A 247,480-nucleotide genomic window follows, 5' to 3' on the forward strand; every position below is an offset into this window, starting at 1 on the left:
ATGTACGGTGTCATACTCGGCGTTGGAGTCGTTGTTGGTCTTGGTGTAGTCGGCATTGTTGGTGTTGGTTCAGGTGTTGTTGGTACTGTAGAGATGGGTCATAGGTCGGAACATTGTCAGGATGAACAAGGTGAATTTGCAAACCCCGAGTACATGCCAAGTGAAGTTTTCAAAGCAACCATACTTATAGGTCAACTGATTTGTATTCAGATTAATACATTTATCAGGAAGCACTTTGATATCTGACTTTATGAGCCCACAGAATATCTTTCAAATATCGGGAGGACTTGGCTACCCCTTCTGGAGACGGGTATGGGGATGGACAAGGCCAGCCCATTCTTGGTGGCTGAGCATGGCAACCTGGTCAGGCATGACTTGAACCAGCAACCAGAGACTGTTGTGGCCAAGTTAGTCCGCGGCCACTGTGACGTTGCCCAGAGAAGTTTTTCAATTTAAATTAATTCACTCTAGGCCTCAGTGTACCTGTCTCTAATCTCTAGAATATACCGTCAGGATTTCCTGCTCCGTTCCACATCAGAGTATTCAAGCTACAACCAAAAACATGCATTTCAAGAGTGCGACATTGGAATTTGTATTTGTATGACAGACGTCTGTGGAGGTTCTCAGTGATCCAGGTCATGGATAAACCTTGTTGAAACCTTTTGGTGGCAAGTGGACTTGAATTTCGAAAAGCTCAGTTGCCACCAGAAGATTTGGACAAGAAGTTGTAGTTTTGACTTTTCTTTACATGGCTTCTGTAGTTTTAGGAGGATTGTAGGAATGTGTTTGGAGGCATGATAGGACCCTGTGGGCTGATTCTCTATCACGACTCTCAGAGACTTCTGTTCTGTCTATAAGCCTTTTCACATTAGAGTAGTGAATGTGCACCTACCACTGGGATAGCAGCCCAGCTCTCCATTCTGGATTTTACACTCATGCATTGGTGGGCATTCTGAGGGCGTACAGGTAAGCAATGGTGCGTCACATTTACACTTGAGAGTGCAATTTCCCACAAAGAATTCTTCTCCTTGCTGAGACACAAACACACACAAAAAGTTTGAGTAGAACAACAACTTGAGTGAGACTTTTATCAAATTATGGAATGAAGATGTGAAGATAGCTGTAGTAATCCACTTTGGCGTACTTCGTAGTACTGGCCATCCTTTTGGCAGCCACATGAACTCTTTTTGACACATTTTCCAGCACTCAGGATGTAGCCGGGATCACAAACGCAGGCCTCAGTGCACGGGCCACTGCAGGATGGAGGTTTCCCAGAACACGTCTCCTGGCAGGGGTCTGCACAGGGCTCATAGTGACTGTTGGGGGGGCAGGGCAAAGCTGTTGGTAGAATGGAAGGTAGAAGTTAGATATGTGCTGCATTTATCCTCACGTTAGGCTTGTGGCCAGAAGTGATTTGTACTGAAAGCAAAAGGTCCCTTCTTAACAATTTTGAGCAGAGACTTCTGATCGTGGTAAAGCTTTGTTCACCCTCGTATATGACCCACACTACCGAGGAGAAGCCCAATGAGTTTGATTCAAGTGGTCAGAACTCTGTAGGTCCAAACTCCTTCGGTGATTCCCAACAAAACACAAAGAGATAGACAACTTCTTATATCAATCCATTCATCCATGACTTACGGCAGAAGGTCGCATTCCTCCAGGGTCCGATGTTGACTCCACGTTCCTGACACTCATTGACATAGGCCTCAATAGCTTCACACAGAATGGGCTTAGCTCCATCCAGCTCACACAGGTCAAAGACACAATCCTTGAAGTAATTCTGGAGAGACAGGTATAGTTTAGTTTGCGTGTTGGTTGATTACAATCTGTCAAAGAGGTCATTGTGTCCCACTTCTGTACCACACAACATCTTATGTCCTGTCGAGACAATTGTATTAGTGTATATTATCCTGTGCGCTGGGAGACATACATTGGGGTTGACTTTACGGTGACATGTAGCGAAGGGTCCTTTTTTGTCCAATATGATTCCACAGAATCCGCGGCTCTCATAAAGCTCCTGCTCGTCTTCATCACATCCAGGGATAGTGGTGTTTGGCTTCTTATTGCATCTGTGGACATAGACAGTGAGAGAAGTGTGACCCGCTTCCATCATGTCCCTTGTAATTGTCTTCTTCTTTTCCTTTCGGCTACTCCCTTCGGGGGTCTCGTCCCCGTATTCTCTGTATCGTCTTCCCTTGCACCAACCAACATCATGTCCTCTTTCCCCACATCTATAAATCTTTTCTTTGGTCTTCCTTTACACCTGCTGCCTGGCAGTTCCAATTCCAGCATCCTCCTACCAATAGAGTACATTTGCTGTCCTTCCTCTGTACATGACCGCACCACCTCAGTCTGGCTTCTCTGACTTTATTTCCAAAACATCTATAATGTGTTGTGCCTCTGATCGACTAATTCCTGATCTTGTCCATCCTTGTTACCCCCAAAGAGAACCTCGACATCTTCATCCCTGCTACGTCCGGCTCTTCTTCAGTGCCCCTGTCTCACAACCATACAGCATCGCTGGTCTCACCACTGTCATGTACACCTTTCCTTTCATTCTGACTGATGGTCTTTTATAACACGATCCCACTGACCCCATCATGGTCCGTGGGGAATCCTGTTTTACCTCATCTGTCAGCCTGTCCATCACCACTGCAAACAAAGAGGGGTCAGAGCTGATCCCTGATCTAGTCCCACCTCCACCTTGAGCCTCTCTGTCACACAGCCGGTCCCAGTTTTGAAGTGAGTGTATATATTCTTTCAGAAAGATTGCAGGACACATGAGTGATCTTTTCCGTATTTGGGTCACTTGTCATACCACACTGCCTCTTGATCATTGCTGTATTTTGTCAATCTTGTCTTGTTTTTGTCAAGTCTTTGAGTACTTACTCTGGATCAGTGTTCCAGCTGTGTCCAAATTCATTCGGATCGCTGGTCAATGAGCCGCCTGGTTTACGGAAGTCGTCTTTGACATCTCCGTCATAATCCCCACACAGTCCACACAGTGTGCCCTTATAGCTACAGGTTGCAAAAATGCAAAAACAGTCTCAGTTCCAGGTGCAGGCCTTATTTCACGAAAAGGTCCAAAGGAGAAATACCATTCTGTGGAGTGAGAATGTTTTGAGAGCACACGCGATTCACGGTTCATTCAGTCCACACTCACTCTTTAATGACTTTGACGTCCATAAAATGGTTTCCATCATAGCGAACAGTCACACCAAAGTTCAGGGACACCGTGTAGTGCTTTCCTGACTTGAAGACAGACACACCAGGGGCAGGAGTGATCGGTAGGTTTACATTGGCCCCATTCACCTGTTGAAAGAGAACATTTTACAACCGTTCACCCGTAAGACTCCCATATGTATCCATTGATGGGTAATGGCAAACGGTTTCCTGATCAAGTTGAAGACTGGCAATGCTCCTGCGCTCACCTGCACAGTGCCTCCTTTCAGGATGGAGACCCTCATATTGTATACATTGACATGTACGGCCTTTACATAGGAGATGGTGGGCCTGTTGTAGCGGTTTTCGTTGTCAGCGTGGACTTCAAAGTGCGGCAAAGCCGTAGCATTGCATGGCTTGGACATCAAATAACTGCAGTTGCCCATGAAGTTGTACTTGCGTTTATCAAAGGTGGTGTAGTGGGGGTCACCGGACGCTATGCATGAGGATGTACCTGTAGCAAAGAAAAAACAACGTCCGTCACAACAGGCACGAGAAAGCTCAAACCAAATGCCAATCCCTGATATGCAGCATAGATAAATCCTACGAGTATGGACCCATCTAAAGTAGCTAAACATCTCACGGTTAGAGTCGTATTGTTGTATGTCCTGTACTCTCATAGTTCTGAGTACTAAATGTAAAGAGGACATGTCGATTGGCACAGTTTTTAACCATTTTGCCTTCAGGGGTGCGTTGCTGACATGTTTTTCTGAAGTAAACAGCACAAGTTCTGGTCATTTACCTTTGGGGTAGCAGCCTGCTACACCGTTGATCTCACGACACTCTTCCGTGGGGTCACACGAGTTGTCAACACATTCCAAAGTGTAGTTCCCTGCACAGCGACACAGGGTTGAGCAGCCATCTCCATACACAATCTCTCCAGGCTGAAAGGAAACATAGTTGGGATCAATGCTTGGAGGTATGTCATGAGAGGTACAAGGGTACAGCCCCTGTATTTCCTCAGGTCCTGATCCTGGTGTAATGCTGACTGTGATATCCAACCTCATAGTAGTTGTTCTTGTCATCCAGGCAGCCACATTTCTCCAGCGGCACACAGTGTGGTCCCTTGAATACATAGCCTGGTTTACAGAAGCAGCCGCTGATGCAGGAGCCGGTGCAATTGCTGGAGGGTTCCTGACAGGTGGGGATACAAGCTGGACCACATTCTATATACTCAGAATTGGGAGGGCATGGTTCTATAAGGGACAAAACAGAGGGGAATTGGATGATTTAAAAAAAGCACAGATGAAATTCTGAAGACGATGAAAAAGAAGAAATTGAATTATCATGTAATGTACGGTGTCATACTTGGCGTTGGAGTCGTTGTTGGTCTCGGTGTAGTCTGCGTTGTTGTTGTTGTTGCTGGAGTCGATGGTTTCGGTGTGCTGGGTTTTGGAGTTGTAGCTGGGGTCAGAGGAGTGTTTGATACAGTTTTTAAATCCCATGGTATAAAGTTGTTACTGATCAGTATTTATTGGAACTATCTTTTTAAAGTTCCTATTCAGCGGTGTATTACCTGCACAGGCGGTGATGCATACAGCATCTACAGCAACATCTGTCTGAGGCGTTTCTCCATAGGTACCCACAATGACAAACTGAAATAAATTGAAACAGAGAAAATTATGGAATGATAAATAACCCTTTACCCATGTAATCATTCAGAGAACTACATTAATCTTGAATTTACCTGAACAGCAGTATTTCCCAAGTAGCGGACCTCGGCTGGCTTCCAGGCTTGACCCTGGTTCCCCTCTACCTTGAAGAGGGCAGGGCCAAGGCTTCCCCCTTTTTGGTAAGGGGAGAAATTTCAATTCAAAAGCAGGATTCAGGAATTAAGAGTTTCTTTTTCAAAGATTAAGACACATTTAAATAGGTGAGCGATTATCTGTCAGCAGTTGCATCAGACAGACACCAGAGACCTAGTTGTTTCATGATGATCAGTTGAAGGCAGAGTTTTACCTGGAGTAAGGGTGTGTACACTTATCCCCATGGTTTTGCTTGAGCCATACAGATAGTAATGGAAGGTGAATAGGAGACATGCAGTTGTGGGAGTCACAACAGGACTCCTGATCTGAGCCTTGGCCCCTGGGACAGTGTCCAGTGAATCCATCAACATGTACAGGCCCACTGCAGGTTATGGGGAAATAAATAAATCAAATTTGAGCGAGACTGAAGTAAGCAGATTAAGAAAGATTAACTAACGTCCCTGCAATTTCATTTTCTTCAAGGAGGAACCCAATACAGTATTTTATCAGGTTGTATTGGTAACCCCCTGAAACCCCCCATGACCCCAGGTAATATGACTGATGATGTGTCCAAGAAACTGTATCACAAGATGTATCTTATAACCACTATCAGGTTGTATTGGTGTTTACCTGCACTCTTCGGGCAGATGCTTGATACAACTTAAACCTGGATTTTTTTGTCGAGAAGAAGTAGAACAGGTGCACCACATCCTCTACATGCTCTGCACCATTTGTCTTGTTCTGTAATATCCTACTCTTTACCCTAAAAATAATTGTAGCCGCCGACTCTGGCGAGGCATCACTCTTTGAGAAATCTGAGTGAAGCCACCCCCTCTGAGATCAATGCCCTGGGTGTGAGGGAGACAGCACAAAGTGCCTTTAACTTGGAAGAGCTTCAGTCCAGAGTTTTTAAAAATTGGGACCACAGGTTTCATTTGAAGTATATGGGGCCATGATGCTCAGCTAGGAGCTGATGATGAAGCCAGTTTTCAAAGTTATGATATGGAGTAAACATATCACATTCTGCTCTTGTCATGTGAGAGTATGTTTGCCATGTCGTTTTTTGGACCTGACATACAGATTCAATGCTTTTATCACACAAACAGAGGGAAAATGTTCTGAAGGCCACCGGCTTTCATTTGACATCTAATGGTGAACGTATAAATTCCTGACATCATTTGTGATTGGAGCAGAGATTTTCAGTCTTTACATAGATGAAAAATTCTGGCAAATTCTGACAACATTTATGGAGGGCACTTACATCCAGGTTTGGAGAAATCATTGTCTGGTCCAGTTCCTTCAGTGTCTGTTTGTCCTGCCCACTGGGAAAAGCCAAACACTTCAGGATCGTCAGTTAGTGTCTCAAAGCCGCAAATGTCACCCACTCTGTCAAAGTCGCATCCAGAGATGCAAGCTGTGGAGAAAACATTCAAGCCTTGTTGAAAATGTAATGTGTGGTGACTTGTCGTCCTGGATTGCTACAGTGACTCAGGTGGACTCACAGGCGCAAGCTCCCTCGGTGATGACGATGTTGTCCAGAGCTGAGTCGCAGGATGAGCTGGAGCCTCTCTGAGCCTGGAACATGATCTGTGGATGATGGATAGAAAACAGATTCATTGGTTTAGTTTTTATAATCTTGCTAAGCAAATAACTAACTGGTATGTAGCTTGTGGCTCTGAAGTGGCTACTGCTGCTCTCCAAATTCTATTATCCGCTAACCCTTGCCTGCCAATTTTGCCACGTTCCATCGATCCGTGGTAGAAAGTAAGTTCACTTAAGTTGTGTACAGTTTCTGAGGTACTTTTTCTTTTACAAATTTTTGCATTTGATAATTCACTCGTATGCCCCTCTTTTTTGGCTGTTTGTATCTGCTTTAGAACCTCTGGATGACAAAAGGTAAACAATATGTCGTAAATCTACTTATATTGCCTTTCTTGGCTGCTCAACTCTCTGCCAACAAACTGACGTCCCTTTGCTCCTATTTCGTAGAAATTTTCCTTTGAGAAGCTTTCACATTTTTCCCCTGATCGCCTGAATTAGCAGATGGAGCCCCATTTCCACTTGGTTTTAAAATCCTGAAGTCTCTAAATTTGCTTTTCAATGAAAGCTCCTGCTGTGACCTCCTGATACTCACCACGATGCTCTCAGTGCTGGGTTTGGTCACAGTGACCGAGCCCTTCAGCCAAGAAGGACTCTGGATCCCGGTCTTCTTCCAGACCTGTTCATCGCTGCTGGGCCTCCTGACCAGAACCTTCAGTTGGTTCGCATCGTCAGAGCCATACATGTAATAGCGGAACTGGACGCAGATCTGAGTGGCGTATGACGAGAGGGGAGGACTTAGGAGATGCGCCTCTTGTCCGTTTGCCACATTGTCGCCCTCATGGTAGATGTAGAATCCCTCTGGAGATGGAATGAGATGAGGAAAGCATGTATTTATCACAACATCAGTGTAAATTATGAACAGTCTCCCAGACAATAATTGTGCACAAATTTCCCTGTTTGTAGCAAATCAGCACTGACCTCCATCAGGGTAGTCTCCGGTGGGACCCGTCCCGTCTGTTGGAGTCGGACCCTTGTGCCGCGTCCAGTCGCTTTGGTCTGAGTATCCCTGTCTGAATTCGCAAAACGGTTCAGCGTCGTTGTTAAAGTCGCAGGATGTCAGCACCACTGCTGGAGAGAGGACGGGTTATTAAAGACCGCTGCCCTGACAGAATGATAGCAATGGCAGCAGCATGTTTCATATCAAAAGACAGGGGGCAGCATTGCTTCAGTACTTTCAGGGGTGTGATCCCTCGCTGCCTCAGGCCACCAGCTCATAAGTGTGCACGTGATTGGGTCATATATCCGTATGAGGTGTTTTCTGGTATGGTTCCCAGGATAGGACCTTCCCATGAGGTTTTCAGCTTACACCCTCACTTCACGCCCCGCGTCTTCCCTCATATGTGAATCAAATCACTTTTGCTCATCCAATGCCTGGCTACTGTGAACTCCAGTTCTGGGCATTTGTCGTCACAAGAACAAACTTCTCCCACGGACAACGTGAGCTAAGCACCTCGTCTCCAATATTTGGATGGTGGCAATGTGGATTTCGCCATGAATTTGCTGCCATTAATACCACAACTGCTGGCAAGTCACAGAACGATGCAGAACCAGAACATAATTCAGACAATTAAGACATAATTATGACTTTAGTTCTTGAAGCAGTACTTTATATGGAGGTCGTGTGTCACTTAAGCTGACTTCTTCAAATCTTAGATATATATGACTATGTCAATAGGGCCAGTGTAGATATAATTGCAACCATAATTATGGCCATAACAATTTTTGTCACCTATTGAAATCACCGGGGTAGTGTGGTTATATGTTTCTTTGGCAACATTCTAAAAAATCAAATACAAGACAATTACCATCCGACACGGGATGTCAGTGACATTCTGCATTTCCCAGAATCAGGAACAAGATAACATGATAACTGGCTCACTGCATGGATCACCAATGTTTCCATATGATATGGTGTCATGAATGCTCTTGCTGATGTAAAAGTGATCTCTGCAAGAACAGAGTCCTTGTTGGGTGACAAAATTCCTTTAACTCCACAATAAATCACCCAACGACATTGTTTATGTCTTGCCACCTTGATAGCGTAAACCACAAGATAGACAAGGGGATAAGGTGCTTTCCAAAGGTAAAGTCAACTGCAGCCAAAAGAGATGACACCAAAGACTCAAATACTGCATAATTATACCTGTGTGTGTTATAATCGAGATCACGTTAGACTTGTGTATCAGATTGCACAACTGCGCTTGGGCTTCGGTTCACCTACCGTCAACCTTTGGCGAGCTTCGGAGGCTGCGGGCGAAGAGACAGAGACAGTGTTAGAAAATAGATCTTGTGGGAACTGGAATGAGCTCAGAAATGAACACTTGGTGTGTAAACTACAACCCAGATAACGGCAATATCAACAGGCAGAGTCAACCTATCTTTTAGCTTTGTGACGATAGCAGTGTGAGAGTGGGTTGATTTGGATTCAAAATAATAAAGAATACACCCTGGACTGGTTGCCAGTCAATCGCAGGGCCCATTTAATCATTTATTTATTCCAATATTAGACTGCTTATCATGCTGTCACGGTTGCGGTAGTGCTGGAGCCTATCCCTACGGTCATTAAGTCACAAATAGAGATATTAAACATTCACCGATCATTCACCGATCATTTCGAGACATGCAACCATTCACTCACTCATTTTCATGTCATATGGACACACAGTAAAAATATTCACTCTCTCATTCAGATGTCATATGGAGACATACAAAATTCACTCTAATTCACATCATATACAGCCAGAAAACCATTCATCCTGTCATTTGCATATGATATAGATCCACACAATGCAACCATTCACTGTCTCATTCACACATCTGGACAATGTAGGGTCTCCAATGAACCGCCTGCATGTTTTTGTGAGGGGAACCCCACGCAGATATGGGAGGAGAACATGGAGGCTCACCTGTGCTCCATCGCCCCTGCAGCCCTGCGGCCCCACATCCACCAAAGCAAGACTAGAAACTTTAAAACCTTGAAGTCATCCATGGCTAACTGAGTGCAGTTAGCGGGGGAAAGTCAGTGGGTCGGCGCGGGGGGCTTTTTATAGTGGCCTGGGGGTGTCGTGGACACCTGGGCGGATGTGCTGAGTGGGTGGTGCAGATGATGATTTGCAGTATTTCCCATGATGTTGCAAACAATGTAAATGAGTAACCGTGGTGATAGCGACAGGGTGTGTTCCCCTTGGATGTGCGTTGCAAGGCGTGTGTTGTTGTGTGCACGGGCATGCACCTTTTCACCTGGGCTGCCCACGGGAGGGAGGGGTTGCCAATTGAAAGCCCCATCGCATTCCAGAGAGAGTTGGTTGTGTAAGTGTAAACCTTATTAGGCGTGAATCTCTATAGGCTAGTGGTTCTCCACGTTCTCCTGCCTTGGTTCTGCACGTTCATGTTCAGTCCGTGGTTTTCTGCCTGGGTTCTCTCAATGTTCTCCAAACTGGGTTCTCCATGTTCTACCGCTCAGGCTCTCAACATGCTCATCTACCTGGGTTCTCTCCTTGTTCTCTTGTACTCCTGCCTGGGTTCACTGTTAGTTCACCATATTTTCTTCTGATTGGGTTATCTTCATGTTCTCTCTGTATGCTCTCTGCATATTCTCCTGCCCGGGTTCTCCTCAATATGTTCATGGAAGGGAGGGAATAATTGGATGTTTGTCTATGTGGCTCTGTGATTGATAGGCCCAGGTTAAACCCTGCCCCTCTGCCCAGACAGCCGGGGTTGGCTCCAGCTTCCCCTTTGACCTTGAGCGTCAGGTGTGTAGATGATGAATGGATGAAGGTTTAGAGAGATCCAGAGAAGGACCCCAAATTGGATCATGCACTTCGCTCTTCAATAAAACAAACTTATAAGTATCAACAGTGAGATTGTTATTACTCAGTTATGATACATTTATTAGATGTTGATGCGAATGTATTAATGTATTCGTAATTATTATGCTGTGAATTACTGAGAAAAAAACAGAGGCTAACGGCATGTTTGGTCATTGCCTTTGTCCCAGTGTCAATTTGCAATGTGTTGTTGTTATGCCTTGGTTTCCATGGCAACTGCATTTAGTGAACTTTGTGAGTGCACTTCGGCCTCTCCTACGTCAGCGGTGAAACTGTCTGCGGGGGCGCTGCCAGTAAAACTTAGGCATAAGGCTCATTCTGGTCCATCCACAGGGGAAATGTGATGTCGCAGAAGTTCTGGCAACAAGCTGTCACGACAGCAAGTGTCTCGTTGCACTCAGATATGGCAGAATCCATGGAAACCGCAATAGACTTTCTATCTTGGATGGATGGATGGATGGATGGATGGATGGATGGATGGATGGATGGATGGATAGATGGATAGATAGATAGATAGATAGATAGATAGATAGATAGATAGATAGATAGATAGATAGATAGATAGATAGATAGATAGATAGATAGATAGATGGATGGATGGAGGCACTCCACTCTTGTTTCCAGCTGAGACTTACAGTCTCAGATGTTGAAGTGCTGAGTCGTATCTTCACATTCAGTTGCTCCACTGACAGTTGGACCACCAAACCAGACCCCCTCAGTGCAATAGCAGCGCCTACAACTTCTGTCCATAAAGGTTCTGACCAGAATCAGTGACAAAGAGCACCCTCACTGGAAACTAAGGTAGCGGTAGCGGCTTGGGCTTCAGTTGTTGGGGCTTTGCTCAGAAGAGTCAAGAAGCAACACAGCTTCACTGTCCACGAAGAAAGTTCATTAAACAAGAACAATGCCACACTACCACGGATGTCATGGGCTTATGAGAAACTGCCTGTTTGAAAAACATAAAATAATCCCTCTTACATTAATCATCAAGATAAAGAACGTTAGAAAATGCACTTCAGTTGTGCAGATTTTAGGTGCGACTGCAGCGACTGACTGTGCGCTCCAAAATCTGGCCTCTGACATCCCGAGTTTGGCCTCGATCACAAGGAGATGATCTGTTTCGCCAGGCAATAAGACTGAATCCTTCAAGGGGCTGCGTTATTGCATGGTTCTGACCCAGGAATATTGCTGTTGCACGAGAATATGATGAAAATCCCCCCCTGTAGGATGGCTCGGCTTTCAACCAGGGACTGATGTCTGGGAGAAAACAGGGAGAGATGTAGTTGGTTAACATAAAATATCCTGTCCGGACGGGATGTTGATGGACATCCGACCCCTAAGGTCTTTATATTATTGATGGACTTTGGACTTTGACTCGGATACATGAATATCATCAGCCAATAATAGTCACTTTAAGCAGCAAGAGCTTTTTTCCCTCAAGCGGTGTGATATGAGCGTGAAATGACATTTTTCCTGGTGTGCTCGGGAGGGGTGGGGATATCGTAGCCAATTAATGACTCGAGCTGGGAACTTTATTGGACTGATGGGGGTGTGGACTACAGATCCTCTTGATCTTTAGACCCTTTCTTGGCTTTCTTTGACTCACATGTAAAGTGTCATGCCGTGCCCCTTCCCATGTTTGAATAGGAACAGCGCTTTCAATAAAAGCTGGATTTCATGTGGACAGAAAGTCCCAGAAAGGGTGTGGGCTGAATCGGACAAGTAGAGGAATATCAGAAATACCAGGGTGCGCCAGTCAAGGGGAAACAGGAGCACCGGAGCTTGGTTTTTAGCTGTGAAAGCAGCAAGTTAACATAAAAAAATAAGGAAAAAAAAACATCCAGTGACCTCAGGTGTTCCTGAGCTTGGGAGTGGACCTGAGTCATAAATCCATCCGATCGGGAGGAACCCTCTGATCTCGTATCAATACTGAGAAATGTCAGGGTCCACCTTGATCCGACAGACAGCGGGCTGTAAACACTGCTGGATCACCCTGACGCACCAGAGATAATTTCAAACACAGCTGACATCACATCACACAAATAAACATCCTCACTGAAATTGGCTTGACTGTTTCTAGGATACGATGGACAAAAATAAATCCCGACTTCTCTTAGCACCAGCATTAATTCGTTTTATGACAATGCGTTAGCTTTTGTCCGCCATATCCTGCAATGTTCTAGCCAAGATGAGTCTATTTAAGCCATGTGTTTTGTGTTAAAAGATTTTGCATTGATTTTATCTGCAGCTGCTATCTCCATTAGCCCATTTATTATTCAGCTGTTCCCTCCAAGAGCAGCATTAATTAACCTTTTTGTTATCCATTATTAGCCTATTTTAACCGCATTAACATTTGTCTTTGCTTTTAGCGCACGCTAACCTCATATCATTGACCTTGAACCATGTACTAATGAAGTAGCCCAGATTTTGCATTTCAATTTTTCCTTTTGTGTTGCATCAGTTGGCAAAAAAACAAGTTTTTACTGGTACCTTGTTGAGCAAAGTGTGAATTCTTTAAATTTTGGGGGGCTGGAGCACAACATGTCTGCTTTGGTCGGTTTGCATGATCAGGGGACCAGTAGGTCCAAACCGCCACAAGAAAGTCATGACATGCCTGGGGTTACTTTTTATTGTTTTTTCTGGATGGGCCATCATGAATATTCATACAATATATACATACGTAAATAATATATATAATATATATAAACTGCTCAAAAAAATAAAGGGAACACTTAAAAAACACATCCTAGATCTAAATGAATGAAATATTCTTATGAAATACTTTGCTCTTTACACAGTTGAATGTACTGACAACAAAATCACACAAAAATAATCAATGGAAATCAATTGTATCAACCCATGGAGGTCTGGATTAGGAATCACACTCAAAATTAAAGTGTAAAAACCAACTCCAGGCTGATCCAACTTTGATGTAATGTCCTTAAAACAAGTCAAAATGAATCTGTGTTGCTTCCTGAGTGGACACTATGATTTCACAGAAGTGTGATTGACTTGGAGTTACATTGTGTTGTTCAAGTGTTCCCTGTATTTTTTTGAGCAGTATATGTTCAAATGCAGCCTCAGGGCGGCATGGATGGGTGTCAGGGGGGACACGGGACTATGACAGAAAAAGGTAGTTGGTCAACATGATGCAGAGAGGGAAGGTGGATGTACTGTGTGTCCAGCAGACCAAGTGGAAAGGTAGTAAGGCTAGAAGGTTAGGATCAGGCTTTAAGTTGTACTATCATGGAAGGAAGGAATCATGGACAGGAAGAGAAATGGAGTTTGTTAGAAACGTTCTGGACGTGAAAAGAATGTCAGATAGACTTATGAGTCTGAAACTGGAAATTGAAGGTGTGATGCTCAATGTTGTTTGTGGCTATGACCCGCAGGTGGGATGTGAATCTGAAGAGAAGGAGAAGTTCTGGAATGAGTTGGATGAAGTGATGCAGAATATTCCCAGAAATGAGAGAGTGGTCATTGGTGCAGACTTCAATGGACATGTTGGTGAAGGCAATAGAGGGGATGAAGAAGTGATAGGCAGATTTGGTATCCAGGATAGGAATGCAGAGGGACTGACGGTGGTAGATTTTGCAAAAAGGATGGCAATGGCTGTAGTGAACACCTTTTTCCAGAAAACACAGAAACATAGGGTAACTTGTAAGAGCGGAGGTAGAAGCACGCAGGTAGACTACATCTTGTATAGACGAGGTAACCTGAAAGAGATCAGTCGTTGTAGTTAAGAGTGTAGCCAGAAAGCATAGGATTGTGGTTCTTAGGGTGACTGGTGACAAGGAAGTTTAAGAGGACAAAGGCAGAGCAGATGACAAAGTGGTGGAAGCTGAAATGGCAGGAGTGTTGTATGGTTTTCAGGGAGGAGCTGAGAAAGGCTCTGGGTGGTCAGGGAGAGCTTCCACGTGAATGGATCACAACAGCTCGTGTTATCAGGGAGACAGGTAGAAGAGTACTTGGTGTGTCATCTGGAAGGAAAGTAGATAAAGAGTCTTGGTGGTGGAATGAGGATGTGCAGGTGTACGTATAGAAAGCTGTTAGCAAAGAAGAAGTGGGTACTGAGCGTACACATATGAGAAAAACCTCATATGTGCAAGCCCTCCTGGAATCCACAATGTGTGCATTGAGGTGCCTGGGGAAGAAAGGATCTCACCAGAGTCTATGAGAGAACTTGTGGCGATATGAAACCGACAGCTAATTCAAATCAAGAGCTCAAGCAGCTTTTGCTTTGGTTATAACATCCTGTTCATGGGCTGCCGTTGCGTTTTGCGGGACGCTGTCGCCCTCCTGTGGCGTGAAACTATAGTGAACCTGCGTGTTTGCATCTCCTGCGGGAAGACCACCTGCACTTCCGGGTCGATCGGCAGTCACATACCGTTTACAAGTTACAGTTTGTTTGTTCATTTAATTGTTTATCCGATGACATTTCTTGTAATTTAATATCATCACGTAAATGTAGTTATTTTGGAAACTGTCAGTATTTCACGCAGGAGAGTTGGGTTTTTGATAAAATTCTAGCCAGATCAGAGCAGAGGCATCTCGCTGCGATGGCCGAGTGGTTAAGGCGTTGGACTTGAAATCCAATGGGATCTTCCCGCGCAGGTTCGAACCCTGCTCGCAGCGCAGAATGTGTCTTTTTATTCTTCTGCAAAAGAAATAAACAAAAAATATCTACATGAGTAAGTATTAGAAGCACGTGATTTAATTACGTGACTTAATATTGAGGCCTATAGCGAATGTTTAAAAAAAAATATCACAAAAGGCACCGCTGGGATTCGAACCCAGGATCTCCTGTTTACTAGACAGGCGCTTTAACCAACTAAGCCACGGCGCCAACTGGCGGTTGAGAGGCGAAGGTGCAAATTTGAATGAATGAACAGTATATCTCAATGTTATATATGGACTGCTGTTTGGCTCATCCATGAACACACGCTTGGACACACACTCCCACGACAAGCACAAGATGGTATGTACCTAGATACAAGAAGCCTTGATACTTCTGTCTAAATGCAACTGACCAGGATTTCTGGGATTTAATATGTGTACTGTTTATGGGAGCTTCAGGCCTTCATTTGTTTGCAGAATCCTGAATCTCAAAGAAGTTGTTGTAGTTGAATATGGGCTCAAAAAGTTTGTTGTTGCACTTGATAAGAGCTGACAATTTTTTGATTTGTCAAAAGTGTTGGACACTGTTTAGCATGATATTCCAAAACTTCTTCATTTTGGACTCTTGGAGCATGCAGTCGCTTGGTTCTCAAACTATCTCAGTATCAGGACTAGTAAATATGTTGGCCTTGGTTGGTCTTCTTGCTTGTACTCGACTTTTTCACTGAATCAGCATGCAAAAGTAAAGCCCTCTCGCATGACACCCTTGCTTACACTATCTTCAGCAAGCTATCGATCATTAATCCAAACTAACAATCACTTTTCTACTTCTTCTAAGACTCAAGACTTTTGCTTTGTTAATGTAGTCACACCTTTAGCCACATCAGCTGTCTGTAGGATTGTTCTTCAGGATTGTGCAGATGGTTGTCATAGTGCTTGGCGAGACCTGTAACATGAACACTGCTCTCACATTTAGCTATTATTTTCTGTTATTTGGGAGCCAAAATATGGGCTAATTTACATGAGTTTGTAAGTTAATTTCATTGGTGTTTGTTAAATCTGAACTGAGAGTTCTTAAGGCTGATTCCACAACATACACTTGTTCCTTTTAACCTGCTTGTAAAGTAGGTTGTGCTGAAGAATGAGTGCTTGTATGTGAATGTGTTTTTGTATTTCTTGCTGAACCAGAGGCGCTTGGAATTTGTCCTGGTTGAGTAAAACAGAAAATTATATTTTTGAAGGGAAACAGTGTTGCTATGGAACTGACTTTCACCCCCCTCGCTTCTAGATTGAAGTAATGATTCTGTATTTTACGGTTCTATCGCTAAACATTTAACATGAACAGTAATGGAATCAGCAATACAAAATACCGTGGCAGTCACTGTTGTTTTTATCAAGATGGACAGCAATTTGCTGAAATGATTTTTACTTATGTCAACAGTTCATACTGTACCACTTCTACTGATAATAATCAGAATCAGAAAGGCCAAAAGTACAATGTATAGAGGAATTTGACATGGTATGTCACCACCTTGGAGCAGGAAATTTAAGTTGTGAGATTAGGAAAAGAGGAAACATAAAACAAGAAATAACAAAGTTTGTGCTAAGGAAATATATGCGATATAAGTTAGGTTATGTACACGGTGAGAAAGGGGAAATGCCTTGGGGAATGGTGTGGGGGATTACCAGGATAAGTTGAGGAACATGATGGCCCACTGCCTGGATCTGCCATTGTGCAGAACACTCATGGGTTCCTGTTTGTGGCCCGTTAGATGACTGGCTATTTGCACGGTGCGTTCCAGTCTGCCTTTGGTGCGGGCGGGAGGATGGGGGAGTTTAGGACATTCTGGATGGTGGCCCCTGTAGATCTTGGCATAAACCATGCAGGAGATGTTCATCCTTCGGAGCAGCCTGAGGTAGAACATCCTCTGTTGCAACCGCTTGATGAACTTTCAAGAGTGAGTCATCAGTTTCAGGTTGCTGGTGATGTTGGTACCTAGAAACTTGACAGAGTCTACCACCTGTACAAGTTGTAAATGAAGAGTGATAGGTTAGAGGGTGGTTGTCTACAGAAGTCCATGATCAAGTCCACTGTTTTGTTTGTTGTTGAGCTCCTGGTTATTAACTGTACATCATTAGCTGTGACACCATGTCTCTATAACAGGGGTGTCCAAACTTTTTGCAAAGAGGGCCATATTTGGTGAGGTGAAAATATGTGGGGGGCGACCACTCAGCCTGACATTATTTGAACCATTAACATTAATGTCAGATGAAATGTTTTCAATTCTCCATACCACAGTGGATGGGAGGCACCCTGGATCTATCGCAGGGCCACATATAGACAGATACAAACTCCCGGTCTTAATCACACGTGATATGGAGGCGTACAAACTGTCCACCATCCACCCTGTCCTCTGCATCCAGCCGTACCATTCACAATCATGATTCCAAGGATAAACTCAGCCCCTTGTGTTGGGAAATGACATCGTTGGTTGGACTGAAGCCCCCCAGCTCTGTGCTATCTGATATAGCTTCAGCTGCAGGTAGTTAACATTTCAAATTTTCACTAGCATGACGAGAAGGCTGTAACTGAATCTTTCGGCAAGTGTTATTCTAAGTGTCATTCTGTTTCTTCATTTTCTTGCAATGAGGGATTCAGCGTGGGGGCGCTGCAGCTCATCGTCTCCCCTCCACTAGCGGGAAGTATAGCCCCTGCTCCTCGGGGTTGGGGAGATTTGGGGGGGGGGCTGTCAGTCGTCATACTGTCAAAAATGTGTTTTCTCGCTACATTCTATAAATAGCGATCTCGCACATGGTACGACTTTCATTTTCCATGAGTTACTTCCTGCTGCTTATCATCCTGGTCACCAGGCGCCCCCCTTATTCCCCCCCGCAGCTTCCCCTTCTCCGACCGTTGTGGTGGCACGTCGGCTGTCCCACTGGGATCCGTGCTGACTCACCCTGTGCAGGCGTTTTTTTCAGCCCACCATTATCCTCAACTGAAATCAAGCCTAATGAAAAACACACAGGGCTGATATCATGAGTGAATTCCAGGCTCGGGGTGTCATGAAAGCCATGAACAGTTGGAATATTTACAAACTTGTTTACACAAGTCTGCCGCCGAGTCATTCATGACTGAATTCACCGCCTTTCTTTTTCCCAATTTCAGGTGAAAATGGGATAATTACCATGTTTGTTGCTATGCTCTGACTCAGATAAGGGGGTGGGGATGGAGCTTGCAAAATCGGTTACAAGAATAGATCTTGGAATTTGGTTTTGTTTTGAATATTATATGCCAGGAAATCAACGGAGCCCCCCCACCCCTTAGCCCGGAGGAGGAGATCAACCTGGAGGAACCATGCGGCCTCTGCCTGTCAGAGCGAGAGGTGATGGGGGCGCTTGATGTCCTTTTTGCCCCCAAGCACCAGGCCTGTACCCCCAGTCTTTCCGCTCATAGACCTGGTCCCCGCCCCTGTTTCGCTGGAAACGCAATGAAACACAAATTTCACAATACACATCCACCCCTTTTTCCCCCCCGATCACCATATTTGGAAGCGGCAGTTGTTTTCCATCACTAAAATATAAAAATGCCCTTCTATACTTACACTGATGAGTCAGATGGTGGTGGACATGTGTATGGTAAAGGTATGGTGAAGACATTAAGCTGCGTGAATCACCGTCTCCACGGGGATGTGAAACACACCCTCAGTACAGGAGGACCCCCGGACATGAGAACTGGGGAGAAGGTCTGGACCAAGGCTTTTTAAAACGACCTTGAGAAACTCAACATTTGTCTTGGAGCTGGCATTTGACAGCAGGCAGCGAGGACACACTGCCTTTTCCTGGTGCAGAAACTTTGGTCAGCTCAGTGTGGGCAGCCTTCTGCCTTGACCAGTCGGATTAAACAAGTACAGAGCCCTTTAGGGCAGCGGTCCCACACCTTTTTTGTATCGGGGACCAGTTTTGTGCATAAAAATGTGTGGACCGGCTTGAGGCGCGGGGGTTCAATCAATAAAAACTTATGTCAGTTCATAGTATTTTATCTGAATACAACCATTACACTTGATATCAGGCAATTACAATAACTTTGTACCATAATAAAGATAATGAATAGTAAAGAAATAATGAGTAAAAATAAAGTTTGAGGGTTTTTCACAGATTCATTAGCTAGCTGTTCACAAATAATACATAGTGGGCGCTGAGCCTGTGTATCACCTGTTGTGATGAACCCTTAATTTAGAATCTCCATATTTGTTTTAAAATGCAGCTTTCTTTTTACTTGCAGTCTTTGACGCTCCTGCGGTGTCATCATTTGTTCGGTGACTCCTGAAAAAGCTCTGCAGTGACTTTCGTTTCTGGTTCTTTTTTTTTTCAAGGGCTAGTTTGTGCTGGCTGATGTGTGAAATGGCACGACAGAGTTAAGTGCGGCAGTAAGGCGGAAACAGTGGTTTTTCAAAATAAGATCTGGAAGGTCTAATGAAAATATCTATAATTTGTGCCAAGAAAGATTTTCTCTGTGGAGTGGTACCAAATGATTGGGGGACTGGGGGTTAGGGACTCCTGCCTAAAAATTTTGAAGGGTAAATAAAAAGTTTTTGTGAGATCTTGCAAGTTATATGAGGAAAAATGAGAGCAAGCTCCTCGGAATGTTTACACTAAGAGCAATGTTCATTTGGGTCATCCATGGTCAAAGCAGTAACACATATTAGAGAGACCTTTATTGACAGTTGTTGATTTGTTATGTTCACTGTATGTAGAAATGGCACGTTTCCTGCCGGACATTGTGGACATTATGTGGATGAAGAGAGATAAGATGGGCATAATATTCATTTAATTACCTAATGCAGCGACACAGAGTTTTAGGTGAGCTTATCTCATCATGCTCCAACCATAAAGTGCTAACATTTTATGCTTGTCCTAAAAAAACGAAACTCAACATGTTTTCCCACTTCACTGAGAAATCACAAAAGTTTTGCAAGATCTTGCAAAAATGAATCTTTTTTTATTTACCCTTCGAAAATTTCCCCCCAATGTCCCCTACAGGGTCTGTAAAAGAGACACTGAGATAGAATTAAGAGTGTGATAGAATCTGAACAACTGAAATGATACAATGATAGCTTTAATATTTATAAAAGAAATAACAATGTTGGATGACTAGCGAGATGATGCTGTGGATCAAGCCATGCCCCCTGGGAAACTGAGCAATGAGAGGGACACGGCAGAAGATAGGAAGTCACGATCATGCAGTGATGACGGGACCTGAGTGCAGACGTGATAATTAGAGTGAGAGGAAGGAGTGAGGTGTATCAGGTGATGCCCCTCGGCAGTGTAAACTTGGGGTGCTAGTTGCTAATCCAACCGCTGACTATATAGGCCTCTCAGCCTATTAAACAAAGAAGAAAATGGTTTCACAGAAGAGGAGCTCGGTCACTGAAGGTTACAGACCATGCTCTGCTTTTTGAGGCGGGATGTGTGTGGGTTTTTTTTTTTTTTTGGAACATTAGATTTTTTTTCGTTTTTAAGCAGCGGGAAAGTTGTTGGCTCAGTCCGACCGTACTGAACAACTTCCATGTGGGAGTTGGATGACGGGCCCTGAGTCAGTGCTCAGTGAAAGTCCCCTGATATCAATAAATTCCAAAAAGGAATTCTGAGCAAATAAAAATCAGATGCCTCCCAACGGCCTGATGTGAGAATCATGCTAATATTAGCAATCGACATGTTGGAGTTTAAAACCAATCTAACCATCTCCTCTGCACCCTCTTCTCTCTCTCCAACCAACTCCAACCAAATTAACATTCATGATCTATGCAATTTGTCCCCCTCAGAAGGATTATAGGGGTATGAAGCCGAACCCAGGCGTCACTGAAGCAAGAGGCAGGGTTTAGATATGAACGGATTAACTGTCAATCATCCATCTATTCACTTCTACTAGAGTGTGTGAGAACCCGTGTGAGACACAGGCAGGAAAACCTGGGGAGAACCAGTAAGGACAAGTACTCTTTGTCTTTTGTGGTTTCTTTGTGTGTGTGTGTGTGGATGTGTGTGTGTGTGGATGTGTGATGACTAACACACGCCGGTCTGTTTTTTTTTTTGTGTTTGTTTATTTTGGAAGTTATATAATCCAATTTCCAAGATTGGTGAACATCATCTGTAACCACAAGCCTCCTCACAATTTATATAATATAATATAATATAATATAATATAATATAATATAATATAATATAATAATCTTTTTATTATTATTAGTATATAATTTTTTTTAAAGTTTATATAAACATGACTTTCATATATCACATACATATTAGCTAGATCCATTGTATGTTTGTAAGTGTTTTTGTGTGTGTGTGTGTGTGTGTGTGTCTGTGTGTGTGACAGGGAATGCGTGGGATGTGTGTATGTGCTGGTCAGAGGGGGTTCCCTCTCAGGGGATTCCGGAAACACTGACTAAGATTTTATAAATAACCCAAAGTTTTTGCCATTTGACATAAAGTCCGTCTCCATGGCAACCGGAGGATAACATGCCCGCTGTGGGGAACCCAGTCAGCTCGTTAAAGAACAAGAGCTTGTTCCTGGACTGGCTCTGGGTTTACTGGCAGAGTGTGGCGTTCTTTGCGTCTGGCTGTGAACACAACGCCCGAAGGGGCGAACCCACGAGCAAGGCATGCTGGGAAGGCTCCGGGGGCTGAGGGGCCGTGTTTGTCACGCTCCTGTGAGACGTGAGTCACCACCGGAGAAGTGTGTGTGCATGCATGTGTGTGTGTGTGTCGCTCACTCCTGCAGTCTGGCCCTAAACCAGGGGCTGGAGAAGATGCCGATGTTCCTTTTGGCCAAACTGGGTCCTGGACCCAGGTGTATTGGTCCGAGCTCTGCCTGCATCGACAGCATGGGTGGACCTTTTCACCCATGATGGGTCTTCTGTGCCAAACGGAGCAGTTCTTCACCTCCTCTTAGATCTCTGGGGTCTGAAGCTCAAATGACCTTTTATTAACTTGCAACTGGAGAGACCTGAATACTGTCAATCAGAGGGTCAGCTCTCAATCATCCCACCATTCCGCTCTTCATTCACATCTACCAACTTCAGAACTTTCAATAAACTAATATTTTGAGAACCTAGAAAGAACAGAAAGCGCACACAGAAAGATCCTGGGCAGGAGTACTTGGAGCGAAAACAAAGTGGAGAACATGGAAAAAACACTTAACTGACTCTTATTCTCAAAGGCTGATTATGCTTCATTTTTTTTTTTTTTTAACTTAAAGTTCAATTCTTGAAATCTTGCAGGTTTCCTGGAAGCTTCTTCTTTCCAGCTTCTCCTCAGTGATCGGTGGGTGACCATTCCTGTCGGTTCTTGTCGGCCTCTTATTGTTGTGGGAACAGCCCCCCTGCGTTATCTTATATCTCGTGAGATGTTCTAGTGAGATATTGTCCGATTCCCAGCTGCCTGCGCACGTGAGCACTACTTACCTGTCACCAGTCTCCAAGTGATTTTTGCTTTTTCCAGAAAGGTCAATTGTGGCCAGACTTGTTTTGTCGACAGGAAATGTGCAGGCTGTCAAGAAACCCTTAGTCACGGTGCTGCAGAGGACTTACAGGAGGTGGTGAGTCAGCGCAGGTGGCGAGGGAAGGGGCGGGGTCAAGGTAGGCCAGGGTAGCGAGGACAACGTGACAAACAGATGGAGGGAGCAAACTGAGTGAAAAGATGCAAATGTTCTAGATGCAACATGGAAAACAAGAAATCTGGTAGTCCTGTTTCTGATCAGCTTCTGATCATCTGATTCAGAAAAGGCCAGCGAACTGTGGAAGAGGCACCTCTCCAGAAATGTCTCCTCATTGAACCCCCTGTAATCATCTGGTTAAAGGCTGGACTACGACCTTTCTTCTCCCAATAATACATTTGTACACGTCCACTGCACATACATTCATAGTCTCAACCTACACAGAATCTCGCAAGTTCACAGTACTTTAATCTGTATCCCATATATCCCTTGTTCTGAGGCTACTTATGATATACAGTTCCAGAGCCTGCCCCATGTTTCCTGCAGGAACACAAAAAAATGGACAACGTCACTGAGGCCAACTGTTCCGCAAAGTCTCGGTTGGATCTAAGAGTCCATGCTGCTGGCAGCTAACCGCTCGCCCTGCCCTATGGAACTCCACCGTCAGCTATAAGCTGCGCTGTGTTTACTCAGGATTGATCTCATATGTTCCCCGTGACGCGATCCTCGTCAGTGTTCCATGCGGCTTTTTGACCTCTGTCCTCGGGCCTCCTCTCACCTCTGGACACATAGGTGACACTGCGTCTGATGACTAGGCACAACAGTATTAGTAAACACAGGATTTCCTCGATCAAACGTGGTTTTCCAGCGGGAGGAAACAGCTGAGATCAGTGTTTTCCCAAAAAAACAACCGGCTTCTAAAACTACCCCCTAATGCTCGTGCGCAAGCAGACTTTTTAAATATTTTTCAACAAGATTTGGTATAGTTCAGTTGTTCCTGAACATTCCGCGACATCTGAACAAGACAGGATCTGTCTGGAGTTATCTCTTGATGTCTTTCCGAAGTTATTGCTCTGAATTTAAATGACAAAGCGTCTTCCAGTCCAGAAATCTCTCCTCAATGCCAGACTGATGGGCTTATCTAGATGCAGGGCTGCAGCTTGAGGACTGGCATGTAAGATGTCCCAGACTCCGTGTTTTGTCTTGTTTGGCGCGAGCTGGCGGGATCCGGTTATGTAATAATGCGTGTTGAGGCATTCATTTATGCACCAGTCTGATGTCTGGCAACCTCACCCTCTTACTCACTCCAACCACATGAGAGGTTCAAAGTAAAACTGCAAAAGTTTTCCATTGACTGTCCCATACCATAAGATATCCTTCAGTAAACCCTTGTTGCCAGGTGGAATTGTTACATCACAACTTGACATGACTTCTATTTACGTAGTGCCAGGGAGGCTTTTTGTTGCGGCACACTCGCTGGGTGGGTCGGTTGTTGTGGTTCTGGTAGCCAAGCTCAGCCTGTCAACCACAAACGGTGGTTGCTACATGTCAGCTCACATGTCAGCTCACCACGGGTTCTTGGTTAAGCTGACACTGGCTACTTTAAATTTGGAAAAACAGAAGTCGGTCCAGAAGTCCATCTGATTCCACAGAATTTTTCTTGCAAAGTTCTTTCTCTTATTTGGAAAGGCACACATTTCAAATGATCAATTTTGAACATCTTGTATGTCCCAACAGTTAGCAAACAGATATCTCACAGAGAAATAAAACCACTGCTTCTGAAGACGTCGGAAAATCTGACGATGTTGTATGTTTCGACTTGTTGAGTTTGGGATGGTTAACTTCTTGGCAAAAGTTTATCAAAATGATGGAGAGGAAAAACAACTCAGCTTTGTATAAATTGTTTAATTGAGATATGCTTCCTTTTCTACTAGCAATGTCACGCTCATATTTACACTTTTTTGGAGCAGGATATAGTCATCAATGTGTAATTGCATGTGTAGTTAATAAGAAATTTATATCCTAGAACCTTTCCATTAACATTGTGACACAAGTCATGTGCGGTGCTTACTCGGCAGATTACAAAAAGAAAAGAAAAAAGTCAGTTATTGCTGGTCATGCTATTCTTACTACACCTGCAGAGTTGACAGCATTGTTTTGACACATTCTGCAACGTTGAGGTTGCGTTTGATAATTGGTGTTTCCCTCTCATTGAGGCTGCCCGTCATCTCTCTGCTTCCCCTTTCACTTCAAAAATTCCTCCACTGAGGGAAAAATACCACAGTTGGGCTACTGCCTTCGGGGATCTCTTCTTGGTCTTGGAGTTGACCTCCCGCTTTGCAGCTCCAACTTCAGCATCCTTCTACCCAGATCTTCACCATCCCTCCTCTGTCTAGGTCCAAACCATCTCAGCCTGATTTTATCTCCACAGCATCTAACATGCTGTTTCTCTCCTTCCTGATCCTCTCCACCCAACTCACTCCCAAAGAGAACCTCTTCATCTTTATCCCTGCCTCATGTCTTCTCCTCAGCATCTCCAAATATAGGGAGAACTCAGGCAGGAGAAGGCGGAGGCGACCCCGTGCGGAGCATAAACAATATAGATGATGAATCAGAGAAGCAATAAATTGTATTTACCCCTTCATTGACACTTTGTTTGCAGCTTTACGGCTGCTCCCGAAACCACGCTTTTTTCTTTTGACATTTAATGACTCTCCGACCGCAAAAGTACTGCTATAGGAATGCAGGACTTTGGCTTCTACTTCATTTAGTCATCAGGAAAATTCATGATATTATTCACAACACCATCATTGTCATTTCTTGCCGAGATGGAACGTTTGAAGGCCCTGAACATTACATTGCAGTCATTTGGCATACGCTTTTAACCAAAGCGACTTATAGTGGAGATGCCGGCGATTGAACGGAATAATTACATGCAAATTACATCCAAGAGCATGTGCTCTACCACGGAGCTACACACGAACATGTCGAAACCGTTTGAAAGAGACACCGGAGCTGGTCAAGTGGCTGAGGACCATCTGCTTTGGACTGCATGGGAAATCTGAGGTATGCTTGGTCACACACAGTGATCGTGGTAAACACCAAGTGTGACCTTGATGCATCATGGCTGACTGAGATGGCAGACAGACCAAACAGGAAATAATTTTCAAAATATTGGTACTGTCAGTACACAGTGTTATCACTTTATTTCTCCATTTGATAAGGATGTATCTGTGAGCGACCTTCCTGCACAAGTTCAACTCTTCTGAGCAAATGGAACTTTTTCTCTCTGTTCTACTGGCGGAGTCTCCCATCCCCTTGAACTCTGACTTACATTTTGTAGTATGTTTCGGGTTCACCAGGAATGACTCAGGGGGGCAGAAATCGGAGGAAGTAGCTCAGAGTACAAGATATACTTGTTGACTCCTCGATCAGATGGATTCCATCCCAGAATAATGTGTTATTTTGGTTGTTTTTTTTAAGCCAGCACTTTATTTCCATGTCCTTGGAATCCCCGCTACCCCCGGTGACCTGAGGGGGTGGTACTCTTCAAACATCAATTTCCAAACTTGGAATGGAATGAATGCCATGGAATCCCAAGGGGTCCATGAGGAAAATGCCAAGTCACAGTAATCAGATGTGTTGTTGTGGAGTCACCGCACACAATGACACGGACGGCAGCCAATCAGGGAGCGTCGCGGTTACTGCCTTGCATCCGAGGGCTTTGTTATCCTCTGATATGCTGGAGGGTCAAACCTCCTCCGTCCCCGATGTCATGCTGAAGCTGCTTGATCTCAAATTAGATAATAATAATTATATACGAATAGTGAAAATAAAAATCATATTATAACAGAAACAACAAATATGATAATACATAGTCACCGTGACCCTGACTGCAGGACATAGATAATGAATGAATGAAAGAATGAATAATAGTTTTAGCTGTAGTAGTAGATAAAAAAACTTCAACTATGACTTCCGCTAATCCAAAATACTCATCTCACAGCACAAAGTCATATTCCAGCAGGTATTTATTGGAGGCATAGTGTGTGTGTGTGTATGTGTGCGGGGGGCACAAGGTGTCAACATGCTACCAAACCAATACTAATATACAGGCACTCATTGGCATTCATTGGTAGCTATGAGGCTAAGCCTGTGCAGGGTTCCCAGGTAGGCAGGAGCCAATCATAACTGATGTATGAGAGGTAGGTTTTGCCCTGTCTGGTCAGCTATCAATCATCCAAACATTAGCCCTCTCACTGACGCCTACAGACAGTTTATAGTCGGAGAGAAAAACCAGGTAGGAGAACATAGAGACCCCACGCACAGGGAACTCCAGGAACTCCCCTGCAGCCTCCGCCTTACATCATTAAGGCCATCATTACAAGTCATAACTCAAGGGTTATTAGGTGGAGAGAAGATGAGTATCAACACTGATAAGAGACAGACAGGATCAGGAGGAAACTCCAGTAAGAGTCAGGAGTCTTTCCATTCAAGGATTTTATCACTTGTAACATTTCCAAGTAGCACTCATGATAATAGTGTTGAAATCTGGCTAGCCGCAATGTTTGGTTTAGGTACTGTTAGCACACTGTGAATCATTCAGCGGCTCAGTTCACTTTCTCAGTAAGTTATATTGTGTCATTTTCAAGGTTGGGTTATTTCAATTTGAACATGCTGGTTAAGGGCTATTTGTTTTTAGACTTTCATTCGTGTAAACCATGTTTACATCCCACAAGGGAAGAAGGGCAGATTGTTGGGATGACTATGTGTTGTGTTTGAAGCTAGCATGAGGGAACAAGGCAGCTAGTAAAAGACCACTTGCCCCGGAGAAGGGGGTGCTCAGAGGTGCAGCATTTCAATTTTTAGCTTTAAGAAAGCATTCTACGGTCACCTAAGTGCGCTAATGTAGTGCCCATATCATGCCGACACCTGCCTTCTATGGCGCAGTAGCTCTGGCCCATTTCTCAACTTTAGTTCCGCAGCCTTTCAGATGGTCGCCCATGGCTGGTGGTGAAACCGCATCCTGCGGCACGTTGACTCGCTCAAGCCTAGCTGATTCATACAGCGCCCAAATTTTGTCAGGCCTCGTCAACTACAGATCAAAGGTTGATGCAGGCTAGTATGTCTGTTGCTAGCATGTCTTTCTGTTGATTAATTGCCGGAGGTCTAAATTCATCATGTTTCTCTAGTAGTAATCATTATCTGTCTGGTTCATTTGGTCACATTGCGTGTGCTTTCGCACTCGTCCATTTAACCAGGTAATCGCGTGAACCTGGTGAATCACAGGGACGGGGCTAGTCAGCGTCACGCAGATGATCATGACCAGTCCCACCCAGACACTCACTCAGGTGACCCCACTTCCTCCTCCAGGTGTCAGGGACTCCTTTCAGATATCCCTCCAGGAGTCACATACCTCTTGGTATGGCCTCCCTTCTAAGGGCTTGGAGATGACTGGATGGAGCTGGAACAGGACCAGTGGCCAAGATGGAATTTGCCAATACATCCCACACGTGCTCCCCATGTAATCATCAAATCTGTGGCGCAAGAACTGAGATTCCCCTCTAGTGCGAGCCTGCGAGTCCCTTTAGTTCCCCAACAGCTCAGATAAGAAGTCTTGTGGTTGTTATAGTTTGCCTGGTTTGCTCTTGCACGCCTTGGCTGCTGTCATTTGCTGATCGGTCAGTAGCCTTGATCGCAGTGGCTGATGTATGGCCAAGAATGGTAAATCTGAATCCTGTCTCATTCCAAGGCCTTGAAACTCTCTCCAGGGAGGCCAGTTTGAGTTGGCATTAGACTTGAAACAGATGAACAACCAAAGAGCAAGGCCTCGTCAGCAAACCAGTTGAGGTTAGCTGGACGCTAACATTAGGGATCAGCTGGTTAGCATAAAAATACCTAGAGGCAATGTAATTTAAATAAAATCCTTTGACTCAAAAGTAAACATACTACAGTAATCATACTGTTCTGGCTGATTTTGGGATTTTTTCAGCCGTAAACTGCTGAGTTACCCTTTTTTTTCAGGAACTGCAAGCAAAATGCAACTTTTTTTTCGCAACGTGGTTAAAAAGCTGCACATTCATTGACATCTCATTGGATTTCAAAACTTGCTCCGCTTTACAGTCGATTAATGTTGCAATTATCGCAATACAAGACAGTGATGCATAATGAGGCATCTGTCAAAAGTCTGTGGGGGGCAGGGGACAGGGAGGATTTAGCTAGTTCAAATTGCTCCTGATGCTTCACCTGCCTCACACATCTGATTTATTGGGGTGAAAAATCCCAATGGTTTCACCCATCTTTATTTGCGGGCAGCCAAATGTCCATAGAAAACAGTAGTTTGCGTTTTTGGAAGCCAGAATTGTATGCCCAACACCTAATAACGAATGCATGTTGGTCTGAAGGAAACTCCCCTGAGGAGCCCCTGCTGTTGGGATGTCTGTGGGTTTATTGTGGGTGTTCCCTTTGCAGAGATCGGAAAAAAGTGTGTGTGTTTGGGCAGCAGACGTTTGGTGAGTCGCGGGATGAAGAATGCTGACCAAATTTGGTGTTTTGGAATTCCGTGATGACAAATGAAGCACAGGGTGGGAGATAAGCTATTGTTACAGGGATGCTAATTGTCTAGAAGAAAATTCCAAGTGCCATATGTGACGAGGAGATTCCACTGAAAAATCTGGACAGTCCTTCCGTAAACATGGATATCAGTGCCAAAAATATACGATTTTTCTCATATTTCCCGATGACACTCGCATACTTGTCTTGGTCTGACAGGGACGTGACATGGTGCAGATGCTCCTCTCAATGCAGCATGCAAGAGGGTTTTTCAGTTAATTTTGGCGTTCTTCATCTCAGGGTTCTTAGATGGTGAGGCCATTGCAGAGCATCTTCTTCTGTTAACTCTTTTCCAGGTCGAGAACGCACTTTCCATGAACCTCGAGGACCTCAAGATCATGAGGGAAAGTGGGGGATGACTTTTGGAGGAGGTGTCTTACCTGGACTGGCTGTCAGCAGTAATTTAGAGCCTTCAGTGAACCTGCTGACTGTTTTTGGACACAGTAGGAGGAAGATGGAGAACCTGGAGCGAATCCAGCCAGGAGAACATGGAGGTTCATAAAGCCTGTTCAGGTCATGAAGTTAGTTCTAATGATGTAATTGTCCCACGTTAATTTGCTTTGTCATAATAATAATAACAACAATAATAATAATAATAATAATAATAATAATAATGATAATAATAATAATAATAATAATAATAACAAAAATGATAATAATTAGGAGAAGAAGAAGAAGAAGAAGAAGAAGAAGAAGAAGAAGAAGAAGAGAAAAAGAAGAAGAAGAAAAAGAGGAAGAAGAAGGAGAAGAAGAAGAAGAAGAAGAAGAAGAAGAAGAAGAAGAAGAAGAAGAAATTAGATTTAACATTTTAGAAAATATTTGTAACTTGTATTTTGATTAATGACTGGACCTTCATGTTCCTTAGGAAGGAAACACAAAATCACAGATCCCGATATAAGACAAGCTACTGTCCACTTAGCCAACAACATGACTGTGTTATTACACACACTTGGACAAATACTGGCGTGTGTGTTTGAATGAGACAGGGGAAAGAGATGAATGGCTTTTCAATGAGCTCTTGCTTGCTTTGGGCAGGATAGGCAGACGGGAGGTAGTGTGTGTTTGTGTTTGTGTATGTGTGTGTGTGTGTATGCGCGCGTGTATTGGAAGAGGGCTGCTATGAAAAGGAAGCCCTTCCAGACAGAGCCAAATGACATCACCATTTGCAAATAACTTCAGCGTGCGTAGGCGTGGAGAGGGTGCGAGGAGAGGGGGAGCGAGGGGGCGGAGCTACAGCCTATAAAAATGGCAGCAGGTCCATTCAGACTCAAACACTGGAACAGCAGCTGCAGCAGAGAACCAGCCGCCTCCATAGAACCTTCATCACACACCTTCCAGCCACAAGGTAAGAACATCACACGACAACCAGGTCCCTCTGACAGCCGGTGGATTTCCAGACCTTCACTCCTCAACACTCCGTCCACCTTTCTTGCATCATGTCGGGCCCTCTAGGGCATCAGACGTCTCGATTTCTGTTGATGGAACATCAGCGCTTGGTTTGCAGAGGATATGAGGGATGGAGAACCTCAGAACTACCTGTTCTTCACTTGGAGAGATGGATGGACAGATGGATAGATAAACAGATTTTATTCATCCCAGAGGAAAATTTGTGAATTGGTAATAGATAGATCACATTGTATTTTTTTTTAGCAGACTTTATTTATTAATTGGAAAATCGATAGATAGATGGATAGATAGATGGATAGATAGATAGATAGATAGATAGATAGATAGATAGATAGATAGATAGATAGATAGATAGATAGATAGATAGATAGATAGATTGATTTAAATGAAGAAGAACTTCAGGTTCAGACCAGACTTGGTCTGCTGGCGCAGGATGGATTTGTTCATTCATTTTCTCATTGGTTCAGAGGAACCGTGCCGGAGCGCGCTCAGCACTGCAGACTTGCGGTGAGAGCGTGTTTGCTCAGGGCAACGAGGCGCTGTTCAAACAGAGCTGACCTTTGACACCCTTTCAGAGTGGCCATGCTGCTCGCTCACACATAAACACATACATGTCGAGTCAGGTCGCCTCGAGATGTCTTCGCCGCCACATCGACGCCGACGAGGTGTTTAACCTCAATGAAAGGCCTCTTTCAGCGCTGGCGTCTCAAACTGGATTCCCTCCAGACCCCAGGCAGCGCCGTGACGTCGTCCTCTTTCTTTTCCCCAGGATGCTTTGCGTGTATATGTTCCTGGCGCTGACCCTGAGCGGCGCCGCTCTGGGCTCCCTGCAGGATAAGCAGACCGACTTTGGCCTGAGAGTCTTCTCACAAGTGGCCCAGACCGCCACGGACCAGAATGTAGTGCTGTCCCCTTACGGTGTGGCCTCAGTGCTCTCCATGGCACACCTGGGAGCCGCTGGGAACACCCGCAACGCTCTGACGTCGGCGCTCGGATTCAATTTGCAAGGTGAGCCACAATTTCTGGACAACCCTCCTCTTCTCCCACCTTCTTGCATCAGTATCCAGACCAGATGCAACACACACTTGCGCAACGCTGCCCTCTACAGGGTCTGCACACACACTGCACCCTTTCTGTCCTTCAGCAGGGTTTGAAAATTCAACCTGCTCAGACAATGGGATGACAGTACCGTTTCAACCATTTAAGGAATGATAATATCAAAAAATCATCATTCGATGCTGTTAGCTGTTAGCATAAAGTTCTAAATTCACCGATCAGTATTGATGACTGATATTAATGACGCCCCTGTCTGTGCAGAGAGAGGGATGTCCCGGCAGCAGCGCTTCCTGCAGCGGGACCTCCAGAGCGAGGAAGGGGTGGAGATGGCCAGCGGGGTGATGGTAGAGAGGAAGATGAATCTGGAGAAAAGTTACCGTCGTGCCCTGGCCAAGGCCTTTCAGAGTCACGTGCACCAGGTCGACTTCACAAAGCCAGAGCAGGCCGTTGGGATCATCAACACCTGGGTGTCCGATCACACCGCAGGTACCACCCGTTCACCAGTAAACACACATTTGGTAGAACCTACGCGGCATAATTTCCTCTCCCACCTTATAGGTGCCATCCCCGAGCTCCTGGCATCTGGATCCCTCACGGCCGAGACCCGCCTGGTCCTCCTGAACGCCATGCACTTCCAGGCCCTGTGGAAGGTTCCTTTTGACCCCAAGCTGACCCAGGAGAGGATGTTCCACTGCGCCAATGGCACCGACGTCCCCGTGCACATGATGACACTCATCAACCGCTTCCACTACGGTACAAACCCTCGTCCCTAATTGGCTGTTCTGGTCACCTCACACCGCCGGGACCCTGGACTTTTATTTCAAAAAGACACCCAATTAACATTCACCGTCGGTTTAAAGACGTATGATTTTGGACAAACTACTGTTTAGGCGTTCCCATTAGGTGGGCAACTTGGTACTTTCCATGTTCTCCATATTTTCCATCTTTGAGCTCATTAAAGATCTTAAATCGTCCACTAGTGGGGACAGAGGCTACTGCTGTGATTGGCAGATGACGCTCTAACTGGCAGGTCTTAAGACGTCTGAAAGCAACTGCTGCACCCACATCCTTTGCATGTTCCTTTGCTAAACATCTCACCATCTCCTCGACCCGCAGGTGAGTTCGTGACAGCGGATGGCGTGGACTACGACGTCATGGAGGTCCCTTACGAGGGCGACGCACTGAGCATGCTCCTGGTGTCGCCCTTTGAGCCCGAGGTGCCACTGAGCGCGCTCAGTGCCGACCTGACAAGCCAGAGGATCAAGCAGTGGAGGGCGAAGATGAGGAGCGCCAAGAAGCAGCTCGCCATGCCCAGGTGAGAGTACGCCCCGAAGCACAAATACATTTAATATACACTGCTCAAAAAAATAAAGGGAACACTTAAAAAACACATCCTAGATCTAAATGAATGAAATATTCTTATGAAATACTTTGCTCTTTACACAGTTGAATGTGCTGACAACAAAATCACACAAAAATGATCAATGGAAATCAATTGTATCAACCCATGGAGGTCTGGATAAGAATCACACTCAAAATTAAAGTGTAAAAACAAACTCCAGGCTGATCCAACTTTGATGTAATGTCCTTAAAACAAGTCAAAATGAATCTGTGTTGCTTCCTGAGTGGACACTATGATTTCACAGAAGTGTGATTGACTTGGAGTTACATTGTGTTGTTCAAGTGTTCCCTTTATTTTTTTGAGCAGTATATGTTGTATATTGAATATACGTAAATAGCTCACGGGTTCACCCGATGGGTCTGTGTCCAGGTTTTCTCTGAGCTCCGAGGTGAATCTAAAGACGGCTCTCCAGAGCATGGGCCTGGGCGAGATGTTCAACCTGGCCACCGCCAACTTCAAACGCATTACCCGTGAGTATAGCTCGTGGGCGCCCTCCGGAGGACGACTCGAAGTGCGTGTAGATCCTGCTGGGATGAGACGAGTGTGCGGGTCATCTTCTCGCAGCTCTGCATCATGGTTTTCTAACCCGCAACCTGCGTTTTCCGTCACGCAGCCGACGAGAGCCTGTGCCTTTCCAAGGTCCTGCAGAAGGTGAGGATCGAGGTGAACGAGCGGGGCACCAAGGGCGCTGCAGCAACAGGTGAGGCAGGCACACACACACATTCACACCGAACACACAAATGCAGATGTATCAGCGCTGACCTTTGACCCCACCCTACCCAGCTGCCGTGATGTTTTCTCGGATGGCACCCGAGGAAATCACCCTGGACCGGCCCTTCCTCTTCCTGATCCAACACAAGCCCACAGGTGAGGCCCCTTCCCCTCACTCCTTTCTTTCTTCGCTTTGACATTTGAAAAAGTAGCCTCACCTTTCCCCCTCCTGTCCCTCCCCCTCCAGGCTCCATCCTCTTTATGGGCCAGTTCAACCATCCAGCTCAGCAGTGACCGTGAAGACCAGCCTCGTCTTCATAACACCGCGTCTGACTACTGCTTACCCATCCATATGTGTGTGTCCGTGTGTATGTGTGTGTGGTATACTGTTGATTATTTATTTCCCACTGAAAATGGGGGTGAATGGGGGTTTGTGAAGGATGGAGACATGATAGACTGGAGACTTTCATCACCCAAGGAGATGTTCATAGTACGTTTGTTGTATTTTACCAGTATTATCAAGTTACATTTGTACTTTTGGAGTATTTATATTTATTAAATTACTATGTTTTACAAACCTGCGGTCATCCATGGAGTCTGCTTTAGCTTCAGATGTTCAATGTTGTCCTCTCTGGGTTCTCGCCCATGTCTTCTATCTGGATTCTCCCCATGTTCTCCTGCCTGAGTTCTCTCTGTGTCTAACATCAGGAGAACCTGGAGTGTAGAACCTGGTGAGAACCCTTTCTAAAAAAATCCCGAGGAGATAAGCAGGGACAGGTTTGAATAGTTACAGGTGGAAACATCTCGGCCTGTTCTGATGTTCTTCAGAGGCTGAACAAGAACCACCTCAGGATCTAACCCAGGTTCCCTCACTGCCTTCAGACAGGAAATACCCTTTTATTTACTTTTTTGAAGATAAGAAGTCCATCCTGGACATCCATTGCAGCCTGGTGAAGTTCTGGAATCCATTCTGAAGGTTCTCTGCCTTAAGAAGAGCAAGATCAGAAGAAGGATGTGATCCTACTTTTGAACGTGCACATTGGACTTCAACCGGAGACTCGATTTACGGGCGGGTTTATTGAGTCAATGCTGCTTCGCTGCGTGCCTTCCTAATGGGGGTGCTAGAGACACACCGCCTCTGACTGGAGATACCAGCTTAGAATGGAGGACCTCCAAAATACAATATGACTTTCAGAACGTCCAGCAGCTCACAGAGGAAACAAAGAAAGTGTGATTATTTTAGCCCAGCTTGATCCTTCACTACTTAAGATATAAGTGGTTCCAACAAACCCGGACGAAGTTTGACATCAAATATCGATTTGTGGGAATTTTTCTTCGAGAATGATGAATGCATGTTTTTTTATCAATATGTTGATTGCGGTGTACATGGAAATACTGAACGGTTAAGCCATGAATGATATTGATCGTTTGTACCGAGGCCTATGTGAGTGAGTGAGAGTAGGGGGTACCAGAATCAGGATCAGAGAAACTTTATCGATCGCGGCGGAAATTGCGTGTCTATACAGACAGAAATAAAAGTAAATAAGAGGAACAGAAACATATAAATGAAGATAATAAAATATAAGCGGTATCAGGTCCAAGGCAATGGATTCATCCTCTTACATAAAATTGTTATTAGTGTTTTTGCCAGTGCTTAAAGTTTCATTATTGTGTTTATCTCTAGACTAATATGTTGAAAAGTGATGGATTAAAAAAACCCAGTTTAACAAGTCACCCCTGTCAAGCTGAGATAAGTGATACCGAAAGGCGGGGTATAAACTTTGCCGAACAGGAAGTTGATAGTCTGAGCGTGTGTTTTTGTGTGCGTGTGTGCGCGCAATAGAGAACCACGCATTCCGCCAACTATCTCGCGTCCGGCGTTTTCGTTTTTACCCACCGGAAACGCAAACACAACCCAAACTGTCAACCCGGCGACCTCAGTCACGGGGTTTTATTTTGAAGCCCCTGAGCGGGGACCGGAAGCGCTCCGCGTTAACACTGCCGCCAACTTCAAGGCGGCTAACTTAATCCCCGTGCGTAGCCGGCGGTGGGAAAACATTAAAAAAAAAACCGCGGCGGGGCTTTCGCGACGCGCACGGCGACGCACAGGAAGGGCAGCCGGGTGTCTGGGGACAGGAAAAGGGGGGGCGGCTTGGAGCGGCTGTTACTCCCCCCCCCTCTCCGGAGGAGGAGGCGTGGGAGGCGTTCGGATCTGAAGCCGCACTTTGCGCCGAGCTCCGACCGGGCGAGCGTCACTTCGCGGTTCGGACGCGGCCGTCCAGAGACGCGCACTCGAACATGGCATCCACCACCTGCACGCGATTCACCGACGAGTACCAGCTCTACGAGGAGCTCGGGAAGTAAGTTCTTCCTCTTTTTTTGACTTGATTAAATTGTGTTTTTAGAGGGTTCCATCTCCACCAGGACGCGCCCGTGCCTTACCTGTGCGCGCCGGCTCAGATGGAGTCGCGCACAGACGCGGGTTCGAGAAGGTGCGTCCCCGAGGGGGGAGCCCCGGTCCCGGATGTCCGTGCGTCTCGCCGCCGTCTTCCCTTAGACGTGAAGTCCAGAGTAGCCGCACCGGCTTTTATTTTCGCAACTTCCGGTTTCCGCTATAGGAGCGACTCGTTTTTTTCCATTTAAACTCCGTATCGTTATAATCATAATAATCATAATAATAATTATTATCTTTAGCATTATTATCAGCTACAGCTCTGTCTCTTCCTCAGTTTTCTCTAAATTCATCGGATTTCAATTTCAACCTGTAACTGGCAAACATGACTTTGTTCATTTTTTTACCGTTCATTCCCATGGAAAAGTATAACAAATAATATATATCATAATATATAATAAAGGCTCCAATTAGATTCAATCTTTATCACAAGACTGGTATTTGTTGAAAGAACGGCAGGTCAGTTCAGTGGGGATCAAACAGGTAATTTTATCAGCCAAAACACCCGACCTTTGACCTCAGTGAAGGTGGGTGGCGGTCCGCCTAGGACAGACCCGGGCATTTTACGGCCCGCGGGCCACATCCGGCCTGTTAAGCTTTTTTATCCAGCCAGCCAAACTATTTTCTTTGAATATTTTAAAAGGAATTTTCAATCAATATTGAATCTAGATATTCCTTATTTTTTACTTTTGTTTAATTCTGTATGGGTGATTACATACAAAATAATGATATATATATATATATATATATATATATATATATATATATAATCACCAGTAATAATTTTAGTTGAAATAAATTTGAAAGTTGAAATAAAATGCCAAAAAGTAAAATATATTGAAATATTTTACTTTAATGAAAATTGCAATTGCAATTGAATGCAATTTTCATTATGTTCAATTTACGTGATACCTAGTTGGCCTAGTTGGCCCGTGCGCAAAAATTAAAAAAGCCATGTGGCCCGCCAGACAAAATAATTGCCCACCCCTGGTCTAGGACTTACGCCACCTGGGTTTGAACTCCACCTGGAGGTGTTTCCAGGCGATTCAGAACATGTCTGTTATGCTACATACCTGGGGCGGGGGTTGGGTGGTGTGTGTGTGTTTGTGTGTTCGGGGGGGGATTGTTGTTTTGGCCGTCTTTGCACGGCGGTTGATTCCAGCTGCGAATCCAAGAGCTGGTGGTAGTGCAAGGGATGAAGTCCTACTCAGACAGACGTAGTGTTCCATCTATGCAGACGATGTGATGATGAATCCTCCGTCCTTCTCTTCACCTTCATTTGTGACGGCGCTTGGAAGGACAGGAATGCCAGAGGGTGTCAGATCAGGTGGAGCTTTTCCTGGTCCTCTAAGCTTACATCCTGGGTTATTACTTCATTGTAACCTTCACAAACTCCTTCTCCAGAAGATCTGATTAAAATCATGGCCCGGCGTCCTCTTGCTGGAGGACGCTCGAATATCTAGTAAGGTGGACTCAAGACTTAAATCCTGATTCAAATATTATCTGGCCTGGCTTCTCTCCATGTTCTCCATCCTCCTCCCCCAGTCCAAAAACAGTCAACAGTGTCAGCAAAGGCTCTAAATCGTCCAAGTGAATGAGAGGGTGAATGGCCGAATATGACTGACAGATAACGCTGTGATTGACAGCTGGCTTGTTTCTCCATCAGGCAGGAACAGGGCGGTGGATGTCCTCAGGACAGGCTCTGAGGGCAGGAGGTGGAGGAGCATTGATTATTTCAGAACTTGGATATCTGTTTCAGTCGGAAAAAGGAGGTCCATCAGGGTCCAAGCAGATAAATCCCACAGTCCGGCTGATGGCGTCAGAGGTGGTGTCCTCTTGGACCCGCTCCTCTTCAGCTGACATTTGGATCCACATCCAAACCCAGCAGATGATTCGCCCCCTCCCAGCTCTTTGAGGAGGAACATTTCAAAGTACCGCAGAGAAAGTAACATGCTATTTACCTCTGACATTTCACGGTTGTGGGCGGCGCGGTGGTGAACTGGTAAGTGCTTCCGGCTCACAGCCAGAAGGTCTCTCTGTGTGGAGTCTCCATGTTCTCTGAAAAGTCTGCGTGGGGATCCTCTGGGTTCCCCCACAGTTGAAAAACATCCAGGATGTTTGTTGGACACATTAGATTATCCAGATGTGTGAATGAGAGAGTGTATTGTTGTACGTCTCTACATGTCTGCAGGAAAAGCAGTTATAGATATTAAATGAATGAATGAATGAATCATAAATTATTTTGAAGAAATGTAAACAAAACAAGAACAATCTCACAAATTAGCAATAAACAAAGAACCCTACTGTCTGAGTTAAATGCATGTGAGACCGTAACATGTTTATTTTGAATTTATCATACTTTATTAATCCCTTTAAGGGAATTCCTCGCTGCATTTAACCCATCAAGGATGAACCATGAGCACTTGGCAGCCGTCTAGCGGTGCAAGGGGGGCAGCCGGGGCAGACCTGGGCTTGGAATCACATGTGGCCCACGTGGGGTCAGTCAGAACATGAATGATAAAACATGCTTGTCGAAATCTTCTTGTGGTGGCAGCTGGACTTGAATTTCTTCACTTGAAAAAGGGCTGCTTTAGCTCTATTGGCCTGTGTGGAGTTTCCGAATATAACCGCCAGAGTTTTTGGCGGGTTCAGGTTATGGCGGCTCTTTTTGTAAATGGAGAGTTGATTGGCAGAAACTTGGTCCAAGGGGGGTTTTTGCTAACGGGGCTGTTGTTCGTCCGCGACAAAGGAGCAACTTTTTCAACAAGAATTCACCACAACCTGGATGACTGAGAACCTCCACAGACAATGACAAAACACATATTCCGTTCATGTTACACAAGTGTGTTGCTTTTTTGTTATCATTGGTTTGGCCCTCAAAATGCGTTCAGGTTTCTCCGTGTAATAATTATTTGCCCACCCATGAGTTAGGGGTTGCTCAACAACACTTCCACACACAAAGAGGAGCTGGAAATCCTTTCGGTTCCAACAACGATCGCTCTACCCCCTGTGCCATGCTGCCATGTTCTACTCCTAGCATGTTCTACCCTAACACATGTTGTACCCCAAATACTTGTTCTACCCCAACACATGTTCTAACCCTAGCACGTGCACTAGCTCGATCGAGCACCCATCCTTTGGTACATGTTGCACCCCGTAACACAGGTTTTACCTTCAACACATGTTCCACCTGTTACACAAGTTGGTTCAACATTTAGGGTGCAGAGTTCGGCCTCCTGTTGGATGTCTGTATGTGTGACCCTTGTGATTGTTGCTGGATACCTGGCGTGGATCACGATTTAATTAACTTGTCATCACCATACCAACAGAAATTGCAATCAAAGTCTTGGGATTTGCCCAAACTCCTACTCTCACATGGTTTCATGTTTTTTTTTTTTTAATACAGTCGTCCATGATGAAGAAGGTCGATTCGCTGGAACCAACCATTCATGTTCCATTCACGCCGCACAGTGGAATATGATTTTATAAACGTGTTGAAACAGTACGTCTATGTTCCACAGGGGTGCTTTCTCCGTTGTGAGGAGATGCATGAAGATCTCCACAGGGCAGGAATACGCCGCCAAAATCATCAATACTAAGAAGCTCTCCGCCAGGGGTGAGTCAACTTTTCTCTGGACTTCATGCAGTTGTGGTCGAAGTTCTTAAGGCTTCATGTTGTCAAACCGCTTGTCCGCTCATGGCTTCGGGTTCAATCAAGAACAGCAGGACTAGATTTGGGCTCCAAAGAAAAACGCAAGCAGCAAATATGTCGTGGGTTCGTTGACCCACTGAGGGGGATGTAGTCAGGACTGAATCCCGACCTGGTCGCCCCGGTTCCCGATCTCATGAAAGGGGGGATTGGGAACGCTCAGGGAGTCAATCATCACATGATGGTCTAGGGTTTCCTAGAGGTTAAAGATGACTGGCTTAGGAAATTACTTGAACTCAACTGCAGGATTTTTGTCCAAGCAATGAACACAACTCAGAATCTTTGGAAATTTAGTCCTGGGATTTTCCACTCTTTGTATTCAAGCCTCTCAACTTGAAACGGTTCGTGGCTCTAGACCAACCCATCAAGAAACCCATCTCAGAAAAGCTGCAGGCCATGTTCTAAAACATGCTTTGGTACCTCCCAGCAGCCCTTCGGCGTTCAGGATTCATATGTTAATTTATCAGTTTAGTGGTTTTAATACCTGTTAAACATGATTATGTGATTACGTGATTATGCAAAATGTGTTAAAAATTAACATTTCAATCAAGCGATCACCTGATGGTCCGATGTGAAATGGCCATTCTGTAGCTATGAAGCAAATAAATCTCCTTCCGTGTTTCCTGTGTTGCATTGTAATGAAGATCCAGGCGTTCCCCTCAGTCAATAAGGTAGCAAATGTTTGCACACTCAAGGTGGACTCGTAGGGGTGGCGTGTGTGTGTATTAGTGGGGGGGTGAAGGAGTAAATAGAAAATAGCATTTTGCAAACCGATCTGTATTCCTGGCATTGTGCTAGCTGTATTAGCTTCCTTTTATACTCTGTTGAAACTGCCCAAACTACTATTTATTTGTATTAACAGAGCCAAATGCCAGGGAGCCGCTTGCTGTCCTCAATGCATCTTCGCATTGCCATGGCAATTGCGGCGGTGACCAACAATTTTCTCACTTGTGCTTCTCATGTTCCTTCCACCCTCGCGTTGCACATCCTGACATAGACTTCAGTGCATTAGATGAAAGAAGGTTTGATTCCTTTGTTACACTAAAACCCCTGACTAATATATGTGATAATAAATAGTTTTTTTCAGCCAGACTCTGCCTCCTCACCCTCCGTACAGCTTGCCCTCTGTGAGTTACTCAAATTTGTACAAGCCTCCCCCGCTTCCGTTCCCACTTCCTCAAAGACGGGGAAGAGAAGAGAATCCCATTGCACAACCGGATTCTTATGAACAGAAGTTCATAATAATTTTATCAGAATTATTGAAGATACTTCTGTAGACTCTTAGGGGCAGCTGTTGGAAGTGTGTGTGTCCATCCAATTGAAAGGTTGGTGGTTCAATTTCCCGCAGTCGTGACCTTGGTCAATGGAGTTTTGACAAATACTGAAACTGAACTGGGTCAGAAGGACTGCTATTTTAGACAGAGATTCATTTGAAAGTTAGCAGTTTGATCCCGGCATGCTGAAGTGTCCGAGGGCAAGACGAATGAATGAATGTGATCTAGTGGGGATCATTTGCAGAAAGGGATTCATGTGCTGATCCACAGATTTTGACATCAGAAAGTAAACGGCGACATTTGTCGTAACATCTGAGAACACCTTCCAGGGTGGGATTAAATTCTTTCTTTCTTTCACTTTCTTTTTGCACTCGCTCGTAGCATATGCACCTCGTGACTCCGCATCACATTTTCAAAGCGAGGATCTGCTGTAATCTGGCTTTAAGGGGTCTGACACGGCAGCAGCTGGAGACACTTTCACCTCCTGCCCTCGGCTGCGCTGCTGCAATATGACTTGTCGCCTACGCGTTCTCTGCTGGCGTCATGAGAAACCCCCAGACAGGAAACGCCATCTGACTGGACCGGTGCGAAACTTGGCTTGGGTCCGTGCCGCTGTCGCATCCATCCAGGGAATGTGACGCCACGTTAATAACGTGATAGCCGGATACTGGATAGACCCCTCGTCCTCACCGCTGACCCCTGACATGTCTGGACAAGACGAAACAAGAGCAGGAAGAGGAGGCAGTTTCTTTTAACGTTTGTTGTGTTCACAAGTAGTGCATGTCCAGACAGCCAGCCATGTCCGTTGATTGGTGAATTACCATCTACGCTTCACATAGCTGTGGATACCGGAGCATCCCATTCCTGATTAAGGCAGCATTCAGTACCACATAACACTGTACATGCAGTCAAACTAAGAGTTGACTTGTACTTGATTTACTACATAAAGAAAAGGGAATCCCGTGCCCATTTTGATATCGTTGACTATTTCATTCGTCACTTTTGAGATCATCAACTACTGCGTGTGAGGGAGAACTCAACAGCAAGACCGTCCCTTCAAAATAAAAGTGCGAATAAACAGGAGCGGCCTTCCTGAAGGCATCCAGATGTAACGATCGGCAGACCTGGCAGAGCAGGCTTGTAAGTGGAGGAAACTGGGGCAGCGGTAAGCGATGCTTGGACCCAGCAGAGTGGAAATGATCACTTGACAAACCCACCAGGCCATGGAAAAGCTAGCGTCCGTGCACGAGCCACATGAGCCACTCTATTTTTGTTTTTTGTTTTTTTTTGGTCTTTCTCTGGAAAATACCTGAAGCCCTGAATCCGCTCACTCTGAACTCCTCATTCCCATGGAAACGAAAGGCATGGAGTTCTAAATATAGACCTCAGGGCAACATAGGTTTTGTTTAAGTGTGTCAGTCCTCTCAGAATTTTATGAATCACCAACCTAAACAGTGCAATTTTGGAAGTGTTTTTCAATGCCAGCTGTTATCTTGGCGACCGGGGTGGGTTGGGTGGTGATAACCCCTGGCTTGACCCTGCGATTTTTCACAGTCCATTCAGTAGTAGGCCAAAAAATGGAAATCCAAAGATTCCGTGTGTGTGTGTGTGTGCTTTAACGGCTAAATATGGTGCTGTTTTTCCTGTTTTAGTCCATACCCTCCATGTGAGTTCAGGGGGTTAGCTTCCCTCAGAGTATAAGCAGTGCTGCACAGCTGGCCCCTTGGACTGTTACACAGCAAGGCCTCTCAGCAGCTCTTAAAAGTACCATGAGCAGGATTATATGATAGATGGCAACACATAATACTCAAATACTATCCAGATTAAACAGTGGTAATGAGAGGAGCTTGATGACCACAGTCCTGGATAGATATTTCTTGCTCCAACCCCGACTTTATCTGGAATGAGGTGCCGAATGGCTTTCTGTGTTTTTTTTTTGTGCTTTTCCTGTCCCAGTTGAATAGCCAGTTCTTTTAGGCCGGCTGTGGTTGAGTGGGCTCTGGAGCAGCCTCCACCTACACCCAGCAGCGTCTGGCTAAAGTAGCAGATTGGCCGGGCAGGGTACGTCCGATGATTGACATCTGCTCACGTAGTTCATCGCTTTAAAGAAAAACCTTAACACTTCATGCAAAACTGACGGAATAGGGTGGAAACGATTTGTTGCTCCATCAAAATCGCTTGACGGTAAATTAACAAGCACATTATGACTGACACTAGATATTATATCCTGCGTGTCAGCTTATTGAAAGACTCTCCAAAGAGGAAATTATAACGTAGGGTTTTAATTGCCTTCGAGAAGCATGCTGTGAAAAAAAAATGCAATCAGTCGGGTTTCCTCGCTTGGTCTTAAAAGGACTTTTTGTTGTGTTCCTTAATGAAAATATGCTCCTACGTGACATTTTGATCCGTTTCTGCCAGTTGCCAATCATTGCAGGTTGCCAAAACTTTCTTCCGGTATTCCAACTTTTTTGAGTTTTCATTGCAGCAACCGCGTCCACATCAAAGTGTCTCGTCTCTAAAACACCATCAGTCGGGGTCGGGATCTCTGCCGGCGTACGTCGAAACAAAACTCTTCCGTGTGTTCTGAGTCATTTGCCGGATCCGGTTTTGGAAAATGAATCTGCTCCATACGCTTGGAGACTCACTTTAGGAAATATGGTTTAATATCGATGCTGCGGAGCAGAAATGGAGGACTGGCAGCAGACGCGATGCAGCTGCAGCAGTGTGTTTGAACAGCACGAACCAGTGAGCCGTTGCAACCACACATCAGGACTGCCAGGACGTTTTATCTAGCGATGAGCAGCAAGATGACATTTTATGTCGTTGTCATGCTCAGCACTGGTTTGGAAGTCTTGGGTACGACACAGGTGCAACTTGATAATATCCTTTACACTGTAAGTAATATTCAGTGAATCCAGAGAGGTCCGAATTGAAGCTGAAACGTAGCAGAGATTTTTGTGAGCCGATGCCAGAAGTGTCCACGTATTCATCTGTTTGTTATAATTCACCCCAGACTCTCTGGTAAGTGATGCACAGCTGCTCACGGTGGGCTAAAAATATCTCCTTAGAGTGGCATGGGGGAGCACGTACAGCAGAAATCAGGCTGCCATGTGATAGAGCAACTGCCAGTGGGAGTGGAGGACTCCCCGCTCCTCGACAAGATGGCACTTTCATCCTCGCCTGCCTCATTTCCCCGTCAATCAGTTGGCAAGACAACTACTGGCTAATTCTGATCTCTCTTTTGTTCTTTTTGTTCAAGTTGAAAAGATGCTGGAGAAGCGAGACTGGGTGATGTCCTTTATGACTGACAGGCGATTTTCAGATTTGTTTTTCCCGCATACTGAACTGTCCTTCATCTGTTCCAAAGCCAGGAAGTGTCCAAACTATGAAAGGCCAAGAAAGTAGTGTTGTTTTAAGGCGACACTTCATTGGCGTGTTGTGGAAAGTCATGACTGAATTAAGTGGTTCCAGATACTTGATTCACTTCTTCTCGATTTACCGGTCAATCTACTTTCCCACCCTTATCCCCGGTGACTGAAAGAACTAGATCATTGATACGGGCGGTAGTGTTTCTTCCTCAGAGTATCCGGCCTCTACCTTAGAGATAGAAAGAGGAGCTTGGTCTTCCTGGAGGACCACAGAGTAGAGCTACTGCAGATAAGCCAGATGAGCCAGAGGATGCCTCCTGGACACCTCCATGATGAGGCAGCCTGGAGACGCTAACGGGGGAAGACCCAGGATATGCTGGAAGGACTTTGTCCCTGGGCTGGGTTGACATTCGATTTGCCCAGAAGAGCCGGACCAAGAGGACGAAGAGAGGGATATCCGGCCCTTTCTACTAAGACTGCTGGCCTTGCGATCCCTTCCTGGATACGTCCCCGAAGATAGATGGATGTATGATTGGACGGATGGATGATTCAGTACCTCAGCCCTGGAAGCATGAACAAAAAGGAGTCGAGTAGATCTAATCTGATTTCTTTTTTTTTTTTTCCCAGCTGTTGAATTTCTCCTTGGTGAACGCGATCAGATACAGCCGTAATCCCGGGCGGGTCGGCAGCAGCTTGCAGGTATTAAGTGTTTGACGATGAAGCACACTGACGGAGAGCTAAGCTGATTTGCGTGCCGTCAACCTCTCCGTTAAAGCCAGCAGGAGGCGCTTCACAGGCCCCGATAAGCGGCATTGTACCCCCTCTGGCTGAATAACAATGCTGGATGGATTTCTGTGGATTAGCCAACCTGTCCCACAGGGGTCAGACCTTTGTCCAACCAAAGAAGCCGAAGCGAAGGAGAAAACGGGTGCGTTTTTTTTTTTGTTCTCCATTCACTTTCTTTCATCAGCCTAAGAGTGTAAGGCAGTATTTATTTCCCCAGTGATCTGGACTTGAAAGGCGGCATAAAACATGTCATATTATGCTGTAATTGCTAGTTAATCATTGAAAATGCATATCAAAGCAGCTTAGAGTTCCAGGATGTCGTGACACATCATTTGTATTTTTAGCCTTTGGGCGGCTGGTTTGGACGGAACAAGTCATTTGGAAATGGAGTGCCTTGGAGTCTCTGAGTCCTTTCTAATCAAGGGTAAACTATATGTCTATATTACGGCACATTGGAGGGTTCAGCCGGAGGGGCTGCACTCTCTCAGCCAATCAGGGGCCGGGTTAAGGGCTGGGTGAGTATCCTTCAAGTCATTGATCCAGTAGCTGTCTTTCAATCAGAGGGTCAGTGAGTGGAAAAGTGTGTGACATGAAACCATCCTGCTGTCAAACCCTTCACTTACCACTACCAGCATCAGTGAAAAGCCCCCTGGTTCATAACGTAACTTAAAACCGAGCAGTATAAGAATGAAACAAACCGCTGAAAGCCCTTGCGTAAGGATAACTTTGCTGTGATTTTCTGTTCCAAGCAAACAAAGGACTTGACTTTTGGTTCTTGTCAAACCAGTTCTTTCTGGGCGTTGTTTGTTGTTTTCTCCGGGTAGGTGGGGATCCATGCAGCTGCTGGTTCCACCAGCCGCCGCTGGTCGGTATCGTGATTCTTTGCCCTGTGCTTGATGTCCTCCTGGTTCCATTTCACCCGGGGAGCAGTAAGCTGTTTGTGGGTGGACATCTGGAGTTTTAGCACCCTACAGGTGATAAGTGTGAGTGGTGGGCCGGGGGCCATTTCACGCCTTAATGAAAGATATGGTAAAGTGGAGTATTCTCTTTGGGTTTTACTCTGAATCCTCATTTAGACAAGTAGGCCGGCCACTCAAGGGACACACTGCCCGGTTTTAATTAGGGCTTTTTTGTCTGTCCGACACAAACCGGCTGCTCCGACCTGGAGGCAGGATCTTCTCCGCAGTGTCTCCTCCTGCTTTAATAAGCCCTCTGCTGGAGCAGAGGGTTATCCCCCTGAACTTCGGGTTATTCTTAATCTACGAGGAGAGGAGTGTGAAGAGAGAACCTGTTGGGGTCCTGCGGGACTCGGGGACTACTGATTCCCGACCTGTAGCCTGAAAAGGCTAGTATGTTACCTGGGACAGGCAGTGCTTCCTGGAGTCCATAAGGATGCAGATAAGGGTAGAATTTTCCTTTAGCGAAGAAGGGCATCGGCAGTCCGTACATGTATGCTTCACATATTCACCTCTTCTAATGAAGGTGATTCAAGAGTTCCCTGTCAGAGGGTCACTATGGCTTCTACTTTCTGTTTTTTTTTTTTTTTGGCATCGCGCTATGGCCGACTTTTCATTTGCAATATGTGAAAAATTTGGAGACACTCCTGCCACTCCACACACACACACACACACACACACGCACACACACATCCTTGTATCTGCATTTAACCCAAGTGGAGTTAAGAGGCCATCGATATAGTGGGAGGCTAGGAAGTACACGAGTGCTGTTGGTCATGTGATTCACTCTGACTGGGGAAGACTTATGTATGTATGTATGTATGTATGTGTGTATGTATGTATGTATGTATGTATGTATGTACGTATGTATGTATGTATTTAAAACACAGGTGGCACCAGAGCTGCCATGCAAGGTGCTAACCAGAAAATAGGGAGTAAGTGGGGGTTCAGTGTCTTGCTTAAGGACACTTTGGCATTGAGACAGGAGGGGTTGGGGGTTGAACCACCAAACTCTTGACCAACCAAGGCTCCTGTGTCCCAGTCTAGTACCTTTTTTTAATTTTACAGTCACAATCTTCCCAAGTGAATAGTTTTTTTTTAACATGTTGATTCATTTATATAACAAAAATGGCAATGTTCCTTGTTTCAAAATCTGGCGGTTGACCAGGTTTTCTCTGTGTGGAGTCTCCCCATGCATGCTTGGGTTCTCTCCATGTTCTCCTGCCTGGTTCGCCTCCAGGGTCTTTCTCCCACTGTCCAAATGCAATCAGTATATCTCTATACAACAAGTGAATGAGAGGATGAATAGTTGTACAGGTATGACGTGTAAATGAGAGGATGAATGGTTGTTGGTATCTATATGTGGCAGTGTTATTGACAATTGCTGGTCCAGGTTAAACCCCGCCTCTCTGCCCAGAGACAGCATGGGTTGGCTCCAGTCCTCCTCAGCTGACCTCCTGTGAAGAGCATGCCGTGCACATGATTAAGGAAACTATTAAAAGTCAGATGAGGCTTGGGATGAAGTTCAACAAGCCTTCCAGCAGCCGAGGGCTGGAAGGCAGGAGAATCTTCCTAGAAGCCAAAGTGAAGTTTTGCATTTTGCAAAATTGTGGTGTGGAGCTCCTGTTCTGTCAGGAGAAACCTCTCTCCACCCTGGGTTGGAGATCCTTTCACACAAGATTTTCATCTTGAACTTTTTAGAATGATTCCATCATTCTGTATCTTCATGGTTTCAGTCGTGCCAGAAAATAGAACGTGAGTTTTTGTGTGTGTCGCTTCAGGGATTCAGGAAGCGTATATTTATATCTACTCTCGTTTAATGAAGCGCCCAGGCGATAATGTAATGAGTGACCGCTAATGATTGAAGATGAATTGCAAATTGACGATTCTTCTGTCAGCAGATAGGTTCTTACCTCAAACATGAGCGCCAGATGTGTGCGCGTCACAGAGCCACCAAAATAAGAAACCGAAACCAAAAGTGTGTTACATTTATGAAATCAAGGAACCACTACAGAGAAATGAATTGTAACATAAACATTAACATAAACATAAACAAGTTGAGCTCCAGTATCTATCTGAGTCCCTCTTGTATTGATTAAATGAAAAGCTTAAATCAGGAAACCAGAAATGCAACCTGTATACCCAATTAAAATATTTATTTCACCTTGTTAATATGATTTTTTTTTTTTTTGCTCCCAATCCTCACACATCAGGCTGTCATGGATATTTTGCACAACCCAAAACATTTTTTAATGTTTCACATTTACCAGAAAATCTAAATTTAGAATAAAAAATAACATTAAAAAAAAAAAACAGCTAAAAATTAAACGATTTCTTATTAAATGCTATTATTTTCCAAAGCCATAGGGACCCGCAGCAGATGGTGTCTATATGTGTGCGTGTGTGTGTTCTACTACACATCCTGATGCATCACAGGTAATCAGGCCTTTGCTAATGACCCAGTGATGCTGAAGGGCGCTAATGAGCGGTTCTCACTGGTAAAGCGTCTTCCTTGACGCCCAGACCAGGTTGCCCACGCGGTGCAGCAACGCCAGGAGCGATGCTGCGCTGGTGAAAAGGCGCTAAACCCAGCGGGGAGTCTTGGCCCTGGCTTGCTGGCCCTCCTAGCAGCCACTGCAATCTGCGGACCCTGACGAGTTGCAAAATAAAAACCCTTCCTCAGTCCATGGTCTTTTGCTTGAAAGTGCAGAGGAAACAGCTTGGAAATGAGCCAGAATGAGCTGTTTTTCTTAGCATCAGATGAGGTTTGGTTGCCTTCCTGGCAGAATATCTTGGATTACAGCTATTCAGTTTCTCTACTGTTGTCGGGCTATTTTTGGAAACATGGTGGCCTGAGTTAGGAAAATTACATTTCTCATTGTCTCAGTTGAAGAAGGCGCACACCGTACCGTTAGCTAAGCTACACTTACCTCAGCCTGAATCCAGGTTTAATCTCATAATTTGAGAGGGAAATTTCAGGATTATATCTATATATTAAAAACTCTGGTATCCCTGAACAGTTAATCAAATCTGTGCCCGAATCCACTCTTTGATTCCTCGGTCAATCTGAAGGTGGTTCCAAAGTGATCAGTTTTAGCTAAGACATGTTTAGTATTTCTGTCTAAAGAGAGTTTAGACAAATCTGCCTGATACTATCACAGTGGCGATTTGGAAGGAGCTCCGGTCCAGCGCCTCTGGCCTCAGATTCCTTCTGTTGACTGGAACGGGACGCCAAAGGACCGGTGGCCTCTTGCATGTAAAATTCCATGGAAATCTTGCCGTCTCATTGGCTCAAGGTTGGTTTTGAAAGAGCTGGATTCATGCAAGGACTCCATGTGTTGGAGAGTGGTGAATATATGCTACTCAGTCTCTACATGCAACCCTGAGTGTAGGATTAGTGGTATAGATAATGAATCAATGGATTCATCTATATATCTCAAAACAGTTTTCCTGAACATACTCACTGTAGTACATGATGTACTCTGGGCCTCCTCAGGTGATGTGCTGAGTGACTGAAAGTGTACTTTTCCCTCTTGGACTACCGGTATGTCAGTACACTGGGCATTAATAACAAAACTTTTGACTTCATCGGGGATCAGCACTGAGCCCCTTCTTGTTTGCATTTGTGATGGACAAGCTGAGAGATGAGGTTAGACAGGAATCTCCATGAACCATGATGTTTGCAAATTACATTGTGTTCTGTAGTGAGAGCAGTGACCAGGTTGAAGAAAATCCAGAGAGGCGAAGGGATCCTCTGAAAAGGTGAAGAATGAAGGTTAGTCACAGCAAGACAGAATATATGTGTGTGTGAATGAGAGGAATCCGAGTGGAATGGTGAGGCTACAAGGAGTGGAGATCAAGAAGTTGGAGGATTTCAAGTACGAGGGGTTAACAGTCCAGAGCAAAGGAGAGTGTGGAAAAGAGGTAAAGAAACGGGTTCAAGCAGGTTGGAATGGGAGGAGAAAAGTGTCAGGAGTACTATGTGATAGAAGACTATCAGCCAGAATGACAGGAAAGGTGTTGTGTGGACTAGAAACAGTGACAATGACGAAAAGATGCTAAGGTTCTCTTTGGGAGTGACCAGGATGGATAGGATCAGGAATGAGCCTATCAGAGGAACAGCACATGTTAGATGTTTTGGAGAGAAGGTCAGAGAAGCCAGACTGAGATGGTTGGGTCGTGTAGTGAATATAATTGGGAAACAGATGATGGAATTGGAGCTGCCAGGCAGGAGATCTGGAGGAAGAGCAAAGAGAAGATTTATGGATGGAGTGAGAGAGGATATGAAGGTAGTTGGTGTGAGAGAGGAGGATACAGAGAATAGGGTTAGATGGAGAAGGTAGATTCTCTGTGGCCACACCTGAAGGGAAAAGCTGAAAGGAAAATAAGATGTTTGTTTTTTTGCAGATGACGCCTAGTTTATCTAATCGCAAGGTAAACTGTCTCCGAGTGATGGCAGTGAGGTACTTTGGTACTCACTGACTAATGGTACAAACACTGCACTTTCCAAATTCTGAGAGGGGAAGTGAGAGGCAAAATCTTATCTCCCAGGACTATGAAAAATGTCTGTTTGTCATGGTGTCTGCTGTGAGTTTTAATTTCACCCTGTTTGAAGTTGGTAAAAGAAAAAGCTGCTGTGGTGGAAAAAGTAATTGAGTTTGTGTCACACCGCCACCGCCCCCACTTGAGGGTGACTCATTTCTATAGTGACTCAATGAGCCACAGCGAGAGAAAACATGTCTGTGTGTGTCTGCATGGATTACTATTATTATTATTTCTTTTTGGTTTCATTAGTTTCAGAAACCTAAAATACCCTCATGTAATTATCCTAATAATAATACATTGTGAGGAACAGCTAATCAACAGTTTGTTTGCTCTTACCCTGAAACTATTTGGGTATTAAAACTTCTGAAAGAAGGCAAACATGAAAGAGTTAGAGTGGACTCGATGATGTGATATTATTTGACAGTAGAAGTACACAACATGTATGCTGGTAAATAGCCATGACTACTTGTTGCGCTGCCGAGGCTGCTCTCGCATGGGTCGGGATGTTGAAAGCAGAGGGAACCAGCCAGGCCAATCAGGATGTGACTGAGTAGATATCATGCTGCATTTTTTAATTTTATTTATTTCTCCTTTATTTAACCAGGAAAGTCCCACTGAGATTAAAAACCTCTTTTTCAAGGGAGTCCTGGCCAAGAGGCAGCAAAAGAATACAATTACATTTAAAATGAAATTAAAATGCCATACAAATCATATAAAACAGTTGCAAGTCTGTGAAGTCGTCTCAAGTGCTCTCAATCTGGACTCAAAGCGGCTCAATGAAACAAGTTCCGTGAGTTTCCAGTCCTTTTGCAACATGTTCCATGTAGTGGACAACATCTACTCTCTCCAAGCCAATTGCTCAGTCCTCTTCCTGGTGTGGTGCGTGTCCAAGTAGGTTCAAAAATGGGCTTTCCTCCTCCAGTGTGAGCAAGCCAGATCACGGTCTTTGCCGTTGCATGTCGGACCTCGTCTCAGTGCCGACCACCGACTGGCATCAAACCTTGACTTGGGTCCCCGTTTCAAAGCTTCCCTTGTCGAAATCTTCTTGTCATGGCAGCTGGACATGAATTTCTTTACCTGAAGACGTTTCATCCCTCATCTGAGAGGCTTCTTCAGTTCTAATGACCCGTGGGGAGTTTCTGAATATATTCACCATGACCTGGAGAACCTCCACAGACATATTCCAAAGCTTTATTGTTCTCAAGATCAAGATCGGGGCTTCAAGTAGGCAAAGCTTCAGTGGTCTGCAATGAGCAATGAGGGCCAGACTACCCTTTCCCGAGCCACATGATCCAGCTCTTCTGGGTGATCCCAAGGCGTTCCCAGGCCAGCCTAGAGACATAGTCTCTCCAGCGTGCCCTGGGTCTTCCCCGTGGCCTTCTCCTAGATGGACATTCACGGAATACCTCTCCCGAGAGGCGTCCAGGAGGCATCCTGACCAGATGCCTGAGTCACCTTATCTGACTCCTCTTTATGCAGAGGAGCAGTGACTCTACTCTGAGCCCCTCCCAGATGCCTGAACCTCTCACCTTATCTCTAAGGAAGAGTTCGGCCGCCCTGTGAAGAAAACTAATTTCTTGTATCGGCAATCTCGTTCTTTCGGTCACTACCCAAGGCTTGTGACCCTAGGTGAGGGTAGGAATGTAGATCGACGGATAAATTGAGAGCTTCGCTCAGCTTCCTCTTCTCCACAGCCGTCCGGCACAGAGCCCACAACACTGTAGACGCTGCACCAATCCGCCTGTCAATCTCCTGCTCCATCCTGCCACCTTTAACTCTTCCACTTGGGGTAGGACCTCTTCCCTGGCCCGGTCTGGGCACTCCACCTGATCATGGACAGATGAAGCCAACGGAACCACATCATCTGCAGAAAGCAGATTTGTCCACCAAACCAGATCCCCTCGATACCCTGGCTGCCCCTAAAAGTTATGAACAGAATTGGTGACCTCTGGGGACTTCTTATTCTACATCAGCATCTGTCACTTAGTTCGATCAAGCTAATTCTGGAAACAGAGCTGACGACATTCTTGGGACATAGACAGTTAAGATCGAGAACTAACGGTATTTGCTAGAAGCAACAGTGTTACCCTGGTGGCAACAACTAGACAAATCAACCACTACATTTCCAAAAAACCCACTGCTTACCAGCTCATACCATTAAATGGACCTCCAAAAGGTGCCGAACTCAATACAGGCTACAGCGTGGACATACTTCTGGACCTCCTGCACAATCAGCACAAAGCAAAGACAATGCACATTCTTTTGTTAGCCTTCTTGTATGAGAGCAGACACAGCTGACAGACACAGTTAGCTTACCCATGCTAACAACACTATACAAAGCTGGAGTCACTGGGCTGCATCACAATATCAACCATAGCTAATGCTAAGCCACATGCAGCACAGATTACACAGTGGTGACACATCACCAAAGCGAATGCGCAAATTAGTTGGAGGGCCAGATTTGGCCCCAGGGCACCTGGTTGAATTGTCGCTGTGCATTTAGAAGCTCTCAATCGCGCTAACACTCCCAAGATGGCAGTGATGCTTGAACGTGACTGGATGTGACGGCTGTTTCCGTGCCCCTCGTGTAAAGCTTTAACGGGCTTCTGAAAGAATGAATGGTTATAAGACCGCCGGTTGGTTATCGAGCCTGTCAAAGTGCTCTTTGGGTGCATTAACGACTTTCTCTGCCATTTAACAATGACAATCGTCCCTTTAGCGACACTGTCCTGGTCCAAACCTAACCACAGTCTACTCTGCAGACTATTTTTGGTCCAATATATTGTCTCCAGCTGGACGGGTCGCAGCTATAACTTGCTCTTCTAGACGCTTTCAATCAATACCCTGGCAGCGGCTCACCTCGGCTGTTTGTGTTTCCATAAATCAAAGTATACAGCTTCGTTTTCTTTCTGCCTGGCTGGCACCCACTCGCTCATTTCTTTGCTCTTGCTGAACTCATATTGTTTGTAAATGGCTCTGCGTTGACATTCAGTCTGCACTGCCCCCTGAGCTGGGGGGTGGTGGGTGGGGGTACAGGTAAGTCGGGTGTCAGCGGGTCGGTTAAAACTCCCTCATCCTCGCCTTGTGTTTTGCACATTGTAGCCGCTGAGTGCAATAGCTAACGGTTAGCTTCTGTTTACCTGGGTGGTGTTCAGGATGAATGTCCGAATGGCTCTCACTCTGCATCATAGAAACACAACTATTCACCCTCGCATTCACGTGTCATATATAAAGACATACAACCATTCTCTCCAGTAGGGTCTCCAATGAACCTGCTGCATGTGTTTGAACTGCACGAGGAACCCGGAGAACCCGGTGAAAAATTCTCAAGCCACACACACACACACACACACACACACACACACTGATGCCAAACTTGCATTAGAGCAGCACTTTAATCTGATACGCTCGATGAGATTAAAGGAGAAAGTGATCACACCAGGTGGAGGTGGAGAGAGTGTGTGTTTTTTTTGTGTGTGTGTGTGTGTGGTGAGGGGGGTCAGACATGCTGTATATTTCAGAAGAAAAAACAATCCTCGATTCCTTTGCCCTCCAAAGTGGAACAGGTCTCTCCTGCAGATGGACGGAGTCTTGCGCTTAGAAATGCCAGGTGGCCTTTGCCACAATGTTCCTCTGCAACCTGCAATCCTGGCGGAGACCTTTAGTGGTGGCTCGGAGTTTGAAATAACAGGCGGCCACTTCCCGCTTGTGGCTCTCAGATGTTACCCCCACCATTCTGTCTCTGGAGAGACTTTTTGACAGATGTGTGACGTCAACAGAGCACAGGGGTAGATGGTAATCCGCGGTGCCGGAGAGAGCGTGGAGGAAGTGTGACATGCCCTGGCTGCGATGTAGTGACAGCACGAGACTGGGATTACTGACCTGGGATTACAACCACCCCCACCCCCCTTTAAACACACAAGAACACAAATCCACAACTATGTGCGGCCAAAGGCCTGCTTTCTGGCAAATTTCTCAGGCAAATCGGCAATATCTGAGCTGCAGCTTCTGGTGCATGAATGGGTTAGTGCTGCAGAGCGATATGATTGGCTCCATTGGAGAAAAAGCCCCGCCCCCGCAGGCGCTGAATGACTGGGTGAGTGATTGAGTCTATCAGACACAGTAAATTTATGTGAGAAGTGAAGTAAAAGATGGTGTGTGTGTGTGAGCATGTGTCCATAGGACCAGGTTTCGGATCCATGGGCGTTGCGCTCTCAACCAAGGGGACCTGCAAAGCTGAGCATATGAACAGGGCCACTTCTGCATTAGAAAAACTCTCTCGGACTGGAAGGAAACTGGTGACACTGAGGTGGAAACATCTCATGAAAGTCCAGAGACGCCAGGAGGAGAGGCGGACCTTCGGAGTGCTACGTTCTCATTGCATAATCCCTCATACCTCGGATGGTTGCAGAATTATTAGCTCGCAACACGTACTCCCTTGGACATTTTTCGTGTTTGCACACACACACACTGTTTTTCTGAATTGTGCGTGTGTGTGTGTTTGGGGGGGATACACACCAGGAATGTGGTGACGCTGCTGTTTACATTCTTCGGAATGTGATAGCGTAATGGGCGTATGTGTTGGGACAGGTGATTAAGCACAGGTTAAACCTGTCCGGGCCTTTGGGTTTCCCAATCCCAGTTTGTGCTCCGGCACCATGGCTTGGATGAATCCCTTGTTCAGTCAGCTTTCTCTCTGCTCCAGACCGGTTCCTGCAGACAAAAAAAAAAAACGGCATATGGAGGCGGGCGTGCCGCCACAGGCTCCTGTCGGGGCGGGTCAACACACTAAGGCTTGCACGGCTGGATGGATAAAAAAATGGCAAACACTCAAGCCAAGTTATCATCATCAGGATTGTCACTGCTAGATGGAGCTTAAAAAAAAACAAACAAACAAAAAAAAAAGCCATTGTGTATCTAATCTGGATACACACAAACACACACACGCACAATCCCTCAGTAGATATCGTTTCCTGAAACACAGAGCAAAAAGCAAACAATTGCAGATCAAGAACACCCCTTTGTGTGTGTGTGTGTGTGTGGGGGGGGGTGTCTTCCGTAAACAACGCTGGAGAGGAACACACTGTGTTGCAGCGGGAGGTCTGTGTTCGGCGGTTGCGCGCCAGAAATCGCACCAGAGAGGCGAGAGGTTCTCCGCTCCACTGACTCGGACTTCCACCACCCCTTGTCATGAAATGTGCTTTTTGAAATTGCGCGTGCGTTCAGTTAACCCCCCCTCCTATTTTCTTTCTTTTTTTTTTTACCCGGGAATGCAGTGATTATCTTTCGGAAAGATAAAGGATGTTGCTCGATGACTCCCACACTATCTAACGTCCGGCAGCTGTCCAGATAAGGCTATTAGTGCTCAGGACTATGATGTGTTTGTGGTGTGTGTGTGTGTGTGTGTGTGTGTGTCAGTGTAGCTTTATCTCTATTATTTCACTGACAAGAAAGGCAGTTATGGAATCGGTGCAGGTAATTAAATTGCCATTGTTGTAATGGAATGATAAAGTTTATAATACCGATTGTTGATAAATGTGTTGCTCATTGATGCGCGGAACAGATGCAGCTGGGCGAGGAAAACATCTTACAAATGCTATCGTGGTGACTGGACTCAGGCCCTGTTTACACCGAGACAGTTCCATGTTGCCGACTGCAACGTTTTGAAAACGACCTCTGCGCACGTTGAACTGGAAGAAACAACCAGAAAACGATGTAGTGCACATGCCAGGCCAGTATTTGGTATTGAGAATTTGTGATATGACTGAATCAGAAGCAGAAGTAGAGGCATTTCTCGGTTCTAGAGTGAGTGTGACCATCAACGATGGGCAAGCAAGGTGGAGTCACTGCTCTGAGAGACCCTGAACTACAAGGAGGGTCAGTTCCAAGAGGATTCAGATTGGGAGTCATGTCAAATCAGTGGACTTGTACTCTCTGGAGTACAGGGGGTCCTTGAGTCGGACATCCATCCCTATGGGCCAATTTTGACGCTAGTCCGAATTATTCACCACTCGATTCTGCTCTTCCGGCCAAAGAACAAGAAAGCCGGTGTGTCATAGTTTTCTATAATCCTGCTTGCCGATCTTTTCACATGTTCAGGAATGCAAACATTTTCCTCGATAATAGTCTGGACTGTGGCACGACTTAAGTTGAACTTGCGGCCGATGTTGGCGTTCGCGTTGCCATCGGAAGAGTCCGGCTTACTTTTGGGAACCATATTGAAGAAAGTAAACTTACAAATAACAACGTTAACTATCAGGTGGTATCCAAAGAGCACACCCAGCAGATGTAGACATCTACATCTGCATTTATATCTAAATGGCATTAATTATGCGTCCTTGTCCCCTCCATTGCTGGGGAACCATATTAAAAAAGAGGTTGAATTAGTTTGTAGTGACTTTGCATTTTAACCAAAACCAGAATGCAGTGAGCGCGTTTACCAGCATCCTCACCGGTCACACTGCGATTTCTTGCTTTGTTGATATTTGGGACCAGCTGGGCACTGAAGGTGGCAGGCTGGTTGTCATGGCGACAGCAGCAATGGGCTTCCCCTGCCAGGTCCATAAGCTCACGTGGTTTTTTTTTCTGCGGGGGAAGACATCAGTGTCAATGGCGACTGCTTTTTTAAACACAGAAGGAACTCAGACTGTATTCTGATACCTGAAAAAAAGAAAACAAAAACCAGAATAGCATCAGTTTGCTAAGCACTTCCTGTCCGTGCACGCTGCCAGCCCTGATTCCATGCTTCGCTATCACCTAGCATAGCATTTGGTCCCCCAGTCTCACTTTGTTGAATATCAAGTAGTATGTAGTAAGCTTACCTTTGGAGGCAGGTGACAGGAAGGACTTAGGTCATAATGGAAATGATCCGCGGTGGCAAGAACATGTTACCATGGTAACAGAAACTTTTTTTTTAATTATGCTTCATGACACTGATGAAATATATTTTTTTTTAATTATCATTGCATATAAACGTAAATGGTCTCGACTTATGTATCGCTTCTTAATTACCTTCACAATAAATCACATTTACGCATTTACGGCCAAGCAAGGCGAGCAACTGGGGGGCCGAGGCGAGGTCTTGGCCACAGGCGCTTCAGCATGCAGTCAGGAGGAGCACCGAAAGACACTGATGGCCACTGAAGATGTGACCGGATTTGGCGGCAGTGGAGGGGAACCTCCTCTTGAGCAGTAAGGAACATTAATTAGTGTTAAAGTTGGTTCCTCATCATTCGTTTTGTCGAGTTAAATCCAGATAAATGTGATGTTCCAAGACACCACATGTATTAAAAGCCTCAGTGGGTGGTTTTTTTCTGACTCAATTTCTCATTAACAACTGATAAACACTTCTGATCTCCCTTTGATAAAAGCTTGAGCCAAAGCAAAATAGCGCTTTTTGCTTATTTCCGCCCTTTTGATAAATAGACTCTGGGGATTTTTCGGTCTCTATGTCCACTTTCCACCCTCGCTGCTGCACGTCTGTTTTGTGAATGTTCTTGGGTAAGACTCCGGCAGGCAAACACATTTCCCAAGTGCAGGGGTGTGTTAAAGTATGGGAGGCTGGGAAATCACCCGCAAAGAAAAGACCATTTCATCCAGAACTCACATAATAAAAGTATTTACGCTGATTCACTGTGTTTTTGTCTCCCAATCTCCATCCGGGCGGTTGGCACACTCTCTTTGTTTAAGAATAGAATTCAAACTTTTCTTTTTGAGAGGGCGTACAGTTAGCATTAACCTAGCCCAGGAGTCAGCAAAAAAATGTCAGCAAACGGTTTCCCCTCTGATGCGGCTCCCTTTGACTTTTGAAAATAATGAACGAGTATTAAATTATTTTTTTTTTTTTTTGGTTCGTTCATTTTTAAATGTAATTTTACATTTGAAGATTGTGGTGATCTCGTAACATCCTAAATACAATGTGTTAAAATATTTTTGTCGCTCGTAAGAGGCGACTGCATGCGCCAGTAAAAGGATGACAGCACACAGGGAGAGGAGGACAGTTTTGGTTTGCTGCCAGTGGACAATTTTTTGGGACTTTTTTTCATAAATAAGGACTCAAATAGATATTGAATATTTTGCTTAAAAGTAACCTTCAACCCAATGTCTTTTTTCAGCTTAAATTGCTGAAAAACAAGCTTAAATGGTTTTGTTGCATGCAGAAATGTTATTTTGTTTTCGCTGCAGTTGTTCACTGACTAAAATGAAATTGCAACACATTTTGTTTTATACATTGCATCAAGGCAAAAAAGAATAAATAACGTCATAAGCCGTGTTAATTCATTTTATGTGGCTCCCAGTGTTTTTTCTTTACGTAGGGGAAACCGATCCAAATGGCTCTTTGAGTGGTAAAGGTTGCCGACCCCTGGCCCAGTCCATTACCCTTATTCTGGTTTTCTGCAGATCGTCTTAAAAAGTGTGGTCCAAATTTGGGTTGTTATTTGGCATCATAGAAATACTTGACTGATTGACTTGAATAGAGCAGGCAGTTTTCACGATTTCTCATTTCTCCATTCACCTTCAGGAGTCAGTGTTTCCCTTTTCCTTAGCTGCTTGTTAACTTCTTTTAGAGCTTTAGAATATTGCCCGGTTTGTTTCCCATAACAGCTAATAGAGATGGCAGTTAGCTAAATTAGCCCAGGCCCCGTTAGCCGAACCAATCTGCAATACCTTTTTTTTGGATTTGGACGATCATCTCTGGTAAGCATGGGCTCGGTTCAGGGAGCTGTGGGGTGATTCTCTCACTGTGTCAAACAAATCATATCATCATCGGCAAATGTCAGTGGAAATGCGTCCCCGATATTCTCAGTTACTTCGGTAACTACAATACTTGTAGATCAGTTTGTTGGTTCCTGGAATTCACCCACTGACTTTACTGAGTATCAGTGTGTGTGTGTGTGTGTGTGTGTGTGCGTGTGTGTGTGACACAAACAGGCTTTCATTGTCACAATGTTGGTAGGGTGGCTTCTAAGTGCTTTCGCTTTGGACCTCGACTCGACTCCATCTCCTGCACTCTCCACTGGTTCACACACACATGCATACATACACACACACATACAAACACATATACACTTGCACACAGTTGATTTACAGCAGTGTTCTACACCCCATAATATGACAGGGCCCTCACAGCCGAGTCTCTAAGGCACGTGTACCCGCGATTCCCTCCGGTGAGCGGCGACGGTGATCACGATGGCTAATGATGATTGTCACAGTGGCGCCGGCAAGAAGCCGGTTCGCATCCCCCAGGGTTATTGTCTTATTCATGAGCCGGCAAGCTCGGGTTTGTTTTTCAAATTATGGGACAAACAATCGGTAGATGGATGCGAGTGGCTGTGAGGGGCATCTGGAGAATTGTTTTCTTAGGTCCAACTCAGTGCTTGATATCTGAGCAGCTGGAGTCCATGGCTTCTTCTAGTTGGCCGCGTTGTGAAACACCTTAAATCCACAAAGTGCCCATTGAGTCAACAGAAACCGGCTGGATAGATGTAGGTCAGTTAATGAGCAATCGGGGAGTTTTGTCTCACAAGGCTCCCCCCCCACACACACACACACACACACACGTACCGAGTGAGGCGTCAGAAGTTCTCCCAATGGGGTTACGGCACATTATGAAGACCGGAATCCCAGTTCGCACATTCACTCCACACAGATCCGTCTATTTATAGGCAGCACTCCGGAGTTTTAAAAGGTGCTAACGGGCGGTACTTAGGTCCTGGGCCCGAACTGAAATGGAAGCTTCCGGGGTCTGGACACACACATACGGTGTTAGCGGTTCTCCAGGGGGTTCTTAACATCATTCTCCGTTGGTGTGACGCCTCATTCCACCAGCCACCTAATGTTTTAGTAGCAGCAGGTGATAATAGCTTTTATACCAAGCTATTAAAGGTCGTCTGCTTGAAAGATCACATTTCACGAGTTGGTTGAAGATCGGTTGGCTCTCAAATGAGCGTTTGTGTGTGTGTGTGTGTGTGTGAGGCTGCCCGAGCGAGCCTGCAGGCCCTTGAATAAGGAACCAGTTGCGTTGCCTTCCAGCTCCGCGGAGGAACCTCTGCAGAGGAAATAGCTGCTGCCCTGGTTTTTACCCAGGACTATTTAAGACGGTCCGAAGCTAATCTGGGTTTCCAAAATGGGTCAGATCCAGATTCGAGATGGAGACACGTCAGCGAGACTGAGAAGGGGCTTCAAGCCTTGCAGACCAAGGGCGAATGTTATCGCCTCTGCTGCCATGCTTCATGACATCAAGTCCATGTCGCTGACGGTCGGTTTCGATGTCTTTTTGCGATTGTTGACTTCCAGTCTTTGTGAAATTTGGCGCAGAATATCAGTTGGACAATTGTTCTTAATGCAGCTTTCCGACCAAAATATAGCAATACCTTGACTTAGGAGTTGAATTGGTTCGTTGATTGAGCTTGTAAGTCAATTTTGCTCACACTTCATATTAATTTCCCCATTAAAATACATTGAAATCCGTTCCAGCCCTCCAATTTTGTTGAGGGTTTTCGAATAAGAAAAATGTATTTTAGATATAACGATAGATAACAATAATTTGAATCCATAATAAAAGACAATGCAAAGAAATAAACTTATCTTGTAGATTGGACAAGATGTCCAGAGGAGATTGGCGGAGGAGGTTGGTGGAGGTTTTCAATTTGTGCTCTGTCGCGTAACTTAACGTGCTGGCTACACATTTAATGCTACAATGTGTGGCTAAATGGAACTTGCACACTTTGCTACACTTAATGGCTAAACTTCATGTAGCGATGGATTGAATGCCGCTCCTCTTTTTAAAATGCTCAAACCGTCCCCGACCAGTTTTGAATGACTCTTCCAATGCCTCATTTGTTGACGTTCCTACCCGTCTGCTGCATCAAATCCCCTTAAATGTCTCCTGGCTCCTTACAAATGATGCTCTCTGTCAAGGTATCTCACCATCAACAACTTCTCCGTCTCTTCATTGACAAGTTGACAACATGCACAACCCATTCATGTTTTTTTATAGTTTTCCCTGGCTTACCTAGTAGCGGGCGGCGTGTATGACTGTTTTTAAACACCACTTCACAGACAGCAGCGGCCACAGTGGTGTCGAGCACTCATCCTGCTCACTCCTAACTTAAATCTCGGCTCGCGTCACAAAGCAAAAAATCCATGATGACGAGCGGCATCTTCAGTCTTTGGAAATTAGAAAGTCAACGCACTCATAAGTCAGATGAAGTGGCTCCATCGGCCTCCCTGGTGAGGCGCTCAAGGCACATCCCACCAGGAGGAGGAAGACCCAGGACACTCTGGAGGGACTGTGCCTCTAGGCTGGCTTGGAAACTCCGTGTGATTCCCTTGGAAGAGCTGGACCACGTGGCTGGGGAGAGGGAGGTTGTTGCCCCTGAGACCCCAACCCTGGATAGGAGGCTGAAGATGGATGGTTTTGACGACACAAGTAACCAAAGCCGCCATCGCTGTCTCTGTGTTTATTCTAAACAGGATTTGAGGAAAGAAATGTGCTCCTCTCTCTGAGAGCCGGCAGTTAATCTAAGATGAAGTCCCGTCATCCAGCCATCGCACCCTGGTGAAGGGGATCGATGAGGGAGGCGCCAGGCAATTGGCACTAAGTCAAGATGGACTGGAAGCGCGGCGGAAATCTTCCTGTCCGATTTAAAAAGCAAACAAAAACAAAACTTTCCGTCTTTCTGCAGAGGAGAAAACGTGCACGGCTTTTTTAATGAACCCATTAGTCATGTCTTTTGAAGGTTCCAGATGGTGGAAGAACTACTTCTGATTATACGCCGTGGATTATTGTGTCAGAAATCAGTCGTCCGGTTTGCTCGTTGGACCCGTGGTAACAGATAAGCTAGGCTACAGGGAAAAGGGAGCGGTATGGGTGGGCCAGGAATAGGGAAGGACATTGGCAGAGTAGCACAAGGGGTCAGGATCTTCTAGTCTTGGGAGTCAGAAGGACACAGGTGACAGACAAAGGATATGTGCTGTGGAGAAGCGGGGGGGTTCAAGTCCACCAGGACTGGTGACCAGAGATAGTGGACAGCTGGGCAGCAGCTCACTTTCAAAAACCATCAGGCGTGCAGGGGAGGCAGACACAGGAGTAAGAGGAACGAGGCCGCGAACCCAGCAGCCTGGACGGCGACAAGATGGTTAGGGCTTGTTTTTCAGATCAGTTTCATCTGCAAGCATCACAAGGCTGAACTTGTAAAGGTAGTTTAGGAGGATGTTCAAGTTTGAAGTAAGCCTTGGTAGCTTCCTTGCCCCTGAGGTAGGGCTGTGACTAATAACTATATCAATAGTCAACTAGTTATCGACTTTGAATGACCAGTCGTGTAGTCATTAGGAACTCTATAGAAAACAATGGCTGTTAGTTATGTTTTTCACCGCTAACATATATTTTTGGCAGCATGCTGGAGCAGTGGTTAGCACTTTCTCTTCACAGGCAGAACCTCCCTGGTTGGACTCCCACAGGGGGCCCTTCTGTGCGGAATCTACATTTTCTCCCAGTGCCTGTGTGGGGTTCCTTTGAGTTCCTCCCACTGTCCAAAAACTCGCAAGAGATTCATTGGAGACCCTAAATTGTCCAGACGTGTGAATAAGAGGGTGAATGGTTCAATGTCTCTTGAATGGAGGAACGAATGAAATACGTTTTCTTTGCATAAGAGAGTTTGTTTAATGAAATATCCAATATTGCTAGCAGCAAAACATTTTCTTTCCGTTAGAGAAAAGTGCATTTTGTGCACAACACCTATAGTGCCTGACAAAATTTGCCAAACAAACAATGAAATATCCAAGAGTAGCAATAAAAAAAACATTTCTTTGTCGTTTAATTGACAAAACGTACCCAAACTTTGGGCCGTTAGCCTTCGTATCGGCCGCCTCCACTCCGCTACTGGTTACATCTTCTGGTCCTGGTACATGTCCTGCCTGCGCGTCAAAGATTTAGGAAAAGTGAGACGTCTCATTCTGAGCTACATTAGTTGGCTTGGTTGAAAGATTGTTTAGCATGGCTTTGCATGCCATGGGACAGACACCAGTACGTCACAAATGACTTGTTTTATCATCAACTATTTGTCAACTAGTTGTTGCAGCCAAACTGTGAGTATGTTGCTCTCCAAAGAAACACAGATTGATGACCATTTTCCAAATCTTCTTGGAGATGATTCCAATAATCGTCTTCCTTTTACCCCTTGAGATTTCATCGTATTTTTGACGACATGTTTTATTACGGTGTGATTCTTTGACAAGTGGCACACATTTAAGTGTATGAGCGGAGATGGTTACTGAACACTGCTTCCGCTATAAATCCCGTTATGTCACAGATTAGCGGTGGAAGTAGTGCAGCGCGTGGACGAGCTGATGTGGCGTTCACCTGGTCAACGGGATTACCGGCCCGTTAAAAGCATATCCCGTTGGTCTAGTTGGGATTAGGGACCTGCGGAGGGTGGCGTCACTGCGGGAGCAACATGGGATTACAAAAATTGTGCAGTTTATCTGTCATGCCTTTCTGTTTTTTTCACAGTTGTTTATTTGGGGGGGCGGCTGAAACCAAATCGAGGTTGTGATGCTAAAGAGGTTGGAAGTCGAGACCAGCATGAAGAGATATGAATGCTGAATTATTTAATAAATTGCAGGTTTTAAGCCTCTGGTTGTTTCATGCAGTCACATTCACTCATTCGTCGATGACATGCAAGACAATTCCAGGACTTTTGTACATCGATACAATAGTTGGGACAAGTAGGGGGTCCGGCATCTTTCACTAAACCTGGTTTGGTGGACATTGGAACCTTCCACCTAATAGCTCCTCTGTATGGAATTAAGCTTACATCTCATAAACTTGATGCTGCCAGCCCGGAAAAGACACTGTAACATGATGATGCCAGCACTGGTACGGAAAATCTAACTCCTAAAATCATTTGAAAGAACCTATATCGGAGCCCGATCACACTGATTAACGAGCGATCGCTATTTGTGTGCAGCCGACTGCGTTGCTGGAGAGCGAGCTGGTTGTTGGTTTGAAGACCAATGTGTCGACCTTTGTCTCCTCAGATCACCAGAAGCTGGAACGAGAGGCCAGGATCTGCCGCCTGCTGAAGCACCCCAACATCGGTAAAGTATCCGTTACTTCCTGTCCTCTTCTTCTGGGCCTCTGGTGCCATACCGAGAGGCACATCAACCCTGTTTCTCGCCTTGAGATGCTCTTGCACACATAAATCCAAAAATCTACCTTGTGCACGGACTTGGTATTTGTCTCCCGGGTGCTTTTTGGCAGCACACAGAAAAAGAAGCCCGTAATCCTCTTGTATTTCCTCAGGTAGTAAATTAGACTTTCCTACTCACTGAGAGATTTTCTGACAAATCCCGACTTGGGCGATGTGTTGGCTTGTTGCTGCGTTTATAAACACAGAAGTGTGAAGCCGACATTTTACTTTCCGTAATTTCTGGATTAATAGTCGCTACTTTTTTCACACGTTTTGAACACTGCAGTTTCAAAAATGATGCAATAATGCGGCTAATTTATGAATTTTGGGGGGCTAACGAGCTTCATGCCGCCAAAACATTTAACTTCGTCAAATTGGATTGATGAAATGACCGTGAAATTCTGAGGCTGTTCAATTATGACACCAAAGCAGATGAGTTTAATGGTGTTAGTGCGCAGGAGGAAGATGAAGATAGTGATCAGCTGGAGTAGGACAAAGCAGGGCTAGAAAATGGATATTATTATTGTATTATTGTATTATTTATTATTAATGTTTCTCATCAGCCATGTTACCGGTCACTATTCGGAAAAAAGTATTCCCAGTATGTATTTGTAGACGTTACCGGAATATATGTAATTGAAAGTTAAAAAAAAAGTTTCTGTATAAATATCTCATGTCACAATGTGGACACCTGTGGCTTATAGACAAGTGTGGTCTTTATATGTACACATATATTTAGTTATTTAGTTTTAGCAAATGCGGCTTATATTCAGGTGTACTCAATAGTCCAGAAATTAAGGTCACTAGGTTCACCTACTGCATTCCCACCTTTCGACCCGAAAGACAAAGGTTGTTCGGCTCCAAAACTTTTTTACTCGTCATCTTTAAAAATCACATGGGTGTTAAAACTTCTGATTTGTCAACAAGGCTGGTGTGCGGAGTATCGTTTGTTCATGACGCGCAGTACCAACCCCAAATCCAGTCACTGTACCACAGGCTGTGGAGGTGTTTACGCAAAGGACAAGCAGGGTGTGCGGGGTGTGTGTGCGGTGGGTTGCAGTCAAATTGTCACTCACACATATTTACACCTCCGCTTCTACCTTTGACGAGCACAAAGGCCACGGACCAGTAATTATGACTTCTCCAGCGACTTTGCCGCACCGTGAAATCTTGCGTCTAGTTGTCATCTGCTCCTTCTTTCCCTTTATTCTGATGCAAATGGGAGTTTGACGGGTTGGGGGCGACATCGGAAAGGCTTTTCTTTGTGTCCTCTCCAGGTTCTCGTGTCTGGCTTCTCCCCGGGTTCTCCGTCTTCCTTTGACACTCCAAAAACAGTCAATAGATGATATATGTATGCACCGCCAGGGAGGTGCTGCTCAAATTTAGGTGGTACCTAAGGTACCTAATGTTCGACTTTATAAAGGTGCCTGCCAACATTAGCGTTAGCATTACTTTTACTCACATTGAGTAGGATTTCAGGGATATAACTTGTCTTTCACCCTTGATAATAGATAGGTTTAATTTTAGTTGCCTTAGTTGCTTGGTATTCTCTGAGAACTGAGAAATATATTGATAACTGGGAGCATTCAAGCCCCAAGAAGCTGAAAGCACCACTTTGTTACATGCTGTTCTGGTACAACTCCGCCTCCTTGGCTGTTTAAAGATGAGTGGTGCTTATCTGGAGTGAACAAACGACAGGAAACCGATCTTCCCCGTCCTCACAGTCGACGCTAGCATTAAGGTCCCAAAAGGATTTTTCATAAAGCCCATGTTAGGTATTTTGACCCGGGGTTCTCCCGAGTCCCACCATATTGATTTTTCTTTATGGATTGAAAGCGGCAATTAAATCTTTGCGATCTGACCTTTGCAGAAATTTGTTATCCCCCTACGTGGGCTGTGGCTATTTATTTATTTTTTTTATTAATTTTTGCTTTCCTCTGATAACGGAATTAGATAGGTCACGCTTAATGTCCAACCATCAGTATCTTTGCAAAGGGCAGGCCTTTGAGAACATCAGCAAGCGCTCCTCAGTTATCTCCATTCTGGGTGTTAATATTGTACCATGGATGAGCAAAGCACTGACAGTGGATCGATGGGGGTAAGCGGTCGAAAACAAGAACCGGACCATTTCCTTTCGAGATGCTGCGACACACCGCGTTAGCAAGGCTTTGTAATCGAGTCTCTTCTTCTTTGGGCTGCTCCCAAAGACCCCGAGGCTTCTTCTCAAACCAGTCAACATGGCTGCTCGCACCCCCGTCTTCTCCACCTTTTCTTGGATTCTTGTTTGTCCATCTTTTCGATCGAATAAAAAAAGTAGTCAACTCTGTTGGACGTTACATGCCGGAGACGTTGTACGTTTAAGCTCCTGACGCTAACCGCTGCTGCAAGTGCTCAGCTAAACTCTTTGGCATTTTCATATTTTAACAGACCTCTAGTGTCACTGCCAGTCTCTCTGTCACCACGTGTTCTCTAGCCTGCAAAGCTAATTGGCTGAGTGAGACCTCTGTGCTGTTAGTGTCGTATCAAGGCTTTTCCAGAAGACGCTGGAGCCAAAAATAGAGCTGCACAAATGACGTGCGGAGATAAAAGCTGTAGAAGAAAAGAAGGCTCGTCGTCTCAACTGAACTATACGTTTTTCTGGCTGAGCAAGCTGCCATTTTTGACAGATATCAGGAAGTACGATTCAAAGATTCAAAGATTCAAACAAATGTGATTTGTTTGTCTGCAAGCTGTCAGCCTCAGGGTGTGATATCCAGTCAGAATCTAAACCTTCACTTGTTAGCGTTGGACGTAAAAATATGCAGTTTATGCACAAGCTCGTGTTTCTCTCAGGACAACGCATAGACAGTCCTCATATTTTCCACAACATGTCCTCAGGCAAATACCTAGCAGTGGTGTGTGTGCTACTCTTGGCACCGGGCGAGAAACAGGTTGCTAGATATAGCGTGATGTTTAATATTTGAAGAGCACCTATGGCTGCCTACTCATGGATGACTACACTTTGAGCAAGAGCCGCTGTATGCTTTCATACCTCAATGAGATACATAAATGTTTACGAACTAGTGCACACATTTCGCTCTTTAGCTCAGGTGATACAGGGTGTAGTTTGAATATCCGGTTTGCAGCGAACGGATGACCAGTGGAGTGAAGGCATGCCGTCAGTGGACCGGATCCCGCACCGCAACTGAATATTTTGAAGTTTTCTGACCCTCCCCCTCTTCCTGTCTCTCACAGTACGGCTCCACGACAGCATATCGGAGGAGGGATTCCACTACCTTGTCTTTGACCTGTGAGTATTTCTACCCAAGAGGACGTCTTGACAGAAGCTTTGTGTGACGCAGGGGAGCTTTGTCCAACTTAAACACCGCGCAGGTTTCAAAACTTCATCAGATACAATGGCGGGAAGATGTCGTCACCTCCCATTGACCGCTTCTGTCTCGACAACACGTCAGTTTCTTAGATACTAATCGTCTCGTGTGCTTGCCAGATGAAATCTGCTTCCAGCCGGGGCTAAATATGAGGTGAAAGCATCTAGGTGTAAAGAAAGATTTTAAGTTAAAGACATTAGCCATTAGCTTGACATTGTTATGAAACAAATCGTATTACCATTTATAAAACGGTTGACTTTTCAGCAGTAGAAGACCTTGAACTGTCCAACTGTTGGTCAACTGTCAAACGTTTGCAGCATGCAAACTGAGCAAAGTTTTGTAAGCCCGCCTTCTTCTTGGGGCTTGCTCTGTGGAGAGTCATCAAGCGGGAACTCGGGGAGTCAGTAAAATAGACAGTAAAATAGATAAAGTGCTCAGTGAATGCAGGCTGTGACTGGTTTGAACCATTTAAAAACAACGATGTGCGATGTGCAATGTGCCTCCAAGTCACTTCAGTAGCCTTTTAAAAGTTCTCAGCTCCTTTAGTTGCTACTTCAGGTCATCCTGCAGAATATTCCGCTTGCAGGACTCAGGAACAAACTTAAAAGCATTCTATCGCCTTCCAGTTCCGATTGATGGAACTGACAATAAAAATAAATAGTGCGATCTAAGACTCTACCGACTTTTTTGAACACTAAAACTCGCAGATATAATGAGAGCAGACCTTAAATGCATTCATAAATGAATAGAGACCTAGATAGATCTTCTGAATGCCTGCCTTAAAGTTGGTCATGAACCTTAGTTCACAGAGATACCCAGAGTCAAGCTTAGACATACTATGCGAGGTAGCATTCCTAGAGATAACATCTCCATGAACCAGTACAGTCATGAAAGACAGGACAAGAAGTCTCTTTTACGCCTAAAAAGAATGGGCAAGACATGGAATATGAAAAACACAGCTTCAGTTTTCATTTCTCTTGCAAATGCTGGACATGAAGAGTTATGGAGAGAGAGCATCACATGAAATCTCAAGTTATTTGTACTGCCATACCTTCTCCATCAGTGTCCCCTGAGTAGTGCTAATGGATTTCAAGTCCTTTGATATTTTCTTTTTATAAGAACAACATCAGTTTGGTTTACACATGAGAAAAAAACAGGTTTGGAGTGAGTCATGAGGTGTATGGCAGAGTTGGCAGCATAAAAAAATGGTCTGGGAGACATTATGTGCAACATTGTTGATGTAAATAATGGAGAGACATGGCCCTAGCATCGATCCCTGAGGGTCACCCTTGGTTATAGCAAATGAAGCGAAGCTAAGATCGACCATCTGCTTGCACACATTGACTGACATCGATGTGAAAGGTAGTTTTCAAACCAACTGACAGCATGCGCACATTATCCAGTCCCGGCAAGCCTTTATTTTGGTCGCGCTTGTATGTATAACATATCCACTGTACCAAAAGCTTTAGAGAGCGCGATAAAAAGGGCAACTCAGTGATAAATATCGGATCCAAATCTAGATTACGAACTGTATGAGGAAACTAAATTTCAGGATTAATCTGCCGTTGTGCCTCTAATCAGAGTGTTATTTCTGTGCTGTGCACCCAGCAAATGGACAATGCTTCATTCACTGCAAAGTTGCACTGCAGTGTAAAGTTACACAGAAATTAGGAAGAAGAATAAGGGTTTGCTCAATCCAAAAGACTGGGGGATTCCAAACCCACATTATGTCATGTATGACACGCGTCTTCGGCCTGGAATACAGCAGAAATTACTCATTCTGAGCTGCAAACCATAAAACTTGAGTGTCCATTTGGTGTCCATGTGGATTGTGGGGGGCCGGTTCTTGAGAATCCATGGCACCGGTAACCTTGCATCATCATAGGCTACATGTGGCACAGATATGCTGATGAGCTAAAAAATAATTGAGAATCCTGCACGAACTCAGTACATAAATCTCAATTTAGTACGGAGTCATGTAATTTACTGCATTTCAAGCGACACCTAGCACTGGGGAGTAGCTCTTGTTTTGACCGTTGGAGAAACACAATCATAGCTTTGTGTTTTTTTTTTACACAGATGACATCACTATGACATCATTTTTGGCCGTCTCAGGGTTGAAAGCCAAGGGGAACTTTATGCAACTATGTCTGCAGGGTGGAGTAATAATTCCCTGGAATAAGGAACTTGCTCTGGTCAACTTGTGATGCACCCATCCATGAACACCACACTTGAACCTTGTGCTGTGTGTGATGAGTGCTGGTGTGTCCGCCCTAGAAGGCCCCTGGCTTTTTCGGAAAAGCTCCCCGGAATTGAATCCCAAACCTGATGGAAAGATTCAAACTCCCTCCAGCTGAGTAAACAATGTCCATACGACCACACCGGCTGAAACGTTTTATTGTCGTGATTTTTGCCACGAACCAGCATCGTATCATGCCTCTGACCCAGTGGGTCAGAAACACCATCTCCTGGAAGTGATTCCCCACCACACAATATTTCCGTGCTCTCTCTTGCTTTTTATTTTTTTTTCAATCCGGGAGAAAAACGCTGCATTTGTGTATTCCCTGAGGCTCGATTTCTTCCTTTCTCCCATGCTTTGTGTTCTGTCTCTTCACCCAGAGTTACCGGCGGTGAGTTATTCGAGGACATCGTTGCCAGGGAGTACTACAGTGAAGCCGATGCCAGGTCAGTTTTGTAGAGCCCCGCCTTTCCAAACTGTTTTACTAAAAATCTAAATAAAAAGAGGAACTCAGGTCTGCTTGTTTTGGGGGTGATAGCTTAACTGTTAGCACGGGTAGGTTGGTGTTTCGCCAGCTGTCACTTAGCTAAAATATTCTCCTACAATTACTGGCCTGATTGTTGTGAAACCACCTCTTATTTCATGCTACTTTTAGATGCTTCTTTGGTGCTTGACCAAAATCATGGAAAAGTCAGCACTCCCATCAGCCTCAGTTGTAATGAGTTGTAGGTGCTAGCATGCTTAGAGCTATATCTACTTATATCAAAATAATCCACACGTGTTCCATGTATTAGTGTAGTAAGCTAAAACTCATTCTGCCATGCACAAGAAACAAGAGCTTCCAATGAAAGTCTGCCAAAGTTTTCCTAAGTTGCTGCTATTGGCTAGCAGCTGACCAATGTTTTAATTAAAGTGTTAAATATTTTGTACTGTAGCGGAAAACTGTCGTACTCTGGGATTTCTGTCACTATTATTTACTTTCAATTCTTAAGTGAATACTTCATGCGGCACATAAAAAAAAGGAAAAAAAACAGAAGAGTTTTTTTTTTTATTTGAGAGGTGCAAACTGTACCACATGATGAAAAAGGCTACTGTAACAACACCTTCTGCAGAAAAGGATGTTTCTCAAAACGTCCAATAGAGCCCTTTGACCAGATCCCGGGTTGAACATTCTGGGAGTATAAATGCACTACGTGGGGAGGAGTGGGGGGCGGTTTCATTCATTTTTATGAAAGATACTCAGCGGCGCATGAAGCAAAAACTCATTTGACCTGCAGCCATAGCCCGCTGCATTGTGTGGCCCATAGAGCAAACATGCCGCGGACCTCCGCCGGTCCAGCCAATCAGCTGCCAGCTCCATTCCCAGCGTGTTATCAGACAAAACAACTCAAACCACGTTGAATTGAGGCCTTTCTATTGCTGTATTGTGTGAATGGTTTATGTCGCAATATGTCGTGAATGAATGAGTGAACAGATGTCTAACATGTAGCCCTGAACCCATTTATTTATAAATAGACTAAACGTGTATTGTGAATGCATTGAAATTACCGTAATATCCGGAGTATAAGCTGCTACTTTTTTCCCCACTCTTTGAACACTGTGGCTCAAACAATGATGCAGCTAATTTATGGATTTTTTTGGGGCTAAGGAGCTTCATGCCGCCAAAACACTTAGCCTTGTCACGTCAGGTCAATGAAATTACCATAAATTCTGCGGCTGTTCAATTCTGAAGAATATAACTCTAATGGTGCGCAAGAGGAAGACAAAGATAGAGATCAGCTGGATGACAAAGTGAGACTAGAAAATGAATACATTAACAGAGAATTACAATTTTATTACTTTATTATTAATCTTTTTCATCAGCCATGTTACAGGCACTGTTTTGAAAAAAGCATTTCCAGTATGTATTTGTGGATGTATTTAATTCAAAGTGAAAAAAAATGCTTTTCTGTGATTCTCATATTACAATGTGGACAAGTGCAGTCTATATATGTACACAATGCGGCTTATCTTGAGGTGCGCTCAATAGTCAGGAAATAATGGTATATTAAAAATATCAAAATTGTCTTCCATGATCAAACAGACTACAGTATTATTAATATCAAAAGGTGCCTCTAGAAGTTTTGACATCCTCCTTTAACCCTTGCTTCTTCCAAGTGCGTGTTGTTTCCTCGTTCTAACACTCACTTGTTCCTCCGGTTCTGCATGCAGTGGATTTTAGAAAAGCAAAGGTCTTTTCCAAAAGATCGATGCAACACACTGGGTTCCTAAATGTTCGGTCACTTTTGTGACCTGCCTGCTGACCTTTCACCCAAGTCCCGCTTATACTTGTCACTTACCGCTGCCCCCTGGTCTTTGTACGCAGTCACTGCATCCAGCAGATCCTGGAGGCCGTGCTCCACTGCCACCAGATGGGCGTGGTCCACCGAGACCTCAAGGTTAGTGACCTCAACATGAAGAGATTACTTACCGTCTCATATCTTGTTTACCTTCTGCTTTTTCACGTTGTTGATATTTCCATGCAGCAAATAGATTCATTTGACTGGCTGAATGACTTCCTGAATGTCAGCAGGCCTGAATTTTAAAGCATTCTTCAGAAATGAATGTGCAAACACTTTGGAGGGGATGTACCTGAAAGTAAGAAGGAATAAATACTTCGTCTGGATCCAACTGCTGGTGCACAAGACCGGCACGTACGTAGCTGGATGACTGATGAAATGCTGATTGGAAAAATAAATGTGAAGTCATTTGATCCCAATTCCGCGCATGTGACTGGACATGACACAGTGGTGGGAACCCACCCAGCGGAAATTATGTGTTCACCCACGGTGCAGAGCTGCTGATATACAGTATACGGTTGTCGAATCTGGCAAATCTCCTCTTGTCCAGACCTACAGCATCAGCGCCTTGCATCATGCAGTCAGTCAGGCTTTCTCCTTTGGGTGGACCGCCGCCACGCTTTGAGTCACATGATCTGCCTCAAGTGCAGCCTCGCCGTCTTACTCAACTTCCTGGAAAATACTCCCAGTTGAGACTTCAGCGTGTCTCATGTCCCTGGAACTACAAAACTCTGTTCTCCCTGTCGGGAGATGCTGGAGATCGGGTTCCTTCTAGACGTCTGACACCCTTCGGCTCATTGGGCAGTTGTCCCCGCTCGTCTGTCTTGAAAGCACCCATCTTTATTTTTACTTTCTCCTTTTTTTCTGGTTTGAAAAGAGGCGTATTAATGGCTTTGCAGCAAATTAAGCCCACAAGATGGTGTTTTTAGGTACAAAGAAATAGAGCTGAGTTGTATCAAAAATACAGCAAAATGACTTGGTGGGCAGTGTAACAGACTGCATGGTACCTCCTGATTCTGCAACCTAATTTGAGAAGAGACTACATTTACACCACAATGTGTTTTTATTGTGCAATCTTACATGTCACTGGCACAGACATCAGCCCGACTCCCAACTGCTCAAGTGCGTCTTCCTGAAGCGTAGCCAATGTTTGGAGTTCTGGTCAATGTTTTGAAGTGAGGTTGTCACTGTGCCCGAGTGCTTGGAGTTTAAATGTTCTTGCCTGGTCTCCTGTGTTACCGCCTCTAATTCTGCGTTTTCTCACTTTGGTATGTTTTTTCGAACCTCCCATTTGGCAATTAAATGAGCCCAGGGTGTGTCCGGGGTTTTGTTATTCCCACCCTCGCCAAAAATAATCTTGCGTTTTTGCCCTCCTACTCTTTTGCTGCCTCCCGCCTATACAACACAAAGCAACACAAAGGTGCAACCTGCAGACCTGGGAAATTGTGAGCCGGATCATCATGGCCACTGCCCCACATCAATCCCGCTCGGCCAGGTTCCACTCACACTCCGGCCACTCATGCATCAAAGAAAATTGGAAAAAAAAAGTACTCCGCCTCCTCCCAGCCCTTATCTGTACCCCACGCCATACAGACCCTCTGCACCTTCTCGATGCCACGGAGACAGCAGGACTTCGGGAAGTCTCACCGGTCAGCTTGCGGAGGTGGTCGAGGGCTCCCACGTACCTTGGTGCTGTCTGTAATATCTTTCTGCTTTAGTTACTGTGTTACTGAGAGCCATAAAACGCTGCCGATGAAGACTCTCCGCCATCTGCAGGTTTAAGACTCTTTCAGCCCCCAATCTGCATCTTCTGTGTGGCAGCAGATGCAGATTGGGGACTGTGCAGACTGTCCTCCTGACAGAGCCATCTGCTGTTTGTCCACTCTCACCGTTGCAGCGACAAAGCTGGCCTCTTCACTTTCGATGAATGTCAACACCGCCACTGCTCATAGTGGCGGCGGTTGACCCTCCCGCCATCCATGCCTCTGCTCCCTTGCTTCCCCCTCGTCCCCCCTGGCTACAGTCACAGCTAACCCGCTAGCTGTTAGCATAAAAGATTGTATTGTTGTTACAGCTGTCACAGGCATCAGTTACCGTCTTCTCTTCATCTGCTTAAACTCTGTGCCTTTTACTCTAAAGTAGTAATCTACTATGTGGAGTAACGGAGCTGTGATAATACACCAACTTAATTTAAGATAACTCACTTTCTGATACATTTGGTGTCATTGCCCATTTTGATACCAGTTACATCTCATAAATAGTGTAGAAAATGATGAATGTGTTAATTATGCGGAAGTTTAGTCCCAAGACTGTTCGGTATCGCCCTCTGTCCTCCATGTTTTACGGCCGAGCCTCCCTTTCATCCCATCAATATCACCAGGTCCCATTAAGAGGCCACATGATTTGTGGGTTCCCATGATTTCCCCTGTGCTTTTGGACCGGAGAACGTAAACTCAGGGTGAACAGGAGCAGAACTCCCCAGTTTATGACTGAGTGCATGAGATGAAACTCATTTCGTCTTTTAAACCATCAGCCTGAGGGAAAGGAGCGTCAGGAGGCCTGGATCTTCTTAATCCCTGGTTTAAACTTTTCGTCTGAACCATCCCCTGGGCGTGTTTTTGCACCAGTAACACTCCTCAACTGAAACTCTTGTCGGGGTAAACAAACATTTCATGTAATGGATCGTCGCAATAACAAAGTCACAAGCAATGATCACGGAAGTTCCTCTCACGATGTTTGCAATGGATTGGATTCAACATGTAAAACTCAGGGACTGGATTATTATTTTTCTGCAAAGGAGCGACTGGCCAAATCACCACTCTTCAACAAAATGTTTGATAGCAGCATGTTCTTTAGAGTGAAGTATGTACTACAAATGTCCCCCCATTTCTAACATAGATTCTGTCAAGGACGGTTTATTTGCAGGACCTGCGGTGCAGATTAGCTGGGATTTGGGGGTCAGGAACTGGAAGGATGTCGGCAAGGTAGCACAAGGAGCCAGGAAATAGGCCAAGCATCAAATTCCTAGCATTGGTAGTCAAGCAAGGGACAGGTGGAGGTCGTAAGACTCTTCCTGTGTTGGGGGGACAGGAGATAGAATCTGTGACAGATACTTCACCTATCTGGAATTGGACATGAAGGGTACGAGTCTTGCTACGGCAGAGGATTCCTAAATCCTGCTCCGTGTTTTAAGCCAACTGCTCTTATGAAAAGAGTAAGTTAATCCACACGCTAACAAACAGAGACAAGAGTGTCAATCATGAGCTCACCCTGTGCACCCTCTATCACTTGCCCCGGCGGGAGCAGGGGACGATGGGAAGCAGTGTTCCACATCACCGGGACTTGTGACACCAGCCTGGCAGCAGCCCAGTGGTGTTCAGTCAAATACTGGTGGTCTGCGGTCAGCCAAGGTACCGTATGGCTGAGAGTCAACATCCATCCGTTGGTGCATTCTAGCTTAAGCACTAACCTTTTGACTTCTCAACCACAGCGAATGGCATCAGTTTACTATTTGGTTACTGTGGAACTAGAAGTACTTAGTCAGAAACAGAAAAGTACAACATCTGTATTTTTGAAACCCTCCTAGATCCAGATGACCACACTCCTCCTTGAATGCACCAGCCCCATGTTTGTTTTCATTGCAAGATGATGTCACTCCGTCCATGCCAGACTCTGAAAGTCGCTTTCTGTATCCCTTAAATTCCAGCCGGAGAATTTGCTCCTTGCCAGCAAGCTGAAGGGGGCGGCAGTTAAACTGGCAGACTTTGGCCTGGCCATTGAGGTGCAGGGAGACCAGCAGGCATGGTTTGGTAAGTACACTCAACCACCAAAAGCCGTTTTATTTAATTATCCCATAGTTTTGTCATCTTTTTATGATCAATATGGTCTAACATCTCAAGTTCCCCTACACTTGTTTGTTTAAATCTTCCTGAGATAAAACAGGTGACAACACAGGGTTTGCTACTTCCGCTAAAGAAATGTGGTGCAAAAGCGAAAAAGGGGAAATAAGATTATGAAGATGGGACAGCATCCGAGTCTACATGTCCTTCTTCTGGCAGGATGCCATATTTTTGCCAAAAGAGTTTACTTCACTTATTTTCCCTGGCAGTTGACTAGGACCTAGACAGTCACACTGGCCCACTGGCTCAATAGAGGACTGAAAAGACTCAGGGTTTGGCTGTGGTGACCCCTAGAGGGAGCAGCCCAAAGAAGATGAGGAACGAGACAAGTGTGTCCTCAGCTTTTAGATCGGCCATACAACCCAGTCCGTGTCGGACAATGGCAGATCTTTCCTCCGGTGGGTTCCCAGCAGAGCGAGTATGTTGATGAGTTTCTCCAAAAAACATAATTAAAGAATTGCTCACTTACGCAAGAGGGGCAAGGTGGGGCTGCCAAGATGCCAAAAACACCCACCTGGAGGTTCTTGATGCTCCGTCGATTAGGAGCAATGTGGAATTCTTCACACATACCGAAGAGGACGCGTTGATTTCTGACTAGGCCGCCGCCATTTTTACCCTAAATGAACGGACCACCCCTGCAGGTTGGCATTGGCGCTCCCGCTAAAAGCAGTCTGGTCCACTGTTCTTGGGTGGAGCAAACACTTTGCCAACCCTTGTCTCCCTGCTCCCTCCCGTTTCCAAACTCCAGGGGACAGGTTGACTTATAACCATATCCAGGGGAAAAGACAACTGTCATCTTCCTATTTGTGGGTCATTTGTCTATCTGTCAGACATCTCAGCCTGTGAGTTTTCTTCCCATGTCCCTTGTTAATCCCTGTCTGTTTGCGATGTCTCTGTGGTTAAGACAGCAAGCTGTATCTTGGCAGAACCATCAGATGGACTTCCTGTGTGTCTCTTAGCGTTCTCTGAAAAATAAACCCCGCCCCCTTTTTCATATGTAGGTAGATCAGCCCTGATGGAGCAGGTACTCTGCTGTATCTGCCCGCTGGGGATTTGCTTCTAATTGGCTGAATTCCAGCCCAGTTCTCCTATTCCACGTAGAGAAGATACATAATTAGGTTTCTTTCACAGAACATCTGGATCCATCTTGCCGGTTCCGCCACACCATGAGATATGCACACACCGCTTCATCTCTTGGGGGGATCGGCAGCACTCTCGGGGCTTTTCTGGAAACTAGGCTGCGTGTCACAATATTCCCAATGTGTGTGTGTGTGTGTGTGTGTGTGAGTGTGTCACCCGGCTCACATATTTCTCCTCATGAGTTGTCCAGGATTCCAATGAGTTCAAGCTTTCAAGCTTAGCACATTGTATCACTTATCTAGTCTTTTGTGTGTGTGTGTGTGTGTGTGTGTGTGTGTGTGTGTGTGTGTGTCAGGATTTGCCGGAACACCGGGGTACCTGTCTCCTGAGGTGCTGAGGAAAGACCACTATGGGAAGCCGGTGGACATGTGGGCCTGCGGTAAGACCCCTGTATGCCTTGCTCAGCAACTTGTAGAAAGTCTGTATCTGCTGTGCCTTTTCTATTAGTGTCTACCTTATTGTCACTAAAACCGTGAGAAATAACATACACAAACTGGTTTGAGCATCACTGAGTCTCGTCTCACTCATTAACACACATGCACACACACATATGGACAAACCAAGTACACATAACCATACAGACTAACTAATGGGCTAAGAAATGACTGTCTCGACCACAAACACACACACACTCAAATATGCCAAATGCAGATGATGCCCTCCACACAAAAGGCGATGAGTCATTGAACTGACAGAGACCGTTGTCAGTGTTTGTGCATGAGTGTGTGTGTGTGTGTGTGTGTGTGTGTTTGCGGTCAAGACAGTCATGCCAGATCTTGGAACTTTCGTCTTTTCCTGGCCGACAGCCAGTAAGAGGCAGGTTCCCCTATAACACCAACACACACACACACACACACACACACACACACACACACACACACACACACACACTGACTCCGTCAGTGATCCTGATTTAGACAGCAAGCGACATGTTATAACTTCTCTGTGACTGTTGCTGCAGAGCTTTAATGAGGTCTTCATTGTTGTTCTGGTGGAAAAGCTCCATGGAATTTGGCCGTCATAGGGAGTTACTCAGACTCTGTGTGTGTGTGTGTGTGCGTATGTGTCTGTGCGTGTGTGTGTGTATTTGTGCGTTTGTGCACGCAGGTGTGATCCTCTACATCCTTCTGGTGGGATACCCCCCTTTCTGGGACGAAGACCAGCACAGACTCTACCAGCAGATCAAGGCTGGGGCTTACGATGTGAGGGTCATTTCCGCACTCTTGCCCTCTGGGTCACATTCAGGGACTGTTTCCTCATCTCTTAATGAACTGAGGCCGAGCAGACTTCTCTGTGCGATGGTGGAGGCGGAACTCGGTTGCTTGCCTCGATGAAGTCACATTCATGGAACACTTTCGTGGGAAATTGTAGACTGGAGATTTCTGAGCTAGTAGTTAAAATGTATATTATAGGATAATTAGAAGCATTGCCTCGTGAAGAAAAGAAACCGACGTGTGAGGAACAATGAAATGTTCACTGGCAGCCTCTGACAGATGTAGACTACTCCGTGGTCCCCCACGGAAACAATTGGGGAGAAGCTGAAGTACTCTTTGGCCGCGGAGCTGTAGGAGGGGTCAATCTACTTCTCTGTCACCGCTGGTGGATTTGTTCAACTCAGGGGTCTTCAAGCTTTTTTTTTTCCCCTTCAAGGCTTCCAATGACAGCCCTGAAAAAAAAAAGAAGGCAGTTTGTGTCCAATTCCAGGCATTTGACTACATCTGCAGTCAGTGTAGTGTAAGTGCCGAGTTGTATGTCTGCAAGAGCATGCAAGGTTCTGTCATACTTATATGGTCCATGAATAAGATTTCAGCTTCTTCCTTCATGGTTGCCATCAATAAGACAGGCGTTGCTTTAAACAAAGCCACCATCGCAGCATGGACCTTCTTTGTCAGTTTGCTGAACAGACACTAGAAGCCTTGTTTTAAGCCCCTTTATCATCTTGCATGCTGGTACCCGCAGGAACATTCCACGAGAAGTCGCTGTGGTAAAATGGTCTTCAGCATTGGTGTGAGAACCTCCCATGGTCATTGCTGATGCCCATCTTACATCATCGATAGCGTAGCTGTTTGATTCACCAATTGGCAAATGAACACTTTGTACAGGAAGAAGAAGGTGGGACACTTGTGAATTTTATCGGATGTAAGCAGGAGGTTTGCCAAGTAACCGGTCAAGTTATCAAATTTACCTATCACTCATCAACACTTTGGCTAGCTAAATAAAATGGGGCCATGTGTTACTGCTACTTCATGAATGACATATTAGAGACCCCTGCTTTAGCTAGTGTTCTAGTATGTCCACTAAGAAAAGGTACCTTTGTCAAGTGGTGGCTGGTCCAGAAAAAGTATAGGTCATGTTTACCCGAGTTGGGTTATCTGACTGAGATTCTTGTCGAAGTTTCCTTCTCCAGAGTGGGACACGGTGACTCCCGAGGCCAAAGACCTGATCAACAAAATGCTGACCATCAATCCGGCCAAGCGTGTCACTGCCACGGACGCTCTCAAACACCCCTGGATCTGCGTAGGTGTTCCCGGTGGACAGCTGCCACTTTCACATCCACCTTTGCTGCCAAAAATGTTGACAATGTCTCACATTGTCTGTATGTCCACAGCAACGCTCAACCGTGGCATCCATGATGCACAGACAGGAGACTGTGGAGTGCCTGAAGAAGTTCAATGCCAGAAGGAAGCTCAAGGTATGTGTGCTAGAAAGAAAAAAATGAACCAACCTGTGGACGCGCAAGAGACCTACCCGCAAATTAGCTGTAAAGCTGTAAATCGGACAGCTCATCTCCAGAAAAGTTTGAGGATCCTTGTTTTTGCCAGTGCGTCCACAAATGCATAACCTTGTGCTTGTCTTGGTGCGGTAAAGTAAAAACAGAATAGATGTTCTTTTAAATACTGTTTCACCAATATGAATGTCTTTCCTACTCTTATCTTTCTCAGGGTGCTATCCTGACCACCATGCTCGCCACTCGCAACTTCTCAGGTAGGACCGATCCAGACGCAGCACGAACTGCTCACAATGATAGATCATGGCCAGCGTTTGTCGCTGAGCCCCCCCCGCCTCTTGAATTTGTACTTGGATCGATGCTGGACCGTCAGCTAGCCTTTTTTAAAAGGGCAGACCATTTATCTGGATCCTACGCTCTGGATTGGAGGCGTGTATCTGTTTTTGGATTTGTTTTCTGAGACGTCTGAAGTCAATGTGAACCGGACATCTTTGCATTGCATGAAGAAATTCAGTAATTCAGTGCTTTTGTTTTTTTTTTCTCCCCCTCCCCTTTCTTCTGATGTAACCGGTGTGAAAGGTAAGAGTCTGTTATCATTAGCCGGCACCTAAGTGTCCAGCAAGGTTTGGCTCAGAGGCACGGCATTTCTACGAAAGCTCTCAGCTGACATAATCCACCCGATGTTGCTATAATGTCAGAAAATACATGAACTCTAGGCCGATTTGCTGACAGTTTGCATTCTGAAAATGGTAGAGCTATGACAAACCAACAGAGTAACATCAGGATATGTGCAGTGCAGCTTCTCATGATATTCCTAGATTACACCGAGAGAGTACCTTCTCCTAAAAAGCTACTCAGCTGATTGCCACAATGCCCTGTACCTAAAACAAACAAAACAAATCTGTACCAGGGACATTCCTGCTCCAGCCCCAGAACCTTAGAGTAACCAAGGACTGGGTTACTTAGTAAAGTTCTCTAGCTTGGATCCCCATATTGGGCATTCCAGATGGTGGAAAATTTTGATTTCACATTAAATTACATAACAGGCCTTAAGCATTCATAGTGGTACTGCTTTAAAAGTTATTTAAACATCCAATATGGCTGCTCTAAATGATATCACCGCAAAGCTGATGTACAGAATGCACCCCTCCCTGCACCTCGCCCCATCCCTGTGCTTTTCATGGGACACTTGAAGTCACACAACATTCAATAAAAACTGTGTTTTTTTTTTTTTATTATTAGGTATCTAATGGACACCTGTTAAAAACACATTGTTGCGCCGATAGAGCAGGGCCCCTCCAATCGGAAGGCTTGATCCCCTTTGGCATCCCGTCTGCACGCTGACGTGCGTGGACACCACAAGTTGCTCACGACGTTCATTGCGTGGCATCCGTGTCGTGCTATATAAGTGGAGATCTTTCACATCTGCCCGCCACACACCCTTCTCCTCCACGGTGAATGGTGTAGAATTAGATTTAATCATGAACTGTGTTACGTCAGTGCATGCCGACTTCCATTGTCCCATGTTAACCCGCCCTCTTTGAATGAAGAGATGAGAGAAGGCCTCCAACAGAGGGTGATTGGTCACCGTGCACGATCCAAACTAATCATTCCCCTGGATTTATTTGCATCCCCTCCGTCTGCATCTTTGAGGCTTGTTGAGCCGCATTTTGTAATAACCGTGCATTTTGTAATAAACGTCCAAAATGTAATAACTTTTTCATTTCATTTTGTAATAAAGCCGCATTTTGTAAAAAACTGCCCCAACGCATTTTGTAATAAATTTTGCCGCATTATGTAATAAGTTATTACATATTGAGAAGATTATTACAAAATGCACTTGCAACTTTTTTATTTTCTAGGAAATGTAATAACATGGTGCATTATGTAATAACAATTCCAAAGCATAAGTTTGTTAATTGTATTTTATTTTACTTAAAAGTATTTGTAAAAGCTAGGCCTATTATTAGTATCACTGTATTAGCCTAGTAGCAGTACTTAGCAATTACTATCAGTACACTATTCAAAGGTTGCATTAACAGAGAATATTCTATAAATTCCATTTTATTACATTTCCTTGAGAATAAAAAAGTTGCAAGTGCATTTTGTAATAATCTTCTCAAAATGTAATAACTTATTACATAATGCGGCAAAATTTATTACAAAATGCGTTGGGGCAGTTTATTACAAAATGCAGCAGTTTATTATAAAATGCAACTTTATTACAAAATGAAATGAAAAAGTGATTACATTTTGGACGTTTATTACAAAATGCACCGTTATTACAAAATGCGGCTCAACAGGCTGCCAGTAATTGGCTTGTCTTGAATAGATAGCGACATGTACATTTGTTTGTTCTTTTGCTTCCGTGCATGTGTGTGTCCACCGCCTTCCTCACATTATGTTTTCTCCCCGCAGCAGCCAAGAGTCTGCTGAACAAAAAGCCAGACGGCGTCAAAGTAAGTTTTTTTCCTTTCAGTCACTTTTTTTACTCTCATGATGGATTTACACCTTGAATATGCACCCAAACTCCACCTTAGCAGGTTCAAGTTGAGTTTCCCTGTGCCTACGACCTTGTTACTAACTCACCTCTGCCCCGGTAATCAAAGGGGTTTGAGTTGCCTCTGAGGGCTTAATCCTCCCGTTGCATCCTACATACAGGTGGCAAGATTTTGCCCTTTTTGTTGGACTCGAGAGAAACGTGGGTCAGTAAAACAACATCATTGAGTTTTGCCATCGCCTACTAACAGCATATCCCCATTTGAACCCTGACCCACACACAGAGGGGTGAAAAAAAAATGTTCCGTGATTTCTTCCCAAGTCACAAGGTGGTCTCAAGTGTATCACTGGATTCGGCATGATTTCTCCATCGGATTGTCTAAATCTGTCAGGGTGAGCGTTTTTTCTGTGAGCTGCGAACCATTAAAACTTCAAGCGTTCATTTCAATGTTAGTTTTATGTCGGTTGAAACAATTAACTTTTGACAAACGCAAGTCCCAATCCCTTTGAACAGACTGAGTCCCGGAGGAAGTTGCTGAATTTTGGGGCAGGTGGTTCAACACCGGAACCTCTTTTTTGCACCGCTGCCGCCAGATGTCTGCGCTCTTCATGAGTGAACTCATAAAAGCCCTGTGAACACAAACAGAACATTGAGGCCACTGGTGTATTTGTGAGCAGAGTTGCACATCGAAGACTCAAAAAAAAAAAAAAAAAAAAAAAAAAAAGAATCAAGGTACCTGCGTATGTCAGATCTGCACCAGACTTGAAAGGGTTTCGTGCAACAGCGTCATTCAAACCATCCATCGAGAGAAAGCAATAAGACTCAGGGTTAGACAAGCTGATTTAAATCCAACTCTTGAAGCCTGGTTTGCAGATCAAGCTGGCAGATGTATGTCTCAGCTGCTAACTGTTGGTGTTGGCGGGCTGCGGCTGTGGGTCATCCACTAATCTGTAGCTGTTGCACCGTCGTGGCTATTTCTAGGCGGCTTGTTTTTAGAGTTTGTGGTCTTTTGAGACAATACTCTCTCTCTCTCTTTCTCTTGTTCTGACTGCTATACAGAAAAGGAAGGCAGACGGTAGAGGAACCCCCAGGGTGAGCGTGCTACAGTTAGCTAGCTAGCTAGCTAGTGATAAATAGCTTTTAGAGGTCCCTTTTGAATCATTTTCATATAGTCCTTCCTGGAAGCACAACACATCAAGTTATCAATTAGCATAGCATGTGTGATCTGTATGAGTCCTCTGTACTCCCTTCACTAGTTTGTAGGTGTGTTTGATTCAAATAGCAACAGAGCATTACATTCTGGAGGTCAGATCATATTTTAAAAAGCCAGTGCACTTGGAACAGGGCATCTGGCTGGGTTTTATTATGAAAAATTCAAAATGAAAAAAGAGCTCATAATTATCTAGCTTTTCAAACACAAATATAATGGATACTCAGCATCACTCCTGCAACCAGTCACCTTTACTCCATTTTGATAATATAGCGATCGCGAAGAGGCCGCTAACCCCAACCGATCACTGTATTCAAAGTCAGCTTTGATTTTTTTCGTGCATTTCCGATCACACGCATGTTTTACTCATGGCTGGACATCATCCGGAGTCACTTACCTAGCGTCACTGAGTTTGATTGAAATCCGTTGCAAAGTCACATGGCTGGAACGTGAGTGGAAGGTGTTCTGCGACTGGACACCCATGCGTGGTCTTGTTGTCATCAGGTTCTTTTCAGCGTCGCATGTTGAGTATGGGTTTTACTGAACTTAAACTTGTCAATGATCCAGCTTGCTAAGGGCTCAACAATAGCCTTCAGACGGACACGAGCTCTGTTCGGCACAATCCCACAGCCTGATGTGTTTGATGGAAACAAAGGGTCTCCGGCTGTCTTGGCCTTCCCAGTGGTGCTGCTATCCTACAGGTTGCACGCAGCTTTAGTCTCTACTCAGCTCCCGTATCAGATCCGGGGATTTTGAAAAGGGCGCTTGCGAGGAGTTGCCTTAAAGAACCAGGTGGACTCTTCAGGTTTCGATGGTACTTGTATTGCTATCACTCACAACTCCTTTTCTGCCTTTTATATTTCTCCCTCCACAGCAGCTGCTTGAAGAGCACTTTCCTGACACTAAGCCCACTCCCTTCTTCCTTGTCTCGTCTGTCTTTGTCTGTCTCTCTGTCTACCCACCATGTCCCTCTAGATCAACAACAAGGCCAATGTGGTCACCAGCGCCAAAGAGCCTGTTCCCACTCCTTCTCTGGTACACTGTTCGCCTGCCTGCTTGCCTTTGCACGACCGTGTCCGTCTCATTTACCGTCTCATTGTGCCTTCGGCGGCGTTGCTCATGTTAAACACCACGTCTTCCTGTACGGCTGATGTTTTGTGAAGCTCAATGTCGACTGTCAACATGCTCTCTCTGGATTTGCTTCATTGCCATACAACATTGCCGTGGATACATTTCCTTTGTTGTTGATACTTTGGGGCTGCTACGTGCCAACCGTGGCTAACCTCCGGTTGCCACTGTTGTCGAGCTGTTCTTGTAAATTGTCATAGGATGCAAATTTGGAGGAGCCGCCAGTTTATTTTTGACTACACCACACCACCTACTCAGTACTTGGCACAGTATCAGTTAGCAGATGCAAAGACACAGGGTAAACAGTAATCCAGTGAACTAATGTTTCTTTCTTCTCTCTTGTCTGTTTAATTTATTGGTATCATGAAAAGGACAAAAGGATCAGACATTTCAAAAATGGAAGACCTGATAAGGTCTGATTTTCCTGTTTAATTTCTCTAGGTTTGTTTGTTTGGATCTGTTCCCGCCTGTCCAAGCACCCAAGAATATTATCTGAAATTAATATGATTCCAAACAGGAGATGCTAAAAAAAGTATAATTGAATTCTCTGGCAACAATGGATCTTGGGGAGACATATTTTTGCATTGTTAACAGATTTAAGGGACCCCGCAAGTCTCACAGGCTACATCTATCCTGGCAAAGTCGCTGCCATTAATTTTTGCATTTTCAAAGGCAAAAAAGAAAAACAAAGATGCACTTATGAAGACATTCTGCTTGGTAACTTAGTAAAAAGTCAATCTCTGTTCCTCCCCTCTGATTTGTGACTGCTAGCCCTCCTTCCTCTGTGCTTAGCCTTGCTAGAACTTAGCTCCACAACATCCTGAAGCGATGTGGGTTCTTGCTTGTACGGTGGACAATCTTGTCCCGCTTTCTTGGAGAAGCATGTAGGACTCCCTTCTTCTCCTGCATACAATCGCTCATCGAATCGCCCCTGTACCAACTGATGGCCCCAGGAGGACAGGGAGTTGGCACCAATTGCCTCACCTCCTTAGAGACTTAGTTGTTCCCTCCAGATTGAGGAACTGACTGTTGGGGGCAGTATAATGATCCTTGAGGGATTTGGGTTAGATGTTCTTGCTGTTGTGTTCATTTTTGTTGTCACTTTGTGATGTGCGCATGGGATGATGGGATACCTGCTTGTTTAAGTTGTTGAGGTGTGCCACTAGAGTAAGGAGCTGTTTGTTGGCGTGGGTTATGGACGAAAAAATAGCCTGCACAAAAGCAATATTGTGTGGTCACACTGCCCCCGCAACAGTCAACAATGAGCACAACCGCAAGAACAACTAACACATCCCTTTAGGATCATTACAGTATATAACTAAGAATTATATAAAAGTCTATTTGGACTGAGATATTGCTAACAATTGTGACAAAATCAAATATATGAAATCAACCTAGCAACTAAAAGAGAAAAGATCTGTCTGCAGCCTGTACATGGACCAGGGCCCTCACGACACATCGAGTTGCGGAGTATGCCAATGCTAAACTATGAAAAGCTAAAACCTGCCTTACCCTAACATGATATGTTCCCCAACAGTTTCTCGTGTCAATATTGGATTTGCTTCACATGCAAACAACTAAACTAAACCACATGCATAGATAAGTCTTAAAGTGACAAACAAGACTGATACGTTTATGTCCCGTGAAGATGTTAACACTCATCAGTGGGTGCTCGGTTGCGAGGTGTTGGATGATCGTCTTAATTAAGTCACATGAAATAAGTTCTCAAATTAAGACACTGTAGATTATTACATGCATGCCAGATAAATGATTATGTTAAATTGTGCAACGATGGCAGCTATGGCACCGCAAGAAGACATTGCAAAGAAGAGTCCGGAGGAGGCGTGTCTTAAAGTCTGACCTGCCGACCCTGGATGACGACTGGCTTATTAGCTGATTTAGGCTACCAAGCGCGATCCACCTGGAGCTCTGCGCTGAACTGGCTCCAGTGTTTCAGTACAAGTCCTTACCACGCTCAGGTTCCTAGCAACAGGAAACTTTCAGTGAGAGCTAGCTGGCATCTCTCCAGCACCCTTGGGCCTCCTCCTTTAGCAAAAACTACTGACATGCAGCAATTCTTCTTATTATAATGAATCTTATGTCGGACCATTTTTCCTTCATTTTGTCTGCGGGGCAACGTTCCCATCCTGCTTTGTTTACACTCCTCTCACACACACCAACTCACTATAGTCTCTTTTGCCACTTGCACCAGCCCAAAAATATGGTTTGTCCCATCTCCCCCTCTGATAGAAGTCCATCGACATCACTTTCTGTGAAATTCTTCTGTTTTGTTGATGCTTCTGGTGTGTTTTCTGTTATGTGGACAGAAGGTGAAAGCAGAGGTGTGTTTACACATATTAGCCTATTTATTGATGGGAGAAGAAAAAGGAGGTCTAAATGGCATGTGGAGTTATTTGGGATGTATCAAGGAAAGGTGTGCAGGAACAAATTTATGCTCCGTTTCTTATGTTTCGGAACGTCTGAGCACACACACACAGTTTTAGACGTACGCTATCTGTCAGTATGGGAGAAGCTCAATCCTTCCTTGTTTTTTTAGTCCTCTAGGCTTTTAGAAAACATCCTCAAGATGATGTAAATGGGGCCAAGAGCTGGTTTTGCATTGTGTACCCAACATGCAAGATGGAGCATGTTGCCTCCTGACATGGGTTTCCCGTGGTTATACTGTCAGTGTTAATGTTTGTATTGCGTTTTCCAGAAAATGCATGCATTTGGTCATTTTCCCTGCACTGAATGAAACCTTCAGGGTGTTTTTATCTATAAAATCAAACTTTTCTGTCTGATGTGAATTATTTTCATGTCCGTTTTCAATCACACATTGTGAAAGTACTCCTGACGTTTTACGTTTTGTTAATGCGGTTATTGTGCTGCTGTTGTGTTTTGGTGTTCCTGTCTCCGGAGAACCAGAAATGCTCGCTCTCTCCCAACTTCTTCATGCGAAAATACTCTCTAACTAACTTTCTTTTTGCTTCTAACTCGCCGGTCCTCCTCTCAAATCAGGAGCCTCAGACTACTGTTATTCACAACCCAGCTGAGGGGAACAAGGTACAGAGCTGACCATGTTGCTCGTGTGTCGCGTTGGATTGCTGGCATCAACACAACCTCGGTGTTGCTTCCAACGTGTGTGCCGCAGATTGTCAACGTCTTAACCAGACAGCAGATTGGACTGCGCTGTTGCATGTCGTGATGAGACCATTGCATGTCAACAGTACCGGTTGAAACCACACTTGTTCTTTGTTTGAGCTTTTCCTCGAAATTTTCAGATAAAGTCATAGAGCCAAGTCTGATTTTTTTTTTTTTTTTTTTTTTATACGGTGCCAAATAACAACACAGATGTTCGCCTAAATAGGCATTAATTAATTCATGTAATCTATCCTTGCGGTCATTGGGTTAGAGGGGGGGGTTTGTCAAACAGACAAACAACCATTCACTTCTACATCCGGCTCATTGGGGGTTGGAGCCAGTCCTCGCTGTCATTGGACAAGAGGCAAGGTTCGCTCATTCATTACTTTCGGCCATGAGCCATTTTGACACCGACCACTTTAAGCCCTTCCGATTACCCATCCTGAGGGACGTTTTTACCGGTACTGTTGTTTTATGACTTCCTCACACAATTGCAAGGTGTTGTGGTTTTTTTTTTTTTTTTTGTATGTTTTGTCATCACTTGCTTCCTATGTTGTTATTATGGAACACCGTGACGGATTGTGCGGGTTTACATACCGCGGCCTCGTGCGAAGCATGTGCCATATTCTCTGTGACGTCAACGTTTACATGTCGCCGTTGTGTGACAGAGGGATTATGCATGCCGCCGGAACAAAATTAAGAGCGCACATTGCCGTGGATGTCAAATCTGTTCCGAGCCAAATCCTTCCTGGACGCCGCTGTGTATGTAATGGTGCAGTGGCACGGATCTATAATATCTCATATAATCCATAAGACCAAATATGTGCATGCCCGATTGTGTTGCTTTGTGCAGTCGATTGAGAATGTAGCCTCTAGCATAGCAGGCCTTGTTGTGGCATGTGAGCCGGTCTCACCACCTGTCCTGATGGTGGAAGAGCTGCTTCACATGTGCACAAAATAAAAAGTAACAATTGAGGGCAGCTTTTTTTTTTTTTTTTGCAATTGACCATACTTCTTTTCCTTTGGGCTGCTCCCTTCAAGGGCCACAAATAATTACCTGCCTCCATCTAACACTCTCCTCTCACACCAATTAACTTCCCGTCCTCCTTCTCTCCTTCCATAAACCTCATCGCTGGTCTTCCTCATTTACCACTCAAAAAGCCATTTGGACTTGTTTCTTCACATTAAAGAAATCACCGGGAGCCACACAACGCTTTTTAAATTTAAAATGAATTAACGCGGCATATAACCTTTTTTTTTTTACCTTTGTGCTATGTATAAACAAAATATGTGTTTTATTTCATTTAAATCAGTGAAAAACTGCAGAGAAAACTAATTACATTTGTGCTTGCAACAAAATATTTTGAACTTGTGTTTGAAAAGACAGATTTTGGGGTTAAAGGTTACTTTTAATTAAAGCTTATTAAGAGCAACAAAAATATTTTAACATGTTTTATTTAGACGTTCAATTTAAAAATACTTTTAAAAATGAATGAACTAAAATAGAGTAAATTTAAATTAAATACCCGTTAATCATTTTCAAATGCCACAGAGAGCCGCATCAGAGGGGTCAAATCCTGATCCTCTCCATCCTCCTCAGTCTCAAAGAGAACCTCCACATCTTCATCTCCGCTGCCTCCAGCTCTCAACCCTGTCTTCTCTTCAGTGTCTCCAAACCAGACACCATGGCTGCTCTCATTTCACACTCTTTTATCACACTTTTCTCCTTTCCAACCCCCTTGCACACCCACTTACAGTACCATTGATGACGCCGTATTACTGAAAAATTGACGGTTAAATCTGTATTCGGCGCTGAGATCAGTAATGAGAAGTCATGCTTGGACTCGCCATTTTTCCACAAATAAAACCTGATCAATAAGGGCGCCAGTCAGTACAAGAGAAAACATGGCGGGTTGAAATATAAACTATTCTGTGTCACAGAATAAAAGCAGCGGAAATCCAATAGAGTGTGGTGTGAGCTTAGTATCACACTAATGGCACCCTAATAAATCTCCCCGTGAAGCCGGCAGTCTGTTGGTGAAACCCCCACACTTTAATACAGATACCTGAAAACTGTGGATTTTACACTATGCAAAGCCTGGCAATGAGACAACAAGCACACATACTTCTAACTGGAGAATCTCTGAATGACTAACATTTGCGCTCTTGGCTTTTTCGTGTACATCCGCGCCCGGCGGCTTGTCCTCACCACTCTTCAATTTTGTCATTTGGCAGGAATCCAGCGAGAGCGCTAACACGACCATCGAGGATGAGGACGTGAGAGGTAGGGAGGTTCACACCGTCGAATGCGTTGGGTTTCCTCTCTTGCAAGATCATCCCCCCTACTTCTTCACGCTTCTGTTTCAAGGAACAAGTGGCAGTCCAGGATTTCGCTCTTGCTCCTGGGCTCTGCCTTGCATGGCTCCTCTGGTCACTTCGTGTTTTATCCTGCATTGCTCGCTGTCGCGAACACCTTTAAATCATTTCGCACCTTCCACGTTGCCTCATTTTCCATTTCACGTGCCGCCCAGTAGCGAATCGTTCCCGTGCTCTTTCTGGTCACACGTTTGAGCAACACTAGAAACAGGGAATTACCTTGGTGGTGCCTTAACACTTCCAGGGAATCTGCTCACTTTGTAGGTATCTGCTTTCCAACTCCATGACGCGCAGTCATCTCTCAGGGTAGCCCTGTCGACTCTCGGGCCAGAGCTCTTTGACCAAAGAAGGAACCCCCTTGGAACATACTGAAAGTCACAACAGTTTACTGCCATGGAGCCGGTACACTTGGAGTTCATTGTTTGATAATATTCCGTTACTGTCAGCGGGACTTCATATGGGACTGGGTGATGGAGCGAGGGGCAAGAAGGACTCAATACGCCCAATCTGATGTTTTCAATGTTTTGATGCAAACGGAGAACGGAGGAGCTCTCAGCCCAATGAGAAGTGTGATCTTAACGCTCGGAGCGAGGCCGAGGGGTGAGCGCATGACCCGTAATGAGTGTGCGTGCCTCAGCGTACGTGCCCCTGTACTTCCAGTGTATGCACAGGCCCATTAAGGAGCAGGCAACTGTGCAGGCTAATGGGCCCCCATTGTATTTGTACCCGAGGGGTTGGGGGGCGGAGGGGGTTTCCTCTCTGCTCCAGTAACCTTATTCAGCTAAGGTTTGAAATCGGAGCTCCACTTCGGTTGTTTTCACCGGCGTGCTTCCCAACAAGGTTGAAAACCGCAGGCACGCACGACGTGATGGTGTGATAACCATCTTCATCCCCGCGGAGGAAAGACTACAATTGATCTTTCTGCTTTTTCAGTTGAAAGATTGGATTAGCGGTGTAGTTTTGGGGAGAGGCGGTGCGGTCTATGGCCTCACACAGCTGCCAAATTCTTTGCTGGGATTTTCAAAACAGACCACCGAGTAGCAGCTAAAACTCCCAAAAGCACCTTGTACCTCAACTGCAGGTAGCAGTATCTCTTGGTGGGTCTCCACCGTAAGCTTTACTGTTTCTCCTGAGAAGGTACGACTTGACAGGCTCACCTGGGATCAGCATCTTAAGAGACGCGAGACTTAACAGCCCGTCCCGAAAGCGTGAATTCTCTATGTTCAGACTATTTCCTGTGTCCTGATATGTAATTACTAGTTATTAAATCGTCTATAAATTCAAAGATGCAAGCTAAAGCCCTCCTTAGCGCCGGTGTGTTGTCTCCTCATTCTCTCATGAAGCACAGCTAAGCATACATCTTCTGTCCATTTCTGTATTTCATTATTTTCCTCTAAGGGCTTCCAACAAACTGTCTTGTCCTGCATTTAATGTTTTCCTTTTCTCATTTCATTCATGCTGCCGCTCCTGTGCTAAGCTACATCCTATCCATCCGTCCCTCCATCCATCCATCCTTGTCATCGCCCCTTAGCGCACACTCGACCCTCCAGTCCCCAAATCTACCACCTAAAGCACTCAGGCGTTCCCCAACCCTCTTCCCGCCAACGGTCACCCTCCTCTTCCTCCTCCCTCTTCTCTTCCTCCTCCAATTTCTTCTCCCCGTGCTGGTGCTGGCCCGGCAGCTGGCCGTGTGGCGAGGACTGTCGCCGCTACATCCTGTGGACTCTGGTCGCGGTCGACCTGCTCTTCTTCTTCGCCTTCTCCTTTCTAGTCCTTTTCTCCGGTCATTTCACAACATGCCACTGCCGCCCACGACACACCGGCATGCAGAGCCCCGCCACCCAGCAGGGGGCGTCCCCAGCCGGTCGGGGCCTCGACAGCTCCCGGTGTAAGTCTTTTTTTTTTCTCGGTGCTGGAAAGGAAGCTGCGAGCTTGCAATTTGATTCTAACTGACATCGGGGAATGTTTCCAACCTTTTCCCCCGCTGGATCTTTAACCTTTATCCGAAGTCGTCTGGCATCAACAGCCAATCTCATTTGTTTTTAATCTCAACCAGTGGTGTTACCGTGGTTACAGAAGAGCAGACACATACATGATGACAGGATGAAAAAGAAGAGGACTGTCAAAAATCATATTTTGTCAGGTCGTGTTTCCTGTGGAATTTATTCCCAGGGTAAATAGAAGCCGGGTCGGAGCGACAGGTTGCTGGAAACTGTGTGTGTCCGGTGGGTATCAACAAGCTACGCTACATTTTCCTCAAAGCCCTAAATGCTGATGTTCGGTTCCCTCCTGTGAAGTGCCAGAAATTTCCAGTGGCTTGATAAGAAGAGGGTAACTATAAAAGTGGCAAGAATGAGAAGGAATAGGTGACTTCTAGGGGTTTGCAAAGCAAGACCAGAAGAACGTCGTCATTCGAACATTGAATGACATCTCGCCTCTGGTTCGTCACCTCAGAGAGCTTGAAAAGTCACTCGAGAAAAACAAACAGCTCAAAATCAAGCCGTCCACTTTGTGAGAGGAAGTGGAGAGTCCTAGTTTTCAGGGAAGGCGACATGGAGTAAAAAACAAAGCGCCACAGCTGAGGTAACCACATCTGATCGGTTCTACAACCGGAGCTGCTGTCCTGTAGCCCCTCCCTCAGGCCGAGCACTGCAACAGCATCTTTGTAAAGCTAAGATCATATCTGATCCCCGATTCCAGACAGAGATGACTGTCGACCACCTTAAAAAAGTGATGCATGCTTGAGTTGTTGTCTCCTCGAGGAAGCTTAAGGTTATACCCCAAAACCCAGAACATGGAAATGCATAAAATCCCCCTCTACACATACAATCATTATCTTTAATGGTGTTCATTGAAGGACGCGTACACGTGTCATGGATGATGAAAAACGTTGCTTCATCGTTTAAACTGATAAGCCCCATGTTTGCCGTGGAGAGTTGAGCGAGTGGGGTTCAGGGGGGAGGAGGCAGCTTGTCCCCCCCCCGCTGGTAGTCAACAGCACTCAGTAAATACCGTCAATACAGCTTGTCAAATGTTTGCAGATCCAATGGTGCAAAAGGACACTTTTAGGCTAACAGTGGTTTCACCACATCAACCGGCCAGCCAATCAGAGCGTGGCCTGATGGTCCAATTGTCTAATATCTCCCAAGTCTGTGGGGAAAACACTGCAGTCTACAGGGGAAACATGTCTCGCCCCGCAGCCGTGACCGGTCTGCTCATCTTAGTGTCGCTCGAGGGGATCCGTGGCCTCGTGAGCGTTCAGTTAGCCGCGGACAACAATGGGACTGATGGAGGTAAACCTACAGGATCATCGTGAGAGTGAGTGCGAGTGCGAGTGTTTAAGAGCTGAGTGTGATGAAACGCCGCCGCCGTCCCACTTCCATCTCCACCCTGTCAGTGTATGACTTTGCGCTGCAAAGTCCTGACCGAAACCCTTAACTCTCTGCACTCGTTTGTCTCCTAGCTCACCTTGTTAGCGCCAAAGGTAATTTCGATGTTGTTCTCCATGTTCAGACCGACTGACGGCGTCCATTTCAGACTTGTTCGCCCCCCCTCTCATTTCACCTTCACCTGACAGCGTGCTCTTGAAACCTCGATCCGTCAACATCCCGGTGTGGTGACATTCAGATCCTGTTTGCACCTGGATTTAAAAATCGTTCCTAGCTTAGCTTCCTAGAAACTAGCGTTTCCCAGCCACACATTTGGCAGATCCCGCAGGTCTGGATGAGTTGATTCAGTCAAATCAAGATGATTTGAGATGCCGAGATCCTTTGTGTTTGCGCGGCTGATGTTTCAATCCCAGGTGCAGACAGGTTCTTGGGTGGACGTGGTCTCCAGTGGTCTCAACCTGGACTTTGTTTCAACTCCTTGACCTTCTGCCATGTCCCATCTATCCCCCAGCTCGCAAGCAGGAGATCATAAAGGTCACGGAGCAGCTGATCGAGGCCATCAACAATGGAGACTTTGAGGCGTACACGTGAGTTTACCATTAATCGATCTCGCCACCGTTCTGCAATATTGGTTTAACCTGCTCTTTAAAACCCCCTCAGGAAGATTTGTGATCCCGGCCTCACGTCCTTTGAGCCAGAGGCCTTGGGGAACCTGGTGGAAGGAACCGACTTCCATCGCTTCTACTTCGAAAACGGTAAGAAACATCTCTGGTCCTGGGGACGGTCGGAACTTTTCAAACATCAGGAATCCCTGATGTCGGTTTTGCTGGAGCTCAACCTTTCACCGCTGTCTTCCAGCTCTGTCCAAGGGGAAGCAGCCCATCCACACCATCCTGCTCAACCCCCACGTGCACCTGATCGGGGACGAAGCCGCCTGCATCGCCTACATCCGCCTCACCCAGTACATCGACGCCAACGGCCTGCCGCGCACCATGCAGTCGGAGGAGACCCGCATCTGGCATCGCCGGGACAGCAAGTGGCAGAACATCCACTTCCACCGCTCCGGCTCGCCCACCGTGCCCACCAAGTGAGAAGCTCAGCCGTTCCTCATCACCTCCACCCTGCATCATCCTAACCCAGGAGGCCTTTCTGTGTAGAGTCTCTGCATGGTGTTCCTCCCACGGTCCAAAAAACATGGAGCAGGTTCTTTGGATAACCTAAATTATCCAGATGTTTTGAATGAGAGGGTGAATGTTGTATGTTTTTATATGTGTCCCTGGGATCAGCTGACTCAGGGTGAACCCCACCTGCGAACCTGACTCGAAGATGAGCCGTGTAGATAATGAAGCACTGCTAAGCATACGTCTTCTTGTTGTTGACAATACATGAATGACTGAATGAATGAAGGCGAGAAGGACTGTTGAGCCGCATTTTGTAATAACGGTGCATTTTGTAATAAACGTCCAAAATGTAATCACTTTTTCATTTCATTTTGTAATAAAGCCGCATTTTGTAACAAACTGCCCCAACGCATTTTGTAATAAATTTTGCCGCATTATGTAATAAGTTACTACGTATTGAGAAGATTATTACAAAATGCACTTGCAACTTTTTTATTTTCTAGGAAATGTAATAACATGGTGCATTATGTGATAACAATTCTAAAGCATAAGTTTGTTAATTGTATTTTATTTTACTTAAAAGTATTTGTAAAAGCTAGGCCTATTATTAGTATCACTGTATTAGCCTAGGAGCAGTACTTAGCAATTACTATCAGTACACTATTCAAAGGTTGCATTAACAGAGAATATTCTATGAATTCCATGTTATTACATTTCCTAGAGAATAAAAAAGTTGCAAGTGCATTTTGTAATAATCTTCTCAAAATGTAATAACTTATAACATAATGCGGCAAAATTTATTACAAAATGCGTTGGGGCAGTTTGTTACAAAATGCGGCTTTATTACAAAATGAAATGAAAAAGTGATTACATTTTGGACGTTTATTACAAAATGCGGCTCAACAAGGACCCTGGTCCGATCCCAACAAGGTACCTTCGTGTGTGAGGTTTACATGTTCTCCCCATGTCTGCGTGGGTTTCCCCTGGGTTCTCCGGTTTCCTCCCACAGTCCAAAAATATGCAGCAGGTTAATTTCGAAAAAAAATGGGAAAATTGAATGAGCGAGTGCATGTTTGTTTGTCTGCATATGTAGCTCTGCTATTTACTGGTTATTGCTCATTGGCAACATGAGAAAGATGACTCATGAAAACGTGTTTTTCTTTTTGTGTTCCAGCTGAGAGGACGGCCTTCGGCTTCAGGAGCCCCCAGCTGTCCACCGCCCCACCACCATAGGGTCAGCGAACCCTCCTCTGCCGTAGATAGACCCCCCAAGCACCCATTCCCCATACCCTTCACAGTGTCTTGTTTACATATTGTTGCTGTTTGGCAAGTCTCGTGCACACGCGGGGGACATCGACATTCTCCGAATCCACCGTTCAGCATCGGGATGCCATCTTTAGGAAACATTTAGGATCCTCCGCCGCCCCTTTTAAAATCAAAGTGATGGCCTGGTATTTGTAGTGACGCCACGCCTGCAGCATGTTTTAGCGCGGAGCTGTTGTTGTCCACAAGGCTCTAACCGTTCCATGTGGAACGCTGCCGGGCCGATACATCTGTGAAACTTCGCCGTGATCGCATAGTGAGTCTTCAGTAACGCCGAGGAGCTTCTGTGACGTGACGGTGTTTTTTTGTTTTTTTTTATTTTGGGAAAAGTCCCCGCAACATATTTCCATCGCTTGGGTTCAGGTTGCCATCCACTAGATTTTGTACCTGCGCTTGCTGCTAGCAAAAGTTTACCAAGTAGAAGCAAAGGGGGGGGGGGGGGTGAAACATTGTGTGTATCCGCTAGAAGTCGAGGTCCAGCTTGTGTTTGTGAACTGATTAAGACCCCAACCTTTCCACCACTTTCCTCTATTTTTGACCTTTACTTGATTAAGTCGCTGATACTTGCTGTCCAAGAACCCCCACATTCCCAGATGACGAAATTCTTGGATTTTTTTTTTTTTTTTTTTTTTTTTTTTTTGCATCTATATTTTTTGTCCCGGAAATGCGGCCTCGGCCCGGGAAACCCGCTGCACTGACGGCAGCCACATTTTAAGAAATGGAAAATAAAACGTGAACCGCGAGGCTGCTTGCTGTCTTTTTTTTTTTTTCTGAGCTGCAGAAGGGGAAAATAAGGCAGATTTCTTGACTGCAGGTACCCAGGAAACCACACGACTTCATGGTTTGACACATGTACATTTTTTATTTGTTTTTTTCAATTGTTTTTTTATTTATTTTGCCGAGTTCACACCGCGGCCCCCGAGCCTGACTGGAGCCTCGGGGTCGGACCGGGGTTAATCTGATAAGGTCATACATGCCCGGCGCTGATACCCACGCCGCTAATATGTTCAAATGTGTCTCCCTCGGCGTCTTTCTGACATTTCTCCTGTCGGATCAGCGTCCTGGGGATCGCACTGTCACGCAGATTAAACTCTTGAGAAGTGCTTGCACATACGCACTCGCGCACACACACACACACACGCACACAACTTCCCCAGCTTGTCTACAATGGCTACAATAATCTCCCAAGCACACACACACACACACACAGAGTACTCTCAGCCTCAGAGATCAGGGATCACAATAAATAAAGTGTGTGACAAACAAGGTGGTGTGAAGAAGAAGAGGAAGGTCAAGCTTATGAGAGCGTGGAGGATCAGCTTCAACTCTTTGGAATTCAGGGCTTAGCAACGCGGCCACCGATGAGGACAAAAACAGAAAAGTATCAGCATCTCATCTTAAAGGTAGGTGAGCGCATGAGGAAGAAGAGGAGGCACGTGCAGCAGAACCTTCTCAATGTGTCATTAGGCTTCACACACACACACATATATAGAGGTGGCGGCGGCTCCGTGTCAGCAGGGAGCACAAATAGGGAAGAGCAGATGCACGATGCGAAGACATCACCTCTATATCTGAACATGGTTCCCCAGCAGAACCCGAGAGCCTGAACCTCCTGTCAGCCCCGTTCTCACCATCTGAAGGCGGCGTCTGGATTTTTTTTTCTAAATCTGGAGGTTTGGGGGTCCAAATCCGTCAGAGCTGATGCAGTGAGCCTCCACGCTCTTCGTCAGACAGGAAGACGACCTTCCGTCAAGCTCGGTGAAAACATGGAGTGTCCGTCTGCTGCGGATCCTGCCGGAGGGAATCCAGGGAAATCCGGTCACTCGCTCTGACGTGGGATTAAATCTCAACCCGCCGCCGTGCCTTCCCGGCAGGTTCAGGTGGATGAACGAGTTAAATGCTTATTGTTTTCGCCTCAAGGTGAATTCACCTCCTCTACTTTATGTACAAACCTTTACAAGACTTCCAACAGTAGGAGGACAGCGCGTGAAGGGGTTGACCTCCCCTCCCCCAGGAGGTCAAAGGGCAACACCAGCGAGGAAGAAGAAGAAAAAGAAAAGCGCGGCGATGTCTTTGGTCACAAAAAAAAAAAAAGGAACAAGAAACACGAAATAAAGCACAGGAAGTTCTGCTGTGTCACAAAATAGCAGGCAGCAGGTGATTCGGTGGACGGAGGGAAGGAAGTGCCGGGATGTCACTGGAAGCTCTCCTCTTCCTCCTCCTCATCTTCTTCCTGGACCTGACCCGCCGCCTCCTCCCCCTGCTCCTCCTCCACGTAACTCCGGAGCAGCAGATGCAGGCGCTGCCGAAGGGCGTCGGGCGGCAGGGCGGCTGGGGCGTCGTCCAGGCGCTCCAGATGCACGTGTTTCCCCCGGGCGTCCCTCACCACCGTCCTCCTCTGGGTGCGCGACTTACACATGTGGCTTCTGGGGGCGAGAGGGGGAGTTAATCCACTGGCTTTGGGAGCGGCAGGGACAGAAATACTAGTTTCACACTTTAAGGACTTTTTCCCCTGAGAGGGCCACAGACGATCATCTGACTCCATCTAACCCTCTTCTCTCACACCAACTAACTTACTTTGCCTCTATCCATAAACCTCCTCTCTAGTATTCCCCTGGACCTCCTACCTGGCAACTCCAACCTCCTCATCCATCTACCCAGATTTTTACAACCCCTTTTCTGTCCATGTAGTCCAAACCATCTCAGTGTTAACATGTCCTGTCCCTCTGATGGGATCAAAGAGGAACCTCAACATCTTCATCGCTACTGCCTCCTGTTTTCTCCTCAGTGTCTCTAAAACCGAAGAAAAAGCTCCAACCTGCAAGCACATGTTTCTTCACCGCTTCTCCAATTTTATCAACTTGAAAAAAAGCAACTATCAGCAACTTGAGTGGATTTGCCAGGGATTGAACCCAGGACCTCATACATGCAGAGCATGCGCGCCACCACTGAGCTACATGTTCACTCCTCCGCCCTCTTTATCTCCACTTGCGGTAGCCTTACATTTCCATTGGGGTTCCCTATCTTGTTGCTCCTAACCTTCAGTCCTCTCTTTTCAAGGGCATACCTCCACCTCTCTGGATGCTCTTCCACCTGCTCCCACTCTAGATCACCATATCTGCAAACATCATAGTCCATGGCAATTCCTGTCTAACCTCATCTGTCAGCTGGTCCAAGAAGGGGCTCCAAGCTGAATGCTAATGTAGTCTCACCTCCACCTTTAGCTTCTCTGTCATACTTATGTCACACCTTGCAAATGTCCCAAAGCTAGCAGACAAGTCCTGCACCCGCACATACTTCTCTGCGACACCAGACTCTCATACAGTCACAGTTCCTGTCTTGGCACCCTGTTGTATACTTTTTCTAAATCTAGAAGGGCACAATGAAGCTCCTCTTACCCTTCTTGTACTTCACTATCAGCACAGTAAGTACTGCCTCTGTGGTGATCTTTCAAGGCAAATACTGCATCTGTAGGACTCTTTCTTTGACTGAGAACAAATGTGAGCAGCAGTATCATGCAATCTCCCCCCCTCTTCCCCCCATTTTAAATACTCATTAGTCATTTAAATTCGATCCAGATTTAAGGCCTTCTAGAGACAGCTAGATAAATATTCTTAGTCTACGTTCCCATTAGGATGTAACAGGTAATGCTTTGGACAGGCTCCGCCAGCTTCCTGCAAAATTCATGCAAAGCAGCTGATCCAATCCAGACAAACCATGCCTTTTGGAACGGACTGCACTTCTACTTGTGTATTTTACAGTTTTTTTTTTCTTTTTTCCTCAGGTTTTTCCTGAGATCATCGCATTACTTGACGTTGGGGCCTAGAGGGTCTAACGCACTGAAATAAAAAGTGTCCAAACTCATCCTTTTGAGGAGAAAAAGCTGTGATCCAGTAGAAGTGCAGTTTTTCCCGTTCCACAGGTTAACCGTGTGCAGGCTGCTTGAATCAGCTCATTGCAATAAAGTGACACTGTTTGTTGCGAAATAAACCCAGCTAAGTTACTGGGGTTGGTGGTGGTGAGTTTGTAGGGTCGAGCTGATTCTGTCGGAACATGCCTACACCTAGATCACCGAAATTGTTTCTACCAGCACGGCGCAGTCACTGTATAGCTGTGAGACAGCATGTAGCATTCAAGTAAAGCGTGTAATTTCCTTGCCTTGGACCTGAAAGGCCTACATCTAAAAAACCAGTGTCTGACCAGGAACTCAGTTCCAGCAGGTCTCCTAAGCGAGGGGACACATGCGCTCTGCTCTGATTGTTATCTGCACCATCACTTCCTTTTCATGCAGGAAGTGTCGCGCTGAGCTCTGCAAGGTTTTTTTTGGAGGTTAGTGGTTTGCGCTGTCACACCACACCATGGCCACAGAAAAAGCCCAAGTCTCACACCACCGTCCAACCTTTTAAACACAGAACCGTCGTCCTGCACAACCTCTTCCTCCTCTACATGAGGAAGAGGGGCGTTCCCGAAGTCACCGGCATAACTCAATGCCTGGAGGGGAAAAGAGCGAGGGAGGGGGCGGGATTAGAGGGAGGGGAGACGGATACTATACACCTCTTCAACTGTCAATCATCACCAATGTTATGGAATTCTGTGTGTGTGTGTGTGTGTGTGTATCCCTATTGGTCCTGGTTTGAAGACTGACCTTCTCAAAGTCCTCCCTGGCTGATGGGAGACCCGCCGCCAGCGAAGCATCGCCCATCTGCTTCTCCATCCTCTCACCAGTCACCACCGTTGTCTTGACGACCTTGCTGACCTTCCTCCCCTTGACCGGCTCCGCCTCGAACTCCGACGTGGTGGTGGTGCCGCGTTGCGGGGGTTCGGAGAAGGTCAGCTGGAAGGAAAAGGACAAGACGTCATTTAATTTCTAATAATAGTTTTTTTATTATCTAATGGTCAAATAAGCTCTTTTTGCATTGAGACTTAATCTTGACCTGATGAATGTGACAAAAATGTATTATTATTTAAACAATAGTAAATAACAAATAATGGTAATCAAGCGATGATAATTATTACTTTTAGTAATAAAATAACAATAAAATTTTAATTAAATAGATTATCAACATTAAAACTGATATCTTAAACTATAATGGGAATAATAATTATTACAATGTTAATAACATTGACGCTTACAATTATCATAATTGTTAGCATTACTTGTATTAAAAGTAATAACGCAAACAATTATAATGATCATCATCATCATTTATACTGTTATTATCATTGTTAATATTAATCATATTATTGAATTATAATATGAAATATTATGATTTTCTAATTGTTATCAATTGTATTTTAATTTAAAATCACAGAAGTAGTCATTTTTTTTTTATGATTATTATCTAAATGCCCTGCTTGATTCGTGAACTATTATTTTTTCCACATTGTTATCCATTGAAGAAGAAGCTATTTGGCACGGGGAGGGGGTCATTATAAAGTTAAAATTTCAGTCAGCTGATCCCGACCTCTCTCTGATCCCCTTCACTGCGAAGAACCGTCCTCTTCACCACTCTGGAGACGGCGTCCCCCTCCTCTATCTGCACGCTCTCCTGGTGGGAGCCCTCCACTGTCACCTCCCGCGTCTCTGTGCCGTCCGCCGACACACAAGAACGAATGATCCTCCGCGTGATCTGGTGGACACACACATCGGTGAGATGCTTCGCTGAGATGAAAATATTCAAAAGATGATTTTTCTTCCTTACTTTCTTCACCACCATGTTGCCGTGCTCGTCCGTGTACTTCTCTTCGGTGACCGTCTGGGGTGGGACGTCTGGAAGATTGTCTGCCTGCGTGGAGAGAAAAGTCGTACCGTGGGTTCCAACATGACATGACGGAAATACTCGTAAAGCCGCGCCGCTTCTATTCAACGCTTCTTGTTAGCATGCAGTTAGCATCTGCAGGGATGCGGTCTCCTGTCAGCCTCAGACCCTGCAGAACAGTCTAGATGTTGTTGTGTCCAACATTTCAGGCATGAACTGACTGTTATGAAGAACAACAAAACAAGCACTCGGTTAGAATCCAGGTCACTGCGGAGCGTCCCGCCTCTTTACCTGAATAATAACTCTGCGTCGAACCACCCTGGTGGTCAGCACTTCCTCCTCTGAGCTGTCAGAGAGCACTCCCAGCTCTTCAGCTATCTCCTAGGGGGGGGGGGTTCAGCATACAGTTTTACTCACTCTCCTACTTCCTGTCCAGACCATCACCACACGTGTGTTTGCATGCTCAAGAACAAGAACTCGTGGCGGAATCAACGTGCACGAAGGCGGTTTGAGCCAAAAGCGCGACACAGTTGAAATGCAGATAAGGTGCAGACCGATGGTTCAGATATTAGGAACTCTTGAACGTCCTCAGGACAGTTTCTTCCTCAAGAGGAAGCAAAGAGTCTCCTTCCATGCAGAGCTGAAGACCGAGGGATCTGCACTAGTCTTCTGGAAAAATCTAGAACTCTATATTTGTCAGGGTATCACACCTGGGTCCAATTCGTAATCGGCGCCAGCTGCAGCAGCTTTCGCTAATCAAGATCCCTAGAAAGGGCAGCGGCACGCTCTGCCTGGCGCCGGGGGATTGTGGATGTCCCAGACCACTGCGGAACCCCTGTCACGATCGGACCCAACCGGCCGGTGTAACATCTGACCCTGTCCGAGACCCTGTCCTGCCTTCACCCCTGCCTGGGGCCCGTCCTGGTGAGACCCAGCCCTGTGCAACTCTGTCGCGGGCCCAGGGGCTTACCAGCGACGCCCTACCTGCCGTTTTTACCAAAATAAAGCGGTGTGGTTCCCTGCCCGTGTCCGCCCCCGTGTCCCGTGACAACATTATTTGAGATTTGTTGTATTGTCAACAGGAGTGAGTCCGTTGTTAGAACCCAAAAACACACACTTCAGAAACAACTTTTTCAGGAAGAAGGGAGGCGCTCATTGAGGTGTTTAAGTGTCTTGTGTCTTCTAGAAAAATGCGCAAACTCATGCAGATTGTTAGACATTTATGATCTGTACTTAGAGGCAATTTATTTCTGATCGCCACAGCAACCACTCCTGTTGTGCATGCTCAATTTCTTACCCTTCCTAGGAGGTCATCGTCGTCATAGTACCCTGCCTGACTTCTGGAAGGGAGCTCCTCACAGATGGGGAGCCCTCCTTCCCTCTCAAAACCGAGGTAATCCTCCGAATCACACCCCGATTCACCCAGACCTTCGCTGGTAGAGGAGAAACGCTTGTAATCCTCAGCTCCCAGGAAGGCAGGAGAAAGGTACTGAGGGCTACCTTTCAGAAAACTCACATCGGGGCTACTGCCAGGCATTGGCGATAGAGGTTCAGATATTTGATAATTCATTTCCGGCTCTGGTACTTCGTCGGTTTCAGAATAATCGGACAAAGCTTGCCTACAGTCAAAAAATTCCAGATCCGAGTCCGACAGCTGCGGGGAACCAGATTCTCCATGATATTTACGCCGTTCTTCTGACGAAAACCTGGGCACAATTTGACCAAACTGCGCAGGGAATCTGTTCAAGTCAGGACCACACTTGGGTTTTTCAGGACTTTCAGTTCCTGCCTCCATGTTCACTCCAGTTGAATCCTGAGCTGAGATGTCATCAGTGCGCACTGGAGACTCGGTTTCCAGAGCGACGACGGGGGTTCCACCTTTCTTGTTAGGCCCTCGGTAGCCTGGGAATGCTGCTGGATAATCCGATGGGACCAGAAAGTGGCTCCACGGTGGTGAGGAATGCTCCACGGGCCATGATTCCCTGGGAGGCCTCTCAGAGGCCGAAAACCTGCGTGATTTGTCCGACACTGCTAGACCTGGAGAGATGGCTCTGTGGGTCGTGTATGGGCTCTGGTCGAGTTGAAGGGGAACCGGGATTATGGGCTGCTCTACATGGAACAGCGCTCCTGTTTCGCCGACTCCAACTGTAGAAGGCGACTGCTTCTGCTTCCCTTCATTTTGCATTTGAGATTCAAATGTCTGAATAGGAGCCTGTATGTTCGAAATGACATTTATTAGAGTAAGAAAGAAGTAAAAAATTGACATCACTCGACATCGATTAAAAGTGGGATTAGTAATTCTTGCACACACTGACCACCTTATTAGGCACACTTGTGCTACATCATGCAATCTAATCTATCAACTGTGCCTTAATCCATCTTCAGACGAGCCTCTAACTGATTAACTAAGGACAGCAATCAAGATTGGGCAAAGACCAAAATTGGGCTTTCCGATTTCAAATTGCACATTTTTCTGAAAGGGTCATTTCTCTCAACTCAGAGTGGCTGTGCTGTTTCAAAGGCCCGTCACCCAATCACAGCCTCCAATGCACATAGACCTGTTCATCTCACTGCCTTCTTTTTTGAATTTTGTTTGGCCACTAGATGGCATCTCCTGTCTTTAGTTGTTTATATTTCTTGCGAGTGATGTGCTGTGTTTTACAATTCCGATGCATTTCTAGCATGACCTATGTCTCGCGTAAGCAAACAAGCTCTCTAGCAGTGCGTCGCCTCAGCAGTGCAAACTGTCAACCCATTAAAACCATAATACCCCTCTGGAAGTGCCAGTCAAAACCGAGCATTATAATCTTTCAAAAGGCAGAAGTTCAGTCAGACTTTAAGTACAACTTCGGTTGACTCCTGTATGAAAACTGCCACAGCACTCAACTTTGTTAGGGATTTGTTTTTGTCTCCATTCCAGCAGCATGTCAAACCAATCCTCCACAACACGTGCATTGGCAGCGTGGCTGCCAATCTTACCCTGTGAGCCGTTTGACTGCTCTTTGGTTCTCCGACGCAGAGTTGCAGATTCATCTCCGTACCATTCGCATCCTGCTCGGTTGTAGCTTTCGGGCCAAAATCCTTTTGGGAGGCTACCGCGCAAACATCGGTAAGGACAGTTTTGTGCTCGTGCAAAAAAAACTGTGATTCAGTTCCTCCTGGTCTTGGTTCGGGCTTTATTTCCTGAATTTGACTGAGTAATGATGAGGCAGCCACCGATGTTGTATTGACTGTGAATGTTGACTGCTCAGGTACTGATGGAGACCGCCCATGACTCAGGGGTTCTATTTTTAAGACATCTCTAGCCTCACAAGGTAGGCTTATTTCCACTTCTGACTCATCAGCCTCAGGACTGAGTGATCTTAGACTACCATCTATCCAACAATCGACGGGCAGAGGAACAAACTCACAGTCTGACGAGAAAGAGACGGGGGAAGACGATGGATCGGCAAGTGTCGAGTCAATGAAATAAGACGACAATATTCTCATAAACTCGGGTACCGGTGAGTCGGGCAAAAGCCGTGGTAAACTGTCCACGGATGATGTTGAGTCAGGGGACGATGGCCTCTGGATCTCGGTGGCTCTTGATGTCACCATGAGCTCGTAGTCAGAGTCCGAATGCAGGGACTCAGGCGACAATGACCTGTGTGTGCACTCTCCTAAGAATACACTAAACTGAGGGACCGGGGAGTCAGGAGATAGAGGTCTATTCTCGTTGATCTCAGGCATTGACTCTGGAGATGAAGCCCTTTTGTCAGAAATTACTGATTCCATCAGCACGCCCATATCGGTTGGCAAATAATCTGCATCCGATGCTACACTTTCAGGTGACGATGTTGACGATCTCAGGAAAGTTATACATTCTGGCAAGTCTTTGCTAAATTCAGGCAAGGGGGAGTCCGGAGAGAGCGGCCTTAATTTCTGGACTGATGCTACCGATTGCGGCGACGAAGCTCTCTCCTTCGTCGCAGCCAAATGAGGAGAGACAAGTCTGGACTCTGTTGGTGATTCTGGAGAGTAGCCTCGCTGATCCGCTGTATCAGATACAACCACACTGTCCTCAGAGCCTGTGGATGTCTCAGATGGAGGTAGGTTAGCTATGATTTTTGCATCATCAGCTGCTGGTACAAACTCTCCTGTGACATCTGAATATCCAGCATGTGTCTTGTTTGTTTCTGCAACATTTTGGGAAACCCCAGAATCATCAAGTGATGGGGAAAGATCTCGAGATGCTGATCTAGAGTTCTCCGGGAGAATAGATGGTATATGTTTAAACTCTTTAGCCAACTGTGGTGTCTCCTGCACTTCTGATCCGACCGACAGAGGAGAATCTGGCCTGTCTTCTATATCAGCGTACATGGACTCCAAATAGTCAATCAAAGCATATTCAATATCCGATTCAATCGATTCTGGGGATGCAGATCTGTATCCCGCATTTACAATAACATGTCCGTCTATTGCTTGTCTGTACCCGGGTACGGGTGAGTCAGGGGAAAGTGCCCGGTGTTCATCACAGGATGCATCTGACCCTGGTGAGGAGAGCCTCCCATCATCCACATGGGGTCCGAGGCTTACGACAATGTATTCAATGTCTGAGTCTGAACATGTTGATTCAGGGGATGTTGATCTATATCTGAAAATAGGGTTAGGGAGCTGGACCAGTGGATGAAAAAAGTCAGGAATGGGAGAATCAGGAGAAAATCTAAGGGATGTCTGTGAGTCAGGAGAAGAGGGTCGATCTTCTGCAAACATTAGGGAAGATAGTTCTATTTCAAAATCTGATAACGCTGAGTCAGGGGAAGAAGATCTTGAGTACTCATGAATTACAGGGGGCTCATGTGTCATCTGCGTAAAGTCGGGAACAGGAGAGTCTGGTGACAGAGATCTGAGTTCATCCTTAGAGGTGGCTGAACCAGGAGATGCTGCTCTGTCCTCGAAACACCAGGAATCACATAAATCTGTCTCCAAGTCCTCGTCTACACAAAATGGTTCTGGGGACACTGAGTTGAATCTGATGCCCACCTCTGTGGGTGCGTTCACAGTGTACTGGGGTACTGGAGAGTCAGGAGACAAACCACCTCGATCTGATTCAGACCCCCTTGATTGGCAGGATTCTGCTCTGTCCTCCAGATCGAATATCTGTGAAACGGTCGGGGTGTATTTAAATTCCGAGGCCTCCAATTCAGGTGACGCTCCATCGGCACCGATCGCAGGGTAAGTTACAATTAAATCACGCCTAAAGTCGGGAAGAGGAGAATCAGGAGAAAGTCCTCTGCATTTACTTGGAGATGTAAAAGACTCCGGCGATGAGGCTCGGTCGTCATCATACATTTGGAACGATAATTCCATCTCAAAATCTGACAACACTGAGTCAGGAGAAGGAGATCTTGAGTACTCGTGAATTACAGGGGGCTCATAAGTCAACTGCGTAAAATCGGGAACAGGAGAGTCTGGTGACAGAGATCTAAGTTCATCTTTAGATGGGACTGAATCAGGAGATGCTGCTCTGTTCTCACAAGACCAGGGGTCACATAAATCTGTCTCCGAGTCCTCGTCTACATGAACTGGTTCTGGGGACACTGAGCTGCATCCAATGCCCACTTCTGTGGGTGCGTTCACAGCAAAACATGGTACTGGAGAGTCAGGAGACAAACCACCTCGATCGGAGTAAGAGCCCCTTGATTGGCAGGATTCTGCTCTGTCCTCCAGATCAAATATCTGTGAAATTATTGGGGCGTATTCCATTTCTGAAGCCTCTGATTCAGGAGATGTCGCCCTGTCAATCGGAATCATAGGATACGTTACGATTAAATCCCGTCTAAAGTCGGGAAGAGGAGAATCGGGAGAAAGTTCTCGGAGTTTGTTCAGAGATGTAGAAGACTCGGGAGATGAAGCTCGGTCTTCAGCAAACATTTGTAAAGATAATTCCATCTCAAAATCTGACAACACCGATTCGGGAGAAGGAGATCTTCGTTCATCTTTGGATGCGACTGAACCAGGAGATGCTGCTCGATCCTCATCACACCAGGGGTCACATAAATCTGTTTCCAAGTCCTTGTCTACATGAACCGACTCTGGAGACACTGATCTGCATCTTATGCCAACTCCTATGGGTGCGCTCACAGTGTACTGGGGTACTGGAGAGTCAGGAGACAAACCACCTCGATCGGAGTCAGAGCCCCTTGATTGACAGGATTCTGCTCTGTCCTCCAGATCAAATATCTGTGAAATTATTGGGGCGTATTCCCTCTCTGAGGCCTCTGATTCAGGAGATGATGTCCTTTTATTTGGAATCATAGGATATGTCGCAATTGAATCCCGTCTAAAGTCGGGAAGAGGAGAATCAGGAGAAAGTTCTCTGTATTCGCCTGGAGATACCAAAGAATCGGGAGATGATGGTCTGCCACTAGACGTCAGTGATGACGGTGAAAAAGGTCTATACTCAGCCTCAGAATCAGGTGACAGAGGTCTCTTCTCAACATCTGGAATTAGCGACAGAGGCGCTTGCCTAGGTATCCCAGTCTGATCTGAGCCAGTTCTGAGAACACTTGGTGCCTCTGGTGACTCAGATACGAAATTGGCCCAAGAGTCAGGTAACATGGGTCTAAGTATCTCATCTCCATCTGAGGTGACGGGGGACTCTAAAGCAATCGTCTCATATTCAAATATTCTGCCTATGAGGGGTTGTCCTGCATAATGTGGGTCATATAAATGGCACACCAGCTGATTTATTCTCAATCTTCCATAATCAGGTAGCTGCCTTTCGTCAAGAATGGAAGCAGCTGAGTCTGGTGAGTCATTTCTAATCCCCTCAAAGGCATCTGCCATTAATGACCCGGATTCAGGATCTGAAAGCACCAAATCCGGTGAAGAGGACGTTCGTCCGATAAGAGCTGTAACCGGCTCTGGTGCTGCAGGCCTGAAGTCTGGTATGGGGGAATCAGGAGATAACGGTCTGTTTTCGTTGATGGATATAACGGAACAAGGCGACCCATTTGGACATTCAGTGAATAAGCTGGGCTCTGTATCCTGTTCGACGATGCTGGAGGTGTCAGAGGAGAACTTGGTAATCGGTGGATCTAAAGACAAAGGTGAGAACTCATCTCCAACTGGCCTCAGGGCAGGAAATACTGGTGAGAAAGTGGCCTTCTCAGAATCAGAGGCAGGAGACACTAGCTTCCCAGTTTCAGCTGCATCTGAACTGATGGCATCTTCTGGAGATGTACCTTCATATCCACACACCCTTGATAAAGGCTCTCCTGTGTAATGGGGGTCATATAAATGACACATCAGCTGATTTGTACTCAAAGCTGTCTGATCAGCAAACGGTCTTTCCTCAAGAGAGGAGGCTGTGGATTCATACGAGTCTCCTTTCCCGTCATCTGAGGCCAAAAAGTCATATTCCATTTCTGACAGCAGACACTCTGTTGAGGAGGACCAAGCAGGAGCTGGGAGCTCAGCGACCGTTACGGGAGATTCCGATGACCCTTCGTCGGGCACGCAAGGGGCCGACTCATCATTGGAATTATCAGTGACACTGGAATCATCCGCTCTTTCATATTCAAAAGTAATCGTTTTATGGCAAAATGACTCCCCAACGAACTGAGTGTCACGTATTTGTGAAATTAACTTCCGATGCTCAGGATCATGAAGAACTCCATGGAGCTGTTCTGTGATTACTTTCTCAGGTACTGCTTGACCACTGCCACTCAATCTCTTTACTTCTGGCATCGGGTCAGAAGTACTTTTGTTTTTACCGGACTGGTGAGAATCAGCATCTGAAACCTTTGACTTAGAGGACAAGTCTGATTCGGACTCCGCGGATGAGGACAGGTAAGCTTTTGCACTGACAGTAGATTCAAGTAAGAAGGTGCTAAAACATGGATCAGGTGGGTTTTGTGTTTCTATGTTGATACTTCCAGACGCCACCGTATCAGAGCATGCAGGTTTGTTCTCCTGCCGCATAGAATTTTCTAGCCCTGACTGGTTCAACTCGGAAGTTGTCCCAGCATTCTCAGAATGTCCATCTCTACTTGTTAAGGTGTCTGTAACACACTCACTGATTTGAGGGGCGGCATTGAAAAATTCTGTTTCATTGGTCAAAGTCTCCGTTTGGGTTGAGGGTATCTTATGCTGTGGCATGGTTATTAAGGGATTTCTATGCAACGGTAGATCTTTTGAAACGTTTGCAGCTGACGCTGATGACATTTCTTCAGAAACGGTTTTCTGTGACGTGGGAAAAGATGGAGTTTGATCAGGTTGTTGTGCATCTTTATGTGTTTCACTTTCAGGTGATTCTTTAGGATATTCTGGAATAATCCGGTCCTTATTGCTCCCTACTGCCAGCATCACGTTGCTTCGGTCAGGTTGACCAGCGTTATGTGTGGCTAATTTTAGCTCGAGAGCTTCGCTGCACTGCGTGACATTTTCTGTGAGTGGAATAGAAGCCGAAGCTTTTTCATCACTGACGTATGTCACCCTTGTCTCAAACCTCCTTTCTGCATACATTTCCGTGCCTTTCCCCAAAACACTTAAATCACTTAGAGGACATTGGGAATCAAGAAACAAAATCCTCTTCTCACCACATGGAAACACTGGCATCATCTGGTGCTCTGACAGAAGCCTTTCTGGGGATCCTGGTCTTTGCAAAACAGCCACTGACTTTCTTTCTATATGCTCTGATTTAATCAAGTCAGGGGAGAGGTCTTGATTCCTCGGCGCAGGTAAGCTAGATTCATAACTGTCCCTGCACGCAACTGAAGTGGATGATGAAGTGCTATCTACACGGTAAAATGATTTGAGACAAGTGGAGTCATTTTCCACATCCAAGCCCACTGACTCAGCCGCTGATTCGGGACATGCTCGACCGAATTCGGGCACGTGGGATTCCGGCGACAGTGCTTTGCATTCATTTACTGATGCTACAGAATCTGGTGAAGGGGGCCTAGCTTTGATTATTTCTGATGCAAAGGATGTTGTGTCGAATTCCACCTCTGATGATACTGATACAGATGATCTTGATCTACCGTGAAAATCTTTAAAAGACTCTGAGGGAGGTTCAGGGATTTCTGCCACTTGCTCGTTTGACAAAATGCTACCTTTTCCTAAACCGGCTAATGATCCCACCTCCTGGGAATCGGGAGGTTTATATTCAGGAGATCCAACAAGCTCCTGCTCGGTCTCTAAAAGGACAGACTCGGGTGATGATGCTCTGTCTTCTGTGTCAAAGGTGAAGGACCTTGGTGACACTGATCTCTCGCTTTGACCACTGTCATCACTGTGAGGCGACACTGGCACTCCGAATGGTCTTTTATTTGAAACCATGGGCGTCAATGGTCTTTCCTCTGATTCTGACAGCGAGAGGACAGACATGTTCGCCGCACTTAATAATGGAGATCCTTGAGCAGAGACCTCAAGGTCGCTTCTTTCCCAAAGGAATGATGGGGGAGGTAGAGGGGACAGGGGTCTGAAATCTGGCATGGAAGCATCGGGTACAAGAACATTCAGTTCATTAAATGATGTCACTGACTCCGGTGATGAAGCCCTCCTTTTCCTCACCATTATTGGTGGGCAGATATCATATTCAGGTGAAGATGGCTGCTCACAACTAGAATATTCAACATCACAAATGGTTGTGGGTTTACAGACGATGGATTTGTTTCCATGTGATTCGACTACCGCGGCAGGATCTGTACATTCCATATAATAAGTGCTCGGTAACATGGATCTATCCACTGATTGGACGTCTATCTGCTGAAATGCAGAGTCATTTGTCACATCTCCAACCCTGATTGACCTAATGAATTCTGGTTTTTGGGGCTCTAAACCTGATTTGGTACAAGAGATATTTGAGGCAGCTGCTGATGGCAGAGTGGTTGTATCTGGAGTTTGATTCTCGTCGTGCAGGGATTTTCTGCTAAACTCCCCCGAGATACAGACCTGGTCAATTTGATATTGCTCAAAGTTACTGTCTTCGGTTACTAAAACACCTCCACTTGATTTTGTGGGTGTAGGAGCTCTCTGAAACTCAACTTTTCTGAGATCATCTTGGGCTTCAGGATACGCGTGACTTGAAGCTTCTTTATCTTCTGAATCTTTTACACGGTATCCATACAGGACGTGGTAGAGCCGCTGTGAAACTTCATCAAGGTGGCTTCTCTCCATGTCTTTGGGCGGCTTGTGATCATTTATCTCCGTTGGAGCATCAGAACAAAGCAAAGAGGTAGTTGGAGGCATGTGTTGATGAGCTGACTGGTCTTGGGGTTTCACTTTTTCAGTCATCTGTTCAGTTCCTTCTTTGGGTTCCTTAAAATCCATTGGCAGTTTCTCAAAGTCTTCCTCGGCTTGCTCACACTCAGTCAAGCTATCTCCGAAATCTGTCATAGACAGACGGCTGTCAGGAACACCCGTTTGAGAGCAGGACTGTGGTTCTTGCAAAGACAAAGGCGACTTATGGCGAGTGGTGTACTCAGTGCAGGTGGCTTGCAGACACTGCAAGCTCCACTCCTCACTCTCTTCTGCACACTCACTGGCAGCAGCCACCCCATCATTGCACCTTTTATCAGGTGGGTGAGGGTTTGAGGTGATCCGGGCGGATAATTCATGTCCTCTTTCACAAACAGGGTCTATCGTTTGAGTTTGGAGTTTGTAGGGGGTTGTGCTGTACAATGTGAAGAAAGGACTTACTTGTTTGAGACTCCCCTTATGTACCGAGTCTGTCAACTCCTCATACACTCTGTCCGATGAGCTGCAACAAAAAGAAAAAAAAAGAAGAAAGAGATAGCATGGGTATTCATTTGCCAGGAAGCTTTATCTGAGTGCTAAAACGTAGCAAAATCTTGATCAACCTCTACATATGAAGAATAGAAATCATAAACGTGATCATGAGGAAGGTTTACGTAATCCAAACAGTACTTCCATCTTGAGAAGTAATGACTCTACCTAATGTCAACATTGTTCCAGTTTAGCTGCAATCAATCAGAAAAATAAGGTCCCATTAGAAGACTTCTACTTATTAATGATGGGCAATTTGAATTCATATTTGAATGATGCCCACATCCCAAAGACAGCAATAAATGAAGTACTCAGATCTCAACCGTCAGTCCTGTGCTGAAAACCTTGTTCAAGTAAAACAATATGCAAATAATGCCAGCAGAGCTTCAATTGTCATGTTTACTAATGCTTCATGCCATGAGGTGTGAGTGCCATGTGGACTTCAGTGAAAGTGACATTATACAATATAAGTGTGGTCTGAGTGTGGCTAAGATTGAGTACCAGACAGTTTTAGAAAGAGCTGCACTTTCTGAAAAACCTACTGTGCTGTATCCATTCCTTTCTGAAGTTTCTCCTTCTGGGCAGTTTTCAGGAGGCCAGTAACCATGGTGTCTGTTTCTAACCTCCCTGTTGTGTCATGAAGTGATGACAAACTGGAGGATAGGTCCTCTGCTGTCACCATGGGTACTTCCTGTCCTGAGCCTGGACTCTTTCGCACCGCCTCAGTGCGTCTGCCTGTCCTGGGGCTGTCGATGTCTTCATGGAGGGCAGAGAAAACTGACAAGTGTGCAGAGAGTCGGTCAATCTTCTAGTTGGGGGTTGACATAAATGACTGTATCATAGGCTGCATGGACTTTTCATGCATTTGAGTACCTTCACTGTGATCCAAGGCAATGGTCTGCTCTATTTCTGCATAGGTATGTGATGATGTATCCTCAAGAGAGGATTTGAATATCTTTGTTTCGATGAGGTGAACAATGTCCATTCGGTTGATCTTCGTTAATCTTTTGATCAGCGTTGCTTCTATGAACGGAGGAATATTCATATGAGATTTAAAACAGTGTGGAAAAGAATATGTTTTATAATGGCTACACACACCTGCAGTGTCCTTCCCTTCTCTGTCTGCCCAGAGTTTTAGGAGGGCATGGCTCTGGTCTTGAAGCGAGTTTGGGTTTTCCATCCTTATCTGGTTGATCCTCTCCTCGCTGATTTCTAGCTCTCGTGCCAACTCTGAGCAGATGAACGGGGTTAATAATGACAGTTACTGTCTGAAGACCGAAAGGATGTTTCTTGAGAATATCCCCAAAAATTTGGGAGTTTCTCATCCCGGCTAACTTAAAAGCCGCTAACATTATATCGGTCTTTAAAGCAGTCCTCTACTCCACTTTCTGTTGGTATTTCTACCCCGGCTTTTTGGTAAACCTACAAAATGAACCTTCTATCAATGTCTAGATCTTGCCAGATGGAGATTGACTCACCTGTCCAACTGAAGCCCAGATGGTCGGCTATAATGGCCAACCGTTGCTCTTTTCGCTCAGCCTCATCCTGTAGATCTACTGCAAATACCACCAGACAGCCGTGAGCGGAGAGTGCCGAAAAGATATACCCAATGAAGCCACATCAAAAAGGATAAGAGAATATATATATATATGTATATACAAACACACACACGTATATATTTATTATCACTGGCTTTCTCCAATTATCACATACGTTACATACCGAAGCACTGCTATGTATACTATGTTTTGGGAAATTCCTTTTAAGTTTTAAGTTATAGAAAATTATCACAGATGAATGTGGTAACAGATGCTCTGTTAAGCCTTTAAGTCAATCTTGAGATTTTCAGTGCACATGGAAGGAACGAAAGACGTGTTTACGGACACAAACAAAGCCCAAGCGACACAGCCACAAGGATTCTTCTACCTAAAACAGGACTTACAGGTCAAAGAGACAAAGAGGCAGCACCTAGACAGCTATATTGTACTAATTAGGAACAAGATATAGAGAATAGCCCCTTAAACTGGGGGGATACCTTGACTTTGGACTTTATCATCGGGGATTCGCTGCATCTGTGTTTCAACAGGGTCATCCCACAGTGGTCTAATAGGAAAGATGGCTCCGGAAGTAGAGAATTGCAGATCGGAGAAAGTGTCTCCTTCTATGATCGACGGATCGAGGAGACTACTTTCGTCGTCAGAGTTGGCAGCTGCAGCCTCTTGTTCTTTCTCCGTCTCTGCCTGTGACAACCTCTGCACAAGTTTTGCTGCCTCATCACTTATCTCTTCAAAGAATTCAAGGGACTGTTTGCGTGGCTCAGCCTTCTCTTTAGCATGTGTCGAGGAATGACCACTTTTGCCTCTGACCGGCAATCTTGATTGGAAGCCTTTCGATCTTCCTGCTTCTGCACTTGTGGGACGACCCTGTTCTTTTTTAGCGCTCGGTCTGGTCGACTCCCCTTCGCAGAAGCTCTTGGCTTTGGAAGATGGTGTCTTGACATTTGCATCCACAGAGGGACCTGCATCTGTCTCAGATTTTCTCCTCGGTTCCTTTTTTGTAGGTACCTTAAGCTTTTTCTCTTGTATAAATTCAACACGTTTGACAGAAGAATCCACCTTGGGAGCACTAGCTTTGATTGGGATTCTAGATTTAGAGTCAGCAGTGGAGGAGGCCTCTTTTTTATGAGTGGTTGAAGAGGAAGCTGCATGAGACGGGGAGGGAATGGCCGATTTACCCCGACCTTGAGAGGCAGACTTAGCTTGTGTTTTGACTGGAGCCTTCTTAACACTGCTGGTTGTGTTTTGCTTGGACTTTTCTGCTGGTTTGGAGGCTTCTACTACTGACTGCGGTTCCTCTGGAGAAGAATCGGAAGACTCTTGACCCTGCTCAGGGTAAACTGATCTAGTGACTGTCGTTTCTGCTGTGTGTACATTTGTTATAATTTGGTCAGGGGAACTTGTATCTAATTCTGAGGTTCCTTCAGTTTTGCTTATTTGAGCGGATACCTCTTCGGGGGACGTGCTTTCTTTCTTTGTTGTTTTAGAGGAGCCAGAAAGCCCCATTTTGGGGATTTTAGATTTAGAGGCATCAACTTTTAAGACTGACTGCTCAACCTCAGGGGGAGACTGAAGCTTCGAATCAGCCGTTTGATCATTTGATTTCTCATCTTCCTCAGCCTTAACCTCGAGTGTTAGATTGAGGCCAACATCTTCCCCTGATCCCCTACCTTCTTGCCTGGCATCCTCCACTAGGGCCTCCTCTAAAGGCTCTTCACCTATCTGAAAAAAGGCAATACCACTCCCTTCTTCCTCGTAGCTCCTCTTAGTCATGTCAATCGCACCACTTCTGGTCATTTCAAAGAGCTTTCCTTCTTGGAACAAGAAAGGGTTGGGCTCACTCGTAGGTGTGCTATCTTCTGTGGGTGTTCTGGCAGGTGTCGTGTCTGGAGTTGCTTGCAAAGACTGACGGTCAACTGCCAGATTCAGTATCTTCTGCTCCTCCTCTTTAACCCTGGCAGCAAAAGCCGCATCGTCCTCCCTGACAGAGGACCAGGAGTCGGCGTCTACCCTCGCAGTGACGCCTTTAGACTCGGTTCTGGGTGGTTCCAGTGCTTCAGCATCAGCTTCTGTGTCATCGTATATACAGACCTCTGGTTTGAACGTGTCTTTTGTTGGACCGGCTGGAGATTTGGTAGCCGGTCTGCCCTCTGCCACTCCTGTCTGCGCCTTTTGATCCCCTTTCATTTCATCTGTGACATTGCTACCTTTTTCTAATGAAACGGTCAGAAGCTCACTAGCTCCTAACGTCTCGTCATCCTCCTCTGCGACTTTATTTTTTTTCGATTTCCTTAAGGTCTCCTCTTTTTGTTCATCTGTTTTATTCTCTGTATATGATGCTACCGCAGCCTGTCCGTCAGGAGCATCTATGACGGCTGTTACAGACGATGGGACTCTCTGTTCCTGTGCAAGTTTCACTTCAGATTTTGGATGTGACTGATTTGAGACAGAATGAGGTCCCTCTGAAATATCATTGGATGCTGTCGTGGCGCTCCTGAAATCTTTCCTGAGGGATCCATCATGCAAACCTGCTGAAAGAGGAGAGGGAGGTTGAACTTCAATATAGGGATCAACAGAAAGAGCTAACTCTGACTCTTCAGTGGGCCTTTTAAGCCCGTACTGACTTTGTGAAAAGCTTCCACTTGTGGGCTGAAATGCTTTACAACTGTCCTCCCCTAATTTGATGTTGGCTGGCGAAAGCAAATCTTTTCTAGAGTTCTTTTTGGTCCTTGCTTCTTGTTCCATTTCATCAAATGTTTTTATCTTAGCTGCCATTTTAAACATCTCCTCCTCCGGAGTGAATTTTGTTTTAGCTTTACCAGCATCTGATGTGTCCTCTTCCTCTGGGTCTTCCTGAATGACAGTGGGTTTGGTTTGAACCGTGAGGAATGTATGGTCAGGGGGTGTTGGATTTATCTCATAACTTACCTCTTCAGAACTAGGAGTGTCAGGGGAGAGAGGACTCTTACCACAACTTGTCATCTGAGATGTCTGCTCACAACTGTCATCATCAGCACTACCCTCATGGTCTTGGCTTAGCCTACTGGGCAAGGCATCTTGGGGTGGGTCGGTGACTTTCATGGGCTCTGGATGGCAAGATGATTTACTGACTGGACTGGGCACTGATGGGAAAGACGGTTTTGGCTCTACAGGGCTGCTCTCTAAGGAGTCATGACGGGGGGATTCCTTGGTCGGGCTAGGCTCGATAGAATCTGGGGACTTGTGAGAGGAGTTTTCTTCCATTGGACTATCCTCTAGAGAGTCTCTGTGGCTTATTGTCAAAGAGTCATCGGCTAAGGGACTGAGGGCATCTGAGTCTTGTTTTAACGGGAGCTCTAAGCTGTCGTGACGCTGACGTGATGATCTAGAGGCTGAGGAACCAGCTAATGGCAAAGCTAGCTGAAGATCAGGACTGTCATCGTCATCACTAAGAAACGTTTCTACAGTCTCTGACATTCTCTTTTTAAGCTTTTGCGGTTTGGAAGGTTGAGACTCGCTCCTCATAACTGATATTGACTCACTTGTGGTGCGGTCATCTGCAGCCTCGCTGGAAGAAACAGGGAGGGTCAGTTCTGCAGACACTTGGTCACCAGTGGTCCCTACACCAGAATCTCCAGACTTCTCTGCGTCTTTATTTTCTTTTTTCAACAATGTGTCATCTGTTGCCGCTGTTTTAGGTGTCTGTTGCTCATTTTTGGGGGAAAGACACATACTTTCAGGGCTCGTGCCCGGAGTTGCTAGCCCTTCGTGCTTGAAACTGTCCTCAGAGCTCAGGTGGGGGGTTGCATTTCCAGAGCTGGCACTTAGTGAGTCCGCCACACCTTCATGTTTTAAGCTATCAGAGCTATCATCAAGGCCCCCATTTCCAAAATCTGCAGTATCAGTTAACTCTGATTTGGTGACATTGCTCTCCTTCTCTTTCTCTCCACCGGGCTCAGTGGTTTCTCTGTTATGAGGTTTGGAATCCAGAGAGAGTTCTCGTTCTTGAGAGACAGGGGTCTTGGGTGGTTTGGTCAAAGATTTAGACAGGGTACTTTCAACTTTTGCGGCTTTGTGCACTCTTGATGCAGCGGATGTTTTGAGTTCAAATAACCCTGACTTTCTCTTGGAGGGGTCCTCCCCCGTTTGAAACGCTTGCATCAGCTCCTTCACTGACATCGTCTCCTCAAGTTTTTCAGCTTCGGCTTTGGGCGATTTAGGCGTGGCCACTTTTGATTTAGCGCTTTCTTTGGCTTTTGGGGAGGTTTTGCGGACAACGGGCAGTTGCGAAGGCTTATTTCCGGTAACCTTCTTGCTCTTTTGCTCTGCTTCTACCTTCTGCTGCAACGCTTTGACTTTGTCTTTTATTGACCCGATGGGAGTCTCTTCAACCCCTGGTGATACAGGTGATACCGGGTCAGGGGCCGTGGGCACACTGAGATGGGCACCTTCTTCTGCAGTGTCATCTACCTGAGCTATGTCTTTCCCCTTCCGTCTTACTGGCTTTTTGATATCGGCAGTACTTTTGTCTTGTGCTTTTGTTGGTCTTGCACTTTTGCGTAGTACAACATCAGTGAATCTTTCTTGCGTAGCTGTCTCTTTTTTAGCTTTTGTTTTAGAGCTTACCGGTGCATCCAGAAGGTATTCCTTAAGATCGCCACTATCCTTTATGGCTTTAGGTCTTGGAGCCCCCCTTTTAGCTCTACTCTCCCTTAAGACGGGCTCTTGGACCTCTAATGCAGCCATCTTTTTAGCTTCCTCGACCTCACTGTCTGAAAGGAGAACCCACTCCTCGGCCAGTGCAGCTGCTTTTGCCGTGTGGTCTGCCACCTCACCCTCGTATGTTCCACTCCGGAGTATCTCACTGACTTTTTCTAGGTCCTCTTTGACTTTCTCTAAGTCCTTCTCCATTATTTCTAATGGCTCTCCAGAAACATCCTCTGCCTGTTTTTCTAGACCACAAGCTCCTAAAGATGGCGATTTCTCTGGGGAATCTGCAGCCAAGATAACAGTCATTTTGATCAAATCTTGTTTCATCTCTGACACGTCGGATAGGAGGTCTGGCTCTCGAATCAACTCTGATTTCAGGACTGATGTCGCCATCTCTTCATCTTCCGTACGGAAGAAGAACAAGTAAGGAGTAAAGAAAATCAAAAATTCAAATGAAAGGAGACAGACATTGGAGAATGAGGTCAGGGTGGCAGTGGTGAACACTGCTGGGATCAGAGGTTCAAACATTCACAAGGGAAATTTCAGAAGGGTATCAGAGGAACTGGCTTACACTTGCATTTGTATCTGGGGTACTGTGGTATGGCCAAAACTAAAGAAAAAACAAAACAAAATGGTGATGGGATATGATAATGTGCTGGAAATAACTTGCTTATACACTCAGCGCAGCCACTCTGACGAGACAAAGCAAAACAAATTCACAGTAAACAGAGCACTGTGTCTCTCTCTGACAGGAACAACAAAACAAGCACAGGACAATGACATGACAACAGGACATCTCAAGATTGCTCAAATACCTTAATGTAAAAAAATAAACCAAATAAAAGGTTTGCAGACAAAATGTCTCAAGACAGAAAATAGCGTGTCTTTTACAGAAAGCCAATGATAATAAATTCAACCCACAATGAGTTGCCATGCTGTTAGCTCTAATTAGAATTGAAATCTGTGGAAAAAAAAAAAATGGATTTCAGGGAAAGAATCAATAACTGAAATTCTTTAACACCAGAACATTGCAAAGTAACAGTGATTGGGTGGCAACCTTGCAAACTCAGCAGACAGATTGATGAGGATATAAAGTCTCTACAGTCGGACATTACAAGGAAACATACAGGCGTCATCCAGGCACGCAAGCACACACCAATGTAAGGCAAGTTATTTCCATGCAAAGCAAAAAGGAAGTGCAGATGGAATGGGATGGGATGTAATAAGAGCCATGAGATCTTTGGCCAGAGGTTGAGAGGTGCTAACCAAGAATATCTGGTCCGCATGCCTTCGCTCTGTAATGCAGTGAGTTTGGTTGACTCTCTCTGACAGGCAGTACAGTCACATGTTACTTGGAAAGAAACATCTAAACTGGGCCTTTTTCTGTGCTTAAAAGCTTTCCCACTATTAGAAAGGCTGCTTTCTTTGTGGACTAGCTTCGTTTTTGATAAAATTAACAAATTATGCTAAAACTTACAGGAAGGCTTACCTTACTAAGGTAAGCAATGACGAAGACCAGGGGTGGGTAGGTGTAGCCTAGGGACAGCAGAAGACTATCTAGGGTGACTACTTTTTGTGATACTAAAGCAGTATGGCTGGGGGAATACTTGTATTGCGGCCTTTAACTTATCGGAAGCGGGCTCTATCACTACTATGGTACATCAGTACAATAATAGTTTTTATTTGTTAAAGGAGAAAAAAACTCCAGAATTAAATGCTTCTACGATCTTGTGCTCTTTCATATGTTTCAGTGGTTTCATGTCGAAAAGGAACAATGGGAGTGAATCTGTTTCTGCCAAGGCTCGCAAACATAAGCTAGCCACGCCATTGCCCCCCAATCGGGTAGATCTGCTGCTAGCGGCGAAAATTAAAGGCCATATATAACACATGACAGTTACTAGTGTTACTGGTTGTGATTTCATGTACATACGTGAACTGTAGCGTTTATGTCTCGCTCCCTTTGACGGGTCTTGATTAACAAGCGTAGTTAAGACAATGCCAATGAGGTAGGTGGGATGTAAGGGAAAAGAAAGGTTATAAAGTGAAGTGAAGCCTCAGAGGTGAGGGTTGGGTCAAAACAAAGACATGGTGCAGGAGCGGTAAAGGCAATTTTTTTAGAAGGAATGGGGCGGGGTGACACAAAACAGGAAACTTAAAGGTTCTGAATGTAATACGCTTTGAAGTGAATTGAGTTTGTTTGTGTATAACGTGGCCTATTCCTCTGGCCTACTTTGGTATACATTGGACCCATCACCAATACATTTTAAGGACATTGTTAAAAGACAGAATTAATAAAGACATGCAGAAACTGTCACAGTTGCACAAAAGCAAAGAAGACTTGAACAAGTGAAGAGTGGCTTACATTTCTCTAGCGTTCGGCTTGTCTGGAAAAGGTAGAAAATAGGTCACAGTAAGTTTTGTTTGCCTCCGTTGCATGCACTAAAGAGTGTAAATTACTACAAATGATGACTTTGGGAGACAATAACAGACCACACAGGTGACACAACGCCATACATTTATCATGCGTCTGGGAAACTAAAATTTTCGCATAACACATCACAAAATGAAAGGTTTTTGAAAACAAAAACATTCCTGCAATTAGTCCTGGAATTGATGTCACGATAAATCAAACAGAACTAATTAGTAAAAGATGGAGGGGGAAGCAGTGGCCGCTCATTACCTCTTCCTCCTGGTCTGAATCGGACTCCTTTTGGGAGCAAGAAGCAGCAAGAAGCAGAAAGATGTACAGACATAAACAACAGGGACATCACGGAAGAAAGAAAGATGGTGGGAATGTGTGAAAACAATGACAAAGATGACTGGATTGACATCGGGAACGGTGGGAGTCGACTCAAAGACTTCATAGTAAAACGAGACCTACAGGCGTACCACAGGGTACCTTTCTCAACACACTGTGTGTCCTGTGAATGTGTAGGGAACATGGTTATTTCTGTACAACAATCAGAAAGAAACAGGCTAAAAAAATGCACAAATTTGGAGGAACATAGCATCCAGCAACCTTTGCTGTTGGAAGGTTACATCTCTGGGAGGGTTGGAGGGGTGTGAAAGCTGTTCTTATCTGGAGCTCGCAAGTGAAAAGAAAAAAAAAAACACATTACAACGAAGAAAAAGGGGGATTTATGCCCCACACCTCCCTCTAGCTAGCAAGAAGTGGCATAATTGGAGGGATCGTATGGTTCTCTTTGGAGAACCTTGTGATTTGGAGATATACTCTCCTGGTACCTCCTGTCATTCACATGGTAGGTCTGTTGGTGGATAGAAATGGCTGATCCACACACCCAGGTGGATATCATTGTCGCATATTTTTGGCAGCAAGCTAGTACTCATGAATTCATAATTTGTTCAAATGACAGCTACATGTTGAAAATTCCAAGCAAAATTTTTGTTTTTCCTTTTGGGTCCTTCACATACTGGCAGTTCTCTGAATTGTCAGACAGGTAAATCCCGAGGAGTTATCAGATACATCATGTGTTCCGCATCTTGCATGAGAGGACCAAACAAGGTCAAGAGTGCCCTCGCTGCCGAATCAGTCTGGCGTCCTCACCTTGCAGTAAGACGGCAGTGTGATGTTGAGGTTGCATATGGCATTTTGGGTGAGTGACCTGTAGTTCCTTGGCTCTTTCATGAAGGATAACCTCCCGCACGGCTCCTGAGTGTTGTCTCTGATCTACCGGGGACACGCAATGGAGAATTAATATAAATAAATACAACGTAGAATATGAGAGATTTGGTTTGACAATAGATCCTAACAAACGTGTGCCAAAGAGACTTAGTGCTCACTTTGATGAAGAGAGCTAGTCTGTTCTCCTTGAAGGCAAAGAAGCTAAACAGATGATGCTGGCCACTTTTAGTGAGGGGAACAAGGTTTCCAAAGCAGTCTGCATAGATGGGCTTCCCTTCGAGGACCTGAAGACAACACGTAACCCATAAATTTTTATTTGTCATAACAGTTCAAGGAATTACCACGCCGCTAAACACTCACCTCGACGTCTCGGCTGCGGGCCACCTCTGTGAAGTTCTCTTGCTGCTCCAGGGTTTTGTCGATCTTGTCATCCGTCATGCAGAAGCAGCGCAGGCGGGCCTCGATGGGGTCATGGGTCTTGGCAAAGATGACAAACTTGGCCATGTAAGGGACACATATGATCTCCCGGTACACTTGGGTGGAGAAGTTGACTGACTCCTGTACTTGCCGACAGTCTATGAGCCAGAACCTACAGATCAGAGGGGATATTGGTTAGAGTACCTTGGCATCAAGATATCCATCTGCACTTGGACATAGAGCTCAATGAAGGATAGGTGTTTTCTCTTGCCTGGCAGACACATTGGTGGTGAAGGACACACTGTCATTGATAAAGGTTAATGGAGTGGTTCCTGTTATGTCCTCCCATTGGGCCGGTGTTGTCCCACCTGAAGAAACGAGGATGTATTTTAATTCCACAGGGTTTGATGTTGACAAGTGCTCAGATCTGCAAGTGTGTTCCCTCACCGGTGATACTACAGAGCAGTCGCAAGGTTGGGGTGTCTCCACCAAAACCGTGGAGGATGGGGTCTGCGTTCGTCTTGGGGACTGGAATAGTCATGGTGATGGGCTTGTGGAATTTTCGTCTTCGAGGCTCAAGAGTGACAATGGGGCTGAAAGTTGCCTTGTTCCCTAAGATTTTCCTCACTGTGTCCACGCTCACTGGCTGGGCCTGGGAAATGAAACAGAAATTACAAATTGTGCCAATAAAACATCGATCGGGGAAGTCATACAAGTCAGGCATGGCTCATCCAAATGGCTGATGAAGACAAGGCTCCGACGTGATCGTTGGGGTCAATGTTTTCAGAAATGACCAGATCCACAGTCACAACAATACAAGACACAAAATAAGACAATACCTGTAAGCCAACCCTGATCCTCTTGGTCAGCGCTCCCTCAGGAAAAACCGCCTGCACTTGGGGCACAACAGTGCTACTCAGGATGCCCCCCTCTGGGCCAATCAAATTGCTGTCTTGCTTGATGCGTGACACCACGGCAAAGTACTGTGGGAAATCTCTGGTGATGATACGGCAAATACGCTTCCTCTCCAGCTCCTCTGGGGTGTCGAGTTCTGGGGAGTGGGAGGGGAACACGAATGTTCAGCTCTCTCTGGGTCAATATTTGGGACATTTAAAGCTTTGTAAAGTTCACATACGCGCAATCGGAGACCAACCTTCGTCCATGCCGTTGAGAATCTGGTTGAGCTCTTCTTGGGTATGCTCACAGTGATGCTCCTTCCAACTTTCCCCCGTCTCACTCCTCAGGATGACCAGCTCTCGCTCCCTCCCCCGCAAAGCTGCAAAGTGGGGGATCTCCACAATCACAGGGCTGCAGGATAGACAGCACAAGTTTTAGTCTGAGATAAAATAATTTCGGAACATGTACGTGTGTCTGAATGACCACAACAGTACAACATGGGTTTCCACCATCAACACACTGACAGATGACAGGGGCAATGTGGGTTTCACACAACTTGGAAGTCATTAACTGCTAATGGGCTAATTCTTCATTGGCCTTGTTGTGTGAGGACGCAGATTTCGGAATCCCAGAATCCCATCTGAGGCAAGACATATTGGCCTCTGGGTGGCAATGAAAGTGTGAATGTTGTCGCCGGTCATTTGCCTGTCTAGACAAATGTCGCACAGAGCACAGAATACGAGGAGAAATTTGGCGTGACGTCGTTTGCCGAGTGAATTAGCCCACAAAAATTCAGAATTAATTAATCCCAAAGGGAGGAAGAAGTGTGAGCTTAAATTCATGGTATCTAGAGGTGCTACATGACAACCAGCTAAATTATGCAAGCAGATTAGCTAAGAAGCACTTTCGTAAATCAGAAGAATTCTGCTCCGATACTTTGGCCTCAACACTTCCAGCTCTACAGTCACATGCTGCTACTCTCAGAGGTGTGCTAACCAATGTAGAAAAGGTTTCTTCCGTGTGCATGTCACATAAATACTTACCTTAATTTGAGCTAGCTGTCTACACACACATGCACGCACACACACACACACACACACACCTCCCAACTATGCGAGTCATGCTACATTCAGGTAGGATCCAGTAACAACACAGACACAACGTAGGGGGTATTTTCATGTGACTTCTAGATGGCTGGATGGATGGGTTATTATTTTTAACCCACTCAAAAGGACTCTATTTTTGAAAATGTTAATTTGTGTAAAAGTCAAACCAGTGGGAGAAAGTAGTCAGACAGACGATAAATGTGCTTATGATAATAGAAACATCTGATTGGATGGTTTATTTGTCAAGCGGTCAGATGCAGTCAGGAGGCAGGAGAGGTCGTGCCTCACTTGCCAATCATGGAAAGAAAAAAAGTCAAATGAAAAAAATAATTAAATGGTTATATTTGTCAGTGATTTGCACTATGACAGTATTTTTCATTTAACTTCACAATTTTTAGATTGTTTCTCATTCAAAATCGCTGGATTTTTACATTTACAGTTCAAATACTGAGAAGAGACGTGCAGTGAGGCCGTGAACTGTTAAGCTGCAACGTAGATTGCACAACGACACTAAGATCATTTCGCTGTCTCTCTGTATGTTAAAAATTTTAAAAACTTTTGCTATATGAACAACATTTCCAATGTACAGTGTTTTTTGTAAACAACTGTATTTGTGTAACTAGTTTCTTGTGCTGAGCAATCAGCCTCACCAGCCATGAACCTCACCCCACCTCACTGCTGTCAAGTACTCATGATCCGGGTAGTAGTGATGAATGTTTGTCTTTATATGAGGTGTTGAAGAAGGATTAATAGTTGTATGTCTCTATATGATGTGTGAATAATTCTGTATGTGGCCCTGTGATAGATCCGGGGTGAACTCTACTTCTCGCCAATTCACTCCTGAGATAGGCTCCAGCCCAACTGTGACTCTAAGTGCAGGATAAGCACTATAGTGAATTAATAAATAATAAAAGATAATAATAATAATAATAATAATAAAGAATAATAAATAAAATAAAAAATAAAAACAAATATATAATAAAAATAAAAATAAAATAAAAAGAATAATAAAAATAAAAGAATGAAAAAAATGTTTTCACTCAGTAATTTGATTATCTACAACCCAAACAGCCATTTACATTTCACATGAGACACATCCACTATAGAACTATGGTGAAAGCATGAAGATACACGCACTCACACACACACAATGACATGGACGCTTACTTAATGTCAACAAGAAGCAAAGTCATTTTCCAGCAGTGCAGTATTAGTACGTGCATATACAACTACAGCACTCACACAGACGTACGCGTGACATAAAGAAGCAGCAGCAGAGGAGAGAGGGGTGTCTTGGGGATAACGTGTCTGGCATCCATGGATCACTTCATATGCACAACTAGTGACTTTGCTGTGTTTGCTTTTGTTTTTGTGTCGTCTCAACCGTACCCGAGGAATTTTGTCCCCGGCGGGCCGAGCTGGAGGATTCTGCTAACCAAACTCTCGCCCTCATTAAGAGGTGGAGGGGCATTGGGGAGGTGCAGCTTACTGCGACATCGCCCGTGTGTCCATATGCAGCAGTGAGGAAGAGAAAACACACACACACACACACACAATGTTTCCAGTCGGGTTCGAAGAAGAGGTCTCAAGAGCGAGGGATTAAAAAGATGTTTAGCGGTGTGCCTTTCGGAAATGTCCTTGGAGGTATAAAACAGAGAAGTGGGAAATGTAAAACGTATGCAGAAACTTGTTATATATCCCTGAAATAATAGCACTTCTTAAGATACACCTCAGCTCAGCGTCATTATAGCAGCTGATCGGTATTTCCTTCTCCTGTCCGTTGAAATTAAAAACTTCCAGCTTGGAAATGAAACAGTTCCTGGACCAGCAAAATGTTTTCTGAGATCATATCAAGGTGGGGGTGGAAGGGTCAGCTTTTAGTCCCTCGTTTTTTGTTATGGTCAAATTACAAGCTGACAGATGAGGTTAGACAGGAATCCCCATGGACCGTGACCATTTGCAGATGACACTGTGATCTGTCGTGAGAGAAGCGAGTTGGTGAAGGAACATCTAGAGAGGTGGAGGTATGCTCAGGAAGGAGAGGAATGAAGGTTAGCAAGACAGAATATATGTGTGAACACAAATGGAGGCTACATGGGAATGGAGGTAAAGAAGGTGAAGGATTTGAAGTACAGAGGGTCAACAATCCAGAGCAATGGAGAGAGTGGAGAAGAGATGGAGAAACATGCTCGAGCAGGTTGGAACGCATGGAGAAAAGTGGCAGGGGTGATAAAGGAGTATCAGCAAGAATGAAGAAGATGGATGTGAGAGTGGTGATGCCGTCTCGAGTCCATCAGAGGGACAGCACAACATGTTGGATGCTATAGAGATAAAGTCAGGCTTAGACAGTTGGACAGAGAATGGCTGATGATCTGGGCCCAAGGATGCTGAGGTTGGAGGAATAGAAAAAAAAAAACAGAGATGAGGTTTTTGGAAGTAGGGAAAGAGAACAGGAAGTTAGTTGGTATGAGAGGAGAGGGTTAGATGGAGGCAGATAATTGGCTCTGACCCCTGAAGATAAATGCTATAAAGCCACATGTAATAAACAGCAATTGATACACTAATCTGACTCATCTGAATCATAGTTCACATTTAGTGAGAAATGTCAAATAACTATACTAAGGGTGTGTTCAGGGCTTCTTTTCATGGGAGAACCTTCTCTCAAATCAGCAACTGATGGTCCGGTGAATAGATCTGTGATCTCGAGCTACATATGGAACCAATCGTGGTGCAGCAAACAAAGGGTGGAGTTAACTAGAGAGGCTTCTCCAGGGGTTAGGGAGGAGGAACCTGTGGCGTATGGGGGAGGGTTGGGGTTTGAGGGGGGTGGTGGGTGAGGTCGGACATGCTCCGGGGCAGAGACATCCCTGCTGCTGAGGAAAGCAAGAGCAGAAAGTTAGTACAGCGGTTGCGAAAGGGGCGGCAGTTAACTGGATCTTCTCTTGACTTAAGCACTGCAGATTGCAAACCACTTGCAGGTTAGTGTCCGTCATAGAGATTAACCCGCCTTTCATTCATCACTTCTTGGTTAAAAGAACCAACAATTATAACCGTTTTATGCGCTACTTCGTAACCACTGGGTTTGTTAAACGTCTCGACATTCTGTATGATCCTCGTTGTTCGTCCGTACCGGAGATGATGCTTACCCGAGGAACTGGGCTCCTGAGGGTCCCACCTCGATGAGCCTGCTGGCCAGACCCTCGCCCTCCACCATGGGCGGCATGGTGGCCAGGCGGTGCCTCTTCACCAGCCTGCACGTCACCCGCGTTGGCGCACTGCACTTTCTCGGGGGGATGATGATGCGTAGGCCGTTGTGGCGGCAGCCGCGCATGGCGCCGCCCCTGGCGTCCACCATGAAGCTAACCAGGAAGCTGGGGAAGATGTATCATGCGTTTTACAAGTGGATAAACGCCAGATTGGGTGATGAGAATGTAGACACCACAAGAATCTTTGGCCTGATCTGTGCCACATGCCAAATGCTCTCCGTGAGACCGGGGCCAGAATTTATAATCATTAGGAAATCCCATTGCTCTTGTGCAGTTTTTCAAATGTATTTAAAGGATAATAAATCTGAAATAGTCCTGCAATGATGCAGGTGAACAGATCTGTGTCAAAGCAAGCTACTAAAACCTAACTTTTTGTACGGCAAATACAGGGTGTCATTGCGCTTCCGGGAGGTCACGGAGATTTCAGATTATGGTTCTCTACTATGTCACACCTCATGCAACGTGGCACATATGCACATGTCTGAAGGAGAAAGAGAAGGAGGGCGGGGGATGGGGGTGAGGGAATCGGTTACGGCCGCCGAGACATCGGTTTTATGGCATTTAAGGCACAGGGACGCACAAATGGTTACTGGATTTAGCGCCACAGAAAGCGGAGCCGAAAACAAACCGTCGCTAACCATTTGCTTAAACATCACACTCGTATTCTGATTTGCGTTTCTTGGATTGAGGATTGATAAGTATATCAGAGCTATAATTATCTCCTTAATTAGCCCATTGTAGTAATCGTGTTATAACATATTCTCAAACGCTGGATATGTTAGTGGACGTACAATATTTGTGCTGTATGGCAAATTGTGTCCTCAACTGGCACCACCTCCGTCTCTAGCAGATTAGCACCTTCTCTCTTGAAGTAAAAAGACTGGATTCAAATCCACCAAATCAGAGAACGTCCAATCAGGCGTTGGGTTCTTGTTATTTGAAATCGCTTCCGACCCGCTATTCGGGGCGATGCCTGTTGAGGACCCTGTGGCATCCATCCACTGAGGTGGGGTCAGGTAGGGGTTGGGGTAGGGGATGATGAGCATGAGAAGGAGGGAGTGATGCAACCAAGGTGCAGGTCACCTGCTGTGGTCTCCATGATCACGGCACGGAGAGGAACGGCTAAAAACAATCACATCAGACAGAGAGGAAGCCAGAGTCAGACAGAGTCCGTCAAGGTGCTGCGTCGTCAACGTTTTACGCAGCACTGCTTCAAATCCCCTCGTGTTGTCTTGGTAGCACATTTCCACTTCTCAACATTTCTACGGAGTTACAACATAATACATAAACCCTCATGTCATTTCCTGTTTGTTTTGGGTGGCGGTGGCTTCCAAGCGCTGCATATCGCATGCAGGCGGGGGCTTCGCAACAAAGTCCAGGGACTCCAGTGGACAATTGCTAAAGAATCGACCGACGTTTTAATGACTAAATGGTTTAGTTTGGGATTGGGTGAGGTAACCATGTGACAGTGATGCGTTTAAGTGCCGGGGGCACCAATCGAAAAACTGGTAGTTCGATTCCCGACTCCTACTGTGTGCATGCCATAAACACTGACTCCTCAGTTTCTTCTGGTGGTCTGGAACGCAATGAAAGCTCTATGTAAGGCCCCGTTAACATCATATTTTTGGGGGGAAACCGCAAACTTAAGTTGCGTTGTAGCTCTCTGTCGCCAAGATAACTGTATTTTCAGTATTTACAGTAACAAATAGGAAGATTTGAAACTGCTTCATTTTCATCTCCATGGAGACAGGTGAAATGCAACCCTTTGAAAACAGGTACCAAGATCGCGGACAGGAACAACAAGCCGACGCTAACATGTACTCCAGAGCAGCGGTCCCCAACTTTTTTTGTACCAGGGACCAGTTTTATGCATGAAAATGTTTCCGCGGACTGGTTAGAGGCGCGGAGGTTCAAATAATAATCAGTTTTATCACTTCACAGAATTTAATCTGAATGCAACAATTATACTTCATATTAGGCAATGACAATAATTTTGCTCTTTGAATTAAATAACAAAAAAATAATAAAATAATAATAAATGAAAATAAAATCTTGGGGGTAGTGGGTGGGGAGCTTGTGGAGCTTGTGTATGACTTGTTGCGATAAACCTGTAACTTACAGTAGATAGGAATCTTGATATATTTTAAAATGTAGCTTTGTTTTTGCTGGCAGTCTGTGATGCGTTTCGTTGTTTGCTTGTTTCCTATCGAAAAAGCTCTCCAGCAACTTTTAATTCTGGGTCATCTTTTTTCAAGGGCGAGCACGTGAGCTTGTGTGAAATGGCGCTGGAGGGTCTCATGAAAAAAATGTAAAAAATCATTTGTGCCAAGAAAGCAGTTTAAGGAACGTGATGCTTGGAGTTGGGAAATGTAGCTTGGACCAAAAAGTTGGAAGAAAGTTCATCCCACCCACTGAATCCATTGTCTCAAGAGCTCCCCCTTCTCAAGGATTATTCAGGTGCCATTCTGCCAAGAAATAATCTAGAATGAACTGGATTTAAATTCTGTATGGAGAGATGTCCTCTCAGTACGTACCCAGAATGGATGGGGCTGGAGGACAAAGCCACGTTGTCCAGGTTCTCCGTCCCCCAACTAAGACGATACGAGTCTCTCTCACTCTCCTTCGCAAGCGTTGAAATCTGGAATCGAAAAAGGGGGCCAGAGATGCAGCTGGTGTTACTCCGTTGGACTCCAGCCTTCTGTTCGTATCAATTCTCGTCACGCAAAAGATTATACAAACAGCCAGTTAATGGCGTTGTGTTATTTTGGAAAGGGGTGGGTTTATGTGGAGGACTAGCAAAGCATTACGTGGTCACTTTATGAGGAATGTGAGCTATATTCAAATTACAAGAAGTACGAGAAGTTAAGAAGTATTTGATCTTTCATATCATGTTTTGATTAATTTTCAAGTCTCGAACCTCTGCGATTGGCAGTAGATCTCGCATGTCATCTCTTTTTCGCCTTTATGGCAATAACATTCTCATTTAGCCAAACTCTAAACTAATTTTTGCTCATTAGTTGATGTCTTCCTTGATGGCATCCATAAAGCTACCAGATTTAGATGATGTGCACCTTACCTGCTGACAGGTGAGCATGTCGTCCATCATGCCCTCGTGTTTCGGGGAGTAGTAGTTGTTGTAATTGGGTGTGAACGACCTGTCCGTGCTGAAGCATGGAGAAAAAGCAGTTACCGTGAGGATGACTTTAAAAAATTTAGAAAATTTCAGATGAATTCGTGTGGGATGTATTTTTGTGGATGGCAAAAACATGAATGTTTAATGAGCGCATATCAATCACAAAGTAACAATATGAGCTTAATAATGCGTGATATTTGTGGTTCTGACTGCTTACCCTACATATCAGATGTGAAAGGTTGGTGGATGCAACAATAAGGGGGTTGGACTTGGAAGGGAAAAGGGAAATGTCAGCGTCCTTACCTGTCGGCACGCCCCCCTTCCAGGCTGAAGCGCAAGTAGTTCATCCCATCCAGATACTGCCCTGGCAGGGAGTCGTCTCCCAGTTCTCGGAGGTCTTCTGCCCGAAGGTACTCCCCTCCGTCGCCGGTCATGGTGTCGTCGCCTTGGGAGGGTGGAGGAGACAGGAAGTGAGCTAACGAATGGAAACTCCAGTTCGATCAGGATGAGTTGATGCCGACTGTAGCCGTTGTAAACTAACAGCAAATATATGCCAACCAAGTAAGAACGTTTGCTTCTGACCAAGAAAATATTTATATTTTTCCCCTTGCAACTATGCTAAGCAGCTATAGCACCTCATACCACATTATGGTACCACCTCTATCCTTATATATGGAAATTCTGACGCAGGAAATATTTAGATGGTAAACGGTCTCCACTTACAGAGACCGATTACCATCTAAATATTTGCTTTCATCACCTTATGGTTTCAAAGAGGATCACATTCACTCATTCCCACGCACACAGACACACACACACACACACACAAGGGGCTAACCAGACCATCTGGATTGGTAGAAACAGCTGGGGTTAAGTGGACACTTTGGCATGCAGATAGGAAATTGGAAACCCCTCTTATTGTATCAACAAACACAGCCACCTTTTCTAATAGTTTTTTAATAATTGAGAACTTAGGGGCTTGCTTTTTGATGGGAAAACGTAAACAAAAAAAAATGTCAGCAAGGAAAAGGGCAACCTTTTGAGTCAACTAGGCTGTCATGCTCCCCCTTCAACACACACACACACACACGTACTCACACACAAGCTGAGGGGCGTTCGCTCCATTGGCAAAAAGACAAAACATGCTAACACAAAATGTCAGTGTTAGCAGGGTTCTGTGCTAAGTTTGGGTCCCAAGCTTTGCGATTAAATAAAATCAGTATGACAAATGAAGCGATAGCCGGGTTAATCCTCAAACCCACACACTACTACTGCCAGACTCTTAGCAATGTATGCTGATACGCTGACTTGAATCATGGTTTTTGAATCATGTACATTGTCTTTGGCAGGAAAAACAAGGCCTTTAGAAGAAAACAAAGAGGAGTCTGCTGGTAACAGCAGAAGAAAGTTTACAGCTGAGGTAGCCGCTCGGTTGTGGACATATACTGTAGACACATTGCCCTCCTTATCAGGCAGAAAAATGTGCAAAATTTCCGCTGCATAAGTGAAGGCAAGTGAAGGGATCCGTCCTGGAGTGTGGGGGCAAGTTCACACATTCTCCTGTAATACAACGTTGGTATCTGGCTGAAATTTCCCGCTCCGTATAACTTGCTCCCGTTAGTTTTACTCAGCGTGTTTCATGCAGCATACAGAAAAGAGCAGCTCTGATAAACTCGGTGGCGCGGCCCGTGGCGCGGCACGCCGAATACCTTCCGCATCCTCCGGCTCCTCCGACATGACATCATCAATGACTTTCCACGCTGTGGGCGGACAGCACAGTTACTCACTGCCTCCAGAGCTCCACTCCAAAGAGGGGTGGAATGTGAAGTGTCAAACATGAAAAGCAGCAAGTATGCTAATCTCTCCAATAGAGGAACGTGACAGTTCAAGCCCAAACTGTAAAGCTGTTTAGTCAACCGCTTGTCAGCTCCAGCAGCTGTCATGGGAGGTACTTCCTGATCACTTTATTTCCAGGCGGATGGAAATATTAGGCTACATTTTCTGCCACCTCATAACTGCGCCCCTTTTTATCCTAGATTTTAAATGTATATGTAGGGGGACAGAAATATCAGCATGTACTGTAGTTCTGGTAGTATTCCTTTTATTCCTCCATTGCTGTTTGTTGCAGGAATGATACTTGTATGTATGAAATGTGCGCATCGTGTTTCTTTAACTATCGAACAGGGGCTGGTTCTTGCAAAGTGACAGAGTGCTAAACGGGATGATGGGAAGTATGATACGTATGACACAACAGGATAGACTCAGGAAGGCCGGTAATGTGCCTTTTCTTCTGCCGAGTTTTCGGAACATGACTCACCCTCTTCGTCTGAGACGTCCAGCACCTCGGTCATCGTCTCTGGGACGTTCAGCTTGTGTTTCTCCGTCACCGTCTGGCAGCGTGATAGGATGAAAGTTACTGATTTCTAAATGAATTAACATGTGGATTTAACTTCATGTTTCGTGCAATTTTCTGCGAAATAATGAGATACTTTTACCCGCAGGTGACTAATCCTGTCTCCTACTCAATAATTGTCGTCCTGTGAGTCTTCAGTTATTTCTACTTAAATAATTATAACTGAATCATTAACTTTAGCACTTGTCCTGCTTAGAAATTTGAGAACCAGTGAGGATTTAACATGGTCAGATCATCTGTCAGTCACAGACATCCAGCTATTCACTGTCAAACACGCCAATTTACAGTCTCCATTTAACACACTGACTAATTTTAGACTGTGGTAGGAAGACGTGGAACCAGAACCAGAAAATATTGGTGAATCATAGCAAATTCTGGGCTCTAGACCGCAGTACAACATAAGAGTATCGCTGTCCCGACTTTATCATGCGGGTGTTTTCGAGTGAGGTCGCGGCGAACCGTTGTGGTGGTGATGATTTCCTCGGTGACGACCCTCAGCGTGTCCACCACAGAGATATACCCCAGCCTCCGAGCGATCCCCAGAGCCGTGTTGCCATTCTGAACAAAACAACACAGTATGTTTTTGTTTTGTATTTTAAGTCCATGCGAAACATTGTGTTTTGCAGATATGTGTCCGCCTACCACTGTGATGGCGTTGGGCTTGGCACCGTACTGCAGCAGAACGTTAATGATGTGTGTGTTCCCCTGCTGGGCCGCCTGATGGAGGGGGGTGTATCCGTTCTGTGCAGCAAAATGAAACAAAGCAAAACAAATCACTAGAAGGCAGGAGTGTGTTTGGGACAAAGTAGAGCCGACGTTAAGTACGACCCATATGTCACAGCATGGGTGCCCTCCGGTTTGTGGTCAGCACATACCATTTCCTGTGTCACGCTGTCTCCTGATCACCAATACAGGAAGATGCTAACTGTCTCTGCGTGTCCCTTGCCTGACTACCGCAATGCCTTTGTCACTTAACTAGCCAATGTCCTTCCAGTTCCTGGCTACCTATGCCGCTCCTGACTCCCTGGAATCTTAAGTGATCTGCACTGTGGCTCCTGTGAATAAACCTCGACAGAACAATCTGGCCAGAAGCAGCTCCCTAAAGCCTCCAGCTCTGCCCCCTCCATCCACCCAGATCAGACCTGGGCACTTTACGGCCCACGGGCCACATCCGGCCAGCCAAACAATTTTCTTTGAATATTCTTAACAAATATTTTCAATCAATGATAAATTCAGAAACTCCCTATATTTTTCCTTTTGTTTGATTTTGTATGGATGATTGCATTCAAAATAATGTCGGCGCATTTATATGATCATTAATGAAGTTGAAATAAGATGCCGAAAAATGTAAATATTTAAATTACAGTTTTTATATTGTTCAATTTACATGATATAGAAGTTAAATATAAAATGTGGCCCGCTTGCCGAAATAATTGCCCACCCCTGACCCAGATCATTGGTGACTGACCAGCATTGATGGTTCAAGAGAATTTGGATGTCCCTCTGTCGGGGAGAGGTAGTCAGTACCTGGTAGACCGGAATAGCTATCTTCCTAACGAAATTTACTTGGATTCCAAGGAATTTCACTTTGGATCTGGACCTTTTTTAAGGATTTTCATTGACATTTCCTGGGAAAACATGGCATGTCGCCTGCAGACAGCCCTTGAGTGGAAGATACTGTCACAACCTAGGCTGCTGAGGGGGGGGGCTCCTGATGATCATCGATGAGGTCCTACCTCCAACCATGATCGCCGATCTCACACCTCACCACTGTGAACTTTCTGTCTCTCATATATATCCTGTACCAATCTAACATACTTCTCTGCTACTATCAGACTTCCTCATTCAACCATTGTTCTTCTCTCTGGGCCCTGTCGTATGCTTTTTCTAGATCTACGAAGGCGCAATGCAGCTCACCGGGACCTTCTCTGTACTGCTCTGTAAACATGGCAAATACTGCCTCTGTAGTGCTCCTTCACGGCTTGAAACCAAATTGCTCCTCCCCAGATGCTGACTTCTTTCAGTCTTGTTTCCATTACTCTTTCCCATAACTTTCTTGTATGGCTTGCTTCGCTGTCTTCCATTTCTCTCATTAATCAGCTTTTCAAAGTACTCCTTCCTTTTTCCCGTCATACATCTGTCACCTGTCAGTACATTTCCCTTCCTATCCTTAATCACCCCAAATGTCCTTTCCATCTTGATCTCTCTGTTTTGACGGCCAGTATAAATCTTTCTGTCCCTCCTTACTTTCCAACCGAGCATACAAGTCATCATACAACCATTGTTTAGCCTTTGGCACTTCCACCTTCACCTCGGGGGTGCATCTCCCGGTACTCCTGACTGCTCTCATCAGTCCCCACAGTGTCCCACTTCTTTTTCGCAAACCTTTTTCTCTGAACATACCCCTGTACTTCGTTGTCATACCACCAAGTGTCTTTATCTACTCTACTTCCAGACGACACCAAGTACTCTCACACCTGTCTTCCTGATCACATTAGCTGAGATGTCATTTGGAATTACGTCCCTGACCACCGAGAGCCTTCTTAACTCCCTGAAAATCATACAACTACTCCTCCCTTTTCAGCTTCCTCCACTTTGTACTCTGCTCTTCCTGTGTCATCTTCATCTTCCTTGTCACCAGATTCATCCGACAAATACGATTGGATTTCGATCCTACAGTTACTGACTTTGTTATAGATTCATCACCTTGGTTTTGGAATTGACGCTGGCTCCGTTCTGAAGTAGGAAGTTGACCATTTTGGCATTACCGTAATGACATGCCACGATGAGCGGGGTGTAGCCCAACTGTAAGGAGATGGCAAATTTGATTTAATTAAAACATGTCAGTTCAATAAATGCGACCGTGAATTCTTCCTTCTCACTTTGGTCTGCTGGTTGAGATTTGCTCCGTTTCTGGCCAGGATCTCAGCAACAGCTACTTTGTCCTCCTGCGCCGCTAGGTGGAGGGCAGTCAGGCCACTCTGTGGACACACACAGTCTATCAACAGCAGCCAAAAATCCTGTCCGACCATCAATGAGCAGACTTAACGTAAAGAGGAAACACACAAGTTGATGGTATACCTTGTTGGGTATGTTAACCTGTGCTCCCTTGCCCATGAGTAGGGTGGCCATTTCCGTGTGACCCTCCTGGGAGGCCAGATGGAGTGGGGTGACGCCTTGCTTGGTGAGGATGTTGGTGTCAGCACCATACTGCAGCAGCACCGTTGCGATCTCCATCTGGTTCTTCTTTGCCGCGATGTGGAGCGGAGTGTAGCCATTCTGGTTCAAGACAACAAGGGAGGTTAGAACCTCATCAGGGCGAGACTGAACTAGTTTTTATTTTTTTCAAGTAACGAGGACCATTCTCAGCCTTGTAACAGTGTGTCTAACGTTAAATGAATTATTTCCTGCCAAAATTACAGTACGACATGATCCACAAAGTAATTCTAAGTCACGTTTCAAAGTGTTTTTGCGTCACAAAACAGTCCCACTGTGTCTTGGACAGCTGTTATACACATGTAGCTCCAATTCCCCTCAACCTGTGTATGTGTGGACTACACATACCCTTCCTCCCAGTTGCAAATAAGAGGCTAAATGAATTTTTGTACCTTTATTAAACCGACAAAGTCCTTTCAATGTGTAAACCATGATTGCTTACATGATATATGTTATATTTGTAAGCGTGTCCTTTGGAAAGAAGGGACCGCAGTTTTGACCGATGGATGAAACGAAGAAGTTTTGGGGCCAATGGAAAGAAAAAAAAAAGAGGAAAGGAATTTTTCTGGCTGGAACCTACTATAACTTTTCCGCTCCTCGGCATCTCTCACCTTGGCCATGGTGTGAGGGGAAGCTCCTTTGTCCAGGAGCAAGAGCGCCACCTTCTGGTTGTCATAATGTGCTGCAACATGGAGCGGCGTGAGGCCATTCTGCAAAGGGAATAAGCAGCAGTTAGTGGTTTATAAAGGTTCAGGTGATATTTATAGATTAATACCACATATCTAGGGATAGATTACAATTTGTGATTTTGATCATTAGTCATGAAGAATGAATGATCAATAACAATTAACAGTACACTGCCTATATCTTTATTTTCTGTGTTTATCCAAACATTATCCAGCTTCATTAATTTAAAATGCCTGCTTTACATAAGTACTTAATGTGTAATTTCCGTGACTTTCTCTCCGTATCCGGGACAATGAATGAATGTTGTTGTGCAACGGATCGCTCATAGGCCAGTGATTCCCCCCCCCCCTTCACCCACACACACACACACACACACACACACACACACACACACGATGATCATGTCATGCGTGTAAGTGTTGCAAAACCGAGTCAAACAGACGCCACTCTACTTGCGAGCAATTTAAAAATAGGGGTGTTCACAACCGTTGCCTGGTAACCATGGAAACTGCACTGGAAATAGATAATTGTTGTGTGTGTATTTGATATGATGGCTTCTGAGAGTTCTAATACAGGTGCTATTGTGTAAATAAACTTAATATTTTAACGTAAGCGATGAGAGGGTGAACGGTTGCATGTCTCTATGTGACCCTGTAATTTGTCCAATTACATCTGGGAAAGGCTCTACCATCCCTGCCACCCTGGATGCAGGATGAACAGTATAAGAAATGAATATATATTTTCATATGTGATGATAATTATTACTTATTAATTGACTTTTTCTATTTCTAACAATATACATATATATACACACACAGACACACACACACTATATACCGTAATTTCCAGACTGTAAGCCCGAACACTGCGGCTTTAACAATGATGCGGCTAATTTATGGATATCTTTATGGCTAACAAGCTTCATGCCTACGAAACATTTAGCCTCGTCACATCGGACCAATGAAATTACCATGAAATTAAGCGGCCTTTCAATACCAACACTGAAGAAAACGACTTTAATGGTTTGAACGTACAGGAGGAAGACGAAGATGCCGATCAGTTGGAGTAGGACAAAGCGGGGAGAAAAATATGGATGGATGGATGGACTTTTCCTTGCGTTATTTGTTATTCATCCTTTTCATCAGCAGTGTTGCGGGCATTGTTTCCAGTATGTATTTGTGGATGTTGTTGGTATATATTCAATTAAAAGGTTAAAAAAATGTTTCCGTGTAAATATCTCGTGCTACAACGTGGACACCTGCGGCTTTTCGACAGGCCTATGTATGCACACATATCATTTATTCAGTTCTTTTTAGCCAGTGCGGCTTATATTCTGGTGTGCTCACTAGTCCGGAAATTTGGGCACATACATATGTATAGATATATCTATATACAGTATATATATATATATATATATATATATAACAATTTCCCACTGAACAGTGCCGATGATGCAAACAGGTGGGGTGTGTTTGTTTCCCATACCTTGCCAGCACAATCAGGCGGAGCTCGGCGCTGAAGCAGAAGCTTGGCCACGTCCAGGCTGCCGTACTTGGATGCCACGTGCAGTGGAGTGAAACCTTTCTGTTTGGGGGGAGAAATTGAATTTAACATTTGATTAAAATATAGAAATATGACATCAATTAATAAATAACATGATATCCTGACTATTTTCTTCACCCTGATGGTGACTGTTATGAGAAGATCCCCAGCAGGGGGAGCACGAGGTTGACGAAATAAACAACAACCCGCCAATGTGTGTGTATGTGAGCCCGCCCTACCCGTGAACCAAGGTAGAAAAAAAATAAATAAAAAGACCTTTTGTTTTTTTTTTGTTTGGAGATGCTATCAGTTATAATATTATGTACAAAGAAAGTGCTACAATGTCGGGGTCGGGTAGGGTTTTGGAATTTGAGCTTCGGGGGGGGTTAAAACTCCTGCGGTGGTGGGGTGTGGCTATATTTTCTTGAGAGGTGGAACCCGTAGTTAAAAACATGGGAGGAATACTAGATTTTTAGCAACTTATATCCAACATTTAGCATTATAGGACCTGCATTTCAAAAATTTGGGGACAGAAGTTTGGATTGCAGCTGGAAGGCAACAGGGTTCCTCCACCCACCTTGGTGGCCATGGAGTGCGAAGCCCCAGCCTCCAGCAGCACGGAGGCTGTTTCCACCTGCCCCTCCCGAGCAGAGATGTGAAGTGGGGTGTAGCCGTTGCTGGTGGCGGCGTCGGGGTGAGCCATGTGCTGCAGCAGCAGTTGGACGATCTCCGTTTTCCCCAGACGGGAGGCGATGTGGAGCGGAGTCTGGTCCTCCTGAAGGGGTCGCCAGAGGAAGGGTGGGGGAGAAAAATGAAGCAACCAAAAGGGAGAAGGTGAGAGCAGAGTGGTGTGGTTGCTTCAACGCCAGGAGGAGTCTTACCCGAGCCCTGGCGTCCACCATGGCGCCGTTCCTCAGCAGACATCTGACCACCTCCACCTGGCCGGCGCGGGCCGCCATGTGCAACGAAGTTTCTCCGCGCTACAAACACCACCCCGTTAGAGCATTGTATCTCAACCCTCTCATTTTTTCCTAAGAAATCATTCACTCACGATGTTGCTGACGTCGGGAGAGGCCCCATTCTGCAGCAGCAGGAGGACGATGTTAAGGTGGCCCATGAAGGCCGCCACGTGGATGGGGGTCAGGCCCGACTGTGGGGGAAATGTGACGGTGAGAGAAATCACATGGCAGCAGATGGACCCGGTCGGCATATTAGCTTTAAAAACAACAACGCGGACTCTGACAGCAAAGCAGGTGACTAAGCTAACCAGGTGAAGTGGCACAGAAGATCTCAAATAGAAACTCCTTCAGTGATAAAGATCACAGATTCACAGTTAGCAAAGTGTGTGTGTGTCCCACAGACTTGTAGACCACCTGATGCTGTTAGCTAGCATCAGTCGCGTGCATGCGTAATCACTATCCTGAAACGTCAACGCATCAGAGTTAGCGGTTTTAGCCAGCGCTGAGTGTGGCGTACCTCTGTGATGGCCTGGATGGACGCCCCGTATTTCACCAGCAGCTCCATCACTTTCACGCGGTTCTTCTTGCAGGCGATGTGCAGCGGGGTGAAGCCATTCTGTGTGGGGAGGGGGCATACATGTCAGACATATGTAGTTTGCTGACAAAAATGGATTTTTAACTTCCTTTGTAGGAAGCCAGATGGACGCCTGAGCTAAAAATAGAGAGATTCAGCCAAGAGACTAAAAGCACAGGCTTGTGATTTACTCTGCCTCTACATGGATTAACCCATTCTTCTTTTGAAGTGGAGTCCTACCAATGCCCTTGCGTTGGGGTTGGCCCTCTTGTCCAGCAGCAACTTGGTGACCCTGTAGTGGCCACAATGCGCCGCCACATGCAGTGCGGTTAGGTAGTCCAGGGTGACGTCATCCACAGGCGCCTTGTGCTGTAGGAGGTGTTTCACGCACTCGACGTGGTCACCCTGCGCCGCCATGTGGAGAGGGGAGAGGCCATTCTGGAAGGTGAGCGCAAAAAAAAACAATGTGAGGAGATAAGAACTTCACTGTAGGCCTCCTTCGTTACGGTTGAGAACTACAAGGGCACCTTCGTCCTCGCCAGCAACGGCGCTCCCCTCTCCAGAAGCAGCTCCACAGCGGTATCATGTCCGCTCCGAGCGGCGCAGTGGAGCGGCGTTAGACCGTCCTGCAGAGAAACACAATTTGTAGAGTGGACTGAACAGAAGCACTTGAGGCTGAATGTCCAGGGAGACGGTGATCGACTTCAGGAGGAAGATGGACACACCGGCACAGCCTCTAAATATCATGGATGAGGTGGTGGAGACGGTTGAGAACCATAGATTCCTGGGTGTCGTGACTGAAAACAGACTGGGCTGGAGATTCAAGATAGAGTCTGTACAGGAAAGATATGAGCAGACTGTACTTGCGCAGGAAGCTCAGATCATTTAATGTATGCAGCAAGATGTTGGAGATCTTTTATCACTCTGTTGTCTCCATTGTTATCTTTTTTTGTGGCTGTGAGTTTGGGGAACGGCATCAGTGCCAGAGACTCCCACAGACTAGACAAGGTCACCAGGACAGCTGGCTCTGCGATCGGTCTCAGGATGGAGAACTTTGAGACCGTGGTGGAAAGGACGCCTACGAAATTGTCGTCCATCATGGACAACCCAGACCACCCCCTTCACCTCACACTGGGTAGACAGTGGAGAAGCCTCTCCAGCAGACTGTTACATCTCCACTGTCCAACGCTAAGATACAGGAAATCTTTCCTGCATTCTGCAATAACCCGATACAGTAACGCACTCTAATAACCTACTGTGCTTCTTCACATTGCCACGTCGCTCATTATTTATTATCCCTGTATATTGGTAAATATGGAGACATACTTTTACATTTCAGAGTTTACTTATTTTAATTATTTTTTATTTTGTCACTGTCTTGTCCTTGTATGTCTTGCTGCTAAACAATTTACAAATCATGGGATCATTGAAGTACATCTCATCTCAACTAACCCACAGGTTACAGGTATCAAGCAAAATGAATTCCCAGTTGCAACCGTAATGAGAGAGATGAGAACAACTTTATTTATCCTGAAGGAAATTGTTGTGCCGGAGTTTCAAGTAAAAACATAACAGTAATAGATAATAGTAGAAAGGCGGAAGAATAAGAAATACAATGAAATATAAATTGTCTTAACTGTTAACTGTTAACTACAAAGATTTGAAGATTCCCTGCGGTTGAGGGAAGAGGAATTAAAATTATGATAGCTAGCTTTTTGTAGATAGAATGAAAACAATTGAGTGCCAAATTTTAAAGCCAATTAAGCAATTAAATAGGAAAGCATCAAATTGTTTGGACAAAGTTTTAACAGAGTATTTGCCGAGGTATAAGAAGAAACGCTTTTATGAACAGTTGTGACAAACACAAATACAGAAGCAGGATTTATGTCCTAAATGTTTCCTCATCTTCACACACTTGAAGAAATGTGCGGCTTTAGCGATTAATTTGAAAGTTGCTCGCCGTGCTCTCCACTTTTTGGCAATTCTTTGGCCGCTCGTTGAAGTGCTCACCCTCGTTTTAGCGTCGATCTGAGAGCCGCGATCCAGCAGGAGACGGACCATGTTGGTGTTGCCGCGCTTGGAGGCCACATGCAGGGGCGTGATCCCGTTCTGCAGAGCGTTGAGAGTGCGGTTTATAAACACAGCGCGGGATCGTTGCAATTAGGTTTCATAGCGCGCCGTCCTACCCTGGCAGTGAAATCCACCGCCGCACCTCGATTCAGTAGCAAAGTGGCCACGTTGACGTTCCCATAGTGGGCGGCGATGTGCAGGGGCGTGAAGCCGCTCTGGATGGGAGACAGGAAAGAGACGGCGGCACAGAAAGAACAGTGGTCATATCTCTGCCCGGGAACTCCGACCTGCTGTTCTCGGCCTCTAGTCTTTACGGCATGCAGCGCCAAGCACCATGAATAAATCAAAACATGAGCAGGAAAGAAATGAGAAACTTTTAACTTTTTTTTTTTTTTTTTTAAACTCAGGTCACAAGATGTAGCACCCACACCCGAAAAACAAGTCGGACACGTTATTTTTCTCCATGCAGATTATCGACCACACACACACACGCAAAAAAAAAAAAAAAAAAGGTGTCTTCTACACCCATTTGGAGATGGAGAAATCATAGGCGAAACACAGGGACGTACAGCACACACAGGTTGGTACCAGGACCGACGTGGACACGAACAAACAATGGCTAACCCAAATCCACATCATCCAATGATTGTGAAATCAGATACTGGCACACGGAGAGAAAGACGAGGCTACGTTTCCAATCAACACCAAAGTGCACTATGCTAACTGTACGTCGTACTGGAGTTAGAGATGACGAATATGTGACAGAAGTTAGAGATTGCATAGCGGGTTGGGGTAGTGGTGAAATTCTTGCCTTACCTTGCCGTTCTGTAAGTGTGGGTCCGATTTAACGTGAAAAAGTTGTTTACAAGAGTGTGAAGAACACAGTGACCAAACGTGATGGTTTTCAAAACTTCAAACACAGTCAGAAGCTTAGAATGGTGCAAAACAAGGCAGCGTGGCCACATCATGCTAGCTTTTTTTTTTTTTTTTTTATTCTTAGCAGAGCCATTTCCATCTAACAGAAGCAGCTGAGTAAAATAACCAGTAAAGGCTAACAGTCATTTCAACATCATCTATAGAAGCATGCATAGACATACTTGATCTGGAACCTGTGACATGGAAAACTTGGGGGTGCCAGTGTTGGAGGGAAGTCATATTGTGGGGAAATTGAATTATTCAGTTGTGTGCACATGATGCATGAACAAAAACGGAAAATCCCATTACAGTGGGAGTGAGTGGGTGAAGTCTGTCCGGGGTTGTTTATAGGGATGCGAGCGTTGTTTCACTACTGTCGACCTGATTCCGATTATTAGTCTTATTACTAGACAGCCATGTGATTGAACCGTCATGCTCTGAAAGCTGGCACTGGCTTCAGCCCATCGCTATAACCATGAATGCAGGATAAGAGATAAGAACGAAAATATGAATGAATTATCATCACAGTTGCTATCCTTCTAAGTAGCTCAAGTCTGGTTCGGCTGCATCATTTTCCGGGCATTCCGTGTCGTAAGTGGGATCATTCGGAATTTGCCACCAAAGTGAACCGGAGTGCTTATGTATAGCAGATGTTTACAGTGCTCAAACCGAGACGGTTTCACGTGGGATCCTGAAAGTTCGGCTAAAAGTGAACATAAGCACTCCAATTCGTTTACCAGAAAAACCATTTGTCTGTGACGACTTAAAGAAAGGGTTTCCCAACCCCCGATTCTCGGACCACAGATTATTTGGTCCACAAAGAAAATCTTTTGTGGTACAAATTAGTGTTTTCATTAGATCTTCCGGCTGTGTCCGCCTTCGCCTTACCGCCGAACTTCATTCTGTCGCACCATTTCACACATCAGCTACCACAACCTAGGCCTTGAGAAAAATGAGCCAGAAAAAAAAAGTCGCTGGCGAGCTTTTTTGGGAAGAAATTAGCAAATGATGAGACTGCAAAAGCATTGCAGACTGCCAGCAAAACTAAAGCTGCATTTAAAAGAAGTTGAGAATCTGGATATACATAACACATTCAAGCGTCACCGTCTCCCATCAAGCCCCAGATGGGACCGTCAAGTAGCGAGAAAAGAAGCTCCAACTGAGCTCCCATTATGGTGAAATGATATTATAGCGCAAAATTATTGTAATTGCCCAATGTAAAGTGTAATCGTTGTATTCAGATTAAATCCTGTGAGGTGACAAAAGTTTTTATTATTTGAACTGGTCCATAGAAACATATGATGCATAAAACCGGTCCCTAGTCCAAAAAAGGTAGGGGACCGTTGCCTTACACGACGACCGTTATCCTTTGAAACACCATTCTACTTTTTAGGAGCCTCAAACTCAGATGCATCCTAGCAGTTCTGGCACATATTTAGCACATGTAATTGGTTCAAACTATCTAGCCCCTATTTGAAAGGGTTCATACATCATGCACACAAACCTGTAAAGTCCCATTTCAGTTAGTTGTTTTGTGTGTGCTGGCAGCTCCCAGTGTTGTATAATGCCATGTTTGAAGTAACAGTAATTGCCAAGAAGGTATTTCAGAAAAAGACATGCAACACAATATAAACAGACGGGGACAAAGACACAGCACATTAGTCAAATTACAACTTGCAAAGGCAGGATGTCGTAATTTCAAATAAAGCTGCGCATCTCAACCATGTTGCAGGGTTGAAAGACAGAACAAAACCTTGATTTCAAAAGGAACGACAAAGTAATGGATGTTAACCGGATGAGAGGAAAAAAAAAAAAAAAAACAACTCCGAAATTATACATGATTTGTGCGTGATGGTACTTGGGGCGGGCGCATGGCCGTGTCAGCTGCTACGGCACCAAACTGAACAGAAACTGCGGGGAAATGCAGAATAAATAAAAAACAGATGCTTTCGGTTGATGTCATGCAGCGCCGGAGGAGCAACAGAAACAAAAAGAGAAAGGAAAAACAACAGGATGGAAGCATGTGTTCACGTAGTGAATGTCGGAGGATTGAGTGTGTACCTCAGTCGTCCTATTGACCATCATCTGAAGCAGGAGGAAGGACGGAGGGAAAGATGAGTACAGTTACTGGGATTCTCCTCGCGGTCAGACAGGTGACTGACAAGTGATGTGGCTGAAACGAGTCTCGGGTTCGGTGAGAAAACACCGGCTTTGGCGGCTTTACCGCATCACATTCCCTGGATTGAACCCCACTACAACCAGGCTTGCACAGCCAGAAGCTAGTGGAATGTAATGCTAATTTTATAAGGTGTTTACATGAACGGAAGTGGTTGTTAAAGGAAAGAAGGCGGCCCAGAGCGGTTGTTTTAAACTCAGAAAACCTGAGAGTCTCTGGTTGCTCTTTACTATTCACCCTTCACAAAGCCACGCCCAAATGATCCGAGCTGTTCAATCGAAGTGCAGTAACGGACAGGGGAAAATTGAAGTCCAAAAACTGTAAAATTATGTGATCCTGTTGTCGAGCAGGTGTTAGCTGCTCAGCCCAAACTGTCAGTTGGCTCTTGGATGCTATTTAGTAGCTATTCGTGAAGGTAGCCAGTGAGCAAGCTAAGCTAACATTACTATATTGTGCTGCAACACAATACAGCGTTCTAAGTATGCCTATTTTCCATTTGGACTCGCTTGATACTGAAAGGAAATTGGTGCATCAACTAAAATGTATTTATCCATAGAAAGAGCGTTTGACATTTACTTTGGGGCTTGCGCAGTACGAGAGGACTTCAGCACAATCCAAACTCTAGCCACTTCACTTTCTGCCACCATCCAGTGTCCAAAAACAACACATCCTCCCTCCCAATGTGTCAACCGCCCGACGAAATGTGAAAGCTCCCTAAACGTCACATACCGATGCACTGACACCCCTTTTTTGTAATTTTTCAACGAACCCGGAGCTTCATTTTTATACCCACATAGAGGTCCGTCTACCTTCGGTGTCAGTGGAGGAATGCAGTTTCACATATATATGAAAAATACAAACTCTGCTTTTATCCAGGTTAGGTTTAAAAATAGATACTGATGTTGATGAGGACATCACACGCAGGCTCGTCACAAAATGACGAGAAAGGGGTGTCTAATGCGTTGGTATGTGACGCTAAGGGAGCTTTCTCTGTTCGTCAGGCGGTCGACACTTCGGGAGAGAGGATGGGTTCCGAAAAAACGGTCACTTCTGCAACCCTGCTGAAGTAATGCAGACACTATAGGCCCTCCCACCCCTTGGCAATGGTCAACGTGATCTTTAGGACAACCCCCGTGCTTTTGCATGCAACCTGCGTTCGCCGCAGCACAACCAGCAGTCGGTGGCGTACTCCATGCAGTGGACAGCATTACACTTATGACACTGGGACCGGTGAGGTGGAGGGGGAGGAGGAGGAGGAGGAGGAGGAGGGTACTTGTATGGGAGAGTAGAAGAAGAGGGACAGACCCGGTTAGTGGCAGGACCAGGAGGAGTGATGTGGCAGGCACAGAGACACTGAACGAGAGAGAGGAAGATGAAAAGACAGACAGATGGAAACACAAATGCACAGTACACAGCTCAGCTTAGCTGCGTTAGCGGTCTCCTCAGAGGACTCCATGTACACATGGTTTAGGCTTGAAATGGCGTCTACTGGACTGCCGCCGGAGTGGAGAGACATTATTAATTAGACAATCATCTTGGCGGTGGCCACTAAAAGCATTTCTTCGTTGCCGGGCAGACATCTCAACACCGTTGGCAGGATGGTGTGATCACTAGGTGCGGTCTCACAAATATCAATCTGACTAGAAGTTGCTTGAGCTTTTAAAGAGTGGTTGACTTCCATGAAAAAGTCTGTACAGCAAATTCGCCACCCAAAGGGGCACAGCAGCAGCCATGGACACTCTGACGAAGCTTGTCTGAGCGCGACCCCGTCAGTGGACGCTGTCAAGCTCCCGCTCAGAGGACCTCACACAAAGATTTGGCTAACAACTTAGGATTCTTTGGGTCAGTCATCTAGGGAGTCACTTCCTGGGTATCATTCTGACACAGCAGAATTTTAAACGGTGGCTTGCAAATGTATGTGAGGTCCACCTCACCTTGATGGGGGCGAATCCCCCACCCACCACCACCACCACCAGCAGAGGGAGGTGGAAAAACAGGTCAACACTTCCTTCTACACCACATGTGCAATTACACTACCAACCATAACATACAAGTGCCCATACAAGTACTTGATCTTAAGGAAATACAATCCGCTCAGACAACAACGTTCAATAATTCCTCAAATATTTTTTTAATCAATCATTCGTTTATTTGAGTTGCCATTGTGAGACAGTTAGTTCTGCCAGACTGTGATTTATGAGGTGAGCTGGTTGTGTGGGAGCAGAACATTTCAGCAATATACTCCGAAATCCTTAGATTGGTATTCGTTTACCCGTGTAAGAAACATTAAAAAAAAGGAAAAGATCTCATTTTTGAGCTTCTCCATCGACACTAGACTGCATCATCTTGTGGTATTTCACAATGCTCACTAGCTTATGCTCTAAGGATCCATCATCTTCTATCCACAGCTTAATTGTGCATTGCCAGCCTCCCACCCGCTTCCTGGCTTTGCATAATGTGAGGGAAAAGTGAGACCTGTCATTAAAATGATGGGATACGATGAAAGCTACCCGTGCAGTTTGTTTGACAACAGGATAATTAAACCAGATCCATTGCACGCTTTGCTAGCAGACGTGAGTTTTTATATGAACCGCCAGAGTTAGTAAGCGCTGACGTTTAGTCGTGCGTTGCCTAACCTAGACATGCCAAATCCTCTTATATTGCTTCACAACAGAGCACGGACACATTGTATTGGCTCTCACACATGCTAGCACATACGAGGCGGTGAGACAGGCTTACCTTCGACTGGACGTCTGCGTTGTGGTCGTTCTGGAGGAGCAGGGCCGCTGATTTGGTATCGTCCTTGCGGGCGGCAATGTGTAAGGCAGGGAGGCGGACTTTGCCTTTTGTATCGTTCTCCAGCAAAACAGAAACCACTTGGTTGTGCCCCTGCTGCAGGGCGATGGCCAAAGGGGTGAAGCCATCCTGGGAGTACGCAGACGGAGGGGATTAAAGGTGAAGATATGAGTAGCAACGTCTCAGTCAAATGCGGTCGCTCTCTCCCCGAAATTCAAATCCTAAAAATCATTAAAAACCATGTGCTAAAAGAAGTTGCAAAGGTTTAATATTTTCCTATTTTGTTGTTTAGCTTCTTAGCCGTCACCCTGCACATGCATTAGCAGCCGTGCTGTCTGAGTTCACAAGTTTCAGTCAAAAATGCACCGAGAGCTCGGCGGGTTAAAGGTTAAGGTGGTTAGCCATGGTAACAGTGCACACAGCTCGGAGATAAGCGGCTAAAGCAGACATTTGTGCTAAAAATCGCAGCGTAAATGGCTGCTTCACGGTCATCTTCACATGTGGGAGCTTTCAGAGACCAGGATTACGGCAGATAAGCAGGTTATTTTTTTTTAAATTGGTCGCCATTTACTTCATTACTTTGGGAGGCTGCAGGGACATTTCCTCTGTATGCCCTGATGGCAACCTCACATTTCCCAGAAAGCACATTGTCTTTATAATATCTTTCGATAGTTATTGAGCTCCCGAACAACAGAGGCACTACAATCACATCATCTGAATACGTCAGAAACTACAAAACTGCCAACATTGCAATCTTGAACACGGTACTTCACAAGCCAATGGATGGTCTGCACTTCCTCCTCCCTCTACCTGAATATGTTCACTATCTGTACTTTTAAGATCCATGAGGCTGCAATTTATTGCAAGACTACAGCAATCTAACATCTACTCCATCTTTTTGCCATTATGTCAAGGGTCAGTTTAGCAGTAGAAAATTGTGGCGAGGGGAGTACCAACTTCAACAGGGTTACACCCAACCCTTTGGCTACCTGACTGCCTTTTTGAATATTGAGCGAATGGGATATGCAGCCTTTAAATCGACAACGTCAGTGTTGCTATCTGCTACATAAGCTAGGTTCCCAAAAAAGAAATGGATGAAGGATAAATGTGAATGGTTCTGGCTGTATCTGTATGCATGTCCTGCTCACAGCATACATGTACTGCACCTTTAGTCCTCATAACATGGTACTTTGGCTTGTCCAAATTTGACAAATTGTTATTCCCAGTGACTTTGTCCATGCACAAGGATGTCTGTTATGAACAGCAGTCAACCTAGTGGCCTCATATGACTATCTACTGAAATCTGTTTGTGTGTTTGTCTTTATCTTAATTTTTTCTGTCTTTTTGAGTGTGTTAAGTTCCTTCTTTAAGCTTGGGGAATTTTGGGATGATTGATATCCATCTTCTGGTAAAGACGGTGAGGTGTCCACACTGTTCTCACCTCTGTGGCAGTGCTCTGGTTGCCTCCATTCTCCAGGAGGTACCGCACCACGTCCAGGTGATTTTCCTGGGCCGCCATGTAAAGTGGAGTGAATCCATTCTGCAACAGACGACCACATGGGAGAAGGAACCTTTAACACGCGTGTTTCACAGGGACATCCAGAGAAAAGTCTGAACAGGCAACAGGATCTTTACCTTTGGAACGGGACAATGTGAAGCCTCTATAGACTCACCTGACTCTGTGCATTAATGTCAGCCCCCCGTTTGATCAAGATCTTCACCACCTCTGACTGACCAGCTAGGGAGGATATGTGAAGGGCTGTGTTTCCTTTCTGGATACGGGAAAGAATGAAAATATGTTGTTTTTTTTCTTAAATATGGAACAAGAATACTTCTTTGACCATGTTTTTTATATGTATTTTCTATTCTACCTTTGTGGCTGAGTCCACAGTGGCCCCTCTGTCCAGCAGCTCCTGAACCAGCTCCACGTGGCCCTCCTTGGCTGCCAGGTGCAGTGCATTAAGACCATTCTAGGAGAAAAAAAAGGACAATTAACATCCAGATCGGAGGGAAATAATCAGAAGTGTTTATGCAGGTCAAGACTTCACTTGTAAAGGGCTTTCAAAACCTTGTAGTTTTTTAAGCGACTTGCACTTATCAGAATATTAGGAGCAACTGGGGGCTTGGTATGCCCAAGGACACATCGTTAAGCAGACAGATGGATCCGAGAATCAAGCAACTAACCTTCCGATTGGAGGAGTGCCCACCATACCAAAAGTGCAGCAGTTGGTGGAGAAGGCACAACCCTACAGCATTATTTGGCCCTGAGCTCCCCATGGAACCAAAACCATCCTCTTCTAACAAGGCTCTAAACATGAAAGAATAAAACCCTGCAAGGAACACCTTGGTTTCTCCATGTTAATGGCCGCCAGCGGGTGACGTTGTTGTAAAGGTGATCAGTCTTTGACTTCTGACCATAAAAGTGCACCATCAGGTCTCATGAACAAGGGTCTGAATGAAGCATCTGAGTTGTCAGTTTAAAATCAAACCATTATGAGCAACTTCATTTCCACAATCTCCTCATTGTGACACGAATACACAATCATCTTCAGGACTATTTTAGTTAACATGTGAAGGAGTGGCGTGAGGGGGGTTTGGGGCGGTTGTAAATCATAACGTCTAAGAATATCTTTGGGCCCTTGGGTGTCAGGTGCTCCGTGATGATCTGGGTGAAGAGGGAGGGGCCCGCTTCTCCTCTTAGGGACGTGTCACACACTTTTACGGGGGGGACACACACACACAAGCTGGTATTTTATGAGTGTGTGTGTGTGTGTGTCTTCGGGGGGCGATTGTTATACATATGGTTAAAGAGTTGGCGACTACAACAAGACGTTAAAATAAAACAAAATTGCCGGTCAATTTCACATAAAACCTCGAGAACATTTCCCAATACCTTGACTAAATCTCACTTTCAGCTGCCCTTTTGACAAGTAATTGCCCCCTCTGACTTCCAACCCAATGTTTGACCTGCTAGCCTGTGAGGAACTGTGCTGGATTCTTGGAAATCCTGAAGAAGCACCCTGTGGAGCTTCAGAAAGAATGAAGACTTCCATCAGAATGATATGTGTAGGGGCATTAATCTGTTTAGTCATCGGGATGAATGTTCAAGTCTTCATTTCAACATTTCCGACATGTTTTTGGGGGATTTTAACAGGTCACACTGCCAAAGCAGATCCAGAATCTGTAATGTTTGAGACAAGGACGAAAAAAGCTGTGACCTATAACTCTAGTTCTCAGGTGACTATAGAAACTAAAAGGTGATCTACTGATGCGCTGACCCAGAATGCTGCTCGGTTGCCATATGCCCGTTAAAGCTCTCCATTTAACACTGTTTCTCAGATGACTCCATCAGCTAAAGCATCTGAGACGTACTACCTCGATGTTCAATGGCCTGTCCATAAATCACATGATGCTTTCAGGAAACATTCCTGATATTGTGACCGTGCGGTAACTGTACACTTTTCAGCAGGTCTTATGGCTGGCCGCAGACGTTCTGGTCATCAGTGAACCTACTTCTTGTTTTTGGACTGTTTGGACCTGGTGAACCTGGTGAGAACCAAGGCAGGAGAACATGGAGAGAGTACGCAGACAGAGAGACCCCACTAGATTCGAACCAGCGGCCATCTTCAAGGAGCATACCGGGGCAAAACTCCAGAATACGGTCTTGCAGAAAAGGCATATGTAAGTCATGGCGAATAAGGAACTGGCATCGTACGGATATACATAAAAACTATTTAAGGGTGGATATGTCTACCCTAAACCAAAAATTTCCTGCATTATAGAGCAGAACTAGAGAGTGCAGAAGGGGAGACAGTTACACAGCTCGTCTCAAGATAAGCAGTGTGTTTGGAGTAGAACCTTGTCCCTCACCGGGAACAGCTGCAGGACAAAGACGCTGCAGAGATGAGTCAGTTTTGTCCCAAAGTACAACAGTACAAAAACACAGATGAAAGTATTCTCCCTGTGCACTCTATTGTTTACCTTTTCATGGTGTGAATGCATAATATTTGTCAGGGTACATGTGACTATTGCAGTTTGTTGTTCGTAAAGATTAGCTAACAGCTCCCTCCATACACCCCGAAACATCCTTTTACTACTACCGTTACCACTACCCGCAACCTAGTTTCCCAGGAGACCATCCCTGATTCTCCTGGATCAATGACACCTGCTGTGACTGTGCAATGCCGATATCCTAAACAAGATGGTCATAGTCAGTTTTGATGATGTGAGGTGTAAATAAATTTACCACAGCAGTGTCCCGAGATGAGGTCCATTTTTCAGGTGTGAGTATACAACTACTTCACATTTTGAGGGTAATACGGATTAACTGCCCCACAACCACTTTTTGGAGGGTCTTATCACTGATGAAGTGTTTACAAAACAGATTTCACTTTGCCCCAAGGCTAGATTGCTCCTACTTCTGATTTATGTGAAGGATATGAGTAGCATACTGTCCATCAGGCTAATCAGATTAAATGTTAGGTCGTCACTGCTGTTTGTTTTTGAGCCAAAAACACGATGAGTGACAGATGGGCTTTGGTTCAAATCGCTTATCTCTAAACTGATAAACAATGAGCGAAATGCTGAAAAATATTTCCGTCCCTCCGTTGCCCCTGATGGCCAGGTTAACACCTCATATGGAAAATTTACCACCATCCACATGAGTGTTTGAGTGAATGGGTGAATGTAATTTCCAGTGTATAGGTGGTGAAAGCGCTGCGTAATTGGAGACCATTTAGCGCTGGTTATATCGAGGACCCGAGGTTCTGAAATGAAACCTCCGGATGCAAAGATTAAGAGGTACAGGCCAGAGCTTTTGTTTATGACGCTATAGAAGACATCAGATGCGTAAATACTTGTTATGAGCATAATCTGATTAAAAAAAGGTCAGAGTAAAAACATGTTGGGTGTTATAAATAGATGTGCTTCATTGGTTTCTGTCACATAACAGCCTGATGAAATAATCAGTTACAGCAATATTACCATCAGAAGATTGATCATCGATGGATAAAATCGATCATTTCTGGACAAATCGAGGACCGTGACGTTCAATTTCAAGATCAACGTGTTAAAAAGTAGTTTACATAACTTCGTCAAAAAATGATCGAGAAAGTCTGGTGCAAAATCCTAAAATATTACCATCTACGATCTACTTTTTGCGTGGGCCGGCTGAAAACTTTGGGAACCTCTGAGTTGGCTTACTAGATGTAGATCCCTTCAACTAGCATGCTAGTTGACATATATCAGCTATCACAATGAGGTGTGCTGAACAAAATGAGCTGAGGACCTGGAAGCCAGAGGAAGTGAATTATTTCCTTATAAAATATGTCCTTATAGGCCATTATCCTGCTTACACTGTGGGTGCTTGACAACAAAATTTTATTCCCTGGCAACAGCCAAGGTCTCGACTCATTGCTGAAACAATCACTGCACTCCTGTATGCTCCCACGTAAGACTCCAATCATTGGTGATTGGAGACACTCCGTGTCTGGCACAGCGGCTAGCCAGAAAGCTAACACCAAAGCCAGCTGACGGCAACTGACCAAGAAAAAGCGGGTTTTGTCTGTCAGGTTGTTGCAACGTCAGAGATGGTGGCGCATATTAGTAATGCCTGTGGGTGTTCATGGGATGAGGCTCCACTGAGACACATTCATCCTTGTCCTCTCTGATTTTTCCTTCAGTTTACATCCAGCTTGATTTCACATTCTTTCAAAATAATTTTTTTGAAGTTGGCTGATACTAAGTCGATTAAAATGAACTTCAAACCCAGGCTTTGACTCCTCGACTTGCTGACTTTGCTGCAATGTCAGTTGCTTGGTAACCGGCGTCTTGATGACAAGCGGTCAGTTTACTGGAACCAGTTAAGCACCGCTATGTCAGGGATTAGTCCTGGTCTGTCAAAATGGCGGTTATGTCAGCGATTGTTACACTTTGTTCATAACTTTATGACGAGTATAATCCACAGTGGAAGTCGTCGCTCTCAGAGGGAATCGCTGTAAATGGGTAAAGCCCGTCTTTTCCTTGTCCTACCTGATTACAGGTGCTGATGTCCACTCCTCCTTTCAGATACTCCAAAACCTTGTCGATGTTCCCTGCCCGTGCCGCCCGCAGGAAGCTGGTGTTGCTGTCCGACTGCGGAGGAAACAGACAGAGCACACGTGTGGGTTTCAGGGGGGATTTAAATGATTGTCTGCGCGAAAAAGTGGCAGGGTTGACTGGAAGCCTCCACTCCCGCTGTGTCCCCGATCACAAGGTGAACGGATGAGTGTGCGAGTTTTATTTCATTTGCATCACACTCTAATCCAGTGGTTCTTAACCTTGTTGGCGGTACTGAACCCCACCTGTTTTACATGCGCATTCACCGAACCCTTCTTTATTGGATCAAGGATCATTTCGTTGATGGGTACAAAGAACAGGTAGAGTACTCTTCCGACCGGTTTCTTTTTTTGCCCGACATAATTAGTATGAAGGGATTAAAATATTAAGAAAGAAATCACATGACGTACCATCACGACAGTCACAAGTAACTACAACTGAGCGCGCCAAAATCCCCGCGGCACGGATAGGCCAAGCTATGTAGCGTGATCACCTGCAGCCAGTGATGTCATCACCAATGTGTGTCTTGACCTCCGCCGAACCCCTGAGACTGACTCACCGAACCCCTGGGGTTCGATCGAACCCGGGTTAAGAACCGCTGCTCTAATCTCTTCAGCGCCTTGATGGAAAATAATACAAGAATAATACTTTTTTTTTTTTTTTAAATTGGGCAGCGCAGTGGTGCAGTGGTTATCATTTTCACCTCCCTGGTTGGCGGGGGGGCGTTTCCATGTCCTGCCACAGTCAAAAAACATGCAGAAGAGAGAGTTGCGCATCGTAAAGCCAGGTAATAAATCGCTGCCTTTTTTGAAGTGATTCCCCTCTCTTGTTGTCTGGAATAGAAGCCTACATCAAGGTAAGGAGTATTAATCCATGAATCCATGTGTAATGTCAATATCATATTGCCCATGCTCCTGTAGGATGACTATTGCTGTGGAATAACTGTCTTTTCAGTCAAGATAAAGGGCACAGAAGACAGTGGAAAACATAATGCTCCCTCCATGGGTCCATAAGGGTCAGCATTGTTCTCTGCAGGCGCTGCATAATGTGGCCAGTCTGATTTATATCCTCACACACTCTCCACAAGTGTTGAGTCACATTATGCAAGAGGCTGCCCTCGTCGTCTCCCCGCAGTCAGTGGGCTCTCGGCTGTGACGCTTAAGGCCAAACCAGACCATCGGACAAGTAGGTCTATTGAATGGGGATCACTTAACATGGGAAAGAAGGGAAAGATTGAGGCGGCCGGCGGCCCACACAAATTGTTTTCGTGGCTCCTTGTCGTAAATGACTCGGCCAGTCTATGTACTCGGCAAATGGTCAGAAGGATCTGAGAAGCTGCACTGAACAACCGGTTGTCCATTATCCACAACACCTAGTAGAGCTATCCGATTAGCACTTAGGTCGTCCAGGTTGCTCGCCTTGTTTTTAGCCACTACCAAATACGACAATTACTTTTTTTTTAGGCTTCTCCCTTCATCTAACCCTCTCCTCTCAAATCAGCCAACTTCCTGTTCTCTTTCCCTCCATCCGTGAACCTCCTCACTGCTCTTCCTCTCAACCTCCTCCCCGGCAGCATCAACTTTAGCATCTTTCTACCGAGATCTTCACCATCCCTCCTCTTTCAAAACCATATTAGCATGACTTTATCTCCAGAACCGCTAACACCTGCCGTCCGTATGATGGACTCATTCCTGATCCTTCCCATCCTCTCCACCAGATCCAAAGATAGAGAGGCGATGTCACGAAGCACTTGAGATCAGAGAAATACTCTGAGGCTACCTTACTGATCCAAAACCCTGCCGAAGTCTTCCCCCATATATGTATCCATCAGATAAACCCAAGTATGTCCGCACTGGGAATTTGGCTCCCGCTTACTGATGTGAAGGTAGACAAAGACCAGACAAGAGAAGATTAACATATCTGGTGCTCGCTGCTTATTGAGGCCGCCAAGCGTGACGGTGCGCGGTCCCGCAGCTCCTCTGCCGAGAAATTAAATCAAACGGTCTCTTCCAGTGTCGCCGTCCGCATCCCACAGAAAACTCCTGTCAATAATTCAAGGACATCGCCTACATTCCCCTTAAATCCGCAGGTAACTCCTGGCCGGGCTGCAGGTATCCACATACCCTCCCAGTTATCACGCACATCTCTTTGTAGGTAACCATGACAACAGAGCTTTTTTTTTTTTTTTTCTTCCGCTCTCCGCAGAGCAAGTGAAGCGATCACAGGGGGTCAATGCCGTCTTCAGATCTGTTTGTCGGTAAGCCTTGAAAAATCACAAAGGGTACAGAAAGCCAGGAAATGCACACAAGGGTGGATTTTTGGTTTGGGGGAAATCAGATGATCGCAAAAAACATTCGTCACCGCCAGACATCCAGATTTTACTTATTGCTCTGCACTGTGTTTTCAGAATCAGAATCAGAATGACTTTATTGAACCCCAAGGGGAAATTGCTTAATTTGGACTTGAGGCTGGTTCATACGAAAATGTTTGCATACCACGGCGCCCCTGTGTCCTAAAGTTGACTGAATGCACTTTTTCTAACATCATCCCAAGCTTCATAAACCTTTCAGCCTTGACTGACTGGATGATCAGTTATCTAGCCTCTTTCTCATGATTAACTATGCCATATTGATGTTATTCACTGGCCTTCAAGTTGCATACTTTACCGTGCCTCTGCCGTATTGATCTGATTGACGGGGCACATTCTATTTCAGGCAGCCAACGGAATGGGGGGTCACATGACCTCTGTTTTGCCTCTCTGTTTGCTAGCAACCGCAACTGTCCCGCTGCTGACCGGGCAGCACACACTCAAGGGGTCGGAGATCACAATAGTAGTTGGCGGTCCGACGTCATACCCTATCATATCAACTGGCAAAGTAAACACCACTGCAATTAAAAAGTAGAAGTTGGGCTTTTGAAACTGCTGGCCTGTCGGGGCATTTCACTTGCAACAACCTTCAGCATGATCAGGTGTGTTTGGGGTTTGATTTGTAATTCGGGTCACTACAGGTACACCAGTGGCAACTATGGCAGGCCCGAGGTTCCTCGGACTTATGGGAGCCTTCCCCTGCGGATTTACCAGTGTGCGGCTTGGTGGCAGCTAAATGCAGAAAAAAACCAAAATAGCTCAGGGGAGTGCACATGTCGACTTTGCTTTCTATAAAACTGCACAGTGCAGCTAGATCTTATGTATGACTAAAAATGTGCATTATATAATGACGATTATATAAGGAACACTGCTCTATATGGAAAGGGCAGATATCGGCAATTTCCCGCCGGGTGTGATAATAAGCTGCCCATGATTGACACAAAGAAACTGACATAAATGGAACATATCATCGGATCGCACACGTCTCACATTAGCGTTGTAGCATTTAGCATCTGGGTGTAAAAGTGCAGCCAAGGGTCTGAAATCTGAAGGCAGAAGAGTCAACATGGCTGATCTTACTACATGACCCAAGCGTCTCCCTGGGTTAAGTAAAAACTGACGAGCCCAGCCGTAGCAGACTCCGCCTCGTCCAAAATTCCGATTGCCTTTGCACAGGGCCGTTAACAGATTGCTTAAGCTACCATTTCCAAAATGACTCATGAAAACCTCACAAGTACCTGTTTGTGTGCTTGCATGAAAAAATAATCAGCTAGGATAATGGAAAAATTATCATTTAAATGAAAATACTGTCAATTATGAAGCACTGATCATGCTGTATGAGTCACATCCAACCGGAACCCTACCATGGTACTATTCTGCCTGGGGCCAACTACAAACATACCACAATCAGAGGTATCACTTTACTTGTACTTTACAGTAAAACACCAAGTTTGCCATAGACAAATTACCACAACTGAGAATCCCGGGCATTCCTGCGTGCCTTCCCATTACAAGAGCTTCCTGCTGACACGGTGGCAAGTCTGAAAATATTCTCAAAGTCCTCTCGAGATGTCTCAACTTCCAGATTCAATGAAGCTGTCGACTCCACAGAGGGAGCTAGCTTGTGCATTTTAGCCGTTTTGTGTTTCTCTTTTTTTTCCCAGCTGGATCGGGTGACAAATCAAAAATGGCCTCTCAACAAGGCCAACTGGTTCTGAATCACAATTTTATGTGTACAAAAATAACCATAACTTTCTTTGGAAACAGGTGGCGGATCTAATTTTTCCCATAAATGCCTAAAGGAATAGCCGACAACCCGGATCATATATCAAAACTACGACGTCATCAGTCTGTGATTCACCAGATTCATCTCCAACGGACACATGTGCCAGTCATGGTGGTTGACAGGAGGTGTGTGGACCAGACTAAATAAATGACGTGTGTGTGTGATGCTGCAGCCATGCCACTGAAATCCCTACATTACTTTTCACATTAGTCACTGGTTCACGTGCAGGGATGCCTCAGGGGCAGAAAAATGTCACACCGGCTTCCAAGTGGAGAGGGCCGGGGAGTGACAGCCCATCCTACCCCAACTAATACACCAGACACACACACACACACACACACACACACAGCCACTTTGGGCTGTAAAGGCAAAGCTTTTGGACAAGCATGTTGACAGCTTACAAAGAAGGGGCCTTGTGAACGTGATGGTGGCGGAAAATAAAAATAACTAAAAGATTTTAAAGAGGGAGGGCTTACACTGCCTTCCAGGTACTTCAAAGATAGAATTGTGACAAAACCCTTCCAAGAGTCCTGAAATACACCAAAGTACTGCAGCAGCATCCTGGTCACCAGAAGTCGGACACCTGCCGTTTGTCGGGTCTTACCGGCACCGATAGAGGCTGGGCGGGAAAATGCTCCTCACAGTAGAAGTCTGGCAAGGTGTTGTGGTCCAGGTTGGACAGGCTGGCTGCGGTCCTCAGGCCCCTGTCCGAGCCGCATACCTTGCACATGGCCGCGTTGCCCATGACTGAAATAATTCGGATCTATCCCATCAGAAGGCAAAAGTGAGGGTGTTCAGGACCGGTTTCTGCCACATTACCCTGCAAAAAACCCTACCGGTCTTTTTATCCGGGACCCCCACCTCCCTGGCTACAGTCCCGTCCAACTCACTACTTCCCTTTGGCCTCACACCTCCCGACTGGACATGCCTGCTCTTACTACTGCATGCACAGTGCTCTTCCTCATTACTAATCCCCGCCGTCACCAATGACTATCACCCCCCCCCTCCCAGGCTCCCCCCTACCCAGCTATTTATACACCCACCAGCCAAGCTATGCATGTAGAAAAAGAGAAGAGGGTGGTCAGGAAAGGGCAGCATGCCAAAACAAGGGGGAGGGGGAAATACATAAAGCAAACATGGCGTAGATGTGAAGAAGTTTGCTAGAATCCAGGTAGACAACGGTTTTACAAAAATTTTCGGCTTCCAGCTGCGCACAACCAACATTTCTGAAGAGATTTCATTGTCTGGAAAACTGAACTGCTCGGTGAGGAATCCACTTGACAGTCATAAGTCATAAGACCAAAGTGCACGCCGACTCTACAAAGTGTTTCGTCAGCTACTTGTCATCGCGCAGACCTGACACAGTCGCATCCTGGCATCACAAGACTAAAAGGATTATCTATTCATTTTATCTTTTGAGTGCGAGTAAGGGTTGGAAGGAGGTACATATGGAGAAGCGGTACATTAGCATCGCAAATGCAATACAGTAGGTGCAAAACATAGAGGGATGCTAATGCTAGCCAACTGTTGTTAATACAATAGCAATTGAAAACTCAAAGCAGTATCTGTCAGTTATAAATAAATCAGCATACACACACACACACTCTTCCAAGTGACAGAAACGTGATCATGAAGGAATGAATATTGAATTTGACGAGTGAGATATATTTTCAGGAGATATCTCCAGAGTGGATACTGTTGTCCAGAGATAGTATTCCTCGGTTCTAGACACACATATACTGTGAAAATAATACAGGTAAATGATACTGTTAGCATGCCGCCCCCCACAGAATTCTCCTTAGGGGTGTAGTTGGGGCAGTTAAATTTGAAGAACAGCCCTCGTGTGAGATGTATGTTGTGACTTACTGGTTCGCAGTGCGGGCAGTATCAGTATCCAGAGAACCAATGGTGCACAAAATGCATGAAGTTGTTTATTTCCTTTATTTTTGTTTTTTGCACAGGTCCAGTCAAGAACATGAGTTTTCCTGGGGTTGGGCAGGTTAATGGAGGCCGGCATGGTTTTTATCTAATTTAGATCTCTGTCAGGCTACAGCCCGGAGCAAGGGTCACGTCAATTCTGTTGCACTAAATGCAAATTAAACCGGAGGGAGACCTTTTCATGGAAATTGATTGATGACAAGTGACAAATGTTCCCCTATTGGACAAGTCGTGGTTCCCTTTTTCCTTTTTCCCTCAAGTTTTCATGTCCAAGCAAGTGTGTCAACCAGATAAACCCACTCCAACAATTCAATCTGTTTTCAAAAATCAAGAGTTGTGATGGCTACTAAGAAACAACCATTCCATCACAGAAGATACCACTTTGGTTAAGCCCCTCCTGGTCAACGACTCTCCAATCTCATCATGAAAACAACCATCATTGGCCAGTTCATCTATCCAATTAGGGTACAAAAAAACAATTCCCAATTAGCGCGGTTTAGCGAGAAAAGGTCGAGCCCCGCCAGGATTGGTGGGGCTGTCCAGTTCCTTCAGCTCTGCATTCGTCACTGGTTGGAAACAGTGAAACCATTTCCTCCAGGGAGGGCACTCCCATCCTCCCCTCCCCTGTGGGCTGGTAATCCATGAGGGGGCAGGGAATGGAGGGGGGGGGGGGGGGGGGGGGGGGGCAGGTGGAGACAACAAATGCTTTTAATCCTCATTGCACCATATGGCTCGCTGACTGCTGGAAGGAGGTGCAGGGATGGGTAAAGCCACTTGAACCGCTCTGTGTTCTTGCTAGTGTGTGTGTGTGTGTGTGTGTGTGTGTGTGCGGGCGCACGTGCGCTTCTGTTATGAACAGATGTACCCGTTAAATTTGGGGTTGACAGTTTAGAGAAATACACAGAAATCATACCATGCAATCATTTTGTGGTGTAGCATGCCCGGTATTTGTTTACAATCTCGGAGCCAGTGCCCTGATTGGACTTGGCGGATCAGGAAGGAGTGACATCCATCAGATTAAGATACCACAGTCAAAGTGACTGTGACATGATATCTGGAAATTGACAATCCAGCACAGGGGATCTCGTGGAGGGGGCGGGGCTTAACTGCACAACTGTCAATCATATGCCCACATCCAACCTCTCCATTAACAAACTAGGATCGGGAATTAGATCAGCAGGTCTGGAGGAGGAAGTTTGTGGATGGAGAGAAAGAGGACAGAAAATTAGTTGGTGTGAGAGGAGAGGGTTAGATGGAGGCTGCGGAGATCGAATGAAATGACTTCTGTGACCCAATCTAAACCCAGTAAATTGTCCAAATGATATCTGTCTGGCTGAATAGTGTGCTTTGGGAAGATCTTGCCCAGATCTCCTGAGCCTGATGGGAAGAAAACAGGAAGTGGATCATTTAAAATGTCCCGTTCGACAGCTCAGCGTTCTGATATGTCGCGTTTATTCTTTTGTCTTCAAGGCCAGAGTGAAACGGCAAGTACGACAAGTGAGTAATCGCTCATGTTGCGTGTGCAGACACACACACACATACACACACACATCCAGCATCAATATTGGATCCTGGACACAATTCAAGTGAATCTCATTCGGCTCCTGAGCCCAGCTCTGTTTAATTGAACTGGTTCGTCTGCTTACATTGTTCAAAACAGCATGGTCCTTCTTGTGTGTGTGTGTGTGTGTGTGTGTGTGTGTGTGTGTGTGTGACTGAACATGACAGTTAAGAGGAAGACAACGGGGAGAAAAGGGAAGATGTAGAAAGTGAGAGGACATCTGAGACTACTGTAGAGGAAAGGCAGGGTTGGCCGGATCTGAACGTGAATACACACACACACACACACACACACGGAGTCTCCAGGTAGTAACACTAATATCACACCTCTTGCGTCCATTTTGCTTTGCCTACCCATCTCCATTTCACTTTTTTTTTTTTTGCTCCTGACGATAAAACCAGATATTTCTCTTGCGTTAACTCAAGTGATAGATAGCACAGTTCATCTGGCAATTGTGTCTCCCCAGTTCTTCTCAACAATACCGATGTGACGGGAAACAACTAAATCACTTCATGAATCTAAATCTGTCCCCTGTCATGCATCCACCGAGTTCACGTACCGGACAGCAGAGCCCAGGAAGGAAACAATACATTTCATTATCACTTCTTCTTTTCCCTTTGGCTTTTCCCTTCAGGGGTCACCGCAGCAAATCAACCCTCTTCATCTAACCCTATTCTCTGTATCCTCTTCTTATAGGAGGATCTTCTCTTTGGTCTTCCTTTAGACCTCCTGCCTGGCAGCTCCAATTCCAGCATCCATCTACCAATATATTCACTATCCTTTCTCTGTACATGACCCAACCATCTCAGTCCGGCTTCTCTGACCTTCTCTCCAAAACATCTAACATGTGCTGTTCCTCTGATAGACTCATTCCTGATTCTATCCATCCCCGTCACTCCCAAAGAGAACCTCAACATTTTTAACTCTGCGACCTCCGGGTCTTTTTGTCAGTGTCACTGTTTCTAGACAATACAACAATGCTGGTCTCACCACTGTCTTGTACATCTTTCCTTTCATTCTGACTAATAGTCTTCTATCACATAGTACCCCTGACACTTTTCTCCACCCATTCCAACCTGCTTGATCCTGTTTCTTTACCTATTTTCCAAACTGTCTGCTGGTCTGGACCGTTGACCCCAAGTACCTCCAACTTCTTGATCTCAACTCCCCGGAGCCTTACCGTTCCGTCCGGGTTGCTCTCTCTCTCACACATATATTCTGTCTTGCTGCGACTAACCGTCATTGCTCTCCTTTCCAGAGCATACCTCCACCTCTCTAGATTTTCCTCAACCTGTTAGCCGCTCTCACTACAAAATGTCATTTGCAAACATCATGGTCCATGGAGATTCCTGTCTAAACTCATCTGTCAGCCTGTCTGTCACCACTGTAAACTAGAGGGGGCTCAGACCTGATCCCCGGTGGAGTCCCACCTCCACCTTGAACTTCTCCGTTACAAGCACAGCACACCTCCCCACTGTCGTACAGCTAGCATACATGTCCTGCACCAGTCTGACATACTTCTCTGCCACTTCAGTCTTCCTTATATATTACCAGAGTTCCTCTCTCGGCACCCTACCGTATTTTAAAATGACATCGGTCTGATGGGACAAGCAGACAACTGCACCAATTTCCATCTTCTAGCAGGACTGCATCAAAATACAAGTCCTGAAATTCGGGAAACATAATGAGAAATTCGATTGTTTTACCTGAACCTGATAATTAACATAAACTTTAGCAAATGGTCTCCACTCATGGCTGTTTCATCACCTTGCAGTATCAAAGCAATGTACACAACACCCAGCGCACACTGGTGATGGCAGAGCAGGGGTGCCAAGCATACCATCGGAAGCAACTGCGGGTCGTTCAGTATCTTGTACACCTTGTTAGCAAACAGGAGAAGCCAGGGATGAAACCGTTAATCTTCCAACTGGACCAACTGAGACACAACCACAGCTGTGAGCACCTTTAGCCATGCAGCTTGCTTGCCAATGCTCTTGGGGTTGATTGAGCAAAAAATTCAAAAAGACTCACTTCCAGATTTCTTGGCATCGGCCACGTTATCGCTCCCACAAGCCATTAAAACCTACCGCAGGTTTCCTGCCAAGGGCGCAAATACTTTTATGCAAACGCTGCTTCTACAAGTCAAACCAAACATTGGATCCATGATGAAGTTATCTAATGTGAATATTATATAATTGGGGACCTAGCTTGCAGTACATGTGGGTAAATTCATAAACAATAATCACGCTTGTATGGTGTGGACGTCCCTTTTTTGATTACGTAACGTGTCTCGATCTCAATCATGTTATATAAGAAAAAATGGGCAATTTTCCATTAGCAAAGTGTCCAACCAGAGATGCTGGCCTTGTAGTACATATCATACTTATACAAGTAGTATGAAATACTCCATTATGAAGACTGTGGGTTTTTTTTTAATGAATTGATGAATAAACCAATCTTGTAAAAAAAAGCTTGCAGGGTTGTTATAAGAATAGTTTACTGGCTGGTAGTTTATTGGCCGCAGCGACCACAACTTGTGGTCCGAACTTGGCCCGTTGGCCCCTCATTTGCGCAAGCCATACCGGTGTCCTGTTTGGGAACCTATTTGTTTCTTTCAGGAAAAAAAAAAAAACTGTACCGTACAACTAAATCTGAGATTAGAAATTGCATCGCTGACACGCGGCTCCCTCTTCTGGAAGAATCTACCAGCAACCAATATCGTGCACTCTCAAGCTAGCCCTTGCCATTTTAGGGTAGATCCCCCTCCTCTCTCTCTTTCGCTCTCTCATGGTTGCCATGGCGACGGGATTGGTATCTCTCATGAGGTGCAGCGTCCAATAGTGCCACAGCAACCAGATTATGAATGCTCTAATCCGGGATTTTGCCAATCCCAGTTCAGCATCGTACATTGTTCCATGCTGAAAATCCACATACCATCATTGCTCTGTGTTTGTGTGTGTGTGTGTGTGTGTGTGTGTGTGTAAGAGAAACTGAATGTTTGGACCTGATTAACCCCCTCCCCATTGTTATTTTGGCACAATTGATTTCCAATACAACGTATTCATTAATAAATTTCAAGGTTCAACTTTTCTGTGTCCCATATTTTAATCTCAAACTCAACCATACCATTAACTGCGCGGATATACAGGGTCCAAACATTCTGTCTCATAATCCCCAGGATCAGAAGATAGATCCATAGATAGAAGAGGAGTGCAGCCAGAGATTAACATTTCCGCCATAGATATTTCACGCTGGACTGCATCAACTGAGCTTTAGCCCGAGATTAGATGTTAGAAAAAAAAAAAAAACATTTTGGAGAGTGGTTTTTGCCAGCAGGGCGGCCAAATAATGTAATGGTGTGGGGGTGGGTAATGACGGAGTAGGGTGGGAGGAGTTCCGTCTTATTGGAATAGCCGGAGACACTGTCAAAATGTCTTCAGCGGGGATCACAACTCGGAAATTGGGAGTGCAACCGGCCGTAATCCCAGGTTGGAAGAGTCTTGGGAGCATCAGCCTCGGCAGAGATACCAAGACTTGCTTCTCCTCATCCATTTTGTCCAACTCTTCCGGGAGAATCCAGAGACCTTCCCAGTCCGGACGACAGACAAAGTCCCTCCAGCCTGTCCTGAGTCTTCCCTCCAAGGCCTCCTCTTGCTGGGATTTGCTCAGGGAGGTGTCTAGGAGGCACACCAACCATATGGCGCACCTCATCTGGATCCTCTGGACTTCGGAGGAGCAGCAGACAACCTGCAAAACCTCCGGTCTTCTTTGGACCATTACCCAAAATGTTGGACCAGACCCGAAAGTGGGAACGTATTGTAGATCCTCCAGTATTTTGAACCTTTATCATGGCGGGACAAATGGGATGATTTAAGAACATTCACTGCTGACGGCTAGGCTCAAAACACGCCTCTGTGGTTGCTCTTCTTCCAGCCTGTTGCCATGAGAACAAACCCCTTGCTATTTGCCCTGTAAGGAACTATCCAACAACAAACACAGCCAACGCGCCTTGTTTTTATACCTCCTATAGACTAAGTTTATATCATCATTTGCTGTCTGCTGCAGAGCAGATTCATCAAATGGAATACAAAATCCAGCATCAAACAGACGGACACCTACGCCAACAGAAACATCAAAACCTAGACTTGAAAAAGAAAAAGGGAAGGGAAACATTCCTATTATCTTCGCTCACGGCAGCCGCTCCATCTTGGAAGAAGACCATTCGTATTCCGGATTGAAGGATCTCTTGATATTACAGCTGAAGCGCCGATGCTAACACGGGGAGCAAATTATGATGCTGCATGGTCATAAAGCACTAGCAGGGAGTACATGGCAAATTGGTGGGGAAAGATATTTGGAATCCGGCCGCTCTACCTCTGACAGGTTCATCCTCGTCATTTTTCACCATTGAGATTTCAGTTGATGCTAAGTAACTTGTGGATGTACTTTCCCGGTCTACGGTGCCACATATCAAACACAAACACATCTCAGAAGCTTGTTTGGCTCTTGCGCTTCCTGCTGGATTACTTCATCAACCGTATGTGGGGTTTGAGGCTCCTGCCAGAGCCTGCGGGGAAATGAATTGAATAATTACATAATTCATCTTGTTAATCTTCCCCTCCCTCGCCTTTCTCTCTGTGGCTCTATTTGTATCATTCACCTGATTGAACGAACAATGTGCCAGCTGGGTTTTTTTTGTTTTTTTTTTGAGTTTTCACCTTCTACACTGAAATATTCCAACTGAGGCATCCACAAATTGCATTATTTAAGGTGTTTTTAAAAGTCGACTATAAGTCAAACATGACGCCATCTGGGTCGAACACACAACGCGGATGCACTGCGTGATGCAGTTTTAATGACGAGTGTGAGATGAGCACGACGCTGAATTGCGAATATCCGACCGACACCCATCCAAAGATGAAACCTCGCGCTAAGAATGGAACATGGATTGCTGCAGGATTTGCGGGATATCTTGGGTGAAGATAAGCATACTGTTCCTTGTTGTGACAGATCTCGCCACCAGAATACAGACCCTGTATTCATGAAATTGAATATTCCAGGAGAATTGAAGGAAAATGGTTGGTTCATCAAACGTGTTGATGCTGGTAAGAAAGGAAATAGCATTAGCTCATGTTTGCTGGCCTAAGCCATTAGCCATATCAGACATAAGCTAATTAGCAGCATGTTGGGCATTTGCACTCATTGGCTGAGTCTGTTTTCAGACTGTGCTCTCCAACACGTTTGTGAAATGCGCACAATATGTGATTCCCTCATTAGATGCAAAAAAATCTGCGTGTGCGGACGCACGGTTCATCCGGGCCGATCCAAAGAAGACAAAAAACGAAAAGGGAGCGTCGGTGAAACAGCCCAGAACAGGTACAAGGTGAATGCGCATTTTGCTCGGGAGTCCTTCCTCTGTACTGCAGGAGTCGAGATAGAGGGGAGAGAGAGGGATGGGGGAGTACATTCCAAGCAGGAGTGCGGCAGGAAACATGTTTGGCATGGAAATGACTGTCCAGGAGGCGCGAAAGAAAGCAAAGGCTTGTCCAGTTACAGCCCGGCCTCAGCCTGCAGTCAGGATTTCACCGCAGTGGTCGGGGGATGAAAGAGCGGAAAGCAGGGCTGCAAAAACAATTCAGACCTGTTTAGAAAAGGAGAAGAGGTGCGAGGAGAAGGAGAGATCGTGGAAGTATGACACACACTCGTCCTGTTCCCTCACCGGCATCCCGTGATAAGACAACGGACTCATATCTATCCATACTTACATAAAGAAGTGACCTTTTGTTAACATTCCAAGTGCATGGAGATGCAGTGGTTACTGCTTCCGCCTCACAGCTAAAGGTCCCTGGTTGGATTCCCACAGGGGGCTTTTCTACCCATGTCTGCATGGTGTTCCTCTGGGTTCCTCCCACAGACCATAATCATGCGGGACGTTCATCGGAGACCCCACAATGCCCAGAGTGAATGAAAGAGTGAAGAGGTGTATCTCTGTATCAGGGGTGCCCAAAACGTCAATCGTGATTTAGCAGTTGATCGTAAAGGTAGTGTGGATAGATCGCATGATGTTAAAAAATAGACGCCAGCCGAGCATCCATCTTCAAGATGAAATTTCTCACATCGCCGACATACAGGGCGGCCAGTCTGACATCCGATCTTTCCTCCAATTTATTTCTTTTAAACTTAAGAAAGGGTATTCAAAAGAGAAGGGAGCTATCTGCAGGAGGAGAGGTTGGTGTAGGGGTATCAAATGATCCGTGGATTGATCCGCAAATAAAATCTTTCTTGGTAGAAATTTTCCTTCCGGAACCTTGTTTTGAAAAACAATTATTTCTGCCTTTGTCTTACTGCCACACTTAACTGTTACGCCATTTCACACATCGGCGACCACAAACTAGCCCTTAAAAAAAAACGAGTCAGAAACAAAAGTCGCAGGAGAGCTTCTTTGGGAGGAAACAAGCCAACAATGAGACTGCAGAAGCAACACAGACTGCCAGCAAAAAGAAAGCTGCATTTGAAAGAAATTTTTTAAGAAACATTACATGTTTGTTGTCAATGGCACAATTTAAGTCATCTTGATTTCTTGAAAAAATTAAAAATATTAAAAGAAAATTCACAAGATTCCTACCCAAGTTACAGGTTTATCGCAACAGGTGACACAAGCTCAACGCCCACTATGGATTATTTGAAGTCAACGATTTTCCGATGCTATGAAATCCTCAAAACTTAATTTTTATTTATTACTTATTCTTTGTTATTTTTTTTATAATAGCAGAAAATTACTGTAATTGCCTGATATAAAATGTAATTATTGTATTCAGAGAGAATTATTATTTGAACCCCTTGCGCCTCTAACCAGTCCGCAAAAACATTTCATGCATAAAACTGTGATACAAAACCGGTTGGGGACCGCTGAAGATAATGGATTGGAAATTGTCGCCTGGCCCATAAAATTAAAAAGCAGCCTATGATATTTTAAGGATGTTCATGTGACGGGGTCATGTACCTGCTCTCAAACCTTCTGCCATGGCCTGTTCATTAACGATGATCAGGCCTTCATCCTTTATGGCTCAATGAGGAATTAATCACCAGCGGGGCCGGAGGTTAATGCAAACCCTGCAACATCTGCCGCGTGCCGCCGCCCTGACAGCACAAGCACATAAGACTACAAGAACAAACCGACGACGCACGTCGAGCCGAGAGGCAAAAATTTCATTTTCTCCCCAGTGAGACAACACCGGACTCCCGCAGGGCGCATAAGTCCGGCGACAGCCGAGTCAATTTGCTGTGACTGCTGTTTGAATCGCATGTCAAAGTTGAGCCACCGCTGCGATTTATTGAGCAACTGGCAAAGTTTTTAAGAAGCAAGTAACACATGTTGAATTACATAAGAGGCCAAGTAGTCAACGCTGCGTTTGTGTACGACACGTTGCTGTTCATCCAGTAAAAGGGTTCCGTGTAATGGATTTAGCAAAGATTTCATACTTGAGTACCCGGAAAATTCCACCATGTGAGAATCAAACGAGCTGTTCCTCTTCGGTCAAGTTACAAACTAAATGGCGGTTGTTGTGTCACAGTATGCTTAAGTATGAATAAAGAGGTTTTTAGGAGGAACCCAAAGAGGATTTTACGGTCTTCAGCACAATTGGTTATTTTGATTGACAGCAGGTGATTAAAGGGCCAAAGAGAGGACAAAACTGGAGGTTAAAATAGAAGATTATTATATGGTCTTAAATTACATCTACATTTGCAATAAATGAATCAGTAAGTTGCTGATTGCAATTTGTTTTCAGTCCCAAGTCTGTTTTTACACCAGACTAGCATGCTAGGTACTTAGCCTAACTGTTTCTTAACAGTAGAGTAGCAGACTGTTACCACAGTTGGACAGGAGGGTGGGTGCAAATCCATGTGTGCATGCACACACACACACTCACACACACACACATATAAATACGAAAAATATACAGCCAGGTTTTAGTGAATGGCATCCACTGCAGTACCATCATATCTGCTCTTGAGAGGAGAAAGCCAACGGTTTGCGATGAAGACTATGAAGTGTGTTTGGGTTTCTACCAGCTTGTACGGGAAAAGAAAGAAGGTGAAGACAAAGAGGTTGCAGAGAAGTTGGCAGATGATCCTTATGTGTCTCAAGCACCAATTTCATGGGGTTAATAGTTGTCATGTAAGACCTGACAGCTGGTAATAAAAGGGATTTCGGACAGGAGCCTTCATGTTGCCGTGATGGAAATGTCCATCCAGGTGGACTATCAAACTGAATCTATAAATTGCTTTCTGGCAGATTGGAAAGATGAGAGCAAACACCCAATAATCCCAACCTGATCACTTGCTGGGTCAAATATCACAGCCCGAAAAGGTGAGGGGAGTCAAATCAGACAGAAACACAACCGGCGCCTCCAATGGCCGACGGTCTAATCATAGCTGACGGAGCCAGAAAACACCCTCATTGGACTCAAATGTGTGTGAGGGGAATTCGTTTTTAACCCGACATTGGTTTCCTCCATCGGTGGCGGTTGGATGCTCCCCGTCGGGTACTCCATCTCAGAAGCTCAACGCTCTCACATGCTGTTTTTTACTGTGATGCGCACGCATCCAGAAGTACAGCTTTGCATCTGCATGTCCGGGTCCGAGGAGAAACTGGAGACGTCACGCTTTGCTGATTTTGCAGATCTTTCCACCAAGAGGAGTTTGTAAACTGACTCCACTCAGGCCGCACTACAGAAAACCTCCTGGTGGACATGCTGCCGTGCCGCATCTTGTTGTTTGACTCAGTGGAGTGACTTATTTACCCAATCTACTTTACGCGTCGACGCGCATATCTGACATGCTCCCACCTGGTAAGCTTGCAGATGTATGAATACAGAGGCCCCTTAAGATACGGATCACTCTATATACGAATTTTTACGAAGATACGAAGCGCGATTCAAGCAAATTCTATCCTTGAAATACGAAAAAATATTCATGCTACAAATAGGAGAACGAGAAAATCGAAATTCGAAATTTCCAAGCGAGTTCCCACAACTTCAATACGCTTCATGACGCCGCCACATCTTCACTGCTTTCACCTTGAAGAACACCTCGCAGCTTCTGGAAGCGGTGGTTCATATATTATGAATATCTTGTGTCTTGTGGCATAATTTTATAACTTGTGCTTATTTTGTGGAGAAGAGGTGGATGATGTTACGACAACAGCCGAAATAAAAGAAATGTTGGGCTATTATGTGAATTTGACTGATTCCATTGAGTGAAAATACCCAGAAAAAGTGCACACTCGCCGTATATCGGCCCAATTCAACAGCATATGCTTATTTCATTTCCATAATATTTTATAAAATAGGCAACAGCAAAGAAAACTGATATTCTAAAGTAAAATTTCAGTTAATTCAGTTAAGTAAATTTTAATGTAATAATCATCATAAGTTCATTGTAATGTAAAGTTGATTTTAATGTAATAATCATCATCAGTTTAATGTATTGTTAAGTTAATTTTAATTGTAGAGATGTGTACAGAAATTATTAATATCCTCCTTTTTTAGGGTTTTCAATATTAAATATCCTTATTTTGTTCGGTGGGATGGATTAATAAATTTGTTTTCTGTTATTGAATTTAATATATGAAAAAATCAACATAAGAACCCACTTCTGAAACTCATTCTATTCTTATCTTAAGGCACCACTGTAGCTGTTTGTGCATTCAATCCACGCAGGTACCCGCTGACATGGAGAGTACTCGAGTACTGAAGGGGTAAAAAGATGCCACCGGATTGCCGTCACGACGTACCGGCTTAAACACAAATGAGCACCTGGAGACGAAGCTCCGCAATCAACTGAGCCACTGCAGCAGCACTTCTTCGTGCCCGTCTGGCCACGGCTCGGCCCAGCAATGCAGCAAAGAGCGGAGAGCATATCTGCGTAGGTACCCCACACACGGCTATTTGCGGGTATCCCAGTGGCGAGCGCGTGAGCGGAGTGCCCACCGGAGAGAGTTTAAAAATGGGAACACGGACGGGAGGAGCTTCTGGGTGCTCGCTGACAGAATGCGGATGACGTGATGAGGATGGGGGTGACAATGGGGCGGTATTATGTGAGGTGACACCTCGGCGGGGACGGTGTTTGTCCTGAAGGTGAAACCGCCTGATCTCCGGATCAGCCCGCTAAAACAGAAGTCAGGTGCAGGACAACCTGAGCAGGACGGCGGGGGCTCGGATGCAGACGAGACGATGGATTCTGACGTTTGTTGACCGTGGAATGGGCGGATGGGTGGATGCTGGATGGAGTTAAAAGCAAAATAAAAGAGTTGGGTCATGGTAAGTAAGAAGACGATGACATCGGTGAAGCTCCCCCTGTACCTTGCGCTTGCGTTCCGCCCTCTCCCGGGAACGCCGCCGTCTCTCCTTGGCTTTCTCCAGAGCCTTCAGGTCCGGAGGCTGATCCATCTCGGACCTGGCCTTTTTGATATGAGCTGCGGCGTGAGCCATGGTGTCCCCCTTGCCGCGTTCACTCGAAGGAAGAGGACGGTGAGGTTGTCAGGTGGACACAAAAGCGACCCTCTGTTTTGCCAAAGAGCGACGTAGAGCCGGCGGAACCGGGATAGGAGGATTTCCCTTCCGTCCCCTTCAGCCCACCTCCTCACCCATGCAGAGAGGCTGACAGTGTGCCGAGAGCCTCCCTCCCCTGTTGCCCGATCCGCCGCATCCTAGACAGTGGCAAGGAGAAGAAGGGGGCGGGCGAGTACACGGTACTGGAGGTACGCCCGGAAGACCAATCGGATGGTGGAGAGAGGCTGAGAGGTAGGGAGGGGGGCTCCTCCCCTCCCGTCGGCAATCAGGATACAGGACACAGCGGCGGTAGCTACGGCTAAGTATGTGCCTCTGCTGTCATCACGCAGGGTTAGGGGCACTGCTAGTCACCGGGATTAAGGACCATGGTGAGGTCAGGGAGGAGCGGGAGGGATAAAAAAAAAAAAAGGGAGGGGATATCAGACAAGGAAGCATCTGCGAGTGTCCTTTGGAACGTACCACTCTTGCAAAAGCCAGAGGGGGGGGGGATGGAGAGCAGACTCCAGAATCAACACTAAAGACGGGCTCCCCTTGAGAAAGTCCGAGATGGTACGGCTCACTTCGGCGGCTGGGAGGCGTCGCGGCTCCATGTCGAACTCGGTGACACATACGCACGGCGAAACGACAACAAAACTCGTGCGTCTGTTTCAGCACGTTGTGAATATTTCCCGCATATTTCATGATGAGATGTTCTGAGGACAGACGCATTTTTAAGGGTGATTTGGACCTCAGCGACAGGACGATCCCTCTCCATGGTGCTGAAAGACAGCATTGTCCGAAGGTTGTGATGGCTTCATCACACGTCTGGGACGAGGCCAGACGGTGCGGCGTTCATCCGTTATCTCCATTGCACGACGTGCATTTTCATCAACAATAATGAAGTCCTTGTAGTTGGAGGCGCTGATTTTCACGAACCTCACCCTTTTTGTTTTTCTGATGTAGTGGCACGATCTACTGGCCTGTATGGGTATTACATTGATAACACACAGTCGCGCAAAACACACCGTGCTTACTGTGACCTCCGAGGAGTGATCGCTCAGGTGGATGATGAAACAGAAATATGAAATATGAAACTGAAATATTATTTTTCGGACAAAAATAAGCCCGAAAAGCTTATTTTATTGTTATAAAATAAAAATAATAACTTTTTTTAAGCCTATAAATCACCTTTTAAATGTACTGGAACAATCCCAGGGCCATATATGGAGGCATAGAAATATTCACCCTCTCACTCCATCCATGAACCTCCTCTCTGGTCTTCCTCATGACCTCCTCCAACCTCAGCATCCTTCTTCTCGGATCTTCACCACCATCCCACCTCTATTAGATCTCCAAACATCTAACATGTGCTGTCCGTCTGATGAACCCATTCCTGATCCTCTCCATCCTCCTCACTTCTAAAGAGGAATCTCCTCATCCTCTCCTCTGCTGCCTCCTGGCTTCTCCTCAGTGTCTCATCTCCATCTTCTCCAGCTAACCTTCATACCTCCATCTTTCAAAATGTTCCTCCGACTGCTGATAGCTTTGAGTTCATCTGAACATCTACATCTGCAGATTGAACGAAGAACCCCGAAAAGACGGATTTCAGGAGAACCTTCACACGGTTCTCCTACAACCTGTGACCGAACCCTGGGCCCTCCTCACAGCCGCCGCCGCCTCGGCACAGAAACACTCCCGGTGCAGCGTCGCCTAGCAACAAAGCAGTGGGGTGTGGTCAGCGGCAACGGCGAAACAGGAGAAGCTAGAAGAAAGCCTTGCATCGTGTGTCTGTGTGTTGCTTCGCCAAATCCCTCAGGTTTCATTACAGCAACATATTCCTACAAATGAGCTCACACACTAACATGCACATACAAAGTGCCTGTGTGTGTATGTGTGTGTGTGTGTGTGTGTGTGTTTCTATTCTTAGCCTTAACAAAAGGGCAAGCGACCACTGGAGAAAGAGAGAGAGAGAGAGGGTGGGCGAGGCTAGTCAATTATCGGCGCCCCACCCCATAACACACACACACACACACACACAGATTTCCCCTGAGGTCTTAATGACATCATCATTCCAGCTTCCACTATTATTCATCCTCACACACACACACACACACTCGCACACTCGCCGTGCCCTAGTTTCCCCCTCTGACGTGACATTCGTTGTACAAGAAATTGGATTTCAACAAACACCTTTCGCCGCACACACACACACACATACACCGCACTCACACACACACACATACACACAGTAAAACAGTTTTTATCCCGGAGCAGTCATCACACGAACTGAACACTTGAACCTCACATACAGTACAGTGCAATAAACATTTTTTTCCACAATTTTTCTATTTTTTTTCTTTTTACATATTTATCTATTTATTCTTCAAGATTTTTTTTTTTTTTGGTCTAATACTTTTTCTGTCTTATATCTCCAACTCAAAGATATTGCTATTGTACTGTTGTGTTGTGTCTTGCCTTTTAAGGCAGTCTGTTTTTGATTACACTAAACCTGAGAGCTGTTATGTCTAAATTTCATTGCACTCTGTGTAAAAACAATAAAAGTCTTGAATTCCTGAATATTATTACCATGTTAGTACATCCTACATGTGCGTACTGCTCCAAAGTACCGCTACTTCTGCTACTAAGAGCGACAACCAGAAAATACAGTAAATAGTAATTGCTAGCGCTGCACTTTTAGCACCTGTGCAGGTATTTTCTGTGATGCAGATCCCAGTAATACTGGCTTATGACACCCTTTCAGGACCACTTGAAGTCAGTTCCTTAGAAGAAAAAAAAAACCTGCTTAACTGGACTTAGAGGTCTGTTTGGCTAATGAGACTCAGATTATAATCCAGTTTGAGATGACGCCTCCTTGTTATGAGGGTAGGGGTCATTACCGTAATTACAGTGCAGCAGTAGAAACTCTTGTGGCATTTAGCTAAAAAGGAATTCCACTAATAATCCGTAATTCTTTCTCCTCATATATTTTAGAAAAAGCCATGTTCAAAAATGGTGCGCTTCCTTAAACAACAGATGTAACAGCAATGTAATAAAATGGTAATAACAGCCCAGTTGCATTTTTTTTTTTTCAAAATCATTGATGGTTGCATCTGCAGGAATTTCAAGCTGTGACAAGTGACACATTTGTTGTGAACGTAGAATCAACCATTTTTATCATTGTTAATGTCCTTTTGTTATCTATTTTTATCCTTGTTGTTGTCTTCGTCTTCTTAAGTTTCTCTTTTATTTGTATTTAGAATTATATTTCTTGTTATTGTTTTGTTCTATGGAGATCAATAAAGTATTATTGTCTTGTCTTATTATCTAATCTAGAGACCAAGAACCCCTTAGAAACTCATTAATCCCACCATCAATTTACTCAGGTGACTTTCAATCTGGAGATTTGTTTGGAAAAGCCAAAAGGGAATATATATTTTTTTTAAATCCATTCATTCATCCATTTATTGATTCTCTCCATAGCATGATCTGGAGCCCCGCCCCCCCAGCTGTCAATCACAGAGCCAAGTAAACCCGCAGACACATCTGCCCGTTCACCTTCTCATTCACACCTATAAACAATTCCGGGTCTTCAAGAAGAAAACGGAAAACTTGGAGGACGTGTGGAAACCTGCAAGACACCTGCTACGGAACCAGGAACCTCGTCTACCGTGAGGTCGGAGGAACCGTAGGCTCCCGGAGACGAGAACGTGAGGAGAACCAAGACGAGATGACCGACAACCAACGCACGTGTCCGGCGATTTGATTGGACAGGGCCGAAGTGTCATCGAGAAATGAAAGTTAGCGCTGATTAAGCTAGCAAAGGAGTGGGGGAGTGGTTGTCATCGGCAACCTACTCAGCTCTTACCTGGCCTGCGGCTCCCACCACCATGCCTGCGCTCTGAGACGAACCCGAAGTTCTCAACACCCTGCTGGGAAATACATCCAAAGTGTGTGTGTGACTGTTGGTGTCCGTGCCAAGAAGTGTGTGTGTTGAAGAGAGAGAGATGAAGATAGGGGAAAGGGAGGAGAGGAGCTAGTCCAGGACAGTCTTGCTGACTGCAAGTGGATTAGTGTGTAACGTGCTGGAGGTATTAAAAAGCTGTGGCCGACATGCGCGCACACACACACACACACACACACACACACATGGACGTGACTGAAGAGAGGAGTGTGTATTTTCTTAGAGGGGATTACGTGTACAAAAATAGGAGTCTTTCCAGCTGACCTGGAGAGGGATTGTTGCAGCGAGAAGACAAAGGGTGGCAGGCGAGCCACAACACACACACACACACACACACAGGTAGCGAAACAATTGAGCAGGTGTGTGTGTGTGTGTGTGCACCTGAACTCACGCACCTCCAGATATTCACCTCGCTTACTTTACTACAGCTACAAGTCATCATTCACCCGTTCACTACAGTTGTTGATGTGTTTGTGTGTGTGTGTGTGTGTGTGTGTGTGTGTGTGTGTGTGTGTTTGTGTATGTGCATGTGTGAAAAGTTCTTTAATCAATCGTAGGGGTAATTAATTTGTAATTGCATGCTTAGCACAAAGGCTAATCGCTAGCATGGCTAATCTGAGTGCTGAGCAATTACTTACATCAATGCAGCACCAATTAGTGCCTTGCTCAAGTGCCTTATTATTAGGGATGGGTCTCATTCTGAAGTGTGTGTGTGTGTGTGTGTGTGTGTGTGTGTGTGTGTGTGTGTGTGTGTGTGTGTGTGTGTGTGTGTGTGTTGCCGCCACATGACGGGCTCAGAGCTGCTGTTGATCGCCCCAAGTTTATGTATCTTCAAGCGGATTTAACCGACATTCACATCACAATAATTACTGTAAAATGTCTTAGACTCAGCGTCAGACCACGCCCCTAACTTTGCACCTTCTTGTGAGGGTCGGCAGAAACACATTGGATCTCCAGAACTCCAGGCCTTTACAGCGCCGTAATATTTCAGAAATTTTGACACAGTTGTACATTCTTACAGGTTTATAGAATGGTTATTTATATTGACGCTGGGTGATAGCTGGGTCATTGCGGCTTCAGACCGAGGTTGACCTTTGACCCATCCCACCTCCACCGCGACCACCCCGACCCTCACCCCAACGATACATAAACGTGGCACTAAAAAAAAAGGACATGCAGGTGATTCTTGTACACACATGAGGTACTGAATAATGGATGGAGGCTAACGGGGGTGGGGAGCTAGCGGCGTGGAGCAGGAAGTGAGGGTTGGGCGGGTGAGACAGATTATTCACCACCGCTCCAGGACACGAGGGGTTGGGGGGTGCTGAATGCTGGATGAGAGGCAGTGCGAGGGTTCATTACCCCACACATCTCGATGCATGGATTCATATCTCCCCTTTTCTTCCAGGCAGGCGCAGCAACCGTTAAAGGCTCCTACCCAATCGGAAGCACCCAAGACTCTCCGGGGCTGGGCTGAGTGTGTGTGTGTGTGTGTGTGTGTGTGTGTGTGTGTCCGTCAGTTGATGGAGTCTGTGAGGGAGCTTCAAACGCAGTGTAACGGCCTCCGTACCCACCTCATCTCCCTTGGGCTGCTCCCGTGACAACCGCATGTGAATTATTACTCTACCTATTGCACATGAGTGTTTCTGTGACGTCTGTCTACGTTCTGCTTAGATACTCGCGGATCTCCACCATGCATGGACTGCATGGACATCATCGCATCAGTGGAAACATCTACTTTGACCTACACAAAGCATGTTAGGTAATCTGACTACAGGAGGAAAGACAGCTGAACACTATTATTATCACTGTGTTTATGACATTAGTTTTCTGTATTCATTCATTATCTAGCTTATCCTGCATTCAGGGATGCAGGGTCCCTTGACCCGTTTGCCAGTTCATCTCAGGGCCGCATACGGAGACAAACATACTCTCGTTCATTAGTGGACAATTTTACAGCTTCCAATGAACCTCCAGTATGGTTTTGGACCGTGGGAGTTTCAACAAGGGAGCCATTGGAGATGAAGGCTTGTCCTTCAGAGCCCCGGTGAAACACCCCAGGCTCCCATCTGACCCTGTCAATCCAGCCAATTACCAATGATTTAGGAACAGACTCCATAACCGCGCGCTCACCCCCAATGTCAGGTCGAAACCCGAACCAAACACTTTGGTCTGGCGACCGAACGGCAGCCGATGACAGAGCAGCCTTGTCATTCTTTCCTGGGAATCAGGGGGTGGGAAGGCACAGTGGAAGGTCTTACGTAACAAGGCGGCCTTTCTTTGCCAAAGAGTCAAGCTGGCCTTTTGCACCCCCCCCTTCCGACCCGTCCTCCAACCACTTGCTGTTCGGTGAACTGTCGTGTCCTCGGCGCTGCCCTCACATATATGAGTGGCCTTTTCGTCGGGTTAAAAGGCCTTAAACACTTCGGATGACTTCAATCCCACGACGGTCGACGGCCCCCAAGAGGCGAGCCCTCAAAAGAAAGGCTTGAAAGACGTCAAAATGGTAAATGGCCTCCACTTGCGCGATACGTTGTTCCTGTTTATCATGAGGATGCTAGCAATTAGCATTATCCTTACAGTCCTTGCAGTCCCAAGTCTCATTTCACTACTGCTAGCCAAATGAAGAGAAAGTGATGTTGCGCTTTTGGAGTCTGGCAAGTTTCAGCTGTGCGAATAGAAGTGTCTGAATGAAAAGACTTCCTGTTCTGAGGCCGATCAGACAGATGCCTGTTTTGAAGGGACAACCAGAGCGGCAGAGCAGCTGGTTTCCAACAGTTTGTCACCAGCCTTGTAGCCCAACAGGCCGTACTTGACCTCAGTGAGACACCGGGGACTCACTGTAAACTTAAAATCCAGAACAGAAACAACTGGTCTGTAGGAACGAATGATCTTCATTGCACTGCTTGAGGCTCCAAACCCTAAATGAAAGCTAATGCTATTAGCTATGCATATCTACAACACAGCCATACCAAGACTGGATGCCTCCTTTGACCATGCCCAAGTTTGATGAAGACCAGGGTTCTTGAGCAGCTGATTTATTAGGACAATAAAGATGGGCTTTATCTTTGTTAAGCAGGAACGTGCCCACTTTTATTTTGAAATTTAAATAAAATCGTCTGGTTCCAGTGGATTTCTATTTCTAGGTATTCGTAGGGCCCATCATGCAATCTATCGATCCCATCACCGGGGCGAGAGCGAGAAGTTCATAATGGAGCAGCAATAATGTTAAAAATTCAAAGTCCGAGGACTCGTGAGGAGAGAAGATGCTTCTCAGCAGAGAGATGAAATGTCCTTAACAGACCAGTGACCTTAGTAGAGCACATAGAGACATCATGCGCCTAGATAATTGATGGCCCTGTATAATCAAGTTTTAAATATGTATTTGCTAGAATTGGTAGCAAGTCAAAGTAATAGGGTCAAATCAAAGCACTTCTTTGGGCCTAAAACTGCATTCAACGTTTCTTAAAGGCACACCAGAGCAAACATTAACCAATCCTGGGCCAAAACGCGCCAAGCTCAGATGTAAAAGGTCGGTCCTCAATCCGCAGGTCATGGCCAGGGGCGCGAGCTACTGCAATGGGAAAGTCATCGCCCGGTGGGTGAAGGGAGCAAAAGGAAACATGTGCATCTGTAAGCCAGATACAACGTGAATGGATATGGCTCCAGATCACAAAGGAGCAAGCTCTTCACTCTCTCATTCACCAGCCCTCACTTCCCTTCTTGTTCTACTGTAAACACTGATTCTGTATCCCAGGAAACAGCACAGGCTGGGCATAAAAGTTTGCCAAGGAGGCACCCGAGTACTCCTGTTCTTGTCTCACAATACGATTCCTCTTCAAGAAGAAACAGTGGCTAATTGAAATGTGAAGGAGTTGGTCCTGGTCCAATAGGGCAGACAAGAGCCCGGTGCAAACTGACGGGTACGAATAGCCTCTGCTTCATCCATTCATCTGCTGGGTTTGAGAGTACGTACCTTCTCCCAGACATACAACTCCAGTAGCTATACAGTTAGAAATCGCCGCATTACCAGAGACCAAAAGCCCAACCCAGCAATGTTACAAAGGAAAGCTCCATCCAGCTTCTAGCCAATGTTCTGGCTCAAACTAACAAGGTGCACACCATGACTGCCAAATAATGCAAACTCAAGAACTCAAGATCACAAAAAATTGCAAATTAGCAGCTAGTGATTAGTCAGGAAAACAACAAGCAGCTCTTTTTAGGCTTTAGACGGTCTTCGGAGCCTATCAGAGAATAAGTTCCGAGACATTGCGTTATGAAAATTGCTGTACAGATATCTATGTTGGAGGTTCAGCCATCTGTATACATACACAGATGTACAGTTTATTACACAGATGTAGAGTTAATTTATAAATTGTGGATCTTTGAATGTTTATGCTACTCATGCACCCCCCAATTGTCCCTTGAAATTGATTCAGATTCAGAAATAACAGCTTTTTTGCCGGAGAAGGATATTCTTAACTGACCATGTGACCCTAAAACGCTTCATTTGCATTCCGAAGGCGCGTCTTAGCCACGATCACGAAGCTAAGCTCGTTGATGTGCTTGGCCCCGACCCTAAACGGTTGATGGAACTCACCCTAGACATGAATGTGATGGTCTAACCCAATGGGGGCGCTTATATATCAATCCCAATCAATATCTGTCCAACAATCTGTAACGTATTTACCCTTTTATTGGTAAATGTATAGATTCTCCAGGAAATCGATGCTTTATTTGCAACATTACATTGAGCGTAAAGGCCAATTTACCAAGCACTGCTTTTAAGATTTATTTGAGCCCATTCCAGCTCGTCCAGATCATCTCCATGAGAGCTGTGCCTTAGAATTTAGAACCTGGACCTTAAGCTGGATACCCATACCTAGACCTCGTGGAAATGACTGGACTTTCCAGGCCCACCCAGGGATTCAAGCCTTTCAAAGGCTTGTTGGATAATTTCCAATAATTCTTTCCTTCATGTTGTGAACAAGAGATTACAGTGAAGATTTGAGGGCGGGGTTGGGGGTGGGGTTGTTTATCATCTTACTGCTTTCAAGTCATGATGTGTTGATTTTTTTTTTTTTTTTTTTTTTGGGCCTCGATAATCTCAGATTATTCGGTCCTATTTCTTACCATAAAGCACATTAAGATGTAAGAGCATTTAGATACAGCCCACAAAATCCAGCCCCAAGAAGTCATTTGCTTCTGTTGCAAATACGATTTCATAAATAAGATACTTTCTGTTGGGTTTTGAACCCAGATACGCCTGCACACCAAGGCAGAAAGCAACCTGCCCTGCAGTGCATTCCCAAAGTCCGGATTACTCCATAGTTACTATATTCACTCTGTATCCCGGTCACGGTCAAGGTTGTACTGCAGCATCAGGAACACAAACTATTCTCAATTTGAGCTTGCTGAGTTGAAGTTTACATGTTGGAGTCTATATGTGGCCCAAATCACAGGAACACTTATAGAGACCTCAAGTAATATATATGAAGCACATTTTTGGACAGTTCAAAAAAGATGGAGCAGCTGAAGAAAACCTGCTGAGGCCAAAAGAGAACATGAAGATTCCACATTCTGGAGACATAAGCATGGTTGTGCATTGATAAATATTAACCACCACTTAAATGTGACATCCTGTAGTCTGCGGATGCCACATGGACTCTGTTGTTAAAAAACTAATGAAGTTTAAGGAGGGAGAGTCCTGGAAACCATGTGTCCACTGAGGTCCTTTGTCTGGACTCCAAGCTTTTGATTGAAACGATGGAAAGACGAAGTGTCCAAAAAGTGACACCAGGAGTTTACCATCTACTTCAAGTACCCCTTGCAGAAGGATACGCAACACTGACGAGAGGAGGTCTCCTGCATCCAACCAATCCTGTGACTCTATTGCTGTTATGATGATGGTTTAAATGGGGATCATCAAATCAAACCAGGGCTTCATCCACCTCGCTGTTCACTGGCTGACACCCCACCACATGACTCACAGGAGTGTGTTCTTGTCAGCCACGTGCTATAAATATAACATATGAGCTTGAGTGCATGAGTGATCATATATAAGACTGGCATTTGGCATCTGTAGGTCTGGGTCAAGGTCTCATTGTTCTCTGAGGATGCAATCAGAAATGTGAATACCGTAAAAACCAAGCTGCGCGGAGGCTACGTGAAAAAAATATGTTGGGAGATGCCATACAGCATGGTATGGGACTAATGTGGGTATTTACATAATTTCAATATACTTTGCTGTATTCTGAGAAGTGGTAAATATTTTGTCACCTTGTGTGTAACTTGGGATTCTCAATTACCAAAAACTCACTGTGATGAACTCTGATCGGGGACAGACAGGTACTGTATGTTAAATCAAGTCAAGTCAGATGTTATTTCTATGGTGCCAAATTGCAACCCAGTTGTCTGATGACAATTTCCATGCAGAGCGGGTCTGGATAACACTCTTCAAGATGGTCTACAGAAACCCAGTGTTCCCCAGGGAGCAAGTGCTTGGAGAGAGTGGCAAGGAAACACTGTCTTTTGCCAAACAGAAACCTTGGACTGATCCCAACTCAATGCAGGCGGCCTTCTGTCTCAACCAGTGTTGAGACACTGGGCACATTTCTCCCTTTGTTAATCCGATGCAACAGAGTCATCTGAAACTGACGAAGATAAGACAACTATTGGCTGAAATATCAAGCCCGAAGTCCATCTGGGGCTACTGATCAAGAGCTCAAACCCACAGTTTGCAGGGATCACCAGTGGACCGCCCCACTTATCAATAACAATCAATTATTATTCCCTGACTGCCCACAGAGGAGATGGGTGTCGCCCGCTTTGTCCCTGCATTTTATTTTCATTTTATTTTCTGCATTCTGCATTTGCATAATTTCTGCATTCTGCATCTATTTTATCCTTGGTGTTGGTGTTGTCATTCTGTTATCTAACTTTATCCTTGTTGTCATTCTGTTATCTATTTTCATCTTTGTTGTTGTTAATTTTATCTATTTTTATCCTTGTTCATTCTGCTATCTTTTTGTTTATTTTTGTTGTCATTCCATTCTCAACCTGTTTATTTTTATTCTTGTCATTCTGTTATCTGTTCCTACGTTTGTTATTGTCTTTGTCCTTTTAATTGTCTCTTCTTATTCTATTTATAACATTTTTTTTCATATCGTTATTGTTGCACTACTGTGACGGACGAATTTTCCCCATGGGGATCAATAAAGTATTATCTTATCTTATCTTATCTTATCTTATCTTATCTTATCTTATCTTATTGTGTATAGTCAAATTACAGTCTATTTCCTGTGAATAAATACCTTGAGTGGCCAGAGTGGGTCTGTGCTTAACAACACATTTTTAAATTGTTAAGACCGCATTGCAGACACAAATCTAATGTGGTTGTCTTACAATGTTGCAAAAGTGTGAGCCAATATCAATAAGGTCTTCCTCTTTGGCTACATGTCTCTTGGTCACCATAGCGACGTATGTATGTCACCCTGACAGACCATCTGTCTTGAGGTTTGCCATCCAAAAAGGAGGGAAGCTGGCATGGTCACACTACTGGGAAGTAAAGTCAAGAATTTAAGAAAAAATACAGATTGTGATTATTTATTTAATCCCTCCCCTCCCCATCATCCATTGGCAAATGGCAAATGTTTGAGGGGCCTCTTGGGACACAAACAAGTAGAGTCATAGTTTTGTTGTTTAAGGTCCATCAGTGGCATTTCAGGACGAACCAGAGGTGACAGCGCAGTTGTAGGAAGTCGGTCCACTTCGTCCTCTACCTGCTCCGACCCGGAGAACCGTGACGCTTTACAGATTTATGCACAGATTGTGCAGTCAGTTGTTCAGCGTGAATTTAATCAGTGAACCTCAACATCACTGGGGGAAAGAGAACGATAAATATTTCTCCACGTGTTCTCTTGCAGCGCCTTTGTTTATTCCCTGCCCCAATTACAGTAACCATCTGCCTGCAATTATAACGCTCAGAACATTCCCCCACAACCGAGGCCCAATCAGTCCCTAATTTCAGGCTTGGCAATAATACTGTCGTACCTGCACTAAATGAATCCGTGTTTTCTCCCTCCAGGATCCTGCACATCAAGGCAGAAGCTAATAGCCAGTTGTGAGAAGCGCTTCCGGCAGAAGACCCAGATCTTAATGAGACGGCTGTATGGCTTAGATGTTATGGAGATATCCAGTTGATGCACGCAGACCTTTTGAGAGCGCATGAAGATGGTCTTTACAGGTAAAAGCCCCTAAACTCCTAATAGCCAAAAGCTAATGTATCTGCAGTTCCCTTGCACTCAAGAGTGATGCTGCCTCTGCAGATAAATGTCCTTCAAAGAGTTAATGAAGGGTCAGCCAAAGCTGCACTGCATAGATGTATCCTAACACAAAGGTGCCCCATGGTACCATAGGTGGAAAGGTTCAGACTCACATGTAGCCAAGCGAAAAAAGCATGACAGGATGAGGTTAGCTTGCGAGTGAATGGACAAGACTTCCATTGAGCAAACGTGAGCAAGAACACTGTCGTTGAACTCGTGCTCCAGGAGGAGCGACGGAGGTTCTTTTAAGTGTCAGTTGTACCTCCATCAGAACGGTAGTAGCGAACACATGCTCTAATGGCATCATGGGTTATACCGTTCATAGACAGGTGACGGGCTCAGAAGAGCTCCTGAAAACCAAACTTGTTCGGACCAAAGTTCGGAGCCAAAAGCAATGGAGATCAAGAGTAGCTCCTCAGGCTCCAGTCAGGAGCCTGAAAAGCATCTCCAGGCTACTGTCCACTGCGTATATGGCGGCTCTGCTACCGCCACTTGTCAGGAAAGTGAATTGTGCCTCTCAAATGGAGGGAGAGTTTTTTGCCTGAAATCCACCCATAGCAGTCAAGATTGTTGTTGTACCAGGAATAAATGATTTATGTTACTAATGCTTTAAAACATAAATGGGTATAACCCGGTAGGTGTAAATTGGAATATACAGTATAGTACAACAGTTGAACCTGAATTAATCTTAAGCTAGTACAGTCCGGTGCCTCCCCCCAGGGGTTTTTGAGCTTGGAAGATGCCAGAACTTCCTCTAGTGTCTCCTGACTTGCCAACCTGGGCTGAGTCACAGATATTCATGAGGATATCACAGAAGCCAGCCCACCCCTCGGTTGACCTTTAAGAGCAGACTCGTAGCAGTATGTGAAATAACACAGGTTCTGGAAAATTGCTCAACTCAGCAGCTGTTAATAGTGCCACCCGGTGGGAGATAAACCGGGAATTCAACCTTTCGGTGAAGATTATCCTCCATTAAAACCAGATAGTTGTCCTCTCCTAGTTGTTCTCAAGGAAGGCTTGGTGGCTGTAGGAAGTTTGGGCGCCATCCAGGTGGGTGGACGACAACAGCATGCTCGAGGAAATTGGATAACTGATCAACTATGAGTCATGAATGCTGTTTTTAGTCGGGCCCGGACCACATGGATCCCGAAGTAAGACCAAGAACAGAGAAATATTTCCTTTGATGGAAACAACAGTCGGGTGATGTGAATTCAGGGGATATATACATTTAACAGTACTGGTCATATTTACTGCACCCCAGAAAGACTCCAATTTCCAGAAATGACTGAGCAGGAAAATGAGCCGGAGGATACAATTTCCTTGACCTTTCCAGAATGCAGGTGGGTTGTTTGTTTTCAGAGCCCCGCCCTCTCCACCCCCACCACCCTTCCCTCAGCTTGCCGCTCTGAAAAGGATCACTTGAGGAAGATTGCATCCTCCAGGCACAGATGACAGGGAGTTGCATAGATTTCCCCCCCAAAAACACTCCAATCGCCATGCACCATGCAGGGATCGACCCCCGTAGCTGGGGTGTGCATGTGTGAATCCCAACCGGGGGGGCTGGAGGGGGCATATCAATAATTCATCCATCGATTGTAAATGTCCCCAGCTGCCAAATCCTTGCTTCTGCTTCCATCAACAATTCACATTTGTGGATTCAGCGCTATCTATATTCTTCTTAAGCCCTTAAGCCATCTGACGCACTGAAAAAGAAGAGCGCTGGGGCACTAGGTGGAGCCGCTGGTGGATCTCCGTCTCTTGTTTTGGCTCAGGTAGCGCCGCACATCAATGCTGTCACCGGTCAAATATGTATTTTGGCCATTTGACTGACTTATATCAACTGTTTACGTCAAACTAAACAAACTCCTGTTTTCATATCATGACCCTTGACCCAGATGACCCAGAAACATGGCAGGAACCATCCATATGTGCGCGCCGTCAGCGAGTATTCCGATTCCGAGACACCAGGCTCTAACATCGCGGAAGAGCCACTCGGCTGCCATTTTTAGTCAATTAACACATAACGTCGGAGGCAACAATCAGTCGATGACATGCATCTTGGATCTGGAGTTCTCTCTACATGGAAAAGACCGACATTATATCAAACATGTATGAAGCTAGTGAGTCCAGCGTTGAGCTTTGTGAGCTCAACGTTGGAAAAAAAAAAACAAAGAGTCAGCGGTGCAATCGAGCGAGCGGCTCCAGTTGTGCGAGCCTCAGCACTGCCCTCGTATAAATTCAAATCACTTCATTTGTCCCCGGAGGGTCAGTCTAATGGAGCAAAATATCAAATGAGGAAAACACATCCACATAAACGCACACAGAGTGCAAAGATTACAAAGGTACAACACTAACAAAATGGAAATAAAAAGCCGCACGCACCCACAACAACAAAAATATACTGTAAATGCACAGCCTATATTTATATATGAAGAAACACACACATGCATATACATAAATAATGGCAGGCTGACCAACAAAACGACAATAATAACAACAACAATAATAATACTTCTGACAAATGATGCTGGGATTGGCGCCAGATTTTTACACAAATAAGCGATACATATTCATACATATATATACAGCATATTTACAACATGGACTGAGATTGATGGCTAGTCATTATAAAATAAAATCAAATTTATTTGTAAATATATATGGATGTATAATTATATACAAACATGCATGGCCCACAATTATGCAATGGTGTGACGGTTATCATCGGTGCACGGGCACACAAAGAGCGCGCTGGGGGGGGAGCGGGGACCCACCCTGTCAGCATGTGAGAGCAGCCCCCGCCTACTACTCACTACCGGGAGGTGTTAACAACAACATGGGGAGGTAAGGGGGGCATGAAGGGGAATTGAGAAATCTATCAACCCGAGCTCACAGTTAATAGGGGGGGGGGGGGAAGCACACTGACCCTTCCCTCATCTCCACCTGCTCCCCCTTGCTTGGGGTTTGGGGATGAGGGTGTAGAAACCGCACGCTGTTCCATCCACACTGTTTACCATGTGTCCCGCCGCCTAGTTATTTACCTTCTTGGGTCTCTTTCTCCTCTGCCCCAGGCCGTTCAGCCGATCGCTGGGGTCCAGCCGGTAGTGGGAGTGGTTGTCCTCGCTCATCCTCAACCCACCCCCCCCCAGAAAAAAAAAATCAACCCCCCTTGTGTACTCCCTTCCTCCTCTGCTCTTGTCTTCTTCTCCCCCTCCTCAGCAGCTACTAAGAAAAGCCGACCTCTCTCCTCTCTGGTCCTCACTTTACTGTGAGGCGGCGTGGAGCGCGAGCCAGGCAGAGGGAGGGGGGAGTGGTTGAGTGAAGAGTGGAGTGGGGAGGGGAGGGTGGGAGCACAATGGCGTTGCTATGGCAGCAGCTGCCACCAGTATTTATCTAGAAAACCCATGCTGAAGTGCCAAAATAGTCGCCATGTGCACACCCACTGTCCGCGGACAGCTTATATCTGATACAATCTAAGCAGTAGCAGGATGGGACGTTCTTGTCAACAAGTGCCCTGGTTATTGTTCGAAGGTCACATGAAGACTAGACATGCCTCAGGATCGGAAGGTACAAACCGGCGTCGGGTTCAACCGGGTCTTATTTCAAAACCCCTTCCGAAACCCTGCGTTTTGAATCACGTCGGCTTCTTGTCCAAGCATTCAACTCGCTTTAGCGCGTGGTTGAAGTTCTGGTTCTTTTGTAAAGAACGCCTGGGGTTGCAGGGATCAGATATCATGTACCTTTTTCTTTCCTAAAACCAATAATGAAACCAGAAACAGTGCACGTGTGAGGCTACTTGTTCGCAAGCAGCGTAGCAGAAGTCCATGCGTGTAACTAGCAGTGGATGACCGCTAACAAGATAGTAAAGAACCCAGAAGTTGGTTTTCTTGGTCCAAAACCAAAGTTCTGAGGAAACCCCTGAATGACACAGCGAATGACATCCAGAACACACCTTTGTATCGCAAGAAAAGGACAAGTTAGATGCGTCTCTTGGTTTATTAGTACCTAGTTCCAATTTTCATTTCATTTTTTCATTTTCCTGGGCAACCAACTGACCAATCAAGTGGCAGATAACTTGATTGATAGTTTGGTTGAATCAGGGTATTTGAGACCCAAGTGTTTCACCAGTTAAGTGTGAAATACAAGCCAGCATGTGTGCGTGTGTGTTCATTCTCAATTCATTCACTCAATAAACATCAGTTCAGCATGGTTACACACACACACACACACACACACACACACACACACACACACACACAAGTGAATCCACTCTGCCTTGTCAGTCTTTGTTGTCTGGAACGAGCCAGATCTTAAATCCAAATGGCCTTCCCTCAAACACATATGCACACACACACAAACACACACACACACACACACACACACACACGCACGGTCTCTTAATGACAGCCCCAGGCCACAGGCTCTTAGTCACAGCTTGCTGAATCTGCTTCCCATCACCAGTGATGAAAATATTCATATCACCCATTCAATCGTTTATCTGTGCACTCAGAGCTGATCGCAGCTGGCGTCGGCCAAGAGGCGGGGCTCACCTCAGACCCGCGGCTGTACATCACCAAACAGTTCACCAAACAGGTAGGACTACACCAGGGATTACCTATAAACCTCCTCTTGTTCACTATGGTGATGGACAAGCTAAACACTCGAGGTTAGACAGGAATCTCCGTTGATTATGATGATGTTTGCAGATGACACTGTGATCTGTTGTAAAAGCAGGGAGCAGGTGAAGAAACATCTAGAGAGGTGGAGGTATGAAGGTTAGCAGCAGTAAGACAGAATACATGTGTGAGAATGACAGGAACCGGAGTGGATAAGTGAGGCTACAGGGGCTGGAGATGAAGAAGGTGGAGGTGTTGAAGAACAGATGGTCAGCAGCCCAGGTAGAGGAAGGATAGTGAACATCTGGGGAGAAGGATGCTGATGTTGGAGCTGCCTCCCATGGAGGGAAGGAGCTTATGTGGTTAGTTGGTGTGATAGAGGAGGATGCGGGCGGAGAGGGTGGAGGCAGATGATTGGCCGTGGCAACCCTTGAAGGGAGCGGCCCCCAAAGGCAAAAAAAAAAAAGAAGGCACAATGGGGCTTTCATACAACTTTGATTCGGAAACTATGATAGTACCGAAAATGTGGCGTCTGAAGAATGCAAAACACGCCAATATGAAGGGAAACCCATTAAAGATGGGTCACGGGGGCATTTTATTTGAAGTTACAACACGTCTCTGGAACCATCTCATTCCTCTTTCACAACACTTCTTTTCTTTGATTCCCAGAATTCATGGCTCATGACTAGAAAGAATTGATTTGCAAAGGCTTTAACACTATTAAAATCCCGCAGTGACTTTCCCTTCTCAATAGTTCCATCAATACAAATCAAAACGGCAATCTTTCTTGGAATTATACCTTTTTGTTTGTGGACAAATCACAATTTCTTTAGCAGAAAGAAAGCAGAGACTGGCAGGGAGGACTCAGGGTGCTCCTGGTCTCCGGGCTAATATAAATCACATCTTAGCAAAGATCTTCTCACTATTACAACAACTGGCTTTGGCTTCTGTTTCAGCGGTGACAGCCAGAAAGTTCCTTCCGTCCACTGCCAAGTACTTTTTTTTTTGGAAGGTAGCCCTCCTCCCTGCCCCCCTCCCTCTGGGCTCATTCTTATATAGGGGTTCCCTGCCTGGGTTCTCCTCTCACGGTCCAAAAACGGGTTCATTGAAAACTGAATAGCCTGTAGGTTTGAATGAAAGGGTGAATAGTTTGACATCTCTATGTGTGGCCCTGTGATTGTTAAAACCCGCCTCTCGCTCTTTTGCAGACATTTTTGTATGATCACCAGTCTACCGTAGATGGTCTGCACTTGTATGGCTCTCTCATTATGCTTTACACTGGATTATGTTCACCTACTCGTTAACCCAGCGGCCCCTAACTGGTCCGTGGGTTGTCTGGGTATGGGCTACATTGAAAGAATAAATAACTTACATTATTTCAATTGTATTTATTATCCGAGTTTAAGCAGAAATGAGCAAATTCTCTCCATTCTATCCGTCTATCACTCACTCTTGACGCATCTCAAGATGCTTGTCTCAGTCATGTGATACATTGATGCTAATAATAAACCCACAAGCTAGTAAAATTAGTAAAACAGACATCTTTGGAAAGCTTTTTTGCAAAGGGGAAAAGGGCCTATGACCTCTTTGGAAAAGAAAGCTGCATTTACAAGACAACACCAGGAAACCTACTTAAAATACGGATTTATCATGACAGGTGATTCCTATGCACCAAACCCACTCTGCAATGAGGCAATGAACTCTTCAAAACTGTTTCACTACTTGGAGACCAAGCACCCTGCATTAAAAAAAAAAAAAAAAAACAAGCCTTTGCATTATTTTGAAATAAAAAAAGCGGGAATATTTATTAATATTAATATGTATGGCACATTAAAGGACGGTCCGTGAAAATTTTGTCTGACAATAAACCAGTCCGTGGCGCCAAAAAGGTTGGGGAGCGCTTTATTAAAACATAAGGAGTTGCCATGGAAGGTGTTCAACAGGCCGTAGGAAGCAACTTTGTGTTCGGTGTGTTGTTCAAGGACACTTCAAGGAACACCCGCTCTACCAACTGAGCCACAACTGCCACTTTCTAGATCATAGATGTCAAACTCTGGCCCGCGGGCCATATTTGGCCCGCACTGTAATTGTATTTGGCCCGCAAAGCCATACCAAATGACTTTAAGAGCTAGCCCACCGGTATAGTCTTCAGTGTATGTATCACTAATTCTAAATATCCCAGAATTTTCTGCTGGTGTTTTGGCACGAAAATCACAACAGGACCTATAAACGCCCTCTCCTCTGTTGACAGTAGTCATAGGGACCTTATGCTAATACTGGCACCCTGCCACTTAGGCAGAAAACAGAATTTTGCGTGTGTGTAATATTAAGTTATATATTGTATAGTATTAAGCTATGCTTGTTCCATATTTTGTTTTTCAGCAAAACTTGTTTGGGTCCATATGAGAAGGTGCATTGTTATATCTGGAGGATGATTCTTTTCAATAAATATCAATGTTGGCCTGCGACTTTGTCCCAGTTTTGAATTTTGGCCCACTGTGTATTTGAGTTTGACACCCTTGCTCCAGATAGAGAATGAATGAATAATCAAATGTCTTCATCATGACAAATGGATGCAAGTAAATAGTTGGTGGTGGAATATGGAAATCCTCCTGCCCAGGTATCCTTGCCCCTTGAGGGCCACCTGTTAAAAACAACCGCATGCACAAAACAAAACAATACCTGACCAACCGAGAGCAGACATGCAGACAAACATCGGGGTGAGAGAAAGTGTACTCAAACAACTACATTCCCCAGGGTATCAAAGGTTCACTGTTCTTGTACTTCAGTAACGCTTGGATTATTCTTTGAGGACAAGGGGATTGGCACTCAGGGAGAAAACTGTGATTACGCACAAGTGTGGATTACACAAAGGCAGAGCGGGCCAAATACCTCCGGGCCTAAATGCTTCAAAAACCCTGGGAATCCAGTTGCCAGACTCTCCGAGGATTGTTTTCCGGGTGAAGTCAGGCAGCCTTGTACGATACAGAGGCTCAAAGTTACATTGTAGCCTGCTTCCTTTGAGCTTTGGAACCCTTGAAAAGACTATTCATCCATTCATTTATTCATTCATTCATTATCCATACCACTTATCCTGCTGTCAGGGTTGCAGGGGTGCTGGAGTCTATCCCAGCTGTCACAGGGCAAGAGGTTCACCCTGGACCGGTTGATAACAGGACCACATATAGAGAAACACAACCGTTCATCCTCTCATACTATGAACATCTGCACAATTCAAGCTCTCCAGTGAACCTCTTCCATGTTTTTGGGTTGTGGGAGGAACCCAGAGAAGCTGGAGGAAACCCACGCAGGAACAGGGAGAACATGGAGACTCCACACAGAAAGGCCCCCTGTGAGAATCCAACCAGGGACCTTGTTGCTGTGAGAAAGAAGCACTAATCACTACTTCACCGTGCCACCCCCTGAAAAGACTTTTTTGGCATAATAATTTCCTAATCTTAAAGCTTCCAGGCATCCTGGTGGGCCTTCATGTTCCCCCTCTGCCAGCGTGAGTTCTTTCTCAGGGAGTTCCATCAATGTCTATGTGGGTTCTATCTGGGTTCTCCATGCGATGGATTTACTGCAGGAGCTGAAATAAAGATGAGTCGTGAGTTACAACCTGCTTAGCTTTCTATGATTGACCAGCAACTTTCTACTCAAGCATGTTTTTTTTTCCTTTTTTTTTGCTCAAATATGGAGCTCCGTCCTGGATATTACCCACTGACACCCAGTCAGATAGTCATGTGACCTCCCATGTAGAGAAGAAGAACCACATTTGGAGAATCCCTTTCAACTCGGGCTGTTCTGCGACAAAAAACAGAAACCTTGCGCTTGTTCCGAGTCCAAACAAGCAGTCTACATCCAGACCCCTGCCCTCTACCTAACTCCTAAAAAATACATTATGTCCAACCCTAATTCCTATAATCTTTGTGGGACAATCACGCCAATCGCAGAGTTTGGGTCGGTGGCCAGTCATTTTGGCTCGGTTTCTTTCGGGTTCTGGTTCTCCACTGGTTTCCTTTTCTTTTGTATTGATGTGTACTGTCATTTCCAGACTAAAACACGCTACTTTTTTCATCCACTTTGAACACTGCGGCTTAAACAATGATGTGGCTAATTTATGGATTTTTTTGGGGGCTTATGAGCTTCATGCCGCCAAAACATTTTGCCTTGTCGCATTGGACCGATAAAATAACTGTGAAACTCTGAGGCTGTTGAATTCCGACACTGAGAAAGACTTTAATGGTTTTAATGCTCAGGTGGAAGACAAAGATAGCGATCAGCTGGAGTAGGAAAAAGGAGGGATGGAAAATGGATGGATGGACTCTTCCTTGTGTTATTTATTGTTGATATTTTCACCAACTGTACAGAATAAAGCATGTCTAGTCCATACTATATTTGTGGATGTTACCAGTATGTATTTAATTAAAAATGTAAAAAAAAATGTTGCGTAAACATCTTATGTTTCAACATGGACAACTGTGGGTTATAGACAAGTGCAGCCTATATATGTACACATATATTTATTTAGTTATTTTTACCCAGTGCAGCTTCAGGTGCGCTCAATAGTCTGGAAAATACGGTAGTTAAAAAGCTAAGTTACCCCATAAATATAGTCTTTTTTGCTATTTTGATGATTAATTCTGTATTTGGACCCCTTCCACTATGGATGTATGTATGCAGTATCTGCCTGACTCGATGATGCTCTCGTACTGTAATAAAAGTTTGCAGGTCCCAGTCCTTCATGGCCTTAATCGAATTTTATAAAGTCATGATCATAATTGGTCATTTGTTACCATGGGGTTAATTAAGCTGTAATTCCATATTATCTACGCAGTGGCGTCCCTTTCTATGCAATTTTTTAAGATACGAGGCACGGTTTGTGCAAATTTTATCCTTAAGATATTGAAAAAAAAACATCAAACTTTGAAATTCTTGAATATGCTTCCTGACTCGAGTACACTTCATGACGACGACACATTTTCTGTGTTGGTGCTCCTGGTGCTCTCACCTTGAAGAACACCTCGCTCCTTCCACCATCCCTTGGCCACATCAGAACATCTTGTGTCATGTGGCACAATCTTTGTGCTTAGTTTGCAATTTTTATTTCAATAATTATCATGGGTCCTAAGACAGCAAGTGGTAAGGCAAGTAGTGAACCCAGAAAGAAGATGCTTTCCATGAACATTAAGAATGAAATAATAGCAAAGCACAAACGTGGTGTTCGTGTGACCAATATCACACGTGAATATAATCGCAATGTAAAAAAAAAAAAAAAAAAAAGAATTAATTTGGTTTCTGTTATTTTAAATGAGGAAAATTCATTGAAGATACTAAAAAAAAAAAAAAAAAAAAACACTTCTGGAAAGCATTAAATTTGTATCTCAAGGGACCACTATATTTCAAAAAGTAATGAATGTGTTAAAAGCAGGTTTGCTTCTTGTAGCAGGAGTCAGTCATTACACCTCCTGCGGCGCATTTACCTGCCCGGCTTGCATCCGGGGGGGGCGAACTTTACCTTCCGCGTCCACGCCTGGCAGGATCCAGGAGCAAAAGCCCTCGCTCTCCTGACACATCATATTCCTTGGAAGCCGCACAATGAAAGGCTTCATTTCCAGCATCATGAAAACCTCCTTTCTCTTTGTACCCCGGTCCTTGTCGGAGGGGAAGGCGAGGGCGGGGGGGCTTCTGAGGGGGGGGGGGGGGGTCTGGCCAAGCGCCAGGATGTCTGAATATTTCATGAGAGGGCGGGGAGGTGGGAGGGTGAACGGAAAGGCTCGTGGAAGACAGGCAGGGCACAAATGTCACAGGAAAAGAAGCCCATCGTTTTGATCTCAAAAAGCTAAATGCCAAAGTTTAAAGCTCCCACATGGAAATCCCAAGTCGACGCTCAATCTTTAATGCCTGAAACAAAGGTGGATTTCGCGGGAATATTTTCCTGAGGAGACTGAGGTTGTTCGGTGTCTGTAGCAGGCTCCTCAAGACCTTTTAACCGGTCTATGGTAGCCAGTGCACTCCTCTGTGCTATAGTGTGCTGGTGAAGTCAACAGGCGCAACAAGCCAGTGGTGGGATCGAACCCGGACCATCTTGAATCGGTGCCATTGGGGAGGGTGAAGGACAAACCGGGTGCTACCCTGAACAATCCTTCCCACCTCCTGCACGACGACTTGTGGCCGATGGGCAGCTCATTCAGCCAATACATCATCCTGCCTCGGTGCAGAGCTAAACACTTTAGACGCTCCTTCGTGGCCATCAGACATCCAATGGCCATCAGATTGTACGACAGCAATCTGGACGGCACACAACACCGACCGGCCGAAGATGTATCTGTGCTCCCACAACCTCACTTCCTCACTCGTTCGTACATGTCTTGCCCTCACTCCGTTGTCCTTTTTTATCCCTGTTGGTCCATTCACATCCTGTTTATTCATGTCATTGTTATTGCCACTCCGTTTCTGTTCTTATACGTGTTGTTGTTTTGGTTGTCTATTCTCACCCTAGCTGTTATTTTTTTCATTCTGTTGTCAATTTTTATCCTTGTTGTTCATTTTTCTGTCTATTGTTTGTCTTTTGCTATCTTTAATTGTCTCTTTTGCTTATATTTTTACTCATATTTATTGATTTTTTATTGTTGCGCTGCTGTGAAAAAAGAATTTCCCCAATGGGGATCAATAAAGTATTACCTTATCTTAATATATAACGATAGAATGAGAAGGGAAATGTCCTGCCCTGCAGGGAGGCAATAGAAACACAGGCAAACCCACTCTGAGAAGCATGGTGCAGATACCCTTGCACTTCTGCAAGAACAGAAAGACCCATCAGGACTTTCACAGCAAGACGGTTCCCACAAGGAACTTGGAGAACCCAGTGGACTCCACACAGGCACGGGGAAAACATGGCAACTACACACAGAAAGGCCCCCCTTGTGGGAATCCAACCAGGGACCTTCTTCCTGGAAGTGATAACATTTGTCCTAAAAACCATCCCTGGTTTAGGACTAAGGATGACAGTGAGCTCAGGGGACTTGGAGCTCAGGTCCTGATACCTGCCTGAACCCCAGGTGTTTTTCCCCTCCATGTGCTGGAAATAGTCAGCAAGGACAGAGCTGAGCATCCACCTGTGTGTGTGTGTGTGTGTGTGTGTGTGTGTGTGTGTGTGTGTGTGTGTGTGTGGGGAGGTTATCTCCGCTTTACTCCCGCTGAGCAGGCCACTCCTTTCCCTCCCCTCCGGCCCTCAGAGATACTGTTGCTATAGTAATTGTATCCAAGCAAGGCCGTAGCAACCATTGAGATGCTTTGAGAGATGGTGCTTGTTTTGAGATCAAACATGCTTGTCATCAGAGTGTGTGTGTGTGTGTGTGTATATTTTTATTTGAACAGATTACCCCCCCAGTCATCTATTGTGGAACCCCTGGGCGTAGCTTAGCGTGCTAATATGATTCCTTAATGTTTAAACGGTGAAGTGTTTCTCTTCCAAGATTCTGCTGACAGTCTGTGCAGTTCAAGGTTTTAAGGGAAGGAATAATCCTCAACCCCCTCCCACCCTCAGCCCCCGCCCTCCACCCTCCGTGTCCTCAAAATCCAAATCCCCAATCTGCCTTCTGTTTCTGCCGCCACGGGTGTGACTTCTATAACCCACGTTGATGCGTCCGAGGAGGAACGAGAGGCGGTTTCGTGTTCGCCATGCTAAACTCACAGGTGGTGCTATCAGGGGGAGGGGGCGGGGGGCTCAGCTGTCTCATCTCCACGGCAACCCGTGCCAAGGTGTCTGTCTGTTGTCAGGGCAACGGGGTTGAGGGTAACGCCGGTGAGGTAAATACCAGTGGTCAGCCTTTATGTAGGGTAATGCTCACCATCTCCAGTGATGGAGAACAGCATGGAGAACATGGAGATACCACACAAGAAGGCCCACTGTGAGAATTGAACCACGGGCCTGATCACCACGCCAGGGTGCCGGCTTGGTTCATTTAATGCGTTTCTAATGCGCTGTTCATTTTTACATGGGTGCAGAAGTTTATTCACCAGCCTAGTTTGACGGAGCGGCGAGGGCAGAGAGCAAAGGCTGCCGACGAACCGCCGCTTTCATTCAACCGAGCACCGCCGGGCGCATCGACATCTAACCTGAAAGCTCTATGAAAATCCATCCTGTCACCCTGAGGTGCAGAAGAACGCAGATCCAGAGGGAGGAATGAAGTTCACCATGCATACGTACAGATCCCATCCTGCAAGGGAGGTGCAAACCATCGTGAACACTGCCATGATGGGGAACGGATGTTTACATTTTGTGTTTGCAGATGTTTATTCCACAAGTGCAGATGTTCTACCTTGTACCTTTTCTTGCTCATTGCACCATTTTGAAATACTGATTGATTAAATACCAGCTAATATTCTGAAACAACAGACACATACAGGCATCCGTTAGACTTAATTATGTGTTTGTGGATTTATGTTTTATTTGTAGATTTAGCGCACACATGTCACACCCAGGTGATCGGTATGAAACCCCGGTCCACGGGCACGCTTTGACTCCAGCGACTCAATAACTTCTGAAAATCTAGACTTTTAACCCCGGAGAGTTTTGGGGTACAAATATGTCCGGGTAGCGACAAATGGCATCTGGTGCATGATGCACTTTCTGCTGTCTGTCACTATTTCTAAACAAAATAAGCGCCCGAAAACATTGTCCAAACAAGTCCCGACTATTCCTAACATTTGCTGATTTAAGCTATGGGGAGATATTTACAAATCATACATATTAGTGGAGTAAGAGTGGCTCTCTGAAACAGCACTAGCTTGATTTCTGTTTGTTTCAGGAGCCTTGAAAAACATAAATGAAAACGACATTACAGTGTGTGTGTGTGGGTAGATCGTTTGTATCTTCTAGAGCAGGGATGCGCACACTTTTTCAGCACACAACCACAATCAACCACAACCAATAATGAGGCCATAATTTCTGACAACAAAAATCCATCATGGACACGATATCATGCAACATTTCTGTGACATAAAAAATATGGCAATGCAGAAGGTGCGGCCGTAAAGGGGAAATTTGACAGATCCATGGTGTCAAAATGCTACCATGCTAATGGTAACCATTTGGATCTTGCAGAGGTTTTTACATTACTGAATTATGTCAACTACAAAGGGTCAAAAACCCAGGAATAGAATGGAAGATGACTGGACTGGTGGTCTACGGGAAAAGATACACCAAAACACAATTTCCTCTCAACCTTGGGTGAGAAGCTGGCTTCACATTGGACTGGTTGATCACAGGGCTACAAAAAGACATACAACCATTCACCCTCTCATTCACTACCTCCTTGAGCAGGGGTGCACAAAGTTATATAAAATGTCCAAGACAAAATGATCTATCTACTATAAAAATGCAAAAAACGTATTTATTTATAAATATATTGAATATATGTTGGTGTACCTTTCATACCTGCATGAACCCATATTGCATGATACTCTGTACATTTTTTTGTCATGACCTTACTCTGATGTCTTGTGCTGAATTAAATCAGCCAGGGATGTATAGTACAGTAGCTACCGATACCAAATGATCATCGTAGTTTTTTTTAACTTGCCGCTCCATATATCACTTTTTCGGGAAAGTGATGGTAGACTGGCTGATGAGGTGAACGCACTTTGAAAATGACATGGTAAAAAAAAAAGACCTTCCACTCCCTATGGAGTTGGTAAGTTTTTGGCTTCTTACTTGGTCCAGCTCCCCTTGAATACCCTTTATTAAGTTTAAAAGAAATAAATTGGAGGATAACAAGGTAACTCACTTGCTTGCTACAGTTTTGCAGCACCCATGTGTCAGAAAAGGTCAGACGTAAGACTGGCTGCCCTGTGCATATCAACGAAGTGACAAATGTCATAGGTGATAGGCTGACGTCTATTTATTTAATGCCATGCAATCTACCCACACTACCTTAACGATCAATCGGTAGATCGCAATCGACGTATTTGGAACCCCTGTCTTAGAGAATAGTAAAGGTACAGAGAATGACTGTCTGATGGGTGGGCGCCTCAATATCGCTCCCATCAGAATCGTCGTCCCACTTCAGCTGGTGAACAGCGCCCTCTAGTGGTCTACACTGCACCCACATGGCAGGCAGGCCTCCGGTGGATGATAGGTAATGAATTAGATTAGAACTGCAGCTTCCAGTCCGTAAAAGTGGACGATCGATGACCTGCTAGCTGCATATCCGGTCCATAAGAGCGTAGCATTCGATGAAGGGACCGCATGTGTTGTCCACCCCTCCTGCAACCACTTCCTTGACCCTCAGAAGGTGAGTACATTTACAATCCAAAATAAGAGCCATAAATAAAAAGAAATATGATCTGCGACACCAGCTGGCGCCAGGACGAGGGCAGGTTAGCACCGCCGACTCCGACACATGTATTCACCTTCAGCTGAGGAGGAGCTTTTATGTTAGCAGCATTAGCATCTGTCAAAGTCAATAGTCCTGTCATTAAACACCATCGATGACGCTATAAAAACCTATCCAACCAGACGAGTACACTTTGATTAAGACTAATTTTGGGTCCAGGATTATGAAACAGCCAATGGGACAAAACGCAGAGACAACCAAAGGCTGCTTTTCCAACTGTACATCTGTGTATCTTCAGGAACGTCAGATTCCAGCTTCCCTTCCCAGGCAAGTCCGAGGCTGTGGTTCTTAACCAGAAAAAGGTGGCGTGCCCTCTTTGGGTTGGGGATGAGATCCTGCGCAAGGTGGAGGAGTACAATTATCTGCAGAGCTTGTTCATGAGTGGGGGGAGAACGGAGCTGGAAATGAACATGAGGTCGGATCGGCGTCAGGAGTGATGAAGATGTGGTGAAGAGGCGAAAAGAAGAAGCTCACGATTTACCCGCCAATCTACGATCTCGCCCTCACTTCTGGTCAAGAGTTGTGGGTAGTGACCCAAAGAACCAGATCAGGCGAAATGCATTTCCTCCACAGGATATCTGGGCTTTCCCTCAGAGATAGAGTGAGGAGCTTTTCCACATCCAGAGGAGCATCTGGTCGGGAATCTTCCCTCGTGATGTGTTCATGACACATCCGACTGAGAGGAGACCCAGCTACATATTCTAAAATATATTTCTGTGAGAGTCATATAATATTATTCAACACTGAATACAACTGTGTGAATTTTCAAGTAAGACTAACAATATTAAAGTAAAATAAGTCTCTTAACCCTCTCAGGCTCAAATTAAGTTGTAGTTGCAGGAAAAATCTGATATTTGGCTGTCGCAAATCTGCAACATCTGCCTGGAGAAGGTTAAATGACTCTTTTTAATCGCGTTCTCCTACTGGAGTTGACTAATAATAAATGAAATGCTTCTTACCATTAATGCAACTTCTGGTTTTGCTGACGGCTTTGCAGTCTGGTTGGTACGTGGTGAGGTAAGGCTTCATTCATTCATCTGTGAATGGTTTACCGTTGTCACTATTGCTAAAGAACCAGCAAAGTTAGATGAATTCCAGTCACCTTGTCGGCTCCATACACAGAATTGCCGCTGACTGACTTGTATTCTGCATAGCAGCTCTTGGCATGCTTTCTGCCTGCTGTTCCCAAACGGATATTTCGCAGCGAATGTGACATGGCGTGTCTTGAAGAGTCCATTCCTTTTGAAATGTAAGGAACCCTTTTTTTTTCTTTTTCCCATCCTCATAGTCAGCAGGGTTTGCTCTGTATGAATTAGCTAGCTGACTATTCATTAGAAGGAGGGACGTTTACTTCTTGACCTCACAACAACTTGTCCAATAAAAACAAGAGTTTTGAATTCAGCGCCCTCCTGTACCCCGAATTACAGCTGGGATTGGCTCCAGCCATCCACAACCCTGAACAGGTGCGATATAAAATAAATGTATGGATCCAAGAAGAGTTATTTATTACTTATCATGTTAAGAAATGTGCACTAACACTCATCTGCCGGCCAGATGCAGTCATCAAAAGAGCCACATCTGGTTTGCGAGACTTGGGTTCCCGACGCCTCTGCTAAAGGAACCAAAGGACTAGGAACATCTGGAAGAGCTGGACCAAGTGTTCGGGGAGAAGGAAGTCCTTTGGTATGATGCCCCCAAAACCCAAACCTAGATAAGAGGCAGCAGATGGATGGATGGATGGAAGATGGATGGATAGCATGTTAGCGCTGAAACTGCTTTGAACATTTCCCCCTTCCAGATGACATCAACAGATACACAGGACAAAAAAATAAATGCTATCAAATAAATATCCAAATCGTACACCAGCGAAGTACATGCAAGTATTTTCAGTCTGTTAGCTGATACTATTATTTATAGAATGATAGGTCTGCTCACAATGCTACACAGACTCCGTTTAGCTTTTAGTTTATGGCATGACCTTGATTTTCATCAGCATGTCATCGAAGGCCAGCACTCAGTCAAGTCAACAGCCTCTTTGGGGAAGTCAAGGCTGTTTTTGAACCCGTGGGAATTAGAATGACCCGGCAGATGATTGATGCACAGGAGTTCCTGACGGCCTTTTTACCAAGCTGATGTTTATTTGGGTTAAACATCTACAACGATCTGCCGGGTATTCATGATGGAATTGGAGTAACGCCAGTCACTTGGCCTATCTTCATCCGGGGATGGATGAAGCGCCACCTTTGATTGAGTTAGCTACGGTATTACCGTAGCTTCCAGACTATAAACCACTACTTTTTTCCACACGCTTTGAACACTGCAGCTTAAACAATGCGGCTAATTTATGGATTTTTTTTTTGGGGGGCTAACAGGCTTCATGCCGCCAAAACATTTAGCCTCGTCACATCGAAGTAATGAAATTACCATGAAATTCTGAGGCTGTTCGATTCCGACATGGAGGAGGAAGATGGACTTTTCTTTGTGTTATTTTTTATCAGCCATGTTACAGACATTGTTTGGAAAAAAAAAAACATTTCCAGTGTGTATTTGTGGATGTTACCGGCATGTGTTTGATTGAAAGTAAAAAAAATGTTTCTGTGTCAATATCTCAAGTTACAACATGGACACTTGCAGCTTATATACAAGTGCATTTATTTATTTTTACCCATTTTGGCTTATATTCAGGTGTGCTCAATAGTCTGGAAATTACAGTTCTTATAATGTTTTCGCACAAGGTGGCAATTTTAATTCATTTATTCATTCATTTATTAGGTATAAGGCTTATCCTGGAGCTGACAAGGGGGTTAGAGGCAGGGTTTAACCTTGACAGGTCAACTGTCAATCACATGGTTGCATGTAGAGACATCCAACTAATAAGAGAAGAACATGGAGAGAACCCAGACACAAGCTCACAGAGAGAACGCAGAGAAAATATGGCATGAGAACATGGAGAGAACCTTACTGAAACTTCTTGCTATGAGGCCATTTACTGAGCACCAATCGAATTCAGGTGTTGTTCCAATATAATTACCAGTTATCTGCAGAACCAAGGTTCGCTATTGGATAAATGGTTCTCCTTCCTTTCCGCTGCTTTGATTCCATTTTCACTTTTCCTCTTCCTTTTCTTCTCAACCCAGAGTATTAATTGAGAAGATAACCGCCTGAGACCTTTACCAAGTCAAGTGGGAACTCAGACATGGATAAAATCAGTGTTTTAATTAGATTCTCTCAGCCTTAAATATTTATTCCTCCTCACTGCCTGACACCAAGTGGTTGACGCTGAGTTTCTTTACCTTCAGCAAGAGAAGCTGTAAGAAAAGACCTCACATCTTGTGGCTATCCTAACTGAGCTTTTGCCAAAACAGAAACCAGAAACCTAGAACGAAGAGCGCAGAAGAGGAGGAGGACAGGCGCAAACAAGGACATAGTCATACTCTACATTGGGAATAAAGAAGATTCTGCTGACGTCCACTGTATTTTTCGGACTATTGAGTGCACCTGAGCCACACCAGCTAAAATAAACAAATAAGTATATGTGTACATATAATATATAGGCCCCACTTGTCTATAAGCCACAGGTGTCCACCTTGTAACATGAGATATTTATACAGAAACATTTTTTTTTTTAACTTTTAATGTAATATATACCGGTAACATCCACAAATACGTACTGGAAATGTGTCTGTAATATAGCTGATGAAAAAGATCGATAATAAATAACACAAGGAAAAGTCCATCCATTTTCTATCCCCGCTTTGTCCTTTTCCGGCCGATCGCTATCTTCATCTTCCTCCAGTCGTCTTCTTCAGTGTTGGAATTGAACAGCCTCAGAATTTTACAGTAATTTCATTGGTCCAATGTGACAAAACTAAATGTTTTGGCAGCATGAAGCTTGTTAGCCCCAAAAAATCCGTAAGTTAGCCGCATCACTGTTTAAGCTGCGGCGTTTGAAGCGTGTGAAAAAAGTGGTGGCTTATAGTCTGGAAATTACGGTATATAGGAGAGAAAAAAACAACATCTGCACAAACAGGCGTTCCAGCACAGGAGAGCCTGGTAGAGACTCAACAGTTCACCAACACCTGAAGGACAAGGTCCATTTCTATGAAGGCTTGCACGTTCTGGCCAGAAAGAAGGTTGGAGGAGTCAAAGAAGCCATCTGTGACAAACTGGAGAAACATTTACGGAAAAAACTGGGCTTAATCTGAAGACAGATCAACAAACATACGCCATTTCTATCCCTCCAGTTTCTGTCCCTCCACCCTCCAAATCATCAGAGAAGATCCAGGACTGGAACCGAGCCCCATTAACCACTGCCTGGGTTTCAGTCTGAGTGATCGAGCAAGTTTCTTTTGTTTCATACAATCTAAACTTTAGCTCTACAAGTAAGAATTCAGGGCATAAAATGTTGTTTTTTTTTTTTGCCTTTATGCTATGTATAAACAAAATCTGTGTTGCATCTTTTTAAATCAATGAACAACTGCAGAGAAAACAAAATTACATTTCTGCATGCAACAAAACATTTTGAAGTCTAAAAAAAAGATGTTGGGTTGAAAGTTACTTGTAAGCAAAATACTTCACGTCTATTTGAATCCCTCTAGTATTTATGAAAAAAAAAAAGCCAAACTTAAATTATCCACCGGCAGCAAACCAACAATACTGTCCTTTCTCTATGTGCTGTCATCCATTTAATGGCACATGCAGTTGCTGATTAAGAGCAACAAAAATATTTAATAACAAGATTATAGCCATAATCATTGAATTAACAATTACATTTCGAAAATGAACAAACTAAAATCAAATACATTTTAATTAAATATTCGTTAATTATTTTCAAAAGCCACAGGGAGCCGCATCGGAGGGGTCAAAGAGCTGTATGCGGTTTCGGAGCCGCTGGATGTTGACCCCTGGTCTAGTCGTATGTCGGGGAGTTTGTTTTGAATTTGCCTAGTATGTTTGTCCTTGCTACTATTTGTTCTCCGTTTTTACTAGAGACTGAGCAAGTTATTTTTGAGTCAGGTATTTGATTTTGTCCAGTGCATTTACCTTTGCTGCATAGTTGTTAGCAAGTTTTGTTGTTGGAATATGGTGACGGTTTGACCTTAGTTTCTGGTAATTGCAAGAATCTCTCCTCCGCCTCTGCATTTTTAGCCTGATCCACCATCGCCTAGCGGTGTTCCCTTGAACATCCCGTCCCACTAATGACAATCACATTAACACAACAATCCCACTCAACTTCATTTCTGCAAAACTCGTTAGCTCAAACCAACCCTTGGAACGTCCTCAAGGGAAGAAATCAAGTCCAGCTGCCACCATGAGATGTTTTTTTTGTGAGAGGTTGTGTGTCAGGTCATTTCTAGAGAAGGTCAGTATACTTGACACATGGCACCTACAAATAACCACCTGAATGATTTCTATTTGCGACCCGGCGCTAGCGGTCATCCAGTTTGCCCCCACAGCACTCCTAGTGTCCAGTACATTGGCCGTACGTTCCTCCTCCAAGTAAACTGGACAGCACACCTGCACGGAGGCGCCCGGGGGGCCGGGTACGTCCGAAAATGTAGTGGATCAGGAAGATAGATGAAATCCCCCCCCACCGCTGTGTCTCCCGGAGCACGGCTAATTTTAGACTGAACTGCATGCATTCCCGGCAGGTCAGGGCCGGTCCGAAGCAGAGGGGCCATGACACATGTATGCTTGTTATTTTAAGGGCCTGCGGCACGTGTACACCAACTTCACGCCTCTGAATTCACCGCTTGTTTCTTTTCAATTGCTCACATCCACTGGTAGTCGGTTATGTGCGGTGAGGTTCATGGCTGGAGAGGCACTGACTTCATCATGATCAGTTTACAAACATATGAACCCTACAGAGTAGCTTATTCACCATTTGATTGGCAGCAGTTAACGGGTTATGTTTTTAAATCTCATATCGGCTTTCTTCACACACACAAATTGTAGCACACTTTTAAAAAAGCACATTTCATTTTAAAAAAGTTATGGTCTTACCTTTACTTATAAATGAAGTCCATGCACTGCTCCTTCTAGAACAAAAGCATCAATAACTTGATAATAGAAGTTTATAAAAGTTAGAAAATTGCCTAAGTTTGGATATATAATTCTCCATTTTGAAAGTGATAAGAGGGAAAAAATAAATGGATAGCGGCACTTGACTCATGAATCCCTGGAATTATGAGCGCCTCCTACCATGAGGCAGGAGAACTGGGTGCCTCACTTAGTGGCTCTTTGGAGCTGTTTTACAATCACTAAGCACAAAAAACAAGTAACACATATACAGTTGTTGACAAAAAAACTTTTAAAAGTGTTTAAATATTTTAATAGCGACATACAGAGAGACATCAATGCAGTCTTCGTGCAAAGTATGCTAGCAGTCAGCTGTCATTGCACAATCAACAATCCACAGCCTCATTGCACGTCTCTCCTAAGTGTTTGAACAGTAAATGTGAAAATACAGCAATTTTGAATAAAAAAAAAATTAAATGAAAAAAACTTAAATGAAAAATGCCTTTATAGTGCAAATCAGGTAAATATAACCATTGAATTGCTTTTTTTCATTTTAAATTTTTTTTCCAAGATTGGCAAGTGAGACAGCCCTCCTGCCTCCCGTGACTGCACGTCACAACTGGTAATCAAGGAAGAAGTCAATAATAAAACTGATTGATTTCGATTGATTGGGATTACAGCTTTTAGGCAATACGCCTAAAACATGAAATAATGAGATAAGTAATGTTCCACAAGGGACCCACGCTGTGACGATCTCACCTCATCCTCTGCCGCAGTTAAATCTGCTAGTTTCATTCATTCACACATTATCTATACTGTTTATACTGCACTCAGGGTTGCAGGGAGGGCTAGAGTCTATCCCAGTTGTGATCGGGCGAGAGGCGGGGTTTACCCAGGACCGGTCGATCACAAGGACACTTAGAGACATACAACCCTTTCATTCACATTGCATGTCTCTATATGACGTGTGAATGCAATGTGGATGCATTGGAGAGAACTCCTTCTCGCCCCTCAGCCGTGTTCGGCATAAATAACCGAGATGACGGGAAGTCAAGTCACACCGCCAAGGTGAAGACAGCCGCAGAAGTCAGGACCGGGGGAAGGGATGCTGCAGCTTCAGACCTTCATGAACACCAGATTCATGAACCCCGTCGTCGTCCTAGGGAGGAGTGTGACTGCATCGTGGACGCACACGGCACCATGATGCACTCCGGGAAAACAACAAGCCACTCCAAGAAGGTGCCTTTGCTGTGATTACGTGATCATCATAACTAATGCTTCCTACACACAAACACACACTCTCCCTCGCAGGACTGTTAATCTAATGACATGGGGTCCAAGACGACAGTCGACCCCTCTCCGGTTGAACCTGCTAGACCAGGACAACCTTCAAGATCTGCTCAATGTTAAGCACCACTCATTTGCAAGATATCGGATGTGTGTCTGTGTGCGTGTGTGTTTGTGTGTGTGTGTGTGTGTGCCCATGCTGTAGGGGTAGATGCACGGGACAGGACAGTCAAGAATATGAGGTGGCAAGGGGTTAGTAGATGGTCTGGATGATGTGTGTGTGTGTGTCTGTCTGTGTGTGTCATGTACATATAAATGTTTGCAAATGTGTCCCTGTTTGTATGTGTGTGTGTGTGTGTGGGTGTGTGTGTGTCTGTGTCTGTGTATATAAACTGTATATATAAAATTTCATATTGTTTACAATGTTTACATAATTGTCTCTGGATGTGTGTGTGTGGGGGTGGGGGTGTGTCTGTGTGTCTGTATATATAAACTGTATATATAAAATTCTATATTGTTTACAATGTTTACATAATTGTCTCTGGATGTGTGTGTGTGTGTGTGTGTGTGTGTGTGTGTGTGTTTGTGTGTGTTTGAGTATGTTCTGTATATCTATGTGTGCAGTATATAAAGATATGTGTGTGTGTGTGTGTGTGTGTGTGTGTGTGTGTGTTTATACGTATATCTATATGTCTTCTTCTGCATCTCCTTCTTTCACACCAACTAACTTTGTGTCCCCCTCCTCCCTTCCTTTTCCATATATATATATATATATATATATATATATATATATATATATATATATATGTATATAGACAAAGAGAATAAACATAGAAGAAAAGTACTCATTAGGCTGCTGACAGCAACTTAAACTGAGAAGCAAGTAAAGTATAGTACTTTCTCTCGATGTGTATTATTTCATTAAAAATATGTTTCCCTAAAAGGCAGCTAAACCACCCTCTGACCCCAACACATATCTCGTCCTAGCAGAAGCACAGCAAACCTGCTTCACCTTCCCTCCGACTTCCTCCTAAGATGCACCGAGTCCCTCACATTTGGCTCCATGCAGCAGTCATAACCTCCTCTGGAAACAACAAGTACAAGATGCAATCATCAGCTCATATCCCTGCCAGTCAGAGTCACACACAAAAAAAAAATTGCATCCATTCCATGTTGCCTTTGCTGCTGATAGGACCAGGCTTTCCCTTCGACGTAGTAACCATGGGCAGGCATACCTGCAAGATTGACGAGACAAATGAAAGTTCTTTGCAATTTCAATGGGACACAGAAAATAAGAAGGCTGTACGTTCATGATTTATCATGATTTTATTGATTTATTGATCCAAAGGAGAGTTCTGAAACCCTCAGCTGTACTGGCGATGAGACTCTAAGAGGTTCCCCGATATGATTTTTTATTTCCTCTGCTATGTTGAGTCCATATATGTGATGTTTCTCCATGTTACTTTGTGGTCTCTGGAACCCCAAGTCTCACCGACGGTCAAATGACAAACTCCTTAACACCTTGCTGCCAAATCATTGGGAGCAGATTTGCTACATGGTCTTCTTCTTTTCCTTTGGAGGTTTGCCACAGCCAATCACCTGCCTCCATCTTACCATCCCCTCTGCATGTTCTTCTCTCCCACCAACTTCCTGACCAGCTATAAACCTCCTCTCTGGTGTTACTCTTGATCTCCTGCCTGGCACTTAAAAACCTCAGCATCCATCTACCCAGATGTTCACCATCCATCCTCTGTCCAAGTCCATCTGACTTTATCTCCAGAACACCTAGCATGTGCTGTCGCTCTGATGGATGTGTTCCTCATCCTATCAATCCTCCTCCCTCCAAAAGAAGAACCTGTACATCTTCATCTCTACTGCCTCCGGCTGCTGCGAGGTGCTCGGCAAATACCCAGACGTAGCACAAAGGAACTAGCAGCGTGACTGTCTGAACCCATTAACTCTTGACATTTCTTTCAAACATGCAGCCCATCTGGGTAACCTCAGAACAGTAGTGCAGTTTTTCAAAGGAGCTGGTGCTGTCTGGTAGCCTTTAACCTCAACATTAGCTTGAAGTGCACCCAAGGGAATGTTCCCTGCAGTGAAGGGCTGGATTGATCAGATAACCTGATGTCACGAATCAGGAACAAACCCAGACGGCGACACAAGACTACGTACCAGAACAAATGTGGGTTGAAAACTAAATTTGCTTAGACGGGGTTGCAGGTATAGGAACGGTGCACGCAGTGAGAGCCAGACAGTTTGATCAGGTGTTGTAAACTCCTGATCTAAGGCAATCCATGAATACTCTGAGGTATTGTGTACTATTGTAGCTGGTGACCATCGTCCAATGGCACAGACCATTGTGCCATGGCTAATTAAAACGCAAGCAAATTGTGATGTAAACAAAAACGATTCATTCTATGGTTTCTGCCCACGTGTTTTCCTTTACCAAGGAGGAGAATGCCTGTGGCTCCTTGCTCTTCGATCACAAAAGCAGCGCTACACGGTGTGTACTCGCAAAGGCCACGGGCACACCGGTGACGTGCCTTTCCCAGGCCTCCTGCTGTGTGGAGAGTCGCGTTTTGAACTGTTTGGATGGGGACAAGTAGGAAATGTGCCCATGCAGTGAGCTATCGAATCAGCTCGGAACAGGCGCCCCTTCTTATTCAGTGTGTGTGTGTGTGTCTGTGTGAGGGTGAGAGAGGGGTGGGGTGGTGGGATAGGAGTTGTCTGAATGGTATTCTGTGTGTTGAGGAATGGTCAGCAGCCTGCAGGGGACAAAGCACGCACTTGTGCTCATCACAGAAGGAGGCGGATTTTAGGGAAAACTTCCCTACAACAACAATCGGCCGATTGATTACAAGCCTCTTTCCAACTTATGGCGGGGTCTTTTTGTCGCTGGCTTCGGAAAGAAATTCATCAGACATTTTGGAAAGTTGACAACAAGCTCTGATCTTCCGAGCTGTTGTTGTTTTGCTGAAGGTTTAAGTCGAGATGGAAAAAATTACTTTCACACCAGTGCAATGCCAAAAAACGGGATGTGGGAAATATGAATGCCTGCATGCCAGTTTGCTGGATACCAACAGATCAAATCTGGCTAAATGATCCGCCCTGCTGCACTATGGTCAACAGATGACGTTCTCCAGTATATTTTCTCCCCCTCAGACCCCACACAATACAATGATTATAAGGCTAACAAGGAATACACAACTCACCCTAGAAAACAAAGTTGATGCTAGTAGCTAACGTTAGCCCTGGATGTTATCAATCAGCATTAGCGCCCTCCATGGTATCCAGATAGATGTCAAGATAGATGATATTGTGATTTTTCATCTATGCTAGCAAACTATCTTCTGGAAACCATTGCTGGTTAAATGTACCCTCTGCAAGCTGAAGGGTATCTCCGAAGGTGCAGAATGGACAGAATGGACTTAGACCTTCTACTCAGTTCAGTTCAGGCAAATGGAGCAGAAAGTGTCACATGATCTTGTGAAGAGAAGGGGTGAGTATAACGTTGGTACAAATATAGGTAGGCAGTAATCCCAGTACTACCTTATATATGAAAGTAAATCAATGACAGATCCTTCAAGTGGCCTGAGCAGATCATCCCAACAAGAGTAGAACTCAAAATGGTATGTTGACATTTTACAACCAGTGATGAAAATCAGAGAAGCAGGTGAACAACATCAACCATCAAAAGACATCCTTAGCAATTAGTCCTTAGCAATTTTTACACTGTCAGAAATCTTGATTTAATAAAAATAGCAACGCCAGCATTATGTATTCCATAATGCTAATACTGAATCTCTATCAGGAATACATTTGACCCAAGTTTCAGACATGACAGCAATATCTGCATCTGTTCTTTTAACCCCAAACCAGGCCACATCTATCTTGACTTATAAGCTATGCACATTAAGTTGAACAACTCTGAGACCAGACAAGATTTTAAAATCAGTATAAACACGTTGTACTCACCAAGGCACCATCACCATTGTCCACAATGCACAGCACTTCATGTATTCCACATAGGCTGAGTAGAAAACTGTAAGCTGCGCAGGCCTCAGAATGGCGATGCTATCAGTTAACATCGCAGGCCTCAGAAGGCTGAAAAGGGGTATATCCTGTTGTCTTGATGCCACAGCACTGGATCTCTAGTTAGCTACAACAAGAGTACAGGCCTCAGAGAAGATGGAGCAGGCTTAGGCCTGAGAGCAGCTTTTCAAGAAATAACAAGGGTAAATGAGCAACAGTGCCAAAAAAGTTGCTAAACTAGTCAAAGTAAATTAGCAAACTGCACCAGAGGAACCTTTTTCAAGAGGAAGGACGGCACTAAGATCCATTTAACTAGTTGAGAACAGACAATCACTGATCTGACACCGAACAGACCGAAGGACAAGCAGCCATCTTGGATAGTGTGTTGACACTTTATGTGTAATCCGAGTGAGTTAATTTTGTTTTGCACTTTAACCCTCTTATTATGTTTAGGGTCAATTTGACCCATTTCACCCATTGACCCAATGGGTCAAATTGACCCTTAACATAATATGAGGGTGAAATGCAACCCAGATCATTTGGAGAAGTCACCCTAAGCCCCTGAGCAGTGTGCACCATCACAAAATGTCCAGGTAACTTAACTATCATCACATGGAAGTGAGTAGAAATTGGTGAATTAGCTTCCTTGAGCGCAACCAGGTACAGTAACAACTGTGAATTGAAGAGGTTTTTGTCCAGATGATTCAAATTAGCGTTAAAGGCTTGCAACGTTCCCGCCAATACTCAAAGGATTACAATTGTCAACATTCTGCGCTGTTGAATGAGTTTCTGCAATTTCAGTCTCCCAAATGTAACTGGGAGCAATTTAAGATCTGTCCGCTTCTGAGGGATTCGCCATCGCAAAGAAGCCCAGTGTGTAAAAAACGGCACGGACGCCTGTGCTTTGAATGAGGAGCATTGAAACACGAGATATATGAGTCAGGCTGTTTTGTTAAAGGCAATGGTGAAAACATTGGGGTATCTTCTCACACCATGGCTGACAATGCATCTTGTTTTCCAGTGGCCTAGCTAGATTATGACTTTCTGAACAAGGCATGGGTGAAACACATTAGTCGCAGTGAGACGGGAAGCAAGACGAACAGTGACCACACTCCATATGTGGTTATTGGGAGAGGGGGTATTGGGAGGACTTGAATGACACTGCAGTTACCGTAATTTCCAGACTATCGAGCACACCTGAATATAAGCTGCATCAGCTAAAATAGATCAGTATATAAATATAATAAATAAATAGATAGATAGATAGATAGATAGATGGATAGATGGACAGATGGATAGATAGATAGATAGATAGATAGATCGATAGATAGATAGATAGATAGATAGATAAACATATGTGTACACATATAGGCTGCAGGTGTCAACAGTGTAATATGAGATATTTACACAGAAAGATGTGACACAGAAAGATTTTTTTTTTTTTTTTTTTAAATTAAATACATACTAGTAACATCCACAAATACACACTGGAAATGCTTTTTCTGAACAGTGTCTGCAAAACATCAGATGAAAAAGCTAAATTATAAATAACACAAGAAAAAGTCCATCCATTTTCTATGCTCACTTTGTCCTTCACCAGCTGATAACTATCTTCGCCTTCCTCCTGTGCACCTATACCATTTAAGTTTAGTTCTACAGATTCGTAATTGAACGGCCTCAGATTTTCATGGTAATTTCATCGGTCCAATGTGACGAGGCTAATGTTTTGACAGAATGAAGCTCTTTGGCCCCCAAAAAATCCATAAAATTAGCCGCATCATTGTTTAAGCTGCAGTGTTCAAAGTGCGTGGAAAAATATATTACAGAAATGACAGTACATCACAGCGCTAATTTTTGGAATACTGATGGATAAAACTGTATTCTGATCCATCTCTCTGCATTTTATACCTTTAAACAGGTCATACCTGTGTACAAGGTATATCCCACCTCTATTTACATAAATAATTGGAAGTGTGAAGTGCATTCACATGTTTTTAGTCGGTATCCCCAAACTTGGTGGCTTGTTAGCGTCTTCAAGTTTGGTTATTGCTAAGAGACCAAGACTCATGAGTTTGCTGGAGCTGAAAAAACATCCAAGACACAATCATCAATTCAGCACAGTGAGAGGTGAGGTACAGTACACCCTGGACCAGTCACCTGCCAATCCCAGGTAGAGACATCTGACCTTTCAGCTTCTTATTCATACCTACTGACAATTTCGAATCTTAAATCAACCAAACGACAGATTTTTGGACTGCGGTAGGAAGATGGTGAACCTGGAGGGAACCCAGACAGGCACTGGGAGGAATCCATACAGAAAGACCAAGGGTTGGCCGCTAGACTTTATTAGCCCTTGTCTTGACTGGATAGTACCTTGTACCCTGTATTTCTTTAGCACCTGGTACATCTTTAGTACCTAATAGACCTGGTCAAAGAATGTCTTCGCTGAGTGCACCGCTCAACATTTTTTTAAAAAAACCTGCAAGAGAGCTTCATGTTAGCACGGCGCTGGCTCTTCTCTTACTTCATGTGACAAGAAGCGACAGACCAAGTGGCAAGTCCACCATCGCCTTTATGTCCTCCGGTGTTTATGTGCTTATTGTTTGGTATAAAATGTTATTGCAATTTGGCAGCACCATATTATGACAATCCCGCCCACATTGAGGAGGTACTATGACACCAAGGAATACCAACCAAACCTTGTCAACTCAAGTCAAGTTGCGCTGAACTGAGCTGAAACTGTGTCATGGAAAAGAGCTTTAACAAGGAATCTTCTTGCAGTGAGACGGGGGCGCGAACCACTGCACAACCTTTGGTAATCACAACAAGCTAATGCCACAATTTGGAATATGTTCCTAGGAGAATCATCGAAACAGATTAATATACTGTTTTGGAGTTAAATCTAAAGTTTATGTGGTGCACTGAGAAAACATTATCCCTAAAAAGATGACTACCAGTGTGTGTCTGCTGGCGTAGACCTTGTGTCCAGAATGCCAAAGAACTGTGAGGTCATGCTGGAGAGGTGATCTTATCTGCACTGATGTCCCGATGCTGTTCAAGGTAAAACAACGCAGGGCCCCTTGACGACATGAGATGTTTTTATGTTTGCATTCCCTGGACAAAGAGGCTCCCCTGTGAGAACTTGATTACTCTTTGTGATTTGTGTGAATACAAAGCCAAAACCTCAAGCTCCCGCTCACCCGCTGCAATCTCACCCTTTGTACGGCCTGTCGAGCTGTGCTGATAGCGTGCCGCCTGGCTCAGGATTGGATTTATTTTTAAACACCTTCAAGGAGGTGCTGGACACAGTCTTGTTGCAGCGGCGTGGAAGCGTCCTTCCAGTAAGGTGAAAGAATACCGACCACAGCCGCACTGGTAATTCTAACTGAGTGTGAGCTCAGTTCAGAGAAATTAACCATGAGAAACGGTCCGAGGGAGGAAATAAAGACGAAATACAAATGTCTGCCTCGTGAAGCGTGACATGAGAATTGACGCCGCGGTCAGCCTCTCTGTGAATGTGCAATCTGCAAACTCATTCTGGATTGACCCTGCTGTCGGAATCAAGTGTTCCAAATATCAAACGCCATTAAATCATCATCATCATTACCAGCTGAAATGCTTGACTTAATTTGCCGTGCAAAGATGCTGCACTCACAGCTCATATTTCACGCGAACAACAGATACATCATGTTCTTAGAAGAACTGGTAATCGCACATGCGGCATTCGTCTTGTGCTCCTTTTGAGGCAACGCTGTGTTTACATGCTGATAGCTGCCAGACTGGTGATACTGATACCCCCGTGAACCTGCTGTGAAGGTCTGGAACAGGTTGTAAACAAATGTACCCGCCAAAACAACAAGCCGTATGACGATAAATAAGAGAGGGTTTTTTTTCAAATCGAGGATTCATTCAACATCCCTACACAGGAATTCTACCTGAAGTGAGCATGAATCTCCCGATCCAGTTATTCTAATCCTCAAACCTCATCTGTGGCATGAATTAAGCCTTCAATCAAACTCCCCGCCGGTTAGCCACAGCTAGCTCATCCCTTAAAAGTTATTGATCTGCCGTTAACATAAACACATCCTTCCACAAAGTGGCCCCAGCAGGATTTACGATCTATGGATTAAAAAAAAAAATACACCTCATCCGAGCCAAACGTTTAAAAATATCTGTACTGGAACTCGAGATGGTGGAGAAATCAAAACAGCTGAGCAGAACGTTGCACAGGTGGAGGTGACGCTATCATGACAGGGAAAAAGCTGAAAATGTGAAAAATGAAGCATCGAGGTGTAATGAGCAAATCGGAGGATCAGCAACTCTAGTCCAAACCATATTTGTCCACCAACGGTTAACACTTTAGCACAGGTGCTACTCAAATAAAAAAGCTATTCCATCCTTTCTCATTTTGTACCAAGATATCTGCTTTCACATTGCAGCTTGCTAGCTGACCCTCCAGCTAACCTTCATGCGTAAACAAGACCTCCATGCACTTTTTAAAAAGGGCAGGCATCTCATGGTTTTTCTGAAAATTTTCTGAGAACTTGGAAGAGCTGATCCTAATTTCCTGTTATGGTGTAATGAGGCTGATGTGAAGATATGAGCCGGTCTTGGATTAGCTCCAACTGCACTGGAAACATTGATCTACCACTCCCACCATCCACCACGACAAAATCCACCTCCTGACCAAAAGATCCAACACATACAGTGTTTGCTCTTGACGTGCACAGTCGTGTTCCACATGTCTCCTTACAGCCTGAGTGAATCAACGTGATTCAACATTTTAACAGCTCTCCATTCTTATGGCATATGTTTTTTTTTTTCTGGGGGCACTGTGGTTTTAGCTTGGACCCATCCCAGACAGGAGGTTCCTGGTTCATCAGGTGACTGATGCCAGTCTCACACACACACACACACACACACACACACACACACACACACACACACACACACACGCAGAGAAACACCTGTGACGTGCGGTCAGGGGAGGCAGGACAGGCCGTGCCTCACTTCCGATCTTGGAAAAGAAAAAAAATAAAATGAAAAAAAGAATTAAATGGTTATATTTATCAGTGATTTGCACTATAAAGGTAATTTTCATTTAACTTCACCAGTTTTCAATAGTTTTTTATTCAAAATCGCTGGATTTTCCCATTTACTGTTCAAATACTGAGAAAAGACATATGGTGAGGCTATGGACTGTTAAGCCTCAACAAAGATTGTGCAATGATGGCTGACTGCTAGCATTCTCTGCACTAAGATCATATTGCTTTCTCCCTATATGTCGCTATTAAATTGTTTAAACACTTTTGCTATATGAACTCCATTTCCAATGTGCAATGTTTTTTGTCAAACTCTGTATGGGTGTTACTTCTTGTGCTGATAAAACAACTGTGAAGAGCCACTAAGTGAGGCACACAGTTTTCCTGCCTCATGGTAGGAGGTGCTCATGATTCCAGGGATTCTTCTTTCGATGCCTTGGCAGCAAAATACAGTGACAACAAGCTAGTGTTAGCAAGTAAAGTGCAGCCATTCATTTATTTTTTTCTCTCCTCACTTCCTCACTTTCAAAATGAAAGATTAAATATCCAAACATAGACAATTTTCTGACTTCTATAATCTTCTATAAACTTCCATAATCAAGTTATTGATGCTTTTGTTCAAAATGAGACTTCATTTATAAGTAAAGGTAAGACCATGACTTTTTTTACATTAAATGTGTGAAGAAAGCAGATATGAGATTTAAAATTTAACCCATTAACTGCTGCCAATCAAATGGTGAATAAGCTACTCCGTAGGCTTCATATGTTTGTAAATCTGATTGTGATGAAGTCAGTGCCTCACCAGCCATGAACCTCAACGCACGTCACTGACACACACACACACGAACGCACCACAGCAATCAATAAGTATTCTTGCTAACGTAAATTGGTTGAATGGCCTCAGGGGGAGCATACAAATGCAGAGGGATCCCAGCCTCCTGCCGAGAATCCAGCTTTTCATTGATAAGAAGCCCGCCTCTTCCTCTCTCTGTCCCGGGAGGGTACCTGGAACATGGTGTCTCCTCTTCCTCCAACAGCCTTGCTAAACATCAAGTGGACACTCTGATTCTTCCGAGCTATCAGAGAGCTAGAACAGGAGTCAAATCAAGAGGCAGGCAAATCAAATCGTCCATTATCGAGTGGACTATCATAACTTTTCACCATGATCTGGATGACTGAGAACCTCCGCATACATGTTGCTGCACAATTTGGGATGACCACCCTTCGACTTGTGCAGGAGTCGGAAAAGACAGCCAGGAGACTCACAGACACCAGAAACCACCTTCGCTTCAACCTAGCTAGTTTCTGTGGATCAACTCTTCCAATCACATAGCAAGCCATCATAACCTAGAACCGCCCAAAGCCCCTGAAGTTATATTCAGAAACTCCCCACAGGTCATTAGAACCGAAGACGCCTCTCCGGTGAGGGGGGAAATGTCTTCAAGTGAAGAAATTCAAGTCCGGTTGCCATTTTTCCGAGTATGAGAGGGCCCAGAGGGTGGGGCTCTTCATGGCCCTGGTCTCTTTGGAGCAGTGAAACAACCAAGTGTTCTTGAAAATAAGCTAGACAACTGTAAATTGGCCGCAGCACACCAAAAGTACCCTGGACATGCCGCTAACTGCTAACACAAGTGGAAAGGGTGGAGAAGATTTCACCATTCCTCGTCTTTCCAGGTCATACCTCCACCTCTCTAGATGTTCCTCCACCTGCTCCGAGGTCTCACTACAGATCACAACGTCATCCATGGAGATTCCTGTCTATCCTCATCTGTGAGCCTGTCCATCACCAAAAAGAAGCCCATCAGTAGCTGATCCCAGATGTGGCCCAAACCTCCACCTTGAAGTCCTCTTCCACACCTCACCACTGTCTACCAGCTCTCCTCCAAGTCCTCTCCCACTCTGACACCTCCTCTACACCTCCAGACCTCCACACAAAATTACCCATCTGCACCTGCGTGCTCTCCTTATCAACTCCCCTTCCTGCGCCCAGTTGTATGCTTACAGTTCCCAAAATTCCAATTTTGCAGTTATAGATGGATGGATGGATGGATGGATGGATGGATGGATGGATAGATAGATAGATAGATAGATAGATAGATAGATAGATAGATAGATAGATAGATAGATAGATAGATAGATAGATAGATAGAAAACATAGTGTAGGGAAAGAACGTCACTCCCCCGAATTTGATAACGGTTTGCGTTTTCTGTGACGGCACCAGACGGTCGCCTGTACCGCGGAGGATGACTCAGACGTCCAAGTGGGACGACCCGACAGAACTTCAGTCTCGGGGTCGCCGAAGTCTCGCCTACCAGTTCTCGCGTTGTTTTGTCATGCAGATGTTGTGGATGGTGTTTACCTGGCGGGTGGTTCCGGGCTCCTCGTTCCCGGTGGGAGAAGGCGTCCCTCCCTCGAACGACGCGGAGGTGACCGGAGAGGTAGCCATGTCCCGCCCCCCCCTCCGGTGAGCCGCGGGCGGGGAAACACACCGGCGGCGGCGACGGCGATCCTGTCCGGTTCTCGGTCCGGTCACATAGTGAAGCCTGTCGTCCGCCGCTCCGGACGCCAGTGCGACGATGACGTCATTCGAGGGCACCTCGAACACTCCTCCGCGCGCGCGTGTGCGTCTGTGCGTGCGTGTGTGTGTGTGTGTATAGTGTGCACGCACCCCCCTCACACACACACACACACACACACACACACACACTCACTCACTCTCCCTCACACACCTCCTCTCCCTTTAACTTTACGTGCACGGCTTTGCTCCTGCTTTGTGCGTCCCTTTGTATTATGCGCGGATTTAGCGTCCGTGCATGTGCGTGTCCGTGCGTTCCTCCACTTCATTTCTTCTTTTTTGTTTAATATCAATGCAACGCTTGTTTTTGGAATCGCAGTCCCATCAGGGATGAGAGGAGCCACGCACACGCACACGCACATATGCAATCCATCACCATTCAGCATGAATGAATAAGAATAAGAGCAATTTTATTTATATCGAAGGAAATTGTTGTGCCAGAGTTACAAGAAAAACATAACAATCATAAATAATAGTAGAAAATTGTATAAACAGTAAAAAAAATAAAAAATAAAAAAAAAATGGGGGAGAATAAGAAATACAAATAAACTACAAAGTGTCTAAGTAACAAATCAAAGCTATAAAGTGTCTTAAGGTCTTAAGTACCAGGTGAAAGATAAGGAGTGCACAAGAGAATGAAAAAATATGGCCAAAATACAACCTTTCATTCATTGAATGAATGAATGGTTGTACATCTATATGATGTGTGAATGAGTGGATGAATGAATGTTTGTGTATCTATATGTTGTGTGAATGAATTTTAATATGTCTCCATATGACATGAATGAATGGATGTATGTTCTTATGTCTCTATGACATATAAATGAGTCGTACCTCCATCCAACACCATGCAGGTAGCAACACAATATTTAGCGTGTGGTATTTTGAGGTGCAGATTGGAAACTGGCTCTAGGACATCCTGGCGGGGACCTGAAGGTGGTGAGGGATCCCCGGGGTGCAAATCCCAGAATATTCCGGAGCAGCATTTGATTGGGAGAACACAAGCTTGGAGGTCTGCGAGGTTTTCACAGCAACTCAGGCTGCAGACGGCCCGCTCAGGTCGCACGGAAGTGGAAATCGTCACGTCTGAGGTGGGTTCTGCACTCCGGACCCTCCGGAGAGCCCTGTGGGACGCACTCTGTCCCCGAGAAGATGCAGAAGGGACACAGACATCTCTGTGCGGTGGACGGATGAGGAGCACGAGAGTCCAGATGGGGGTAATTGGAGGAAATGGGATGGCGCAGACTTATCTTGGTGGGCGGCGGTATCGTTTTATCAGTTATAATTTCATCTCGGGAGTTCCATGCCTCTGAGCAGAGGTTGCAGTGTGTAGACGGGAGGCTTATTTTAGCTTCGGCCCAGGATGACTCAGTTCACCTGTCAGGGGGAGAACAATGACTGCGGAGGCCTCCAGGGCTTTGGAATGAAGTTTACCATCTGTGTTTTTATCTTATTTGTGTTTTATGGACAAACTGGGTCATCAGTCTTTTGATGGTTAAGGATGTCTCTCCTGCAACTACGTGTTCCCCATGTTCTCCACGGTGCTATGTGGGGTTCCTCAGGTTTCTCCAGTATCCTGCACGGGACTAAAACATACAGGAGTCCGAATCTTATACGTCTCTTTATCGGTGACGTGGTTCTTTTTAATTTTACAAGAAATGTAAAAAGGAACTAAATGGTTATATTTGTCAGTGATTTGCACTATAAAGGTATTTTTCATTTAACCTCACCAGTTTTTTTCAAAATCACTGGATTGTCACATTTATTGTTCAAACAATGAGAAGAGATGTGCAGTGAGGCCGCGGACTGTTAAGCCTCGACTTCGATTGCGCAATGGTGGCTGACTGCTGGCATGCTCTGCACTAAGACCGTATTGCTGTCTCTCTGTTTGTCGCTATTAAAATTTTTAAACACTCTTGCTATATGTAGTACATTGGTAGTACACTGCAATCAGTCAAATGTTGAATAAGCTACTCTGTAGGGTTCATATGTTTGTGAATCTGATTGTAATGAACCTCACTGCACATCACTGCTCTATATCTCATGTGGATGAGAGGGTGAATGGCTGTAAGTGTCTACAGGACTGTCTCAGAAAATTAAAATATTGTGATAAAGTTCTTTATCTTCTGTAATGCAATTAAAAAAACAAAAATTACTTTTTCATGATATTCTAATATTTTGAGATAGGATTTTTGAGTTTTCTAAAGATGTAAGCCATAATCAGCAATATTAAAATAATAAAAGGGTTGCAATATTTCAGTTGATTTGTAATGAATCCAGAATGTGTGACATTTTTGTTTTTGTAATTGCATTACAGAAAAAAAAAAACTTTCATCACAATATTCTAATTTTCTGAGACAGTCCTGTATATGTGGCTCTGTGATTAACCAGTCCAGGGTTAACTCCACCTCTCACCCAATGACAACCCAGATAAGCTCCAGTATCAACCCTGACTCCAGGATAAGCGTTATAGAGTATGAATCAATATCCAATCGGTGTTTATCCATGGTTTATCTCTGGTAACGGGGCAGCGGTAAAGACAGCGGTTGCATAAACCCAGCAGGGTCAGTGTTGAACCTGAGCCAGACCCCCAAGCAGGATCAACATGGGTCCCACTGGCCCCACCTCCTTTGAAAAGGATTCATTCATTATTTCCAGTTGTATGGGAATGTGAGGGTGTGTGTGTTCTCACACCAGCTGCAGCACAGTGACAAGGGTGTATGTGTTTGCGTGGGGGTCATTCTTGTTATAATCTCAGCCTTGGTGTTTCTGTCACGTCCAGTCCCATCCAGGAAGTGATTGACAGCTTAGTCTGTCCTTGTGACTCACGTTTATTTTTCCATCCCTTGCGGCCAAGAGGGCGCCACAGCGGGCGTGAGGTCACAGGAGGCCGGGTCCTGAGCTGACTGTGATTGGATGGTGACCTGGGGGTGTGCTCTGAGGAATGGGGAAGTCTTCTGTATGACTCCAGGCTCTCGAAACTACCGTCATGGAGGATTGGAACCAGCAGGGGCCCAACAGGGGAACCTGCGAAAAGACAGAAGGTCTTCTGCAAAAATGCATTGTTCACGTTTTATTCTATTATTTGTTGTGCATGCATATCATGCACTTACGGGGACAGGGAAGCTGAGTCTATACCAGCTGTCACTGGGCGAGAAGCGGGGTTCACTCTGGACCAGTCAGTCATAGGGTCACTTAGAGACTTTTTACCCACTCATTCACAAGTCTAATGAACTGAAAACAGTTCACTCACACATTAACACGTTATAAACATTTAAAAACTCTTTGGGGCACAAAACATATAGACATATTCAACATTCACTGTCATTCACACATTAGACATACAAGCATTCACCCCCTCATTCTAGAAACATACAACCATTCAATTATTCATTCACACATCATATTGAAATATACAATCACCCTCTTATTCACGTCATATCGACATTCAACCATTCACCCTCTCATCCAGAAGTCTGAACAGTTTAGGGCAACCTTTACCACTCAGAGCCATTTGGACCCGTTTCCCCACAGTAAACAGCGGGAGCCACACAATCCTTTTATGAAATTTAAAATGAATTAACACGGCATTTAACTTTTTTTTGCCTTAATGCTATGTATAAACAAAATATATGTTGCCTTTTTTTAAATCAATGAATAACCGAAAAGAAAACAAAATTACATTTCTGCATCCAACAAAACATTCTGAACTCTGAAAAAAGAAGTCGATTTGAAGGTTACTTTTACGCATAATACTCAATGTCTATTTGAAGTCTTCTTGTTTTTATTTAAAAAAAAAAAGGAGAACTTAAATTATCCACTGTCAGCAAACCAAAAATGCCATCCTGTGTGCTGTCATCCTTTAACTGGCGCATGCAGAAAGTGACAGAAATATTTTAACACGTTTTATTTAGATGTTACAAGACAGCCATGATCTTCGAATTTAAAATTACATTTAAAAAAAAAGAAACTAAAATAAAATGCAGTTCAATTAAATATTATTAAATATTTCATGGTTTTTGGACCATGGGAGGAACCTGGAGAACGCCATACAGCCACGGTGAGAACATGGAGGCCCCTCACAGGAAGGCCTCCCTGTGGAAATCCAATTGGGGACCTTCTTTCTGTGAATATGAATGCAAATGGGTCCTCAGACACATTGAAAATGTGACTCAGGAATCTTCCAGGGAAAAGAGTGTGTCAGGAGATACCCTTTTATTGCTTGATTGCTCAGAGACAGATTTTCACAAAGAATGAGGTTTATGAAAGTCTTTGGCCTTGAACAGACAACTTTCACCATTTAGATGAGCCGTAACTAATCGGATGGAAATATAAGTTGGACAATGTGGGGGTGGGGGGGGTCACTTCTGGTTGCAACACCAGGACAACTCCACAACCTTGCAGGGTGACGCACCTCTGGCCGGTGGTGCCGGAAGTTATGGGGTTGGGAATGTGTTTTTATCATTCCGCCTGCCCTCTGCAGAGGGAGCCGTTGGTGGTTTGTCAAGCCAATTGACTCACAGCTGACTGGATGACGCCGTAGCAACCAGAACCGCGCCCCTTCACAGTTCCATTAGTGGGATGCCTTCCCGATTCTGGAGTCCATTCTGGACTCTTACAGAGTAGTTTTTGTTGGCTGCTAGACGTGCATTTTCTGAGACGTAACAGTACACAAAAAGTATTTGTGTAATTGTACTTTGCGCTTCTTAAGTCTGACTGACTGCTGGTGGTCTGGACCTATGAGCATTTTCACTATCTTTAGTACATAATACTTCCTTGAATGCCTCAGAGGTGTAATAACACACTCCAGGCTGGTTGTGCAGCCATTAGCTACTGCTGTGCGTTAAAGCTACTGTTACAGTAGTTGTTACTGTTTACAGAATAGAGGTGACTACGGCACAGGATTTTCTCTTCATCTTTCCCTTTTTCGTACACCGCTTAACAGAAGAACGGCGACTCTGTGCACCAATTCGCATCAAGTGTGAAAGGGCAGGCTATCAGGTTGCCAAAATGACCCAGTGTTTGTAAATTAGGTAAATATTGATCTACATTAATAACATAATAATATCATATATACATATCAGATCCAGCTCTGCTAGTTTTGTGTTCCTGAAGAGGTAGCGGTGATTCTCGGTGGGCTGTTTTTTTCCTTCTGTCGACTGTGAGAACATCCGTCTCCAGTTGATGCCATGCATCAGTTCTCCGACATCTTGCGGATCATGTAGTTGAGGATACCGCCGTGGTGGAAATACACCAGCTCGACGTCTGTGTCGAACCTCATCCGCACCTGGAATGTTTTGCCAGTGTCGAGCTGCGGTGGCAAGAGCAGACAACGCCAGACAGCAGAAGTCGGGTTACGTTTCGGTTTAGAAAAAAAAAAAAGGAGAGAGTGAGAGAGAGCGAGGCCGCACGTACCCTCACGCAGACTTTAGCCCTGGGTGAGAGCTGCTCGGGGATGTCAATGGTGTAGCGCTCTCTGCCCGTCAGTCCCAGGCTCTCGGCGGTGTCTCCCGGCAAATACTCCAGCGGGATCACTCCCATCCCTACCAGGTTGCTGCGGTGGATCCGCTCGTAGCTCTCGGCCAGGACAGCCTTGATACCCTTGGAGACGCGGGACAGAGATCGAATGTGAAAAGCAAAATAACCTTTTCAGTATTAACTAAGTGGGCCAGACAACGAATTGGATAATTACCGAACTTTTCCAAGCCATTCTACTAGCTACCAAGTTCTTAACTTATTTCCTATATTTTTGTTCTTTGATCTACCTGTCAAGCCCCCTGAACAACATCTGACTTGTTTAAGTGTTGCAAAACAAAGAAAAACTGACTAACTGACAGCTGTGATGGTAATTAGTTCGGTTGAATCCGACTCCTTTTATACCAACATTAGCAATAAGGACCGCCAGCGGGTCTAGTTCCAGGGTCTAACTGCACCTCACTGTTTAAGAACTGCTGTCATCAGAAACAAGATAGGTTAACGCTGCATGGAAAGTGGCTAACTTCTAACATCTGCAGTTCTTCTCTGAGAAGAGAGAATACAGTCAGATTCCTAATAATCATTTACATAATTTCAGTTTCTGAAGCATGTGGAAGCAGCCTCTCCTCTGGAATCATGCAATGTTTGAGCTTGGAGCATACAAGGATGTGTAAATCTGATTGGTCGGTAGCATCACATGACACAACAACAGACATGCGTGCATGTAACTTTGAACCTGTTTGCTTTCACTAACAGGAAAGAGAGACACAGGCGGAGGAGGAATAATTGTCCAGGACATTGGCTCTTTGTTTCTCATTATCCAAGACTGGAAAATTGGCCCAATCCAGGTTTTCCAAGACATGTGGGAAACCTGATGCACTATTTACTGGATATTTTAAAACCACCTGACTTGATTAGCCTGCATGTCTGGATAGAGACTAGCTCCCATTGCTGCTAATGTCCGCCACAATCTGACATTGCTGCTCCTGTCTACCAGGAGCAATTATTGCTGCTGATGTTCACCACAAGCTCAAGTTGCTGCTCATATCCACCACTAGCTGATGTTGCTGTTGATGTCCTGCGCGGGCTAATGTTGCTGCTGCTACTGCTATGTCTACTTTAAGCTAATCTTGCTGTTAAAGTCCACTACAAGCTAGAGTTGTTCATGTCCACCCCGACCCAACCATGTTGCTAACCTCCACCACAACTGAAATCCCTTAGCCGCAGAAGTTGACCGGAGATGATGGGAAAGTGGAAGGTACATGTCAGCCTCACCAGCAGAAAAGGCCCTTTTGCTGCCCAGTCTCTGGAGCTCCCCGAGCCATATTCCTTCCCTGCCAGAATCAGCAGAGGGGTCCCCGACTGCTGGTACCTCTTGGCAGCATCAAATATGTCAAGCTGGACACACACAAATAGGGGTTATAGTTCTTACATTGAACAGAGGTCAACTGGAAACACTAGACAGTGTGCCATAGCATTGTCTAACTTAAATGCCAAGAGACATAAATGGAGAATGTCTTTATCGCTCTGCCCCACCAGAAGAGATGGGAATCAATGATTTGTGAGTTGTTGCGATGTCCTTCGATATCCCTTGAAACATTTCTAAAATGGGAAAAATGGTTGAGCGCCAAAGTTGGAGACAGTGGAGTCGATGCATAAAGCGCTTACCGTTTCTCCGCTCGGCAGATGGACGGTCTGTGGACCCTGCTTGTTAAGGAACTTGTTGGAAAGGCGAATGTTGGCGAATGTCCCCCGGGCCATGATGGCGTCGTTCCCCCGCCGGGAGCCATAGGAGTTGAATTCCCGTGGGGTCACCCTGTCAGGAGTAAACGACCACTTCAGTTCAGGGATCATTCCAACTTCGCTAGCTAATGCACTAAAAGGTGTTTGCCATCACATCAGCACGAAGAAAGCCAACTCGGAGGCTGGTGGTCTCTGTGACTCACCCTCTTTCGTTCAGGAAGCGTGCGGCGGGGCTGTTTCGAGCGATGTTCCCGGCAGGGGAAATGTGGTCTGTGGTAACCGAGTCGCCCAGGTGCAATAGCACCTGGGCGTCCCTGATGGGCCCGGGGGGCAGCAGATTCATGGTCTGGACAGGAACAAATGATACAACAGAGCCGGGGCTGAATCATCAGGATAAAAACAGTGCTGAAAATGGCTGGTGCCGCAGGGAGGTACATTTCACGTTTGAATTGCTTGATAAGCCCCTAAATGAACTATTCCCATCCCCAAGATGTATGCTTTCGCCTCTTGCCAGAAATGTCTTGAAATGCAGAGCATGATGCCATTGTTAAAGTGACCTTCAACTCTTTGCATGTCAAAGGACATGAAAGTAGTTTGGTTGTTTCATCAGCTGAACCGCTACCGTTATACAAGGGATTGGTTGCCAAGGTTTGGGCCAGATGGAGACCCTTGACCTCCCCGCTCTGTCGTCTGTCAATCACAGCGCCACCAACCAGAACCAAAATTCAGACAGTCTGAAAGACTAATTAAAGAAACAAAAACTAAAATGTGGGCTCATTGTCACCATTGACAAGATTGACAGCTGAAAAATGCGAGCCCAGAACGATCTAAATTTAAAATCTGCCACAATTAAACTTACTTTCTCCTTAAATAGAGTTTATGAGCCTTCAAATTTCTAACACATGCAATTTCATGGCGGCCGTAAGGTTCCAAACAAGATGAGCACCGATTTGTGTCCACTCACCAGGCCGTCAAAGAAGGGCGGTGACTTGATGTATGTTGATTTTGGGTCCCATGCGTACAGCTTGTCCGACGGGGCGACCAGCGAGTTCCAACGTTCGTTGACTTTCTGTCGGGGAAAAGCAGAGTTAAACTACATGTGACAGACAGGAGCCCGAGCTCAAAACCAGACACTACCTCAATTTTCTCATAAACTTCTTTGAACATCGAGGGGATGACAAATATCCTCTCCACGTCCTGAATCTCCTCCCGGGTGGGCCAGATGTCCCGCAGGAAAACCTCTCTGCCCTCCGAATTGGTGGCTGCGGAAACAGACAGGGGCGCCAAGTATATGTGAATTAAAAAAAAACAAACACGATCAAGCCGAACATCCCTCTCCTCCTTCCCCAAGGATGTTCTACCATCTGCAGCCTCTGCGCCGGAGGCCGGTTTTCTGGACTCCTCTCGTCTTCAACTAGTCGTCATTCACGGACTCAGAGTGCGTGTCAAGTGGGACGAGAGGAGACGGCGCTGTTATGAACCGGGCAATCATATATGCTACTCTGAGTTTATAAGAGGTCATTAAAAAACAGCGGTTTTGAATAGAAGGTAATCTCACATTCTTCATGTTTTCAGAAAAGCCTGGGGTGACCTGCAAGTCACTGGCCCGGGTGGGGCGATGAAGGTGCCCAAGATTAGCATTACTAGGGAAGGAAAACACTGAATGCGTTTTCGGGATGGATATCATTTGCTACACAAAGGCTAACAAGCCCTCAACTTCTGCCCATATAAAGTGTGCTTATGCCTGGCAGCTACAAGGTACAGTGGTAAGCACTTCTTTAAAGCAAAAACATCCCTGGTTGGATTCCCACAAGTGTGGAGTCTCCATGATCTCCCCCGTGGGGTTGAATGCTTTCTGCTTTAGTTCCTCGTCCGTGCATGCACACTGTGCACCAAGCTCAATGTTGCCTTACAAACTACTAACCCAACGGCTCTCTCTCAAAGTCAATCCTCACAGTCCCAGCGATGGCATAGGCGATGACCAGTAGGGGAGAAGCCAGGTAGTTGGCCCTTGTGTTGGGGTGGACTCGCCCTTCAAAATTCCGGTTTCCCGACAAGACCCCTGCAGCCACCAGATCTCCCTGGAAAACACACACACACACACACACGCGCGCGCACACAGCTCTTCAGAATCTCGGACAACTGAAAAATACTGTATGCGCTATTGTTTGAAGCAACAGGAGAGAAGCTTGTGTAACAGGGGAGAAAAATAGTTTGAATCGAGGAAAAAAAAACAAAGAATCTAACGAAAAGAGAGCAACGGCCAGTGCTTACGGCGTCCATGTCACCACAGGATGTAAGCAAGGGGGATAATGCTAGGAAATGGGGGGAAAACAATAAAAAACGATAAATGAGAAGGAAGACAGTTTGAGCGGGGAGGCGAAGGCACCACTGGTACCTTAGATATGGCTTCCACCACTGGCTCAGGGAGCGGCCCGCTGTTGCCTATACACGTCATACAACCATAGCCAACAACCTCGAAGCTAACAGGAGAAACAGAAGGATCGGTTTAAAACCAGGGCCAGTCAGGGGCGTCGTGCTCGGAAAAGCCTTACGCACTGATTAACTTCTCACTGAGGAGACAGAATTACTCTGAACCTTTAATAATATCTGTCTGAAATACTAAACATGGTGATCATTCAGATTATTAAGAAGTAGCGTATTTTCCACACTATATGGCGCATCGGATTGTAAGGCGCACCTTCAATAAATGGCCTGTTTTAAAACTGTTTTCATATATAGGGCACACCGCAATATAAGGCGCATAGAATAAAAACTACTTTAGTGGCTGGTATTGTGTTGTGCATCCACTAGAGGAAGCTGAGCTAAAGGGAATGTCAACAAAATAGTCAGATAGTCAGTCATACGTCATTATTAGAAAACAAACCAACGTTCTCCCAAAACAAGTTAGTGCATTCAGGGTAAGGTACCGTACGTACCGGTAGCTCTTACCGGTATTTGCGCTACCTTTGTTGAAAACAATGTTTTTCCAGCTCCATTTGTCACAGTTCAAAGCTAGTCATAAAAACGAAAGCACCAAAAAGGACCGCCTCTAAAATCATTGTTCATGTCATTAGCTAGCACTGTTGTCTACATTCGAATAGTGATTGTAGAGACGCTTCTCCTTGCTGCTCTCTGTTCAACAACCTACTGTTCGAGTTTGTCCTCCAACTGTGACCATCTCGCTTTGTTTCCTCTAAAACTGTTTAGTCTTCTTTACTGGGCGCAGGTCATCTTGTTGCTCCACTTCTGTACCATTGATTCATTAATGTTGAATTCTCTGGCTGCTGCTCTATTCTGTGTTCTACTGCGTGACTGATCGCCTTGAGTTTGAACTCTGCATCGTAAGCTTGTCTCTTGAATGGTGCCATTTTGGGGTCTTTATATACACAATAGTGGTGTGGGACTGGAATTCCCCTTTACCGTTTTTACCGCTGCTACTTCGGCGACGCCCCCGACTACTGTAACCATAATTAACCAGTATTGATCCGTATATAAGGCACATCAGATCATAAGGCGCACTGTCGGTTTTTGAGGAGATTAAAGGCTTTTAGGTGAGCCTTATAGTGCGGAAAATACGGTATTACATTATTTCCCATGGGTATTTGTCCAACCACCCATTAATAATGGCTGTCCAACACAAATCAACATAACTAAAAATGTCTCACCCTAAATTAAAGAGGTATTTCATGACACCGCTCTCCTTCAGGTAGAAGGTCACAACTCCGCTGCCAGGTGACAGGCTGGTCTTGATGTAAGGATTCACACTCAAACCGCACTCGACCGCCTTTTTGGCCAGCAGTCCTGAAGGAAACGCCGATATTTATTTCAGACTGCCCAACGTGATGTGGCTCCATGATGCGAAAAGAAATACTATTCAGCACGGACGACTCACCGGCTCCAAGCATGACCGATGGGTTGCTGGTATTGGTGCAGCTGGTGATGGCAGCAATCACAACCGAGCCGTGGCTGAGGTTATAATCTTTCCCGTTGAATTGGAACGGGACAACAGTGTTTAGACGCTCAGGGGCCACCTGGAATCCCTTAAAGCTTTGCTGAAAAGTGCCAAAAAAGGAATGTATGAGTAAAATGCTTCAGGTCGTCGGACAAAATTCTCGGTACCCTGAAAAAACCTGCAACTGACAAAAGTAATAATAAATAAAAATGTACTGAAAACTAACCAATGAGAATCACACATTACTGTTTAATTGTCGCTCAACAGCATGAAGTTCTTGTTGAACTACAGGTGAAACTAAGATATGTCTCTAATTTAATCACAATTGTCCTCAAACTTGTAGTCAGACTGCCTATTTAAAGCGTGGCAATTAGTCACTATGCTGTTTGGTGACATGGTGTGTATCACACCGAACTGGGACCCCAGAATGTGAGAAAGGTGGGAGTTATCTCAAGAGATCAGATAGAAAATTATTATTGACAAGTCTCTGCCACAAAGCTTCTGGGAGAATATCCTTTGGACAGATAAGACATAACTGGAGCTTTCTGACTAGGCAGACAAACAAAAGGACATTGCTTTGGCACTTGATATCTTGAATCTGTGCAGGGTACAGAGACATCCCAAGACTATCAAGGCATCCTGAAGCTAAACATGCTGCCAAGTGTCAGAAAGCTTGGTCTCAGTTGCAGGTCATTGGTCTTCCAACAAGACAATGCCCCAAAACAAACACCTAAAAGTAGACAAGAATGGCAAAGAGCAAAGCCCGATCTAAATCTTATTGAGCGTCTGTGGAAGGATCTGAAACGTGCCACCTGGAGAAGGCACCGTTCAAACCTGATACAACTTAAATACCTGGTGCAGATTGCTATCCAGGAGTGGGCCAAAATACCCGTTGACATGTTCAGAAGTCTCCGGGACAGTTACAGAAATCGATCGATTGCAGTGATTGGCTCAAAAGGTTGTGCAAAAAAAAATAAAGTGAAGGGTTGCATTACCAGAACTTTGTTTTTTAATTATTCTGTTGAACAACTCAAAATCCATGCCTGGTTTTCATTGTTATTTTTTATCTATTACTACTTTTGTCAGTTTCAAGAGATATCAGTGACCATTGTGGATTTTTGTACAAACAATTTTATCCATGTGTTTATGTAGTCCTGTACTGTCAGAAACTGTCAACATAAAGCAAGATTTAAAAAACAAAAACAAAGCACTGTTCATACCAAAAAGTTCCAGCAGGTACACTTTACCCTAATAGAGAATACAGTGATTTTTGCACAAAGTGTGTTGCTATGGCAATGTGTTTTCTTTGCTTCTGCTTGTGGTGCAGCTGCTCCATAAATCATAAACGTCACTGTGATGTGGAGAAAAGGAAACGATGCAGGATGGAAGAAGAATTTCAATGAACGGTGCGGAGTCTCTGGACTCAGCAACATCCCCTGCTGTGATTTACATTCTGGTTCATCTGAAGGAGATCCAGAGCGTCCTGGAAAAGGGAGGCCGTCCCGACCTCTACTTTTTCCTCCAAGCCTCTCATTCGTTTAAGTAATGTGATCGTCAAAACCAGCGGCAACATACAGATTCCTGTGTGACAACTCGTGGCTCCTGGACCGCAAACATATTGCATCATTCCTTTCAAACCTGCAGCTAAGTTATCAATATACCATAAAACGTGTTTAATGCTGCATCGTAAATAGAAGTTTTTGAAGGCTGAGGCCGCCCCTCCCTCAGTTTGGAATGTCTTGGGAATGATGGTAGTTTGGAATGCGTCTGCCTCGAGGAGATAAGAAATCCAGAATGTTCTGGCCAGGTCCACTCGACAAACAGCACGTAAAAGCTATCAGCATTTATGCTTTTGTGAAAAAAAAAAAAAAAAGGACTTTGTAACAAACCCCACACCTTGAAAATCAGTGCAAACAATTAGCGGGTACATTTTAGCCCTCCGGTGGTATTGGATTTGCAGTGAAACCTAGCATTTTTAGCCCTAAACTGACTTGTAATTCCTTTTGGAAAATGTTTACATGTTACGTTTGTATAGCTGCTCAGGTCTGCAGCACAGTTGAAAACAGCTGAAGTGAAGCATTTGCCACTTTGCAATTGGCATTTTCATTTCAGAATACCGGTACTTAAAACACCTGGAGGCTAACAGCAGCCATAAACAAGACCCATATTTCTACTGTAGTGCTGAACAAAGCTTTGCCAAGGTGATCTCACTCATGCTGTCTGCTGTAGATGGATGGCTGTTCTTGATGCAGTGCCTTTAGCGTCAGCACCCGCCCTTGCTCTATATTACCCAATATTACTCAAGGGCCCTTCAATTTACGGTCATATAATCCACCGTAGATGGCAGAGTAACAAAATATCCTGGTATTGTTGTCGGATGAAAAGTTTTTTTGACTCATCCAAGTACTTTTCTGATGAAGCCCACGGTGGATTTTCAAACATAAACATATTGGACGCATATATGGCACTGACCAGATCTTTGTTGCCACCTTTTTGTATTAAAATGGTTAGAGTTGAAATTCAATCACATGGCTACTATTACCAGTAACAGCAAATCTCTGTTAACTAATAAGAGAACCCTATCCAAGGAACCTATGGAACCGCAACCGATGAACAATGAATTGGGTTTTGAACGATGCTAGTTGCTAAATTAAGCTAATTAAAATAAGCTAATGCTAACGGTCTGACTGTTAGTAGCAAAACTTCCAAAAACTGTGCATGTTGATAATTGGTGCTCACCAAAAACAAGAATGGCTGATTCTAATTTCAACACAATTGTCACAAATAACCATAACATCAGGAAGTATGCTATCACACATTAGGTCATTGTATGTGTTACACAGTTGAAATTTGGGTCCACAGTCATGGAATTAGTAAGATATTGATATATAACAGATTATTGTGTTAGTTAATGATCTTAAAATAGAAAAAATAATGTCACATTGAGTTCAATTCCATCCCGTCTTCCAACGCTTCTGTATCTACTTTCCTTTTGCGAGTTGATGCCTCACCTTTGCGCCCAGGCAGGCTTCAAAGTCTTGCTTCATGTCAGTGACAGGGATCCTGTCCTGTGGTCTCTTGGGCCCGCTGCAACAGGGAACCACTGTACCCAGATCCAATTCCACGACCTAAAAGGATATGTGTAGTCAGCATTGCCAGTACCACAGTTAACTGTAATGTTTTGCTTTACAATGTTAACATGACTGCTAGGAATTAACGATATGACTGACCTGAGTAAACTCTGGATCCTGAGAGGTATCGTTGTAGTCTCTGAACATGCCCACCACCTTCAGGTACTTTGTAATGTAGGACAGCTTTTCAGCATCACGCCCTGAATACCAGAATACATAACAATGAGACAACTTCCATTTGCTTTGTACAGCAGAAGAAGAGTGAATGAGCGACAGTGTTTTAAAAGTGCTTTGCAGAGTCTACAGTGAAATTAAGGGACCATTGGTAAGGTCAGAACAGCGGGGTCGCTGCCCATCTTTTGTCGTGAGCTGAAAACATACCTCTTCACCTAGCACTACCCCACTAATCGCACTTAGCCCCCCCCCCCCCCGAAAAAAAAGGTAGAAATAAATGTATGTGTGTATATGGTTCTGAGATGGCTATTTGGTAGAGTGGTCACTTCTGACTTCCGATTACTAATACTTCGGATCTTCGGTGACTGAATTGCACTTTATATAAGTCGCTTTGGATAAAAGAGTCTGCCAAATGACTGTAATGTAATGTTATATAATGAATAGTGTTCAATAACTGCCATATGTTTATTGAAATCCTTAATTTTTAATAAAATGAATGGACAGAATTGCTTCATGTTTTTTTATTCTGCTGTTGATCTCCACCTACGGTATGCTTGCCAATATAGCATAAATTGCAGACCAAGGACATCGTCTCCTATTAGCCCATGAATTGAAAGGGGAGGTTCTACCAGAAAGCCATGTGGGATAATTGGTGAGGCGAGTGTTGGAAGCTCATTAGTGCCCCCATGTGGGCTGGAGTCACTTGAACTATGTAGGAGTTCAGTTGGAGTTCATATCTCAAAAAGATGGCTAGTGGTGACTAACAAATTTATATTTTATTTATCTATTCATTTCATAGTTCCCATTGTTCTCCTACTAAAGTCTTAAGAAAACATTTCCGATAAGTTTTAAAGAAATTCACCTTTCGCAAACCCACGGCCATATGGCACAACAGAAGAGCTCTATTGACTTCTGTGTAACACTTTCCAATTTTCTTCATTTTTATTCTTCCATACTATTTGTTCTCTTTCTAAATCCACATACAAATCCTGAGAAGTGCAGGCTAGATAAAGCTACGCAGACATCCTCACATCAGCTGCAACCTCCAAGATCCACGTGGCCTTGTTAACTCCACGGAAAGAAATTTCAACATCAGTCTACCTGAAAACCTGTGTATTCTGTAGGTGACATTTGACCCCCCCCAAAATAAACGAAAAAAAAAAAACTGATAATGATCAAGCTAGTATCTAGAAATAAAACTTTTGATTGGATAGAAAAATTAAATATGTAGTCATCCAAAACTTTTCCCCTGCTTTTACAGTTGAGCACCCACCAGTTTGTTCAAGGTAGTCAATGCTGACATCATCCACGGGGAAGAAGGCCGCGGTGGCTCCATATTCTGGACACATGTTAGCAATGGTGGCTCTGTCGGCGATGGACAGCTGAGCCACACCAGGGCCGAAGAACTCCACGAACTGTCCCACTACGCCCACCTGACGGAGGTGCTGAATGGATGGTGGGGGGAGAGAACGAGACATCAGCGATGGTTGATGAGACAGTGAGCGATGAAAGCCACAGGCACTCTGGTTACCTTGGTAACTGTGAGGACAATGTCTGTTGAGGTGACTAACGTGCCTGGTGTACCATACAACTTGTACCCGACCACCTTGGGCAGGACCATGCTTATCGGCTGACCAAGCATCACTGCCTCCGCTTCTATTCCTCCCACACCTTTTGAGAGAAAGAAATGGGTTTTGGTGTCACGACACAAACATGGGCTCTAGTGGGTGGTCCGGGCAGGGCAGGGAAAATGTTCTTTGTTGACTGAAATTTAGCAGCTCAGGGTCTATTTCTCCCCATGTGCCTCTTTTTCATGATGTTATCAATTCATTTTTCGTCCGTCTTGACATTTTACAGATCAGGTCTATACGGAAACCGCTGATTGATTTATTACCTATACCAGCTTATTCTGCAGACAGACCTGTGGGGGCCCCGGAGCCAATTCCATATGTCATTAAGGGAGGGTTGGGTTTAACCAGGACCGGACATCTATCAATCGCAGGGCCATATGCGGCGGCAGCCAACCAGTGGCTAACATCCACACGAAATTCAGAGCCTTCACTTAATGGTTTTGGTCTATGGCAGCAAGCTGGAGAATTTAGCGAGGACCCACGGCAACACAGACAGAACGTGGCAGCTCCACAAAGAACAAAACAGTAACCTTCTCGCTGTGATGCCAATCACCACGTCTCAATGCAACCCGTGAAGTAAACGGCCACTACGAAAATAGTAAGGGGATTAACATAACCCGGATTTTTCAAAGCCACAATAAATATCAGCCTCCAAGCCAGACATTTCTTAAATCATTTCCTGTCTCAAACAGAATCCAATGGAAGTGAGGATGCAGATAAAGCTTTCAGCAAAGTAATTGGGTTTACCAGTTTGAGGAGGGCGTTATTATGCATTACTTTGGACTAAATTTTCTCCTTCCTCATGTAACAGAGCCTTGTCTCCGGTACTACAAGCAATCTGGGCTGAATGACTCTAAGAGCAAACATTAGACAATCACTCTGTTTCTGGCCTGATTCCCCAGCACACCAGTGTACAGAACCAGTGATTATGTTAAAGTTAAATTACACAGTTTACTTTTCAATTTCTAGGAATGTCCCAGCTTGGCTCGGTGTACACAGTCTGCCAGACAGCAAAGGCATGAAGGCCTGCTGTAATTAGGTCTTGAGCAGAGCCGGACTACCCTTGAGAAAGACGGTTATTTATCACCGCAAAAGGGCAGTGGGACGAGCCTGTCTGTTCCTGCAGTGCTGGGTCTTGTGGAAATGAGATGAGGGGAAACACTCTGGTATGAAATCAGTATCATATATCATATGACGCACCGGAATGGAGCAACTCATGTAGGACAAGGGCAGTGTGGCAGGTGATACGACAATACGAAGCAGTCCCAATGGCATGATTCCAAAAAGTCTTCAATTAAAAAAAAAACAAACCTTCAGTTAAACTGAACAGCAGCATTTAGGCATGCATTACATATTGTAGTGAAGAGCATGTATAACCAGATGTCAGTCTCTTGTCCCAACAGAGTGGCCATCAGAGCTGAGGAAGACTCTGATGAGGGGGATGGATGACAGAACTTAGAAAAAAGAAAGAAAAAAAACCTTCCCTTTGTTTGAAAGAATTGTTGCTTTACTCTCGCTGATGATGGGTCGCCTAATCAAGACGAATAAAACTGCGCGTGTAAATGGAAAAAATTATGAAAGGATTAGAGGCCAGGTGTCGTACAAGCGTTGTGAAAGACCAGCACGGAAAGTTGTAGTTTGACATTTGACAAAGCAATCCATACCATAGTGCAGGGGCTGTTCATACCATTTGGAGGCTGTATCTTCGCCCTATTACTGCAGAGGTTCTCTCTTGAAGCTCAAGGTCTTCTCCACAGCCCAAAACTAAGAGGGTTAGCTGAATTGGAAATTTTCACAGATTTGGTCACAGATTTGAGTGTGGAAGTTTGTCCTTCTAATTATCAGCCCCGATCTACTGAGTCAAACTCCCCATCATCCTGTGGCCGCCTAACTGCATTCATATGGAATTCTGTAGTTGGTAGATGGACTGGTGGACATACCGAGACGAACAAAAGAGCTCGATGCAATGGCAGGAAGCCAGAGTGGAAGACAGATGATACATACGGATGTCCTAGAGCACGCCGTCGAACATTTAGGCATTCTTACTGCTTAAAAACTAAGTAGGTCAACCAAGGGGTAAAGTCACCATTGAGTAACTCGGGCTCTTCCAAAGAGACACCAAGAAGTCCCTAGGCCACTGTTCTGGTTTGACCACAAGGATTCTACAAGGTGAGTGAACCGAGATACTCTTAAATAAGAGGTGCCCAGGGTCGATCCTTGCTTGCTGCTGAAACCCCTGCGGCCATCTCCTTTTGTAGCAGCGGCTTTACTCCGAACAGCCCCTGGATGACCTTATTGTTTCTCTAAGGCAGGCATGCCCACGTCTGGTTCGCGGGCCAAACACAGCCCATGATCAAATTACAACAGCCCACAGCCTTTGTCATAAAATCAATGATATGCAGTCGCCAGCACTGTTGACCTCAGTATAAAACAGTGTACAAAAAGCTATTTCATATTTTACCAGAAGATGGCAGTAGACTTGTGGCCACACTAGCCACAGGAAACTTTGACCCTTGTCACAAGGGTCAAAGGGCATTGTGTGATCCTTTCCAGCCCATTTTAAAAATGGGAACTGTAACTAAAAAAAAAAAAAACAAAGTTGTAGGCGAAGGCCCCCACTTTCAGGACAAGTGGAAATTGGAGTCTTTTTTCACCGAAATAAGAAACAACTGTGTCTCCCTAACATGTCACGAGACTGGCTGAAGAAGGAACTCCAAGGAGAGCTCTGAGTGGGACTGCTGCTGCTCTGCATTGAGAGGTGTCAAATGAAGTGGCTCAATCTGGTGAGGGCGTGTCCTGGGTGACACCGTGGTGAGGTGTTCAAAGAACCAGGACACGCTGGAGGGATTTCTGGTGTGGCCTGGGAATGCCAAGATCTCCCCCTGGAAGAGCTAGACAAAACGGCTTGGGAGAGGTAATTGTGGGTCTCCCTGCTTAGGCTGGTGCCCCCACGATAAGAGGTAGAAGATGGATGGATTTTTGTAGCTTCCATTTTTTTCTCCAGTTTTCCTCCCTATGTAGGATTAAGGCTAACATTTGAATACACTATATTTCAATACAAAATATAGAAAAGAAACTTACCCCAGCCTAGAACACCCAGTCCATCGATCATGGTAGTGTGTGAATCGGTGCCTACTAGGCTGTCCGGATAGAAGTACCCATTGTAGTTAAATACCACCCGGGCAAGATACTCCAGGTTGATCTGATGAACAATTCCTGACCCAGGAGGAATGATGCGCATGTTCCTGAAGGCTTTCGACCCCCACTGGGGAGGACGCAAGAGCAACATTTCATTTTCACATCAAGGTTATATATTCAAAGGCTTTCAACCGGAACGTTTTCTACCTTTAAGAATTGAAATCTCTCTCTGTTTCGGTCAAACTCCAGGTCCTGGTTTTTCTGGAGGCTGTCAGACCTTGCGGACAAGAGACAATTGTTTTCATTACACATGTATTTAAAGCTTGTAAAAGCCATTGGTGCCACTGTAGAAGCCTTGGACAGTCCGGCCTTACTTTCTATTATAGTCGACCTGGATGGAATGGTCAATGACCAGGTCCGCTGGGCAGATGGGATTAATTTTCTCCGGGTCCCCACCTAGCTTTGTCACTGCATCGCGCATGGCCGCAAAATCCACCACAGCAGGTACACCGCTGCAAACGGCAACTGGGTTAAGAACCTACTCAGAACAGCCAGTGAGACACTGATTATTGCAAGAGAAATTTAAAAATGGATGGTTTTACAGAAGGAATTCTAAAAATCAATAAATTGTGTAGTTATGTTTCTGGCGCTCCAATTAACTATAATTGAAATATTAAAATGGCACTCAAATATTGATGAGTCAACATTGATTAATAGTTGAAAACCAGTGGCATCATCTCCAATGATCTAGTCTATTGAATGGATGAGCTGCCAAAGCTTTGCTCTGTGCCATGAAGCACGGCAAGGCCAATAAGGCACTCGGGCCAGATGATCTGAACGTAAACCAGAATATAGCCGAGAAGTCTCAGTACAGATTCCACCCTGGTGATAAATCTTATTTTGAGTAGAGACAAAGAAGGTACAAGACCTGAAGTATCCAGAGCAATGGAGCGAGCAGAAAATGTTGAGAAACTTTTTGAAGCACGTTTGAACAGGTTAAGCAAAGTGTCTGAGATGATAAAAGAGTATCTGTCAGAGAGGAAGAAAAGGTGGAGAAAACGGATGTGAGAGCAGACATGTTGTCTGCATTGGAAACACTGAGGAGAAGACATGAGGCGGAGCTGGAAGCAGCACAGAGAAAGATGAGGAGGTTCCTCTTTGGGAGTGAGGAGGATGGAGAGGATCAGGAACCAGTCCATCAGGACAGTACATGTTAGATGTTCTGGAGATACAGTTAGACTGAGATGGTTTGGACATGGACAGATGAGGGATGGTGGTGACTCGGGTAGAAGGATGCTGAGGTTGGAGCTGTCGGGCAGGAGGTCTAGAGGAAGACCAGAGAGGAGGTTTATGGATGGAAGGAAAGAGGACAGAAAGTTTGTTGGTGTGAGAGGAGAGGGTTGGACGGAGGGAAGTGATGTTCTCTGGCCCCTGACGGGAACAACCAAGTGACAAAGAGGGTAAATCTGATTGTGGCTGCGGGACCTCTTTCATTCTCTTGAAGATGTTTCAGAGTTCTGAAGAAGCCATCTTCAAGAAGTCAACCAACTGTAGTTACCACGATAACATTTATCAAGTTATCAGTTTGTCGCCAATTCCAGCCTTTCAATTAACCCTAACCAGGAAACCGTGTATACATGTTTGCAGCATGACAGCTGTTCCCAACACACACACACAAGCACACTTAGTCAAAACACACAACATAGTTTCAGACATGATGTAACCATTAGTGCCGCAGTGCCTTTGGGTTTTCTCAGCTTCAGACAAGCAGTATAAACACACTGACTCGCACACTCACCAATCCGCTGTGCCAACTCCCTCTGGCTGAGCCTGCCAAACCTGCTAAGGCTAACAACAGGGCAGCTTTCAGCCTGCAAAATATGCAACCTCTTTGTTTGTTTCTTTTGAGAAGAAATAATCTTAGAGGGCTCATGGATAAGGAGGAACAGAGCACCTAAAAACTATTATCATAACCCTTTGCCCATGAGGTTAATTTGTCAATATGATCTCCAAAAATATACCTCCAGACGATGAAATTCCAAAGCTTAAAAATAAATCCTAACCAAGGGTGAGCTTCCACCCTGAGGCTATGCTAGCATGTGTGAGGAAGTGCTTGTACTGAGACTGCTGGGCCGATCAGTGCATCCAACGGACAATTTCTTAAATTTCTCCTCAAGTTCGCTTTTTGACCACTTTTAGCAAGCCTTTCAAACAAGATCCCATGTGTATACACTAATGGTGATTCTCTATGTGATGGGTGTTTCTAAATAAGAAGTTGCTGAGAAACATTGAGAAAACATACGTGAAGTCCTGGAGGATGACACGTGCCGGCCTGAATGGTACCTCCACACTCTGAGTCTGGGTGTGCTTCCAGTTGAGGATGCTTTCCACATCCGAGCGCTTTACGAGAAATTCGTCACAGTTCCGGACAGCAGATTCCAGCAGGACCCGGATGGAGAATGGCAACCGTTCTATAGAAGGGGGCAGTTGACCTCTTAGGAAAATGAAACCCTTAAATTATAAATTCTTTACTTACCTATGTTGGGACAATACATTACCATATCTGGGGTCTCCAAGCTTGGAAAGGTTATAGAATTGCTGATGGGGAGCCTTGGAATCCAGAGGCTCCACTACATGTTGGAAGGGGTTACTCGGAGTCTCAGACATCCTCCTCTGTGTGTCGGTGTAAATCTAAAAGTAGAAAAAGAAATAATGCCTGATTTCAACAGTATACAACAAATAAAAAGGAGGTAGCAGAACTCCTTCATTTGGCTTATTTCAAGGCACGCGGTCATTCTCCATGAAGTTTGCAAATGGGATAGCTATGGTTGCAGTGCATGCAGGAAGGCTGGGTTTTAGGGTCACTGAACTGTTGGCTCAAAGTTTACAACCGGCCTTACATAACAAGGTTTCACCAAACCAATGTAAAAACGTAGGTCTTTGTGAAAAAGGAATGTAAACTGTATGGTAAACTTAGAGAAAGTGAGGACATTTACATCCTCTGTGGCATGAGAACTTTGTTTTGGCTCCTGGAGGCTGCAATTGACATTGTGTTCACACCACCTGAGCAGAACTTGTTTCTCCCAGTGTGCACACCAACTATTGTGTGATTATGGATAATGTGGAGAAGCAGAATTCTTGTAATTCCTATCTTTATGTGGTATACTGATGGATAGATTTGAGGACGAAAGGATGAAAACATATGAAGCTAGTATAAATACTATAAAGAAACGACCACAAACACAACTGTCACAGAGCTGTCACTGCATTACTGCTGTTTCTGTCAGATTCACACAATGCGTAGTTATACACCCCACTTTCTCACCAAATAAATAAAACTTCAAGGCCAGTAAAAGAACTTTGTTCTTGTAGTCCTGGGCATGAACCTTGAGTGCAAAGCTGCAGGGGGGCAAAGTCGAACAGTGATACTGCTGTTAAATGGGGCAAAGGTTTTAACACATTACTGCCACAACAAATGGAAAAAAATTACATTTGTCATTCAGACACTGCAGTGTAGTGATAAAGTGTTTGTGTTCCTGTAGAGAAGGAGAGCAGGCGTGCTGGTGGATTCCAATATCTAATGAAGAAATATTTCAAAATTAAGAGGTTAACAAATACTGATGGCGGTATGTGACATAATTTCTTACTTGGTTTAAATGTCATTTAAGTAGTTTGCTCTGTAAGTCCTGTTTACATAGTTTGCTAACCCACTGCTTCAGTGACTGACTAGCATTAGCCAAGATGCTCATCGTTTGCAAAAAGCGTCGAGCTGTCGAGCCGTCTGCGCTTGCCCGCTCCCGGGCCGGTGTCAAACGGCCGAAAGTAAGCTAGCACACTGCTATATTACCCGGCAACACAGAGCGAGCGGATGCCCCGAGTCTCGGAATGCCATCCCGAACGGGAGCCCGGTTGACACCGAGTCGGATGCGGGTGGCTCACCTGAGACCGGAACCGGGGTTTGGGGGTTGGAACGCCAGTCACCGGACAACTCAACACTGGCGACTACTCGCTGCTGCACCGTCGCCGGAAACAGGCTCACTGTACATCCGGTCAGGACCTTTCAAAATAAGAGCCCTGTCTCCAGAATTAATTGAACAAATTCTCTCGAAAACAAAACGTTTATATTTTGCATTGATTTAAGCACAATCGAACTGATATAATTTAATAATGGATAATTGTGTTGAATCCGTGTGGAGTTATGTACTGCCCAGGTTCTGCACAAGTTCTCCATGTGTTCCAAAAGCACACATTGAAGACCTGGGACCCATTTTATTTTCAATCTACATAAACTTTCTCTGTAATAATTTTTCTGTTATGTTGTATCATTTTTATGCAGACATCATCATTATGTATTGCTGTCCAACCTCACTCACTTGAACTTTTGAGTTTTTACAAGCTGCTTTTTAATGTTATCCGGTCTTTTTTATGTGGTCTTAAATTGGTTTTAAACACAGATTAAACCAACCATGGTTTTCCTTCATGTAAAGGTGCTACCGCAGATCATTACGAGTATTGTAACATCTTAAGGAAAACTTACGGAGCAGGTTCTAAATTAAAAATAGTTGGGTTTTATCTCAGATCAGGAGCTGTCATTTAAAGCTCCTATCAATACTCTTGTCATTAAACTTCCATTGGAGCTTGGGTTCTTCCTCAGGAATAGAATATGCTTCTCTCTCAGGGTCAGAATGAAATTAGTGACCACGACCTTCTTGCCCATTCTTGACTGCCGAGACATGCTTTATTTGAGTGCGTCATCCAAATATCTCAAGTTCTTGGACACTGGCCTTCACAAACTGGCTGACCCCAATATATAAGGCTGTTTTACTTGATTCTGCCATATTTGGGTTCTTTCTTGTAGGGAACCAGTAGTCGCTATGCCTTGAGTTCTAGATCCACATTTGTTTTTCTGGTCTATGGGTAAGAACAGAATTGGGAAAAGGAGTTTTCAGCTTCCCCTTCAGCACGAAATAAGTTACAGGCTACAGGGTTCCTTCTGTTTTTAAGACTTGTGTTGCTGGCCAGGTCATCCATACGAAAGAGATCCTGATCTCAATGGGTTTCTTTACCTGGTTAAATAAAGGTCAATAAACTTTTCCAAGCCAAAGATTCCCAGACAATGGAGAGACACAGTGGTGACCCCCCTCCATGTATAAAGCATAAAACTGTTTAGAAACACACCTGGTTATTGTGCATTCACCACTAAGCTTGTCAAATAATGCACATGTTCATGTATTCATGTTATTATTTTTGATGATGTGCAGGTGCAGTGAGTATTGTTGCCATGCCTCTGCATTTATGAACACATCATTATCCACTCACTGCAAAATGTTGGATTAATGTGAATGTGCATCTGAATATCTGTGGAAACTAGTGGCGGGCCATGCATTTCACACCTAGACCTTCAGTAGTACTCCATTTATCAATCCGCCGCTCAATAACTGTTATATGAATATAAAAAACATCTTATCATGCAGAAATGCAGAGTAATGAGCAGTTACATTGCAGAGATAACTCATGTAGCCACAATAGATGCTGTTGCTGAAGAATCAAAACCGGAGTGCACAAGTCTCCTACTACTGCAGCTACAACTACAAAGCAAATATATAAGCAATGATAATACCCTCATAAAATTCCAACATTATGTAGAAAAATAGAAACATTTTAGCCACCAATCATTCAGATCATTTGTACACAAAATCCATCCTCGTTTCTCTCCTCAGAAAGAGTTCAATTATTCTGTCATATAGATCACCTGTGCACTTCAGCTCCATCAAGAAGTCCTTTTTTATCGCCATTAAAGCTAATGCTGAAAGCACTAGCCTACCCTGTCATATTACTGGCATAAGTTTTGATTCGCTTTATGGCGGAAAATGTTTTCTCGACAGAAGTAGTGGACACAAGGATCGTCGGTGCCAAACACACAAATGTGTAAAGTAAATGTAACAGGCTGATGTCACATTGTTGTCGCATGTACCTTTCCTTGGTGTCGCCAACTCAAAATCCGATTGGTTGAAGCAAAAGTTTCATCAACACTTATTTTTTGCTCGAGCACCTGTGAATGTCATTCTGCAGGCCTCCAGGCAGATTTTTTTGACTTTGACCCTGCCTGGTAACAAATAATGGCTGAAATGTGATTGTTCAAATGCTTTAATATGAAAATACATGCCTGGAAGCCAGTGAGCCAGTGAGCGATAAAAGTAAGCTGACAGACCATTTGGAATTATCTAATAAGTATTCATGGACAAAATATAACTAAAATGAGTCTGTGATTCAGATATTTTTTAGGCCAGCAGAGAAGGCCTTGCAGTCCCTGAACACTGGTTCAGGGACCACAGTCACTGGACCACCGGACAACCCACCACTGGTTAAAAGGCCTTCTTTAGCTCCCACCATGGGGGTTATGAGATGATCCTGATAACCGGTGTTCTGCTTTTTACCACATTGTATTTCCACGTGGCTGGATCATGGGGACGCTGATGAGCACTGGTGTTGGTCACCATGCACCACGTGATCAAATGATGGTGCCTGCAGGCGAGTTTCACCCCGTGATGCTACCATTGCCAATCCTTCTCCTGTCACGCCACGTGATGCGGTTTCTAAGTCTGTGCTGGAATTCTTGAATTCTCCCCATTTGCATTTTAGTATGGTGGATATATGAGGCCTTAAATAGCAGATATTAATGCCGGTTATTGAAAAGAACGAGTTCAAATCAATTTACACCTTCTGTGCAACGCACAGGAGTTTGTGTTGCTTCCACAGCTGTGCTTTCCTTGAAATACTTTGTCCACTAGAGAGAGTCACAGAGTCATAGAGTAATCTATGCTAGTAATTAGATAAACAGTGAGGGTGTTTGTGTTTATATTACATTTAACATAATATAAAAAATCACACATTTGTGTGAATATATATCACGGATATCCCTGATTGGCACAATAAGGAAGGAGGAAATAAATTAATGTTTTTTTTATCATTTTTTTGAATGAGGTTTTCATTTGGTCTTTTACCACCCGAGATAAGGTATATCCTGATGGGGGGGGGTTCTTACATTTTAATGCCACTTATACTCACATTCTATTTTTAGCACTTTAATGATAAAGTGGGAGTGTTTGCATGAATGAGATGGTTGAGAAAAAAAAAAGAAGACGTTTAAGGCTTTAGGTTGTCTTCTCAGCGATCTGGGATTATCAAGACTGAAACAGCCAGAGGCAGGGGCAAAGAGCGAGTGGAGTGTGTGCATGAGTCTGTGCGTGTGTCTGTGTGTGTGTGTGCATGTGTGTGTGTGTGTGTGCGTGCATGTGAGTGCAGCAGGCTGTCATGTGGAGCATGACCCTGCTAAGTAGTGATGTGTCGTTGGCATACGACTGTGCATTGTTGCAAGACCAGTCCCCTTGAGACAATCTTCTCTAAAACAGGTTGTTTCTAAATGCCAGTCTTCAGTAGAGACTGCTGATCTTTTTCATTTTGTTTTACACATTTTAATTTATATTTTTTGAGTGTTTTTCAGGGCTTCTGTGTTGTTTCGGTCTAAATTGGTTAAAAGTTAAATTGTAAATAGTTAAAAGTTCTTGTGAGTTCTGAAGAGTTAATATTTTCAATTTATATTTTGTTGTTTTGCATTTTTTCAGGGATACTGTGTCGACTTTAAATTTGTTGAGTGTATAAAAAGCTAAAATTGTTTTGTGTTTTATAATTTATTTTTTGTAGATCTGTAAATATCTTAATTTATATTTCATGTGTTTTTCAGGGATCCTGTGTTTCACTTTAAATTTGTCACGTATAAAAAAGCTAAAAGTTTATTCTTGTTTTTAATAGTTTATTTGTTGTTGCACTGAAAAATAAATATTCTCAATTTACATTTTGTTGTGTTATGTTTTTTTCAGGGCTTCTGTGTTGCTTGACTTTAAAGCTGCTCAGTATAAAAAAATTTAAAGTTTAAATTAGTTAAAAGTTCACTGTAAAGTGAAAAAATAAAGACTACTATAATATAGTAGTATTATACATTTTTTTAATTAATTATCAATTCATTTTGTGCACAATGTTACTTTATTACTGGTAATATATCGATTAAAGCAACAAAAAAATCTGAAGAGTCGTTTGGAAGTTGAAAGAGCTGGCTCTTTTTAGTCCGTACTGCTACGATCCACTGCTCCCGGAAGCCGATACAATGCGGGGAAATGCTTTCTTTGCAGATAATAGCTCCACCGCA

General features: G+C 44.9%; 5 protein-coding genes and 2 non-coding genes across 30 annotated transcripts in view; 3 read left to right on the forward strand and 4 right to left on the reverse strand.

Annotated features, from left to right (window-relative positions):
• LOC147223795 (IgGFc-binding protein-like) overlaps positions 1 to 9,486 on the reverse strand; it is a 47,039-nt gene extending 37,553 nt beyond the window's left edge. The window contains exons 1-20 of the mRNA XM_086166196.1: positions 9,476 to 9,486; positions 8,791 to 8,816; positions 7,488 to 7,637; positions 7,102 to 7,367; positions 6,470 to 6,554; positions 6,229 to 6,381; positions 5,182 to 5,349; positions 4,910 to 5,007; positions 4,739 to 4,817; positions 4,531 to 4,626; positions 4,225 to 4,418; positions 3,965 to 4,106; positions 3,432 to 3,676; positions 3,164 to 3,312; positions 2,890 to 3,018; positions 1,931 to 2,069; positions 1,639 to 1,780; positions 1,145 to 1,338; positions 896 to 1,031; positions 17 to 85 (exon numbers count right to left, since the gene is read on the reverse strand). Of these exons, the coding sequence (XP_086022322.1) occupies positions 17 to 85; positions 896 to 1,031; positions 1,145 to 1,338; positions 1,639 to 1,780; positions 1,931 to 2,069; positions 2,890 to 3,018; positions 3,164 to 3,312; positions 3,432 to 3,676; positions 3,965 to 4,106; positions 4,225 to 4,418; positions 4,531 to 4,626; positions 4,739 to 4,817; positions 4,910 to 5,007; positions 5,182 to 5,349; positions 6,229 to 6,381; positions 6,470 to 6,554; positions 7,102 to 7,367; positions 7,488 to 7,637; positions 8,791 to 8,816; positions 9,476 to 9,486 (2,671 nt within the window). The remainder of the gene's footprint in view (positions 1 to 16; positions 86 to 895; positions 1,032 to 1,144; positions 1,339 to 1,638; positions 1,781 to 1,930; positions 2,070 to 2,889; positions 3,019 to 3,163; positions 3,313 to 3,431; positions 3,677 to 3,964; positions 4,107 to 4,224; positions 4,419 to 4,530; positions 4,627 to 4,738; positions 4,818 to 4,909; positions 5,008 to 5,181; positions 5,350 to 6,228; positions 6,382 to 6,469; positions 6,555 to 7,101; positions 7,368 to 7,487; positions 7,638 to 8,790; positions 8,817 to 9,475) is intronic.
• Positions 9,487 to 14,949: 5,463 nt separating this feature from the next.
• trnas-uga (transfer RNA serine (anticodon UGA)) lies at positions 14,950 to 15,031 on the forward strand. The gene has a single exon. It is a non-coding gene; the product is annotated as a tRNA-Ser (tRNA).
• A 137-nt stretch (positions 15,032 to 15,168) lies between these two features.
• Positions 15,169 to 15,242, reverse strand: trnat-agu (transfer RNA threonine (anticodon AGU)). The gene has a single exon. It is a non-coding gene; the product is annotated as a tRNA-Thr (tRNA).
• A 15,132-nt stretch (positions 15,243 to 30,374) lies between these two features.
• Positions 30,375 to 34,273, forward strand: serpine1 (serpin peptidase inhibitor, clade E (nexin, plasminogen activator inhibitor type 1), member 1). Its single transcript, XM_086166340.1, has 9 exons — positions 30,375 to 30,465; positions 31,297 to 31,535; positions 31,845 to 32,069; positions 32,142 to 32,336; positions 32,700 to 32,898; positions 33,355 to 33,455; positions 33,599 to 33,685; positions 33,769 to 33,852; positions 33,944 to 34,273. The coding sequence occupies exons 2-9, from the start codon at positions 31,298 to 31,300 to the stop codon at positions 33,988 to 33,990; spliced, it is 1,176 nt and encodes a 391-aa protein (XP_086022466.1). The 5' UTR covers positions 30,375 to 30,465; position 31,297; the 3' UTR covers positions 33,991 to 34,273.
• Positions 34,274 to 35,645: 1,372 nt separating this feature from the next.
• On the forward strand, positions 35,646 to 97,622 carry LOC147223799 (calcium/calmodulin-dependent protein kinase type II delta 1 chain). 13 transcript variants are annotated; one of them, XM_086165542.1, is made up of 21 exons: positions 35,646 to 36,056; positions 39,670 to 39,764; positions 64,827 to 64,886; positions 68,213 to 68,267; positions 70,966 to 71,031; positions 72,951 to 73,023; positions 76,631 to 76,733; positions 78,259 to 78,342; positions 79,071 to 79,165; positions 80,358 to 80,480; positions 80,572 to 80,655; positions 80,906 to 80,948; positions 83,110 to 83,150; positions 85,377 to 85,436; positions 88,548 to 88,592; positions 90,906 to 90,954; positions 94,510 to 94,530; positions 94,947 to 95,022; positions 95,096 to 95,190; positions 95,294 to 95,522; positions 96,731 to 97,622. In XM_086165542.1, the coding sequence occupies exons 1-21, from the start codon at positions 35,995 to 35,997 to the stop codon at positions 96,732 to 96,734; spliced, it is 1,563 nt and encodes a 520-aa protein (XP_086021668.1). In that variant the 5' UTR covers positions 35,646 to 35,994; the 3' UTR covers positions 96,735 to 97,622. The 13 variants fall into 13 exon arrangements, with proteins under 13 accessions (XP_086021668.1, XP_086021671.1, XP_086021672.1 ...); XM_086165545.1 differs by having other exon boundaries at positions 83,113 to 83,150; XM_086165546.1 differs by lacking the exon at positions 94,510 to 94,530.
• Positions 97,623 to 97,718: 96 nt separating this feature from the next.
• Positions 97,719 to 189,242, reverse strand: LOC147223800 (ankyrin-2-like). 12 transcript variants are annotated; one of them, XM_086165534.1, is made up of 53 exons: positions 189,095 to 189,242; positions 155,497 to 155,598; positions 151,338 to 151,436; positions 151,140 to 151,238; positions 150,908 to 151,006; positions 149,410 to 149,595; positions 146,556 to 146,579; positions 143,696 to 143,794; positions 143,520 to 143,618; positions 142,037 to 142,135; positions 141,750 to 141,947; positions 141,453 to 141,551; positions 141,028 to 141,126; positions 140,858 to 140,956; positions 140,554 to 140,751; positions 139,920 to 140,018; positions 138,359 to 138,457; positions 137,613 to 137,810; positions 137,414 to 137,512; positions 137,238 to 137,336; positions 135,174 to 135,272; positions 134,991 to 135,089; positions 134,436 to 134,508; positions 133,828 to 133,878; positions 132,422 to 132,563; positions 132,062 to 132,149; positions 131,520 to 131,623; positions 130,069 to 130,107; positions 128,866 to 129,090; positions 127,109 to 127,207; positions 124,870 to 125,024; positions 124,556 to 124,767; positions 124,164 to 124,368; positions 123,988 to 124,084; positions 123,660 to 123,888; positions 123,458 to 123,583; positions 123,222 to 123,344; positions 122,337 to 122,363; positions 122,019 to 122,040; positions 120,228 to 120,266; positions 115,447 to 120,057; positions 114,890 to 114,967; positions 114,510 to 114,641; positions 114,285 to 114,434; positions 113,954 to 114,188; positions 105,618 to 113,385; positions 103,936 to 104,850; positions 102,930 to 103,019; positions 102,582 to 102,665; positions 102,345 to 102,509; positions 101,525 to 101,713; positions 101,279 to 101,370; positions 97,719 to 99,305 (listed from the first exon to the last, which is right to left on the reverse strand). In XM_086165534.1, exons 1-53 carry the CDS (start codon positions 189,179 to 189,181, stop codon positions 99,074 to 99,076), a joined length of 19,275 nt encoding a protein of 6,424 aa, XP_086021660.1. In that variant the 5' UTR covers positions 189,182 to 189,242; the 3' UTR covers positions 97,719 to 99,073. The 12 variants fall into 12 exon arrangements, with proteins under 12 accessions (XP_086021660.1, XP_086021656.1, XP_086021655.1 ...); XM_086165530.1 differs by lacking the exon at positions 189,095 to 189,242 and adding an exon at positions 173,580 to 174,197; XM_086165529.1 differs by lacking the exon at positions 189,095 to 189,242 and adding an exon at positions 160,321 to 160,460.
• Positions 189,243 to 223,927: 34,685 nt separating this feature from the next.
• aco1 (aconitase 1, soluble) lies at positions 223,928 to 243,297 on the reverse strand. The gene is made up of 21 exons (XM_086166036.1): positions 243,214 to 243,297; positions 241,833 to 241,965; positions 241,577 to 241,745; positions 239,649 to 239,786; positions 239,482 to 239,551; positions 239,218 to 239,401; positions 236,037 to 236,176; positions 235,779 to 235,950; positions 234,431 to 234,531; positions 234,212 to 234,328; positions 231,141 to 231,300; positions 230,914 to 231,049; positions 229,644 to 229,728; positions 229,170 to 229,326; positions 228,383 to 228,507; positions 228,210 to 228,314; positions 227,449 to 227,591; positions 227,171 to 227,318; positions 226,778 to 226,900; positions 225,443 to 225,628; positions 223,928 to 225,338 (listed from the first exon to the last, which is right to left on the reverse strand). The coding sequence occupies exons 2-21, from the start codon at positions 241,939 to 241,941 to the stop codon at positions 225,222 to 225,224; spliced, it is 2,685 nt and encodes an 894-aa protein (XP_086022162.1). The 5' UTR covers positions 241,942 to 241,965; positions 243,214 to 243,297; the 3' UTR covers positions 223,928 to 225,221.
• Positions 243,298 to 247,480: the final 4,183 nt, after the last annotated feature.

Source organism: Fistularia commersonii, chromosome 19 (genome assembly GCF_037954325.1).
Source record: "Fistularia commersonii isolate RoL2024-O1a breed Wild chromosome 19, RoL_Fcom_v1.0, whole genome shotgun sequence".
In the NCBI taxonomy this organism is placed as follows: domain Eukaryota; kingdom Metazoa; phylum Chordata; class Actinopteri; order Syngnathiformes; family Fistulariidae; genus Fistularia; species Fistularia commersonii.

Bases quoted from the DNA above. Each gene is read 5' to 3' on its own strand.
- serpine1 (XM_086166340.1), top strand. From the start codon at position 31,298: ATGCTTTGCGTGTATATGTTCCTGGCGCTGACCCTGAGCGGCGCCGCT. The intron at 32,337-32,699 runs GTACAAACCCTC...CTCGACCCGCAG, and splicing joins CATCAACCGCTTCCACTACG to GTGAGTTCGTGACAGCGGAT. The intron at 32,899-33,354 runs GTGAGAGTACGC...GTCTGTGTCCAG, and splicing joins AAGCAGCTCGCCATGCCCAG to GTTTTCTCTGAGCTCCGAGG.
- LOC147223799 (XM_086165542.1), top strand. From the start codon at position 35,995: ATGGCATCCACCACCTGCACGCGATTCACCGACGAGTACCAGCTCTAC. The intron at 36,057-39,669 runs GTAAGTTCTTCC...TATGTTCCACAG, and splicing joins CTCTACGAGGAGCTCGGGAA to GGGTGCTTTCTCCGTTGTGA. The intron at 64,887-68,212 runs GTAAAGTATCCG...TGTCTCTCACAG, and splicing joins GCTGAAGCACCCCAACATCG to TACGGCTCCACGACAGCATA.
- LOC147223800 (XM_086165530.1), bottom strand. From the start codon at position 173,708: ATGGCTCACGCCGCAGCTCATATCAAAAAGGCCAGGTCCGAGATGGAT. The intron at 133,879-134,435 runs GTGAGTCATGTT...GTCCGCCCACAG, and splicing joins GGACGTCTCAGACGAAGAGG to CGTGGAAAGTCATTGATGAT. The intron at 131,624-132,061 runs GTAAGGTGCACA...TTTCGATTCCAG, and splicing joins ACATGCTCACCTGTCAGCAG to ATTTCAACGCTTGCGAAGGA.
- aco1 (XM_086166036.1), bottom strand. From the start codon at position 241,941: ATGTCTGAGACTCCGAGTAACCCCTTCCAACATGTAGTGGAGCCTCTG. The intron at 227,319-227,448 runs GTGAGTCACAGA...TACTCCTGACAG, and splicing joins CGCTTCCTGAACGAAAGAGG to GGTGACCCCACGGGAATTCA. The intron at 226,901-227,170 runs GTAAGCGCTTTA...GTGTGTGTCCAG, and splicing joins ATCTGCCGAGCGGAGAAACG to CTTGACATATTTGATGCTGC.